Source organism: Bos javanicus, chromosome 1 (genome assembly GCF_032452875.1).
Source record: "Bos javanicus breed banteng chromosome 1, ARS-OSU_banteng_1.0, whole genome shotgun sequence".
NCBI classification, from domain to species: Eukaryota; Metazoa; Chordata; class Mammalia; order Artiodactyla; family Bovidae; genus Bos; species Bos javanicus.
This window is the reverse complement of record NC_083868.1, coordinates 65,524,225-65,812,582: the sequence shown is the minus strand read 5'-3', so window position 1 is coordinate 65,812,582 and position 288,358 is coordinate 65,524,225. Positions and strand designations below refer to the sequence as shown.

Here is a 288,358-nt window from a genome sequence, read left to right as displayed (position 1 = left end):
TGCAATTAAATAATTACCCAGAGGTTATCATTTAGCACAACTAGGGAGCCAAATCTCACACACAGTGCCATCCAGAAATGACTTGACAACATCCAACAGATATTTACTGATTATCAACCTGGCAAACATCAGTGTATAAGACCAAAAAACAAAAAAAAATCCTGCCTTTAAAGGATTTATATTTCAACTGGAAGAGACAGACAATAAGCCAAAAATGTGATAAATAAACAGACTGAATGGTAGGTGAGAGGTGATGGGTGCAATGGAGTAAGAAAATAATCAAACAGGACACGGGAAATCAAGAGTTCTGGAGGCTGACGTACAGCTATGATTTTAAATAGGTCAGAGGTAGGGAATTCCCTGGTGGCCCAGTGGCGAAGACACAGCACTCCCAGTGCAGTTCAGTTCAGCCGCTCAGTCATGTTGAACTCTTCGTGACCCCCTGGACTGCAGTATGCCAGGCTTCCCTGTCCATCACCAACTCACAGAGCTTACTCAAACTCATGTCCATCGAGTCGGTGATGTCATCCAACCATCTTTCCCTGCATCAGGGTCTTTTCCAAGGAGTCAGTTCTCCACATCAGGTGGCCAAAGTGTTGGAGCTTCAGCTTCAACATCAGCCCTTCCAATGAATATCCAGGACTGATTTCCTTTAGGATGGATTGGTTGGATCTCCTTGCACTCCAAGGGACTCTCAAGAGTCTTCTCCAACACCACAGTTCAGAAAAGTGTCAATTCTTTGGTACTCAGCTTTCTTTATAGTCCAACTCTCACATCCATACATGACCACTGGAAAAACCATAGCTTTGACTAGACAGACCTTTGTTGGCAAAGTAATGTCTCTGCTTTTAATATGCTGTCTAGGTTGGTCATAGCTTTTCTTCCAAGGAGCAAGAGTCTTTTAATTTCATGGCTGCAGTCGCCATCTGCAGTGATTTTGGAGCCCAGAAAATAAAGTATGTCACTGTTTTTATTGTTTTCCCATCTGTTTGCCATGAGTGATGGGACCAGATGCCATGATCTTAGTTTTTTGAATGTTGAGTTTTAAGCCAACATTTTCACTTTCCTCTTTTACTTTCATCATGAGGCTCTTTAGTTCTTCTTCATTTTCTGCCATAAGGGTGGTGTCATCTGCATATCTGAGGTTATTGATATTTCTTCCAGCAATCTTGATTCCAGCTTGTGCTTCATCCAGCCCAGCGTTTTGCATGGTGTACTCTGCATATAAGTTAAATAAGCAAGGTGACAATATACAGCCTTGACGTATCCCTTTCCCAATTTGGAACCAGTCCGTCGTTCCGTGTCTAGTTCTAACTGCTGTTTCTCAACCTCCATGCAGGTTTTTCAGGAGGCATGGAAGGTGATCTAGTATTCCCATGTCTTTAAGAATTTTCCACAGTTTGTTGTGATCTACACAGTCAAAGGCTTTGGTGTAGTCAATAAAGGAGATGTTTTTCTAGAACTCTCATGCTTTTTCGATGACCCAAAGGATGTTGGCAATTTGATCTTTGGTTCCTCTGCCTTTTCCAAATCCAGCTTGAACATCTGGAAGTTCATGGTTCACATACTGTTGAAGCTTGGCTTGGAGAATTTTGAGCATTACTTTGCTAGCATGTGAGATGAGTACAATTTGCGGTAGTTTGAGCATTCTTTGGCATTGCCTTTCATTGGGATTGGAATGAAAATTGATCCTTTCCAGTCCTGTGGCCACTGCTGAGTTTTCCAAATTTCCCAGCATATTGAGTGCAGCACTTTAACAGCATCATCTTTTAGGATTTGAAATAGCTCAACTGGGATTCCATCACTTCCGCTAGCTTTGTTCACCTTTGTTCATACTTCCTAAGGCCCACTTGACTTTGAATTCCAGGATGTCTGGCTCTAGGTGAGTGATCACATCATCGTGGTTATCTGGGTCATGAAATTCTTTTTTGTATAGTTCTTCTGTGTATTCTTACTACCTCTTCTTAATTTCTTCTGCTTCTGGTAGGTACCTACCATTTCTGTCCTTTATTGAGCCCATCTTTGCATGAACTGTTCCCTTGCTATCTCTAATTTTCTTGAAGAGATCTCTAGTCTTTCCCGTCCTATTGTTTTCCTCTATTTCTTTGCATTGATCACTGAGGAAGGCTTTCTTATCTCTCCTTGCTATTCTTTGGAACTCTGCATTCAAATGGGTATATCTTTCCTTTTCTCCTTTGCCTTTCGCTTCTCTTCTTTTCACAGCTATTTGTAAGGCCTCCTCAGACAACCATTTTGCTTTTTTGCATTTCTTTTTCTTGGGGATGGTCTTGATCCCTGCCTCCTGTACAATGTCACGTACCTCTGTCCATAGTTCTTCAGGCTCTCTATCAGATCTAATCCCTTGAATCTATTTGTCACTTTCACTGTATAATCGTCAGGGATTTGATTTAGGTCATAGTTGAATGGCCTAGTGGTTTTCCCTACTTTCTTTAAGTCTGAATTTTCCAATAAGGTATTCATGATTGGAGCTACAGTCAGCTCCCAGTCTTGTTTTTGCTGACTGTATAGAACTTCTCCATCTTTCCCCAATGCAGGGGGCTTGGTTTCAATCCCTGGTCAGGGAATTCTATCCCACATGCTACAATTTAGAGTTTGCATGCTATTAAAAGACTTTCTTTTAGACTTTGTTTCATGATCCTGGGAAAGATTGGAGAAGACCCTGATGCTGGGAAAGATTGAAGGCAGGAGAAGGGGATGACAGAGGATGAGATGGCTGGATGGCATCACCAACTTGATGGACATGAGTTTGAGCAAGCTCTGGGAGTTGATGATGGACAGGGATGCCTAGTGTGCTGCAGTCCATGGTGTCACAAAGAGTCAGAAAGTGAGCGTCTGAACTGAACTAAAAGACCCTGCATGCTGCAAGTAAGACTCAGTACAGCCAAATAAATTCATAATAATAAATATTAAATAACAGATAAATAAAATAAATAGGTCAGGGATAGATCTCACTGAAAACACAACATTTGAGCCAAGATTTGAAGGAGGATCTCCAACACTGGTAATTCCTCAGGTAACTGCTGCCTTCACTGCCTTTTGTACACCTGGCTGAATTTACTGATGGCACCAGCATATCTCTGCTGGCTCAGAATGCCTGTTGGTTCACCATAGGCCTTTAAACAGGAAGACTGATTTAAACACCTACAAGCTCCAGGAAGAAACAGGTCTGGTATTTTTGTGAGTAAAGCACTGTTGCTTCCCCATCTAGACATTTAGATTTTCCAGCTACTATTTCTTCAAGCTGTTGACTTATACTGCTTTGATATATTCTTTTCGTTTTATTATTACACATAAGTAACAGCAAGAGTTAAAGTTTATTGGGTACCAAGCTCAGTATTGAGTACTGTATATATAGTATCTCACTTATTCTCACAACAGTTCTATGAAATAGAGACAATTATTACTTCCATTTTACCGATGAGAAAACTGAGGCTTAGGGAGATTAAATAACTTACTCAAAATCACTCAGATTGTAAGTGCCAGTGTCAGGATTCAAGTCTGTCTGATTCCAGAGTCATTTTAGCCTCTATTTAGTAAATATACTTAGTACTAAATTAAATGTATTCTTCAATAGAAACTTTAAAATGTATGGCAAAGATCATCTAATCAGTAGTTTTTTGAAGACACTGCTCCACCATCTTGGGTAATTTACACTCAAAAAGAATGTGACACTTGTTCTTAACATGCTTCTGTATGATCCACTGTTGTGGTGTTCCAAATTTTATTTAGCAGTACAATCCTCTACTAAATAAGATTTTACAATAGACAACTAAATCATAGTACTAGCATGGAAAATGCAAACACAAATGGAAAACTCAAAAAGGGTGAGTGAAAAAGGTTTAATGAAAGGACTATTCACAAATGTCTGCGTAGGATAAAAAGAATCCAGCGAAGGATGATAAAAAAAAAAATTAGCCACAGTAAGGTGGCATGGCCACCCCTAGGCTTTAAGGGACAAAGGAGTAGAAAGCATGGTTACCAGAATCTGGCAAGAACTGTAGCTATAGGAAGGTACCACCAGATAGGAGTTGTGGCCTTTGACAGAGGAATGTAGCCGTTGCCAGACAACAACCTGGAACAAAAGGAGTCGGGGAATAAACACTCCTTATTCTCCCTCTTCTGCCCTCCAGTCTCCTGCTGCTCCTCCCAATGGCTGAACCCAGCTAGAGGGCAAGGAAAACCAGATGATGCAGTTCAGCTTCTTGGAGGGAAAAGCAAGACGGAGAAGGGCATAGAATGGATTTGAACAAGCAAACAGAGACTGTTCAGTACAAAACCAAATATGCAAAACTCATAAAGCAGAGTTTCTCTTGTTGAACTGGGGTGGAAGGTGGTTCAGAGCCTGCCAGCTTGCCTCTCTCTGACCTCACTCATTGTGACCACAGCAATCTCTAGGGCACATTTGTCCAACCCTAGTGCTCTGGTCTACTCCTTATGTCATAAATATCTAAATAACAATCAACAACAGGTCTGTGTCCTTTGCAAAAATATGACATGCATGTGGATAAGATAACTTGAACTTACCATAGGACAATGAGAGGCAGCAGACAGGTCCTTTAAGGCTCAGGGTCCCAGGCTCTGAAAAGAAGAATCTGACTGCACACACGATTATTCTGAGGGAGCCTTGAATCTGGGAACCTGAGGACTGAATGAAATGTCTATAGGCCCTCCTGCTGAGGACACTCATATACCCCTGGACAGGCTTTGGTTTTGTAGGCTACTCCCTTTGAGTAGCCTCATGTATCTATAAGTAGAATCCCTGCAAGAGGGTTTCACTGTCCACCAGATTAGAGAGATGACTTTATATCCAAATACATTGAAATATGTAGTTAATTACAGGGACAAATAGGAGATGAATGAGAGAGAAGACAGGGGTAAAGACACAGGGTCCTTGGGAAGAAATTTAGATAGACAAGAGAACTGATTAACTAGAAAAGTGACCACAGAGTGCCCATCACAAAACACAAAATCTAATGCTGGCACTGGCAGCTGAGAAGCAATACCCTCCAAATGTGCTCTGAATCATAGCCTGGCCTCCTCAGCGGGGGCTGCCGCAGGTCCGTCAGGCATTGGGCAGAGATGCTGAGCACACCCTCTGCTGCTATGCAGAGAAGTCTGACTAGGAAAGCCAAAACTAGGATGGAGATGGGCGGGGGCGGAGGCACCAGCACAGGAGCCAGACAGCCAGATATTCTGTCACTGGTGCTGCCACTTAAATCTCTTAGTTCACTGGAGACAGGCCTTTTAGTGGGGAAGGGGGGGGGTGTTTTTAATCTTAGTAGCTACAATGGCCTTCACGGGAACAAAAATAAGCTGAGTTGAGAAAAATCAGAGCTGTTCTTTCCTCTCTGAGGCGACTCCAGATCTTTTCCTTTATTCTGTGCTGGCGCAGCTGCACAGCCGAGAAGAGCACAGGTTGTATCTATAACAGGCACAGGTAGAAAGCAAGATGCTATGACATGCAGCCTCCACCTGCCCTGTATCCCCTCCATGCTACTTCCCTGGCCTGTCCCCCTCACTGCGTGTCTCTCCTCTAAGTGAGCAAGCTTTATATTACTAACATAAGACACTGGGCACACATGAGATAGACTCAACTCATTTTACATATATTATCACATTTAGTCCTCAAAGTAACATTATGAGGCAGGTACTATGATTACCATACATCTATTCAGACAGGGACATTAGGACTTGGGGAGGTCAACAGACTCAGTAAACAGACGGCAGGCTGGAGTCTGAGCCTCAGTAGACTGACTTCATGTCTGTGCACTTAACCTCTAGACTATGCTCTCTTGTCCTTATATGGACAATGGCTTTGCTTCTTCTGTTCTCTGAGCCAGCCTGGTCTCCATGTTTCTGACCCTGGACTGATCACTTACTCTTTGATTTCTGACTATTTCCTCTGAGATGCTGAGAAGGGAAGGCCAAATCCACCTGGCCTGGTTTCTCTCTCCTCCCAATGAGAACCAGTTGGAGGACCACCCTGAGGGCAGTGGGTTCTGGGTCAGCGAGGGATGAAACAGCCAGACCACTTCCTGGAGGGCCATTCCTCAACAGCTTAGAATCCCATTTTCAGTTCCTAATCTTCAATGCAGAACCTTGCCAGAAATGTTCCACTAAGTCCAGAAATCCTATCTGAGCTACCTTAGGAGGAAAAGGAAGCTGGGCCATTAGCCTGAATCTATGGCAATGCCCATAGGGAGCAATGCTACTGTGGCGGAACTGAGTCAGAGAGAAGAGGAAAGTGAATCACACCCCAAAATCATCCACCAAGTATTTTCAGAGAATTGAGAATGACTTAAACACTCACATACAGGAATTCAATTATAATTCAGAAGTCTACTAAAATTTTCCTTGATTAAGGAAACTAAACATGGGTTTAGCTTAGATAAAACCTTTCAATTGGTTAGTCATAAATAACACTTAAAATTGCTGAAAAAAATGAAAATTCTGGTATCTATTTAGACTTTCTTAAAAAAACATTATACTATGTTCATGTTTCATGTGTACATTTTCGTATTTATAGGAATCGATTTTAAATTGTTTGCTTTCTATGTATATCATGAAACTTAGTGCTTCAATTCTGTATCTTCTGCCTTTTTTCTTTTTTAAGTAACTCTATCCAGTATTCTGGTATATTTGGCATATGATATATGCATACATATGGACTGACTCCCATATAAATGAAAACATTATTTTTAAAAGATTCAAAAGAAAGTTTACATGAATCATGGAAACAGCTACTTAACCATCTTTGTTTTTTCTTTTCCTCTATTCTGCCTCCCCTACATAATATGAACTTTGTCCTCTGCTCTAAAGAATAAAAGAATATGTGGAATTACACACATTTTGGCATATACCAATGGTTATTCATGGTTTTAGTCTCTAAAGTTTAATCTCAGCCATAAAGTAATTTTATCCTCTATATTAGGGCACATTTGGTTGCAGGAAGAAAGGTCTACTTAAAATAACTCAAGTAATTTTCTGGGTCTATGTGGAAAAGCTGAAAACTCTAACCTGAAAAGATACACACATACTAGTGTTCAGAGCAGCACTATTTACATCGCCAAGACATGGAAACAACTGACCTGTCCACTGAGAGATGATTGGATAAAGAAGATATGGTGTGTGTATGTAAACCACTGAGTCACTTTTCTGTACACCTAAAACACTGTAAATCAACTAAAATAAAATAAGTAAAGGGGGATGTGGAATTTATTATAATGATGCAGATCTCCTACAAACCAAGAGGCCTCAGAATAGTCAAGAAACCTCAGTAGCAGCCATTCCACTTTCGGTCCAGGATTCCACCATAAATAGTATCTAGCTGCTAACACTCTCAACTTCTAGACTTCTTGGTTCTTTATTGGTGGTTGGGGGTGGGCGGGTGGGGGAGGGTAGTAGGGGAGCAAGGGAGAGAGAGAGAGAAGTTGACCAGTCTGTCTGACCTATACAGTAGCTCTCCTTCTGTCAGATGACTACTTCTCCTGTGTTTACAGTAGCCAAGGTGGGACAGGATTACTTGCTACCAACAAAGCCACCAGTGCTATACTGCAGATTCTCTCAGTAGATTATACATTTAAGTGGATGAGAGTGCATGTTTCAAGTTGAATGGGCAGGGAGAGAGGGAAAGTGAAAAACATCAATTCCCAATACAGTCATTGAGGAAAATCTAAAATGGATGAAAAATATATTTATTCAAGATTTTTGAAAGGTTCATATAGCTCATTCAAACCCTAGGTTTCTATGGGACATTTCTAGGATGTTCTTCAAGTTTTAGTCACATGTTGCGTATTAAAATACCTGTTCTCCAGCCCCTAAACTGCACCAAGCCCTAGGTCATCTGGCATGAAAAATAATACATAACAGCAGTATACAACTTACCTATCAGTCGTGTCCTAAGAGTTATTGGTATATTCATTTTCTAGAGCTGCCATAACACATAACACAAAACATAACAGACTGGGTAACTTAAACTACAGAAATTTATTTTCTCACAATTTTAAAGGGCTAGAAGTCTGAGATAAAGGTGTCATCAGAACTGGTTTCTTATGGACCTTTTCTTTGGCTGGCTGTTTTCTCCCTGTATTTTCACATGGTCTTTACATATGTCGTGTCCTAATGTCCTCTTCTTATAAGGATACCAGTCAGATTGTTTGGACCTAATAATCTCATTTTAATTAATTACCACTTTGAAGACCCTTCACATCAGTTCTTCACATCAGGTGCGTGACAATACTTTGGCCACCTGATACAAAGAACTGACTCATTTGAAAAGACCCTCATGCTGGGAAAGATTGAAGGCGAGGGGAGAAGGGGACAACAGAGGATGAGATGGTTGGATGGCCTCACCGACTCAATGGACATGAGTTTGAGTAAACCCCAGAAGTTGGTGATGGACAGGGAGGCCTGGTGTGCTGCAGTCCATGGGGTCACAAAGAGTTGGGGCACAACTGAGTGACTGAACTGAAGACCCTATCTCCTAACATAGTCACATTCTGAAGTAGTTGGGGGGTTGGTGATTAGGACTCCAACATATGAATTTTGGGGCATGTGCAATTCAGCCCACAACAACTGGTACATGTATTATTTGGAACTAAGAACAGAAAGCACATTTTGCCATCTCTCACTTGGACAGTAGCCTCCTACCTGATACCATCATTTTGCTGTACTGAGATAAATCTGTCAGAAAACCACCAGACTGATCCTTTTCTAAATGACTAATCTGATTTTGTCATTTCCCGCTTAGAGGACTTCTGCGGCTTCTCAACACTTTGGTGTAAAGTCCAAAAGCCTCCTCTAGAACATGCAGCTTCTCACAATAAGCTGCAGCCAGTCTTCCCAGCCTCACCTCCAGCCACTCCTCTATCCCATGTACATGATGCCTGGACCACAGACTGGTAGCATGTTGAGAAACTTCTGTGTCCTATATTTTATGTTCTTATTTATTCCATGTGTTTGAACAAATTTCATAGTACTTTAAATAGGGAGATGATTTCATCTTATTGCTTTCTACCATTCATTACCTGCATATCTATTTCCATTACATTTTAAGTTAAACAGGATTCTGAACTAGTCTAGGAACCTATTCTCCATGGGGTCACAAAGAGTCAGACACAACTGAGCTACTGAACTGAACTGATGAACCTACTCTACTGTTTCTGATTAGTTTCATAAATATCTGTGAGGTGGATGGGACAAACTGAGAGAGTAGTATTGACATATATACATTACCATGTGTAAAACAGATAGCTACTGGGAAGCTGCTATACAACACAGGGAATTCAGTTCAGTGCTCTGTAATGACCTACAGGGCTGGGATGGAGGGTGAGAGAGAGGCTCAAGAAGGAGGGGATATATGCAGCTATCCTTATATACTTATATACTTAGTATAGCTGTAAGTATACCTATACACTTATAGCTAACTCACATGGTTGTACAGCAGGAACCAATATAACATTGTAAAGCAACTATCCTTCAATTAAAATTTAAAAAAAAATATCTGTGAGGCACCTACCATATGTCAGGCACTCTCAACATTTATTACATAAAGATGCAAAGTGAAGTCACTGATTCTAGGAAGTTCACAGTCTAGCTGGGAAAGATGACAGGCAGGTAAACAAGGAGCTGTAATACAATGTGACAGGGACGTGAATAGAATATGCCTGCAGTACTCTAGGAATGCAACACGGATTAATTTTACCTGAGGAGCTCAGGGGAAACTATGGGGAGGAAAGCTGATATTTGACCTGGGAACTTGATAAGAGAGAGAAAGGAATTTCAGGCACAGAGCAGCAAAAGCAAATCATATACAGATGCCTGCCAGAACATCAGCAGACCCAGAACAACTATCCCTGTTCTCTGGGGATCTGAAACAAAGGACTGAGTAGAATCTTCTCTTGAACTTTCAAAACCTAAAGCATCTAATCATATCCCCTCTTCTCTAGACAGCAACTGCTGAGTTCACACTTCAGGGCTCCTATACACCTGCCACCCGAAAGAAACCACCCTCGTGTTCTATTATTTCTCTCCTAAAAGAAAGTCTTAAAGTGACTCCAAGAAGTTTCATGGTACCTCTCTTACTGGAGAAAAAGAAAATAAACTTAAGCTCTGGAAGTTTGCCTACTATTTATGATCATTTCTTTTCAGAATATTAGTCCTAGATAGATTTTAAATAGATACATCACCTAGATAGATTCTAAAGATTCCAACACTCAGGCCCACCCCAGGCCAACTAAATCAGAATTTCTGAGAATGGGAACCAGGCATTGGTGTTTTTTAGTGCTCCCCAGATGATTACAGTGTAAAGCCAAGGTTGAAAATCACAGATTCAGAATTTATGGAGATTTTCCCTCTTAGTACAGATGTTTAGCTATCATAACTCCCTAGCTTCCCTGACAAGATTAGGATTACTTATTGGTTCAGACTCAGAGAAGGAAATGGCAACCCACTCCAGTATTCTTGCCTGGAGAATCCCAGGGACAGAGGAACCTGGTGGGCTGCTGTCCATGGGGTCGCACAGAGTCGTTCATGACTGAAGCAACTTAGCACGCGTGCATGCACTGGAGAAGGAAATGGCAACCCACTCCAGTATTCTTGCCTGGAGAATCCCAGGGACAGAGGAACCTGCTGTCCGTGGGGTCACACAGAGTCGGACACAACTGAAGTGACTTAACAGCAGGAGCAGCAGCAGCATTGGTTCAGAAACGGAATGGACAAACATTGCTTTTATTCATCCCTAAGGTAAAATCTGTCTCCCTGTTTCAGTTTATCTCAATGACATAGACTCTCTGGTTTATCTTAATGTTCCTTTCTCTAATATGGGTGTATCTTTCTCTCAGGCTGATGGACCCAGGGGAGGAGACAAGTTTGGACCAAGTGGTTTTAAGAGAAATGTCTGTAGCGTATCCCACCTCTAGTTCATTGCTGCTACAGCTGGAGGTCCTCTTAGCTTAAAGATGAAGACACCAGTGTCTTGACCCAACTCAAAGGTCTTCTCTGGAGGTAAATCTCTGCATTTCCCTCTTCATGTCTGGCCTGGTCTCAAGCCCTGACCCACAGGCTGAAATCAGGATCAGCTCAGGCCTTCCCACCAATCCTGCCAGTGTGCTGATGAGGGGGGGATGAGGGGATGCGAGAGATCCTGCCTCCAGAAGAGAAGGGAGGAAGTTCAGGTTGAGAGAAGATGGCCAATCATCCCTCATCTGAGACATGAGGCCCAATCTATGTTCCTCTATTTGCCTGATTTGAAAGAAGAGATTCAAGAAGTCAGAGTGCACAGGTGGGCTGGGCAGAGGAGAAAAGAGTTAACCAATTAGTTAGCCCACCAAAAAGTCAGCAGGAGAGTGGGGAAGGGAGAATATCAGAGTCCCAGCAATCACTGTGACAGTGACAGGAAAATGAACTCAGACCAGGCAAGAGTCTGATGCTGCAGTCCACTGAGTCAGAAAGAATGGATTTCTCATCAAATTAACCAGCTAACGCCTGTGGATGAAGCATCCCACACAAGTGTTGGCTCTAGCTGGGATGTTCATTTGTCAGCATTGAAGTGACATCATGTAAATTCACAGGCAGATGCCAAACTTGATGAAGCTCATGATTCACTCTGTGTCTGTTGGGCATACATAGCTAACTGGATGACCCCTAAGACCCCTTCTGGATTTTTAATTCTATAGGATTCTGTGATCCCAGGTGATTGTCATGAACCTGGCATATTCCAGAAAGTACACTTGGGAGAATTTCCAAGGAGCTGTGTGTCCCGGTGCCAGTGTATTTTATGTGAAAAATGAGCTCACCATGGCAAGAGGCAATTTCCAACAGAGGAATGGCTGCTAATGTGTGCCCATTCTTCCTAAGCAGTCCTCTCAACAGTGTATAAACAGAGGGCCAGTGCCTCTGATCAGTCACTACCCAGGCAATGAGATTTTTTTCAAGCAGAGATCTGGCTCGTCTTCTTTCTGGTTGCCCATAGATAGCAGTCCCTTAGGACCATAGCAGAGAAGGCATACCCACCTCCTGCTGCTATTAGCAATCTGTCCACCCTTCTGTGGCTTTCTAAGCTTACATATTCAAAGGCACCATGGGGATTTTGGTCTTTATTTCTGATCCCTCCAGGCAATAAACATCGTGCCAGTTCCTTCTGGACTGAGATCTAGAGTCAGCAGAGAACTCAGCGGAAACAGGAGCTCTGCGAGGATGGAAGCAAGACCATGTGTTCTCCCCACGTGCATAACAGGTCCTCATTCTCATGCTGGGGTAGCAGCTGCAGCACTGCACCCTATCCCCACCAGACCCTCGCCTCATTCTCTTTTTAATCACTTATTCTGGCTGTTCTTCTTCCTGCCAACAATAATTCATAGTGATTTCACATAGAATGCTCCTCTCATCATGGTGCAGATAAACAGTGAAACCAAAATCAAAAGGATAAACAGATAATATTGTTTACACAATTTTTGTCTGCATGTGAAAATCAGGGGAAAGACAAAATATTTCACTTCTAACCATAGGATGGGAGTATTGCTTGAGTTTAGTTTATAATCACTTGCTTTTTTTAAAAAAAATCACATTTTCTACTTCATGAGTTTTCTTATAGTAAAATTTTTGTTAATAGGAACCCAGCTACTGAGACTGGGTTCACCTGAGGATGTTTTGTATAGCTTTATTTTTTAGAAGGAGATCAAGTACAAGAAAAAATTAGACATCATGGTTTAATTTTTTTAAAAGACTAAAGCATATTCAGAAGTCCATATGATTTGGTACAATCTTATAAACGTCTGTTGGGTATATCATATGCAGTAAGAGGTAATAGACAGTCAGGAAAATTCACTCATTCTACAAAATCCTCAAACTTTGAAAAAATGTTACGTTTTCTGGTAATTCCATGTCTTCAAGAGGTGTGAGAATCAATAACCTGAGCTCAAAAGGGGAACACATGTCAATTACTTTTGCCATGCCTATAAATAAAGCATATATCTCAGATGAGAAATCCAGGTTAGATACAAGAACTCAAATAATTCTGAACTTTTGAGCCAGAAGAAAACAAACTTGCTCTGAGAGGCGTTGAGAAAGATAGTTAGGCTAGCTCCAAGGAAAAAAATATATGATCAGACTCCCAGAGTCCACCTAGCTAAGGCAAGGCTGGAATTTGAGAGAAATGGTACGAAAGACACTTATGAATTTGCACTATGTCTTCAGACCAAAGCATATTTATTTTAGGAAAAGGAGATTTGAGGCTCAGGTAAGATTTTGCTACCTTTACTAGGATTCTTAGCACCAAGAATATATGTTGTGCTTCAAAAATTAGATCACTGTTAATGTCTTTATACTCAATCTTATTTATTTTTCCATTCCATTAAATTATAGAGTCACCTTCATCTATTATTTTTTAAAATTGTTTTCCCTGCCTCATATAATGTAAATTCTTCTTCATTATAGCCCTTGATATTGGACTATATCTCCCTGCCCTACTTCCGCTATGAGGTGACTGCATTTACTAAGATGGACTCTTACATAAAGACTCTTACATAAAAAGTCATATATAGGCCGAAATTTTTTTCTAACTAAATTAGCAAGAAAAGTCAATTTACAGAACCATTACAGATTAATATTAATAATCATAGAAAATAAAAAAGACGCCTCGAGGTTAGAAATAGCTAACTTTTGCCTAATTAACAAAAGTGGCAAAGTAAAAGAGTAACTTTTTCTATTACTTGAAACTATGAACAAACAAGTATAAAACTGCAAACAGATTTATTTACAACGGTGAATAAGCACATAGATATAGTAGTAGCGTTCATCAGGAACCAGTATGGCATCTTAAAAAATTGTTTTCCTTCATTAAGATTAGAGATTTGCTAAATAAAGAAATTTGAAAGACAAATTATGATTTCAGTAAGTCTCTTAGACTGTCATGGACAAGATGATTTTGGTGTGAGTTAGGATGATGGTTTAGAGTGGGTTGAAATTTCTTTAGAATATGTCATTCTCTCCCACAATGACAGAATAGAGCTATTTCATTTGGCTTTGCATCACTGGTACAAATACTAAGTACCCAATCCATTTTTCCTGAATTCATAGGCACTGAAGTCTACTCAAAATGAACTTTCTAATGGATGCACATTGACCACAATAGAATTATCAAGTGTAATGTTTTAAATGCCTGATGCATGGTCATTATTCTGGTCAACACTTTCATACTAGCAATTAACAAGGAAAAATTTACAGGCAAGTGGTCCAGTGCCTAAGAATCAGAAACTAATAGCTGGAAAGAGGACATTGTTCCTTTATCTCATAATGTCTATTATAGTGCTGAATGCAGAAGAGGTGTTTAATAGCTATTTTAACTTCTTAAAAAATAAATCATGCCATTCTCAAGCTTTAATGTTTATGGTGGCTGGAACAACTAGATATCCACATGAGGCCCCCTATCTCACATAATATCCATACAAATATCCATTTGATTTAATAATATTAATTTTCATTATCCATTTGATATTATTATATACAAATAATAATATCCATACAAAAATTAACTCAAAATCCATCAAAGGCTTGCATGTAAGAGCTAAAACTATAAAACCCATAGAAGAAAATGGGAAGGAAATCCAAAAAAGAAGAGATAAATGTCCATGTGTAGCTGACTCACTTTGCTGTGTAGTAGAAACTAATACAACACTGTAAAGCAAGTATACTCCAATAAAAATTAATTTAAAAAAACTCATAGAAGAAAACATAGGTTAAATCTCCATGACCTTAGATTATAGAATGGTATCTTATATACAACACCAAAAGCATGAACATCAAAAGAAAAAATATATTAAACTGGACATAACCAAAATTTTAAAACATCTGTGCTTCAGTGAACATTATAAAGGAAAAGGCAACTACAGAATGAGAGAAGATACTTGCTAATCATATATTTAACAAAGGACCCTATATCTGACAAAGGACCTGTATCTATAGTCTGTGAAGAACACTTACAACTCAATAATAGAAGGACAAATAACTCAACTTTAAACTGGGCAACAGCTTTGAATAGGCATGTCTCCAAGGAGTTGTATAAATGGCCAATAAGCACATGAAAGGAAGCTGAACAGTATTAACCATCAGTGAAATGCCAAACAAAACCACAAGGAAACACAACTTCACATCACTAGAATAAGTACAATTTTAAAAAGACAGACAATTACAAATGTTAGCAATGATATGGAGAAAATGAAACCCTCATAAACTGATGGTGGGAATAAAAATGGTGCAGCCACTTTGAAAAACAGTTTGGCATGTCCCCAAACAGTTAAGTATAGAGTCACCATATGACCCGTCAATTTCACTCCTAGGTATATATCTAAAAGGAATAAAAACATATGTCCACACAAAAATTTGTACATGAATATTTATGGCAGCATTATTCACAATAGTGAAAACAACAAAAGTGAAAATAATCCTTTCACAAAAATGAAAATAACTCAAATATCCATCAACTGATAAATGGATAAATAATATCCATACATTGGAATATTCTTCAGCAATTAAAACTGAAGAACTGATGTATGCTACACATTTATGAACCTTGAAAACATTATTATATGTGAAAGAAGCCAGTCACAAAGAACTATATATTGTGTGATTCCATTTACATATAATGTCCAGTATAGGCAGATCTACAGAAATAGAATGAATTTAGATCAGTAGTTCCCTGGGGCTGGGGACGATGAGAGGATTGAAGGGTGACATATAAGAGGAGCAGTGTTTCTTTCAGAGGCAATGAAAATGGTCTAAAATGATAACAGATGCACAACTCTGTGAATATACTAAAGGCCATTGAACTGTACACATTAAGTAGATGAATCGCTCGGTATGTAGATTATACTTCTATAAAGCTGTTTTAAAAGAAAACTTATGGTGGGACTTCCTTTTGTGGTAGACATGGAGGTACACTACCCAGATCCCCCTTCAAGGAAGGACTTGCTGCCCAGCCATGAGGAGGAGAGTCAGCAGATAGCCTACAGCTGTTAGCTCCTTCAGGGTCACCCTCAGATACAGGAGGTTGCCTTGCCCAATACAAGACAACAGAAATATACATACTGGCCTCTGCCCCTGGTTCCTGGCACAAAGCTTACAAAACTCTTGTAATTTTTTAAGTGATGAGACTACCAGGAGCATCTGTTGTTCTCTGACCTTCATCCCTGACACAATTCTCCTAAAACTCCCATAAATTCCTAAGTGATGAGAGCACTAGATGAGAGGATTTTAAGTGACTCCTGGATGAGGGGTGTCACCAGAAGGACCGTGCCATGATTAGAAACTTAGACTTTTCAGTCCCATCCCTTCTGCCTCCCTTTCCCAGAGAGGCAAGAAAGCCTGGAAATAGAGTTAATAATTGACTGTGCCTACAAGAGGAAGCCTCCAGAACAATCCCAACAGCACTGGATTGGAGAGCTTTCAGGTTGGTAGACACACCTACCTACTAAGAGGATGACACCCCTCACCTCCATGGGGACTGAAGTTCCTGTGCTACAGACCTCCACAGACCTCACCCTATATATCTCTTCATCTGGCTGTACATCTAGGTCCTTTATCATATTTTTAATAAACTGGTAAACAAATTGTTTCCCTGAGTTCTGGGAGCCACTCTAGCAAATTACTTGAAGCTGAGGAGGAGGTGATGAGAACCTCTAATTTGTAGCCTAACTGGACAGAAGTTGTGGGTAACCTGGGGGCCTACTACCTGTGACTGGCACTTGAAGTAGGGTAGGAGTTTGTGGGTCTGAGCCTTATCTGTGGTATCTGGCACTATCTTCAGTAGGTAACGTCAGAATTGAGTTAAATTATGGACACCCAGCTGGTGTTGCAGAGAATTGCTTGCTGTGGGATTTACTTCTACATACGCAGTGACTAGAAGAGTCACAAGTGAAGTGTTCTGTGTGAGCAGTAAAGGAGATTCACAGGAGAGAAGCACAGAGGGAAATGAGTTTTTCCTTTTCATCCAAGATCACACCTTTCCCAGGGCAGCCCACACTTCAGTGAGGCAGGAGTATAAAGACCCAGCTCTTTCCGCTAGGTCAAGGACAGTTCTGACTAGCACTGTTCACTACAGAGCCCCTTGCTGGGTGGGCTGAGGCTTTGTCAGACTTGCAAGAGGTCTGTGGAAATTCGACTTCTCCCTGTGTTCAATCATGCTTTCTTCTCTTTCCGTTCACAAGCATTGATCTCTAACCTTGATCCTCAAACTAACTCAGCATCTGTTTCCAGGGAAACCAAACTGTGAGTATGATCAACATGGAAGATTAGGCAAACATATATTTCATATCTCAGAAACTCCACTAAAATGAAGGCAAATTAATACTTATTTTGCTTTTTAATTCAGGTGAAAGAGAAGGGAAAAACCTCTATGAAGGGATAATAGTTGTTTTAACAAAAGAAGGAAGCAATAAAAATGCTTGTACAGTGGGGGAACCAATGAGAAGTTAGGCAATTTTTTCCATAGTAAAAGTAAAGTCTCTCAGTCGTGTCCAACTCTATGATCCCATGGATTGTAGCCTGCCAGGCTACTCTGTCGATGGAATTTTCCAGGCAAGAATACTGGAGTGGATTGCCATTCCCTTCTCCAGGGGATCTTCCCAACCCAGGGATTGAACCCAGGTCTCCTGCACTGAAGGCAGATTCTTTACTGTCTGAGCCACTGAAAGTCTAAGGACTTGGAAGGAAAGGAGTCTCCAGACAGAGATACAAGAACAAAGCTGGTAACAAGGGACTGATTTAAATCAATATGCCAATTGCTTACAGCTCCTAGTCTTCTTCCTTTATCCTTGCTTAAGACTAGAGATTTATTTCCTAGAAAAATGGACTAGGGAGACTGAATTTGTGAATCCTAGGATCACTAGAGGAGGAGTGAAGTCTGGAGCTGAAAACAGTGGGAATAATGAAAGCTCACATGTTGAATAGGAAGACAGTTCCCCTCCCCTCTGCTTTTCTCTATTAGCTCTTTTCACAAAGGCTGGGGTATTGACTCTAAGAAATAGACTGGGGATTTTCCTCTGTAGAAACTGAATGACTTCAGGAAAAATATAATTACTCAATACTGGCATTTGGGGGTCCTCAATGAAAAAGCTATATGACTGCTCAATCATTCTACACTGCTCCCACACGCGGAGCTTCCAATTTTATAGTTCCTCATTCTTGCGTATGAACGGTCAGGCTATGGTGACCAGACATTTAAAGAAAGCCTTCATTAGGAAAAACAGACCAACACAAACAGGAAAAAAAGAGCAGAGAAAAAAATGCAGGGAAAAGAAAAAATTTCCCAAGGACAAAACACCCATAATTTAGTTATCTGTAGAGAAAATGGAAAAACTGCTGCATCTACGAAGCAAAAATGAGGAGGAAGAACAGTTAGAGGCTAAGAACTTTGGATAAACAAAAATATTAACATGATAAAAAATACAAATGCAATAGAGGGCTTGGAAGACAAAGATGTGAAATGCTCTCAAATAAAGAACAAATGACAAAGAGATGAATAATACAGAAGATTTTTTTTAAAGACCCAAGAACCAAGGCTCATAGAAAATAATAGTGTAAGTGGTTAAAGAGAAAACTGTTAAAAAGAAACAAAAGGAAAGAAAGAGCAAAAAGAGAAGATAACAAATCACAAAGGGTTGGAAGTCACTGGACTTTTCAACACCAAAAGCTGTAAGCTTATCCGATGAAACTGATCATAGGGAAATATTTAGTTTTGTGAGATGTTTTAAAACCTATGGTTCATTTAGAAAGAATTAACAGTAAGTACACAGGAAACAAAGTCATTTAAAAACCAAGGAAATTTCTTACCTCAAAAAAAAAAAAAAAGGCAAAGAGGTATATAAGAAGTAAATATAGCCAGGGTACAATACCTAGCTACACAGCAAATACTATTTATATCATCATGTAAACAGTGAGTACTAGTTTATCCCCGCAAATTATATAGTTGTTGAGAGAGTGGAGTAGAAGGCGGAAGTAGACGTGGAGGTATATAAAAGATAAATCCTAATGTACAAAAATAAGATACCAATGGATGTTTTAAATTGATAATAAGTAGAAGTATTTCATTCTGAAATATGAAAAATGGAATAGAATGAAAAAAAAAAGAAAACTAAAAGAAATGGACATGGTTGCCTCTGAGGAACAGTACTTAGTGAGGGGGAGGGAGAAAGGGACAGGGAATGGCACATTTTGCTATGTCATATTTGACTTTCAAAACTATTTGCACGTATTACTCTGACAAAAATAAAATTGAACTGAAAAGTAAAACCTGTAAAGATTCCCAACTTCCTGCATAGTCAGTCTAAACTTCTTATCATTCAAATTATGAAAAGTGGAAAGAACATGAACTGCAGGTTCAGACAGATATGCCACTTCCTAGCTGTGTGACTCTGGTCAACATTTTAACCCTTTTATTGCATCCTCTAAAGCAAGATTCATTACACTTTCTGGTAGGACTGTTGTGGAACTAAGGCAGTGTCCCATCTTATTGTGAGAGAGAACACGGAGCCCAGAATATAACTGAAGCCTGAGAAATTGTTAAGCGTGGTTGTCATTCATCTGACTTTCAGGAACCTCCATCAGTTTACCCTTCTTTTCCAATCTCCATTTTCTTTTATAATCTAACAGGGCTTTCTTTTTGCTTTAGTTGTATCTCCTTTCTCTGTGCTTATCACTGGCTTTATATAATCCTCTATTTCCAACTAGAAAAATTCTCTCAAACCTTTTTTCTAAAATTCTACATGCATCATTTCCTTTGAAACTCACTTCTCAGTGTACCTTCAGGACTTGTAAATTTGAGGAACTTAAGTTATATGGCAACGTGATCTGAGGGGAATAGTGAGGAGTCTCATTTTAAAGCTGAAATTGGATAGGAAATTGTTTCTTCTTAGCTTGGATTATATGTTTATTTGCAATAGTTTGGGAATGGGTGCTGCTGCAGATTATTGGGTCTAAGCCCACTTAAATCACCCACCACTTGACATTGTTTTCTCATCTTCCTAAAAGCTACCCCTGTATAACCCACCTGATATCTTTGATTCCCATGTGCCATCACAGATAATTTGTTGTTGTTCAGTCACTAAGTCTTGTTCAACTCTTTGCAGCCCCGTGAACTGCAGCACACCAGGCTCCTCTCTCCTCCACTATCTCCCGGAGTTTGCTCAAATTCATGTCAGCTGAGATGGTGATGCTATTAAGCACCTATCTAAAGGTTGCTTTTCCTAGGTGATCTCATCCTTTACCTTACAAACCAATTGGGATGAGGGCAGATACAGCTTTCTAATTGTTTTGCATACTCCTGTGACACCTCATGTATATCATACTCAAGAAATTCTGATAATATGTTATTTGCTTCTAACTGATAACATAGAGTGAGGAGGAAAAAAAACGGGAATTTAGGCATCCCCTTGAGTGAGTGAAAGTTGCTCAATCATATCTGACTCTTTGCAACTCCATGGACTGTAGCCTGCCAGGCTCCTCTGTTCACGGAATTCTCTAGGCTACAATACTGGAATGGGTAGCCGTTCCCTTCTCCAGGGGATCTTCCCAACCCAGGGATTGAACCCAGGTCTCCCACATTGCAGGCAGATTCTTTACCAACTGAGCCACCAGGGAAGCCCAGGCATCTCCTTAGAAGAACTCAACTGTCAAGAATCTGTGAAAACACACAGTAGTGGGTCCTTCCAAAGAGAAACCAGCTGGAGGAGCAGGAAGGAGGGAACTAAGGAAGGTAGGGGAACAGGGATTGATTGGAAACAGCATGAAAGGGAGAGAGAATGTGTAATCAGAAAAATGGCCACAGCTCTTCTTTGAGTGAAGCTCAGGTACTGCAATAGTACTGGGCTGGCAGCATCACCATCACTATTATTATTTAGATCCTTGAAATGTGCCCATCACTGAGCCCTGAGGCACATGTACAGAAACAAACACATGTTTCAATATTTACTCTCTGGGGCCTGGATCCATGGTGGTACAGTTGTCGATCCTCCCACAGACACCAGGCACATGCTTGACTAAACAGATGGCCTTGCCAGAATTTTTTCACTTGGGTAGGAGGGTGGAGGCTTGTACAGCCAGAATTCATAATTCAATATGTCTTCCTGAGTATATTCTCTGAACAGGCCACCTTAGAAGCATCGCGTGGAATGGGAAGGGCAATTGACAAGGTTGGGGGAGCAGGGGGGTGGTGAAGGATAAGACGGGTAGCAGTCACCTATCACATTAAAAAAAACACAGAACTTAGGGATCAAAAATATAGCTTCAAGTTGTTTCTTGCCATTTAATTGCTATTTGTGCAAAAATCTTAGTCACAGTTTCCTCATCTATGAAATGGGAATAATAATGTTTATCCTGCTTATTTCTCATACTTTTACAAGGATCAAGCAAGTTTAATTTGTGTTAAAATACTTTGTAAACTGTAAAAGATTACATCCTCATCTCATGATACCCTAATGTCTAAAACAATGCTTTTAAAATTTGGGGTTTTGTCCCCCCAAAGGAGAAAAATAAATGCTTTCTTCTTCAAAGACTTTGCAAAAACTTTATTTACATAACAAAATATTTATTTACCATATTCTTTAAATTTCCACAATTATTTCAGGTTAAGGGGAAGAAAATATTTTTAAAAGTTCAGAATGATCTGCATCAAAATATTTTTCAAAATAAAGTAGAATTTGAGTAAGAGTTTATGTAAAACTCTTACATAAGTAGATTTTCATTTCTACTTCAATATTTGTAAAACTAGTCCCTTTAAACTAGTGAAAGTTCTATATGTGAACATTTTCATCCATGTATTTATTTTTAAATCATCTCCCAGTTGAACCCAGAAACATGAAGAAGGAATGAATGAAAACAGATAATGCAAGACTGAGTGACATTGGAGAAGGGCAGGAAAATATTATGGAAGAAAAGATGAGAAACAGAAAATAGCCTTGAAGGAACACATTTTTTAAAGAAGAAGCTTCTGGGAGGCATTTATTCTATAATCTATGCTCCTAGTTCTATGATTATTTTATCTAAATTTTAAAAACTGAAAGTAGTTTCTCTTCTGTGCCCTGAAACTGAATTGAAACTGGATTCTCAAAAGTAATATATGATAACATGCATCACATATTACCCAGGGATTGGTTGGATTCCAGTTACCAACTCCAGTTTAACCTTGAATGAGGTATTTCACCTCTACCTCCCCATCTATAAAAATGAGGAATTGGCACCTGGTACTCACTGGAGTTTCTTTACCTTGGACTACAGGCCATGGGGTTTCTTTTGACTTCTAAGAGTTTGTTTTCCAGTCTATTGGAAAACAGTAACAATGTTTATGTTAATGTTTTATTTCTGGATAAAAAATAAACCATGCAGATGTTCCTGAGGTTTCCATATTGTGAAGACAAACTAGCCAATTAGGCTTTTTCATTTAGAAGTTACTATGTTAAAAATGCAGGAACAGGTAAGAACCATCACAAATCACCCCACAAATCAGTAATCTCTAGGATCAAAGTGTTTGACTCTTGTGTTTTTACTCTGTGGCTTACCTCACTGGCCCCAGCCAGATCACGCTTCAATCACTCAAAAGAGTCTTGTCAGAGAATAATTTTTAGTTTTATGTCATGTAAGCCAGGGAAATTTTTAAGAATGAAAGCAATTCATTTCCAGAAATACTGTTTGAAATAGATAAAAAAGCAAAATTTCATCATGGTACTGAAAGTTTATTATTTTTGCTAATATTTAGGAATAAGTGGAGAATTTGTATCTAGCTCAAATGTGTTTGATTTGAAAAACAGTTTAATATTTATTATTGAGTGTATTTTCCAAAGTGGCTACTGAATAATTAAATGCCAAGAAAATTAAGTTTTAAAAACATTGTGCAAGTAGTGATTTATAAAGAGCCTCACTGAAGATGGTCACTTCCTTTCCTTCTTTCTATGCTTTCCTCCCATTTTTCTCTTCTCCTTTTCCCATTCAGCCGTGTCTTCCTGAAAAAGCCCCCAAACTGTATAAAACTTGGCTTCTCTGTGATGGGCAGGCTACAGGAAGATGGTGGCCGTTTAAGGGAGAAGGTCGAGCAGCTCAGTCATATACAGGGAGTGATAAGGGCTGACACCAAGTGATGCCATTGCTTTTCTTTATATTTCTTGCTTTCTTTTCTTCTCCTTTAAAAAAAAACAAAACTTTGATTATCACTCCTTTCACTTGCGCTTAATCATTTAAATCACTGTTTCTTGTTCCTCTTTTAAATTTTCAAGACACCAGCCAAAAAGAATGAAAGCAAGGAACGAAGAGAAATTGTTTGATAGTTGGGGAAAAGAGAATCCTTAGTCCTAAAGAACTGTGTTTTAAAAAATGAATATGTAACATATGCCTATATAAATGCATATATGATACGCATATAGCTTGATGAATTTTCATAAATTGAATATAGCTGTTTAACCAATACACAGATCTAGGAACAGAACATTAGCAGCATTCCAGAAACCCTAAGTCCCAAGACCCCTTCTAGTCCTCACCTTCCTCTTCAAAGGTAAGTGCTATCCCATTTTCTAAAAGTAGAGATGTGCCTGTTTTCATATCATCTGGGGAGAATGCAATGGCACCCCACTCCAGTACTCTTGCCTGGAAAATCCCATGGATGGAGGAGCCTGGTAGGCTGCAGTCCATGGGGTCGCTAAGAGTCAGACACAACTGAGCGACTTCACTTTCACTTTTCACTTTCATGCACTGGAGAAGGAAATGGCAACCCACTTCAGTGTTCTTGCCTGGAGGATCCCAGGGATGGGGCAGCCTGGTGGGCTGCCGTCTATGGGATAGCAGAGAGTCGGACACGACTGAAGCGACTTAGCAGCAGCAGCAGCATATCATTTGAATCATATCATATATAATCTTTGGGACTGTTTTTCTTTTGCTCAATATCGCATTTGTGAAGTTTTTTATATTGTTGTGTACAGGTTCAGCTCTCAAGTCTCCCGTGGCAGGATAGTATTCCATTGTGCGAATATACCACAATTTATTTTTCCTTTCTATTTTTGTTGGACATTTGGGTAGTTGCCAGTTTGAGGCTATTATAAATAGTGTTTCTATACACACACAAGTGCATGTTTTATTTTTGGTGACTATGTGTATGCCTTTCTATTGGGTATATCCAGGGAGTGGAATTGCTGAGTCATATGCACATTTTTGGCTTCAGTTCTACCAAGCACTTTGGAGTTATAATGGTTTCACACTTCAGGGAAAGAATATTGTTTTTGCTCTGCACACAAAGAATGACTTTCCTCTTCCTTTCCTCTTATAGTTCAACCTACCTGTATTCATATATGTGTTATTCTTTTACACGAAGCTTATTTGCTTTTCCTAGATTTAATAAAGTTGGATAGTCTAAGCTTACCAGAGCCTTCTTCTGAGGAGAGAGACTGAGAATGTTCTATAAAACTCTTCATTATACTACTGGTTTGTCCTACTCACAATCATGACAGAAGATTATTTTAATTTTCTTCAGTGCTGTTTTTAGGGAGCTCTAACCATATATTTAACTTCTCTAAAATCATGCATAGTTCCATTCCCTAATCATACCAAGGTTGCACTTCTTTCTACTCACCTCTTGATTTACTAGAGACCTCACATCTGTTTTTTTAACTGAAATAAAAATAAAAATCAATAGGTGATAATCTTTCTAGTTACATACAGAAGCTACAGCAAATAATTTAAGGACAGAGAAAAAAAAGACAATCTTTCAAGGGACAGAATGAGAGACTAAGAATGCTTTACATCTGCTTTACAAACCATTTGAATCAGGAGGCCCCGTTAATCCTTTGTTAATCTAATAATTGATCATTTTTGATAGTCTCAGGAGGGATTTTAGCAAAAACAAGGTCAAGGGGCAAACTGTGTTAAATTGCTGATTAGCCTTGAAACCTATCTGGGGTTTCAGAATTCCCATGACTCTTGAGGCTTCCCATTCTGTCTATTTAAACTCAAAATTTTAGACCTCCATCATCATTGAGAAGACTTCAAAACCTTTTGGTTGAGTTAATGCTGGAATATTTGCCTCTTACCAAGGTTATATCCAATTTAAGTATCCATTCTCTGAGTAGTTACTGAACATCTATAACGTAGCATGCTGCTTTATTTATTTAAATAAGCATGCTGTTTTATTTAATCAACAATATTAAATCTGTTGATTTAATATTGCACCAACCAGATACAGTTCCTGTGTTCTTGTAGAATTTATAGCCTAGTGAATAGGTAAAAATGTAGACATGAATAAATACATAAGCATAACTTATAATCAGGGTAGGAAGAAAATAAAAGGAATAAAGGATCCAAACATAATGAAACAAGAGTGACTTCAGGGTCTATGGAAGCTAATATTTAAACCAAGATATAAATGATAAGAAGGAACTAGCCACTTGAAGAGCTATGGGCGCAAGTGTTAGAAGGCAATACCATAGCCAAAGGGGCTAGTGCAGTTGAAGAACACCGCATCAACCTTTAAGGAACACATATTAACTCTGAATTTATTCTGAATTTATGACACAAAGTTTGGATTTTCCAACTCTTTTAAAAGGTAGCAAGGACAGTCAATTTGCTAATGGTAAATCTTAAGTAAATGTGAGAGATAACCCTAATTGCTCTATGCTAAATATTTGTTGTTTGGCAGCAGGTGTGTGGATTAGAACTGGAAAATGGAGACAGAAACAAGAAGTCCAAATGATAAGTGGCAGAAAATCATCAGATCAATGGTACACCTGGGCAACTGACAAAGGCATAGCACCAACACAGCTGAGATCCAAAGTGTCTGTCAGGAGCCAGAGGGCAGTCAAGGGGAACAAAGTCAAGTAATATTGGCAAGGTTACCATTCTAAAACGTCTATAGGACTGCAGTCAAACCAATAGGGTTTCCTGGTCCCTTGCCTCCTTGGAGGAAGCAAAATGGTAAGTTGGACTGGTTGGAGGAGGCAAGGGACCAGAAGTAGGAAGTCAGAATCTAAATATATAAGAAATGAGAGGTTCAAGAGAAGGGGGCTCAGATATTGGAGCAAGTAAGAAGGGAGGTCACATAACCAGAGAAACAGGGAGAAACCAAAAGATAACACATATGAAGCAATCGGAGGAAAGTAGGACTTTGACAACAGAAGGAAGGGATTTTTAGGCATCCATTTTTACGAAGGCAGAGGAAGATAGTTGCAAAACAGGGACCAGATTTTAAGAGCTCTCATCTTGGTAATTTCCTTATGTTTATATGTTTTACTATAAATGTAGTTTTTAAAAAATATGTTTTGCCCAAACAATTAGAAGGAACACCTTTAAAACCAACACAGCCTGTGAGCCTCAAGAGGCTGTGAGACTGGGGTGCGAAGGAGTCTGTATCCCTCTTGTAGTCAAGTTAGGTGGGAATAGATCTCCAGCTATGGAAATAGCTACAGAAAGGAAAATGGGAGACAACACAGACAGCTGCTTTGAAAACCTGGGGACTGAGTGGTAGAAGGGCCTATATGAGGTTCCCTGACATTTGATAATCAGACATGAGGTTGATTCCACTTGGACTCATACTGAATCCCATGAAGCCCAGCTGGAAGTTTAGGGACCCAGGAAAGCAGGTTAAAGAAAGCACAATTGGACAGGCACATGCAATGATGGCCAACATTTCATCTTCAGATGAGGTGGCTTACTTATACCTGAGCTAGGATAGACTCCCAAGAAGAAAATCTTCAGAACCTTGCTACTTAAGAGTATGATGCATGGACTAGCACATCAGTTTTACCTGGGATACTGTTGGAAATTCAAAATCTCAAGCTCCCCCAGACCTATTAAATCAGAGTCTACATTTGAAATCACATGTGATTTCTATATCATTTAAAGCTTGAAGAGCACTGGTCTAGAACATCCCTGGAGAATCCAAGAGAGTATTATAGACTATGTAAAGAGAGGACATGAGGAAGAAGCTCATCTGTGGATCTGGAGGCAGATGATGAATTACAGTTTGAACCAAAGTTGGACTGGGGGAAATTCAAGGGTGAAGAGCCAATCAGCTCTACTGATGGGGGAATGGTGGCACCTCTTGGTGAGAGAACAGATTCCTTTCCTTGGCCAGCTATGCAGGTAAGAGGTGTTTGTTTTTTTTTTTTTTTTTAAATCAGGCAGCTCTAAAGATCTTCTTAGGAGAAAGTCCCAAATGATTAAAAGATACCTAGCCATGAAGAGCCAGGGATTAAATTTGTGAGAGGCTCTAAGACAAAAAAAGAAAAACAGAGAGATGCAGCATCCTAAGGAGGCAAATGGCAGCATTCCATCAGAGGAAGCCAGCCCAACTCACATCAAAAGTATTCCAAAGATGCAGAACAAAGAGATCTGTTTGCTTTTCTTTGTTCCTCTGAACAAACAACAGTCCTGTGGAATATTCCTATGAAGAGTAGGTACTATTTCATAGAAGCAAACTATGACAAAATCATACAGGAGTCAGAGAGCTCCAGTATGGATATCTGACTATCTCTGCTTGTACAGCCTTATATCTTGCTATGCTTCACTTCATACTTTATATTCTTGCAAAGCTGAGGTTTGATCCCTGGATGGGGAAGATCTGGAGGAAGGCATGACAACCCACCCCAGTATTCTTGCCTGGAGAATCCCATGGACAGAGGAGCATGGTGGGTTACAGTTCATAGGGCAGCTGAAATGACTGAGCATACAATGATGAGATGAGTTTAGATCCAGAACTTTCCATGTACCCTACTGTGTAAAAGAGATGTCACATGATAGGTAAGGACAAATGTGTGATACTTCTAAGGAATCCTAAACTATTTTAAAGGCTTTTGAAAAGGCCGGATTTTCTGCTGAGCATAGGGATAAAGCTAAGGACATGGTTTTATGACAAATTTTGTATCCTCAATTTTACTCTCAAGCAAGGATGAGTTAAGTAACCTGGGTTTCATTGGTGATTATTGCATTTTTATAATTATTTGTTTGGATGACTATGTCTAAGAGATCATCTTTTCATCTTTGTGTCTACAGCTCTCAGCTTTGTTCCTAGCACAGAGAAGGTACTCAGCTCATATCACTTGGAAAAATGAATACATGAAAGAATCTCCTTGGCTCAGAGGTTCATACAAACTTCCTGTAAAGGCAGACGTCAGTCTCCAATTTGGTCCAAAGCCAGCAAATAAAACATACAAAAACAAACAAATACAACAGAGAAACAATCAGGCCAAGAGGAAGGAAGATGCAAACATTAGCCCTGTCTTCTTTTTAGTCCTAAACCTTCAGCTACTTCCAGAGATACCTATTTTAATGACGGTAAGACTTAACAGGTCAGAAATTATCACCTTCAAAATGTTGTACCTTCCTAAATTCTCCATTATCATTGATGACACTTTATCTTCAGTTTTCCCTTACAATCTCAAATTTACTTTCTTTTCTTTGTCCCATGTCCATCCTTGTACAAAGTTCTGTGGTTTGTTTTACTGAATGTCTTTCAAATCTCTTCTTTCCTATCTTATCCCATAGTTGTCATTGCTGGACAAACACTAAATCATTTCACCTTCGTATCATCATATCTTCCTGACAGGACTTGATTCCTCTGGTCTCTAGTTCTTCCTGGCACAGCTCTCAAAATAGCCTTTTTATCTTATTATTTTGCTTAAGAACAACCAATTTCTTCTACTTGTCTATTGACTCAAATATAAATAGATAGATGATGTGTATGTATTAATATTTCTTAGTATCTCTGCACGGTGTGAGTCAAATTGATATTCTTACCATTCCTCCCCACCTACTGGCTCAACTCCTAGTCATTCCCATTTTCGTTCATTTTTTAACAATTTTTCTCTTTGCCTGGGTGGCTCTCAAAATCTCTCCATCAATTCGTGACCAGTATTCAATTAAAATCAGATTTAAGATTCACTGGACATCTTCTGTGGTTAAGCCTAGGACTCACTGATAATCACCTTGATTTTCATTTCCATGTACTTTCATTCATATATATATATATAATGTATATATAATTTTTATATATTAATATTGCTAATTCTATAATTCAAATTACTCTATATAAAATTAAAGGACTTTATTACTTTAATGTTTCATCAGCATAGAAGTGAACTATACATAGATTATTACTAATGATTTTGGACGAAATGAATTATTTTTCTTCATGAATAGACAGATTTCTTGATCCATACATCTATCTATAGGTTCATTCATTCACTGATTAACTACTTGTTTATTGAACATCTATTGTCCTGAACCTGAATGTGATCTGGAGATCTCAAGATGAATAAGACACTGTCACTACCCTCAGTGAGCTTACAGACCAGTGAGGAGATAGAGAAGAAACTAGATAATTGCAATTATATTAGACACCTGGAATTGTCAGCTACTTTTCTAGAAATTCTCCTGGGCCCATATAGACACAAAAGTCAGTACTGCCTAACTCTCTTATCCAAAATGACTGATCCATCAGTAAGCAATTGTCTCATGTATTTTCAGTTCAGTTCGGTCGCTCAGTCGTGTCCAACTCTTTGCAACCCTATGAACTGCAGCATGCCAGGCTACCCTGTCCATCACCAACTCCTGGAGTTCACTCAAACTCACATCCATTGAGTCGGTGATACCATCCAGCCATCTCATCCTCTGTTGTCCCCTTTTCCTCCTGCCCGCAATCCCTCCCAGCATCAGAGTCTTTTCCAATGAGTCAACTCTTCGCATGAGGTGGCCAAAGTACTGGAGTTTCAGCTTTCAGCATAAGTCCTTCCAAAGAACACCCAGGACTGATCTCCTTTAGAATGGACTGGTTGGATCTCCTTGCAGTCCATGGGACTCTCAGGAGTCTTCTCCAACACCACAGTTCAAAAGCATCAATTCTTCGGCACTCAGCTGTCTTCACAGTCCAACTCTCACATCCATACATGACCACTGAAAAACCCATAGCCTTGACTAGACAGACCTTTGTTGGCAAAGTAATGTCTCTGCTTTTGAATATGCTATCTAGGTTGGTCATAACTTTCCTTCCAAGGAGTAAGTGTCTTTTAATTTCATGGCTGCAATCACCATCTGCAGTGACTTTGGAGACCAAAAAAATAAAGTCTGACACTGTTTCCACTGTTTCCCCATCTATTTGCCATGAAGTGATGGGACCAGATGCCAAGATCTTTGTTTTCTGAATGTTGAGCTTTAAGCCCACTTTTTCACTCTCCTCTTTTATCAAGAGGCTTTTGAGTTCCTCTTCACTTTCTGCCATAAGGGTGGTGTCATCTGCATATCTGAGGTTATTGATATTTCTCCCGGCAATCTTGATTCCAGCTCGTGCTTCATCCAGTCCAGAGTTTCTCATGATGTACTCTGCATATAAGTTAAATAAGCAGGGTGACAATATACAGTCTTGACGTACTCCTTTTTCTATTTGGAACCAGTCTGTTGTTCCATGTCCAGTTCTAACTGTTGCTTCCTGAACTGCATAAAAATTTCTCAAGAGGCAGATCAGGTGGTCTGGTATTCCCATCTCTTGAAGAATTTTCCAGTTTATTGTGATCCACACAGTCAAAGGCTTTGGCATAGTCAATAAAGCAGAAATAGATGTTTTTCTGGAACTCTCTTGCTTTTTCCATGATCCAGTGGACGTTGGCAATTTGATCTCTGGTTCCTCTGCCTTTTCTAAAACCAGCTTGAACATCTGGAATTTCATGGTTCTTGTATTACTGAAGCCTGGCTTGGAGAATTTTGAGCATTACTTTACTAGCTAGTGTGAGATAAGTGCAATTGTGTGATAGTTTGAGCATTCTTTGGCATTGCCTTTCTTTGGAATCGGAATGAAAACTGACCTTTTCCAGACCTGTGGCCACTGCTGAGTTTTCCAAATTTGCTGGCATATTGAGTGCAACACTTTCACAGCATCTTCTTCCAGGATTTGAAATAGCTCAACTGGAATTCCATCACCTCCACTAGCTCTGTTCGTAGTGATGCTTTCTAAGGCCCACTTGACTTCATATTCTAGGATGTCTGACTCGAGGTGAGTGATCACCCCATTGTGATTATCTGGGTCGTGAAGATCTTTTTTGTACAGTTCTTCTGTGTATTCTTGCTACCTCTTCTTAATATCTTCTGCTTCTGTTAGTTCCATACCATTTATGTCCTTTATCAAGCCCATCTTTACATGAAATGTTCCCTTGGTATGTCAAATTTTATTGAAGAGATCTCTAGTCTTTCCCATTCTGTTGTTTTCCTCTATTTCTTTGCATTGATCACTGAGGAAGGCTTTCTTATCTCTCCTTGCTATTCTTTGGAATTCTGCATTCAGATGCTTATATCTTTCCTTTTCTCCTTTGCTTTTCGCTTATCTTCTTTTCACAGCTATTTGTAAGGCCTCCCCAGACAGCCATTTTGCTTTTTTGCATTTTACACTTTATTAAAGCAATGATTCTTCAGAACAGTGGTAAAAAGTTATATACCTTTCAGTCAGAGTTTTATTTGGTGCCAGCAAGACAACACAGATTGAACAACTTACCTATGGTGATATTGGTATAAAAAGAAAGATCATTAGAACCTTTGGGATTTGAACAAGGCTTACTTTCCATTATTTTCAAGGAGAAGTGCTCTGAATAAAACAGCCCAAACTGAATTGTTCTAAACTGGATGGACAGGGAATTTCTAAACAGCTTATTTCTTGAGATGATTCAGATTATATAATTTAACTTGAGATATCTAAGAACCATTTTATTTTCATCAAGCTCTGTCTTTTCCTCTTCCCTGGTGTTCTGTGGTAATTGGCTCCTACTTGATTTTCAGGTATTGACTTCCTCATAATCTCACATTCTTTCTTCTTTCTCTTCTATGATCTTCAGTGGAACCTGGTTTCTCTTGATTCCCTGTTGGAACATATATTTTAGGAATGTCATGGTTCATGGCATTCTGATACTACAGGTTCAGAAATACATCTATTCTGTAAGATGAGGCAAAAGGAAAAAAACATTGATAGTGACCTTGATAAATGAGAAAATAGAACAATAAATGAAATTCAATAAAGAAAAGTCAAGGTAGTTGATTTATAGACAGAGACACAAATATATAATAAAAACGAGATAGAAAATAATATTGTGCAACTGTGTAGAGCTTTGCAGCTAACACAATAGTTTGCAAAGCAAAGAAGGGAGACATAAATTGCATCCAGACGTCTTACATACTTGAAAAATTTTAAGAGACTAGTGCTCATCAGTAGTTCACCAGGGATAGGGAAAAAAGGAAAAGAAAGAAATTGGCTTAGAATAAAGAATATTATTTTTGGTTGTATACAGCAAAGCTTTCTTTACTATCAGATGGATGAAATACAGAAACAGGCTCCTAAAGCAGACTAAAGTAAAATTTTACTCCTAAAGTAAAATCTCTAATCATTCAATAAATATTTATTGGTATCTTTGGGGAATTATCATACAGAGGACAGAAAACTCCCTAAGGTGGAAGACTCAGTTCTTTGCCTGCTTAAAGAAAAGTAGCTGAACAATCTCTCAGATTCTCCCTGACTTTAGAATACATCCAAAAACATGATTCAGGGGAACTCAGGATTCTAGAAAGTGAATTGTTTAGAGTTGTATGCTGAATTGGCCCCAGGCTATACCTGACTTTCCAAAATAAACAAGCGTAGAGGTACCTGTATTTTATATAAGCCCTTCTCCTAATTTTAAATTTGACTGTCCAAAATTTTTTGATCTCCATGACTAGTTGTGGTTTGAAGAAATGCTATTTCATATCAGCATTACCCTCATTCACTACTTGTGACCGCTAACATTTTCTGTCACCCAGTTCATAATGAATATTAAAGACAGAAATAACTCAGCCTAATTAGCACAACAACTAAATAAAAGTAGTCTGTCTTATAGTTTCTAAAACACGCCCTTGTGAACCAATGTTCTATTCCTTTTCCTTCCCTGCCCCTACCACATCTTAACTGTAGCTCTAAAGTATCCTGAATTTTAGAAATGCGAACCCTGTGGTTGCATTCCTTGACACAGAGGCCTTGGTGGTGGAGGTGGGGGTGGGGTGGGGGGGCTACTTTTGAGGAATGCAAGAGGGAAGACATTCAACAAAATGACATGACTTAGCTAGTAATGCAAGACTCATATTTACTCTGACAGCAACCCCCACCCCCAATTCAAATTCTAGATATAAGATACCCAAAAGAAATATGTGATATATAATATTGGATAATATATCACATGGATAAACTACACGTATAAACATTAAATTTTCTAAAAAATAAAAAAGTAAAATATGTTTTTATTTAACCCAGTATACACACAGCTGTATGGAAAGGAAAGAGCAAAGAAAAGCTAAGCTTTCTCTGTGGTATTCGCCCTAGCACTTTGCTAATTCTTTGCCCTCTTATCAAACAGGAAAAGAGAAAACTTTGAGAGGGCATTGAACAGGACATTGCCACATCTTTACTTATATGGCACTTTCTCATTCGCACCTGATCACTCTAAATAAAATTGCAGTGTTTCACCATACCACACTCCATTTTTATTGTGCTCCTTTTTCCATTACACTACAGCCTAGAGAAAGAAATGGCAACCCACTCTGATCTTCTTGCCTGGAAAATCCCATGGACAGAGGAGCCTGGTGGGCTATAGTTCATGGGGTCACAAAAGAGTCAGACACAACTTAACAACTAAATAACAAGTAACCTTCTAATATACCATATTATATATTTATTATCATGTTGTTCATTATCTCTCTTCTTCCCCTATAGACTATAACAGAAGAGGAGAGCAGGATTCTGTCTGTTTAGGTCACTAAGGTAACCCAAGTAACTGGACCAGTGTCTGGCATATAGTAAGTCCTGAGCACTGAACCTTCTTCCCAGCCCCATCACTGCAAAGAAAGTGCTATACATTGTAGGTACTGAATTAATAACAGAATTAGTGGCCAATGGTATCTGGTTTATAATGTAATGTGTGGTTTTCTTTTATTGGGAAAGGAGTGGAGGAAAGTTGCTATGTTCACCACAGATGATTATCAGCATTTCATCATGGCTTGGAGAGCTCAGATGAGGTTGACATAGCTTCTGCTACTATCAGCAAATAGCCTGTGTAGCTGAACCATCAAAATCTAAGGAAAAAAAGGATGACTCCAGAGGCAGATTTTGACAACTGTCTAGTTTCTAATTCTCCCTAAGGATCTGAGATTTATGTGTTGATAGTCTGAATCACGGAGAAGGCAATGGCACCCCACTCTAGTACTCTTGCCTAGAAAATCCCATGGGCAGAGGAGTCTGGTGGGCTGCAGTTCATGGGGTCATGAAGAGTCGGACATGACTGAGCGACTTCACTTTCACTTTTCACTTCATGCATTGGAGAAGGAAATGGCAAGCCACTCCAGTGTTCTTGCCTGGAGAATCCCAGGGACTGGGGAGCCTGGTGGGCTGCTGTCTGTGGGGTCACACAGAGTCGGACATGACTGAAGTGACTTAGCAGCAGCAGCAGTCTGAATCAAATTTGATGTTTATGCTCCTGAGATTCCAGCTTTTTTAGACTGAAATCAATGTGGTGATGGCAAGTAATGAGGCTGAATAAATAAGCGTCAAAAACTGCCCTCTGTATGTGCCTGTAATAAAACCTCAGTTCAGTTCAGTCACTCAGTCATGTCCGACTCTTTGCGACCCCATGGACTGCAGTACAACAGGTTTCCCTATCCATCACCAACTCCCGGAGTTTTCTCAAACTCATGTCCATTGAGTCAGTGATCCCATCCAACCATCTCATCCTCTGTCATCCCCTTCTCCTCCCACCATCAATCATTCCCAGCATCAGGGTCTTCTCTGCTCAGTCAGTTCTTCGCATAAGGTGGCCAAAGTATTGGAGTTTCAGCTTCAACATCAGTCCTTCCAATGAATATTCAGGACTGATTTCCTTTAGGATGGACTGGTTGGATCTCCTTGCAGTCCAAGGGACTCTCAAGACTCTTCTCCAACACCACAGTTCAAAAGCATCAATTCTTCAGAACTCAGCTTTCTTTATAGTCCAGCTCTCACATCTATACATGACTACTGGGAAAACCACAGCTTTGACTAGATGGACCTTGGTTGGCAAAGTAATGTCTCTGCTTTTTAATATGCTGTCTAGGTTGCTCAAAACTTTTCTTCCAAGGAGCAAGTGTCTTTTAATTTCATGGCTGCAGTCACCATCTGCAGTGATTTTGGAGCCCAAGAAAAAAGTCTGTCACTGTTTCCAATGTTTCCTCATCTATTTGCCATGAAGGAATGGGACTGGATGCCATGATCTTAATTTTCTGAATGCTGAGTTTTAAGCCAACTTTTTCACTCTCCTCTTTCACTTTCATCAAGAGGCTCTTTAGTTCTTTGATTTCTGCCAAAAGGGTGGTGTCATCTGCATATCTGAGGTTATTCATATTTCTCCCAGCAATCTTGATTCCGGTTTGTGCTCATCCAGTCCAGAGTTTCTCATGATGTACTCTGCATATAAGTTAAATAAGCAGGGTGACAATATACAGCCTTGACGTACTCTTTTCCCTATTTGGAACCAGTCTGTTGTTCCATGTTCAGTTCTAACTGCTGCTTCCTGATCTGCATACAGGTTTCTCAGGAGGCAGGTCAGGTGGTCTGGTATTCCCATCTCCTGCAGAATTTTCCAGTTTGTTGTGATCCACACAGTCAAAGGCTTTGGCACAGTTAATAAAGCAGAAGTAGATGTTTTTCTGGAACTCTCTTGCTTTTTTGATGGTCCAGCAGATGTTGGCAATTTGATCTCTGGTTCCTCTGCCTTTTCTAAATCCAGCTTGAACATCTGGAAGTTCATGGTTCACATACTGTTGAAGCCTGGCTTGGAGAAGTTTGAGCATTACTTTACTGGCATGTGAGATGAGTGAAATCGTGCGGTAGTCTGAGCATTCTTTGGCATTGCCTTTCTTTGGGATTGGAATGAAAACTGACCTTTTCCAGTCCTGTGGCCACTGCTGTTTTCCAAATTTGCTGGCATATTCAGTGCAGCACTTTCACAGCATCATCTTTAGGATTTGAAAGAGCTCAACTGGAATTCCATCACCTCCACTAGCTTTGTTCATAGTGATGCTTCCTAAGGCCCACTTGACCTCGCATTCTAGGATGGCTCTAGGTGAATGATCACACCATCGTGGTTATCTGGGTCATGAAGATCTTTTTTGTAGAGTTCTTCTGTGTATTCTTGCCACCTCTTCTTAATATCTTCTGCTTCTGTTAGGTCCATACCATTTCTTTCCTTTATTGTGCCCATGTTTGCATGAAATGTTCCCTTGGCATTTCTAACTTTCTTGAAGAGATCTCTAGTCTTTCCCATCCTATTGTTTTCCTCTATTTCTTTGCAGTGATCACTGAGGAAGGCTTTTTTATCTCTCCTTGCTATTCTTTGTAACTCTGCATTCAAATGGGTATATCTTTCCTTTTCTCCTTTGCCTTTTGCTTCTCTTCTTTTCACAGCTATTTGTAAGGCCTCCTCAGACAGCCATTTTGCCTTTTTGCATTTTTCTTGGGGATGGTCTTGATTACTGCTTCCTGTACATTGTCACGAACCTCTGTCCACAGTTCTTCAGGCACTCTATCAGATCCAATCCCTTGAATTTATTTGTCACTTCCACTGTATAATCCTAAGGGGTTTGATTTAGGTCATACCTGAATGGTCTAGTAGTTTTCCCTACTTTCTTCAATTTAAGTCTGAATTTGACAATAAGGAGTTCATGATCTGAGCCACAGTCAGCTCCCAGTCTTGTTTTTGCTGACTGTATAGAGCTTCTCCATCTTTGGCTGCAATGAATATAATCAATCTGATTTCGGTATTGACCATCTGGTGATGTCCATGTATAGAGTCTTCTCTTGTGTTAAGTAATAAAACTTAACTATTGCCAAAGATGATGATGCTATCTTTATGCAATAAACTATAACCTCTCTTTAAAGAATGTTTACAGCATCTTTAATCCTTGATACTCCTGGGAGAATGTAGAGACAGTTGTTATCTTTCTTCACTAAGGAAGGAAACAGAGATGAAGAAAGATATCTTTTGGTTATTCAGTAAGTTAGCAGCCAGGTAACAAATACAAATCTCTGCTATTCTAAGGACACCTAAGAAAGACTTTGACTAACAGTTTAGTAATCTTTGATATCTGTTTGAAATAAAGGTCATGTCCTCATTTAAAAGCAATACTAGCCAGGACCCTGAGAAGTCCCATTTGCATAGGAAATCCACAATTAAAAGTTAACAGAAACATACTATTGGCATCCTAGTAGCTTGCTCAGCTTGAACATATGCTATCTGATCCCTTTTTAGAATCCTGAAAAAACCAGAGCTGGAACTTTGGGTGCAGCTTAAAGTACAAACCTAGGACAACTAGGAGCACTGCCCCTATAACTAAATTTGAATGAAGAATTTTTGTAACTTTAAAACTAATTGTGGGCATCCCACTATCATTTTATTGAATTTTACATTTCTTTAAGGATTACAGATTGAAACGCCATAAAAATTATTTCATATTTTGCAGATTAATTTGGCCAGATGTGCTAAAATGTCTTCATTTGTCATAGCTAAGGGTCATATAAAGGAGAGAGTCTTCAGAGACTAATGTTTTCCTGTATTTTATTGTCAGGCAGGTGCTACACAAATGCAATTTCAGTTTCCATTTATGGTTCCATCCTATATTAATCTGATTCTGAAACAAGCAGTGTGGCTGAAAGAAAGTACTGTCTTAAGATCAGAAGAACAGATTTAAATCCAGCTCAATCACTTGCATTACAACCTCAGGAAAATAATTCAACTTCTTTGAGCCATGGACTTTTTTATCCAAAAAGTGGAAGGGAGAAAATTCCAGATGAACGGAACCTTATACCCAGAGACCTAGAGGTGAAGGTTATAGAAGACCTTGGGCTTGACTAAGATATTGGAAAAAGGAAGAGGGTGGCATGGATATAATTAGATAAATGGGGTCAGAATACAGATGTAAACATAACTCAGTGGGTCACTGGCAACCAAAGTAACATGAGAAAAGGGTGTGTAAAGATTGGCCAAAGGAGTTAGTAATATGCCTCAAAGAGCAAAGTGCCTGGAATTGGAAAAGTCCCCAAAAGTGAGTTGCAATAATTCAGATGTGAGGTGAGGAGATGTGAAGTAGCATCATGGTAGAGGGACTAGAAGGGTGAAAATCTGTATAACTTGGTGAGTCTTTCATATGTACATATACACATACATATATATTAATATGTACATGAAAAGAGGAGAAGGATGAGTCAAGGATGACTGCAAGTTTTAAGTCTGGGTGAGAGCAAAGATGATGATGTCATACACAGAGGAAGATGATGGGAGAGAAAAAGAGAAAGGGTTTCTAAAATACTGAATTAGAGTGGTGATGGCAAGTCATCCATTGGGAAACATTGTTTGAGCTTCTGGTGTATGGACCTGGTGATGTGGACATATCCAGATTAAGTATGATGATGATAGTTGAAGCCATTGGAACAGATGAGCTCCCTTGGTGAATAGTGAAAAGAGAGCATAACTCGGGATTTAGGATAGAATGTTAAAAAATTAAATATGATTCTGTATGTAAAGTGGTGGGCATATAGTAAGAAATCAACAAATGGCAGCTTTTACTACAGTTAAGAACATGCCGATTTAAAAGACAAGGTAAACAAGGAGCTTTCAAAGGAGAGGGGCATGCATGGCGAACCACAGCAGCACTCCTATCTGATCAGAGAGTGCATCTCCATGGTAAGGTGGTCAGGCCTCAGTGCGAGGATGCCCCAGGGCTCCTGAGAATCACCTTCCATAAAACTTACCAACTACAAAAGAGGGCTGAATATTAACAGTTTTGTTGGTAGGTTGAATTCCTAAGAGATATATTAATTGATCATTCAGCTATTAGCTGAAAGTGATGTAAAATATGACCCACAGATATTTTCTTAAGCCAGAGTTTGTAGGAGCCTACCAGTATTCTTACCTGGAGAATCCCATGGACAGAGGAGCCTGGCAGGCTACAGTCCATGGGATTGCAAGAGTCAAACATGACTTGGCACCTAAACCACCAACCACCACCACCATTATTAGTATTCTGGTCAGTTAAGATCAACCTTGAGATCATGAAGTATTCTTGCTTGAGTTCAAAGGCAGTTAGCATCACCTAGAACAGGGACTTCCACTTTGTAATATGCCTGCAACATCATGGCCACTTGGCTTCAGTGCTCTGTACCTGGACAGCTCTCTAATCAAGAAGCCCTAACATGAGGTCTCATAAATCCCATAGTACCCATGGTATCCATATAGGGAGACAGAAAATCAGTCATCCATTTGCTAACATATATTGAGTACCAACTCTGATCCAGGCACAATGTCACCCACACTCAAAAAAATAAGGTCCTAAAAAAAGGGTAAGCCCAATGAATAGACATGGGAGTGGAGAGAAAATAATTAGTAAGAGCTAAAGAGATACAGGCTACTAATAAGATGCCACAAAGCATTTAACTCTTCATCTGTCTTCATAAGCTTCCTCCACTTTGTAGCAAAGAGGACAATTAGATGTATAGGGTACTCAATCCTAATTTCTGAATTTAAGAAGAAATTAATGGTTCCAAAAAAAGAAGAGTTTTTCCTCTTTTCCTACATCAATCCAGCATGAGCACAAATGTATCTCTGTTAAGGCTAGCAGGAGAAAAGGGGAGGGAGAATATGATTACTGCCAGAACAAGCTCAACAGACAGGAACAGAAAAGAATTTTACTGGCAGAAATTAGAAATTGTTCTTTCTCACTCCACCAACACATAAGTAATAAACGCAGAACTACCTTCTGCTGCCTTTAAAGCTGTGTTACAAAAATGATGCCTCAAGGGATACAAGGAGAATCTGCCATGCAATAAAACTCTACCACCTCACCTAACACACCTGAAACTATTTTTAAAATATTTAATTTTTGCTCATGACTTTTTTAATATTGACTCAACAGTCTAAGTTAGTTCCTAAATGAGGTAAAACTTTTTGGCCAGAGACCTTTGCAAATCCTCCAGAACAGATTGAAACGCATATGGTGCAATCTTTAGAATTAATAAAACTATCACACACACGCACAAAATGATACACAGACATACAGGTTAAGTAAATGCTTCATGCATGAAACATGTAATTTTTCAGAAAGTACCAGATATGTGTAACAGGATAGTAAGACTGCTTTTGGCCAAAGCCCCTGGGATAATGAATGCCAACCACTCCCACATTCCAATGTGAGGTGCTAGATCCCCTAAGCAGGGCTTGCTGTTTTGTAACCATTGGTTGATCAACCCTTCTCTGCCTAGGAAAATAAGGCTGGGGATGCTGAGAGAGTTCTTGGAAACTGAGAAAAAATTTCTTCTAGAGTGACTTGTGGAAGTGTGGTAGCATTCTCCTTCCCCATCATGCCTACCTCGCAGCAACATGGAGCCCTGCACCTTACCTCAAGCCCAAGGAGAGGAGAGTCAGGAGAACACCAAAGTTCAGAATGCATCTCCAGATAAACCTTGAGATATCTAAAGGGTCAGATGCTGCTGGAAGTACCCTGAGGCAGTAGAATAGAGCACTGCAGCTGTAGGTAGCTACATCCCCACTGACAGCAGAGCCAAAGTGCTTGCTTGCTATGAGTCAGTTGTGGACAACACAGGAAAGAGGGCGCTGGCCTGGAACTGGTTGGAATAGTGCCCAGCAGGGTTTACTGTGAGCAACAAGACAACCTTCAGCTGAAGAGGCTCACAAGTATCAACAGGTATAGAAGTTACAGAGAGGTACCCAAAGAGGTTATCAGCAGCCAGGAGAAGGGGTTACAGTTGAGTATCCACCAGGGGGATCACTGAGAAGGCCACAAAAGCACCACTGCAGTTTGCCTTGGCTTCCCAGGTGGCGCTAGGGGTAAAGAACCCATCTGCCGATACAGGGGGAGAAGGCAATGGCACCCCACTCCAGTACTCTTGCCTGGAAAATCCTATGGATGGAGGAGCCTGGTAAGCTGTAGTCCATGGTGTCGCCAAGAGTCAGACACGACTGAGCAACTTCACTTTCACTTTCATGCATTGAAGAAGGAAATGGCAACCCACTCCAGTGTTCTTGCCTGGAGAATCCCAGGGATGGGGGAGCCTGGTGGGCTTCCGTCTATGGGGTTGCACAGGGTCGGACATGACTGAAGCAACTTAGCAGCAGCAGCAGCCAATACAGGAGACTTAGGAGAAGCAGGTGCAATCCCGGGGTTGGGAAGATCTCCTGTAGGAGGAAATGGCAACCCACTCCAGTATTCTTGCCTGGAGAATCCCATGGAGAGAGAAGTCTGGTGAGCTACAGTCCTTGGGGTCACAGAGAGTCAAACTCTCTATAGTTTGACTGAAGCACGACTGAAGCAACTTAGCACACACACACAGTTTGTTTGCATCTCTGCCCCAGCCAGAGGAAATTAAGATCACTACAGTGGTGCTGGTCAGATTTCTGGCATCCCGCTGTCCTCCTGTCTCCCCACATTTCACCATTAAAGGAGCCAGAGCAAGCCTAGTGATTGCTTGCAGAAGTAAAGGAAATAACTCACACCCACCTGAAGAGCAAGCTTCCAACTGAAGCAGGTCCAAGTTAGGGGGGAAAAGATGATGTAACTTTAAATGAAGTTCAGAATTTTTACTATTACACTGGATGAAGCATATTAATTACTCAGCTAAGACTGTTTTAGGAAGTCAAATGACCAGAGGAGACAAGACTTTATGATCTGATTGTGGGCATGAAAGCTATTCAGTCTGCCCAAGATTTCATCTGGGAGCAAAGGAAATGTAACTGCACAAAACACAGGCAGTGAAGAAGAAGTACAAAGTTGTTTTCTGATGGCATCCTACTTTTTCCTCTATGTCCACAGGTCCTGCTGAAAGGACAAACCCGAGACAACCAAGTTTTACCCCTTGTAACTCCACTTCACTCCCAGTTCCTGGCCAAAGTTGATTAGGGAAGAGTATCTGTCCTCAGTCAGCCAAACAACAGCTCAGCCAGAGACTATAAGATGCTCTTAAGCAACAAGATAAGTAGGGCAATCAGTTTCCTTGGCATTTGAATATAAGAAAAAGAAGATAATGACTATCCTCAATCATGGCAGTTGAAGCTAAAATATTATTCATTGATTCAACAAATATTTTGTGAGGGTACTACCATGCTATAATAAGGAATGAAGTCCCTATTCTTGAGGAGCTAAAGTTCTAGTGGGGAAGCAGACAAAAAGCAGTTAAAATGAATAAATAAATTAGATAATGTCAGTACTAGTATTGCCATGAAGGAAGTAAATAGAACATTTGGATAAGGAATAGAAGAAGAAGGGACCCTAATCTAGGGTATGGGAAGGGTTTGCTAAGGTGTGATTTTTTTTTTAACTGAGATGTGAAAAATTATACAGATCCGGATTTGTGAAGATTCAGGGAAATGGAGAAAAGCAAATGCAAAGCCCCTGAGGAAGGAAACTGCTCGGCACACTCCCAGAACTGACAGACGGCCAGGGCAACTAGATCAGAGTGAGGAAAGGGAAAGGTGAGCTCAGAGAGGGAGATAGGAGCCAGACCATGCTGAGATTGGGAGGCCACGGTGAGTACAATGTGACCTAGTGAAACAGAGTTGAGACCTGTGTGGACTATGTGAAATAAAACTTAAAAAAAAGAGCAAAGAAGTGACTATGAGCCATCTAGTAAAAAACTATAGCTAACAGTTATTGAGTTCTTTTGTGTCTTTTAACGTACTGTATCAGAGTTCGGCAAACCTTTCCCCAAAATACCTAGATACTAAGTATTTGAAACTCCGTAGGTCATACAGTCTTGGTCACAACTACTTAACCCTACTGTTTTAGTGCCAAAGCTGCCATAGACAATATGCAAAAAAATTTGCATGTTTATGAACACTGAAATTTGAATTTCATATGTTCATGTGCAGGAAATATTTTTTTGATTTTAAAACCATTTAAAACTTTTAAAAAATTATTCTTAGTTTCAGTTCAGTTCAGTCGCTCAGTCATGTCCAACTCTTTGCGACCCCATGAACCACACCACACCAGGCCTCCCTGTCCATCAGCAACTCCCGGAGTCCACCCAAACCCATGTCCATTGAGTCAGTGATGCCATCCAACCATTTCTTCCTCTGTCGTCCCCTTCTCCTCCTGCCCTCAATCTTTCCCAGCGTCAGGGTCTTTTCAAATGAGTCAGCTCTTCGCATCAGGTGGACAAAGTATTGGAGTTTCAGCTTTAGCATCAGTCCTTCCAATGAACACCCAGGACTGATCTCCTTTAGGATGGACGGGTTGGATCTCCTTGCAGTCCAAGGGACTCTCAAGAGTCTTCTCCAACACCACAATTCAAAAGCATCAATTCTTCGGTGCTCAGCTTTCTTTATAATCCAACTCTCACATCCATATATGACTACTGGAAAAACCATAGCCTTGACTAGATGGACCTTTGTTGACAAAGTAATGTGTCTGCTTTTTAATATGCTGTCTAGGTTGGTCATAACTTTCCTTCCAAGGAGGAAGTGTCTTTTAATTTCATGGCTTCAGTCACCATCTGCAGTGATTTTGGAGCCCAGAAAAATAAAATCAGCCACTGTTTCCACTGTTTCCCCATCTATTTGCCATGAAGTGATGGGACCAGATACCATGATCTTAGTTTTCTGAATGTTGAGCTTTAAGCCAACTTTTTCACTTTCCTCTTTGACTTTCATCAAGAGGCTCTTTAGTTCTTCTTCACTTTCTGCCATAAGGGTGGTGTCATCTGCATATCTGAGGTTATTGATATTTCTCCCGGCAATCTTAATTCTAGCTTGTGCTTCTTTCAGCCCAGCGTTTCTCATGATGTACTCTGCATATAAGTTAAATAAGCAGGGTGACAATATACAGCCTTGACATACTCCTTTTCCTATTTGGAACCAGTCTGTTGTTCCATGTCTGTTTCTAACTGTTGCTTCCTGACCTGCATACAGGTTTCTCAGGAGGCAGGTCAGGTGGTCTGGTATTCCCATCTCTTGAAGAATTTTTCAGTTTATTGTTATCCACATAGTCAAAGGCTTTGGCATAGTCAATAAAGCAGAAATAGATGTTTTTCTGGAACTCTCTTGCTTTTATGATGATCCAGCGGATGTTGGCAATTTGATCTCTGGTTCCTCTGCCTTTTCTAAAACCAGCTTGAACATCTGGAAGTTCACGGTTCACATATTGCTGAAGCCTGGCTTGGAGAATTTTAAGCATCACTTTACTAGCATGTGAGATGAGTGAAATTGTGTGGTAGTCTGAGCATTCTTTGGCATTGCCTTTCTTTGGGATTGGAATGAAAACTGACCTTTTCCAGTCCTGTGGCCACTGGTGAGTTTTCCAAATTTGCTGGCATATTGAGTGCAGCACTTTCACAGCATCATCTTTTAGTATTTGAAATAGCTCAACTGGTATTCCATCACCTCCACTTGCTTCGTTCATAGTGATGCTTTCTAAGGCCCACTTGACTTCACATTCCAGGATGACTGGCTCTACGTGAGTGATCACACCATCGTGATTATCTGGGTCATGAAGATGTTTTTTGTACAGTTCTTCTGTGTTTTCTTGCCACCTCTTAATATCTTCTGCTTCTGTTAGGTCCCTACCATTTCTGTCCTTTATTGAGCCCATCTTTGCATGAAATGTTTTCTTGGTATCTCTAACTTACTTGAAGAGATCTCTAGTCTTTCCCATTCTGTTGTTTTCCTCTATTTCTTTGTATTGATTGCTGAGGAAGGCTTTCTTATCTCTCCTTGTTATTCTTTGGAACTCTGCATTCAAATGGGTATATCTTTCCTTTTCTCCTTTGCTTTTTGCTTCTCTTCTTTTCACAGCTATTTGTAAGGCCTCCTCAGACAGCCATTTTGCCTCTTTGCATTTCTTTTTCTTGGGGATGGTCTTGATTCCTGTCTCCTGTACAATGTCACGAACCTCCACCCATAGTTCATTAGGCACTCTATCAGATCTAGTCTGTTAAATCTATTTCTCACTCCCACTGTATAGTCATAAGGGATTTGATTTAGGTCATACCTGAATGGTCTAGTGGTTTTCTCCACTTTCTTCAATTTCAGGCTGAATTTGGCAATAAGGAGTTCATGATCTGAGCCACAGTCAGCTCCCGGTATTGTTTCAGCAGAAGCTCTAATCTGTAGAGAGTTTCTCCATCTTTGCCTGCAAAGAATATAATCAATCTGATTTTGATGTTGACCATGTGGTGATGTCCATGTGTAGAGTCTTCTCTTGTGTTGTTGGAAGAGGGTGTTTGCTATGACCAGTGTGTTCTCTTGGTAGAACTCTATTAGCCTTTGCCCTGCTTCATTCTGTACTCAAAGGCCAAATTTGCCTGTTACTCCAGGTGTTTCTTGACTTCCTACTTTTGCATTCCAGTCCCCTATAATGAAAAGGACATCCTCTTGGGATGTTAGTTCTAGAAGGTCTTGTAGGTCTTTATAGAACCATTCAACTTCAGCTTCTTCAGCGTTACTGGTTGGGGCATAGACTTGGATTACTGTGATGTTGAATGGTTTGCCTTAGAAATGAACAGAGATCATTCTGTCCTTTGTGAGATTGCATCCAAGTACTGCATTTTGGACTCTTCTGTTGACTATGATGGCTACTCCATTTCTTCTAAGGGAATCCTGCCCACAGTAGTAGAAATAATGGGGGCCTTGAAAAACAAAATTGTGTGCAAGATTGGTCTATAAGCCATAGTCAGCCAACCTCTCTTCTACATGCTTTACTTGCAATTAACTCTTGTAATACCTCAACAACTCTATAAGATAGTTACTAATAATATACTCCCTCCTGGGCTTTCCAGGCAGCACTAGTGGTAAAGAACCTGCCTGCCAATGCAGGAGATGTAAGAGACATGGGTTTGATCCCTTGGTTGGGAATATCCCCTGGAAGAGGGCATGGCAACCCACTACAGTATTCTTGCCTGGAGAATTCCACAGACAGAATAGCCTGGTAGGCTACAGTCCATAAAGTTGCACAGAGTTGGACATGACTGAAGAGACTTAGCACACACACACAAGCTGCCTTCATAGAAGAGGAAAGTGAGGCAAAAGTTATCACAGCTAGAAATTAGCAGAACCAAACAAATCTGATTCTAGATTGCATGCTGTTAGTTTTGCAATCTTGTCTTGTGCTAACAAATAATTCAAATTTAACATATTCAGGAGAAGCACCTTTGGAATGGTGGAATAAGAAATGATAGAGTAGAATTCCGTTCCTCCATAAAAGCAAACAGAACACTAGCAAAGAGAATATTTGAAATCAACTTTTTCAGAACTCTGGAAATTAACCATACTTGCTACAATCTAAGAAGCATTTATTTACAAAAGTATACAAATCTTGGTAAGGATAGTGAGTTTTAAGTTGCCCTATTCCCAACTCCCTCTTCCCACTTCCTCAGTAGACTTGAATATTAACAGCCTTGTGAACACAATAGCTGTGAAAGTCAGCCTAATGGCCAATGGTAAAAAATTCAAAATTGATTTGGAATACTCCTATAGGAGAGAATTATCATTGTATTACTTGTTTGATATCTCCTTGGAAGCCCCAACTCACAGGTCTTTATTTGATCTGGCCCAGACCCCATTCAGTATATATAGCCTTTTCCCTGGGGCATCTGTCAAAAATAATTCATGGTAATTGTTTAATGAAACAATTTTCTGGAGGGAAGATAATTACTGAGACAAATAAGAGGTTGTCAAAAAACCTAAGAAGAAAAGCTGGGGAATAAAATATCCTTAGGGGGCTTTGAAGAGCTGCAACATATTCTTGAAAATCTAAAAAGCTACACACATGTGCAAGGGTCTGTATATGCCCAGGAAAGGCCTGAGAAGGTTCTAGTATCTTGATTCTGGCTGACATTGAGGTTCTACATAAATAGGAAGTGAGGGATAAAGCAGAGTTGTGAACTGCCAGGGAGTTGAAGGTACACCCCAATACACACACATTGCTCATTTGCAAAGGCTAGGAGATACATTAATTCAAAGCATTTAAGAAAATCACTGTGCAATCATTAGTTGACCAGTAAGATAACAAAGCAGAGACTTTAATGATGAAACATAGTAAATAATGTAGAATTGACAGAATTAGTTTAGAAAAGTGTCAACTTAAAAAAATGCACAACATGAGATTATGAGTTACATTTTATTTGGGGCATTATGAGGACTACAGCTCAGAAGACAGCACTTCAGAGAGCTCTGAGAAACTATTTCAAAGAGGTAATGGGAAAAGACAGTAAATATGTGATTCTGGCAAAGCAGGAATACGTGCAACCAAGCACATATTTTTTGTAGAAAGCTTCTGCTGGCCTCATGAAGTTTCTGCTAGTTAAGAGAAACAATCATCACCCTGAAGGATTTTAGTGCTTTTCTAGAAATGAGGAAATATAAGAATTGGCCTCATAAAATCAGTTCCTGAGAATATCTATCTATCTAAAGACCTCTCCTGCCAGTTTCCCAAAGCAGAGAGTGCCTCATTTCTGTTCTCCACACTGAACTCCTTCAGGGGATGTTGAGGATCAGCAACTACAGCGGCACATGATTTAATCCTTGTAGAGGCAGATGGCAAGCACCCATGGCAAGTACCAGTTTGTGACTGCCAAAAGTTACTAAACAAACAAGAAGCAATAACAATAATAAGGGGGAAAACAACAAACCCTGGGAAAGAGGGGCAATCAATGGCCACAATTAACACATTATATTATTTTAAATGCCTAGTTATGAATAAAAAATTAAGATACATGCAAAGAAACAAGAAAAAGCAATCTACAGAAACTGTCCCAAACATTGGACTTTCTAAACAAAGACTTTATATAAGCTATTATAAGTATGTTCAAAGAACTAAAGGAAAATAAGAATGTCTTACAAAATAGGAAACATCAAGAGATAGAAATTATAATTTTTTTCAAAAGCAAATATAAATTCTAGAGTTGAAAAGTACAATACTGAAATTAAAAATTTAATACTATGGCTCAACAGCTAATTTGAGATGGCAGAAGAAAAAAAATCAATGAACTTGAAGATAGGTCAAGATTATCCAGTTTTCAGAGAAAACAGAATGTATATATGCTTCTAGAAGTAAAGTGTCAGAAGGCTGTCAAAAATATCAACATCAAAAATATCAACATAGGAACATCAAAAATATCAACATAGGCATAATAGGAGTTCCAAGGAGGAGGGAGGGATATAGAGGGGGAGGGGGAAAGAGGGAGTGAGAGAGAAAGAGGTCAGAAACAATATTTGAAGAAATAGTTGTCAGAAATTTCCCAAATTTGATGAAAAACATTAATCTGCACATTCATAATCAACACTCAAAAATTTCCAAGAAGGATAAACTTAAAGAGATCCATACTGAAATACATTGTAATAAAAATGTTGGAAGCCAAAGACAATGAATCTTAAAATCAATAAGACAAGCAATTTATTATGTACAAGGGAGCTGTAATAAAATTAACAGATAATTTCTTATCAGAAACTATGGAGGCCAGAAGACACTGAGCTGATATAATCAAAGTAGTAAAAGAAAGTCACAGTCAACCAAGAATTCTACCCCTAGCAAAATTTTCTTTTAAAACCAGTGAAATTAAGATAGTCCCAGATAAACAAAAACAGAGAAAATGTATCATTAACAGATCTGCCTTAAAAGAAATACTAAAAGGAGACCTTCTAGCTAAAATCAAGGATATGAGACAATAATTCAAATCCACATTAAAAAAAAAAAGAGAGAGAGAGAGAACCAATAAAGTTAATTACCTAAGTAATTATAAAAGACATTATAAACGTATTTTAAAATTATAACTCTTTTCTTCTTCTATTCGATTACCAGCTGCTACCCGAGGGTCCAGCTTCTAATAAGCCCACATCTATGTATTGACAGATCCTGCCCAGAGCCCAAAAGAGCCAGTGGGCACTTCCCTACCTTCTCTCTCTGGCTCACTCCAACTGTAAAACCAAGTCACCAGGATCTTCCTGAAAGAAACTTGCCCAAAGTTTCTTCATCTAGCACCCCAACTTTTACAGTTGCCACCTAAGGGTGTCCTCTGTCACCAACTAGCAACAACTTTCAAAGTGCATACTAAGTTGCCTCAGGTGTGTCTGACTCTTTGTGACTCCATGGACTGTAGCCTGCCAGGTTCCTCTGTCCATGGGATTTCTCAGGCAAGAATACCAGAGTGGGTTGCCATTTCCTCCTCCATGGGATCTTCCAGACCTAGGACCTAGGGCTCAAACCCTTGTCTCTTATGTCTCCTGTAGCAGCAGGCAGGTTCCAGCAGCACCTGGGGACAGATCCCCAAATCACCTAGCTCTAATAACCAATCTGGCTTGCATTCATCCATGAGTCCCATAGGACTTTAGCAAACAAAGAAGCTGGGATTTTTATTTTGTTTGGGGTTATGCCACATGGTTTGCAGGACTGTAATTCCCCCACCAGGGACTGAACCTGGATCCTTGGCAGTGAACCCACAAAGTCCAAACCACTGGACCACCAGGAAATTCCAAAAGAAGCAGTTTTTCATCAGGCATGTGAGCTCTCCCTGCAGCCGTAAGTGCAGGCTTAGTATAGAAGGGGCAGGCAAAATTTCCCATCTCCCAGTTTGCTCCCAGAAGGGGTTTACTGTGAACCTTAGTAACTGGTGCCTGAGAGGCTAACTTTTAATCAGTACACGTCTAGGCAATGACTGGAATCCTCCCAGGCACCCAAAAGAACTAGTGGGCTAGTAAACACTTACCCACATTTTCCCTCTTGCACATTCCAACAACACAACCAAGTTTCCAGCTTCTACCTGGGAAAAAGCATGTCCATATCTAGCACCTCAAATTTTGAGTACTATCTGAGAAATGGGCCTTTAAGTCACCTAGCTCTGATTGCCAACAATGCTTGGTATTCACAAGTCCCACAGAGTTATATTAATTTTTTAAAAGGAGTTTTCAAACAGGCACACAAGCAAAAGCACCTATCTCCCATTTTTTTCCTGGAAGGGGTCTGACTGCATATTTCACCAGATGCTGCTTGAAGTCCTGGCTTCTAACCAGCCTGCCTATGGGAAGCTGACTAGAATCCTTCCAGAAGCCCGAATAGGCATGCTCCTGCTGTAACCCCCTGGCTCACTCCAGTAGTAAACCCCCAGCTTCTCCCTGAGAGAATCTGGTCCACACATCTAGGACCTTAACTTTTACAGTGGCCACCCAAGGGAATGGTTCTCAAACCACTTAGTTCTGAGAGCTATCAGGGCTCAGCATTCACAAGTTCCCCAGAACCACACAAAACAAAGAGGTGATTCTATTTTGTTCATAAGCACTCCCAGAAGGCAATGGCACCCCACTCCAGTACTCTTGCCTGGCAAATCCCGTGGACGGAGGAGCCTGCAGTCCATGGGGTCGCTAGGAGTCGAACACGACTAAGCGACTTCCCTTTCACTTTTCACTTTCATGCATTGGAGAAGGAAATGGCAAGCCACTCCAGTGTTCTTGCCTGGAGAATCCCAGGGATGGGGGAGCCTGGTGGGCTGCCGTCTATGGGGTCGCACAGAGTCGGACACGACTGAAGCGACTTAGCAGAAGCAGCACTCCCAGAAACTATTCCCTCTAGTTCAGCAGAATTAGTAGCAAAGAAAACAATGTTCCCAGTTTATCTGATACAGCCTAAAGTGCATGACTAATGTCCTGACTTTCCTGGACATTGCCTGAAGGTCAGGCTTCTTGGACTCTAAAATGTATATGGAATCACAAAAAGCTCCAAATAGCCAATTCCTGATTTCAAACTACATTACAAAGCCATAGTAACCAAAATAGTATGGTATTGGCATAGAAACAGAAACACAGACTAACAGAACAGAATGGGGAGCCCATAAATAAACCCTTGCATATATGGTATCAATTTTCAACAAAGATGTCAAGAACATACAATGGTGAGAGAATAATCTCTTCAATAAATGGTGTTAGAAAACCTGGAAATTCAGTATGGTGGTTCTCTACAAAATTAAAAATAGAACTACCATATGATTCACCAACCCCACTGCTGGGTATATATTCAAGGGAAATGAAAATAGGATATAGAAGAAATATGCACTCTCCGTTCATTGCAGTATTATCCTCCAGAGTAAAGGTATGGAAACAACCTAACTGCCCATCAATGGATGAATGGATTAAAACAAAAATGTGGTGAATATATATATATACACACACACACAATGGAATTTTATTCAGACCCAAAAAAGAAAATACTGCCATTTGCAATAACATGAATTAACCTGGAGGGTATTATAATAAATGAGTTTGACAGATAAAGACAAATACTGCATGCTATCAAATTGCCAACATCCGCTGGATCATGGAAAAAGCAAGAGAGTTCCAGAAAAACATCTATTTCTGCTTTATTGACTATGCCAAAGCCTTTGACTGTGTGGATCACAACAAACTGTGGAAAATTCTGACAGAGATGGGAATACCAGACCACCTGATCTGCCTCTTGAGAAATTTATATGCAGGTCAGGAAGCAACAGTTAGAACTGGACATGAAACAACAGATTGGTTCCAAATAGGAAAAGGAGTACGTCAAGACTGTATATTGTCACCCTGTTTATTTAACTTATATGCAGAGTACATCATGAGAAACTCTGGACTGGATGAAGCACAAGCTGGAATCAAGATTGCCAGGAGAAATATCAATAACCTCAGATATGCAGATGATACCACCCTTATGGCAGAAAGTGAAGAGGAACTCAAAAGCCTCTTAATGAAAGTGAAAGTGGAGAGTGAAAAAGTTGGCTTAAAGCTCACCATTCAGAAAACGAAGATCATGGCATCTGGTCCCACCACTTCATGGGAAATAGATGGGGAAACAGTGTCAGACTTTATTTTTCTGGGCTCCAAAATCACTACAGATGGTGACTGCAGCCATGAAATTAAAAGACGCTTACTCCTTGGAAGGAAAGTTATGACCAACCTAGATAGCATATTCAAAAGCAGAGACATTACTTTGCCAACAAAGGTTCGTCTAGTCAAGGCTATGGTTTTTCCTGTGGTCATGTATGGATGTGAGAGTTGGACTGTGAAGAAGGCTGAGCGCTGAAGAATTGATGCTTTTGAACTGTGGTGTTGGAGAAGACTCTTGAGAGTCCCTTGGACTGCAAGGAGATCCAACCAGTCCATTCTGAAGGAGATCAGCCCTGGGATTTCTTTGGAAGGACTGATGCTAAAGCTGAAACTCCAGTACTTTGGCCATCTCATGCAAAGAGTTGACTCATTGGAAAAGACTCTGATGCTGGGAGGGATTAGGGGCAAGAGGAGAAGGGGACGACAGAGGATGAGATAGCTGGATGGCATCACTGACTCGAGGGACGTGAGTCTGAGTGAACTCCGGGAGTTGGTGATGGACAGGGAGGCCTGGCGTGCTGCGATTCATGGGGTCGCAAAGAGTCGGACATGACTGAGTGACTGATCTGATCTGATCTGATCATAATATGCAGTCTTTAAAAAAAAAAAAAAGTTTAACTCATAGTATCAGACAGTAGAGTGAATGTTGCCAAGGGCTTGGGGTCGAAGAAACGGGGAAAGATGGTACAAATTTTAATCTATGGGTACAAATTTTAATCTATAAGATGAATAAGTTCTGAGAATCTAATACATAACATAGTGATTACAATTAATACTGCATTATATAACTGAAATTTGCTAAGAGAGTAGAACTCAAGTGTTCTCACCAAAAAAATCAAGCAGGTGAGGTGATGAATGTGTTAATTAACCTTATAGGGTGAATTATTTGACATTGTATACACACTTGTATCAAATCATCACATTGTACACTTTAAGTATAATACAATTATTTGTCAGTTATACCTTAATAAAGCGGGGGGTGGGGGAGATAAAAGATCACAAATCAATAACCTAAACTTCTATCTTAAGAATCTAAAAAACTCAACCTAAAGCAAGTAGAAGGAAGAAATAATATCAGAGAAGAAATAAGTGAAATGTATAATAGGAAAATACATAAAATCAATAAAATCAAAAGTTGATTCTTTGAAAAATTCAACAAGTTGACAAGTTTTTGGTAAAATTTATCAAGAAAAAAGAGAAAGTATCTACATTTCTAAAATCAGGAATAAAAGAGGGAACATTCCTACTGACTTTATAGAAATAAAAAAGATTATAAGGGAACACTATGAACAATTGTACGCCAGTAAAAGTTATTTAATGTTCAGGAAGATAATGAAATGAAGCCCCAGGCGGGTAAGGCTAATCCTAGGATTACAGACTGGACTCCCTGCACACCTGGTGCTTACAGATGTCACTTACCCACAGATACACTCTCCCTCACCCAGGCTTTGTACTCAGGGGACAAACATTAATGTGTCCTAACATTAATGTCACACCACTCCAGTACTCTTGCCTGGAGAGTCCCATGGATGGAGGAGCCTGGTGGGCTGCCGTCTGTGGGGTCGCACAGAGTCGGACACGACTGAAGCGACTTAGCAGCAGCAGCAGCAAAATACACATTACAGATGCAACTGGACAAATTCCTACAAAGACATGAGCTACCAAAATTGATTTAAGAAGTAGAAAATCTGAAAGAAAGAAAGACCTTCTGAGCCACCAGGGAAGCACCAAGAAAATCTGAACAGACCTTTAATAAGTAAAGAAAATGAATTAATAATTGACAAATTCCCCAAAAGCAAAGCCCAGCTTTCCAACACTTCATAAATTCTCCCAAATAATAGAACAGGGGGAAATATCTCCCAACTGATTCTATGAGGCCAGTAATATCAAAAGGAGACAAAAAAAAAAAACTCAAGAAAGAAAAATAGAGACTAATATCCGTTACGAATACAGAGGCAAAATACAACAAAATACCAGAAAGCAGAATCATACATCACAACCAAATGGGATATATCCCAGGAATGTATAGGTAGTTTGACATATGAAAATCAGTGTATAATGCACCATATCAACAGACTAAAGGACAGAACCACATGAGGTAGTAGAGCAAAATGGCTAAAAGCACTGTCTCTGGAACCAGCTACATAAGTTTCTACACTAGCTCCACACCAGCTCCGTTGTGGGATCCAGGGCAAGTCAGAAATCTCTCTATGCCTATTTTCTCATAGGCTATTTTGAGGATTGAGTTAGTAGACTATAAAGCACTTAGAACAGTGCCTGACACAGAGTGAGTGCTAGTCAAGTACTTTCCTTTGTTATTATTTTATTCTTTTTTTAATTATTAAACTTGTTACAGAGAAGGCAATGGCACCCCACTCTAGTTCTCTTGCCTGGAAAATCCCACGGATGGCGAAGCCTGGTGGGCTGCAGTCCATGGGGTCGCTAAGAGTCGGACACGACTGAGCGACTTCACTTTCACTTTTCACTTTCATGCATTGGAGAAGGAAATGGCAACCTACTCCAGTGTTCTTGCCTGGAGAATCCCAGGGATGGAGAAGCCTGGTGGGCTGCTGTCTATGGGGTCGCACAAAGTCAGACACGACTGAAGCGACTTAGCAGCAGCAGCAGCAAACTTGTTAAAGATCATGAAAATTATAACTTCTCTAACTCCAGATTATATTTGCCACTGTGCCCCAAGTATCTCAACTGACATACTCAAATTTACTATCTTTGTATGCTGTAGAAATGATGTTGAAAATTGACAGATGCTTTCAGAGATTAAAATAAACTCACCAGTATAAGAAAAAAAAAGTTTACCATAATCAAAATCTTGGTGTTCCCTACTCAAACCTATTCTTCTTTCATTGTTTTCCTTCTCAGAAAATAACATCACCCAGTTTCTAAGGCCAAAAAAAAAATATTTAAGTCAACTTTGCTTTCATTTTCCCCCTCATAGGCAATATCCAATGGACAAGCAAATTCTTCAAAGTTTATTCCAATTCATCCATTTCCTACCTTCTCAGCAGTAGCAGGTTTAAGCTGTCACCACCCCTTTGTGGATTACTATATTCACCTCCTGGCTGGCTTCTCTGCTTTCACTCCTGCTCCCCTACAGTCTAGCCTCCACATAACACTTGTAAATTGTAAATCAGATCACGACTGTTTATACCATGCCCTACAGGGCCCGACATAATCTGGCTCCAGGACACCTCTTTCCAACCCTGTTATCTGTGAATTTTCCCCCTGCTCTCAGCAACCTAGCTACAGCTAATATCCATGCTGATCCTTTCGCTGGCCAAGAACATTCTTGCCTTAGGATCTTCATACCTGCCATTTCCTCTGCAGGAACACCCTCCCCCACTTGGCTCCTTCTCTCAATTCATTTGGATCTGTGTTTACCTCTGAGAAATGCTTTGTCTGACTATCCTATCTATTATAACACAGCACCCTGCTCCTCTCTATCTTCTTATCTGGATTTATTTTTCTTCATAGTATGTATTGCTACTTGACATTACTCATTTATCTGTGTTTTGCCTGTCTTTTTCCATTCAAGTTGAACTCCATGATTCTGTTTTGTTCACTGCTGTATTCTTGGTGCCTAGAGCAGTACCCAGCATATGGTAAGTGATAAGTATTTGGTGAATGAATGAAGACAAAGCCGTCCAGAGAGCAAAAAAGAGTCACGTAGGGAAGCCAAATGTCTTTGAGAGAACTGGAGAAAGCAGCCTGTCTCCAGACCTGCTTTGACTCCAGCCAGATTTCTAGCCTCACTGACAACCCAAGTATATCCTTAGAATGGCCACTCCCCTCATTTATCTCTGCTGCTGCTGGTGCTAAGTTGCTTCAGTCGTGTCCGACTCTGTGCGACCCCATAGACGGCAGCCCACCAGGCTCCCCTCTCCCTGGGATTCTCCAGGCAAGAACACTGGAGTGGGTTGCCCTTTCCTTCTCCAATGCATGAAAGTGAAAAGTGAAAGTGAAGTCGCTCAGTCGTGTCCGACTCTTAGCGACCCCATGGACTGCAGCCCACCAGGCTCCTCCATCCATGGGATTTGACAGGCAAGAGTACTGGAGTGGGGTGCCATTGCCTTCCCTGTCATTTATCTCTGGTTCCTCACAATTGAAAGAACTAAACCTGAAATTGTTACCAGCATTAGGGTGTCAAATACTAGTCCCGAGGAAAGTGTAGCACTGACTAAGGCCTACAATCAGGGTGAGGAACAGTAGCATCTCCCCATTTTTGTATGAAAAGGAGGAAGTGTAGAGTTTGAGAAGGAAAGGCTGGAATTATAAGCCATGGACTGGGATAGCTTGAGCCCCTAAAAGATAAATCTTTCAGGAACCTGAAGGTCCCTGCCTTAGAGCATTTATGAGGAATAAAAGTAAAGAAGAGGGGTTTATTACTTTTCATTTTCTCAAGTAAAGCACAGCAGGAAAGAGGCAATCTTTTTTTCCAGACTGCCCAGCTAGTGGCAGACAAAGAAAAACAGGGCCTGTGTATGACCTTCTAGAGCCATCGTAACCTTCTTGCCTCTGTCCTGTGTCTTACAAATCAACATGTCAGGGAACACCCACACTGAGTGCAAAGAAGGAAAAGACAAATTATACTGCCCAGCACTGGAAAATCCCACGGACGGAGGAGCCTGGTGGGCTGCAGTCCATGGGGTCGCTAGGAGTCGGACACAACTGAGCGACTTCACTTTCACTTTTCACTTTCATGCATTGGAGAAGGAAATGGCAACCCACTCCAGTGTTCTTGCCTGGAGAATCCCAGGGACGGGGGAGCCTGGTGGGCTGCTGTCTATGGAGTCGCACAGAGTCGGACACGACTAAAGCGACTTAGCAGCAGCAGCAGCAGCAGCAGCAGCACTGGAGATCAGGCAGAAGAGGACTGCTCTGTGGGGCTTCTGTGCGTATCGAACTCCTACAAGGCAGAATCAAAACTCAGTCTGCTTGGTGAGCAAAAGATAAGCTTTTCTCCAAACAGTTGAGAGAATCAGCTGACAGCTATGGGGTTTCCTGGTCCTATTTTATATCCTTCCATCCCACAAGAAGCTGTGTTGTTTCTCAAAGTGGCACCTGATTGGGAAGAGCAAAGAGAGACCAAAGAAACAGGTAGATCATTTTGTGAAATGAAGTATTTCCTGCCTTATCAGTAAACAAGGATGTCAGCGATTTGGGGCCTCCAAATGTGAATTTCTGAGCCTGAAGGGCACCCAAAAGGGAGACAATACTTGTGATCCAACAGTTGTAGGCTGGGCTGCTGCCAATCCCTAGGAGGAACTAAGAATGTAAAAAAAAAAAAAAAAAAAAATCAAGACGCATGGTGCTGGCCCCCAGAGAGCTGAGATGCATATAAAAGAAATTATTTTAGTGAGCCTAGAGGCTTGTATCTTCCCATACAAAGAAGAGTGCTAAATTCCTTGAGATATCTGGTTTTCCTTAATTAACAATAATCTTTTGATATTCTTGCTGCAAACTTCTATATAACCTGACTCCTCCCCACGCCTCATGGCCTCCTCTGAAAAGTTCTCTCAGGATCACTTGAGATGCTGTCTCCTGGGCTCGAAGTCCTAAGAATTCCTACCAAATAAAACATAACTCTCAATTTCTAGGTTGTGACTATTGTTTTAGTTGACACATTCCAGATTGGTAAGTGGCAGTTTCAATAAGCAAGGGCGCTTACTCATGAGACTTACCTTGAGTAGCCACAAAACAAGTAGATTTCCATGCTCTCCTACCTCTCTGGCCAGAGTCTGAAAGTTCATATAGAGGCTTTAACCTGGTTAGTCATGTATCCAACCCAGATGGCTCAACAACACATTACTCTTTCAAGGCTGTGCCTTTGGAAAAGTTCCCACTGTGGGAATGGTGGGCAGAACCAACATTCCAAGGACAGAGGAGGGAGTGAGGAGCTTCTGATGCCCAGGTCCAGCTCTCAGGTGGGCACATTCTCTTGATTACCTCCTCCAACAAAATTGGCCTTAGAGTGCAAGCTTAGAGTGGGAGGGCAGACCTTGTTGCAGTTTGCAAGCCTGGAGTGCAAGTAGGAACAAGGAATGTAGAAGATGTACACCCTTAGCTCTTCTAAGAGGTACCGCTCTGTTCAGCACTCTGATGGTGTCCATTTAACCTGGTTATATATCAGTAGCATAACCTTTGCCCTGCTGCTTTAACAGTGTTGTTGAGAGAACAAACAGGCTCCAGATCCCAGGATATTAGTAAATGTTTCTCCATTGCCTCTCTTTGTTATTTGAATTCATAAGAAGCAAAACATTTACAAGCTATCATATAAACTTCCAATAAATTCAAAGAGATACCTGTGCTCTCTTCTGCATTTGACAATCACAAATATTCAATGATTTAAGACTAAAAACTTTATTGTTTTTTAAAAACAGTCATTTTAAGACCTACAGTGAAACTCATCTCAATCTTCATTTCAAAAAAAATTTCCTTATTTAAAAATGTAAAGCAAGGTATTAATTACAGTTAGGTATGGCTGCAAGTAACAGTGACTTAAACAAGGCAAAAGTTTATTTCTGGATCAGGTCAAAGTAAGGTGGCCTGGGGCTGCTATGAGAATCCACAGTCTTCAAGTATTCATACCTTTTCCACATCACTGCTTTGACATTCTGTGACAAAGTCTCTGCCCTCATGGACAAAGAGAAGAGCTAGAATTTGGTCATCACGTCAATTTTCCAGGTGGAATGATGGAGAAAGGATGAAGAAGGACAGAAGACACCCATCAACTGTTTTTTTTTTTTTTTTTTTTTATGCTTAGGAACACAGGGTATTTTTATTTGGGTGATACTTTAAAGCTGAACAGTTGTATTTTTTTAATTTTATTTAACTTTACAATATTGTATTGGTTTTGCCATATATCAAAATTAAAATGGTTTCCTGAAGGGCGCTGCACAATATTTCTTTTTACCTCACATTAGCAAGATCCTAATCACCTTGTCATGGTCAGCTACAAGGAAACTAGAAAGTGTCTGCATTCTGGGTGGCTAATTGCCTAAGTAATATTGAGGGTTATATTACTAGGGAAAGAAGAATAAACATTGAGGCTAACAACTGGCAATCTATGCCACAGTGCAGGATAGAGCTCTGGAAATTCTGTTTCCAGAGCAGCTTAGCCACAGCTGTTGCTAGGCATGAGAAGATTAATCCATGTAGCTATTAAGACATGCCTGGCTAGAAGTAGAAAAAATGGAGGTGGAAATTTCAGTTAGAAGGTAGAATAGAATGCTTTGATTTTAAAATACAAAGAAAATTATTCTTCAGAAAATACTGATGAGGGGCTGGAAAGGAGGGCCATGCTCTTAATTGATATCTGCTCTGCCCTTCAGGCTATAGAAGTGGGAGAGTCTGAGGAGAGTCGATTAAACTGATGATTAAAAGCAGAAGTCAATAAACTATGGCCTTAGGATTAAATCCAGCTCACTGTTTTTGTAAATAAAGTTTTATTAGAAAGCAGTCATGCTCATTCATTTATATAATGCCTGTGGTTGTTTCCATGCTTGTAAAGGTAGAAACTGGTAGTTGCAACAGAGACCATGTGGCCTGCAAAGCTGAAAATATTTGCTATCTGGATCTTTAAAGAAAAAATTTGCAGACCTCTGGTTAAAACATCTGAGTGAAGCAGTCCAATCTCTAACTTTAAATACTTGCTATGTTCTTAAAGCAATTTCACATGTAAAAATAACAGATTATAAATATGATCTGAGGTATAATAATAAGAATGCAATAGCTGCATATTATTGAGGGAGGGGCAAAATTGCTTTTCTTAAATAATGAGTTGCCCTTTACCCTGGAGAAGTTTCTACTCATTGTAACTAGTTGGGTTCTCTGGACTCTGAATTCTCTTGTTTCCATAACATCCTTTGCATGGCTATTGGAGCACTGTGTCTGGACCTCACCTCTGATAGGTAATGAGAAATGGAATATTTCTTGCCATATCAGTAAACAAAGGATGTCACAATCATCAACAATTGCAGCCACAATCAGAAGGTGAGCTGGTGAGAACTGAGGGTACTCGGGAAGGAATGAATACCTGACATCTAGCAGCCATCAAACTGCAGCCACTCCCTATGATGAACCCTGAGGAAGCTCAGGATGCGAAAGACACAGGATACTGGCCCTACATAGCTGAGGTGTATTATCAAAGGAATGACTTATGTGGGAGGTCTCTTGCATCCTCCCATACACATAAAAGCTCTAAATTTCTTAACTTGGGATATCTGGTTTTCCTTAATTAAAAAAAAAAAAAAAAAACTTTTGACATTCAACCTTCCTGCTCTTTGTTGCAATATTTGTATGTAACCTGGCTCTCCCCCCTGACCCCCATCCTCAAAGAAGGTCTCTCAGGGTTACTTGAGATGCTGCCTCTCAGGCTTAAGTCCTAAAAATTTTCATGGAATAAAACATAACTCTCAACTTTTAGGTAGCATGTACTTTTTCGGTCAACAATAACATATCCAACAAGTCATCTCACATGCTGTCCCTGAAGTTGCTATAATGCAAAATGGAGAGATTTAATTTTCTTAAGCTAATAAATTTACCTTTTCATATAAGGAAAACATCAAAGCACAGTGAAAAGGGAAAAAAAAACCTCATCTTTCATATTCTAGATCAAATGTTACTTCCTCTGTGACAGTTTCTGTGCTCTGCTAGATGGAATTCATGTCAGACTCATCTGTCTTCTGTAGCATGTAGCTTGTACCTCTATTGAATCTGTCACATTATGCCTTGTTTTGAGATTGTCTGTGAACAGATCTCTCTTCTCTTCCAGAATCTGAGTTCCTTAGTGGTATAACTCTTATCATGGAGGCTTCTGAATGCCCAGTATCCAGCACAATGCCTGGCACCTAATTTAGGTGCTCAGTAAATGTTGAATTGAAATGTGAAAATTCACTCCAAACACATATTTTCTCTTTCTTGTCTATCACAGCAGCTAGCAGACCTGCCTCCAGCAGACCTTGTTCTGGCCATTGCATTGTTTTCCCCTTTCCCTTCTCAGTTTATTTGCTCATTTACAGATCTATGTAAACTGTATCTATGTGAAAAATGTATCTTTCCTGCTAAAAATTTCAAACTATGGATTTTATTCTTTCTTTAAAAATTCTCTTTCTGTCATACTTTTTCTTCCTCTGGACACTATTTTCCCTTGCCTCCTTCTCAACTCTTAAACATTCACCTTTATGTACCCATCAAGCAGTGAAGCAGAAGAGAGAAAAGGAGCTTTATTTTTCTATATTCCCCCACCTCCTTCCTCTTGCTCCATTGATCCAAAACATTTGAACCTGTCTTGGCAAGAACTGATTCTGGTAAGAAGGGCAGCAGCTTTCCTGCCCTGAATTTTAAAACTTATGGTAGAAGAGCCTCTTCCCACCCCCACTCTCATCAAAACATGGTCTTAGCTACAAGGACATAGGATTCCTTTATTTTAAAAACAAACACATGGAAAACCAATTGTGATGAAAATGAGAGCCCACAAGAATAGATACTCCCACAATGCCCTTCATGGGCCATGGAGTGGCTCTGCCTTTATTAGCAAGGGACCCGTGACAAGAGTCAAAGAATGGCTCCTATCTGGCCCTGGCCCTGTATCTGTGGGCCCTTTCACCTTTTGCTCATGCAGCTGCCAGGGCTGTCTCTTAGTGTTCTAGCTTCCTAGGCACCCACCAGATTCAGCTGCCAGGCTGAAAGGAAAGGAGAACTGATTTCAGTTTCCAACTTGAGCATGTCCTCACTGCTCTGACCTTGAACGGGGCTACTTCACTTTCTTGCCAATCCTTAGTCTATAGCCAGAGTTGTGTTCTCAGCATTGTTTTGATGCATTTCCCCAGGATTCTTTTCCTCATTTCTTCTCTGTGGCCTCTCATCTTGGCTGGCCCTGTGCCCTGACCCTCTCCAAACCCAGCAGGGCCTCCTTGCCAACCAGGATAATGATGGGCACTAAGAGAGTTGCGGCACTGGCTCTGGCAGGCTGAGAGGCACCAGAGAGGACCAGCAGCTGGAAGAGAACCAGGGCTACCTGGTCCATCCCTCCTAGGCTGAGCATTCCTTTGTAAATGGAGAGAGACTGGTCCTAACATTGAGGTGGTGTGACCTTTGGCAGGATCTATTTTTGCCTCCTTTTTAATTTATAAGATGAAAACAACACCAGAAAGGCACAAATCTTCACACAGAGACACTCAATGTCAGCACAGTGGCAAGAGCTCCTTGAAGGAAAGCAGTGATTGCTCTAGGCCAGAACAATTAAAGATGTGAGGAAGCAGTGCAGGAGAACTCAGATTCGCTCAGACTTTGCAATGATAAGATCCAAACTACATTAGGTAATCTATAGTCAAGCAATTACACTTCTCTTGCCAGTGAGTGTATCTTATTTTCACAAGTCAGGCTTATCTAGAATATACCGATTCTGGCACAGTACTGCTATTCTAGAACCCCGTATTCATTCCATCCCTCTCTCCCTGGGCCATATCCCAGCAATAGGGGGTTGCATGACTCTCTCTGGAGCAAAGTTTATCCTTCTTGCTAAGAAGCAAAATGAAGATCCATAGATTCTTCTGCAGCTGGCAGTCAGGAATGAAGAAATATGTGATCTAGTTTCAGTTCTACTTCAGCTACTTGGGCAAGTTTCTTCACCTCTCTGGGTCTCAATTTCTTCCCCCTGTGAAATAAATTAGCTAAATTTTTCTCAAAGGTTCCTCCCAGGCTCTGCTGCAATCATTCATTCTTAGCTGCGTTAAGTACATCACAACTCAAGGCAAGAGAGAAGTGATTGGTTCTCAGGTGCACTATTTTCTCTTTGTACCTTTAATGGAAACTGCAGGGGACACTGCCTGGGGGGACAAGAATGGTGGTCAAAGAAGATTGTGCTCCAGAATCCTGGACATCAATTCCTCTTGAGAATCCATAGAGTTGACACACTCCTCTACTGGTATCTACAGAGGTGGCAAGAATCATCTTTAAGCATCATCCCTGCCCTCCGCTGCCCATCCAGTTTGCTGCACATGGACTGAGTACTTCTCAGGGTCAATCACTGTTAGAAATACAAAGATTAATTTGGCAAGATAGCTTTCAAATCAAGCTTACAATATTTGATGGATCAAGAACCCATCAAGGTAAAAACCCAAGGGCCCTAGGTGAAGAATCATTTTGATCCTCGTTTTCACCTGAGGAGAAAAGGAATTAAGCATCAGTTCAGAAGATGTTTGACATCAGACATACCTGTATCCAAATTTGGGCTAATCTCTCAATTAGTTTCCTCATCTTCAAAATGTCACAAAAATAGAACCACTCTCAAAGGATTAGTGAGATAATAATGCATGTAAAAATGCTTTACTTTTTTGTCATAAACAGCTTTTAAGTGCCTTTTTGTACTCTGGAAGATAACTAAGCATATAATTTTGAGTGCAAAACTGGACCTTCCCCTCACGAATTTTTCAGTGTGGTGCAAACATCAGATATCATACAAATAAATATATCAGTTTAAAAAGCTCTAAGTACTGTGTGTCATTTGGGTCCTCCAGGGAACAGTTGCAAAGACAGAATTATAAGCATAAGAGATTTGGTAGGGGTGGGGGTGGGGTTAATGTTTGAGAAACATTAAGGGCAGAGGAAGCAGAATTGGGCAGAAGAGTCTTAGACTGCAATGCAGTCTCTCAAAAGCTTGGCCACGTCGAGAGGGACCTAGGAACAAAGGTTGCCCATTAGAGGAATTCCACATTGGACAAGAATGACCAGGCACTAGGACTACGCACTATGTCTAGTCACTAGATTGGGGCTACTGAAGAACGTGGCCTGGCTAGAAAGCTGGGGCAGGTCCTTGATGCAATGAAAGAAGACAGTCAGTCAGCTATACTCTTTACAACTGCACAGCAAATTCTTAACAGGAGATCCATTTGGTGTAACTCCATGGCTGTCCATGCTATAAAGGAGAATTCCAAGAGAGATTAAGGCAGAACCTAGCTTAGCCTTCCCTGACAATGTCTTCTTTACATGGAGATGTAGAGGATAAAGCCACATTAACCAGACCAAGAGGTACTGGCAGGAGCCGCCTAGGATAAGCAAGAGCATCTGTGAAAGCACTCTGCCAGGAGAGGGCAGGACTTGGGTTATGGAACCAAAGGAGAATAAGATTTGAAGCTGAAAAGGCTGAAGCCAGATTGGGCAGGACCTAGTCATCCACGAAAAAGATTTTGGTCTTTCTCAGAAGAACGAAGAGAAACCAGTAAGAATTTTAAGAAGGATGAGGGAGGAGTCAACAATATGATCAGATCTGCAGTTTTTAAATATTACTGTGGCTATTCCGTTGACGTAAGAATTAAAACAAGAAGAAATTTACAGAGACCATTTAGGAGGTTCTTGCACCTGAGTTATTACTCCGACATAGTAAGCCCTCCAAAATCAAGACCAATTACCATTATTAATAATTATAAGCCTGAATTACATACTCTTGCTCCATGCATTAAATCTAGACAATTTTGCATTTGCCTTAAGCTCTTGACCAATTAACTCCAGGCTAGTCATTATTCATCACTGATTATACTATTCCATACCCCTCTATTTCATTGCTCTGTTTTTCATACATTTTGCTTCGTTGTAACAACCTTACTATTCCCTGTACACAATTTATACATTTCTGCTCCAAACCACAGTCCATGTCCATATGCATGCCTTTCCCCACCTTCTGCCAAAATTTTCTTCCTCTCTTCTCAAACTCCACTCAAGCCTACTCCTCCTGGCCTGATAGAACCAGAGGGTGAAGGGAGGGAGGAACTACCACCTCTATAAGGCAGGTACATGTATGACAAACACCTCTGTAAGGCAGGTGCATGTATATGAGGCATGTGGCCTGGCTAGAAAGCTGGGGCAGATCCTAGATGCAGTGAAAGAAGACAGTCATCTATACTCATTAAAACTGCACAGCAAATTCTTGATGGGAGGCCCACTTGGTGTACCTCCATGGCTGTCCATGCTATGAAGGAAAGTTCTTTTCATGGTATTTTTTCTCTTATGATCTTCTAGAAATCAAGAACTTGAGGAGTAATAGGCACTTTGAAAATGAAAATGGATAATTTATATTTCAAAAAACATCGTTTTTAAAAAGTCAGAAATGGTTAGTATAGATAGTTTAGGACGGAGAACAGGAGCAAATGAGGAATTGCTAGAAAAGGAAAAAAATAAATGTGATGTGCCAGGAAAATACAGCTAGTAATAACAGGAACTGAAATGTGTTTAGCACTTACAACATACAGTTACTATTCTAAGAACTTAATGAGCTATATTATATCACTTAATTTTTGCAAGAACTGTATGAGGGTATGATTCTTATCCCTACTGTATAATGTTGAATGATGAGTATCACCCCTGAGCTCTAAAGAGAAAGAACATTTTCTTGGACAGCTAATTTCTGAGCCTTAGTTGTGCCATGTGATCAGGAGGGGAGAGGGAAAAGCTGACAGAAGCCAAATGACTTAGAAGATGAAGCTGATTCCCAGAGGGAAAGACTGGGTAAGTAGACAGAGGAAAGGCAGGTAAGAAGGAAGTGGGATTCGGAAAGGTGAGAAGTTTACAAAATATTTTAAGGAAGTTTTGCATATCTCTTCTCCATGTCTTTAAGAATTAACAAAGACCTACACTGCCCTTTAGACTTTTCTGCCTTAGGCTTTTGTAGTCTTCAATAATGTGCCAAGTCTGGGCTTAACGAGAGCTGGATAGCCCAGCTCCTTCAGATTTACCCAAAGGTATGGTCTCTGGGAACTGTGGAGGAGTATACAGTACAGATATTAACTTTTTCAAGATTTTTTTTTTTTGACGTGGACCATTTTTTTTTCTTTTTTTAATTTATTTATTTTAATTAGAGGCTAATTACTTTACAATATTGTATTGGTTTTGCCATACATCAACATGAATCAGCCACAGGTGTACACGTGTTCCCAATCCTGAACCCCCCTCCCACCTCCCTCCCCATACCATCCCTCTGGGTCATCCCAGTACACCAGCCCCAAGCTTCCTGTATCCTGAATCGAACCTGGACTGGCAATTCATCTCTTATATGATATTATACATGTTTCAATGCCATTCTCCCAAATCATCCCCCTCCCCTCCACAGAGTCCAAAAGACTGTTCTATACATCTGTGTCTCTTTTGCTGTCTCACATACAGGGTTATCGTTACGATCTTTCTAAATTCCATATATATGCATTAGTATACTGTATTGGTGTTTTTCTTTCTGGCTTACTTCATTCTGTATAATCGGCTCCAGTTTCATCCACCTCATTAGAACTGACTCATATGTATTCTTTTTAATGGCGACCATTATTTAACTTTCTTTTTAACTCATAAGAGCTATAGGATTTAAAGCAGAGCAAACTGCCGAGATTGCGTGGTTATACACCCATGTTTCAGGGGCAAGAGCTGAGTAATACTCCATTGTGTATATGTATCACAGCTTTCTTATCCATTCATCTGCTGAGGGACATCTAGGTTGTTTCCATGTCCTGGCTATTATAAACAGTGCTGCAATGAACATTGGGGTATACATGTCTCTTTCCCTTCTGGTTTTCTCGGTGTGTATGCCCAGCAGTGGGATTGCTGGGTCGTATGACATTTCTATTTCCAGTTTTTTAAGGAATCTCCACACTGTTCTCCATAGTGGCTGTACTAGTTTGCATTCCCACCAACAGTGTAAGAGGGTTCCCCTTTCTCCACATCCTCTCCAGTATTTATTGCTTGTAGACTTTTGGATAGCAGCCATTCTGACTGGCGTTAAGTGGTATCTCATTGTGGTTTTGATTTGCATTTCTCTGATAATGAGTAATGTTGAGCATCTTTTCATGTGTTTGTTAGCCATCTGTATGTCTTCTTTGGAGAAATGTCTATTTAGTTCTTTGGCCCATTTTTGATTGGGTGGTTTATTTTTCTGGAATTGAGCTGTAGGAGTTGCTTGTGTATTTTTGAGATTAGTTGTTTGTCAGTTGCTTCATTTGCTATTATTTTCTCCCATTCTGACAAACCCACAGCAAACATTATCCTCAATGGTGAAAAATTGAAAGCATTTCCTCTAAAGTCAGGAACAACACAAGGGTGCCCACTTTCACCACTACTATTCAACATAGTTTTGGAAGTTGTGGCCACAGCAATCAGAGCAGAAAAAGAAATAAAAGGAATCCAAATTGGAAAAGAAGAAGTAAAACTCTCACTGTTTGCAGATGACATGATCCTCTACATAGAAAATCCCAAAGACTCCACCAGAAAATTACTAGAGCTAATCAATGAATATAGTAAAGTTGCAGGATATAAAATCAACACACAGAAATCCCTTGCATTCCTATACACTAATAATGAGAAAATAGAAAGAGAAATTAAGGAAACAATTCCATTCACCATTGCAACGGAAAGAATAAAATACTTAGGAATATATATACCTAAAGAAACTAAAGACCTATATATAGAAAACTATAAAACACTGGTGAAAGAAATCAGAGGACACTAATAGATGGAGAAATATACCATGTTCATGGATTGGAAGAATCAATATAGTGAAAATGAGTATACTACCCAAAGCAATCTATAGATTCAATGCAATCCCTATCAAGCTACCAACGGTATTCTTCACAGAGCTAGAACAAATAATTTCACAATTTGTATGGAAATACAAAAAACCTCGAATAGCCAAAGCAATCTTGAGAAAGAAGAATGGAAAGGAGGAATCAACCTGCCTGACTTCAGGCTCTACTACAAAGCCACAGTCATCAAGACAGTATGGTACTGGCACAAAGACAGAAATATAGATCAATGGAACAAAATAGAAAGCCCAGAGATAAACCCATACACCTATGGACACCTTATCTTTGACAAAGGAGGCAAGAATATACAATGGAGAAAAGACAATCTCTTTAACAAGTGGTGCTGGGAAAACTGGTCAACCACTTGTAAAAGAATGAAACTAGAACACTTTCTAACACCATACACAAAAATAAACTCAAAATGGATTAAAGATCTAAACGTAAGACCAGAAACTATAAAACTCTTAGAGGAGAACATAGGCAAAACACTCTCCGACATACATCACAGCAGGATCCTCTATGACCCACCTCCCAGAATATTGGAAATAAAAGCAAAAATAAACAAATGGGATCTAATTAAAACTAAAAGCTTCTGCACAACAAAAGAAACTATAAGCAAGGTGAAAAGACATGGACCATTTTTAAAGTCCACTCAAATTTTTTGAATTTGTTACAATATTGTTATGTTTTGGTGTTTTGGCTCCAAGGACTGTGGGATCTTAGTTCCCCCATGAGGGACTGAACCTGCACCCCCTGCACTGGAAGGCAAAGTCTTAACCACTGGACCACCAGGGAAGGCCCCAGACATTAAATGGAGAGGCACCTCTTTCTCTCCATCTGGAGGGTAGGATGAGGGAACACGGTTGGAAAGCATTTTTTTCTGTCACAGTGAAGGGCGATTTTGAAAGAGGAGTTTCATGGGATATCAGTGCCAAGGAAATGAAAGCAGGGACTTAGTGCAGAGGGTTTACAATTCCCATGTTGATCCAAGTAATCATGAAGGCTCACAGGGACCAAGGATCGGAGGCTGCACTGAGGCCACAGTGAAGGTGAAGAGGCTTAATTTCCACTAAATTGTGGCTAAATCTGTACTGTTCTGCTTTCTCTCCCTTAACATTTGGCTCACTGACTTCCCCACCCACCCAAGAACCAGAATTTTATGTCCTAATCCCCAAGTTACCAGTGGAAAGAAGAAGGAGCAAAACTTTGCTCAAGGAAGAGCTGTGTTAACAAAATAAGTATAATTAGTGTGGTAGTGCAGGGAGAGAAGCTCCATTTCTTCTGCTGAATTCCGGGCCTCATTTGCATTAGAAAAACAATCTCATTAGAGCAGTATATTAGATTATAAGATATTTTCCAGGACAATCTTTCAGAAGATCCATAGCAATCCCTTGCATATACGCACACAAACAGACACAGATGCAAATCCTAAATTTTCCAATTAAAAGTACATACTTTTTTTTTAATTAAAAATCATCCAGAAAGTAATATAAACTGACCACTGGATGCTTCTAAATTTAAGACAGGAAGACCTGTGGAGCTTTAAAGAGATAAGGACTGGGAGTTTGAAGGAAGAGACATTAATGAAAACTGTATGGCAAGGTTAAGAGAATTGTGGAATTAATGCTGTTTAAAAAAAATAATTGTGTTAAAATTTTTTCTCAAGGAATTAGTCCATTTTATTGGCTTCAGATCAGATCAGATAAGTCGCTCAGTCATGTCCGACTCTTTGCGACCCCATGAATCGCAGCACGCCAGGCCTCCCTGTCCATCACCAACGCCCGGAGTTCACTCAGACTCACGTCCATCCAGTCAGTGATGCCATCCAGCCATCTCATCCTCTGTCGTCCCCTTCTCCTCCTGCCCCCAGTCCCTCCCAGCATTAGAGTCTTTTCCAATGAGTCAACTCTTTGCATGAGATGGCCAAAGTACTGGAGTTTCAGCTTTGTAATTCCTTTTTTCAGGAATTTTAAATGGATGGCTACAACAAGGTACACCTGGGGAACCCCTCCTAGGGCTAGAATTGCAGTCAGCATGCTAAACCTGTTCCCATGTTAAGACTACTTGCTTACTTTCATTCCTCCTTACCCTTACCTTGCAAAATATTTCTGTTTTCTCTCTCGGTTGCACAATAACATAAAATAAAACTATTTAGGAGTAAAAAAAAATTTAATGATCATCTTGTCCTATTCTCTCATTTTCTAGGTAAGAAAACCAGGACAAGATAGGTTAATTTTCCTAGGATCCTACCACCAGTTAAAGGCAGGGGTGAGGAAAGACCTAGAACCCAGGTCCTCCTTCCAACAGGCCTCTGGCTGTTGCCTCCAGTAACCCTCCTAGGGCAGCTCTCTCATTTTCTAATTTTCCTTCCTGGGGGCTTTTGCTAGCTCTTTATGGAATCTTTACAGATGACATGGAGTCAATATAACACACACACAATATGTTTATGCAAGGGCAATCTCAAATGCCCTGGTCTGGTTTCTGAAACACATTTTTGTGGCCTTTTGGCTTAGTTTGCACACTGGACATATGTTTCATTTTAAGCAGGCTGGCCCAAATGCCTTTCCTCTATAAGAAGTATAACAGTAAAAAAAGAACACAACAGAAAATCCTCTATTTTTCTTTTTAAAAAAGTGGAAAATACAACAAATACATAACAGAAAACTGGGAAAGTCATAATCCCATCACTGTAGCCACCTCTGTAATCACTATGATGTTTTAATACTTCCTCCAGGCCTTCTCACAGGCATCTCTTTTTAATATCATTGTTATCTGTCCTTAATCTGACTTAGTTCTGACTTGTTTTTGGAAGCAGCTGTCTGCAAACTGTCTTGTTCTTCCTCAGAATCAGTGAAAGGACATCTAGAGAACACCTCAGAGCTTCACTCAACACATAGCTGGGAATTAAATAATTTTTCTGTCATATGGTTGGGGTTTGTGGTAGAGCCTGCTAATTGTGTTTAATATCCATAATTTCCTTTTATCTTACGAAGAAAACCCCAATTTTATTAAAAACAATACCAAGCTTAAAAAAACTCCTATTCCTACAGCCTCTCTTTTAGTTAGGACTGGTCAAGTAAAACAGATGGGGTTAAAAGATAAAAGTAGGGATCACAGTGGGGAATCTTACAGAGAATAGCCTTTAAAGCAGACTGACACTGTTGATAAGCGCTTGTTTGGTTCTTCCCCACTTCCTCCCTCTTCCTACCTGTGTGGTAGATGTGAAGGCTGGAGTTGCAGAAACCCTGACGGTGAAGCAGTCCTGAAGAGGAAAACTCCAGGCCAAGGAATAAGCCCCATCCTTCGCGTTGTGGTGCTGCAGACCGGCTCTGACTACCAAGTTTCCAACTTTAGGTTGTTTGAGAGAAAAGTACATATCCATCTTGTTTAATCTACACTTTTGTCAGATTTTTTAAAACTTGAAACCCAAAACTACTGACGCAGGAGCCAAACAACCCTGAAACGCAATCAGAGAGCGTTTCCCTTGAACGCCTTGTCTGAATGCCCTAAAGGTTCCTCTAAGTCTGGATTCCTCGGTTACTTGCAGTTCTTCAGTCCTCTCTTCGCACCTCCATCTCCCACACTGGTGCCCTGGCAAGGCCACAATCTCAACCTCTGGACTCTTTAAACCTGACTCTCTGGACACCCAAGGCTGTGCTCTTTTCCTCTTAACCTTTGCCTGAGTTCCCATTGCATCCGGGCCGTTGCTCCTTCTAAACCCCGCCCCTCCTCACTCCTACCCGCTCAATTAGTGTCTGCACCTGCTGGGGGTGCTTCCTGAACAACTTTCTACTAAATGCCTATAAAAGATTTATATGAGATATTTCTTTTTAGAACATCACCTAAGATGTGCTCAAATTTTATCTGCAATTTCCAGATTGTTTTTCCCCCTTTCCTAAAAGTCTCTATCAAATTAAAGACTAGTTCCCATAGTGCGAGCAAGAGGTAATCATGGCTAACTAGACCCAGCTGAAAAATCTATGCATAGGTGGGTGGAAGAAGAAGCTTTTGGGGGAAATTTTCCCCCAAGGGTTAACCATAGAATTAGAGAGGCCCTTGATATATTATTTTTACCCCTTAATCTTTCTCATTAAGTTATGATTCTAGCAACACAAAAGATCTGAAATCTTTAAGATATGAATTTACTTGATGGAGGCGATGGCACCCCACTCCAGTACTCTTGCCTGGAAAATCCCATGGACGGAGGAGCCTGGAAGGCTGCAGTCCATGGGGTCACGAAGAGTCGAACATGACTGAGCAACTTCACTTTCACTTTTCACTTTCATGCATTGGAGAAGGAAATGGCAACCCACTCCAGTGTTCTTGCCTGGAGAATTCCAGGGACAGGGGAGCCTGATGGGCTGCCGTCTATGGGGTCGCACAGAGTTGGACACGACTGAAGTGACTTAGCAGCAGCAGCAGCAGCAGTAACTTTTAAGCCAATCTAAGATATCCAACTTGTGCATAAAAATAAGCAAAGAAAGTGAATTATTAAATAGTAACCTCAGTGTCTGGATTTTAGTGCTAAGTACAATTCTCCCCTAAACTATCCCTCAGCAACATTAACTGTGACTATAACTTAGTCTGGTCAGGTATTAATATTTTCTCCTTGGATTCTTGTGGTTGTCCTTAATGCAAACCCTCAGGGAAGCAATCTATCTGGTCCAGATTCGCTGCTAATAAAGCATTCACAGGACTGTTGCCTAATGTAATTTAACTTGGTTTGTGTGTGCTCCCACTTGTCTAAGAGCCTGACTTTAGATCGAGAAAGACAGAAGAGGCCCCCTTGGCTGGCTCTGGGAGGAACTGTGCAGAAAAGAATGACTTGGAGAAGATGAAAGGCTACATAAGTGTCTCTTGGCATGAGTATCTAAGGCTTGGCTTTTGGAGACTAATTATTACTTTCAACAAATTGAGAACTGCTATAAAAACATTTATATTCCAGGGGAGATATTTCAAATCCTAAAAGATGATGCTGTGAAAGTGCTGCACTCAATATGCCAGTAAATTTATAATACTCAGCAGTGGTTACAGGACTGAAAAAGGTGTTTCATTCCAATCCCAAAGAAAGGCAATGCCAAAGAATGTGCAAACTACTGCACAATTGCACTCATCTCACACACTAGCAAAGTAATGCTCAAAATTCTCCAAGCTAGGCTTCAACAGGTATATGTCAAGATTGTACATTGTCACCCTGTTTATTTAACTTATATGCAGAGTACATCATGCGAAATGCCGGGCTGAATGAAACACAAGCTGGAATCAAGATTGCCGGGAGAAATATCAATAACCTCAGATATACAGATGACACCACCTTATGGCAGAAAGCCAAGAGGAACTAAACAGCCTCTTGATGAAAGTGAAAGACAAAAGTGAAAAAGCTGGCTTAAAACTCAACATTCAAAAGACCAAGATCATGGCATCCAGTCCCATCACTTCATGGAAAAATAGATGGGGAAACAATGGAAACAGCGAGACTTTATTTTCTAGGGCTCCAAAAATCACTGCAGATAGTGACTGTAACCATGAAATTAAAAGACACTTTCTCCTTGGAAGAAAATCTATGACCAACCTAGACAGCATATTAAAAAGGAGAGACATTATTTTGCCAACAAAGGTTCATCTAGTCAAAATTATGGTTTTTCCAGTAGTCATGTATGGATGTGAGAGTTGGACCATAAAGAAGGCTGAGCGCCAAAGAGTTGATGCTTTTGAACTGTGGTGCTGGAGAAGATTCTTGACAGTCCCTTGGACTGCAAGATCAAACCAGTCAATCCCGAAGGAAATCAATGCTGAATATTCATTGGAAGGACTGATGCTCAAGCTGAATCTCCAATACTTTGGCCATCTGATGTGAAGAGCTGACTCATTAGAAAGGACCCTGATGCTGGGAAAGATTAAAGGCTGGAGGAGAAGGGGACAACAGAGTATGAGATGGTTGGATGGCATCATTGACTTGATGGACATGAGTTTGAGCAAGCTCCGAGAGTTGTTTATGGATAGGGAAGCTTGGCATGCTGCAGTCCATGGGATTGCAAAGAGAAGAACACACAAAGAGCGACTGAACTGGACTGAACTGATAAAGACATTTCCAAGGTGGTCCATTCTGACAGGGGTAGTTCTAAATCTTGAGGCCCTCCATGGCTCACTTCTCTATCTTTATCAGGAACTGCTCAGAAGATCTAATCCAGAGATTAAATTATTTGTCCCCTAGGGAGTCTCATTTCAGAGAAGGCAATGGCACCCCACTCCAGTACTCTTCCCTGGAAAATCCCATGGATGGAGGAGCCTGGTGGGCTGCAGTCCATGAGGTCGCTAAGAGTCAGACACGACTGATCGACTTCACTTTCACTTTTCACTTTCATGCACTGGAGGGGGACACGGCAACCCACGCCAGTGTTCTTGCCTGGAGAATCCCAGGGATGGAAGAGCCTGGTGGGCTGCCTTATATGTGGTCACACAGACCCGGACACGACTGAAGCAACTTAGCAGCAGCAGCAGCAGCAGGGAGTCTCATTTACCTCCTGTGTTATGCAGAGTAATTCTGCAAACACATACACCCTAACATATACCTCCAAATTCCCTCTCTACCACCCATCGTGACTTGGCAAACAGCTACCACGACTTCCGCTCAGAAATATAAACAACAAAAAATTAATTTCTCTTACACACAGATAAAAGACAAAATGAAAATAGCTCAAGGGGTGGAATTCTGGGTGGTTTAATTTTTTTTCTTCTTTCTACTTTCAGCCTTGCCATACTCTCTTTGATTATAATACATATTAATAAACGCTAACATTTCCTGAGTACTGACTCTAGGCCAGGTACTCTGCTAAGCACATTACATATTTTATCTCACTTAATCCTCTTTAAAAATCTATGGATATACATATAAGGAAACTAAAGAAATTAAGTAACTTATCAGTGAGTAGCCTGCGTCTAAGTTCAGGTCTAGCTGGCATTAAAGTCAGGACTCTTAGCTACAACAATATTATTTTTATAACAGAGAAAGTACACATTAAATAAAGATTATAAGATGTTGAAACTAGAAATTTAGTCATGACTTTATCTTAAGAAATTGTACTGTTCTAAAAATGAAAGGGTACATGGCATAATAGTATATTTAGTATGGTGGTTAAGAGCCTGGGTTTTGGAGCCAGAACTCATGAGCTCAACTTTCAGTTACATAGTCGTGCTATCTCCACGACCCTAGGCAAGTTACATAACTTCCCCATAACATATTTTCTCCATTGACAAAATGGAGCTAATAGCACCTACTATGGGGTTATTGTGAAAACTATTGTATTACATAAAATGCTTCAATAGCACCTGGCACATAGTAAGTACTACACAAGTATTATTGCTGTTGTCAGTATTGTTGTTCTTATTATTGTTTTTCTTCCAAGGTTTTTGAAGCCAAGCTATTATTCTCCTGAAAAGAAATCTGGGCTAAAATTTTCCTAAGCTCCTGCACGGAGGATTTTAAGAATGATTGCCTTCCTTTTCTAGTGGAATAGCAGTGAGGAAAGGAATGAAGGTATTATAGTGGTCAATCTCTTTGGGGGCTGAAAGGATGACTTTACAGTGAAAAGTCTCCTGGTGTCATCTCAACTACACAGTCAAGCCTCAGAGTAGAAACTTCCTGTTCATCTTTTTTTTTCTTTCATGTAACAAATTAAAACTAATCTATTATCAAAGATCTGTTCATCATTTTTAAAAGCAGGGGGAAAGTGTGTAAGAATTACCAAATGAAACTCAAAGAAATGAAAGTATAATATATGAAATAATAAAAATATTTCTCCAGCAGAAACAATTATTGCCTAACATGTTCAAAAAGCAAAGTGAGGATTTCTGTTACTAAGCTAATCGATGAGTACAAGAGCTTAAGTTTCACTGGGGAGAGAATTCCTAAGAGACTCAGGTTTTCCAAAGTGGTGGTCCCTGCTCAGAAAGTCACAGGACTTGAACCCTCAAGCCTGGACTCGCAGCAGATGTCAGTGGCTCCCAAATTAAGGCTGAAGGAAAAAAAAAATGAAATATTAGGTGAAATCAGAGAAGTGAATCCAATTGGAGGAAAACAGAGAAAATGGTGGTTCCTTTGGTGTAGGGAATATAAATCAAATAAATAATGTTTCCTCCTTTCTCACCTCCCACTGCCTAATGGAAAGCTCTCCTCAAAGGTAGCCTCAGCAACATGGTACTTCCAGAATCTGGGAGCCCCACCCCCACCCCACCCCCCACCTCTAGGACAGTGGCTCAGCTATTAAATAGCTCTGAATTCTGACTTTTTAGCTTCTATTCCTTAGCCTTGCTCTACATCTTGACAGGGAAGGACAAATTCATTCTGCCAGTCACATAAGAGCCTTTGAAATATTTGCAATGATCGGGCTGTTCCTTTGGTTGACTTTTTTTTTCTTCTCCAGGCTAAATATGACCATTTCTATCAACTCTCTGATTTTCTGACTCTCACCATTCTATTTGCCATTGCTCTATTGGTCGGTATCCCACAAGAATTGTGGTACCTACCACGGAACCCAGTACTTCAGTGCGGTCTGACCACAGCTCACTGCAGTAGGACTGGGCTGCCTGTCATCTCCACCTCATTTCCCCTCTTGCAGTCAAAGGTTGGGTTGGTTTTCTTTAGCAGACACATCATAGTGGTGGCAAATATTCAACTTGTGGTTAATTTAAGTTCCCAGTTCTTTTATATGAATGAACACCATCCAGGTAATCTCCTCCATCCTGCAGAGCTGGTTTTCCTTTTTTAGCCTAAATGTAGAATTCTGCTATTATTTCTGATACACTTTAACTTACTGAGTTAGACAAAACATTCTAGACTGTCTAGACAATTTTACATTCTGATTTGGTTCTGTGTTCTACTTTTCAGCTTTGTGTCACTCATGTTTAGTAAAAAAGGCCATAACTTATTGATATAAAAGTAAAGCAAACTTTTCTGACATTATTGAAAGTGTAGGCTTGAGTACATGTTGCAGAATGACTTCTAAATTAGTTTGAGCAATTTATAGACAGTCTTTTTCAATTCTCACCAACCCACCTGTGTGACATGTAATTCAAGGCACACAAGAGAAAGAGGACCCTTTCCTGTGCATAGTGAGCAAGACAATGGAAGGAAGTAGGGACACTACCTCCATCTTCCTCCCTATTCTCCTATCTCTGATCCCAGGATTGGACACTCTTGTGGTTTGATTCAGGCATCATCCCTGATGAAGATGAGGCTGATAGGGTGGTTTAGGGTTAGGGTTAGACTGGTGTGTTTATGGCTCTTTCTAGACCACTGCTCAGACTAGCCACCTGACTTCCTGTCTAGGAAGATCAGAGGCAACAGGTAGGTATCAAGGCATCATTTGAAGAGGATGGAAGTCGGATGCATCCACCCCAGTCTGTACAAGACCCAAACCTTTGATAGTTCTCTATTTTCCTGCCAGTAACCATCTCTTCCTCTCTCTTCTTTTCATCTCCACAGGATCAGTAACAGACAGAAAAGGAGTTTTTCCTTCATTGATTTATTTCCTCCTATTTAGACCCAGTCAAAGGAACTGGGGCTAACTTTTATGAGCTTAATATTAGGAAAACAAAGGATACTAATTAAGCTAACAAATAGAACCAATTTTATAGCCAGGGTCTGCTGACCAGTATAATGTTTTCTCTCATACAGTTGAAATGAAAACATACTCTCTAAATCCATATTAAGTCTGACTTTTACAGCCCCCCTCCCAGGGAGAGATAATCATACAATAACAAAAGTCTCCAGGAAAATTCCGTCACAATGGCGTGGGCTGCTTTTTCCTCATACTTCAAGGTCAGGTAATGTCAAATGGAACTTTAAGAAATGTTCTATATAGTCATCATACCATTTATGGGAGCCATAAAACAAGAGAATAGAGGGTAGGAGGACCACATTTGAGAGATAGCTGTAGAATCAGTTCTAGATTTCAGTACTGGCTTCTCTACCCATTGGCCACGCTGTCCTGGGCAAAGTACTTCTCTTCCTGTTCCTCAGAGATGGATAAATAAAAATAGTTGATGTGATAAGAATTAATCAAAAGTCTGTAAATTAGTTATTATAGTCCCTGGCATCTACATAGGTCTTAATAAGTGTGTTATTTTAAAATAATTTTCTAATATATATGTTCCTTTGGAAAAAACCCTGATGCTGGGAAAGATTGAAAGCAGGAGGAGAAGGGATGACAGAGGATGAGATGGTTGGATGGCATCATCAACTAACGGACATGAGTTTGAGCAAGCTCTGGGAGATAGTGAAGAACAGGGAAGCCTGGCTTGCTGGAGTCCATGCGGTTGCAAAGAGTCGGACACGAATGAGTGACTGAACAACAATAATATATATGTTCAACTTTCTTTTTTTCTATAATTCAATTGCTATGCTTTGATATAAAAACAATTAAGAAAGATGGTGACTGTTGTCACCAGATTCTTAGAATCCTAGCATGTTAGAGATCTAGTTCAACCCTAGATCTAGTCTCACCTTCATCTGACTAGATGAAAAAATTGAGGCCCAGCTAGGAAAAAGGAGCTTCTCAAGGCACACAGTGAGTACATGACTGAGCCAGGACTATAATCAGGTATCCTGACTCCCAATCCTGTCCCCGGCTATATAGCAGAAAGGAATCAGACTTAGTGCATCACCAAATGCCAACTTGGATGCTACTATATATATCGATATTTAAATTGGTATGGTGCTGTGTTGTTGTGCTCAGTCGTGTCCGACTCTTTGTGACCCCACAAACCATAGCCCACCAGTCTCCTCTGTTCAGGGGATTTTTCCAGCAAGAATACTGGAGTTACCATTTCTTCCTCCAGAGGATCTTCCCGACCCAGGGATCTAACCCGCATCTCCTGTGTCTCCTGCATTGGCAGGCGGATTCTTTACCACTGAACCACCTGGGAGTCCCATAAATTGTTATACATATATACATTATTATGTAGAGAGAAATTTTAAGTATTAGCTATAGCACAATGAATCTTATGCTCAAAACTTCCTAAACACACACACACACACACACACACACACACACACAACCCTCTTTACTAAGCACCATGGGGTCATGGGGAAGGGGCATAGAACTTGGAAACTGAGTGGGCCTCGATTTTAATCCCAATTCTACCACTTACTGCTTGTATGATCTTTAGCAACTCATTTAACCGCTTTGAGGCTAAATTTCTTCATCTGGAAAAAGGGAATACTAACCCTTAACAGTAGCTTTTGTGATGCATAAGGCTTATCAACTATGGAGACAAAATGGCTGGTATATTGAGATACTCATCACTTGTTGGCACCCCTCCTTAGATGATGCTCATTTGATTCCCCTGATGTGGGTACTCTTACAGAAGCTAGCCACTGCCAGGTGCTGGTAAGATGAGAACCACGTTTGAAAGGAAAGACGATGACGTGTTTTCTTGGCCATGAGTGGGATGGATACATGGTCCTTAGAGTTTCCATCAGGGCCACTTGTGGGCAAAAGGTTGTTTCCTAGAGGACATTGGCTCAGGAAGTATACCAAGACCCAGCATTACTTACCACAGGGAAATTGTCTCTGGATTGTTTCATGTCAGGCCTTGATTTCATTGGCTGGCCTCAGAGTGGTCTATGCACTGGGATTATATATCCTAATCCTCAAAGTCTATTATCACCTAAAAACAGCTTTTGCTTTTGGCGCTTGAAGTGTTGATTGCCACAATCTTCTCTTGGTAAGCTTCCTTACGTATTGGGTATTTATAAATATTTATGGAAGAAAAGAAAGAAAGAAGACAGGAAGGAAGGAAAGAAGGAAGGTTGGTTCAAGGATGCAACACTGATTGGTCCTTGAGACCTAGGAAATAACATTCTGTTCTCAGAGTTAACCTATACAATCAGTTCGGAACAGATCAGATCAGAATATGCAAAGTCATCTTAAAGGGACAGTATAGATTCTTAGCCAAATAAGTGGCTCCCCAACCTGGCTAATGATCAGAGTCACTCGGAATCCTGTAAACATTCAGATTCCTACGCCCTTCCAGATCCAATAAATTAAGAATTTCTAGTTGAGGAAAAAAAAATCTTTCTTTGTAAATCCTTTAGGTGCTGTTGTGGCAGTAAACCCCAGCCTGGCTAGCAGACTGGCTCTGGGAACCATTGCAGGAGGTCTGAAAAGGATCAACATATATAAATAACAATGTGTAGGTCAGAAGAGGGCTGGTCGAGCAAAGGGAATGCTTGGCACATTCTGACTCATGTAAGCAAAATTCTAGAATTGGGTGCCTGCCAGGGCGGCAGAAACATCAGACTTTCTGGAGAGTGGATTCCTTTTAAGATAGCAAAGCCAAATGAGCAGAGCCTGATGTTACTCCCCTTATCAAAGTTCCTTGCTCACTGAGCAACCTTCTGATACTTCCTCTTCCCTTGCAACTGGTCAATAGGGAGCAAAGGTACAGAGCAGGCTAAATGTTCCCCACTGTAAATTAATAAACGGGCGTTCTGGCTATTTATCATCTCCTGATGAGTCAGCATCTTGAGGCCGATCAACTCAGAGTTTCTGCCAAAACTGAATTCTGATGCTGCAAAGCTGAGGGCCTGACTCTAGGCCCCATTGAATTCAACAGAGTAAAAGCATCCCATGTGGGCCCAGGAAGCCAGCCAGTTAGCCTCTCCTGAGGAGGAGAGTGAGAAGGGGCCCACTTCCCAGGGGAACACACTATGGAAGACTTTTTTTTTTTTATGTATGTGTTCCCCAACCAGGAATCAAACCTGGACCCCCTGAAGTGGAAGTGCAGAATCTCAGCTACTGGGCCTCTCCTAGACTTCTTTTGATACTGTATGTGTTTTATTGGGTACATGAACTCAGAAGGGGTTAGGTTTTTACAGTAAGAGTCATTTAAAGTGCTTTGTCTCTTTCTCAAAGGACTTTCATATATATTAGCTCATTTGACATTTGAACCAACCTGGTAGGTGAGACAGTCATATATTATTATTATTACTATATCTGAGATGAGGAATCTGAGTACATATTCACTTACCTTAGATCCAAACAAAATGGTCCAGTTGGGACCAGAATCCAGAACGTCTGACTTATACATTATTCTTTTCACTTCTCCTCTAATTAAAAAATTACTCTAAACAAAACCCTAAGAAGCAATAGAATAACCCAAATGGGATAGAGTGGGACTGTTTCCATGTGTATATGCGCAGCTGGGTTAAGGACATGGGTATGGAGGGGCAAAGTTGACAGTTGAACAGAAGAGAAATCAGATCAGTGGTGATAATAAGAAAGCACATCACATTTTTTTCTTCTTAGCCCAGGAAACTGAGAAATGATTCATGTTAATTGAACAAACTATTTATTGAGCATCTATTGTGCACAAGGCCTCATGTCCTAAGTGTTATCAGAGGAATAGAGCTCCAGAAAGAGTATTTTTTAACATGTATTTTGGTGTGGTGAAGAGTGACCCCAAAAAAACTTTTTCTTTTTTTAATGTAGCACCAGAGAGTATGATCCACATCCAGGGTATATCAGGGGAGGTGGGAAAAGGGAGATAGTGTGGTTGGGAAGCTGACTGTAATTAGGACTCTGGCAGCCAAGACCATTTGGAAATGAGGGCTTGATGACACCTCATCAGGGATGGATGTCTGTGCAAAATCCTTCTTGGGGAATAAAAAGGCAGCTTCCTCAACACTTTTCCATCATTGTATTTTATCTTAGGTCTTTAAGTCCTTGCTGACTTCACCAGTGACAGTTCCCAAAATAAAGCTGTTTTTTAAAATGCTTTTTACAATTGCATGAAAACAAAATCTAGATTCCAGAGGTGCAAGAGTTATGGAAGGGGCAAGTCCCTAGGCTCCTCTTTCTCCTCTGACACACCCTTCAGCATGATCTGCAGCTGGGACGAAGGGCTCCAGCCAGATCTCTGTTGATTAGCCCACAGACACTGCCCTGTGGCATGCTTCAGTCCTCATATTTTGCTAACTGGTTTCTGTTTATAAATCTGTACATTCTGGCATAAGCACTCCGGGGTGGCAAAGGGAGACAGAGCTGCCTGTTCCCCACCTGATTGGTTCATGCCTGGCTGGATCAGCCTCCCACCTCTCTGGCTGATTCATCAGGCTCGGTCTACTCTAACAGATGGGACTTCTATTTAAGTATTTTAATAGCATGCATTTAAGATACCCTATTGAGGATCTGATCTGACAGGGGTTTGATGAAGTGTTGATGTACTGAAAAGCCAGGCTCACTAGGTAAAGAAGTTCCTCCCAAGCCAGATAATTTGAATCAATTCAATCAAGTACTTAACTAAGGTCCGACTGTGCCACAGTATGTGCCCAGCATTGAGTTAAGAGAGCCAGAAGACATGTAGAATGCTTGGCAGACAAGCACTCAGAAACTTCTTTCTCTAGGGAGAAATAGTGCATTAATGGATGTCTGAAATTTTACAAACATCTGTGACTGCTTACTATGTGCAAGGGGTTTGAGCAGGTAAGGAGATAAGTAGTCAGAGTAGTGGCCATAATATCTCTTTTATATCAAGCCTGCATCAAATATTTCAAGGGAGAAATGCTATTGTCTCATGATGAGAAAAAATATCTAACATTTATTGAGCACCTAAATTGAATGTACTGAATGTTCTTCAGTACACCACATTCCTTCTTGACACAATACTCTTGCTTGTTATTACCCTAACTTTAATACCCACCCTCGCACTCTGCTATGCCTATCTGTATCTGCTTTTGTTTTTTTAAAGAAAAAATCTGATTTTCTTCAAAAGCTTTTCATTCCCAATCTTCACCCAATAATGCTATCTTTTCTTCACAGCCTTTAACATGCCTTTTGGAACTTCAGTTTAGCACCTAACAGCATTTATGATGTCTTGTGTTGGTCTCAGTCTTTTAGGTTTGTGAGACCTGGATGGTCAAAATACTATAAGCTCTGTAAGACTAAAACTCAATTTATATTTGTTGAATTATTCAATATTTGGTTAGCATCTGGTTTGTACCACATCAGCACTGTGGGAGAAATAGATACAAATAAGAAAAGAGTTCTCAAGGAGCTCACACATATATTCTCTATTTTGAAATGGAATCAGAATCTGTCTAGAAAGCACTTAGAATAGTGCCAGACACATAATAAGTCTTCTATAAATGAACTATCGTTAGCTATTATTTCTCTGATACTACATAAATGAGTGAGAAGTAAAGATAAGAACTAAGAAAGGAAGTTACAACTGTTAGGTTACTTTTGTGGAAATATATAAGAAACCCAACTCAAATAGCTTAAACAGTAAAAGGGACCTATTGGCTTATCTAACTGAAAAAATTCCAAAGAGTAATGATCAGTTATGATTCCATCAGGGTTTTGGCACCATTTCTTTGAGATTCTTTTGATACCACTCTCCCTTGTTTTGGCTTTATCCCTATAGCAAGGTAATTATAGTAACTACAGGCTTCACATTCATACATAACATCAAGAGGAAGAGAGAATTTACCTCTTCTGGTAGCTCTCTTGTAAGTCAGGAAACTTCTTTTCTCAAGGCCCCAGCAAATCCCCTTCTCATTTCAGTGTACCAAGTGAGTCACAGCATTTTTCTCAACCAATTTCTTGAACAACAAATGCCATGACTACTTGGCTTAGACTGGGCTTCCCTGGTGGCTCAGCTCGTAAAGAATCTGTCTGCAATGAGGGAGACCTGGGTTCAATCCCTGGGTTGGGAAGATCCCCTGGAGAAGGGAAAGGCTACCCACTCCAGTACTCTGGCCTCAAGAATTCCATGGACTGTATAGCCCATGGGGCCACAAAGAGTTGGACACAACTGAGTAGCTTTCACTTGGCTTGGCTTAGACTAGGTTTTTGACCCAGGCACTGTTATAAAGATGAGATTACTGTATCAGTTAGAATGTCCTGCTTATACTGCAAATCTCAGTGACATAATAGCACTTACTTCTTATTCTCACTATATGCTGGTGTATGTCGGCAGGGGGAGCTCTACCATAATAGTCACCCTGGGACCCAGGCTGATGGAGGCTTCATCTCAACACATGCTTTAGCAATCACTCTATCTGGGAGGGGCACCTGGTGAATCGTACACTAGCCCTTAAAGGTTTCTGCCTAGAAATGACATATATCATTTCTATTCACATTTCATTGACCAAAGCAAGTCACATGGCCACACCTACCTTCAACAATCTAGGAAATGCAATTCTATTATGTATATAGTATAAATGGAATATTTGTGAAGAGCTACAATCACTATAAAGAAAGCTGAGTGCAGAAGAATTGATGCTTTTAAACTGTGGTGTTGGAGAAGACTCTTGAGAGTCCCTTGGACTGCAAGGAGATCCAACCAGTCCATCCTAAAGATCAGTCCTGGGTGTTCATTGGAAGGACTGATATTGAAGCTGAAACTCCAATACTTTGTCCACCTGATGCAAAGAGCTGATTCATTTGAAAAGACCCTGATGCTGGGAAAGATTGAGGGCAGGAGGAGAAGGGGATGACAGAGGATGAGATGGTTGGATGGCCTCACCGACTCGATGGACATGGGTTTGGGTAGACTCCGGGAGTTGGTGATGGACAGGGAAGCCTGGCGTGCTGTGGTTCATGGGGTCGCAAAGAGTCAGACATGACTGAGCAACTGAACTGAACTGAACTGAAGAATCACTACTGGGCTTCCCAGGTGGCTCAGTGGTAAAGAATCCGCCTGCCAATGCAGGAGACATAGGAGACGCAGGTTCAATCCCTGCATTAGGAAGATCCCCTGGAGGAGGAAATGGCAATCCACTCCAGTATTCCTGCCTATAAAATCCCATGGGCAGAGGAGTCTGGTGGGCTAGAGTCCATGGGGTTGGACACGACTAAGCATGCACGCATGCACAATCACTACTAAAATTACTCTTGGCCCAAGTAGGACCTGTACAGATGACTACATAGATGACTATACAGGAACTATATAGGAACTGTACAGATGACTATAGAATTAGCTTCTCCTGAAGCACATGTACTTCCTTGGGAAAGGGATCTCTTAGCAAAAATTAGGTACTACTAGGAAAGGAGCAATGAATGCTAAGCATGCAACTGTTAATGTTTACTATAGAAGTTACATAAAGGCAAAATGATCTCAGACATCAAACAAGTGGAGAAAACAAGATCATGAACAGACTGGCAAAGGCTGAGGGAAAGAGAAGCAACCGCTGTAGGTCTGTAGCCATCTAGAGATCTGCACAGCAGGAAGGGCCCAGATGGAAATAGACAGCAGGGCCAGGGCATGAATTAGCATCTTTGTGGCTACACTCCCCAGCCCCGCCATGGGAGCATAAAATGCATTATCTGGAAGATACGTAGGGATGGTGGATGATTTGAGGGGCTTTGTGTGAGGTCTCAGATTGTCAAAGAAGTTGAAGAGTTGAAACAGTTAAGAGGTTCTCAAATGTGCATGGGGGGCCAAAGTCATAACAGAACCCAGAACCAGTCATATTGGAGTTTGAGCTTCAGCATCAGTCCTTCCAATGAACACCCAGGACTGATCTCCTTTAGGATGGACTGGTTGGATCTCCTTGCAGTCCAAGGGACTCTCAAGAGTCTTCTTCAACACCACAGTTCAAAAGCATCAATTCTTTGGCACTCAGCCTTCTTCACAGTCCAACTCTCACATCCATACATAACCACTGGAAAAACCATAGCCTTGACTAGACGGATCTTTGTTGGCAAAGTAATGTCTCTGCTTTTGAATATGCTATCTAGATTGGTCATAACTTTCCTTATAACGCTTTCCAAGGAGTAAGCGTCTTTTAATTTCATGGCTGCAATCACCATCTGCAGTGATTTTGGAGCCCCAAAAAATAAAGTCTGACACTGTCTCCACTGTTTCCCCATCTATTTCCCATGAAGTGATGGGACCAGATGCCATGATCTTCGTTTTCTGAATGTTGAGCTTTAAGCCAACTTTTTCACTCTCCTCTTTCACTTGCATCAAGAGGCTCTTTAGTTCCTCTTCACTTTTTGCCATAAGGGTGGTGTCATCTGCACATCTGAGGTTATTGATATTTCTCCAGGCAATCTTGATTCCAGCTTGTGCTTCTTCCAGCCCAGCGTTTCATGATGTACTCTGCATATAAGTTAAATAAGCAGGGTGACAATATACAGCCTTGACCTACTCCTTTTCCTATTTGGAACCAGTCTGTTCTTCCACGTCCAGTTCTAACTGTTGCTTCCTGACCTGCATACAGATTTCTCAAGAGGCAGGTCAGGTGGTTTGGTATTCCCATCTCTTTCAGAATTTTCCAGTTTATTGTGATCCACACAGTCAAAGGCTTTGGCATAGTCAATAAAGAAGAAATAGATGTTTTTTAGAACTCTCTTGCTTTTTCAATGACCCAGCAGATGTTGGCAATTTGATCTCTGATTCCTTTGCCTTTTCTAAAACCAGCTTGAACATCTGGAAGTTCACAGTTCACGTATTGCTGAAGCCTAGCTTGGAGAATTTTGAGCATTACTTTACTAGCATGTGAGATGAGTGCAATTGTGCGATAGTTTGAGCATTCTTTGGCATTGCCTTTCTTCGGGAGCCCCTTGGTAGACTACAAAGCCCTAGATAAATATATGTATGGGATTGTAACAGAGATGGGAAGAGTTGAGAGTGATTAGAATACAGGTGAGACTATCTCCAACTGAATAACAGAGGGAATAACAAAGTGAAGATGAAGTATAGATATCAGTGGGCTGATGGGCACTGTCTAGTAAGTCAAGACTTTTTCAATTACAAGAGATAGAAACCCAACCCCAATTGTGTGCTCAGATAGTCAAGTCATGTCTGCCTCTTTGCAACCCCATGGAGTGCAGCCTTCCAGGCTCCTCTGTCCATGGAACTTTCCAGGCAAGAATACTGGAGTTGGTTGCTATTTCCTCCTCCAGGGCATCTTCCCAACCCAGGGATCAAGCCCACATCTCCTAAGTCTCCTGCACTGGCAGGAGGATTCTCTACCACTGCATCACCTGGGAAACCTCAACCCAAATTGGCCAAAGAATAAAACTAAACATACTGACTCACATAATAGAAATAATTACAAAGGTAAAAATGATTCAAGTATGGTAAGATTAAGGTGCTCAAGTGTTGTGACTGGAAATCACTCTTTCTCCATCTCTATAGTGTCTGCCTTCCTCTGTGTTGGTTTTATTTTCAGGCAGATTGCCCTGAAATGGTAACAAAGATTGTCCCCAGCTGCTACCAGCTATGCTCTACCAGTTTAGTAACCCTAGTAGAAAAAGGCAGTGCCTTTTTCTCATTTCAACCAAAGTCCTGAAGTAACTCTCATTACCTGGCCTGGATCATATGCTCCTCTCTGAATCAGTCACTATGACTGGCATCAGTCCCAGCTGAATCACATGCAGGGAGAGTGGGGGAGAAATGCACACTGTGGGAGAACAAATGAAAACCTCCCACATCCACCATAGGAAGTAGGCTTAAGAAGCCTGTTCCTGAAGTGATGATTGTGGAGAAGAGGACACAGGAGAGAGGAGGGAAGAACATCAAGGGAGGATTTGAGGCAGAGGGAGAGTAGCATTTATTGCAGAAAGGCAAGTTTGAAAAAAGGGATTTACCAAGTGCACTTTGGGAGATGGGGAAGTAGTGTAATGAGACAGATGGTGATCACAGATATCTGTTGGTCAAAACACTGAGAATATATTTAAGAATTCCCAAAGTGGCCCAATACACTCTTTGAGAAATAGTAGTTTAGGAGGCAAAGCAGACACTGTCACAGACTTTCAATTGGTTCTTTGCTTGCTAGGTGTTTTTGTTGCTAACTGCTGAGGTGGGGGAGGGAGGGAAAAGGACTGTGTCAGTCTTAAAGGAACTAGACTAACGCAGGAGACATGGGCAGAGGTCTCCATATCATTGCCATAATTTGATAGCTTAATGAATCTCAGTGGAAAAAGCAATAAAGAAATTATCCATAAAGTTGCTAAAGTTATAGCCTGTCAGAAAGATGTGAAATGTGAGTGACATACACAGCATGCCAAGTCCTCTCCACCCACCCACTAAACATAAAGGCCCACCTTGTCTTGCCTTTTTTCTACCCTCCTACATACACATTATACCTGCACACAGGCACAGAACAGCAGGGAAGGATTCTCTTGGAACATTGTCAGAATCATTCTTTAGACCTCCCAGGCAGGTCACTACCCTGAAATGAAAAGCTGCCAGCCTCCCATTTTTGAAGCTGGTGGAACAGGGCTGATTAAAGCTGACTTCATACTGAGCAAATACTTGTGAGAGGCAATTTAGTTCTGGATCCATCCTCTGGATCTTAACAATTACCATCACCACCACCCCTGATACTGGCACACTTCCAAGCATGTTCAAACAAAAGGGCTTCACCTCGTGCTTGACCAAAAGAAGACATTAGCCCGCTATGACCCTGGACTTAAAAGATTGGCTCTGTGACAGAGAACTGGAGCACAGAGATCACAGCCCCAGGTGAGTACTCAGATGGCCAGACTGAGTCTATGTTATGACTTAAAAGTCTGAAACCCAGGAAAGGATATAAAGGGCAATGCAGAGAAGCTACTTCCTTCACAAAAGAAAATCCAGGATGCTTCGATTCTTACTTCATACACACACCTACTAGTACTTGGCCCTCTGCAGCTGTTGCTCTGGTCACCGACCCTAGAGCTCTGAATATTCTCTGTTGACTCTCACTTCCAAAACAGACATCTTGGTTACAAGGCCCTGTCTACTCCCCAAGGAGTGCCAGTAATTACTGCACACAGTGCTGGGAAGGTGGTATGTTAAAAGAAACAGCACATAGACATTATCACAGACTCAGCAATTTCACTCTTAGGTATAGGCCCCTCAAATTGAAAACAGGTACTCAAATACATGTATATGAATATTCACAGCAGCATTATTCACAATAGCCAAAATGCTGAAACAATTCAAATGCCCATCAACAACTGAATAAATAAACAGATTGTGGCATATACACACAACAGAATACTACTCAGTCATAAAAAGGAGTGAAGGACGGACACATGCTGCAACATGGATGAACCTCTAAAACATTATGCTAAGTGAAGGAGGCCAGATACAAAGGTCACATACTGAATGATTCCATTTATCCAAAATAACCAGAATACGTAAATCCACAGACGGAAAGAAGAATGGTAGTTGCCAAGGGCTGTGGTTTCCCCAGGAGAAAGGAAAACAACTGCTTAATGGGGACGGAGTTTGTTTTGCAGTGATGAAAATGTTTTGGAACTGGATAGTGAATAAACTAAATGCCACTGAATTGTTCAATTTAAAATGATTAATTTTATGTCATACGAATTTCACCACAATTTTTTTAAAAAGGGAGGGGGATACTGACTGATACTGATACTGCTATATACCTTTATCGCCTTACTCCCTCACTTCTACCTGAAGATGTATGTAGAAAGATGAAGTATTGGCCATTATGGAACCACAAAGCAACAAACACTTGCCTCAAAAAAGAAAGACTAAGTATAAAGATAAAAGGAAGCTGGGTCTTTGATATCATGAAGGAAACCATGGAATCATCAATTTTAATTTATTAAGAGATAAATAAAATCTCCAGTTGAAGAAATAGCACAGTCTTTGCTCCTCACAATTTCTTCTGTAAAGAATGACTTTAACACAGACTAAGTGAACAAATTCCCTTTAGTTAGATGCATCTGTGAGATGTATTTTGGTTAGGTGGCTTCACCAGTTGCTGGGGAAAATGCACTTTGCTGTGTAGATCAGCACTCACCATCTGTAAGCATTCCAAACAGGAAGATAATTAATACAAAATAGCATCACAAACGTTAGGTATACAATTAGGTATACAAACGGAAACTAGTCTTTTGTATAAAGGCCATGGCTTACTCCTGGCCTGGAGTAAGTAATTACGAAAAAACGTAATTGTTTTTTCATTCAGTATTTATTGATGAGTACCTACTATGTGCCAGGCATATTGAGTCAGGGATATGAGCCAGAACACTGCAGTAAGCAAGAAAGATAAAGCCTTTGCCCTCATGGAGCTTACATTCTAGCAAGGGGAGAGACAGAAATAAACACATGAGCAATCTCACATACACTGACTGTTAAGATCACACATACAGAGCACCACTTTGGGCTTCCAACTCCTCTGACTTAGGACTGGCTCTGAGCTCCTCCGTCTCTGGCTTGGCTTCACAGGATGCTCGGGTTCCTCACTTACCCAGGAGTCAGCAGCACTTTCAACATCACAAAATTGGTTTAGGTAGTCAACAATTCTCAGTTCCTTATCTCTACTGCTGATGTCATCCCCAATATTTCATCCTACTTCAGGAAACACACAAAACAAAACAAAAAACTCCTCACCCCAACCATTTTCACCCATGAAAGGGGAAAAATTAAACCAGAAGCAAAATTCATTATTGTTCCCAAGAGAAAGAGTCTACCAACAAAACAAAGCCTACCTTTCTAGTAGAGGATAGGGAGGAGTGCAGCATGAGCACAGCATTCAGGTCAAAAACTTGTACACGAGGAAAAATGTATATAGTCACTAAGTACAATACATAATTCTAGCACCTGAAGAGAATGTCCTAGACTAGTGCTGTTCAACAGAAATACAATGCAAGCTACAAATGTTAGCAATATAGGCAATTTAAAATTTTCTAATAGCCATATAAAAGAAATAAAAACAAGTAAAATTAACTTTAATAGCATATTTCCTCTAACCTAGCATATCTACAGTACTATCTTTTCAACAAATAGTCAATATAAAAGTTATTAATAAGATATTTTACATTCTTTAATCCCACAGAGTCTTCAAAATTTGGTATGTGTTTCATATTTACAGCACATTTCAATTTGGACTAGATACAGTTTAAATACTCAACTGTCACAAGTGGCTAGTGGCTACCTTATGTGACAGGGCGGTTCTAGACAAAATACTCACTAGGTTCTCTTTTCCATGAACAATGAAGCAAATGGCTCCCCAGAACTAAAGCTTCTAGGCGTCTCATTGGTTGCACTAAAGAAGCTGTATTCTGCTACCCTGGGGACACAGTCCTAGGTACCATGAACCACAAGTAAACATAACTAATTGATTAAGAAATATATATATAAATAAAATTCAGGCAGAAACAAAATGATATGCCTTGGTGGAGAAAAAGAGTATGCTCTCCTAGTGCCAATTCATCTGTCCATTCATCCATTCAACATTTGTTGAGAGCCTATCATGTGCCAGAATTAATTCCACAATGCTAGTATTCTGTCCTTAGTCTTTTGAGGGTGGTGATGGCGGGGGCGGGTAGTTTAGAGACATAAAAAAATAAACAAGTTCATTGTAAACATCAATGTTATTATGAAGAAAATAAAGTAGGAAAATATCACCATGAATGGGAGAAGAGATTACTTTAAGAGAAGAGAAGGCTTTTCTGAGAAAGTGCCATTTAAGCTGAGAATGAAATAAAAGTGACAGGAATGGAGAAGAAAGTTCTATGCAGAGAATATAGTTAGGGCAAAGACCTAAGGCAGGAAAAACCTTGGCACATTTGCAAAGCAGAGAATGTCAATGTTGTTAGAGAGCAGTTAACAGGAAGAATAGTAGATGTGCTCATAAAAGTAGTCAGGGGCCAGATCTCTTAGGACCTACGGAAAAGGGTCAGGAGTTTGGTCTAGATGTTATTCTAAGAAACAGTCAATAAAGTGTTTTAAGTGCAGGTAGGGGGAGGTATTAATATGGCCTGGGGTAGGCTGGTAGTGGTGAAGTATGAGGTGAGATTTCGAATATATTTTCAATTTATTAGCAAGTCTTATCAGCTCTACCTTCAAACTTAGGTTATATAAATTAGATTATATTTTGAGTCTGACAGGACTTGCTGATGAACAGGATGTGATGACCAATTACTAGACTTTTGGTGTGAGGATGTAGGTGAAATGATGGTGCCATTTACGAGATGCGAGCTGAAAAAAGAATAAACTCTGCTCTCCCTCCTGTATTTCCAATCTTGATAAATGGAACAACCATTCAGTCAGAAGACAGCTTCATCCAGGGTAGTGCCACATTCAAACAGTCACCAGGTCCATTAATGCCACCTCTCCAAAGTTTCTTAAACCTGTTCCCTCTTTCCATCCCCACAGACTTGTGTGTGTGTGTGTGTTTTAGTCACTTAGTCATGACTCTTTGTGACCCCATGGACTGTAGCCTGCCAGGCTCCTCTGTCCATGGAATTCTCCAGGCAAGAATACTAGAGTGGGTTGCCATTCCCTTCTCCAGGGGATCTTCCGGACCCAGGGATTGAACCTGGGTCTCTTGCATTGCAGGAAGATTCTTTACTATCTGAGCTATGAGGGAAGCCCTCTATTACTAAGACTATTGAAATCACCTTAATAATCTCCAGGTTTCAATTCCAACCCAACTGCAATGCTACAAATTGCTTCCCTGCTTAAAATTCTCCAACAGTTTTTTTGAAAAGTGATTTGGATGACACCACCCTTACGGCAGAAAGTGAAGAGTAACTAAAAAGCCTCTTGATGAAAGTGAAAGAGTGTGAAAAAGTTGGTTTAAAGCTCAACATTCAGAAAACTAAGATCATGGCATCTGGTCCCATCACTTCATGGAAACAGTGTCAGACTTTATTTTTGGGGGCTCCAAAATCACTGCAGATGGTGATTGCAGCCATGAAATTAAAAGACACTTACTCCTTGGAAGGAAAGTTATGACCAACCTAGATAGCATATTCAAAAGCAGAGACATTACTTTGCCAACAAAGGTCCTAGTCAAGGCTATGGTTTTTCCAGTGGTCATGTATGGATGTGAGAGTTGGACTGTGAAGAAGGCTGAGTTCCGAAGAATTGATGCTTTTGAACTGTGGTATTGGAGAAGACTCTTGAGAGTCCCTTGGACTGCAAGGAGATCCAACCAGTCCATCCTAAAGGAGATCAGTCCTGGGTGTTCACTGGAAGGAATGACGCTAAAGCTGAAACTCCAGTACTTTGGCTACCTCATGAGAAGAGTTGACTCATTGGAAAAGACTCTGATGCTGGGAGGGATTGGGGGCAGGAGGAGAAGGGGACAACAGAGGATGAGATGGCTGGATGGCATCACCGACTTGATGGACATGAGTTTGGGTAAACTCCAGGAGTTGGTGATGGACAGGGAGGCCTGGCGTGCTGCGATTCATGGGGTCACAAAGAGTTGGACATGACTGACCGACTGAACTGATCAGTTTAAGATGGACATGTCCTTTGATTTGCTACTTCTCTTTTATGGTTCTATCCTATAGAAATATAGAATAAGGATATATAAGGGTAATTCATTATAGCACTTTAATAGTGAAAAACTGGACACTACCTAAATGCCATTCGAGAAGGGAAGTGTTATACAAACCACCATATAATTATACAATTCAACCTAGTCCTTATTTTAAAAATGAATCAGATTTAAATATACAGATATAGAAAGATCTTCAAGATATTTTAAAAACAAATAGCAATGTATGTATGGGCAATGTGTACATGATTGTATTCACTTAAAAAGCATCGCAGTGTATTTGTGGGTATGAGTGTGAGTACGTTGTTTCTAAAGGTCTAGAAAAGGTCTGGGATGATACACACTGTCAACAAAGGATATGGAGATATATATATATATATATATATATATATCTTATTGGATGAATTTTTAAATAATATATTTATGTAACAACAACAAATTGTACAACTATTCTACATGCCTTCATGTGATTAAAGGCACTTTAGCACCTGGCACTAGCCTTTGTTTCCACATAAATTTCTCAGACTTATTTACATCAGGTAAGTGATAATGTACTTTCATGTGATGGGAAATGTGGGTTGATTGCTGAAATTGAGTCATGTTAGAGACCTATTTGCTTTGCAACTGGAATAGGAATGGCAGCCTCTAGTACTCAGAAGGACAGCAAGATCTTTCTGAAGAGAGGTTAAGGTGCTTGTTTCTTTCCTTGAGGACCACTAGAATTAGTTCATTCCTTTTAGCTCTTCAAAGGAAGAAGCAAAATTTCAAGGCATTTCCCATTTCAACCCATTCGGCTTTACATGTTTCAAGAATACCTGTACTTATCTTATTCACAGTTTATTTTGCTTTTATAATATAAAAAGCCAATAGAAAGGACAGTAAGTTTAGTGCCATAGTTCTAGTTCCTTTCTGAAAATCTTCCTCATTTCCCCAAGAGATTTAAAAAAGAAAAATTTTTAAGTGATAGTAGCATAGCTCTCCTAGAGATAACAATGTGAAACATCTTTCATGGAAACAAAAGGCTGAACAAATAGAAGATGGAATTATACAAATTTCTAAATTCTAAAGATTTTCATATTTGTTTTTTGATTGTCATCTCCTAGTTACTTTTTTTTTTTTTTTTAACCCAGGAATAAGGAGAACAAGAAACTATACATGTAAGTTTTTCTACTGTAGTAATGGCTGGGAATCTAGCCAAACAGCCAACTGGTAGAAAGAAGAGGAACTGCTCTTCCCAAACTCATTCCCATTCACTGCCTAATTATCTCAAAATGACACCAAAAAGAGTTATGAAATATTCAATTATTTCTTCCTCAGTTATTGAGGTCAGAAATGAACTACCTTGGCCGGACCAGAAGACAAAAACCGAGTTAGTAATTGCTTATGCTCTGGTTTTCTACATTCTAAATCCTAAAGCTGCTATCTACACCAGCCCTTCCATTAAAATATCCTTCAACTGGCTTGAATTGCTGTAGCACATCAAAAGACTTCTTCTTGTTGTCTTGTTATTATTATTCAGCCTCACTTTAAAACACATTAGCTACCACTTCACAAAATATTAGAGCAGAAAGGAATACTGGTGATCCTACCATAATCCTCTCATTATTGACAACTGAGAAACTAGCCCAGGAAGATGACATCAGGTAATAGAGTCACACTGCAAGTGTCTAGTTAACTGGGACTAGAACCTAGTCTCCTGACTTCCAGGCTATGCCAAATTGGATATTTTCTTTTAATCATTTAAAGTTAATGCTCCTTAAGGTGTTCTGGAAAAAAAGTTGTATCTAAATGAGAAAAAGGCTTCAACTACAAGGGTAGATAGATTGGAAGCAATCTTCCAGCAGATACAAAGCTGTGGATCGATTACCTAGGGCAAAGTTGTTTACTCATCACCTGACTTTGGTCAAGTGTATGAGGAATAATTTAGTGCAGTGAGAGGAAAAAAAAGTGGCAAAGTGGGGGAAGGGGGAAAAAGTGGGTGGAAAAATGGTTTCTTAGTTACGGAAACATTCTGATAGACCACTTTGGATATGATAGGATCTTTCAAGGTCATACTTGGAACAGGAATAAAATAAAGAACTAAGTTATTTTTTTCTAATACATTTATAACTTTCCAAGGCCTTTGGAAAGAAAAAGGTGATGATGAGAAGGAAAAAGAAAGCTGAAATATTACAGCACTCTACTTGGGATGAAACCTGTGAGAATGGCAAAGACACTCTTTAAGAACAAGGTGTGTATCATATTCCTTGACTATTCAATGCTGAATCCCTCCCACTGACCATCCCTACTACTATAATCAAGACTTCAGTGAAAATCTGCCACACAGACTTGTGTCCATGGTTACTGTGAGTCAGTACAGATGGTGCAGAGGCAAGGTAAAGAAGCCAGGGAAGCATGGAGGCTTCCTGAAGTAAGAAGAAACCTGGCCAATGTAATGGCTAGGATACCAAACAAAAAATGTTTCAAGGAAAACATGGGTTGAACAGCCAAAGAGCAGCCAAAGAAATTGAGAAATAAAGAAAATAAGAAATGACATTAAAAAAAAAAAAACTGAACCATTTCAGCACAGTCATAGATTATAACACTGACTCCAAGAGGGAGATGAAAGAATAGATAACAGATAAGAAAAACAGAACAGTAGCTTTAGGAAAAAGAACATGCAAGTGAGATCAAGAAAAAAACAGCAAGAAATGAGTATTCGCTGAAACGAAGAGCTGACAGTTCACCTAGAACTACATTTCAAAACTTAACATCTGATTACTACTGAACTTCTTTCTAAACTATCAATGTTTAGAAAACAACGTTTAAAGTTGAATAGCCCTATTTGCACAAGGTACATACCTAAAGTCATTCTTCAGGCAACTTACGGCCAGAAAAAAGTTTAGATCACATACAATTCCATCTACTATGTGAAACAATGCCAATAAGAGAAAAACTTCTAAAACACTTTTCTTCATTGGGAAAAGTATTCATTTTAATTATGCTCCAGGATGTTACAGAGCTAGAAATTAACAAATTTAAGTCAGTACAAAATTGATTTATTGTCAATATTTAGTCATTAATACAACCCAGGTTAATGAAACATTACTTCACACAAGGCTCAGATGCTCTAAAATCTGTCTTAACTTTACACATGTACTAGAAAATGATAAATACCTAAAAATGACAATGCAAGGGAAAATATTACAAAAAATACAACTGTAGACCCTTGTATGAAAGTTCTTTAAAGTTCTGCCTTTGGGAATAATACCATGCTACATATCAGAACCAAAAATAAACTATTTTCCTTGAGGTTACAATGCTCAACAATATACTGGATGCACTCTAAATTACCATGCTTGACAAGAATCAAAAGAGAAAAAGGCTTCAAAAAGGTTGAGAGAAAAAAACAAAGGAGCAATCAATTGTTATATGCTGATTTCTGCTGCGATGACCTCTTTAACAATTTATAGCACTGTGGAAGAACTGAAAAAGAAGGGTACCAGTCTCAGCTTTCTAAATCAGCACAAATTCAGACAATTGTAAGGGTACTGTTTCCAATGCTCTCGATTCTTCAATACTTTACATGGACTCCTTATCCTAAGCCCACATTTTTTCCTCTAATTTATTCCTAAGGATTTTCCAAACACACTTTCTGTTTTCTATTATCCAATATACAAACCACAAGGCAGTAAGCAAAACAGTAACATCTGTCAGTCAAGTCAGTTCTAAAGACACCAATTTTGGTTTAGATATTAGTCATGAGATACAGGCATAATCATCCTCCTTCCACACATACTCTCATCTCGAGCCTTACAAAATGACTTCATCTTCAACCGTGAGGCAATGTGAAGCTTTAAGATTTTTTTTTCCTACATCAATGACTTGCCTGTTGTGAAGTTGCTTGGTTGGCAGCAATATCAGGGGCTGTTAGGAATGCTTGGTCAGAACAGATAAAAAGGATGTGATCAGTGAAGTACTGTAACCTATCATAATGGGCTTCTTACAGGCAGACCGGAAGAATTTACCTTACAGACTCATCACACTCATTTCAGAAGGGAGAAAAATGTGTCTTAAAAAGGAAAGGAAAACGATTAGATAAGGGAATACAGTAAAATATTAATACTGTAGTAATAGGTAAGGGAATGCTTATAGCTAACCTACCTTGTGGGGAAGTTTCTGGCATAAAATAATCAAACTTTCTCTCCCATTATTGTTTGCACAAGATTAACAGTTGCTTTACATCAAGAGGGGCAGAAAGCCATTAAACACATTTCTTCAAAGGTAAGAAATCTCTTTTTGAAATGAGCATTAGAGAAAGGAGGAAAAGGTAGGGAAAGCTCACTCAAAGAGGTCCTCAAACATGCGTTGTCCCATTGCTATGTATGCTTCCTTTTCCTCTGGTGTCATTTGGGCCACCAGCTCTGGCTTCTGGCTCACTTCACTATAGGAGAATGGACGGCCAGCCACCATGACAACAGGGTCATCTGCTACTTCCTCAAATTCATCGTCTTCCTCATCCTCTTCTCCATGATGTGCAGCCACAGTGGCCACACGGGGTGGAGAGTCATCATCTGACTCGCTGGTCTCACTCTCAGAGTCACTGCCGTTGGCAGCGGTCACGGGAGCAGCCGCCCCCACTGAACCTGCAGGGGCAGACGGGGTCTTCTTCTCGTGAATGAGCAATGCTCGCATGACCTCCTCATTATCATCTGGCCCTGCATGGCCTTCTTCATGCTCCTGAAATGAGTCTATATCTATGCCGCCTGGAAAGAGAAAACCAGAAAGTCAATATTCTTAAATAAAAAAGGGACTCCTTTACAGCTAATAAAATATAAAAGCTTAATATATTTAAATATAGGATAATATAGGATAACACAGATTTCGCTGGTTCCATTTTTTTGAGCTACTGTCCAAAAGATATTCAAAATGTTTCTCACAAACTAGAGCTTAAGTAACATAAACCTTTAAGTATAGCTGACCCTTGAACAATGTGGGTTTGAACTGTGCAGGCCCACTTACACATGGATTTATTTTTATTTTTATATTTTTTCTAATAGTAAATACTACAATAATATATGATCCATGGTTGGTTGAATCCATGGACATGGAGGAATTATGAATGTAAGTTATACTCAGATTAATCCCTGTGTTCAAAGGTCAACTGTACCTGGGTCTGTTTTGATTTGTTTTGTTTTTTAATATCTACTTACTGATTGGGCTGCATCGGTTCTTAGTTGGGGCACAATGGGATCTTTACTGGGCACACAGGGTTAGTTGCCCTGTGGCATGTGGGATCTTAGTTTCCTAACCAGGGATCAAATGCATGTTCCCTACATTGCAAGGTGGATTCTTAACCACTGGACCATCAGGGAAGTCCCTGCACATGGGTTTTAAGAGACATATAGCTTGGATATGAACCCTGGTTCATCCAACATGCAAGCTGTAACACTTTGGGCAAGTTATTTAGTCTCTAAACTTCGGTACCTTTTTCTATAAGACGGGATGATAAAAGTATTTGGCTTCTAGGGCTCTGGTTAAACACATGAAGTAATGTCTGTGAAGGACCAAGTTTGTAGCTGGCATAACGGACATCAAAATAAAGTTCCTCATCCTGCCTGGGGCAAAAGCCAAAGGTCTTACGATAACCTATAAAGTCCCACATCATCTGAATTCCTCCTGCCCCACTACTTATCCCTTCTCTTACCCCTTGCTCGTTCTGCTCCAGTCACAGTGGCCTCCATAGTGTTCCCCGTGCACACCACACACACATTCCTACCTCAGGCCCTCTCCACTGCCCATTTCCTTTGCCTGGGATATTTTTCCTCTAGGTACCTATACTCTCTTGCATCTTTCATGTCTTTACTCAAATTTTACATTCTTTCAATTCACCCCTACCTCTATATTCTTAATGCTCTATTTTTTCCATATAGCATTTATTTTCTAACATAGTACTTCATGCCTAATGTCTCTGTCACCTACTTTCCACAAATGTCAGTTCTCCACAACAGATACTTACCTTTTTTACGCAGTGATATATCCCATGCACCCAGAATAGTGACTACTGCTTGTTAGGTACTGAATAAATATTTGATGAATGAGTAAATAAATGGCAGCTTATTTTCCTGAAGCAAATTAAGTGTACTTTGGACTCTATCTAGGAATCTAGTATCAGAAAGGAAAACACACATCACACACTTCCTATCATTTTGTGTACACGTTACAAATGAAGAATTTAAGAAAAACATTTGCATCCTGTATTCTGAAAATAATACCAAATATAATGCCATTTAAAACACATAAAAGAAATTAAAATGTTGATTGAAACCTGACTCCTTTATTTAAATCCTGACTAACATTTATTGGATGTGTTATTTTGGCCAAGCTACTTCATCTTTTTCTGCTTCAGTTTTCTGATGTACAAAAAGGGTGGAAAATAGTATTTATCTCACTGGATTACCAGGGTGATTAAGTGAATATTTGCAAAGGTCTGGTACTTAGATTAGTGTTATCTATTATCATTATCAAGAGAAGACCCGTGTGGGCTAAGTTGCTTCACTCCTTGTGGCCGACTCTGTGAAACCCTATGGACTGTAACCCACTAGGCTCCTCTATTTGTGGGATTCTCCAGGCAAGCATACTTGGGTGGGTTGGTTGCCATGCCCAATCCTGGCCACGGAAAAAGTGAAAGCATCTTCTCACTAACATATGAGAATGAATTAGTTGTAATCTTGGACATTTTTACAATGTTTAGATAGAACTCCTAAGATGAGACATATAGGAAAGAGAAAAGGAAATAGGAATTGAGAACTTAAAAAGTTTAGATCAGAGATAACAAGTTTTTGATAACATGGATGTAGACGTGAGAACTGAAATCACACTTCACGGTTTATTTAAAAATGGCGCCGGAAGCTGAACCTCCTCCTTAGGGTCCTTATTGCCAATGTAGTGTTTCAAGGGGAAAAAAGGACAAGTAATGTATGCAAGTCAAAACTAAATGAAGTCATGTCTAAAAGATTTCTGACAAGGTTCCTGAGAGACTTAGGCAAAAAAGGAATTGTCTTGTTATAGACAGAAGACAAAATATAAGGATAAATGAAATCTCTAAATGGTAAAGCAGAATAACTAGTTCTAGGAACTGTCTTATTTAACAGAGTTATAAATTACAAAAAAGATGTGTACTGGGAAACTGTCAAGTTCACTGATGGGCTAAGCAATTCTGGGTACTTAAAGCCCAAACTAACACCAAAAAAATATAGGAAGAGCTGAAGGTTGAATAAGTGGGCATAAGAGTGTTAGATCTAGTTTGTTTTTCAAACCTGCTGAGTTTCAGGGATTTTTTTTTAGTTAAAAAAATTTTTTTTGGCTCTGCTGTGCAGCAAGAGGGATCTTGGTTCCCTAATCAGGGATCGAACCCATGCCCCCTGCACTGGGATTGCAGTCTTAACCCCGGGCCACTAGGGAAGTCCCTAGATCTATGTTAGTACTAGCATAGTATAAGAAAATCTGCCTAGCAAAAAATAATCTAAAGTATACTAAAAAACCTGATCTAAGCTACCACAAAAAGGGAAGGAGAGGATCTGAAAAAAATTCCTGCAAATAATTCTCAAGTTGTCTTAATATGCTTCCAGAACCAAAGCAATAAAGAGTCATGTAAAACCTGAAGGATATTTGAAATAAAACTCAAATAATTAATAATAAAATCATTCATAAATAATATGTATTGTTCTGGTTACTAGGTCTCAAGTAAAGTATATTACAATTGGAGATAGTCCAGAAAAAGACAATTAAAATAAGACAAAAAATGTAGGTGGAGATGACTTGGGGGAAGAGAATGATTTGTAAGGAGAGTAAAAAAGAATCAGAATTATCACTAAAGTAATGAGGACATGATTGAAGTCTATGAAATTATTAAAGATATTAAAGTAAATTGAACTCTGAGGAAAATAAAGTGTAGGACAAATAAGACTCACTTTACAGTTTACTGGATAGAGTCTATTCAACTATCATAAAACCTAAAGAGAGCAAATTTAGACCTAACAGCATATACTATTTTATACACAGAAGGAAATATTCACAAGAGGGAACCAAGGCTAGATGACTTATTTAAAGTCCTTATGATTTAAATTCCACCATTCTAGGAATTATAAACATGGAATGTTAAACTTATGAGCCTAATTATATATAACACTGGCTAATAATAGTTTTATTTCCTTCGATTTTGTTACTAAGTTCACAGAAAAAAAAGGTTTGTTGCTTCAAGAATAGGCAAGACGCCAAGCTGGGGAAAACAAACCATTAAATAGTTGACAGACTAACTACGATGTAATCTAAAATAACTTGCATCAAAATAACTAAACATCACAGCCAAGGTAATCAAAGGGAAGAAGGGAGACTGAAGTATAACTACCAAGGAAAATTTTTTTCCAGTTGCAATTAAAAAACTAAAGAGAATCACACTAGAGGTATTACCTGCTTTACCATCACTACCCAACTCCACACTACTTTTACAATTCTTAGCATACATTTCTTAGTAAAAGAAATGCTAATTATGAAGGAGAAAGCACTTAGGAAAAAAGTAAACAAGTGGTTTTTAGTTACTGATGATTCTTAAGCATTAAAGAACCAGACTCAGTGATACATTGGTAATGATACATAACCTAGGAATAGGGGCAGGTAAGTTATAATACTAATGAAATCTGATTAGAGGTACAGACTCCCTATTTCATCTGTTTCCCAGTTTCTGAGTAACATTTATTCAGTTTTAGCCTCTCATTTCCTACCTACTCCTAAACCATCATCATCCAAAGTCTCTAAATCCAGTAATTTGAGACTAAAATTTATAAAGTAAAATGGTGCAGCTCTCAAACTCCTGATTATTATGCAACTGTTAACACTTCAGGGCTTACAGAGATTTCTAAAACCTTCTGGTATAAAGTTCTGTCAATCTTCTTGGATGGTGAGATACTTGTTCTTTATTCATGTGATATCTTTTTACGTATTTCAAGCAGCACAACTCCTTTTTACTTATGAGGAGGCAACATAAAAAGTTTGGGCTAGTGTATAGTTAAGGCTCCCAATTCAAAGAAATAAAAATGCATGTAAAAAGGCAACAGAAGATTAAAGAAGAGATGAATCTGGCCACTTTGCATACAAGAGCACTTTTGCAAGAAATTAAGACAAAACAATGACAATTTCTAAAATCTAAAAACAGAGATTTAAAAAGTTGTCTGTTATTTCAACTAAGTTGAAGGATAATACAAGAATACTGGTTGGTTTTACTGCTTATTGCTCAATTTACTTTCTGCTATAAGGCAACTGTTTTATAAAACAGATGGGGGATGGTTTTCAATAAAACTAAGAATTGCCCAGGCAAAATTTCTTACCAAGTCAAGTTTATTTTCTACTGAACTCAAGACATATTCATCTTACTAACCTCTACTCTTACCTTCTTTCATCTCTTCAGAATTATATGCTCCTTGGACAGTGCTCTCTCTTAACCAAATAGGTCTCTCTTTGGCAGATTTCCCCTCCAGTGAGGCTCGATGAAGATCTTCTTGGTCATCCATGTTAATGACAACATTCTGAGTGTATAAATCCTCATAGGAGGGACCCTTGGTGGTCCACGCTTCCCGGTGGTGCCCACCTGCCAGGCCAGCAGCTCCAGCAGCAGTTGCTGCACGGTCCTTGCTACATAAAAAGATCAGAGGAGGAAAGAAAGAAAACTTGAAGTCTTAGTGCAAGAAAAGAAGGGCAGCTGGGGAAGTGGTTACTGAAGTATTACATATAAATATAATCATGCACACATGCTTTAATAATTCTGAGAATTTGCTCTTATACCTCTGGGTGAAGTTTACATTGGTTAGAAGAACACATCATATTTATATTTAAGTTCCTTAAACTCTGAATCCTTTGGTGTGTACAAATGCTTGAGGTTGGATAGATTAACATGTTTCAATAAATATACTTAGTGTGAGGAGATAAAGATATAGTGACATAGACCACTTAAAGACACTAGTCTGGCAAAACTCTATGCCAGTAAAATCTTTGATGAGAATTTTGTTTCAAAACAAAAACCCAAAACAAAACACATGATATTTTTAAAAGCATCTTTTCAGCTGAATCCAGAAGAATTCAAAGTAGTTCTATGGGCTTTTCCCTGTCTTTCGTGTGCTGAGAAACTAAAAAAGTATTCTACAAAGCCAGACTTCAACTCAGAATCAATGTTCTTCTGCAACTCACCAAATAACGCAAATCTTCAGGGAGAGATTAGCCTCTTTTCTGTCAAGTTGTAACTTTCCATCTCTGCACCTACACTGACTCTCCATATCCAGCTCCAACCATTATTTCTACTCCATGGCAAACAATCTATTTCTGAGTCTATTTTGTTTAGCTTTTTACCTCTACTAGCCATGATTTTTTTAAAAATAATTTATTTATTTTTGGCTGTGGTGGGTCTTCACTGCTGCATGGGCTTTTCTCTGGTCACAGCGAGCAAGGACTACTCTTCACTGCAGTGCAAGGGCTTCTCATTGCAGTGGTTTATCCTGTCGCGAAGCACAGGCTTCAGGGCTTGAGGGCTTCAATAGTTGCAGCATGTGGGCTCAGTAGTTACGGCGTGCAGGTTCAACAGCTGTGGCCCACGGGCTCAGCTGCTCCGTGGCATGTGGGATCTTTCCAGACCAGGGATCGAACCTGTGTCTCCTGCATTGGCAGGGAGATTCTTCACCACTGAGCCATCAGGGAAGACCCATGCTTCAGGCCAGATCACTCCTTATTTTTCTCTAGTCACTTAATGTTTTCTCACCTCTGTTAAGTTTTAGTCTTTCTGCTGCTCCTTCTGCTTGTTTTACTTTCAATCTGCTGCATACTCTTGTGAATATACCTGGTTTTCTGTGTCTAAGCTCACACCTTATCTTTCTTTGCCTGCTACTGATGCTTTCTGTATCAACATCTATGCATGACTCTCCCTCCCTTTCTGTTAAGACAACTCTGTTTTATTCCATAAATTATCTCATGTTTCATGAACTACCTGCTTACTTAGTACCTCCCCTATATCTTTCTCCATATCTTTTGCTGTGTTCTTTTCCATGTCTACTGATTCCCTTGCTCCATATTTCTCTAACGAAAGACAGGGAAAAGCCCATAGAACTACTTTGAATTCTTCTGCATTCAGCTGAAAAGATGCTTTTAAAAATATAACATGTGTTTTGTTTTGGGTTTTTGTTTTATTTTGAAATTTTTTCCCTAAAATTTTCCCATGGATCCTGAACTGTCTCCTGTGCAGTACCCTTTCTCATTCTGAGCCTAAGCAATACTTCATTTGTCTTTAAGTTCTGTACCACTTCTCTCAGAAGCCACTCACTATTTTTCCTTGTCTTTGATCCTACTTCATGTCTGCTTACTCCATTGCTCCTCATTTCTTCCTTGGCCCACTTACATCTACTTAACTTTTTTGTCTCATGTTTAATTAAGACTTGTCTGATATATATGGGGGTTGCAAAGAGCTGGACACGACTGAGCAACTGATATATACTGTGGTCCGTGTATCTGATTGGCTCATTACATCTCTTCCTGAGAACACTATGTTTCTCTGGAGGTAATCTTGGTTTCATCTCATACCTCCTTGCCTCTGGATATCTACAGACTCACTGCCATTTTTTCCCTCTAAAGAAAAAAAAAAAATGTACCCTCTCTAGCTGTACGAACCATGATGATCTTGTCACTTAATCCATGCCTTCTAACTACTGCCCTTAGCTGTACCAGGGCTGCTTTGTACATCATTCTTTCCCACAGACTTATTAGTTATCTCCTCATCCACTCTGAGTTTAGGCCTACGAGGCATCTCTCTGTACCCAATCCATCTACCTGTCTTGCTATAGTTTAAAGTCTTATGTTACAGTTGCAAATAACTGGTTTCCTTCTAGCTTTTATTCCTTTCTGAATTCATTCTAATATTACTTTTTGCATTATTTACAATGTTGATCTCAATTTAATCCATATCTGTTCTTCTTCATTCCTTTTCTCTCTTCCGTGTTGTCTTCTAAAAGGTTGTGTTATTGCTTTCAGTATAATATGACTCTACTTAGTCTGGTGTAAGTTGTCTTTTTAAACGCTGGTCTCTCTTAACCATTCAGTCTTCCCTTCTCTCTTAGCCTGATTTGTGTTTTCATGTTTCTGTGCTTACTCTACATTCTGAGTCTCTCCTCTCTCACCCAGTTGTCTCCTTAACTCCTTTCAATGTCTTTTCCATCTTCAGCTAATATTCTTACCTTGTTGTGCTGAGCCTGTCCTATATGCCTGTCTGCGCCCACACGCGTCTCCCTGAGTGGGCCAGATGCCTTTTCTGTCTCTCCACCCACTCAATGTTTCCCTAGTTCTGACTTGGCCAACTCCATCCTGTCCTTTTGCTCCTTCACTCAGAATCTTAAATGATCCACTCAATCTTTCTGAAGCTACCATTTCTCCATATCATCTTGAACACATAGTTGTCATCTATGCTGTATCCTTAGCATTAACTCTGAAGACTATCTTCTGAAGGTTAGTAAGTGTTCAGTACTTTGGATAGGACAATTCAAATAAATGTGAATATAAGACTACTTTTAAAAAGTCTTTTGTTTTCATTACTCCATTACAGAAACTCAAGATTGGTTTTATTTTGGTTTGAGGCAGGAAAGATTTGGCCACAAGTTAAACAAATGATTAAATTTGGAAGAATTTTTTAAAGGATATTTTTAAACATGGATAATTGACTACACAGATTTTATTTATATTTTCACCAAATATACAGTCAAATCATCAGCAAATGTGACACTAAAGGAAATCCAGGTGAGAGATATCAGAATTTACTTCTTCTGCATGCTTAAATTTCTCCTATGGACAGAAAGTACACATTTCACTTAAAGATGACCAAGGTGACAATTTAGTTTTGAATCCTTTTACATTACTTAAACAATTGTAGAATTTTAAAAAGATATAACTCTTACTCACCACTTACTCAGGGGTGAGCGAAGAATATTATTTCAAAACTAAATTTTTAAAGATTTTTAAGGTGAGTGTTAAATAAGAGATGATGGAAAAGGAGAGGTTACTGGCAAGGAATTCCATTTAGGAAGGATAGGAAAACTTTAAATATCACCAGTGGGTCGACTTGCTGAAAGGCTGGAACTGTTCATCAGTTCTTGGGTTAAATCTACTGACAGTTTTGCAGAGGCAGCCTCTGGTTCCTGTTCTAGGGATTAACTAGAATTAATTGGTTACAGGAGCCAAACAATCATGCCACCAATTTTTTAAACAAAATAATGCATTACTATTGTCTGTGTACTCCCACACCACTCTATTGATGTTTTCCTTTTCTTGGGCTGGGGAAGGGTGGCTACTTCAAAACTGCTGTACTCTGAAACAAAGCCTATAGTACAGAAAACCTAAATAAACACCACTTCCAGGATGTTGGATACAAGCAGTGGAGCTTGTCAAATGCTGGTGAGGCCACCTTAGCCAGAGTAACAGCTTCTAACCTAGCTCTTAACAGTCTTGTTCCTAACTATGTAGAAGCAATCGTATTTTATTCTGGCTGGAAGTCAAGTACCCCATTCTATCTTTCTTGCCTGCCTTCATTTCCCTCTTTCTTCATATTGACCAAGCTGTTGAGTAGCCTCTTTTTTGATCAGTATTTCCATCACTCCTAATGAGAAGCAGGTATTCTGATATACTGAGCTGCTGTTGGGCCTCTCACGTTGCTCAGACTTATCTCCAGCATGGACTGAGGGATACCTAAGTAAAGGTCCTGGAATGGGAGGTGGACTGTGGTAAGTGTGGAACAATAGAGGTTGAATGCCAATGGTGGTGGTGAATGAATATTCTACAGTGGGGAAGGATCTTAATAAACAAGAAGATAAACTACATTTAGAGGAGGAAACACAAGTATAATTCACAAATAGTATTAATATTATACACTGTACAGAAAGCAATCAGAGAAAATGTCTAAAGCACACTTCAATATGAAATAACCCATAAGCTTAAAATGTATGTATTTTTGTAAAACAAATTTCCCTCACAGGCTATTCTGACAGGGTTGCAGTATTATTTAAATGCACAGAAAAAGATATAACAAATAAATTCTTGATAAGAGACCAACAACCAGTAAGAAAAATTTTCAGCTATCTGTAATGTGTATGATACTGGCTGCCTATCAATTATGGCTCCTCTCCTTTATTTATCGATTTTATTCAAGTACTGATGGCTATTTGCTTCAAAGGACTCTGGGACCTTACTTAGTCTTAGGAGGTAAACCTTAACCAGTCTAAGCACCAGTCATGTGATCTCATTTTCTTTGTGGGATGCTGGTTTAGAAATAAGCAAATACGCAATCCTGGCCAGTGCGACATTGGTGGATACAGCAGGATGAAGGTGGCCCTCTGAGAAAGCTTTCTTCCATCTTAAAACAGGACACAAGGAAGGGATGGTCCCATTTTATGCACTTGAACATTTTCATCTATATGTGATACCTAGAAAGACATGGCCATCTTAGCTAGCTCCCCTGGTGGTCCCAAGAGGACAACCAACAGGCTGAGTTCAGCAGAGTAAATATGGAACAAATCTAGATCCTTGAAGATGTAATTGAGCTGTGAAATTAATTCTGAGCTGTGCTACCTAAGGACTTTTGGTCATGCTAGAATGTTTTTCTTACTGTTCAAGCTACTTCTAGTTGGTGTTCTATTATTACAGATAGAGGCATTCTAACTGACACATATGCTAGGAAAGAAAATTCACATTGATTTGTATAGATACAAAACCTTCTATATAATTAGATTGTTTTTAACCACCAAAATGAAATTCAGTTTGCTCAGAACTGCCCAGAACTGGCTTTTCAGCAACATCTGTACCAGAGAACATAAAATACTAAGAGTGCTCCCAAAATCTATACAGTTACAATTTGGACTATTGGGTTCTATGGAAGGGAGTAGATGGGTATAAACTTTAAGCCATCAGCTTGAAACTGGAAAGATGAAAGAAAAAGGGTAGAATAGGAGAGCACTCCCTGATCTCAATTCTTATTTATGCTTTTCAAAGAAGATAAACTGCTTTTTATGGCATGACAAAATGAAGGCTGCCTCCACAATTCAAACATTAGGATACACTGATAAAAACAGAGAGTCATAGAAAGAAGTATTAACCCATAGGTAACACCCACTTACACTTCACTCTCAAGAAAGTTCCACTGAAAGCTAAGGAAGGCAACAAAAGTGTGGTTAGAATGGTTCAAATACGAATTTAAAAAGTGATTGATGTATTTCTTAAAGAACTTCAGGCTTCAGAACTTGATTAGGAAAAAAAAAAAAATTCAGATATTCCCAAGAGGCAGAACCAATCTGGAACTAACCAACAATTAGCAAAGTTGCAGCAGGCCCAAGCTGATTGAGTACTTAAAATCAAACCTGACTATTTAAAGATTTTTGCCTAAGGCCCACACTGTTCTGCATTCAGTACAAACAAATTTCATCAAAGGCACAAGTTAATACAACAAGTGTGGCAGAGCTTAGAATCCACATAATCTTATAGTTTTTAGTCTCCTAGTAAATTACTTACCTAATCCTGTTCTCCAAAGTACAGGCGGTTAAAAAAACGGTGAGCTTAAAGGTATTCTTGGTAAGAGTACAGAGCCTATACTCACCTCTGTTTCAGGGCTGGAATTTCTGTAGGTTCTGGTTCAAGTATTTCATAGGCCAAGTTTACATCCTCTGTCTCTCGAAGCAAGGCATAAATGGGCTCAATTTGTTCATTAAACCTTGCCAAAAGTGTGCGTGCATCTTTTTTGGGCATTGCTGATTCATCTTCTTCTACCTCTGTCTGGCAAAAGGTACAGCGGAAAGTTCCTACAGAGAAAACAAGTCTTAAGTCAGGGCACACAAATTCTTAAGACTAGCCTTTAGCAAACAGTATATATCTCCACTCTTCCTCCAATCTTTTATTATTAAAACTTTGAAAAATATTCAAAAGATTAAAGAATTTTACAGTGAACATCTCTGTGCCCACCACTGAGATTTTAAAATTAACATTTTTCTATTGTTGGTTTATCATATATCTATTCATCTATCATTTTTTTGAGGCATTTCAAGTAATTTCACCCCTAACTACAGCAGAGCAAACAGATTTTAATCATAACATTTCTAACACATTTATACTTATTTTAACTTAAAATCAAATTCTTTACAGCTCCACTGCGACCTGTCCCCTGATATCAACACTTTTCTTTTTGCACTGTATACACTTGAGTCTACATTATGGGGAAAGCCAAATAAATACCTAAAACCGAAAGTCTCCAGTAATTCTGTACATTGCCGTAAGGCTATTTCTTCAAACTTACTTCTTCATCTAAATCAGTTCAGTTCAGTCGCTCAGTTGTGTCTGACTCTTTGCAAACCCATGGACTGCAGCAGGCCAGGCCTCCCTGCCCATCACCAAGTCCCGGAGTTTGCCCAAACTCATGTCCATTGAGTAGGTGATGCCATCCAACCATCTCATGTGCTGTAGTCCCCTTCTCCTCCAGCCTTCAGTCTTTCCCAGCATCAGGATCTTTTCAAATGAGTCAGCTCTTTGTATCAGGTGGACAAAGTATTGGAGCTTCAGCTTCAACATCAGTCCTTCCAATGAACACCCAGGACTGATCTCCTTTAGAATGGACTGGTTGGATCTCCTTGCAGTCCAAGGGACTCTCATGAGTGTTCTCCAACACCACAGTTCAAAAGCATCAATTCTTCGGTGCTCAGCCTTCTTCACAGTCCAACTCTCACATCCATACATGACTACTGGAAAAACCATAGCCTTGACTAGACAGACCTTTGTTGGCAAAGCAATGTCTCTGCTTTTGAATATGCTGTCTACGTTGGTCATAACTTTCCTTCCAAGGAGTAAGCATCTTTTAATTTCATGGCTGCAGTCACCATCTGCAGTGATTTTGGAGCTCCCAAAAATAAAGTCTGACACTGTTTCCATTGTTTCCCCATCTATTTCCCATGAAGTGATGGAACTGGATGCCATGATCTTCGTTTTCTGAACATTGAGCATTAAGCCCACTTTTTCACTCTCCACTTTCACTTTCATCAAGAGGCTCTTTAGTTCTTCTTCACTTTCTGCCATAAGGGTAGTGCCATCTGCATATTTGAGGTTATTGATATTTCTCCAGGCAATCTTGATTCCAGCTTGTGTTTCTTCCAGTCCAGCGTTTCTCATGATGCACTCTGCATATAAGTTAAATAAGCAGGGTGACAATATACAGCCTTGACATACTCCTTTTCCTATTTGGAACCAGTCTATTGTTTCATGTCCAGTTCTAACTGTTGTTTCCTGACCTGCATACAGATTTCTCAAGAGGCAGGTCAGGTGGTCTGGTATTCCCATCTTTTTCAGAATTTTCCACAGTTTATTGTGATCCACACAGTCAAAGGCTTTGGCATAGTCAATAAAGCAGAAATAGATGTTTTTCTGGAACTCTCTTGCTTTTTCCATGATCCAACAGATGCTGGCAATTTGATCTCTGGTTTCTCTCTGCCTTTTCTAAATCCAGCTTGAAAATCTGGAAGTTCATGGTTCACATATTGCTGAAGCCTGGCTTGGAGAATTTTGAGCATTACTTTACTAGCGTGTGAGATGACTGCAATTGTGCTATAGTTTGAGCATTCTTTGGCATTGGCTTTCTTTGGGATTGGAATGAAAACTGACTTTTTCCAGTCCCGTGGCCACTGCTGAGTTTTCCAAATTTGCTGGCATATTGAGTGCAGCACTTTCACAGCATCATCTTTTAGGATTTGAAATAGCTCAACTGAATAGATGAGACCAATCCATTTTCAAAATTAAAGTTCAAGAAGCTTGTGTTGTTTTTATTTCTATAGCTTCAACTTCAGCTAAATTATAACTTCAACTTGTAATTAAATTGTAATTCTTTAGAAATACCTCACATTTTTCACTTCTACTATCATTTCACCTATCTGGGGCACCATTATCTACTTAGCCTGAAATTTAGCTTCCGAGATCTGGTCTTTGAACCTTTAGGCTCTGTCTTTCCAATTCCAAGTTCCTAGGCCACTGTTTTCTTTATCTCATCCTCCTGCTCTGAAGTCTGTCTGATAGCTGAACCTCTAAAGTCCACAGCATCAAATTGAAATCTCTCATCCTAACATTCAAGATCCTATATAACTTGATCCAGAAACATCAAAACCCAATCACAGTCCTTTACTTGGCAAGTAAATTCAAACACTTGAGAGACAATATACATTAACATCTATTTTATTGTATATAAGTGCTTTCTTTCTAAACTACTTCCATGTACACTTTTTGATCCCTATACCAACCCTGTAAAATGATGTCAGAACTGAGGATGTGAGTTTTATGATTTGTCCAAAGGCACACAGCCAACAAGAGAAATGCAGGAACAGGAGCTACTGTATACCCAGTATTTACTAAGTGCCAAGTACGGCCAATCATCTGAAGATGGTATTATTATTAGTGCTCATTTAAATCTGTACAATACAGAGATTCTAAGGGGTTAGGAAACTTGTGAAAAATCTTATCACTACTAATTGGGAGGTGATGGCAAGATTCAAATCCAACCTATTATGATGAAACTCATACTCTTAAACATTACTTAATACCACTGGCCCGACTCAGACCTCCAGTTTGGTTCTGACTCTCAAATGCCAGGGATAGCCATCCTTTCTTTCTAACCCAATCAACCCAAGAGATTAAGAGAGATCACACAAGCACTCAAGTGTCTGGCACACAGTAAATACCTAAACATTTCATTTTAAAAACCCTAATATATGATTGATATATAACCCCACCCTCAACCCCACTTCCCCTAGTAAAGAATAAACAATCTAGACATCTCTGCTTCAACATTAACACTAGGCTCTACTGATATATTTCAAGCAGAATAAGTTTCTCTACTGCCTCTCACACATAAAATATCCAATCACATGTAAATTCTTTGCTCATAAACCCTGTTTAAATACTCTTAATCCATCTTCCTGCTATCCATATGCTATCTCATCGTCTACATCTATTCCAAATAAGTAAAAAAGAGAAAACAGCCTCTCATAGCTAAGAAGTAGCCCAGCACTCATATATTAGGCTATGGCGCTTTTCTGACAAATGGAATCCACAGATCACCAACATCAGATAAAAGGTTCTCTGAGTCCACGATGGAAGTGAGGCAAAACCAAGTCAATCTGAGTCTGTCTGAATACAGATAAAAGTAAGGTCTGCACAACCACCAAAAAAAAAAAAAAAATTCTAGCTAACACAAGTGACTGCTGCTTCTTTACCAATTATAGTTTTAGCCTCAGCCGGGTCATCTCATTTCTGGGATAAGATTTATTAAGATATCCAATTAAAGAATTAGTCTCACTTCTTATCTTTTTTTAAAGCCTGTATTGAATTTGTTAAATATTGTTTCTATTTTATGCCTTGGTTTTTTTAGCCACAAGGCATGTGGGATCCCAGATCTCCAGCCAGGGCCTGAACCCACACCCCCAGCATTGGAAGGCAAAGTCCCAACCTCTGAACCACCAGGGAAGTCCCTTAGCCTCCCTTCTTGACAGTACCTAAGCCACAGCAAATCTCCAATTACCTGAATCCTCCCCAAAATTATCTAACAAAAGCCCATATTCTCTAAGTTTGTTTAGCAAAGTCATGCTGAGTCACCACATGGCTCCCTATGGTGTGTGGCTTTCTTGCTGCAGAAAACATCAACAAACCCAATTTTGTTTACTGTGAGCATTTATCTGATGATCTTTGACTAATGGACATCAACCCAAAGATCTGACTTAACTGAACAAGGATACTATTTACCAAAACAAAGAGGAAGAACAAGTTTGTTTTCCTTTGTGGGAGAAAGATAACAAGTTGCTTTAGATATCTGAATCCACTGCCCTTCAAAATGGATTTATTAGAAGTCAACTTATAACTTCTCGGAGAAGGCAATGGCACCCCACTCCAGTACTCTTGCCTGGAAAATCCCATGGACGGAGGAGCCTGGTGGGCTGCAGTCCGTGGGGTCACTAAGAGTCAGACACAACTAAGCAACTTCACTTTCACTTTTCACTTTCATGCATTGGAGAAGGAAATGGCAACCCACTCCAGTGTTATTGCCTGGAGAATCCCAGGAACAGGGGAGCCTGGTGGGCTTCCATGTATGGGGTCGCACAGAGTCAGACACAACTGAAGCGACTTAGTGGCAGCAGCATTATAACTTCTGAGAGCCCAACAGTGCAATTTAAGATTAGAAATTTTGATGTGACAATCAACAACATATAGATGGTAACTGAAGTCATAAAGTAAATCAGAGTATCCAGAGATTAAGGAGAGTGAGAAGCACAAACAGTCAAGGTATAAACCCAAGGAAAGAGAAATCCTTGAGAGATAGAATTTGGTACAATCAGAGGGATAGGATGGTGTTTCAAGGAGAAAATGGTATGGTGCCAATTTTCAAGGTCAACAAGAATTGAAAGCTAACTTTTATATTTCGTAAAGTCAAAGTAAAAGTGAAAAGTGAAGTCGCTCAGTCATGTCCGACTCTTTGCAACCTCATGAACTGTAGCCTACCAAGCTACTCCATCCATGGGATTTTCCAGGCAAGGGTACTAGAGTGGGTTGCCATTTCCTTCTCCAGGGGATCTTCCCAATCCAGGGATCTAATCCGGTTCTCCCACATTGCAGGCAAATACTTTACTGTCTGAGCCACCAGGGAAGCTTTATATTTCGTTAACAAAAGCTAAATAGAGACCTTGGTTAGAGAGGTTTTAGTTTATATGCTATCTTAGGGTGTGTGCATGCTAAGACGCTTCGGTTGTGTCCGACTCTGCAACCCCATGGACTGTAGTCCACTAGGTTCCTCTGTCCATGGGATTCTCCAGGGAAGAATACTGGAGTAGGTTGCCATGCCCTCCCCAGGGGATCTTTCCAATCCAGGGATCAAACATGGATCTTTTACATCTCCTTCACTGGGAGGCAGGTTCCTTACCACTAGCACCACCTGGGAAGACCCTATCTTAGGGTCTTCTCTAACTGCTCCAGGCTGCCTCAGTTTCTTTACCATCTTTCACTCACCTCAAACAGGACCAAAAAGGCACATAAGGGAGAACATGCAATCTAGATCAAAGAATGTGCCAGCAGAGAGAAAATGAAGGCTACAAAGATTCTTTAGGCCAAGTTTGACAAATGATGAGATGAGGAGGAAAAGATGAGTTCAAAAACACTTATGTTTGATCATACACACCCATAAACTACACACACACACACACACACATCTAAGAAAGCTACTTTACAAATAATCCCATGTATTCATCACAGTCAATCTGTGCAACAGTATTATTCAAATCTAACATATGCGGGAACAAAGACTCAGAGGAGTTAACCTTTATCAAGTCAGAGCTTAAAAACGAAAATCACAAAGCCTAGATTCAAATACAAATCTTTCTGACTCAAAAGCCTAAATTCACTGTACCACTCTGAATTACACATCCCTTTCCTAATCTATCATCCCTGCCAGCCACAATTTAGCAAACTTTTCCCATGTGTAGGAAAGGCTCCAATTTTTAAAAATATGGAGCAGGGGAGAAGATTTGTAACAAAAAAAAAATGTATTTAACAAACATTAAATGTGTATCACATGCCTGGCATTTACTCTGCTGAGTTTTAATGTACTGGGATTGGCAGCATGATTAAAATATATCCAGATGTAGATAATTAACAGGTATTGAAAATAGAAAAAGATTTTTTAAAAACAGATATTTCAAAACTATAATTTAGGGTTGTCCATTCAGTAGTATGTGAAAGTCCCAATTCTATGACTCAGGACTTTTCTACTGAAGGTAAGTTATTACTCCAAAATGAGAAAATAAATGGAGACCTACTTGTTGGGATGAGAAGAAAAGAAGAGGGAGAGTGAAAGAGTTTTATACAATTTTAACTTTCTCCCAAAATAATAAATGTAACAACCAAAATGAATCTGGGGCATGGGAGGAGGGGAGAAAAAGGACTGGGAACAAAAGGAAAAAAAAAAGTCATGTTCAACAAAATTCAAACTTAACACTTTCCTTTGCTAAACACAGAAAAAGAAAATTTAAATGACGTCTATTATGCTGGCCAAGGTCTTCGACTTAACTGTTTACTCATTAACATACATGGGACTCATTTTAATTATGCAAGTATTTAATCAAAGGAACAATGATTAAGTACAAGTAAAACCAAAGTGAAAAAAGTTGTTTATCCTCCTTAGTTTAACAAGAAGACAATGCTTTGAAAATTTATCATAATTGAGGAAAAGGGATGAGGACGTTATGAGTCAAATCCCCAAATAATTAGACATTACTTGGATTGTGTTTTTCCCTTCTTCACACAAACACACAATGAGTAAGTCATTGGCTAATGCTAGAGTTCACTGTCAAAGATCTGCCAAACATATTAATTGCAACTGGACTATTCAGTTCAGTCACTCAGTCATGTCCGACTCATTGCGACCCCATGAATCGCAGCACGCCAGGCCTCCCTGTCTATCACCAACTCCCGGAGTTCACTCAGACTCACGTCCATCGAGTCAGTGATGCCATCCAGCTATCTCATCCTCTGTCGTCCCCTTCTCTTCTTGCCCCCAATCCCTCCCAGCCATCAGAGTCTTTTCCAACGAGTCAACTCTTCGCATGAGGTGGCCAAAGTACTGGAGTTTCAGCTTTAGCATCATTCCTTCCAAAGAAATCCCAGGGCTGATCTCCTTCAGAATGGACTGGTTGGATCTCCTTGCAGTCCAAGGGACTCCCAAGAGTCTTTTCCAACACCACAGTTCAAAAGCATCAATTCTTCAGCGCTCAGCCTTCTTCACAGTCCAACCCTCACATCCATACATGACCACAGGAAAAACCATAGCCTTGACTAGATGGACCTTTGTTGGCAAAGCAATGTCTCTGCTTTTGAATATGCTGTCTAGGTTGGTCATAACTTTCCTTCCAAAGAGTAAGTGTCTTTTAATTTCATGGCTGCAATCACCATCTACAATGATTTTGGAGCTCCCAAAAAAATAAAAGTCTGACACTGTTTCCACTGTTTCCCCATCTATTTCCCATGAAGTGATGGGACCAGATGCCATGATCTTCGTTTTCTGAATATTGAGCTTTAAGCCAACTTTTTCACTCTCCAGTTTCACTTTCATCAAAAGGCTTTTTAGTTCCTCTCCACTTTCTGCCATAAGGGTGGTGTCATCTGCATATCTGAGGTTATTGATATTTCTCCAGGCAATCTTGATTCCAGCTTGTGTTTCTTCCAGGTGGCAAGAATACACAGAAGAACTGTACAAAAAAGATCTTCACGACCCAGATAATCATGATGGTGTGATCACTGACCTAGAGCCAGACATCCTGGAATGTGAAGTCAAGTGGGCCTTAGAAAGCATCACTATGAACAAAGCTAGTGGAGGTGATGGAATTCCAGTTGAGCTATTTCAAATCCTGAAAGATGATGCTGTGAAAGTGCTGCACTCAATATGCCAGCAAATTTGGAAAACTCAGCAGTGGCCACAGGACTGGAAAAGGTCAGTTTTCATTCCAATCCCAAAGACAGACAATTCCAAAGAATGCTAAAACTACCACACAATTTCACTCATCTCACATGCTAATAAAGTAATGCTCAAAATTCTCCAAGCCAGGCTTTAGCAGTATGTGAACTGTGAACTTCCTGATGTTCAAGCTGGTTTTAGAAAAGGCAGAGAGAAACCAGAGATCAAATTGCCAACATCTGTTGGATCATGGAAAAAGCAAGAGAGTTCCAGAAAAACATCTATTTCTGCTTTATTGACTATGCCAAAGCCTTTGACTGTGTGGATCACAATAAACTGCGGAAAATTCTGAAAAAGATGGGAATACCAGACCACCTGACCTGCCTCTTGAGAAATCTGTATGCAAGTCAGGAAGCAACAGTTAGAACTGGACATGGAACAACAGACTGGTTCCAAATAGGAAAAGGAGTACGTCAAGGCTGTATATTGTCACCCTGCTTATTTAACTTATATGCAGAATACATCATGAGAAACTGGACTATTACTCAGCCATTTTCCTACCCCCCCCCCCAAAAAAAAATCAAGCCATCAATCAAAATAAAATAAGCTCAACTGTTTTGATATGCTACAGGAGCTGCAGTGCTGAAGCAGAAGTTATGCTGCAGCCCAAGTTCTCAAGGTTGGCCAAAGAAAGAGGTAGGATCAAATGTTTGCTGCTGCGGAGCCCTCACTCCAACACAGTGAAACTAATGTCCCAAGGATTTGCCACATTCTGCTTCCCTAAATCTTGCCGGTTATCTTCTGAGCTGCTTTTCTGGAGCTCATATTCTACTGGGGAGTGGTGGTGGTTTAGTCACTAAGTCCTAACCAACTCTTGTGACCCCATGGACTGTAGCCCACAAGGCTCCTCGGTCCATGGGATTTCCCAGGCAAGAATACTGGAGTCGGTTGCCATTTCCTCCTCCATGGGATCTTCCTGACCCAGGGCTTGAATCCATACCTCGTGCATTGACAGGTGGATTCTTTACCACTAAGCCATAGTCAATCCACTCTAGTATTCATGGGCTTCCGTGGTGACTCAGACAGTAAAGAATTTGCCTGCAATACAGGAGACCCGGGTTCAATCCCTGCATTGGGAAGATCCCCTAGAGAAGGGCATGGCAACCCACTCCAGTATCCTTGCCTGGAGAATCTGTATGGACAGAGGAGCCTACTGGGCTATAGTCCATAGGGTTGCAAGAGTTCATTAGGAGTTAGTGACTAAACCCCCACCACTTCCCATGGGGTCACAGTCAGACATGACTGAGCAACTAAGCACAAGCCATAGTCAAGACAAAAAAATATCAGGTGTTGAGAAGTATAATAAAGAAAAGCAAAACAGGGAAAGAGGATAAAGAAAAAGGAGGGTGGTAGAAAGGGGTTATTGTTTATTATACAGGAAACTTAGGGAAGGCTTCTCTGATACATCGATGTGTAAGCAGAGACTAAAAAGACATAAAGTAGCAAGACACAGATAAGATAATTCAGCAAGAGAAAACAGCATATAAAAAGGCAAGGAACAATAAAGGGATGTCTGATGAGCACAAGGTACAATGTGGTTGCTGTAGCGTGAGCTAGGGAGAGTGGTAAAAACAGTCTCTGAAATGGGGGGTAGGGTGGAGTAGAAGGGGATGGAGGAGAAGGGAAAAAGAGAACAGATAAACCGTGTTCTAAGTTCTGTTAAGAACTTTGCCTTTCTAAGAAGAGAAACCTTTTAAGGGCTCTGAATAGAAGAATGACATAACCTAACGTGATTTTTTTTTTTTCTATTTTCTACAGCTTTATTCAGATGTAACCCACATACCATACACTTCACTGATGTGTTTTTTAAAAGGGTCAGTGGCTGCTGAGACAGCTCACAAGCAAAGCAAGAGTGAAAGCAAGGAGACCAGTTAAAAGAGTAGTGCAAAACCTAACCAAGAGGTAATGGCTTAATGTTTCTCGACAATTCTATGAAAAAAAATTTGAATAAAAAGTTTTTACTTACCCTCACTCAAAAAGTTTCCAGGAAAAACAAAACAGAAGACAATTCACTTCATGTTAAAACCAAGTAACTGAACTAAAAATATTTCAGTGAAATAAAGAGGAAACTATAAAACTCCAAGATACAGTACTAACATATGGGATTAATTTTACCATTCTTTAAAAAGTCAACCACTATATATTACATATTTTAGAAATCAAATTTGGACATGGGTTTCCCTCCCAATGACTATTTTATGGATTATGTATATATGAAGAAAGGAAATAAACTGAGGAGCTTGGGAAAATAATATCGCCCAGAATTCTAAATACTACTTTCCATTATGCAACAATGTGTTTCTGAAGACAGCCTAATTAAACAGAGCATATTTTCTATATGAGTGCTACTATAGGAATTTCAGTTCCTAACCAAGGCTTTCAAATTAACCAAAAGTGACTAACATTACCCTCTAAAAGCAGTGATAAAACATCCCCAAGCTTCTCTATACTTTTAAAATGTCAACTATTCTCCAAATAAAAGGGTGCTTTGAAATTAAGAGTTGAGAGAAATCATACATGGTACAGAATAGACTGACCTGATCATTTTACATATCCTTAAAAAAAGACCTACAATGATTATAGGATTTTCCCAAGGAATAGTTACTAATATAGTACAAGACTGGGAGCCAGCATGGCTCTGGAACCCAAATACAGGGTCACTTTGCTGTCTCAAAGGCACTGCTTAAAAAACAAAATGAAACAAAAACAACCTCTGAAAATGACATAGCCACTGAACACACTGATAATGCAAAAAGACTCAATGCATTAATAGTAAATGCTCTGCAATACCCTTACAATATGAACCTAAGTTGGTCAAGCATTAATAACCACAGCTGTTACAATAACAAAATATTTCATTAAATATCACTTTCCCCATCGAGGTCTGATGTGCAATGTCTGCAAACAGCACCCTCCCTGGTAGTGTATATAGTGTGCTGCATATATGGGTTGCCCTAAGGGACCCTAGAGACAGCCTTTTCCAGTGGACATTTGAAATATACTCTAGAATACAACATAGACATATATGTACCCACACACACATTTGATGAGTTGAACTAGATAATCTCTAAGCTCCTATTTATAAGATTGTATTAAACACTCATTTATAAGATTCTTCTTTAAAAAATTAACTTATTTCAAGGTTTATTTAAAATGGGACTCCCCCCTTCTCTAGTTAAATTCAGTAATAGGGGCTTCCCTAACTATTTCTAACCCAAACACCTAGCAATTTTATCCAACCCTATAATAAAACTACATTTATATGCTTTTACATGTTATAAAACTATATTTTTTAACTTATTAACTTTTAACTTTTTAAACTTTAATTATTTAACTATAATTTTTAACTTATTTTTTCAACTTTTTTTTAACATTTATATATATATATATATTTAATGGGAATAATAGTATTCCCATTGCTAAGAATTCCTCTTAAGGAAAAACTTAAAAAACAAGAATAAAAGGCTATATGCACAAAAATATTTAAAGTGTCATATCTATATCAGCCAAAAACAAGAACAATAAAAGTGCCCCAAAGGGCTGGAAAGGAAAATATGGGAGAAAAATCACACCTAAAAACACATTTAGAACACTAGAGAGAACCAGGAGAGTTGCTGCATTAAGAAACCAAGAGATCACAAACTATTCTTTGCTATGACTGCAATAAGAGATAATACACAAAAGGCTGGTGGTTTTGAGGTAATCTTTTTCTCTTAAGAACTTTTTCTGGCACTATGGCTATGTAATTTTTAAATTAGAAATGAAAAATATTTCCATATCATCTAACTTTTAACATCTAAAAAGAAAATATAATCTCCCCCTCCCTTCTAGGAAACATGTTGCTGAATTTAACTTACAAGCATCATTAACAATATCATGGTGGTTGAGACTGCAAAGTAGAAATGCTAAGTCTATCCTCATGGTCAGAGGCTTGCTAAATCTAAAATATGCACTTATGAACCACAAAACGCTATTTTGCTGATTGATGGGGTTTAATGCCATGCTACATTTGTTTTCATTACAGAAGACTCCCATATTTCAGGAAATAAAACAACTGGTTTTGTCTGATTAAGTTTCTGAAACCAGGGACTACTGGGCAAAAGCTAGACTATACCATTTCAATAAAATTAGCTATTGGAGAAGGAAATGGCAACCCACTCCAATACTCTTGGCTGGAAAATTCTATGGACGGAGGAGCCTGGTAGGCTATAGTCTATGGGGTCGCAAAGAGTCGGACACGACTGAGCGACTTCACTTTCACTTTATACATATCAAGCATCAAAAATTTGGAGTTCAACCCCAGAACACCAAAGGCAGGATCTAAGCAGAAAGTATGGAAAGAGTCTACACTCTTTAGGAAAAAGAAATGGGGGAGGGAAAAGCTATAAACTAAAGTGAGAAATCACTGGTTTATATGTGAATTAACACTGGTAAAACAATTTTTGCTGGACCCAATTTCCTGAGCCCAGAATTTCTGGATACTCATCTAGGAGTCACTACTCTCTGTCCAGTGGCAGAGTTGCCCATACACAGTTAAAAACTTTTTATCAGGGAAGAAGTAAAACCTAGAGGGCCTCATCTTATTTCTGAGTACCATCTATTTACTAACATAAATCACAGTGTATAAACCTAAGAACTGTTGAAATGGGAAGGGAAATAAAAGCCCATTAGATAGTACTGTCAGAAATACCATCAATCTCTAACAGCAACCAAGAAATAAAATAGCATTGTACAGCTCTAGCTTAGAATGAAAACTGTACCAATTCAAATAGAGTATATTAACAGCAGAAAAACTCCCCTCCTTCTCCTCTGATACACATACCAAACATTTATTTCCTGTCTTCTTCAAAATGAGGGGGAGAGAAATGAATACTGAGCAAAACAGGAAGGAAACAGACTGGAAAAGACCAAGATTTCTAAAGGGAATATACAGAAGAACAAAGGAGGGTGTCCAGGTATTAATAGTGGAAAAACAAAACCAAACCTAACTGATAAGCAGGTTGAGAAGTCTAATATCACCAATCAGCGTATTCTTTCCATAAAGGAAAAGGCCAAATGAAAAACCGAATCATAATCAAAAGGCAAGTACTCTCTCAGAATGGGGATCCCCAATGATTAAGAATTTTCAATCATGGTGTTACAGGCTTCACTAAAGGGACATAACTGCCAATTAAGTTGACTATTAGTGTTGGCTGATCAGGGCACTCTCCCATGAGTGACACCAATGTAAAGGGACTTACTCTTGCTCTGCTGAACCCCTTCTTTCCAGCTTCATGTTGACCATAACCCCTGTATTAAGAATACAGTGAACAGAACAGGCCTCTGTTCACACTGGCCACAAACAACAGTTTCGGTTTTAGCTCTCTTTTATAAAATGTTTTCATGCTCTCTGCTGCTGCTAAGTCACTTCAGTCGTGTCCGACTCTGTGCGACCCCATAGACGGCAGCCCACCAGGCTCCCCCGTCCCTGGGATTCTCCAGGCAAGAACACTGGAGTGGGTTGCCGTTTCCTTCTCCAATGCATGAAAGTGAAAAGTGAAAGTGAAGTCGCTCAGTCGTATCCGACTCTTAGCGGCCCCATGGACCGCAGCCTACCAGGCTCCTCCATCTATGGGATTTTCCAGGCAAGAGTACTGGAGTGGGGTGCCATTGCCTTCTCCATTCATGCTCTCTACTCTATCTCAACTCCTTCACACAAATAATCTTGACTGTATTTGGTTAGGTCACTTCTTCTACAAGCCACCTGTTAATTCCAAATAATTTCTTTCAGACACAAACCCTAGGTAAAATTTGAAGAGCACCATGAATCAAACTCCTGAATACTGATATATAAGCAGTGGGATAACTTCCTTTTAGAAACTTTCATGAAATTAAATAAGAATCAGGTTGAGTAAATGTAATAGAAGCATATTACTTTAAATTACCCTCTCTGAGGGACTGGATAACACCTTCCACTGCAGTCAAGAGTGACGAAGACGCCCACTGTAACACCAACATCTGCAGAAAATCACAAAACCAAAACCCAGAGCTCCTTTAAGAAATCTGTTAGAGTAAACAGCAAAAAAAATCATCAGACTTTCTAGTCTATTTTAAAGAGCTCCAGATATAATCTACAATCTTCCTCTATAGTACACTCAGCAGTACTCAGGATGGTTAAGATTTTCTTATAACTAAGACCTCTCCTAGTCAAGCCCTTTCAAAGTAAATAGTTAGGTTTAAACAAATTAAATATTTAACACAAATGTGAATTCTTTAAATGCTTTTTCATCCAAAATGACTGCTTCACAATAGATAAGGAAAAAAGTCATAGGCCATCATGCTCTTTTTGCTAATAATCTTAATTGATATTGGTATTATTTCCCATTAAAAATCTTTAAAAATTCTTTACCATGTACAATATATAATATATACACAACTAAACATGTACACAAACCTTTAGTTTTTTTTACAATAAAACATTTCATATGTGAAAAATTTAGATTATATTTTTAGACAGTTATTTTAAAGTCATATCTATGAATGAAAAAGTCACCTGTATTTCTGAATTCAGTCATAACAAAGGGACGATCTAACATAATAGCAGTGATTCTTTCTATAGGTTTTTACAGATTTTTAATACAAAATTGATCTACTGAGTAATTAGTAAAACCATAGTCTATTTTCCAATTTACAAATAGCAACACAACTATACAAGTCAGCAATTTAAAGTTTCTCATGTTAATGTTAGATGTATTTTAAGAAAACACATTTTGTAAATTTTGTATTGATCAGAAAAATCCTTAAAACTAAGTATTTAATCAAATGAAGCAATTTATAACTCATGTTAATTCTCTTCCATCAATGACTGGTTAAGAAACTAAATATATATTGTTAACCTAAGGGGAAAGGGTGCTTCCTCTTATTTCATCTGGTTAACTTTTACTTATCTTTTAGGTCCCTGCTATTTAACTTCTTTCAGAGGCCTTCCCAAAACCAGATTAGCTGCCCTAGTTATGTCCTCCAGAGAGCACTTTGCACTTCTACTAACCAAGTATGTAAGTACTAATAATAAGCATTTATTATAACTGTCTGGCAGTGATTGGCACAAGAAGGTGCTCAAATATTTGTTGAATGAAGAGGTCAAAAGTAAACTCAGTAAGTCAGAATAGCCTCAAAGTGGTAGGGAAAGTAAACCCTTTAGATTAGGCTGCAGTTGTAAATAAGGGATGGGAGTGGAAGAAGAGGTGGAAGGGCCATGGGTGAAAGAATAGTCCATGGATGAGTAAATTCCCTTGTAAAGGAGAAATGCTTTGCAATAGCTCCTAAAAGTAGTATGACAAATAGGACATTAAGACTAAGAATGACTATATGCTTACTTACACCAATATATTCCCTTTAATAATGATATAGCTTCCCTGGTGGCTCAGAGGTTAAAGCGTCTGCCTCCAATGCAGGAGACCTGGGTTCGATCCCTGGGTCGGGAAGATCCCCTGGAGAAGGAAATGGTAACCCACTCCAGTAATCTTGCCTGGAGAATCCCACGGACGGAGAAGCCTGGTAGGGGTCGCAAAGAGTCGGACACAACTGAGCGACTTCACTATACTATATTGTACTATAGAGCTTCCCAGGTGGCGCTAGTAGTAAAGAATTCACCTGTCAATGCAGGAGATGCAAAAGATGAGAGTTTGATCTCTGGGTCAGGAAGATCCTCTGAAGTAGGGAATGGCAACCCACTCCAGTATGCTTGCCTGGGAAATCCCATGGACAGAGGAGCCTGAAAGGCTACAAGTCCATGGGGCCACAAAGAGCTGGACACAACTGAGCACACAATGATATATATAATCAGTTTAAAAACTATGTAAATCAATTTAAGATAAAGGATATACACTTTATCCTAAAAAGTTACTTAAAAGAAAGATTCATTAACTGGAAAAATCTCACCTGTCATGGGATCAAAGAGCTGATTAGCTTCTAAGTCTGTAAAAGTACTACTACAGACAGGACATTTGAAGGAAGCCCGGTTGGTGGAATCTCTCTCATCAGTTTCAATCCTCCTTCTCATGTGGTCCAATTTATATTTTACCACATTAACAAGAGTACGATAATTGATAAAGTAGTAGTTGTGGCGAGTGGTTTTCCCATCTGCAGCAGTCTCTACCCTCATTCTGCATTTGATGAACTTGTCTCCCTTTAAATTATTCAAGACTGATCGAAGTTGCTTCCGATCAAATTTGAGAAGCTCCAGCATGTCCTCCTCTTTCACACAGGGGTTTCGGATCAAGATGTCCAAGGCCAAAGCATGCTCAATGCCATAAAATCCCCGGATCACATACTTGGCTAGCCGCTTCAATGCTGCAGGAACCTCAGTGAGGACATCTGGATCTGCCATCTTTAGCAGCAAACTTCAACTTTAAATGTACTGTCAGAAAAAAAAAGAGAAAATTAGCTAGAATACAGACAAAGCAATCATTTTAAATCCAAAATAATCAACCCATTAAGTAGCTGATAACCAGTATTCTTGGAGTACCACAAAAGTACTCAAAATGTTGTTTTTAAAAGACTTATAATGCCCAAGCATGTAACAGAGTACAAGATATTCCTCTAGAGTACACAAAAGATTACACCTAAAAAGCTTGACATATTTCTTAAATGGTTTTTTTCATGGGTCGCACAGAGTCCCACAGGACTAAAGCGACTTAACAGCAACAGCAACAGCACAGAGTGTTTAATTCCAAAAAGCAACATTATTTACACCAATGATACAATGATATATTGTATCAAGCCCACTTTATTTCAGAAAGAGAAACACAAAAAGGCTAAACAAAGTCTCATTCATTATTCTTAATGCTACAGATCTTTGGGAACGCTGGGGGAAAAAAACCCTGAGAAACTTAGTTAGCAGTTAGCATATTCTTTTAAGTGTTTTTATTTCTTTTCTTGAGTAAAATTTTTCTACCAAGATAGATTGTAGGATGTTCTACACAGTCATGCTCTCATAATAAATTCATAAGAAACCAATAAACACCTAAATAATGACCAGTTGGGGTGTTTGGCAAAATTACTGTTATAAATCTGAAAGAAATGAACAACTACATACCGGTTTACCAACCTTGAAAAGATAAATGACCAAATAAGCAAATGCTATACAGTTCTCAAAAACAACAACAAAGACCAAGATACCCTTAAATACTGGATCCCCTGCAGGACAAGCAGAAGCTAAATGTACCCAGAGAACGGTCTTCTAGAAGCCTAAACCAGCATGAGCTAGACTTCCATGTGCTTGTTAAAGAGCCTGGGATTTGAACTTGTGGCTGTGTGATTCTAAGTGAATTCCTTAACAACTTCAAGGCACACTTTACTCTCTGAGAAATAAGGATAGTATCAACTGCCTCAATGAGGTTGTGGTGCATTAATGAGAATGTACTGTGCTTAGAGTGAAAAAAGTGAAGTCACTCAGTCATGTCCAACTCTGTGACCCCATGGACTGTAGCCTACCACGCTCCTCCATCCATGGGATTTTCCAGGCAAGAGTACTGGAGTGGGTTGCCATTTCCTTCTCCAGGAGATCTTCCCGACCCAGGGATCAAACCCGGGTCTCCCGCATTGTAGGCAGATGCTTTATCGTCTGAGCCACCAGGAAAGTCCAACGTGCTTAGAAAGCACTTGTTAATAAAGTGCTTAAATATCAACTTAGTATGTCCCTACACTACAAGGAAATTTCTAACAGACATCCTATTGAACTGTTTCAATAGGGAATCATACTGTTATTAATACTAATTTCTCCTGATCCTTTTATTTAAAATCAGTAGTTATTAACCCTATTAGATTTAATACCTATTTTGTAAGAAATATATTTACATCCACAGTACTATAAAGGTATTTCTAAATAGCCAGTAACATACACATACAGGGGTAGAGATATAATACCTGACCTGTAATTAAGGAAAAATAAAAGGAAATAGTTATAATAAAATATATATTTTAGATTATAAATACTCAGGCATGAATAAATATAAGAGATAACAAAGTAGCACCTAGATCCAAACTTGTGGTCCTTGAGGCTTTCTGTCATCCCAAGGCTTAAGGATGCCAAGCAAGTGTCTGGGCTCAACACCAAAGCAGTATCATAATACACTAACAGACGTATTTTGTTCTCCTTTCCAACTTGGTCTATATGTCGTACTTGAACCTACTTTTGGAGGTTATGTTTTACATGCTCAACAATTGGCAGAACACAGTATGTGGTTTCAGAAACAGACCAAAGGATGGCAGACAAATGTGAAGATAACCTACTTTTCTAGCATTATTTCCTACTATTGTATTCCCCTCCCTGACCTTCTACCCCATATACTCCATTTTCCAGGCCAACAACTCTCAACCCTGGCTGTAAAGCCAAATCACCCAGGGAACATTTAAAAATACCCACCCTGGACCCGTTCCCAGAGATTCTGTTTTAGCTGGTCTGGCAGGGCCAGATTAGGCATCACACTGATTTTTTTTTAAAGCTCCTTAGGTGACAAATATACTGACTACTGCTACCAACAAACTGGGTACCTGGCTATTACATACCCCCACCAAAGCACATTCCATACAGGGAGAGCCCAGTACTACTTATCATTCAGCCTGTTACTTTTGCCTGAAACATCACAGGGGCACTAAAGATTTGAAAAAGGGAGTGACATGAGGACTCCAATAGGTTTAGGCTTTGAATCCCAGTTCCACCATTTCTTAGCCTATGACCCTGGAAAATTCTCAGCCTCCATTTTACCAGATTAACAGTGCCTTCCTCATAGCATTGATGTGTGAGATTAAATGAGAATTCATATGGAAGTATTGATATTAAGAGCTATAGTAATCGGACTCATACTATGAAAAAGAAGAAATTACCAGAGGACAGGATGAATAAAATTTATTAGAGAAACAAAATCAAAAGGCCCCAATAATAATTCCAATAATATACTGGAAATCAAGTATTTTTAAAATTTTAAATAGCTATTTGGGGGGTTCCCCCCCCCCGTTTTTTAATAGCGATAAAATATACATAACAAAATTTACCAGTTAACCATTTTTAAGTAATAGTTCAATAATGTTAAATACATTCTTAATGTTATGCACCTATCATCACCAACCACTTCCAAACTCTTTTCATTCTGTAAAACTGAAACATTATACCTATTAAACAATAACATATAGCTATTTGTTTTAAGGGACTGTAACTGGAAGAAAAAAGTACTACTATGAGAAGTACATTAACACCTGAAAGAAACAGATTTGGAAAAAATGAAGCAATCAGTGTTAGTTGCTTGTCTTTGAGGAAATACCACAGGATATTACTGTGAAGATACCCAGGAGGTAGCTGAACAAATGAAACTGGAGCTCAGCAAAGAATCACCTTGTTCAAAATCTCTACATTCTAAAATCCTCCTTCCTGACTATGTGTTCTCTCCTAACTGCCTCTGCTGCTGCTAAGTCACCTCTACTCCCCTAATTATGCTGAATCTCCTGAATCTCTGGATTTCATAATACTGAGGTTAGAGGTCTCAGTATGGCAACATCTACCATATCACTTGATTCAAAGAATGTTTTGAAAATTTCTGTATTACTGGTCAACAATTAAAAATCATGAGATTTCACATTTCAATTTTCAGACAGTCTTGAAAATTGGAAATATCTGAGGGAAAAATGTGACCATGTTCCCACATAGAAACAATTAACTAAAGAGCAGTTGACACTTCTAAACAGGGAAGGAGTTGGATTGGCAACTCAGAAGGAGTTGCTTCTGAGTGTGTGACCTCTGGGGACCAGCCCATGTTTCTCTTTTTTTAGCCTCAGAGTTCACAGGTTACCTCTCAGCCTCACCTATGACCCTACCCAGCCCAGAGCCCCAAAGGCAAGTCGGTTTTGTTTTTGAACCTTATGTATTACAATCATACAAACACTGGGCACAGAGGTGGAGAAACAAAGATGAAATGAATGCACTCTGCACTTGGTCTATCCTCCTCAGTCTCATTTCCAGGCATTCTCCAATTCCACCAGCCACACATGCGTTCCCCACTTTCAGGCCTGTGCACATGCTGTTCTCTCTGCCTGTCCGCACAACTAAGCCCAAAGTCCCTTCTCCGAACAATCCTTCACATGTCGAATGACATTTCCTCAGAGACACAGTCTCAGGTTCCCCTTAGTAGATTAAATGAGCCCCCTTTCACAAGTTCCCACAGCAGTCTCCCCTTATTTTTTACAGTGAACAGAATACAGTGAACATACTTTCTCCATATCTACCTCGGAGACCAGGGGCTTAATCTTGTTCACCACTGACTTTCCAGCATATGCCACAGCTGGTCAAGTGCCCCACAAAACTTTCAATAGATCCGCTAAGCACCTGTTCTTCAAATATGCCCACCCAGCTTCCCCTCAATTCACTTCCTTTACTGCGGCTTCCAGAGTAGAAAAAGACAGGGTATTGGAAATCCTCTTCTTAAACTTCAAATGGTTTTAAGCAGGAGGTGATAGCATCAAATTCGTGTTTTTAAGGGCTTATGCGGACTGCAGCGTGTAAAAGAAAAAATGGAAGGAGTGGATGTGGGGAGTCCTGTCAGATTATTTCAGTTTACTTCTATTCCAGTTCCAGAAGAACCTGGATTTACACAGCCATCTGGCTTTCTCGGTTGCCACACTTCACGGTACTCTCCATGCCTTCGTACATAAAGTGGCACAATACCGCGAAACCTCCGGACCAGCTGGCCTCCACGCGCCCGGTAACGTTCTCCTCCTCCCCACTGTGACACCCCGACACCCTAAATTCCCTAGGACTCTACCAGCTGAGGACACACTCGGCGCAGTCAAGCCCGTCCTACCCGAGGTCGCACATGGGCCGCTCCGGGGTCAATGGTTCTTTGGAAGACCAAGAAGAGAACCGAATCAAGAAAGTAGCTAAGGGGGAGGAGGATAGCTAAGAAGGAAGGAGCGAAAAGAGAAGGCACCCTAAGAGGTGGCGCCTGGCCAGGGAACCGAGAACAGGGAACAAGGTTTACCAAAGCGAATCCTCGAACACTCCCACTACAGCTTCCCTCAGCGCCTCAACTACCGGCTTATCCGAGCCACGCCACTTGTGCGTCCAAGAAAACGATTTATTCCTGCGACCAGCTTTAGAAACCACCCGCTACTTTCAACCAGGCGGGCCAATCACCACAGTGAGGCCTTCAATCAAGAGTCACGCTCCTATTGGCCAATAACATTGAAGGCGCTACCTTTCAAACCCAGCTCTGATTGGCCTATAATCCCGGAATAGGCGTTAACCTCAGGAAGGCAATGACAAGATGGCGTCCCTGGATCGAGTGAAGGTACTGGTTTTGGGAGACTCAGGTGAGCACCTTAACACAACCCTGGGGCTCCCGACACTTTTGAGTTATCCGAAAATCCTACCCTTTCACTCTCCCTCCATTGACCTACCGACTAACTGATTCCGGCTCGTGGCTGAATTCCTTCTTAAGTCTTAAAGACTACACTTCCCAGAGGACTTTGCTCAATTTAACGGAGCGGCAGCGTCGTCCGGGTGGGGGGCGCGGAGCCGGGGCGTTTTCTCTGCTTTCGCAGAGCCGGGGCGTTTTCTCTGCTTTCGCAGGTTTCTGCGTCGGTTTCCAGGGTGACAGAAGCCCAGAGATTCTTTGTTTTAAAAGATGTGCAGATACTGAGTGCTGAATTGAGCGCCGGGCTGAGACAAGCGCGGACCTTGCCTTTGGGAGATTTTAATTAAGGAAATCAAACATGCACTAGGAAGAACGACACTGTTCCAAGTATTATTGACACTGTTCCAAACTTTGCAGGTATTAACTCATTTAACCCTGAGATCAGTCCTATTATACCATCTTACAAATGATAAAGTGAGGCGGAGAGATGTATGGCTTATGATATTTACATTGTAAATGACGGAACTGGTTTGAGCTGCAAGTCCACGTATCCAAAACACCAACCCATACTATTTCATGAAATAACAGGTGGTAGTCCTGTTTTACTTTCAGCTGCATTTCTCTTTTCTTTGTTCTCTTTAATCTTAATTGAAAACCTATTATGTGCTAGGCTGTAAGAAATAGAAATTTTAAGATAGAGGCCATATTGTGAAACAGCTGGAACCATGCTGAGCCCAGCTTAATCCTAGTGTTAAAATTCTTACCTTGGACACTTGAGAACTGGAGTTGAAATCTGTGTTTCTCTATCCCCTTCACTATCTTTCTGTTTCTCCTAGCCTCCATTCCTAATCTTCGTAAGAACCTGGAATAGATGACAACCTTGCTTTTCGTGTGGTGGTGGTGGTGGTGGTTTAGTCGATAAGTTGTGTCCGACCCTTACTACCCCCGTGGACTGTATGTGGCCCGCCAGGCTCCTCTGTCCGTGGGATTTCCCAGGCAAGCATACTGGAGTGGGTTGCCATTCCCTACCCCAGGGCATCTTCCCGACCCAGGGATCAAACCCGCGTCTCTTGCATCTCCTGCATTGCAGACAGATTCTTTACCTCTGAGCCACCAGGGCAGCCTGGTGCATTTCATAGATGTACTTTTCTAAATTGACCTTTGGATATTTGCTACGAGCAAAAACATTGTGTCAGATGCTTGGAGGTGGAGAGGACGTACTCCAAAGAGCTTGAAAATTAGCCTTACCAAATGGAGTAAAATTGCTGTGGGGAGGAGTTTGAGTACCTTTTCAGATTACCTGAAGATTATTTTGCATTACAAAATATTTTACAGAGAGCATTATTTAATATTCCCTTCAGAAAGTTGCATAATGAAACCCTGTGAACATAATCCAGTTTATGTCAACTTTAGTTTTTTAGCTTTAAGTGATACTGAAGTTAATTTAATAAAAGCATTCAGTTTCACAGATAAAGAAAGCAGTGGTGGTCTAAATGGACCTCACAAGAGTATCACCAAGTAGGTTTTAGAAGAATCCAGAGTTAACACTTCCCAGTTGGCGCTTGTGATGAAGAACACACATGCCAATCCAGGAGACATAAGAGACCTGGCTTCCATCCCTGGGTCAGGAAGATCCCCTGGAGGAGGAAATGGCAACCCACTCCAGTATTCTTACCTGGAGAGTTCCCAAGACAGAGGAGCCTGGTGGGCCACAGTCAGTGGGATCTCAAAGAGTCAGACAGGACTGAAGCAACTTAGCACAGCACAGCACAGAGCTAACACAGTTTTTCATGACACGTAAAAGTGGGTGCTCTCTGTCATTTTTTAATTCCCTTTCTACTTCATGTAGCAACCCCTTCATGTTGACATCTTGTGGAAACTGTCCATTCCCCCACCCCAATTTTTAAATACCTATTACACATAACACTGAGTTAAGTGGTAGGGATATATCTGTGGAATCAAGGCATTATGCAACAGGGTTGAATTGGCTGCTCTATTAAATGTGGAAAAGTGATCCATCAATTATCAATAGAAAACTTTTTAAAATTATTCTTATAGTTTAGTTGTAAAACAGAAGACATAGCCATACCCACCAGGAAAGTGTTTGATCCTGTCACACATTCACTGAAGTTAGGCTTTATTTGCAGTCAGTTCTTGTCTTTTTATAATTCCCTTTTAACAGTGATTTGCTATCTGACAGATTAGAATAGACTTTTTACACTTCATCTGCCTTTGTATTTAAACTTCAAAGTTTACTTTTGAATAAAGGCTTATTTTTCCCTGTGAAATTTTGAGGGTTTCACAAATATATAAAGGAATGACTTTGGATTTAGAAATCTGTTTGTATGCCATAGAGTTACTTGATAATTGAGTAAGGAATCCTGAAAATCTAACACGCGCATACTCTTTTCTCTTTGTTCCTTTGGTATAAGAAATGATCTTAACACATTACCAACTCTGTTTGGCCCTGGCATTTATTTGATTATTTTGAACTTTTTTACCCAGCAAGTCAAGTGCTTTCTTTTGATCTAAGTTAGTTCTATTGATGAAAACATAGAATTAGAACCTCCTTAAATTCTTAAAGTTAGCCACTATTCTTAGCACTTAAGTTGTTCTTACTGTGTAAAGTTCATCCCGTGTTAGCTAACTCTTGTCACCCAAAACACCCAAAAGGTAATTCATGGAGAGCTATAAAATATTATTGCATAGAAATTTTTACTTTGACAGAGTTAAATTTAACTTGAAATTCAAGCCTTGTATAAAGCTGATAACTAAATGCCTAGCTATGTGCCTCCAACATAAACAAGCCTACTTGCAAACACAAAAATCAAAGGTATAGATAGCAGATGCAATGCGATGAATAAAGACAAAGCTCAGTTTGAGTATTCAAAATTCTTCCTTGCTTGTATATAAAAGTAATAAATGAAAGGGAAATCTGAGAATATGTTTGGTTCAATTACATGAGCATCTATTATATGAAAAGGTCACTAAAACCCAATAGATAAATGGGTAGAGCGTGTCAATAGATAATTAATAAGAGAGGAAAAGCAACTGGCTTGCAAGGATGAGCATGTGTATCTTTACCAGAAGGTAAGCAAATGGAGACTAAAACAAAAATGTCACTTTTTTTCCTCTTATAAACTAACAAAGATGAAAAAGCAACCGCACACTGTTGAGGTGCAGTAAGACCTGCAGTCTTGTGTATATGGCTGGTGGCAGAGTAACGAGACACAAGTCGTCAGTGTAAATCAAGAACTTTAAATGTTCATTTCCTTTTACACATTAATTTCATTTCTTGGAAGGTATACTAACAAAATAATTTTAAACAAAAGTTTAAACAAACCTTTTCTTAGTATAGTGAAAAGTTCAAAGCACCCTAATATCTAATAATGAGAAAATGTTTAAATCATTATGTCTACTGTCTGAACTTGGAGACATTAAAAATATTTCTGAAGATTCTGTAAGAACATGGAAATTTTTAGCCAATAAATAAGTACTAATTGAGACCCTATTCTTTGTACTAGAAATAAAAAATAAGTAAAACCCAGTCCCAGGCCTCAAAGAACTTAAAATTAAGCAGCAAGAATAAAATCTAAACAAGCAAATATCATAGTGTATTTTAAGTGCTCTATGGGAGAGTGAACAGTGGAGCTGCAGAGGATGATGAATGATGTGCTTAGTTCTGCCCATATAGAATATGAAAAGACTTTTTATATAGAATGATGCTGAGTCTTGAAAGATTAATTCATCAGGCCAATGGGAGAGGGGAAATGGAGAGGTTGGGTAGAATATTTCAGACAAAACCAGCTGTGTAAACAAAGGCTTATGTTTCTTTTTTTTTAAGTACCTGCATTGCATCACTCAGTCTGACTCTTTGCAAGCCCATGGGCTGTAGCCCGCCAGGCTCCTCTGTCTATGGGATTCTCCAGGCAAGAATACTGGAGTAGGTAGCCATTCCCTTCTCCAGGGGATCTGTCCTGGGTCTCCAGCACTGTGGGCAGATTCTTTACTGTCTGAGCTACCAGGGCACTTCCGAGGTGGCGCTAGTGGTAAAAGAATCTGCCTGACAGTGCAGGAGATGCAATAGACTTGGGTTCCATTCCTGGGTTGGGAAGATCACCAGGAGAAGGGAATGGCAGCCCACTCCAGTATTCTTGCCTGAAAAATCCTAGGGACAGAGAAGCCTGGCGGGCTACAGTCCATGGGGTCATAAAGAGTCGGACATAACTGAGGGACTGAGCACACATGCACATGTATATGTTCATAATAACAACCTGCTTATAGAAAACCTCTGCTTATAATATTAAATCTGCATGCTGACAGTAGTGCTCTTCAAGTGATTTTTTTCTTCTTTTTTCTATACTTTCTACATAGTCTGAAAATAAAACTTATAATAAAAAGTGATAGGTCCATACGCAATAAGGCACACAAAGAGGTATTTTATCTTTTATAACAACTAGTGATGCACGAAGACTCGCCAAATGTGCTTGTTATAATAGCATCCTGAAATGTGTTAATTGAATGAGTAACCCTGCACACAAACGTACATGGGATAGTTTATTTCCTTTCCTCTTCCTACGGATCTCTAAACACTAGCCCTAACATTAGTAACTATATTATCCTAAACCCAGGAGATCTATAATAAAAGAAAATACTGTCCTTTGAATGGGAGAAGGTATTTGCAAATGACATATCCCATAGGGGATATCCAAAATATATAAAGAACTTATACAACTCAATATCAAAAAACAATCTAATTTTTAAAAATATGCAGAGTATCTTAAAACACATTTTTCCAAAGAAAACATACACATGAAAATATGCTCAGCGTCTCTCATCATCAGGGAAATGCAAATCAAAACCACAAAATATTGTATCACACCTGCCAGAATGACTGTCATCAAAAAGGCAACAAATGACCAGTGTTGTCCAGGATGTGGATAGAAGAGAACCTCATGTACTCGTGGTGTAATTGTAAATTGGTGTAGCCACAGAGGAAAACTATGGAAGCTCCTCATGAAATTAAAAATAGTTGCCATATGATCCAGCAACTACTTCTGGATATTTACCTGAAGAAAACAAAACACTAATTTGAAAAGAGGTATCCACCCCTATGTTCATTGCAGCATTAATGACAGTAGCTAAGATCTTGCCGTTTATGACAACATGAATGGATCTGGAAGGTTTTATACTCAGTGAAATAAGTCAAACAGAGAAAGACAAACTGCATGATCTCATTTATACGTATAATAGAATCTAAAAACAAAACAAAATGAAAACAGGCTCAAATACTGAGAACAAACTGGTGTTTGCTAGAAAGGAGCTGTGGGGAAAGGGGTAAAATAGGTACAGGGAATTGAGTTACAAACTTCTGGTTATAAATAAGTCACAGGGATGTATAGCATAGGGCATATCACAAATGGTACGGTAATAGCTTTGTATAGGGACAGATGATTACCAGACTTACTGTGGTGATCATTTGATAATGTATTTAAATGTTGTATACCTGAAACCAACATAATATTGTACATCAACTATACTTCAATAAAAAGAAAACTGCTGCCTGTAAAGAAAAAGGGCCATCATGTAGATGGAGAAAAGTTGTTCTCCTTTTCCAAAAGATAAGTCTAGGCCAAGTGATTGACTGCTTTCCAATGATCACCGTATGGGAGAACTGAAGTATCTAAATATGAATTTGTGAAATGGTGAATCCCTGTCACTGACAGTATTCAAGCCCAATCCAGAAGAGCAACTAACAGGATCTGTGAAAGGGACCTCTGCATTGGTGGTCAGTATAGAGGAGATTACCTCTAAAGTGTAAGAGTCTACAATTCTAAAATAAGCTGAATAGATGAAATCATTCCAGAGGAAAAGGATTAGTTAATTTGAAATTGTCCTGGATGAATAGTTCTCAAAGTGAGTTCCCTGGATCAGTAGCATCAACATTACCTGGGAATTTGTTAGAAGTGCAAATCTTTGGCTTCCATGACACACCTGCTGAATTGGAAGCTCTGGGGACAGGACCCAGAATTCTATGTTGTTTAGCAATTCCTTCAGAGGATTCTGATACTAAATTTGAGAGAACCAGTGTCGTTAACCATCTTCTCTATCAGTGAAGCTTATTAAATCATCGATATGGTATGAACACCCTTTAAACAACCATGCTTTGCATAACATTATTCCTGCTTAGTCTTTTCAGCATGTCTTTTATATGACTAGAGTGCTTGTATCTTTTACAGGTGTTGGGAAATCTTCCTTAGTTCATCTTCTGTGCCAGAATCAAGTGCTGGGAAATCCATCGTGGACTGTGGGCTGCTCAGTAGATGTCAGAGTATGTGTCTCTTATATTTTAGTTTTTCAGTGTCTTATTAAAGATAACCTCTTCAAACTTGTGGTCAGATTACGGCCCTGTAGTCAGGACTAAATAATAAGAATAACTAGTCTTTATTAAATACCTACTGTGTGCTGGATACTATGCCCAATGTTTTAGATGTCTTTGCTTATTTAGTCTTTTTTAAACTGTGAGATATAGCTACCAAAATCAAGGCACAGAGAGGTAAAGTAACTTGATCAAATTCATTCAGTTCATAAGAAGCAGAGTCAAGATTTGATTCTCATTAGTCTGATTCCAGAGACTTCACTTTTAATTACTGTGCTATATATCTAGAGTTCACTTAATGTGCTCCATAAATAATTCTGCTTAAGCCTTTACCACTAAGATAGTCAACTTTGGCTAGAAATACAGTGTAAAGGCAAAATCTTCTAGGTCATCTGTTCCACCTCACATTTAGGAAACACAAGTGCTGTTTCCACTGCATTAACTGCCTTCCAGATATTTTGGTCTTGCTAATTCCAGCTAGGCCTGTCCAAGCCCCTATTATACTGGTATACCTTTCTCCATTGAGTTAAGAAATAATCATTAGCTCGATTGACAGCTATTATATTTTCCTTCAGTTCATTGCACCTGTTGTTCCATAGTCTGTGATATATATTGCTGAAGATTAGAAATCTTTCAGCCTAAGTATTCCTTTTAAAGATAACTTCTTCTCTCTAGTTTCTTTAGAAAAAAAATTTTTTTTTAATCTTTGATGTTCTGTAGTTTTGCTGACCTATATTTGGGGGTAGGTTAGTTTTTAGTCGTCTTGATCAGAAGTTGTACACCTCATGTCTGTCTTCATTTTTCAAAATTTTTAGCTGTTGTCTGTTTGCCTTGCCTTGTTCCCTCTATCTTCTCCTTTAGAACTTCCGTTGGATGTTCGTCCTCACATATTTTAATTGCACTTTCATGTTTTCTTTTTTTTTTTTTTGGATTCTTATTTATTTTATTTTTTTTTTTAGCTTTTTATTTTTTTTTAATTTTATTTTATTTTTAAACTTTACATAATTGTATTAGTTTTGCCAAATATCAAAATGAATCCGCCACAGGTATACGTGTGTTCCCCATCCTGAACCCTCCTCCCTCCTCCCTCCCCATACCATCCCTCTGGGTCGTCCCAGTGCACCAGCCCCAAGCATCCAGTATCGTGCATCAAACCTGGACTGTCAACTCATTTCATACATGATAGTATACATGTTTCAATGCCATTCTCCCAAATCTTCCCACCCTCTCCCTCTCCCACAGAGTCCATAAGCCTGTTCTATACATCAATGTCTCTTTTGCTGTCTCGTATACAGGGTTATTGTTACCATCTTTCTAAATTCCATATGTATGTATTAGTGTACTGTATTGGTGTTTTTCTTTCTGGCTTACTTCACTCTGTATAATAGGCTCCAGTTTCATCCATCTCATTAGAACTGATTCAAATGAATTCTTTTTAATGGCTGAGTAATACTCCATTGTGTATATGTACCATAGCTTTCTTATCCATTCATCTGCTGATGGACATCTAGGTTGCTTCCATGTCCTGGCTATTATAAACAGTGCTGCGATGAACATTGGGGTACACATGTCTCTTTCCCTTCTGGTTTCCTCAGTGTGTATGCCCAGCAGTGGGATTGCTGGATCATAAGGCAGTTCTATTTCCAGTTTTTTAAGGAATCTCCACACTGTTCTCCATAGTGGCTGTACTAGTTTGCATTCCCACCAACAGTGTAAGAGGGTTCCCTTTTCTCCACACCCTCTCCAGCATTTATTGCTTGTAGACTTTTGGATCGCAGCCATTCTGACTGGCGTGAAAATGGTACCTCATAGTGGTTTTGATTTGCATTTCTCTGATAATGAGTGATGTTGAGCATCTTTTCATGTGTTTGTTAGCCATCTGTATGTCTTCTTTGGAGAAATGTCTATTTAGTTCTTTGGCCCATTTTTTGATTGGGTCACTTATTTTTCTGGAATTGAGCTGTAGGAGTTGCTTGTATATTTTTGAGATTAATTGTTTGTCAGTTGCTTCATTTGCTATTATTTTCTCCCATTCTGAAGGCTGTCTTTTTACCTTGCTTATAGTTTCCTTTGTTGTGCAGAAGCTTTTAAGTTTAATTAGGTCCCATTTGTTTATTTTTGCTTTTATTTCCAATATTCTGGGAGGTGGGTCATAGAGGATCCTGCTGTGATGTATGTCAGAGAGTGTTTTGCCTATGTTCTCCTCTAGGAGTTTTATAGTTTCTGGTCTTAAGTTTAGATCTTTAATCCATTTGGAGTTTATTTTTGTGTATGGTGTTAGAAAGTGTTCTAGTTTCATTCTTTTACAAGTGGTTGACCAATTTTCCCAGCACCACTTGTTAAAGAGATTGTCTTTAATCCATTGTATATTCTTGCCTCCTTTGTCAAAGATAAGGTGTCCATATGTGCGTGGATTTATCTCTGGGCTTTCTATTTTGTTCCATTGATCTATATTTCTGTCTTTGTGCCAGTACCATACTGTCTTGATGACTGTGGCTTTGTAGTAGAGCCTGAAGTCAGGCAGGTTGATTCCTCCAGTTCCATTCTTCTTTCTCAAGATTGCTTTGGCTATTCGAGGTTTTTTGTATTTCCATACAAATTGTGAAATTATTTGTTCTAGCTCTGTGAAGAATACTGTTGGTAGCTTGATAGGGATTGCATTGAATCTATAGATTGCTTTGGGTAGTATACTCATTTTCACTATATTGATTCTTCCAATCCATGAACATGGTATATTTCTCCATCTATTAGTGTCCTCTTTGATTTCTTTCACCAGTGTTTTATAGTTTTCTATATATAGGTCTTTAGTTTCTTTAGGTATATATATTCCTAAGTATTTTATTCTTTCCGTTGCAATGGTGAATGGGATTGTTTCCTTAATTTCTCTTTCTGTTTTCTCATTACTAGTGTATAGGAATGCAAGGGATTTCCGTGTGTTGATTTTATATCCTGCAACTTTACTATAATCATTGATTAGTTCTAGTAATTTTCTGGTGGAGTCTTTAGGGTTTTCTATGTAGAGGATCATGTCGTCTGCAAACAGTGAGAGTTTTACTTCTTCTTTTCCAATTTGGATTTCTTTTATTTCTTTTTCTGCTCTGATTGCTGTGGCCAAAACTTCCAAAACTATTTTGAATAGTAATGGTGAAAGTGGGCACCCTTGTCTTGTTCCTGACTTTAGAGGAAATGCTTTCAATTTTTCACCATTGAGGATAATGTTTGCTGTGGGTTTGTCATATATAGCTTTTATTATGTTGAGGTATGTTCCTTCTATTCCTGCTTTCTGGAGAGTTTTTATCATAAATGGATGTCAAATTTTGTCAAAGGCTTTCTCTGCATCTATTGAGATAATCATATGGTTTTTATTTTTCAATTTGTTAATGTGGTGTATTACATTGATTGATTTGCGGATATTGAAGAATCCTTGCATCCCTGGGATAAAGTCCACTTGGTCATGGTGTATGATCTTTTTAATGTGTTGTTGGGTTCTGATTGCTAGAATTTTGTTAAGGATTTTTGCATCTATGTTCATCAGTGATATTGGCCTGTAGTTTTCTTTTTTTGTGGGATCTTTGTCTAGTTTTGGTATTAGGGTGATGGTGGCCTCATAGAATGGGTTTGGAAGTTTACCTTCCTCTGCAATTTTTTGGAAGAGTTTGAGTAGGATAGGTGTCAGCTCTTCTCTAAATTTTTGGTAGAATTCAGCTGTGAAGCCGTCTGGACCTGGGCTTTTGTTTGCTGGAAGATTTTTGATTACAGTTTCAATTTCCATGCTTGTGATGGGTCTGTTAAGAGTTTGTATTTCTTCCTGGTCCAGTTTTGGAAAGTTGTACTTTTCTAAGAATTTGTCCATTTCTTCCACGTTGTCCATTTTATTGGCATATAATTGTTAATAGTAGTCTCTTATGATCCTTTGTATTTCTGTGTTGTCTGTTGTGATCTCTGCATTTTCATTTCTAATTTTATTGATTTGATCTTTCTCCCTTTGTTTCTTGATGAGTCTGGCTAATGGTTTGTCAATTTTATTTATCCTTTCAAAGAACCAGCTTTTGGCTTTGTTGATTTTTGCTATGGTCTCTTTTGTTTCTTTTGCATTTATTTCTGCCCTAATTTTTAAGATCTCTTTCCTTCTACTAACCCTGGGGTTCTTCATTTCTTCCTTTTCTAGTTGCTTTAGGTGTAGAGTTAGGTTATTTATTTGACTTTTTTCTTGTTTCTTGAGGTATGCCTGTATTGCTATGAACTTTCCCCTTAGGACTGCTTTTACAGTGTCCCACAGGTTTTGGGTTGTTGTGTTTTCATTTTCATTCGTTTCTATGCAAATTTTGATTTCTTTTTTGATTTCTTCTGTGATTTGTTGATTATTCAGCAGCGTGTTGTTCAGCCTCCATATGTTGGAATTTTTAATAGTTTTTTTTCTGTAATTGACATCTAATCTTACTGCATTGTGGTCAGAAAAGATGCTTGGAATGATTTCTATTTTTTTGAATTTACCAAGGCTAGATTTATGGCCCAGGATGTGATCTATCCTGGAGAAGGTTCCATGTGCGCTTGAGAAAAAGGTGAAATTCATTGTTTTGGGATGAAATGTCCTATAGATATCAATTAGGTCTAACTGGTCTATTGTATCGTTTAAAGTTTGTGTTTCCATGTTAATTTTCTGTTTAGTTGATCTATCCATAGGTGTGAGTGGGGTATTAAAGTCTCCCACTATTATTGTGTTATTGTTAATTTCTTTTTTCATACTTGTTAGCATTTGCCTTACATATTGTGGTGCTCCCGTGTTGGGTGCATATATATTTATAATTGTTATATCTTCTTCTTGGATTGATCCTTTGTCATTATGTAGTGACCTTCTTTGTCTCTTTTCACAGCCTTTGTTTTAAAGTCTATTTTATCTGATATGAGTATTGCTACTCCTGCTTTCTTTTGGTCCCTATTTGCATGGAAAATCTTCTTCCAGCCCTTCACTTTCAGTCTGTATGTGTCCCCTGTTTTTAGGTGGGTCTCTTGTAGACAACATATGTAGGGGTCTTGTTTTTGTATCCATTCAGCCAGTCTTTGTCTTTTGGTTGGGGCATTCAACTCATTTACATTTAAGGTAATTACTGATAAGTATGATCCCGTTGCCATTTACTTTGTTGTTTTGGGTTCGAATTTATACACCGTTTTTGTGTTTCCTGTCTAGAGAATATCCTTTAGTATTTGTTGGAGAGCTGGTTTGGTGGTGCTGAATTCTCTCAGCTTTTGCTTGTCTGTAAAGCATTTGATTTCTCCTTCATATTTGAATGAGATCCTTGCTGGGTACAATAATCTGGGCTGTAGGTTATTTTCTTTCATCACTTTAAGTATGTCTTGCCATTCCCTCCTGGCTTGAAGGGTTTCTATTGAAAGATCAACTGTTATCCTTATGGGAATTCCCTTGTGTGTTATTTGTTGTTTTTCCCTTGCTGCTTTTAATATTTGTTCTTTGTGTTTGATCTTTGTTAATTTGATTAATATATGTCTTGGGATGTTTTGCTTTCCTTCCCCATTTTAGAGAAGTTTTCAACTATTATCTCCTCAAGTATTTTCTCATGGTCTTTCTTTTTGTCTTCTTCTTCTGGGACCCCTATGATTCGAATGTTGTAGCGTTTAATATTGTCCTGGAGGTCTCTGAGATTGTCCTCATTTCTTTTAATTTGTTTTTCTTTTTTCCTCTCTGATTCATTTATTTCGACCATTCTATCTTCTAATTCACTAATCCTATCTTCTGCCTCTGTTATTCTACTATTTGTTGCCTCCAGAGTGTTTTTAATTTCATTTATTGCATTATTCATTATATATTGACTCTTTTTTATTTCTTCTAGGTCCTTGTTAAACCTTTCTTGCATCTTCTCAATCCTTGTCTCCAGGCTATTTGTCTGTGATTCCATTTTGATTTCAAGATTTTGGATCAATTTCACTATCATTATTCGGAATTCTTTATCAGGTAGATTCCCTATCTCTTCCTCTTTTGTTTGGTTTGGTGGGCATTTATCCTGTTCCTTTATCTGCTGGGTATTCCTCTGTCTCTTCATCTTGTTTAAATTGCTGAGTTTGGGGTGTCCTTTCTGTATTCTGGCAGTTTGTGGAGTTCTCTTTATTGTGGCGTTTCCTCACTGTGTGTGGGTTTGTACAGGTGGCTTGTCAAGGTTTCTTGGTTAGGGAAGCTTGTGTCAGTATTCTGGTGGTGGAGCTGTATTTCTTCTCTCTGGAGTGCAGTGAAGTGTCCAGTAATGAGTTATCAGATGTCTATGGTTTTGGGGTGACTTTGGGCAGCCTGTATCTTGGAGCTCAGGGCTGTGTTCCTTTGTTGCTGGAGAATTTGTTTGGTATGTCTTGCCCTGGAACTTGTTGGCCCTTGTGTGGTGCTTGCTTTCGGTGTAGGTATGGAGGCGTTTGATGAGCTCCTGTCAATTAATGTTCCCTGGAGTCAGGAGTTCCCTGGAGTCAGGGTTTGGACTTAAGCCTCCTGCTTCCAGTTATCGGTCTTATTTTTACAGTAGTTTCAAAACTTCTCCTTCTATACAGCACCATTGATAAAACATCTACGTTAAAGATGAAAAGTTTCTCCGCCATGAGGGTCACCCAGAGAGGTTCACAGCATTACATGGAGAAGAGAAGAGGGAGGAGGGAGTTAGAGGTGACCCGGATGAGATGAGGTGGAATCAATAGAGGAGAGAGTGGGCTAGCTAGTAATCACTTCCTTATGTGCACTCCACAACTGGACCGCTCAGAGATGTTCACGGAGTTATACAGAGAAGAGAAGAAGGAGGAAGGAGGCAGAGGTGGCCAGGAGGATAAAAGTGGGGAATGAAAAGGAGGGAGACAGATCCAGCCAGTAATCAGTTCCCTAAGTGTTCTCCACAGTCTGGAACACACAGAAATTCACAGAGTTGGGTAGAGTAGAGAGGGGTTAGGGAGGAGACACAGGCGACCTGGTGGAGAAAAAGAAGAGTCCAAAAGGAGAGAGAGCAGTCAAGCCAGTAATCTCTCTCCCTAGTGAAAAATGGGTACTGAAGATTGGGTTCTTAAAGGTACAAAATTGGTAACAAATACATAAACGCAAAAATTAAAAATCTAGAGTAGAGTTTGGAATTTCAAAAATACAATGTTAAAGAAAAGAAGAAGGAAAAGAAAGAGAAAAAAAAACAAAAAAACAAAAAGTCGCAAAAATTATAAAGAAAACATAGGTATAAAATTGATAACAAATACCAGAAAGCAAAAGTTAAAAATCTAGAGTAGAGTTTGGAATTTCAAAAATACAGTGTTAAAAGAAAAAGAGAGAAAAAAAACAAAGAAAAACAAAGTCGCAAAAATTATAAAGAAAATATAGGTACAAAATTGATAACAAATACCAAAAAGCATAAATTAAAAATCTAGAGTTGAGTTTGGAATTTCAGGTATACAATGTTATATAAAAGAAGAAGAGAAAGAAAGAGAGAAAAAAAAGTCACAAAAATTATAAAAAGAAAAAAAATATAGGTACAAAATTGATAACAAATACCAAAAAGCTAAAATTAAAAATCTAGAGTAGAGTTTGGAATTTCAAAAATACAATGTTAAAGAAAAGAAGAAAAAAAAAAAGGTCAAAAAAATTATAAAAAATATATATATGAAGTTTGCTTTAAAAAAATAGGGTCTTTTTTTTTGTTTGCAAAGTAATAGTAGGTTATAAAAGTGAAAATTAAAGGAATAATAGAGGACTTAAATTTTTTTTTTTAATTTAAAAAAAGAAAGAATGATCGTAAAAATAGTAAAAATATATCTAGGACTTTCTCTGGTTTTGTTGTCGGTATTGTGAGTTCAGTTCATTTTCGGCTAGTTCCTTGGTCTGACTTATATTTCTCAAGATCTATAGGCCCCTTCCTATGTAGACGGTACTAACCACAGGGTTTTAATCTATTGCTTGTAGCTTCCAAGGCAGTTCCCTCTGTTATAGCTTCTTCTGTTTGCTGGTCTCTTCAGTGTCTGGTTTCCACCCTGACACAAAGGGGACGGTGGAGGACACTTTTTTTTTTTTTCTTTTTTAGACTCACTTGTTCAGTCACGCTGTGGGGAGGGAGGGACGCTGCAAACAAATAACACTGGCGTGTGCTTGCAGTGCCTCAGCCACACTGGGTCTGCCCCCACTCACGGCGCACACTGCTCAGGCTCTAGGTTGCTCCTCTGTGGCCCGGGAACCATCTGTGGCTGGCCCTGGGCTGCTTGCACCTCTCAGGTCCAAACCGCTCAGGTTCAGGCACTCGGGTAGTCCCCAGAGGCCTAGACTCAGTTGGGCCTGCGTTTTGTGCCCTTCCCAGGTCGGAGCAGCTCAGCTGATGAGGTGTTTGGCAAGCGCGATTGCTGTGACTTATCGCCTCCCCGCCGCTCAGTTATCTAAGTGTACAACCGGCGCACCTTCTCAGGCGGATGTTGACCGCCCAGACCCCCAAGAAATCTTAGTTAGCAAAGAAGCCTGGTTATAGTTTTATAGATAATGTCTCTCTAGGGCTGCAATTGCCCCCTTCCGGCTCTGGCTGCCTGTCACCTGAGGGGGATGGTCTGCAGCCGGCTATCTCTGTTCAGTCCTTTGTTCCGTGCTCGGGCCTGGCGGTGTCTTAGGTTAGGGCTGGCTTTTCACGTGGTAGATATCCCACAGTCCGGTTTGCTAGCCCAAATTATTTCACTCAGATAGCGCTCGGGGTATTCAGGCCAGATCCTTACTCTAAGCGATGCAGTCCGCGCTGCAGCCTCCCTGCCCAGCCCCCGCTTGCTAATGGCGTGTGCAGGCTGCGCTGCTTCTCCGCTGGGGGAGTTACTGTAGGGTTCATAATCTGCGGGTTTTAACTGTTTATTTATTTTTCCTCCCTGTTATGTTGCCCTCTGTGCTTCCAAGGCTCCGCACAGATTCGGCAGTGAGAAGGTTTCCTGGTGTTTGGAAACTTCTCTCTTTTTAAGACTCCCTTCCCGGGACGGAACTCCGTCCCTCCCTCTTTTGTCTCTTTTTTTGTCTTTTATATTTTTTCCTACCTCCTTTCGAAGACTTGGGTTGCTTTTCTGGGTGCCTGATGTCCTCTGCCAGCATTCAGAAGTTGTTCTGTGGAATTTACTCTGCGCTTAAATGTTCTTTTGATGAATTTGTGGGGGAGAAAGTGTTCTTCCCGTCCTACTCCTTCGCCATCTTCTCGTGTTTTCTATTGTTTATTTCTCTGTGGTGCATTCTGGATAATGTACTCATATTCACTTTCTGGTTAACTAAGAATCTCTTCAACTGTGTCTAATCCATTTTTTAATAAATCCACTCAGTTTTTTAATTTCAGTAACTGTAATTTTTAATTTCTAGTTGTTCCTTTGGTTCTTTCTCAAACGTCAAAATTTTTCAAAATATTCTGATTTTTCATTATCTTTTTTTATTTTAATCATTTTCAACATAATATTTCGTGGTTTCTTTGGATTATTCTATTCTTTTTTCTGGGTGGATAGCAGATCTCCTACTTGCTGTATATGCTGACTCAGCCTCATGGAAATGTACTTCCTGTATGGTTTGTAACTCTTTGAAGATGACCACATCTTCAAACAGAATTTTTTTTCCCACTTCCCTTTTGAAGTCTTATATTTTATGTTTTGAGAGTACAGTGCCTTTTTGTTCCTGTTGCTGCAGAGCTCCAGAGATTTCAGTGGTCCCTGTAATTTCTTGGGTTGGAATGTCCATGCCATCTTAATAATGTAAAGTCCCCCAGTATCCAATTGTGGTGTCTATGTTTTGTGGATCTTTCATCTGCTCTCTACAAGATCCCTGACAGAAAGTTTTTCCTGCTTTCCTGATCCAGTGAACTGTTTTTCCTACTCTTTTTCACTGACTGGGCTGCTCATGAAGGGTCCACATTTCAAGAAGCGAATCTGTTCTTTGTCACTCATCCACATATACTCTCGCTTTGAAAGCTGGAAAATGGATCCCTATTCTTGTCTGGACACTGTAACTCTGGGGACCAACACTTGAAACTATATCTGAGTCTGGGTCAGTTCCCACTTTACATTCTAAACTTTTTTTCTTCATTTCTAGCATCTGGGAAATTTCCTTTTTTTTTCTCTCTCTCTCTCCCTCTCACTCTTTCTCTCTTGAGCTTGTCTTTTTTATTTTAAAAATATATTTTTTGTGTGTGGCATTTCTATGAGTTGGAGTCAGAAGGAACTTGTCTGTGTCATTTCAGCCTACTGTGTTCCCAGATTCTTAGCTATGGGAAGAAAAAGAAATTGTAGATAATGAGTTCAGTGGCAACTTTAAGTTTGGTACACCCAGTAATAAGTTCTGGGCATGATTTCCCTTTGGACTTTTTCTAGCTCCTTTTCCTTGAGAAAGCATGACGTACTGAAAAGAAACTTAAATTTGAACTCCCACTTCCTTGGTCAGTCCCCATATTGCCTTTGCTTTTTAAAGAGAGACAGACTAATCAGTTTACTTCTCTGAGCCTTGTGTGTTATTTCCAAACTAAAGGTAAATAATACCTGTTTTATCTAGCCTACAGGTTTGTAGGGAAGATCAGAGAAGCTTAAAACGTGTGAAGTTACGGTCTAGTGCTTTACAATTTGAAATTGAACATAAAATTCAATCTTCTGCCCTGCTTCCACTTGCCCCTCTTATCCATACAGAGCCCAGTCTGCTCATGTAATTTATGTTTTGTCTTATTTGGGGGTTTTTCCCCTTTTCTTATTGAATCGGCTAAATTTCCATTCAGAACAGTGTTAGTTAGAAGCAGTGCTAACAGGCATCCTTGTCTCATTCCCAGTCTCAGGAAATTTTTAATGTAATACCGTTAAATATGGTATTTGCTATAGGACTTATTGTAGATATACTTTATCAGATTAAAGTTACCTTCTCTTTCTATTTTGATGAGAGTTTGTATCACAAACTGGTGTTGGATTTTATCAGGTGCTTTTGCATGGTGATCATAATTTCCTTTCTTTATTTTTTAACTATGGTAAGTTTGTTGATTGATCTTTAAATGTGAAACCAACTTTGCATTCTTGGAGTAAATCCAACTTGGTCTTGATGTATTCTTTTCATAATATTACTGGATTCAGTTTGCTAATACTCTTTCAAATGTAGTGTGTTTAGTGTGTTAGTCACTCAGTCGTGTCTAGCTTTTGGCGACTCCATGGACTATAACCCGCCAGGCTCCTCTGTCTCTGGGATTTCCCAGGCAAGAATACTGGAGTGAATTGCCATTTCCTTCTGGGGATCTTCCCGACCCAGGGATCAAACCTGGATCTCCTACACTGCAGGCAGATTCTTTACTCTCTGAGCCACCAGGGAAGCCCTCTTTTTTTTTCTAATATTTACATCTAAACTCATGAGAAACATTGGCCTATCACCGTTCTTTCTTATAATCTCCTTGTGGGATTTTAGTATCAGGATTATGCTAGTCTTGTAAAATGAGTTGGCAAGTTTTATTTCTGTGTCTGTTCTCTGGAAGACTTTATTTAAGTTTGGTTTTGTTTCTTCCCTAGGTATTTGGAAGAATTCACAATTTAAAACCTCCAGGCCTAAAGTTTTCTTTGTGGGAAGTTTTTAAATAACATTAAAGAAAATATGAAAATGACTATATATTTCTTCCAAATCAATTTTGGTAGCATGTTTTTTAAATAATGTATCTATTTTGTGTAAATTGTCAAAAAATTTATTTTTATATCCTCTGTCATCTTTCATTATCTGTAGGATCTGTAATAATATTTCTTTTTTTAAATTTCTGATAGGGGTAATTTGTGGCTTTTCTCTTATTTTCTTGGTCAGGCTTTCCAGAGTCTATCAAGGACCAGTTTTTGGCTTTGTTGATTTTATCTACTACATGTTTATTTTCTATTTCATTAATTTCTGCTCTTTACTCTATGATGTCTATACTTTCTTTGGGTTTAATTAGCTGTGTTTTTTTCTAACTTCTTGCACTAGGTGGTTGTTTCGCTGGGTTTGTTTCAGGCTTCCTTTTAGAGCTCTAAGGCTCTAAATTTCTTTCTATCTAGGCACAGCTTTAGTTGCCTCTCTGAAATTTTGTTCATTATCATTCAGTTTAGAATACCGTCTAAATTCCATTATGATTTCTTCTTTGACTCATAGGTTGTTTAGAAATGTACCACTTAATTTCCCAGCTTTGAGAATTTTTTTTACCTTTAAATTATTGATTTCTAGCTTACTTTCATTGTGTTTAGAACATATGATATATGATTCCATTTTCTGAAATTTGATGACATTTGCTTCATTCCAAAGCAAATTCATTTTGGTAAATATTTAATTTGCACTTGAAAAGAATGCAGTTTTGTAACTGCTGGCACGCATTGTTCTAACTATATCAATTAGGTCAAGTTTGTTAATCTTTTTGTTCAAATCTTGTCTATCCCAACTGATTTTCTTTGTCTGCTTGTTTCATCAGTTGCTAAGGAATGAGTATTATAATCTCCAACTTTAAGTGTGGATTTGTCTATTCCTCATTTTAGTTGTGCCAATTTTTTGTTTATATATTTTGAGGTTTTTTACTAGATGTGTACTAATTTAAGATTGTTTAAACTTCCTGAAGGATTTAACATTTTATTATTGTGATATATCCTCTCTGTATCCAGTAATACGTTGTACCTTGAAATCTATTTTGTCTGGTAATAAAACAGCTAAATCCACTTTTTCCCCCAGTTTTATTGAGATATAATTGACATGTGACTTTGCATTAGTTTAAGGTGTAGAACATAATGACTTGATACATGTCTATATTGAGAAATTATTACAATATCTTTATTAACGTGTAAGGTTTTTTTCTTGTTTTCATGAGAATTTTTAAGATCTAAGTGTCATTAAAGAATGAATGGATAAAATGTATATGCAATGAAATATTATTCAGCCATAAAAAAGAAGCAAATTCTGCCTTTTGAAATAACAAGAATAGACCTTGAGGGCTTTATGCTAAGTGAAATAAGTTAGAGAAAGACAGTCTTTGTATTAGCACACTTAGTTGTGGAATCTGGAAAAAAACAAACTCATGGGAACAGAGAATAGATTGGTGGTTGCCAGAGTCAGGGGTGGAAAAAGGGGAGGGTTATTACAGGTAAAGGTAGTCAAAAGGTACAAACTTCCCATAATAAGATAAATAAGCTCTGGGGATATAAGATACAACATGGTGACTATAGCTAATAGTACTATATTATATAAACCAATTTATTTTTAGTTAATGTTTTGTGGTATATCTTACTTCTATCTCTTATGTTTCCTATACCCTTATATTTATAATGTATTTCTTGTAAATAGGATACAGTTAGGTTTCCTTCAGAAACCTCTGCTTTTGAAGAAAGTGAAATTAAAGTTTCCTTGAGTTAGCTTATGAAAGACTGCCGAGTTTTGAGCTCCCTCCATAGTTCCAGGAAACACTGGAGAAGATGTAAAACTACCCAAAGGGAGTCTGGAATAAAGGCCATAGTAGATGAAGATGGTGTCATGTAATAATGCGACAGATTTTACTGCAATGAATGTGTTGCTGCTGCTGCTAAATCACTTCAGTCGTGTCTAACTCTGTGCGACCCCATAGATGGCAGCCCACCAGGCTCCTCTGTCCCTGGGATTCTCCAGGCAAGAACACTAGAGTGGGTTGCCATTTCCTTCTCCAGGAATGAGTGTGTTACTGACTCCTTTAAAGCCAGGCTGGCCTGAATTGTATTACTATGGAAGAGTGGAGCATGTGGGGATGAAAATGACCTTGCTTTTATTACTCTTCGTTGAATTGGGCCGGTTGATGTGTCTTGTTTGAGAAAAATGCATTTCTTGAGTGACAGCATAAGTAAAAGGCATTTTTAAACAATAATTTTAAGGAAAGTTCTGATAGACATATAACTTATTTTGACTGTTGTTATAACAAAGTGAACAGTTCTTCCTTCTAGCAAGAATGATTAAATCTAATAAGACTTTTATCCAGATAACTTGGAAGAACACATTCTTCTCTAGCAGCTTTTATATTGCAATTACAGCCTCTCTCTAATTGAAACCTATGATGAGGATATCCAGAATCAGTAAAGATCCATAAATATACACTCTTCAGAACTCTTAAAAACAGTTGCCCCATTTAGCTCATTTCACATCTGTTAAGAGCCAGCTAAAAACAGAGATGGTAAAGGTGATAATATAATTGTTTAATTCCAAGTGCTGGGTGAAGCTAATGATGTTGAAGTCTGTGAGTGAAAGTCAAAGTCGCTCAGTCATATCTGACTCTTTGTGACCCCATGGACTATGCAGTCCCTGGAATTCTCCAGGCCAGAATACTGGAGTGGGTAGCTGTTCCCTTCTCCAGGGGATCTTCCCAACCCAGGGATAGAAAGTATGTATTCAGTAATTATTAACATTTTGGATTTAGTATGCACTGCAGAAGTGTTCATAACTGAATTGAAGGAAAAAAGGAGAAAAGTTTTATTTTGTGGTATCCTTCATTCATTACTGTGTTCTTATTTTGTTGCCCGAAGTCTAATGGGACCAATATAATGCATGGCTGTGCTTAATTATGAAAATAAGACTTACAGAATTTAATATTTTCACAAACTATAAATAAGGAAATTGATTTGTCATTTCTAGTTTACTTTAATGGGATTTTTAACTCTAATTTACACATTGCATACAATCAATATTTATTGAATTCCTTTTGGGCAGCATAACAATATGCAAGCAGTAGGGAGAAAAAAATTTTTTAGAGGCAGTCTTGTTAACACTAAGAATATGAGCTGGGAACAAGTAGGTGGGCCAAGGGTTTATATAAATGATCTTTAAAATAATAGTATTACTGAATGATGGCTAACATTTTTTTTAGTGCTTACTTTGACTAGGCACCTATTTAATATATTAATCCATGACCCTTAATGCTCACAGTCTGTCAAGGTAGATACTGTTAGCTTCCCTATCTGACACATGAAGTAGCTGCAGCCCAGAAGTCTTAACTGCTTTGTTCATGTTCACACTGCCAGAAAGTAATGGAAATGGAATTCCAATGCAGACAGTCTGGTTCAAGAGCCTGTGCTTTTGATCACTATTTTGTATTACCTTTTGTTCCAGAATGGTGTTAAGAAAAAGGTATTCTGGTGTTGTTAAATATAGTAATGACTAGATTCATGTGAAGATTTAAATTTAAATGAACTAAAATTAAAAATTTAGTTGTCTAGTTAACTAACCACATTTCAAGTGCTCAGAACTCACATATTGCTGATAATTATTATATTTGACATTTCCATCATCACAGAAAGTTCTGTGGAATAGCTCTTGTATAGAATATAAGTGTTACAGCAGTTGATGAGAAAAAGTGAAGTGCTTGTGAGGAACAAAATTATACTGAGTGTTAATGATTAAATGGGTAGCCTGGGCAACAGACAGCTGGACTGTTCCTGAAGAAGGGGGATATATATTACAGGTGAAAGAGAAGGAAATGGAAATTCTACTCTGGACATGATGAATGGAGGGATCTATGAGCTATCCACCTGAAGCTGCTGAGAAAGCATTTGACGTGCTGAAGCTTAAGAGAAAATTCTGAGACGGAATCATCTCTGTGGGGATAATCTTGAACCATGAGAGCTAATGAGGTTTTCAGAAAGGAAAATTTAGAAAGAGAAGAGCTGAGGGAGAGCCTTGAGGTATATTTAGGGAGTTGATGGTGAAAAGCAGGGTCAGAAAAAGGAAGAGAGAGGAGGGATAGCCAAGGTGATGAAAAATCACAAGAGCAAAAAAGAGACAAGACTCTCATGAAGGAGGGATTGATTTTTAGTGTGAAATAGTATAGAGAGATAATGACTGAGAGGAAAAACTGCATTTGGTAATGACACAGTGCTGACCTTTTAAAATGCAATGGAATGTTAATAGAAACCAAATGATGTGAGTAGGCAGAGAGAAAATATAGACAGAGGTTTAAATCAATCTTTCACAAAGTTTAGAAGTTAAGTAAAAGAGTAAGTGAGTACAGAATAGAAGGGGAAAGTGAAGGGTTTGTTTTTTTTAATAGAGGAAATGAACTTGGCTGAAGGCAAAACAGTTAGCAGAAACCTTCATGATATTATTCATTCATTCATTCATTTGTTCATTCAGTATATATATTGCATACCTCCTGGGTATCAGACACTGTAAAGAATGAGGCAAATTCAATTCCTGTTCCCCTGATACACTCACATTGTTGACTTTTTTCTGTCCTGTCTTTTCTCCCAACTGTCTCCTAAGACTCCTACCTTCCTGCCTGTCTTTAACAATAGTTTACAGGCACACATATCAAACCAAACTTATTAAAGAACATTTAAAACATACACTGCTCTTTCCTGGTGTGTGTCATTTTCTTTACTAAATTTGTTTCTTCTTTTTATAAATTACAAACAATGAATAAACTCTTCAAATGAGACAAAACCTGTTATACTTGATCTTGACTTGGTTTCCAATAAAAAGTAAAGAGGTGAGTAAATGAGAAGGACCAAAGTTACAGTATGGTTCCTTTTCCCATTTGATGATCAGCACATACTGTTGCTGCCTGTTGAGAAAAACCATTCCTTCTGAGCTGTAAAGTCTGTCATGACTAAGTATTGGATCCCTGATGACCTGATTTAAATATAAAACACATTTCTTAGAGTTTGGCATTACCCTCCATCATGTTGAACTCTTAGTGTAGCAGCAAGGTACCACTTAATGTGTCAAGAGCAATACTTGTTATAATGTCATGCTTTCCCTTGGAGATCACTTACCCATATAAAAGATACAATGTCATAGCTGCAAGCTGTGGTTTAAAGTTCGTAGGACTCATTACATTTGAAGTAAGTTAAACTTAGTTTAATTCAGCAGTTTGGAAAGGAAGAAGAGCATCTTCTCTTCTAATTCTGGAAGGAAACATGAAAAGATTTGATTAAGGAAAGTATTTTGTGGTGAAGAGTATAGATGAGTAGGTCAGTCCAATTTTGAAGTACGTACTGCCAGAAGGGAACTGCCTAACAGACTTGGTACATTGCAAGGCTAGGAGGGCATGCTACCTGCAAATTGTGTTACATGGTGGCTGTTATGGAAGGAGTTACAGTCATTTAGGGGAGGCAACATTAGACATTTGAAATACCAGTAGAGACAAAAGTGATGTACTTAAATGGTTGTCCAAGTTAATTATGTATCAGAATTACCTAGGGAGCTATCTTTCAAAATTCAGATTTTTGAGCCCTACTCCGGAGGCATCAGGAGTTGTCCAAGAATATTTTTTTTTAAATAAGCCTTCCTTTTGGTTCTAATTTAGTTTGTTCTCAGAACTGTACTTGAGAAGCACTGGAATTCAGTAAAATAATAAACAGAATATAATAAAACCTTAGAGGATGAGACACCCTGAATCTTTTCTTTGATTTAACCAAGCATATCCAAATATCTAATATGTGCTAGGTATTATGCTATGTTCTAGGCTTACAAAGTTGAATAATATAGTTCCTGCTTTTAAGCTCAGGAATCTAATAGAAGAGATACTGGCAGATAAATGACAGTGTGGTTAGTGAAATGATAGAACTGTGCAGCATATTATGGAGCAAATAGGAGGAGTACCTAACCAGTCCTGGTTGGTTTTGGAGCCAGGGAAGGTGGCAGGATCAAGAGAGCTTCATCAAAATGGTTGAGCTTTTTGATACCAGATAACTAATGCCTTGTAATATCTCATATTGTTCATTTCAGTGGTTGTGCTTAGAAATCTTGATCAAATGTATTAAACATTTTCTTGTTTTAAAAACAGAATTCATGTAGTTTAATCTTTTTATTGATGATTTAACATGATCCTTTATTATGTTATTTATGCATATAATTGCAAAATAGTGATAACTTGTATCACATTCTACAGAATTACTTTCTGTTACCACAGTGGTCCACAACTACTGTGATTTGGTATTGTCATTTGTGTTTCCTGTCCTCTTTGTTGCCATTCTAATCATTGTCTTCTCTTAATGTCATTGTGGCTATCTGTAGAATATCTTATTTATTTAAAATTTTCCTTGGACATAATGATTTGGATCTAAAAAAAAGAATGTCATTAAGTAAAAAGTATGAAGCATTCTGTTAAATATAGTACATGTATTTTATGATACATATTTTAACTACTCAGCTATCTTTTTAAAATTAATTTTTATTGGAGTACAGCTGCCTTACAACATTGTTAGTTTCTACTCTGTGCTATGCTCTGCTCAGTTGCTCAGTTGTCTTCGACCCTTTGCAACCCCATGGACTGCAGCATGCCAGGTTACTCTATCTGTGGGATTCTCCAGGCAAGAATACTGAAGTGAGTTGCCATGCTCTCCTCCAAGTGATCTTCCTGACCCAGGGATCGAACTCAGGTCTTCCATCTGAGCCTCCAGGGAAGCCCAAGAATACTGGAGTGTGTAGCCTATCCCTTTTCCAGGGAATCTTCCCAACCCAGGAATTGAACAGGAGTCTCCTGCATTGCAGGTGAATTCTTTACCAGCTGGGCTACCAGAGAAGCCCAATTTCTACTCTACAGCAGAGTTAATCAGCTATATGTATACATGTATCTCTTTTTGGATTTCCTTCCCATTTGGGTCACCACAGAACATTGAGTAGAGTTCCCTGTGCTATACAGTAGATTCTCATCTATTTTAAACTTAGTATCAGTAGTGTATATATGTCAATCCGAATCTCCCAGTTCATTCTACTCAGCTGTCTTACTTTTTAATTCAGAGCCATTTGATACACATAATATAACTTCTTCATTTTCATTTTATAAGCAAGTAAGCTGAGACTCAAAGATATCAGAGATTATCAGTAACAGTCAAGGAGTATGGTCGGGCCTCCTGATACCAAAATAGTTTCAACTTTCTATAAAATCAGTGATTCTTAATTCCTAGGGGTTATAGCAAAATCATTTGAAGAATTTTCAAATTATGCATGCCAAACACTGGACCCAAAAGTAACTGATTCAGTAAGTCTGGCATGTATATTTCTTTTTTTTTTTTTAAGGACTTTTTTCAGCTTTGTTTATATATGATTAATAAAATTATAAGATAAATGTATATTGTGATGATATTCTTATACATTGTGAAAGGATTCCTCCCATCCAGTTAATTAGCACATCCATCACCTCACGTGTTTATTTGGTGAGAACATTTACATTCTACTCTCTTAGCATATTTCAGTTATACAGCCGAGTGTTCCCAACTACACTCACCACATTGTATATCCTCAGACCTTATTATTTTAAAGCTGAAAATTTGCACCTTCTTACCAAATTCTCCCTATTTCCCCCACCTCTGCAACCCCTGGCAAACACTTTTCTGTTTTCTGTTTCTATGAGTTTAGCCTTTTATTCAGATTCCACATATAAGTGATCAGATCAGATCAGATCAGTCGCTCAGTCATGTCCGACTCTTTGCGACCCCGTGAATCGCAGCACGCCAGGCTTCCCTGTCCATCACCAACCCCCAGAGTTCACTGAGACTCACATCCATCGAGTCAGTGATGCCATCCAGCCATCTCATCCTCCGTTGTCCCCTTCTCCTCCCGCCCCGAATCCCTCCCAGCATCAGAGTCTTTCCCAATGAGTCAACTCTTCGTGTGAGGTGGCCAAAGTACTGGAGTTTCAGCTTGAGCATCATTCCTTCCAAAGAAATCCCAGGGCTGATCTCCTTTAGAATGGACTGGTTGGATCTCCTTGCAGTCCAAGGGACTCTCAAGAGTCTTCTCCCACACCACAGTTCAAAAGCATCAATTCTTCGGCCCTCAGCCTTCTTCACAGTCCAACTCTCACATCCATACATGACCACAGGAAAAACCATAGCCTTGACTAGACGAACCTTTGTTGGCAAAGTAATGTCTCTGCTTTTGAATATGCTGTCTAGGTTGGTCATAACTTTCCTTCCAAGGAGTAAGCGTCTTTTAATTTAATGGCTGCAGTCACCATCTGTAGTGATTTTGGAGCCCAGAAAAATAAAGTCTGACACTGTTTCCACTGTTTTCCCATCTATTTCCCATGAAGTGGTGGGACCGGATGCCATGATCTTGTTTTCTGAATGTTGAGCTTTAAGCCAACTTTTTCACTCTCCACTTTCACTTTCATCAAGAGGCTTTTTAGTTCCTCTTCACTTTCTGCCATAAGGGTGGTGTCATCTGCATATCTGAGGTTATTGATATTTCTCCTGGCAATCTTGATTCCAGCTTGTGTTTCTTCCAGTCCAGCGTTTCTCATGATGTACTTTGCATATAAGTTAAATAAACAGGGTGACAATATACAGCCTTGACAAAACTCCTTTTCCTATTTGGAACCAGTCTGTTGTTCCATGTGGCTTATTTCACTTAGCATAACTCCCTCAAGATCCAACCATGTTGTTGCAAATGGCAGGATTTCCTTTTTTCTCGTGGCTGAATAATGGAAGAATATTCCCTTCCCACAGTTTTATATCCTATCTTCTCTGTTCATTCATCATCCATTAACAGACACTTGAATTGTTGCCGTGTCTTGGCTGTTGTGCAGTAGAACATGAGAGTGCAGATAATCTCTTTAGTATCCTGTTTTCATTTCCTTTGGATATATACCCAGGAGTGGAACTGCTGGGTTATTTGGTAGTTCTATTTTTAACTTTTTGAGGGACGTTTATTATGTTTCCATAATGGCTGAACCAGTTTACTTTGCCATCAACAGTGCACAAGGGTTCCCTTTTCTCCACGTCCTCGCCTACACTCGTTACCTCTTGTCTTTTTGGTAACAGCCATATTAAGAGGTAGGAGGTGCTGTCTCATACCTTTAATTTGCATTTCCCTTCTGATTAGTGATATTGAGCAACTTTTCAGGTATTTGTTGACCATTTGTCTTCTTTGAAAAACTCTGCCCAGTTTTTAAATTGGGTTGTTTGGGGGTGTTTTTGCTATTGAATTATATGATTTCTTTATATATTTTGGATATTAACCCTTTATCAGATATATGATTTGCAAATATTTTATCCCATTCCATAGGATGCTTTTTCACTTTGTTGCTTGTTTCCTTTGCTGTATAGAAGCTCTTTTACTTGATGCAGTGCCACTTGTTTCTTTTTTTGCGTTTGTTGGCATGTATATTTCTAAAACAGACAAATTCTTGAAAGACTCTGGTGTACACCCCTGAACCATCATGTTATAATCTAGTTCTTGTCTGTATTCTAATAGATAAGGTTGGAGTATATCAGATTTCATTTCTGAGTAATAATATGGTACAAGCAATAAATGCTTATAAAGTCTAGACCACGAGAGAGAGATTTCAGAGTTTACTCTGAATAAAAGTCATTGGAGAGTTTTGAATTGAAGGGGAATATGATCTAAGTTGCATTTTGAAATGATCACCGTAGCACTACATGCAGAAGAAATGGAGAGTGGTGGGAAAGTGAGTCACTGAGGCTCTAGTGGGGAAAGCAGTTAGATGATTACCTTAATACAGGCAAAGAGATGGATAGAGGCTTTGAGGGTATTAATAGTAGAGATGGTGAGAAATGAATGGGTCTTGGGTATATTTTTAAGACAAAAGCAACAGGATTTGCTGACAAATCAGATATGTAGTGTGAGAGGAGTTAAGTTTTAAGTTAAGAATTCAATCTTAAGTTTTTGGCCCTTCAAGTAACTAGAAGGCTAGAATTGCCTCTTACTGAAGTAGAGAAAACGGGAGAAGAATGGGTTTGGGAGGAAGACTGAGATATTATTTTTAGATATGTAAAATTTGAGGTGCCTTTTAGACATCCCAATTGCAGTCTGGTGATATGGACTGATAAGTCTGAGGTGGAATGGATCCAGCATGGATGTAAATTGCAGACGGATTCTTTACCATTTGAGCCACCAGGGAAGCTCATCGACATATTTATGACATTTTAAATCATAAGGTTAGATGATATTGTCAAAAAAGCAGGTGTTGATAGAGACTCAAGAACTAAACCTTGGAACACTCTAACAATTAGAAGGTAGAGAGATGAGGACAACCCAAATAGAGACAGAAACGGATTAGACGGTGAGGTGGGAAGAAAAGCAGAACAATATGATATCCTATAAGTTAAGTGAAAAAAGTACTAAAAGAGGAGTGATTAGTTTTATCAGACAGTAGAGTAAGATGAAAACTGTTCATTGATCATTGGATTTAGCAATATGGAGACTATTAGTGACCTTGATAAGGAATATTTCCGTGGGGTGATTGAGACAAAAGGTATGACAAGGAATGGGTTCAAAAGAGAATGTAAAGAAAAGAACCAGAGACAGTTGAGAAGAGACAACTCTTTGGAGGGCTGTTGTTATAAAAAGGAATAGAGAAGTGGTATGGTAGCTAAGGGAAGACATGAGGTCAAGTTTTAAGATGGGAAAAATTATGGCAGTGTTTGATGGTGGGAATTAACCAACAGAGAGGAAAAATTTGATGATGAAAAAGAGAATTGATAGAGCTACCTCTTTGATAAGAAAGAAGAAATGGGATTTCATGCTTAAGAAGGGGATTTGGCCTTAGGGACACAGACAGTTATCTATAAGAGCTGCAAGGAAAGTAGATTATATGGGTACAGATGCAGAGAGTAGATAGATAAGGGAAGAGCAGGTTGTAGACATTCTTTTCTGTTTGCTTCTGTCTTGGGAAGCAAGCTTATTAGCTGTGCTTGAGGATAGGAGAGAGTTATTGGAAATTTGAAAAAGAGGAGTAAGTGTGAAATAGCTATCTAGGAGAGGAAAAGTAGAAATCGACTATGGAACTGACTAAGGGACAGCTTCAAAGGTAGACTAGAATTTGAAGTGAATCCAGTTAGCTTGAATTTATATTTTTCTGAACATTATATTCAGTTGCAGACATGGAATACAGGAAAAGGTGGATATAATCAAGGTTGAAATGTTTGGTGAATACTATGTTGGGGGGTGGGAAAGGAGTGACAAAAATGACAAATAGTGGAACTTTTGCTTTGTTAGGAAGGAAGTGAAGATTTGGAAGTGGAAGGGAGAACTTTGGAAGATGTTAGGAACAATGAACCTTAGGAACCTTTGGGGTCAGAAATTATTTTTAGAGTTGGAGTAGTAGAGAGAAGCTGAAAAGACGGGAGGTGGTAATCAGAGTCAGAGGGTAAGCTGCTGATATGGAAAGGCCCAGTGCTTTAAGCTGGAATGAGGAGGCTTACCAGTTTTCTTAGTGGCTATAATAATTATTCTGATGGATTGATTTGTTAGGTTCATGACTACAAAGAAGGAACTCCAGAAGAGAAGACCTACTATATAGAATTATGGGATGTTGGAGGCTCTGTGGGCAGTGCCAGCAGTGTGAAAAGCACAAGAGCAGTATTCTACAACTCTGTAAATGGTAAAGCTTTTTTTATTTTTACCATATTTTAGTGGTCTCAGATCATCTGATGTGGAATGCTGGACTCAGTTTAAGAAAGATATAGTATAGTCACAGCTCTTAAATCTGCATAACACATTCCAGTTTATGTTTTCTAGATTCTGACTATGTATTTCAGAACATTAGATATTTGCTTTGTCTAAGTGCCTCTGTTTACATTATTGTCATAAACTAAATATTGAGACATAAAATTGTATTCTTGGTACTCGACATAAAACATAGAACTTTCAAAACACTGTCCCCTGGGAGTGCTTGCTGTTGCTTTAGTCAACTGAGTGTGTACCATTAGGAGTCTCATGGTCTAAGCCAGATGTCACAGAGATACTGAGATTTCTTTCATCTGCTCCTTAGAGAGAGGCCTATGTAATTATAAAAGCTACCTAAGGATGTTTTCAGGGGTGCAGAAATTTCATCCAGTTATGTACAAACACCTGGAGCAGACTTCCAGATAGAAGTGTGTAATAGGACATGATTGCAGTTCATAGAGTGCCTACTGTGTGTCAAGGAACTAAACTGTTGGCACCTATGATTTACCTCTAGTTGTTTTTTTTTTAATATTTTTTAAATTCAGTTTTTACCTTTTTTTTTTTACTGTGAAATATAATTTCAGCTTCTCTTTGATTGATATACCAACAGATTTAGCATCTTACCCTTCCTTTCTGATAGATGCTTAGTTATTAATTGGGCTTCATTTATACTATACTTAGATCTCATTCAATAATAGGTAAGCATTGTAATTATTCAGTACCATCTTCATTACTTATATTCTTTTTTCAATATCTTATCTCCCATATCATAAGGTTTTGTAGATACTATAAAAAGTAGAGGAGGCTCTTGTCACTGGATACATACTATAGAATACAGGATGAGTTGTGTTAGTTGTATCAGAACTGTTTTGCATTTAACTCAGAATTCTATCTGAAAGTGTCACAATCTAACTGAAGAAACAAAATATTCATAAATGAAACAAAATAGTTAAACATGGTGACTAATATATGATATCATAATACATGATAAAGTACATGATAATATCATGTATTAATATAATGTATATAAGTGAAAAAACAGCTAAGACTGGTATAGTGTTAGGTGACTAATGTTAAAGAGCAGGAGAGAAAGAAATGAGGCCTGATTTATTATGTTGGTCAAATGACTTGTCAACATTGGTATCAATCTGATTTGGCAAAGAGAAGTTTGGATAAATGACACTTTTGCTGTTTGATCTTTTTGAGAAAGAATTAGGATAAAAATTATAAATAAATAATAAAGTTAAGGACTGTTCAAATCCTAGAAACTTCATGGAATTCTGAGTTGTAAACTTAGTAAATACTTAAGAAGTCCATCTACATCCATATTTATTTGGTTATCTTTTTTATACCTACTATCCATTAGTGATTTGTGTCTTCCTTGAATATTATTGAAGTAATTTCATACACCCTGTGTTAGTTTTACAGGTAAGACTGAGATACAGTCCTGCTTCTTAAAAAATAATCCTTGTTACTTGATGTATACCTATTTTTTCAGAATTTAGTGCTACTTTTGGAGCTAACCCATTGAAAGTGAAAGAAAGTGAAAGTGATTCTAGAAAGTACTTTTATTGTAATCATTGGTAATATTAGTTTATATAATAGCACAATCTTCCTCCATCTTCTTCCATGAACTATACTCAAGAACTGCAATCTTTGTTTCTATTATGAAGGATTTGGACACTTCAGTTTTTTCTGTCAAGTTGATGTATGGCAAAACCAATACAATATTGTAAAGTAATTAGCCTTCAATTAAAATAAATAAATTTATATTAAAAAATATAAAAAAATAATAACCCCTGTTAAGAACAATCTCAATAGGGATTCACAGACACAGAAAAGAAAATTATGATTACCAAAGAGAAAGGTAGGGAGGGAAAAATTAGGAGTTTGGGATTAGCAGATACAAATACTATGTATAAAATAGATAATAAGGTCCTACTGTATAGCACAGAAAACTATATTCAAGATCTTGTAATAACCCTACAATGGAAAAGAATCTCATATATATATGTATATGTGTATAAATATATCTGAATCACTTTGCTGTACATTTGAAACTAACACAGTATTGTAAATCAATGATACTTTAATTTTTTAAAAAAAGAGAAAGATCAGTTTCTGAGTTCTTTGAGCCTGCCTCTGGAACATTTCTCTTATTAGAGGCATTCAAGGTTCTTTACTCAATCTACCATCCTTAGTTTTCTAAGAAACAGAGCATAAGGATCATTCCGATCAAATACACAATCTGTTCTTAGCAATAACTTTCTTCCCTCAGTATCCTGCCTCTTCCCACTGTGATGACTAAGGCTGATAATCCCTAAAGGAGACCTGTAAAGTGTCTCTCGCTTTCAGTTTTTAAAGATTTAGCACCTATTCTGATCAGCTGTCACCCTGACTTCTTTCCTTTGGGCCTCACTGTGTCCCTTCTAGTTCATAGTCTACAAAACATGGACTCTCAGCCCAAATGAAAGAAGGAACATAAGGAAAAGGGTGCTTAGTGCCCTTAAAAACTCAAAAGCCATAAATAGAGATCCTCAAAACATCTAATAACTCATTTAGGCCTTTGTAATTTTTTCACTGTCTCAGCCAAACCCACTCATGTTTGTATTTATACCTAGGAAATAAGGAGAGGAGAAAGTATCTGCCATTCCTTTGCCCTAAAGTGACTTTATTCTGCTTTCCTCCAGTCTTTTACTGTCAGATTACTTGATTTCAAATCCTGGCTGCCCCACTTACCAACCTCTCTGAGCCTGTTTCCACATGTATAAAATAAAGATAATAATTCTTATTTCATAGAACTGTTCTGAAAATCAAATTAGATGACACACGGAAAGCACAATATGTAGTACATAAATACTGAATAAATATTAGCTATAATTTTTAATAGTAGCTCTTTATTCCTTTTTCAGTCTATCCTTGTTTCCTTAATGCGTATTGAAGCCCCTCATTGAGAAGGTAGAGTGAATGCAGTTGGACCGGGGAGCCAGTGTCAGATCTCTGTTTGTTCTAGATGCCAGGAGAAATACAGATTTAACTTGAGCCACCTGGAACTAGTCAGCTATCACTTGCACAAGCACCTTAGTTGTAGTGTCTATAAAACCTAGAGGAGCCAAATCATTCTAACTCTCATGCCCTTCTTTTTTCATATCTATATATCTTACATCTTGAAGATGGGAGAATCGTCAGTTTCACATTCTTTCTTCACAGTAGAATCTGGGTAATATAGGAAAGAGTTGGGGTTCGTTTAAAAACATATAGTCTCTTGACCACAAAGTGATACTCTAAATTTCTCTAGGCATTAAAACATTTCCTCTATTGTATATATTGTATCATAATTACCTGCTTTGCCTTTCTGTCTAGGATCTTAGCTGATTCTATTTAATTGTACTTCTCAACCTCATTATATTTTACAGTTTTGCTCAATCTCTAGAAAGTCCATCTATTTTCTACTATTCATACTTCTTAACTGTCTTTTCCTATCTCCTTATGGCATATTTCTTTTGCTGTGTTTTAACTAAATCTCTTACAGATTGAGCAAGCTTACATAGCTAGGCATTAATTCAAAGAACTAAATGACTAGACTTTTAAGTTGATTAGGTCCAGGTAACCTACAAGAAAACATCTTGTCAGCTAAAGAATAGGAATTTGTATCAAATTAAATCAATACCGTTTAAATAAATTTTTATTATTAAATATTTTAATAAGTGTAAATAATAGGTGTATGTATGATGTCTATGACAGATGCATAGTGTAGAAAAATAATCTTTTTGAATGAATATAATTTCCTATATACTTAAAGTAGTTTTGATTCTTTTCATTGATGAAGTAGTTGTATAATTAGGACCAGGCAGAGTAGGCACTCATTAAGTGTTTAATGAAGGGAAAAAAGACATTCTAAAAGCTTAATGAAATTTTTGTCAGCCCTTGTAGAATTTTTTTTTAGTTATATAACTGACAAAGAAAAAAATTTAGTTAATTATTTGCAAGAACTTACAGAGGAAATTTTTAAATAATCATGTCTGAGTTTGTTAGTCATACCAGAATGCATTCATTAAGGAATCTAATGCTTTGTCAGTTGCAAAATGAAGAGGAAATGTTAAAATATTGACACTATTTTCTCTGATTATTTTAGGCATTATTTTAGTGCATGACTTAACAAATAAGAAGTCATCCCAAAACTTGTACCGTTGGTCATTGGAAGCTCTAAATAGGGATTTGGTGCCAACTGGAGTCTTGGTAACAAATGGGTAAGTCCAAATTACTTCACAATTGGTTTGAAATGCTATAGCAGTCACAAGAATGTACCTTCCAAAATAACCGTTTTGTAAGATGTTTGATTTGCAAATATTTTCTCCCAGTCTGTAGTTTGTCTTTTCATTCTCTTAGCAGTATCTGTCACAAAACAGTAATTTTTCATTTTGATGAAGTCTGGTTTCTCTGTTTTTTTCCTTTATGTATTGTGTTTTGAGAATCATGTATAACAACTGTTTGCCTAATCTGTGTTTCTTTTAGAAGTTTTATAGTTTTTGGTTTCCTTCTAGATCTGTGATTCACTTTGAATTAGTTATAACGTTGTGAGGGTTTAGTTGAGGATGACTTTTGTATCTGAGTGTCTCGTTCCAAATTATTTGTTTTTCTGAATTCTTATCTTCTCCAAAATGGTAGATAAATACAGTAGTCTGAAAGATGCAAGGTTTTTTGTTTTTACCAAAGTGGTATTGTACGTATAATACGAAAACCTGGTTATCTGTCTCTTTTAATGTTAAGGTGTTATCAGCCTTATCCATTCATGATAAAATTCCTGATTTGTTTTTTACCTAATGATTTAAAAAGAAAAAAAGGATTTCATTACCAAATTTCAAATTGGATATAAGATTTAATGAAAGAAAATGAGCGAAAAGGAAAGCTAAAAAAAGAAATGAGAGAACAGATTGTGTGTGTATATATTTATATATATATTTCATGTAACATATATGTTATGTTACATATATACAATAAACATATGTGTGTTAACTTGCAAGGGATTATGAAAGACTGCAAGTGACAGAAATATATGTGTCAAAGATGATGTTTGTTAAAATACATACAAAAATTTGTATGTAAGCCAAAGTTAGAGTATGGGGCAGAAAAGTCCTAAAGGAAGACACTTTCAAAGCTTTATTCTTGGGACTTCCCTGTCAGTCTAGTAGCTAAGACACCACACTCCCAATGCAGGGAACCCAAGGTTCAATCCCTGGTCAGGGAACTAGATCCCACATGCCTCAAATAAGAATTCGCACACTGCAACTAAGACTTGGTACAACCCAATAAATAAACATGCACTTTTTTTTTAAAGAACTTTATTCTCTAATAAAGCAATTTTCAGTTTTGGACCATGTCTCTTAAGTCAGCATTGATGTTGGTAAGAAGAAACAAAAGCCTTGAACTCAAACTGTTATTGGTTTTGATGCAGTAATTAGAATGATAATATTTTTATGAAATGGGAGGTAAAATAGTTCAAAACAATTGTGCTCCAAGGCTGAACAGTAATTGAGGCTCTGTAAGGTTATCGTGAAGGGCAAAATGATTTGGTAATTTTGCACACACATACACAAAAGATTTAGATTATTTAAAGAGAAAGAAAAGTAATACCAAAAGAAGGAAAAAGCTGTGCTCACCTGGTTTGTATTGGTTGGGTTATGCAATATTGATTTACTAACATAAGGTGTTGCAACCAGATTTTGCTGACTGTTATAAACTGAGCTTATAATATGTCAGAAATCCAAATCTGTTTTATTTTTCATACGTGAGTAGAATTTATATTAACTGAATAATATTGAGCTCTATGTTCCTTTCAGTAATAGAGTGACCCAAGGCCACCGACCCCAAGTGATTCTTACTGCCTGTCCTGTGACTCCATGGCTCTCATGTCAGGACAGACAACTATTTGTTGCTTAATTCTTTACTTTTACTATTCATTTCACATTTAAGCTGTTTCCTGTTTCTTTCCCTTTCCATTGGTTGAATCCATCTTTCCCCAGGATAGCATCAGCTATGGTTGATTTATTCTGGCCTCAGCATTCCTATTTCTTATTTTCCTGATATGATCTATTTTTCTTTGCTATTCACAGACAGAAATAAGTATGGTGGATGTAAAGCTTATGTGTACTCCAGAAGGTACCCAGAAGCTTGGCATTCCCCTCTGCCAAAAGGCTTGACTGTGTGCTAGGTTCCTGGATTTTCTGTCCACTGAGGCTTGAATCCACTCTGTATATCTCCTCAGAAAAATTCCTCAGCTATTAGCCTTAGAAGACAGAGAAGACTTTTTAGAAGTCAGTCAACCTATTTTCATATACCTGGTGGGCTCTCAGTTTATTCAAGTAGTCCTTAAAGACCCAGGGACAAATTTTGAGTAGTTGAATTAATACTTGGAACTTGAAGGATGGTGAAGACTGATTGAAAAATGAAGAGGCATGTATAAGAAATTGGGAGAAAAGTAGGTTTTCAGGTGATGGGTGAGCAAGATTTAGTGAAGTATATGTAAAATAGTATAAGCTAGTTACATTTAAATATTACACATCTACATCAGAAAATATAAATTCTGTTCACCTCTTCATTATTATTTATCACAGGGATTATGACCGGGAACAGTTTGCTGATAACCAAATCCCACTGTTGGTCATAGGGACTAAACTGGATCAGATTCATGAAAACAAGCGTCATGAAGTTTTAACTAGGACTGCTTTCCTGGCTGAGGATTTCAATGCAGAAGAGATCAATTTGGTGTGTATTTTCACTAATGCATGCTTGTTTTATTATCAGGAAAAGGCAAAATCAAAGACTTCACAAATTACATACTCAGAGAAGAAGCTTTATATTTGAATCAGGCGTTTGGGTTTTAGTCCAAACAGTAGTGAAGACTGGAGCCATACAGATTATGAGATGGGCACAGCCTCCTTGTGTGCTGATCTGTTGCAATGTTCAGACTTTGTTCTAATGTAAGTCACAGGCTTTTTCTTGAAAATATCTTAAAAAATCACACCAAAATCAAAATAATTAAGAAGACAAAGCGTGGTCACTGATACTGTGCGTTGTTTATTCTTGCTTTAGAAAAGCCTCTTAGCTTCTTAAACTAGAGAGTTTACCTTAAAGGGAAACAGACATATAAATGAGAAAATTGCAAACTGTAAACTAGGAGTGCTTCATAACCATTAGTTTATGTATATTTATATATATACACCATTGAGCCCCTTCTTGAGATATTTAGCTCAATTAAAACTAGACTTTAAAAAGGCTAGGAAAGTTCTCATATAAGCCAGTTAGTGTTGCTGAGGGAATGATCCTGGCCAGCAGTTTCAGTCATGGTTTATATGTCATTGTTCACAAGTAGGATTTCTACAACATATCAGTGTACTGGTATTTCAGCCATGGTGGTGCTGGTTTTATACAACTAAGGGCTTACGTTTATTAAGCACTTATTAGTGCCAAGCACACTGTTTTAGTACTTTATGTACATTGTCTCACATGCATCGTCGTCACATCAATCCTAGAAGATAGGTACTATAAATACCTCCATTTTTAAAATGAAGACTAGAAGCAGAGAGGAGTAGCTAAACCAAGGTTACCCAGGTGGAACCAGGTGCTCTAACTCCAGAGCCTGTGCTCTACAATTAAACCTATTTTCCACTTAATTATCCTTCAACTAACATTTAGAATCTTGGATCTAAAAGAATTGTTAGAAATCATCTAGATCACCAAGTACCCAAACCTAACTTCATATTCATATTACCAACAGTATTTGAAAAAATTTTTGAAAAAGTGCCCTACAACTGGAGCTTTTTATTCATAACGTGTGACAGAAGGACCTGGATTCTGTAATTTTAACAAACGACTCAGGTTATTCTGAGCCCTTTTCTGTGATTCAACATTGGTGAACGCTGCTAGGTTCAACCCCACCTCTACCCCCATAACTGAGTAGCTTCTGCCTGACATTCCGCTGTTGTTGTTTTTTTATAATCTGCTTTGCAGTGGAGGTGCCTTTTTTTCCTCAGCTGCCAGCATTATGTCCCAGGTAGTGAGGACTGGACCATCATAGTCCAGAGAATTCCTATTACATAGAATATATAATGTCCTTCTTGAAGAAGCACTGAGGTTACTTTTTTTGAATATGGTTTCCAAAGGGAAATTTGCCATTGAATATGCTTAATTTGTTCCAACAATTACTTTTAATGTATTTTAGAATGTGTCTGTTTCTGTACCTGTGAGTTTCTATGACAATCACCTAGCTATGTGCTTTTCCTATTGTACGTGCAAAGGCAGGGCCATCTTTAATTGTTAACAAGATGTAAAGGTACTCAAACAGTGGTACTTCGGCACACGTGGCCTCCACAGTGTTCACATACAATGTACTTAAAGCCTTCGATCAGTGTACACTTTCAAGAGCACAGAAGAAACAAGAGGGTCTTGAGGATGCAGAGAAGAAAAAAATGAGGAGGAAAATTAGATAAGCTTTTCAAAAAGAGATAGTAGTCAAAAAGACTCAGCAAGTATATATAAAGTCTCAAGTGAAAACTGATTTAACAGTATTAATGCTAACATCTTTGGTTCCTATATGAATTTACTTAACATTATTAAACAGTAAGAATTAACATAATTGTATACCTCAAAGATAGAATCAAAGCTATCTTGTGTTTTGGGGAGAAAAGGCAAATTGTTTAAATTATAAGCAGGCAGGCGATTACTTATTGTTTTAAATCCTGCTAGGCTTCAGAGAATCCCAGGGACGGGGGAGCCTGGTGGGCTGCCGTCTATGGGGTCACACAGAGTTGGACACGACTGAAGCAACTTAGCAGCAGCAGCAGCAGCAGCAGCAGGCTTGTTGTGGGCTTCCCTCATAGCTCAGTTGGAAAAGAATCTGCCTGCAATGCAGGAGACCGAGGTTTGATTCCTGGGTTGGGAAGATCCCCTAGAGAAGGAAATGGCAACCCACTCCAGTATTCTTGCCTGGAGAATCCCATGGACAGAGGAGCCTGGCAGGATACAATCCATGGTTGCAAGAGTTGGACACGACTTAGCAACTAAATCACCACCAGGCTTATCATGTCTAGCACAAATTTTTCTCTGTTACGTGTTTACTTCAAAGTGATCATTCTGAAGCATCTTCCCTAGTTAAGATTTCTTTCTCAAGCTTAGGCAAGGATTTAGAGCTATTAGTTTTCAGGCTTTGACCTCAGTCATGATCAGTAGCAGATAGTTTATAGTTCTTTGAGATCTAAAATTCTCATCCTAAAATTATAGGATTTCTCTAATCTGGTCACCTTGAAATTGTTGAATTAAGTTTTGGAGGGGTTTTGTTTTTTGCTTGATATTTGATTTAGTTTTTGTATTTAGTACTTTAGCTCTATGTGGTATCATCTCTGAAGTCTTAACAGTCTGATGATTATGTAATCAATATCCATTTTGTAAAACATATCTACTTAAGGTTTGTCTTTTATATGCCCCAGCTACTATATAAATGTTCAAACATTATTTCAAATACAACGGATTACACAATATTTCAGTCTATTTAATCCGTATATAGAATTACCTTTTATTATGTTAAGTGCTTTTGTGTCTAAAAATTCAATCTGATGGCATTTTCTTGGGATGAAGAAAGAAGGAAACTAATATTTCAGTACCTGCTATGTGCTGGACATGCAATAAGAAAGTGAAAGAAAGTGAAGTTGCTCAGTCGTGTCCAACTCTTTGCGACCCCATAGACTATAGCCTACCACGCTCCTCCGTCCATGGGATTTTCCAGGCAAGAGTAGTGGAGTGGGTTGCCATTTCCTTCTCCAGAGGATCTTCCTAACCCAGGGGTCAAACCTGGGTCTCTCGCATTGTAGGCAGATGCTTTACCATCTGAGCCACCAGGGAAGTCCTGGACATGCATTATCTCCTTTAATTTTCACAAAAATCCTACAAGATGAGTATTGCTATCCCCATTTCACAGATTGGTAAGCTTAACTTTAAAGGTTTTGTAACCTAACCAATGTCACACAATCTAGAGATATTGAGATAGATACTCAGGTTCAGAGCCTGCTAGCTTCCAAGACTTCTGATTTTTCTTTTACTCTACAATCTTTGAAAAGTTATTGTAGTCTCTTTTTTCTTTTGTGGTTTTGGAAAATGTATTTTAGCTTCTAGCCAAAATTTAAAATGTGAGCCTTTAAATGTTGTATATTGGTAAAATAGATGATTGTTATAAAATATATTGGAAAGGAATCATGTGGTTATTTATCAGAATAAATTACAGTCAGAATAAATCCAACAATAATTAGGTCCCAAGGAACACAGATGATTTATAACCGAAAAATTAAATACTGTCCTTGCAAAGAAGCCTGTATCATATCCCCATGGTTGGGTCTTAAGTGGCATTTGAGGTAAAAATCGAAGTAGTCAGTCTATTGAGGTGGCAAGTCAGTACTGACAAGTGAAGGCAATTCAACATTGGATTTCCAGAAAAAGGATAGTGAACCATTTAAGGTCTTTACTAATCATTGCAATGTACTATCATTATACTATTTCAGATTATTTTATCTTTTCAGAGCCCCATTTTCTCCTCTTTTTATTCTAGTAATATCTGTTGTTTAATTACTATTAAAAATAATAATGATATTTTAAAATAAACTTATTATCTGTTGTTTATTATTATCACAAGTATATCTATTGTTTATGATTATCTTTATGGCCCACCAAGGATGTAGTGCCTTGCATTTAGTGAGTGAGAAACCCTCGCAACTGTTACTCCTTTACTCCTAATTTTCATGCTTCCTACTTTTCCTAAGAACTTCACAGTACTTAAGTTAGTTGAGTACTGGTAAACAACTTGTATTAAATAGTGAAGTGTTATTTATTTTTGATAGCTCTGTTTCTGCTTTTCAAGGTAAATATAGGTAAGTCATGTAAGTAGTATCTTGGTTTTGTTGTTAGTAAGACATTACCAATCCTGTCTTCCTTTATGAAGTTATTTGATGATGAATACATTGGTTCAGTGTCCTCTAAAATTGCCTAAATAACAAAGAGTAAGTGGCCTTATCTTCCTTTAGCACTTTCCTTTTTGCTCTGTGTATCATAATTTGAAAAATTACTTGAGAGTATGATGGCTAATATTTTATTATAGAAATGTGCAAGAGGAATAGTAATGACTAACAAAAAGCTTATGTTTCCTAACGTTTAATTGTGGATCTTACGTTTTATCTCCTAGGATTGCACAAATCCACGGTATTTAGCTGCAGGTTCTTCCAATGCTGTCAAGCTCAGTAGGTTTTTTGATAAGGTAATGGCTTCAATTAAGTTATTTTTAAACTTAATTTATGTACCATGAGAGTTTAAATTCTTTGCAGAATGCTTTGTCTTTTTATTCCTTCATCCTGAACTTCACAGCTTGAATAATACTTGTTTTGATCTCTCTTATCTGTTTGTATAATTGCTCAAGACCTGCTGACGTGTTTATTCTATCACCAGTGTTCTCTAAGTGAAGGATGAAACCTACTAGATTCAAATAGTTTTTTTTTAAGATACCTAATTCCCTCCTTAAAACAATTTATGTTTCCATATTTCCTAGCTCTTTTTGTACTCATGCACTACCCTCAAGCCCCCATAAAATGCACTAAACTGAGGAGATTCTGCTTAAAGTCCTGAGTCATTTTGCTCACCCAGCTACTAATATTCTCCCACATAAATGTTACTATTACTTTTAAGGCTCTGTCATCTTCTTGATTCCCTACTTTTCCCTATCAGAAACCTTTGCATTCCAGTTATTGACTCTTACCAGCATCATCTTATTGTCCTGAACTGGAACGAAAATGTAGAATGATTCAGCATACTGGTAAATTAGAGGACTGTTTGTCTTTCCTTCACAAGGCCATATGTCTGCATTGTGTATAATATTGACCAAGTTAAATTGTTCACCCAATGTTGACATTGTGCAGTAAAGTGAAATAGGATGTATTCCTGTATTATTATTGAACAAAGATTAATTTCTGTATTATATTTCCTTTTATAAGTAAATCTCCCAAGAAAAAAATTTCCCTCCTCATAGCTCTGTCTTCGAGTCATTTTTCTTTTAGCTATTTAGAGATCTAAATATTTGGCTCTTTTGTCTAATAGGTCAACATAAGATAGGCCCCACAGCCCGTCCCTGTTTAAAATTAGACCACTGGGAAATTTTTGCTTCATTGCATAAACTCCCAACTGGTGTGTGGCAGAAAAGGTACAGGTGTACTGAGATGGTGATCCCCTCAGTTCTCAGAGCAGCCAAGGCCCCTGGGCTGGCTCTACCATACCCCATGTCACACACAAATATTAGTATTCTCTAAATGTGCCATGACTGAGAAAAAATGGTAGGAAGCACTGCAAGGAACCAAATTTTCTTTCCACATTGCTTTCACAGTTAAAACATATGAGCTCCTGTTTGGTTTAGATCCATGACCACCTTGGTGACTCAGACAGTAAAGAATCCACCTGCCAATGCGGGAGACCCAGGCCCAATCCCTGGGTTGGGAAGAACCCCCGGAGAAGGGAATGGCTACCCGCTCCAGTATTCTTGCCTAGAGAATTCTGTGGACAAAGGAGCCTGGTGGGCTAGAGTCCATGGAATCAAGAGTCAGACACAACTGAGTGACCAACATATACCATCTGTGTCCCCTAGGAACAACATCTTATATTAATAGATCTGTATCTGACATGGAAAGATCCCACAATATATTGTCTTAAATTTAAATAATTTAATAATTTTATTTTTTACTTAAATTTTTTTTCCTACTTTCTGGCCATACCTCATGGAATGTGGGATCTTAGTTCCCTCACCAGGGATCGAACCCATGCCCCCTGCAGTGGAAGCACAGAGTCTTAACCTCTGAGCCTCCAGGGAAGTCACTTAAATCATTTATTAATTTTAAAATTAAAAAAATAAAATGTGATAAGTTATATCCCAGAGAAACAATGGATTATAGGCCAGTGTGATTCAAGTTGTCAGGCAAAGCTTTACTTAAAAGAAAGATATTAGAGGGAATTTGGTTGGTTTTAAGAGGAGAGCAAGATTTGATAGAATAATAACACCAGTTGAGGGCAGGGAATTATGAGCAAAGGGGAAAAGTAACTCCTCTTTTGGTTTCTTAAATCACAACAAAAGGTAGGTGGATTAAGAGGTTGGCCAGACCTCCAGATTGCAGTGGTTGGCTGAAAGCAAGGGACCTGCATCTTATCTTCCAGAATTCACAGGATTTCTTTTCCAAGAGGGTATCTAATCCTCTTCCACACTCCCTTCACTAATAGTAACTCCTCTCCACTCTACAGTAATAGAAGTTTCCTGTCCTACCCTGGAGAGAAGAAAGAGAATCAGTTCTGTCATAGTTTTTGTGGGGTCAAGTATTTTAGATGTATACTAATCACGAACCAGCTTTTCTGCCTTTGAGGCCAGTGAATGCAACCTTACCCTGAGTCTCTTGTGGCTAAAAGTAACTGAGCCATAGTCTTGAAGATAAAAAGAATCCAGGTGAGATGACTGTCAAGCCAGTGGGAGCAAGCTGGTACAGGCCTGGAAGAAGATACTCTGCTTTATTCAGAAGAAATTCCTAGCTTCATAATTCTAGACTCTAATCTCTTAATCTCCAAATAATCTGTATTCTAATCTGCTGAACTTTTCTTAATCACAACAGCTCTGTGTAAAGAAAATAATACTGCCTCTGTTGACATTGCAGTTTCTCAAGTGTTCATCATGTAGACATGTGGTACTCTTAAATTCATTATATTAAGGTGTATGTTTTGAAGACTTCTTTTCAGTAATAGTGATGGATTTTGCCTTATTTCTCACTGACCAAATAAAAACAGTTCTGAAACTGCTGAATTAAGGGTGCAAATTAAGTCTATAAGAAGTTAATTGACCGATTTTGATATTGTGTCATCTGTCACCATTAAGGACCTACAGAATTTACAACTGTGGTTACTGGAGGGATATGGCAGTTGACTATGTTATACAGACAGAGACCTCTTTAAAGAATAGTTGTGCTATTGTAGTAGCAAAAGTGCTTTGCTTTTTTTTTTTTTTTTTAATTGGAGGATATTGCTTTTAGACTCTTGTGTTGGTTTCTGCAATACAGCAGAGTGAATTATCTTATGGATTCGGTCTGGTACCTTTTGGGGCTGACTGCAAGAGAGTTTTGAACCAAATTTGCAGCCAAATTTCCAGATTTACACTGGGAACTGCATGGGATCAAAGGTCATTTTCTCTCGTTATTTAGTCATTTTTGTTTGTTCATTTATTTTTTGACTTATCGTTAACGCTTTTTGGAACTAGAGACAGGCTTTTATAAAAATACTTCCACAGTCCTGATCCCATCAGCACCAGGTTTAACTCAGTGTAGTAGATGTCTGTTGCTACTGAAACGACTCTTGGGTGTACACCTTTTAGTGCCATCAGTGGTCAGTGCACTTACTGCTTTTTCAAGGTATACATGCTAAGCCCTTAATATCTTTGTTTCTAACAGGTCATAGAGAAGAGATACTTTTTAAGAGATGGTAATCAGGTCTGTATCTATCTTTTTTGATAAAATGATTTCTTTAATTTGTGGAAAGGTTTGATTGATCTGAAATTAACTTCCAAATTCCTTTTTGAGGTTTTTTTTTTAAGAAGTTGGGGTGACGGGGGAGTACTTTGCAGGCCCAACCAAATGACTTTCTTCTGTCTTCTTAAATACAGAAGAAAAACTCAGATCAACGGAAAATAAGGGTCTTATAAACAAGAAAAATCCAGAGATAAAGTTACATTATAAAATAATAGGAAACAATTTGCTTGGGACTGCAAAGGTACATATCCATAGTCTATCACAATGCAGATAATTCATATGAAAGTCCAGCAGGTGAATATTGTGAGTTTCACCTTCATCCTGTCTGATTTAGATGACACTATCACCAATTACTCAGCAAATGTTTTTCATTTTAGTAGAATTTATTTTTATTATTTAATCTGCTGTGGTTTTCTGAGTAAAACCTCAAAAAGATATTTCTTTAAAGAACAACAGCATAACATACAGAAACAAAAAATAAGGAAAACATTTTAAAGGCTGTTAGCATTTGAACTCTGCCTATTTTGAGTCCTAACATGATTATCTTTCTTGCCTACAGATTCCAGGCTTTCCTGATCGAAAAAGGTTTGGGGGAGGAACATTAAAGAGCTTACATTATGACTGAATTACACTCATCCTTTGGAAGAGTGAGCAAGCGGTGGCAGTTTTTCACAGCTTTCTTCTTGCTGTGTCGATTATTAATGTCTCAGCCTTTTAATGAAATCATCTTTAAAATGCCACCTTTCAGCCTCACCCTTTAGTGGAAAACTGAAAGGAAGTAACAGCGTGGGAGCTCCAGACTTGGTCCTCATTCTATTTTTCACCTTTCTGTCCCTGTTTATAGATTATATAAAAACCTTGTGGAAATATGAGATGTCAAAATGATGCAGTAAATGAGCAGTGACAGAATGCTGCAGAGAAAATTTACTCTTGCCTAGAACTGGAGGATTTTTATGGGTCTGTAATTTTCCCACACTCATTGCTGAAGGCTTAATTAAGTACTTCAGAAATGTATCTCCATTGTTTTACCTTCTGAGGGGAAAGGTTATGTTAACCAGCCTGAGTTGTCCACCCCAAACAATCTCTGTCATTTTCAAAGAAGCAAAATGGTGTTATTTAATTGTCTCCACCTTCTTCACACACACAAGGATGCCTAATAATAGCAATTGTCTCTCTCTCTTCTCCTTTGCAAATGGCTCAGTGGCTGGAAGAGGCAGACTAATAGCTGGAGTTAAATATAAATAGATTAATAATACATAGAGAACAGCAGTACCAGTAAAGAAGAATTCTGCAAGAAATTGACAGCTCACTAAACCCTTCACTCCTTAGGTTCCAGCTCTGCACCCTATTACTGTTTTCTGTTTGAAAATAGGCAAGGTGAACTCTAAGACCTGCACAAGGGCAGGAAGAGGGATTTATACCCTCTTCAGTTTTTATTTTTATTTTTGAAGGAAAAGTCAACTCCTAAAATGTCCCTTAACTACAGTCCATAAACTATGAATATTATTCTTTGTGTTAACAATGCATTTATGGAGAGAAGTAAAAATAAGTTCCACAGCAACACATTTACATGAATTATGGACTAGGATTCTTGGATTTCATAATCTAAAGTTTTTTGGGGTGGTGTGTGTGTGTGTATATGCATAACTGTTCATCGTTACTTTTTTTACCCATCTTTTTTTCTTGTATAATTCCCTTTGCCCCAGTTCTTTATTAATATATAAACCTGTTTTACAGAAACTGTAATTTGCTGCCTTATTCAACAACACCTTTTCACACATATTCTCTTTCTAGCTTTGCTGTAAGACTCCACACTCCTGATTTTGCTCCATATTAAAGTATAATAATAGTAAATACACAGTTTCAGCTTCTCATTTCAAAACTAGGGGAAAAAAACACTAAATTCTCTTTCTGTTCGGTACTCTGGAAGTCAAGGTATGCTGAAAATGGATATCAAAATCACAATGTTAGTGCTTTTAGTAAGGCAGTTTTGGGGATTTGAGAAAGGATTTTAAAGCACTTTTCATCAGCTAGAATATTCCCCAGTCTTTTTGCACATCCTCCCCCACAAGAGTTAGCCCTGATTTCTTTTTCAACGTAGAGGAGAGCTATGTAAATCAGGATCTGCACGTGGAATCGGGCACAAGCGTATTGTGACAGAGGCTGTGCAGTTAGGAAGTGGAAACCAAGTGCATACACAAAGACCGAGACCAACTGAAGTTCTCTGTGTTCCTTTTTTAAAAAACAAATCAATAGCCCTTTCTTCCTCTTTCTTTCCCTTAATTAAGAAAAAGATCTATTCCAATTTCTGTATTTTCTCCCTTATTGAAAAATAACCCATCCCTTGATGGCTTCAGGATCAACTTTGAAAAATTAACAGTACTCCACTCCATTTCTTCTTGCTCTCAGGCTTGACTCCTGAATTATAGTTTTCTAAGGAAAAATAATTTTTAATAGTCTACAGTAAGTTTGTTGTAGTATTAGTAGCAGCAAAATAAGGTTGTTTGCCAAAATGAATGTTATTAGCCAGAGTTCTTCTAAAAGAATCTTTTGAAGCATAATTTTTGCCAAGACTTCCTGAGACCTGGTCATAAAAAATGCTTTTAGGTAATAAACAAGTGTAAATACCAAATACTTCCTTAGAAGTGTTAATTAAATCTTCAGTTTTCTTGCTTTCTTGATGGAACAAATTGCTAGCAATAGAGAAAGTTTTTTGTTTTCCCCTGTTGTGATTCAGATGTCTAGCCAGTGTTCTTACTCACTGTGGAGGCAACTAGATATGAAAATATTTGTCCACTCATCTGTCCCTCAGGTTGCTTGATTTGCAACCCAGCTAAGGATATGGGTTGGTCTTTCCACTTTAGTGCTCTAAGGAAAGAGCTGCTCCCAAAGGGGTTGATCCATATCAGCTTTATTCAGGTTCTCAGAAGTCCCTGCACTTGAGGCATCTTTGATATAATCCAGGTGCTTTGACACTGCTGTTTTTCTGTCCATTCTGAAAATGGACTTAATAGAACTGATGTGCTGGGCTGGGCCATCAGACTGAGGTAAAGAGCTCCTAACCCGCCTCTATGATCAGAGGTTTTGAATCTTCATTTCAATAGTGTGTGCTTTAGCACCCAGCCCAGGTAGGGCCTTGTATGGATATCTAAATGCTGGTTTAAAGCACAGGTAGCAACTGTTTTAAGAACTTTGAAGGTCTAACAGGATGTCTGCATTGATTTAATATCTATTAAAATTCAAAGGAGGATACCCTTTGGGGGAAGGAGGAGAAGGAAATAAAAAATTCATTTCTCCCTAATCCCAAAACTGAGTTAAATTACTGTGGTAGGAGAGGAAGGGTTGTAGGAAGCCTAGTCCTGGGAGAACCCTGAACCTCACATATTCCCCAGTATGTTGGCCTGATGCAGAATTGGGAATTGGAGCCTGCTGGGGCTGCTCCATAGAGTAAGAAAGAGATCCAACTTTGAGTTACAGTTAGCACCTTCATTTAAGAACTCAAAGAAATGACTTTCAAACTCAAAAATGCATGAAAGGCCTCTGAAGTGTTTATTTAAAATGCAAAGACTCTGAAATTTCTTCTGCCCCCTTCACGCAAGTCTATGGAAAAAACAGAATGAACTTTTTGGCCAACCCTATTATATGACATAGGCCGGGATTCTGTATTTTTAACAGGCAAACTAGGTGATTTTAATGCAGGTAGTTCAGAATCCAGCCTTTGAAAAAAACAAATTCATATCTAAAAAAGTAAGAAATACATGGATTGTAGACTCTAATGGCACCAGTTTTGCAGAGTTCACCAAAGTTCATGTTTGGGTTCCTGTGCACAATCACCCCGTAATGAACTGAGCTATGCCTCCCTCTCAAGACTATCCACACTGCAGCAATCGTAACCTGATTGTCACATCCTCTATTCACAAAACAGGAGATATTTATCTTTGATATACTGCTACCCATTTTTATTACTAGCAGTTTCTACCCTCTGGGTATATCTATTTCTAATAAAATGCCATGTCATCTTATACATAGCCCCTCTCTTATACCATATTTGTTTTCTCAGCTGGCTAACCACTAAGCTTTACCAAGGTCATCAATAAGTCATGGTGAAGAATGAAACCCCTAAACTTCAACAAAGATCTAAAATCTTGCTCAGTTACATCAAATAGATCAGCTAATCTATCAGTTTCATTTTCTTCTTGGAGACATCAGTTCTGATGTCCTCCGTCCTCTAATTCAGGGGTCCCCAGCCTCTGGGATCTGAGGCCCGATTGTCTGAAGTGGAGCTGATGTAATAATAGAAATAAAGTGCACAATAAATGTAATGCTCTTGGATCATCCCAAAGCCATCCCCCTGCCTCATTCATGGAAAAACTGTGTCCCACTGGGGACCACTGCTGTAACTGCATTCTGGAGTGACTCTTCTCTAGGCATGCCACTCATCCTTCTCGTTACCCTGTGACAATCCCCAGCTTCCTGGATGCAATGTTTTCCACCTACTTGGTGTGGATCATGGTCTTCCAACTGGGATGTGTGCATGTATCTCTTCCAAAAGGTACAAAGGCACAGATCGTTTAAGGGAATCATTTTCCAGATCATTAATTCCCACGTGAATGTTTCTTTATTAACAGTGTTTGTGAAGCAGCTCAATAATGGTTCTTACTTCTCACCTCTACATTCACAATTGCCCTTTTCCCACTGCAGAAAAGGAGCATCTCCCTAGTAGTGCGATAGAAATCCGGCTTATTGCCCCAACAAAAGGGCATTTCTAAATACTAGTTTTATTTAAGGATTTTGCCTGTTCCACTCTTCACAATTACAAAGAAAGAAAAAAAAAATGCAGCGCTCTTAAGGAATAGCTCCTGAGGACAAAGCAAAGAGCTTTCGTAAGAAACATTCATGGCTATATGGCACTTCTTTCATGTCAAGGCTTCTTACCGTGAAAGAAATCTATCGAAGTATGGAAGTAACATTTTTATCAAAAATAATTATACAGGCAAAGTGTGTATAATTAACATTTTTATTTTCCTAACCCTTTCTGAGTAAATGAGTTGGATAAAGCACCTCCAAGTGCAAAGGTGACAGTTACAGCAATGATTCCAGTAGCTGGGTAACAAAGCTGATCCAAATCAGGTTCCCAGTTATTTGAGTGCAATAAAATTAACCTAGCTGAGTTGTTAACTGATAAGTCATTAAAATAATATTTAACAGTAGATCAGTGTGTGATTTTTGGTGTTTAATTTAGAAGGAATTTCAGTGATATAAAAAAATCCCTTCCATTCATAACCACTTACTTATGTGAACAAATTTTCTCAACATTTATGTCTGTAAAGGCAAGAACTAGGATTAAAAGATGGGGAATCCTGTGTCTTCCTAGAAATAAGAATTATTAATTCATGAATATATAAAGGTGGGAGGGAGCCAGTCACCTCATTAAAAGAAGCATTTCTAGAATGACTTTTATTTAATAAGTATTTATCAAAATGTATAGTATTTATGTAACACTGTCCTAGAGAAGAATCCTCCAGGGTCCTGTCTGGAGGGTAAGATGCTTGCTGGTAGCGTTCTGGAAGTGCAGTCAGAGAAGGAAAGTGGAGATCATCACTACACTTGGTTTTGGTTCTTCTCCCCACTCCCTGGTGTGTGTGAGTCCAGAGCCTCTTCGGAGAGTAAACCTATCTTGTGCCAGAATCCAGAGGTGGCCTATATCTGATGTCTCCAATTCCTGATCCTTTTCAAATTCTTCACTTCACCTGTTCCCCACATCCATTCACTGGATCCCTCTCCCTCTGCCTGGTTTTTAGCATCTTTCTTATGGCTCGCCACTTGGATACTGTGATGCTTCTCTGGTCCAGTATATGACTGCCTTACCCAGTATAGTGTGTGCCTTACACACAACCTGCTTCTTCCACTGGCCCTCTTTGAATGTTAATCCCCCTGCCTCTTTCCCTTGCTTTAAATATCTGCCCAAACTCCCCTTTCTGAAAGACTTCCCTCACTAGACTCCACTCTATGCCATCAGTGCACTAAAAATAGGTCTTTGAATGTGCTGCACTTCTCTTTGTACACAATCCTCCCTTCATTCATCCCTTACTGTATGTGACTTGGCTCAGCTATCACCTCAGGAAGCCTTCCCTGCCCTGCTAGTCGGAGCTCTGCAGTCCCTAATCCCTCCCATAACACCATGGACTCTTCTTCCTTGTCACAGGAAGAGTCCAGGCACCCCATTGTAATGGCCCATTTATTGGTCAATCTTCTCCAGTGTGCACCCTCCTAGAGGACCAGGCTCATCTCTGTATCCCCCACACCTCACAGGGCCTGGCATTTAGCAGGTCCCCAATAGTTGTGAAATAAATATGTGATTAGATTAAAATAGAAAGCCATCAGACATAGAATCAAAGCTACGTGCTTCTGTGTTTTATGTGTTCTCATTTCTCCTGTGTGTATATGGCACAATACCTGGCGCATGGTGGTGCAAAGCAAATACTTGTCTTATTAAGTTGTTACAAAAACCGAAGACAGGAAATAAAGTAAACCCACTTGGGAAAAACCTCTAAATAGGAAATTGACAGGTTTATTCGATTTTAAATATTTTCAGGCCCCTAAAATAATTTTCATTCTGTTGAGGATCTCTTACCACTTTCTTACTCTTTCAGAAATCTCTCACATCTTAGGAAAGAACTGAAACACCTCTTAAATCTGCCTTTAAAGCTGATTCAGAAAGAGCACATGAAGTTTATGGAAAATCAAAGCAGTAAAGCTTTTCCTTTGTCTCTTATTGGTTCCCATCCATTTTTCCCCCTAATCACCAAACTCTGGCTTCCAGGATCAATAGCAGTTCAAGAGCCAATGTACTCATAAACTCAGATATGCAAGAAATATTTTTCCTGAATTCACTTTTGATTTTGAGTCTGCATACTGCAGGAATAATAAAAACCTAGCCTCAGTAAAGCTGGGGTTTACACCTTCCCCCTTTCTCCCAGGTTTGCGTATAAATTCCAGGGAAGCTTATGTAATACCACAATGTTAGCTGTCTGTGCTGACATACGCTGAGATGTGCTATAAGTTCCCTGGTCTGCAGGCATCAGTCCACACAGTGTGCTTCCAACCTGTCACTTGTTTCTATCAACATGGCGCCTTTGGGCTGGTCTTTCTGCACTAACACCTCAGACACAAGCAAATCATTCTGCTGCTACTGCAGTATGCTGGAGCCTGGGGACCTCTGGAAGATGCTTAGACCCATTTATCTAAAGCAGAAGGTGTCAAACTGGCAGCCCATAGTCACTCACACCTATATGCATGCTTTTTTTTAACATAATTGTATCAGTTACCTATCACTGCTTAACAAAACACCCCAAAACTTTACTGGCATAAAATATGTCAATCTATTTGCTCACAATTCTGTGTGTCCACAATTTGGGCTGGGTTTAGCTGGTGGTTCTCCTGCTGGTCTCATTTAGGATCACATATGTGTCTGCAGTCATCTGGCAGCCACATTGCTTCATTCACACATCTGGCAACTAGTGCTGGTTGGTGAGTGCCTGGACAACTCAACAAAGGCAACATGGTATAAATTCTTTAAGAATCTTATTTCCTTATGCCTGTATCTCTCTAATAAGAGACCCAAAGGTTATTTTATCCAGATGGTATCTCATTCTCTTTGTCCAGATGGTATCTCATTCTCTTTGTCCAGATGGTATCTCACTCTCAAGGAGACTAGCCTGCATGGTGGTCTCAAGTAGCAAGAAATGGGAAAATCCTAAAGCACAAGCATTTTTCAAACCTCTGCTTGTGTTGTGTTTGCTATTAGCCAAAGTAAGATTCAAGGAGATAAGTTAAAGACTCCATTTCATGTTGGGAGGAGCAGCAAAGTCACATTGCAAAGGAGCATGTATGCAAGGATGAAAGGAAATTGTGGGCATTTTTTACAATCTGTTACAGTGACTTCATTCATTCATTCATCCATTCACTTATGTAAGTTGCCAGTGTTTAAAAATTGGAACTTCATTTATATATCTTTAAAACTTACTTAGCCTACCTTACCCATTTACATGTTCTGCCTGGTCTGCTGCACTTGAGTTTACAATAATAAAGCCTAGTTTACAAGATTGTTTTTGTGCAATTAAATGAGGTAATGTCTATGGGAAAATCTGGCATGACAAGCACTCAATATATGGTTTCTTCCTTCCTGAATGCCATTAGCCATGAAGTTGATACCTGACCATGGCTAAGGAGAGTAGCCAAGATGAAGGACAAGGGAGTCATGGAAAAGTGGCTGGAAAATAACCCTTGGGTCTCTTGTTAGAGGGATACAAGCATAAGGAAATAATATTCTTAAGGAATTTATAAGAACACTAAATATATTTGAGAAATTAAGTGGAACAACAGTAAACATCTAAATTGGCTTTAACCCGAGTGCTTCACTCTGAGCTGTTCACCCAGCTCATCCCTGGGAGGCAACTGTGGAGAGCTGTCCAGACCCGGTCCAAGTTTCGGGCAGCTGTGTGAAAACACCTGTGTCAGGGCACAGCTCGTTTCCTCACTGCTCTCAGAGAGCGAACACTCCGCCGTGTTCCTTCCTGGCCTGCGTCAAGACTGAGTGGAGAAGCCTTTGCCTCACACACCAAGCACTAACTGCCACACTTCCTCTCATAGCTTTAAATTCTCTGCCTTTAGTGATGACCCTCCTTCCTTTACCTGAAACAAATAATTGGTCAACCTTTATCTCGGGTGAAGAGGAGACAGGCCTCTGCAAACTCTTTAGAAACAGCCCAGGTTTAATAAAAACCAAAGGCAGTTATGAAAGCAGTTTGGGAACAAGCATGCTGGACTTTCTCCCTAGCATAGCCCAGTTAGGAAATGCCTGTGATTGATTTGAGTGACCTGCTGACCAGTGAGCACAGTGAAGAAGTGGAATAACATCCAGAGGGTGGTTTGCAGGAGAAGCAGAAGCATCTGGGCCTGGGTTTCCTGAAATCATCACACCTGCAGCAGAAGGAAAATGACTGAGTTGAAGGTAAGAAACTATCTGGCCAGTTTGCTGTGGTTTCTTCAGCCACAATTCATGGAAGCTTCTGAAAATTCCAGAGAGTCAGAGTTAGCACTAACTTAGAGAGGCCCTGGTCCAAGCTACTGTGTTCAAGGCTTTGCCGTAAGCATGGCTGGGGCTGGGGGATGACAAAGAAAATGGATGACAGTCTAATTGTCTATCTCTTGTCTTGTTCAGTTCATAGATTGTCTTGGGAATCTGTAGACCTTATAAGGGCTCTCCTCCACTGTAGACAGACACTTTTCTCCCTGTGACTGTTTGCCAGTCCCTACTCTACACCTTCCTGTCGCTGCAGTTTCATGGACAGCCTCCAGCCCACCAGTTAGATATGTTTAATCTATTCAGTTATTTTGAGGCTCACAATCAGCCCTTGACCAGCGGAAGTCCTAGCACCTCCTCTAGGAAATAATTCCTTATTATTTAATCTGCAATTGAAAAATATGTATGGGATTCTCCAGGCAAGAATACTGGCAAGGGTAGCCATTTCCTTTTCCAGAGAATTTTCCCAACCCAGGGATCAAACCCAGGTCTCCCACACTGCAAGCAGGTTCTTTAGCATCTAAGTCAGCAGGGAAACTCTTCCTGAGCTCAGTCTTAAGAGAGTTGAAACTGACTAACTTAGAAGGGGGGGTGGCTAGAAGAAATAGTGAGTGCAAAGGCACAGCACACACAGCCCTGCATGTTCTGAGATCCAAGAGTCAAATTTGAGTTGCTCCAGAGACAACCAAAGATGAGATACCAGGATGTGGTCAGTTGTATGTGTTTGGAACTTAGGGGAGAGGGGAGAGCTAGGAGACTAGATATGTGTATGTGTGTGTGTGTTAGTCACTCAGTCATGTCTAACTATTTGCGACCCCCATGGGCTGCAGCCCGCCAGGCTCTTCTGTCCATAGAATTTTCCAAGCAAGAATACTGGAGTGGGTTTCCATTTCCTTCTCCAGGGGATCTTCCCAACCCAGGGATTGAACTCTTGTCTCCTGCATTGCAGTCAAATTCTTTACCCTCTGAGCTACCAGGGAAGCCCAGGAGACAAGATACAGTAGGTCATCATATCAATGATGGTAGTTGAAGCCTTAGAAGAGGGGGAGTACATAAAAACTTTATTTCCTGATGAAAATCCTATAGGAAGTTCAGCAGGGTGAAAACATCCTTACCATTTATAAATAAATTATATATAAAATCTTATCCTGCCGAAATTTTTAAGAAATTTAATATGCACAGCACCAGTACACCAACGTAAATTGCATGCTGGTCTTTGTTCTCAGTTTCAAAGACATTCTTCCCAGCCTGCTGTCTAATCTCTGCAAGGAAAGGTTAGCTCTAGAGATCACAGATCCAAACACAGAAAGCCAGATTGCATCATTCTAATCAATACACATTTTAAGTTAAAAAAAATTCCTGCTTTTATTTATTCCTTGTAATGGATATGCCAACCCAAAGCCTCAAATGAAATCACATTTACATAAAAACAGCACAATTGGGGGAAGAAAATTCAAAGGATATAATAATAAAATTTAATTTTAAATGAACTTTACTATGCTTTAAAGTTGTTTCACTTCTACAAGTCTTGATTTCCTCATTTCTATAAGAAGAGATGTTTAACAAGCAGACTTTGGGCCCCAGGACTAAATATTTTGATTTACTAGGTTTGGGTCTGTATTTAACAAGCTTTGGGGGTGATTCTAATGGTTAATTGAAGATGGGACCCCTGCTCTACATAATTATTGTATCACTTTCCTGTTTCTGTTGTAATAAATTCCCACAAATTTAATGGCTTAAAATGACTAAATTTATTTTCTTCTGGAAAATAAATTCTGGAGGTCAGAAGTCTAAAATCCGTTTCCATGGATTAAAGTCAAAGTGTTGGCTGGTTCCTTTTGATGACTCAGGGGAAGAATCCCTTTCCCTGCATTTCCAGCTTCTAGAAATTTCTTGATTCATGGTCCCTTTCTTCACCTTCAAAGTGCATCATTCTGATTTCTGCTTCCATCATCATATCACCTTTTCCTCTTCTGTCGTCAAATCCTCCTCTACCACCCTCTTTTATGAAGATATATGATTACATTTAAGTGAAGTGAAAAGTTGCTCAGTCATGTCCGACTCTTTTCGACCCTATGGACTATACAATCCATGGAATTCTCTAGGCCAGAATACTGGAGTGGGTAGCCTTTCCTTTCTCCAGGGCATCTTCCAAACCCAGGGATCGAACCTAGGCCTCCCGTATTGCAGGCAGATTCTTTACCAGCTGAGCCACAGGAAAGCCCAAGAATACTGGAGAGAGTAGCCTATCCCTTATCCAGCAGGTCTTCCTTACCCAGGAATCAAATCAGGGTCTTCTGCATTGCAGGTGGATTCTTTACCAACTGAGCTATTAGGGAAGCCCTGATTGCATTTAGGGCACACCCAAATAATCCAGGGCATTTCCCCATCTCAAGATTCTTAATCACATTTGCCAAGTCTCTTTTGCTATATAAGGCAACACTCACAAATTCAAGGGATTAAGACATAGATATATTTGGGGAGCCACTCACTCTTCAGCCTAATCCACTTGAAATAATTAAACTCTTCAGTTTAATCCACTTGAAATAATCGGCAAGTTCACCTAGCAATCTATAACCTATGTTCCCAACAAGGTTAACTAAAAATACTGGACCCTTTACAAAGGAGAAAAAGGTAGCTATAGTTCCATCTCTGCCCTGACTTCTCTCACTTTTCCTCATGCCCTGTAAAAGGAGGTGAAGTACACCATCTGCTCATCCCATCAGGGTGTTATCCAGAATCAGAGTCAGGCGAAAGCACCTCATAAAACTACTCTGACAAGTAAATCATATCCTGGGGACCAAGTGAGAATTAGAAATCTGTACACTAGGGAACTGCCAAAGAACTGACGCTACTGAAATTACATGAGTTCAGTCATTTGTTCTTTAGAAAGGATGTGGAAAGGATGTGTATAATTCTCTTGGAAGGAAACAAAATCATATTTTTATGTTGGATAAAATTATTCAGAATCCAGATTGAAGAAAGCATATAAATACACACACTTGACGTCAGATTTAATTATGTATTTATTTGTATAAGATGTATTTGTATAGTCACTGAATCAGCTGGAGTTGAAAGCTTGAATTTTCACAGCTGATAGGAGCAGAGTTCAGATTCTGTCCTTGATCTCAAAGCCTTGGGGAAGCAGCTACAGAACACTGCTTCCTCCATTCTGATACATTCAGCAGTGAGGCACAAGATATTTAAAGCTCTAACAAACTCATCTGTAATTTTTCTCTCAGGAGATTAGGTAAACCAACTGGTCTGAGAATGACTCAGCAGTTTCCACCCTCCTCTTCAGCCAATGCACCGCAGCTAAGAGTGGGAAACCAATTCAGAACTCACACCTCTCTCCAAGCTGGGTGGCTCCCTTCCAAACCACCAGCTGTTCTTTCTACTTTCTTTTCTATTTTTTAAAGGAATCTGAAGCAAATGCTTTAAAACTACACATAGTAAGTCTCTCTTCCTCTGTTTCCAATGTACAAATAACCCTGGACTCTGCTCTGAGGCCAGCAGTTGCAAAGAATGCAGCAAGTTAATGAGTAAACCTACGCACTCCTGCCAGAGACCTCGGCTGTTGCACTCAGACCTGCCTGCCTCCCTTTGCAGAAACAGCGCAGCAGTGGAGCACAGTGAAGGCACTGTGGCACCCTGTGGCTTCAGTCAAGACCGGTCTAAAATTCCATTCCACAGACCTGAAGATAATCTGGGGTCATTACCATTTCTCAGCAGCTCAGATTCAATCCTCTTGATGGTGAGCACGAGGTTCATTTAGAGGGAAGAAAATTGTATTCAGTGGAGAGTCATAATGTTGGATGGTCTCTGCCATTTCCCCAAAGAAATCATTCCAAACCACATGCCACTGCTGTTAACCAATCTGTGTGTAATATAACTCGCTGTTTTTAGTGCTGATAGATTTTCAAATATAAAAAAATACTGTGTCTGGAGGCAAAAAGGAATAATTTCAGTTCCATTGCTTTCTAGGTTCTAACATTTCACATTTGCTATTCCTTCCAAGTACGGGCAGCTGTTGCCCTGCTCAGTGCTCACACTTGCAGGTGAATTCCATCAAGCTCCTTCTGCATGCTGCTGAGAACTCTGGAGGGCTTATCCTCCACCCACTTACATCCTTCTTATATATCTTAGAGACTGTGCTCAGATGGTGGTATTTCACTCACTGAGTGAGGCTGCACTTTCATTTTCATGAGCTAAAACTAAGTACATTTAAGAAAAAACTATGTGAAGAACACAGCCATTTTTGATGTTTAAGTTAGAGAAAAGGGTTTGGGGGGTTGGTCCTAACCCTACTTGGGCTTCCCAGGTGGCCCTACTGGTAAAGAACCTGCCTGCAAATGCAGGATACGCAAGAGATTTGGGTTCAATCCCTGGGTCGGGAAGATCCCCTGGAGGACGGCATGGCTACGCATTCCAGTATCCTTGCCTGGAGAATTCCATGAACAGGGAAGCCTGGCAGGCTGCCGTCCATGGGGTCACAAAGAGTTGGACTCGACTGAAGCAACTTAGCACACGCATGCGCACACACACACACACACACACACACACAGCCCTACTTAGAGCAGGATACATACTCTTGCGTTGGCATAGGCTTCAAAGGAAAACTAAAACAATAGGTATCTATTGAGTACCTTCTATAAACAAGGCACAAAGCATATATAGAGGTAAACAAGATGCCATAGTTCCAGCCTTTATGGAGCTTATAAACTAGCAGAAAAACCAGAGAGTGAACAAGAACTCACAGGTGTGTTAAGTGTTGTCAGAATCAGTTTCAGGGGACCTACACACTTTGTTGAGAAACTCTCTTTTCCTCTCTCTGAACATAAAGTAAACAGATGGCAGTCAGAATGCACTCCTTTGTGCCACTGAGGACAGATTCTGGTCTGACCCTTCTCCTGAAGGCCACCCATATCTTCCTATTTTGTTTTCTTGTGTCCACATAGATGCAAACATATATACAAGTGCTCCATATGTGAGCCAGATGATATAGGCTTTTGCCTGCAGCCAGGTTGATTGGACAGCTTTTTCTCAAGGGTTTTGCTGTCAGATTGGATCCACACATCTCCTTGTAGCTGCTTGTTTCAGTGTATGGAGGGGGAGTGGAGCACCAACCTCAGGGAGGTTTCTATCTAGGCAAGCAAGATCTTACTAACCTGGAGTTGAGCCTGAGCCATCTCCCTCTCAGGAACTCCCCGATGGACCCAGAATTAAAGAACCTGTTCTTCAGTTCAGTTCAGTTCAGTTTAGTCACTCAGTCGTGTCCGGCTCTTTGCAACCCCATGAATCGCAGCACGCCAGTCCTCCCTGTCCCTCACCAACTCCCAGAGTTCACCCAGACTCATGTCCATCGAGTCAGTGATGCCATCCAGCCATCTCATCCTCCGTCGTCCCCTTCTCCTCCCACCCCCAATCCCTCCCAGCATCAGAGTCTTTTCCAATGAGTCAACTCTTTGCATGAGGTGGCCAAAGTACTGGACTTTCAGCTTTAGCATCATTCCTTCCAAAGAAATCCCAGGGCTGATCTCCTTCAGAATGGACTGGTTGGATCTCCTTGCAGTCCAAGGGACTCTCAAGAGTCTTCTCCAACACCACAGTTCAAAAGCATCAATTCTTTGGCATTCAGCCTTCTTCACAGTCCAACTCTCACATCCATACATGACCACAGGAAAAACCATAGCCTTGACTAGACGAACCTTTGTTGGCAAAGTAATGTCTCTGCTTTTGAATATGCTATCTAGGTTGGTCATAACTTTCCTTCCAAGGAGTAAGCGTCTTTTAATTTCATGGCTGCAGTCACCATCTGCAGTGATTTTGGAGCCCCCAAAAATAAAGTCTGACACTGTTTCCACTGTTTCCCCATCTATTTCCCATGAAGTGATGGGACTGGATGCCATGATCTGGGACAATTAAGAACAAGCCCATAAATCAATTAAGTAAGTATAGCTAGGGGTGGTGAGTCTATGCAATATCCAGCACTCTTCTCCCAATCAATTGTGGGTCTTTGAAATTCACGCAGGGAAATTATCTGTCCTAAATGGGTCACATGCCAAGACATAGTAAAGATATGATGTATAGAACATGATAAACACATGTCCATATAGAAATTTCTTACCTTCGTAGACTGTCAAATAGCAGAATACTCTTTAAGTCCCATTAATGGTGGCCTTTGTGTCTTGTCACATGCAGTACATTTCTGGATTCGGGAATGAGTGTGCCTCAGAGGACCCTCGTTGCCCAGGTGCCCTGCCAGAAGGACAGGTATGAGTAAATAAAATATTAATTAGAGAACTCTGAATTAAAGGAAAGTATGACCAGCCTTCAGGTCAAGTGCCTCTTCCCACCATGGCTATTGTATTAGCCTGTGAACTGTCTAAAAGTGTTACAGATTGTTAAGACAATTGGGATACTGAACAGCAATAATGCAAAAGTTAAAGTTGGATAATGGTTACCTATGGCAAAACACTTACCCCCAAGATAAGTAAGACTAACTGTAGGGCTTTCAGGAGGATCCCCCAGGTTCAGGCTTAGGGGACTTTCTTATACTTCTTTGAACCACATAAGATATGACAATGAGGAGAAAATAATCAGCCCTTGTTTTAAAATGTGTGCACAAAGATGTTCACACTAGTATTGGTTACAATAAAAACTATGGCAAACAAAAATTTTTCAAAAAAATTTGACTATTTCATGGCATAAAAAATGCTCATGATATACTGTTTCCTCTTTTTTAATATGCTAATTATTAATAAGACTACACATATCATAGGATCCCCATTTTGGAGGGTAAGAATAGAAAGAAATATACTCATATGTCAGCATTGGGATATTCCTGAAGGGTGAGATAGGTTATAATTTATAAATTTTATACAATAACTTACCTAAAACTTTATTACAAGAAAGATATATAGGTTGAAGATGGTCATGTGCAGTAAGTGACCCAGAGCATCCCCATCCAAGCCAGAATTCCCCCCACTGAGTTGTTTCATGGGAAGGTGGGATACCTTTCTGATCGAGTGATGTCATTTATTGCCTCCTTTGTTTTAGAATAATCCTCAAGTTTGCCCCTACAATCTGTATGCTGAGCAGCTCTCAGGATCAGCTTTCACTTGTCCACGGAGCACCAATAAAAGAAGGTATGGGAACTATAACTAGTATTTAATTCTGCCTCCTATACCTAGGCCACAACCTCCCAGGGCTGCCCAAAATCCTGCTTCTTATAGGCTGTGCCTTGGATCATTGTCAGGGAAAGATGCATCTCATCTTCAGCTAGAATCAAGTGACTGTTGGAAGAAGTAGAGAGAACAGCTGCATAGAGCCTAGAAAACAGATATGTCTAGTTACATTTGCAAACTGTTGCTTGTACTCAGAAAAAAAATGTTCCTGATAGTCTGGCCTTCCCCTAGGAATTGTCCAATTTTGTTTTACTTTTTTTTTTTTAATACTGATTAACTCAAAGTTACAGAAGATTCAGTGCAATATCTTCCTCAGCTGACTAGAAGTATTATGTTCTTTGGATGAAAATATTGGATAATCCAAGCATGGGTTAGATGAAAGGTCATGTATTATGGCCCCTTGTGGTCTGAATTAATAAGGTTTTTTCTCCTTGGAATTTGCCTTTGCTGGAAACCAGCACATTCATTAGCACAATGTGTCATGTTCCCATGTCCTACAAGCCAGGTCAGTGAACACACTCCCTTGGTTAACTCCTATGGTGCAGATAAGATGCAGTAGATGTTGTGATTTGGGGAGGCAGTTAAGTGTTGTGACTTAAACAAGCAGCATCCAATTGCAAGAATTTCAGACCAGATGAAGGTATCCACAAAGAGGGCTGCTACTTACATTGGAGGTTGGGGGTGGAGGGTAGGCAGTCTTGTACTACTTAGTGGAAGATGATTGGGTTTATCTCCAGATAGTCTTCCTGAGAAGTAAATGAGACAGTGAGTACAAGAGCATCATGGACCACACAAATGATAGATTGTTCCCCTTACCGGTTCATCATGCCCACACTGCAGTCAGGCCTCCTGAGTTTAAATCCTGGCTCCTTCTCTTTCCAGCTGTGTGACCTCGGGCATGTCATCTACCCTCTTAGAGCCTTCTGGTTTTTCATTTGTAGAAAACATAATAATAGTATTTATTTCATAGTCTTGAAGAGGATTAAAGGAAAGAATGTATGCAAAGTCCTTAGCACATTGCCAGGTACCTGGTGAGTGCTCAATTAACATTAATTACCATAATCATCACTATTGCCACAATAGTAGAGTGTCTGCCTTTAATACATGGTATCCCTAAACGCCTGTCAGAAAATTGAGTGGCAGGTGCTGTTATCACATCAATATCAATATTGCTTCTCTCTCACTAGATCTGCACATGAAGAAGGGAAGAGATAGTTTCCCATACTTGTCAAATCAGGATTAATTCTATCACTATTTAATCATCTCTCTCTCTCTGCAAGCCCAGATAGCCAAGGTAAGGTAAGCACACAGACAATTCTTGTCCATTCTAATTTATGACAGCCTGGCCTCCGTGGCTATGTTCTTGACTTTATGACCCATTCACTAACGGGACACCTGGACTCCGAATTCTACTGCCTGCCCCCATTATTCAGCAATCTCTTCAGCCAGCGGGAGTAGAGCTCTATTCCAGGAGGCTGAAAAGGAGCTGTCGGCATTTCATTAAGATGCTGGCACCATTCCCTGAATCAGAATTAAATCTCTGTCCAGGGCAATGTAGTGCTGCCTGGGGAGTTTTACAAACTCGGCTGAAAAACAAAGGACACTAGGCATGGTTCACCCATCTGTCTAGAACTCTTCAAAGGTATCCACAAGTTTTCTGAAAATGCTCAAAGTCCCCAAGGGGAAGATGGAGCCAACCTCATCCATAAGTGAGAAAGCCTGGTATTCCTACATTTAGTCAACCACAGAGTTCAGGACCCCTCACCCCCACCCAAAAACTGTCAGAGAGTATATCTATCAGGGGTTGGTTTTTGTGATTAGTTAGCTGATCCTTTCGGTCCTGAGAAGGTCAAAGCCAGGACAGAGAATGTGGAAAATCTGGACCGTCATAACAATGTAGATGATAGGGGTAGACAGATAAACAACTCAACACACGTCTAATAAGTGAGCACCTACTCTACCAGGCATTCTTGGTACATAAACTCAATCCTGACAACAATCCTAGGAGATAAGGATGAGGAACATAGACTCAAAAAACTTGCCCAGGATCTCACAGTTGGTTCTAAGACACACATACGTGTTCTCAATTTTGTATACTACTAGATGCTAGCGAGGCATAGTTATTAATAATTTATGGTCTGAAGTCCAGTGTCTGAGATCACTTCACCTAGAGTTCGAGGAAACAGAAGAAAACTGAACAAATCTAGCTTGATCTCCTGAATGACTCAGTTTCAGGCCAGGCCAACTCCACTTCCTGAAGTAGACTGTCCTGGGGCTTAAAGGGCCAGAACCTGTTCAAGCAGGTCTAATCTTCCATTGCCCCAGGTGGTGTTCCTCTTCCTGCTGTACTCTGTCAGGGTAACAGCCTCTGAGAGGACTTGGGTCCCTCTTAGTGAGTTTCAGTGTCCCTCTCGACTTCTGGATCGTTCTCCTCCTGGTGTCCTTCAGGGCTCCTTCATTAAGATCACCTCTTACTGAAACAAGGCTATGTATGTGTGTTGGTCGCTCAGTCGTATCCGACTCTTTGCGACCCCATGGTCACAGTCTCCTCTGTCTGCTCACAATCTGCTTGCCAGTCTCCTCTGTCCATAGAATGAATTCTCCAGGCAAGAATACTGGAGTGAGTTGCCATTCCCTTCTCTAGGAGATCTTCCCATCCCAGGGATCAAACCCAGTCTCCCAAATTATAGATGGATTCCTTACTCTCTGAGTCACCAGAGAAGCTTCTACAAAGTTTCAAGAGCTTTGTAACTTGAAACAAAGTTACAAATGTGCTATAGGAAAATATGGATAGTTTTATAATTTTAGAGTATAGTTGTGTTAATTTCCTAAATCTCTTACAAATTAGCATAAAAAAGACAACCAATAGAAAAATAGTAAAGAACTTGGGCAAGTAATTCACAGAAAAATTACAAGGCGCCCATAAACATATAGATTCTCAACCTTACTCATAAATAAAGGTAATTCAAAATAAAAATTAGATAGCATTTTTCACCTAAGGTCAAAATTATTCATAATACTGCATATTTGTAAAGATGTGGGTAATCAGCCACTTTCATACATTATTGTTGTGAGACTAAAATGGTACAGCAATTTGGCAATTTTGCTTATGCATTGGAAACATCTGAAAGAATATACAAGAAAATTGTTAAACAGTTCTAATTAGCCTCTGAGAACTGGCGCTGGAGAAATTAGAGGAGAAAGTCTTTTACCTTTTGGGACTTTTTAAATTGCTTGAATTATTTTTAGCACTGGCATGAATTAGTTTTACAATTTTAAGTAAGAAAATTGATTAATATTTCAAAAATCACAAAGAAACCACCTGTATTGTCTCAAACTGTGTGGGCTTCATTTTCCTCACTTACTAGAGCCAGAACAAAGATTAGGATCCAATGACATATATAAGCTAATGTTTTCCTGTGGGTCTGCCTGCACAGATATCCCTCAAGGTACTTTCCCTTCCTTTATAGCTGTCATTGGGAAAGACCATTCTTTCTTTGCCAGCATGGAAATAACCGAGGGCTAGAGCCTCCAACTCTCCATTTGATGGGTAGGGTTGAAAGGTGAGAAGAGGCAGGGCTATGGGCAACAGAGGCTATTAAGAAGTGATGCTGTGTCATTGCATCTCACATTAAAGCCCACAGATCGTTGTGGACTTGAGTGTCTTCCTGATGGTACTTCCTGAGACAGTCTGGGCATCACCCATAACTTCACCCTAAGTTTTGTGTGTCCTTGTTTCCTCCCCACAGCTGGCTGTATAGGATTCTACCTTCAGTTTCTCACAAGCCTTTTGAGTTCATTGACCAAGGCCACATCACTCACAACTGGGACGAAGTTGATCCTGATCCTAACCAGGTAACCTAGTCCTATGAGTTGGAGAGCAGCATGTATCCAAAGCCTTAAATATAAACATTTAAGCCTAACCTGGGTCTTTGAGAAATTAGATAGATTTTTAAAATAAGTGCTACAGTGTATCTGTTCCTTTGCCCAAACTTGGGTAGGAATTTTGGAAGTGATTGGCTGTGCCTGTGCACATGTGTGGGTATAAGCTTTCATTTTTCTAGCTGCAGGAGTGCCCAGTGAATGAATGGAAATTATATAGGTTGGTGAAAATACATCTACACATCTGTAGACTGGTTGATTTTCACCTAAACTGTCACCTGCAAACCTCAGTTCCTTGCCTGAAAGTTTCCTTCTTTTGGTCTAGTGACAAATGGGCTTTCCCTCTGCATATTGTTTATGTACTGTGCTTTCAGTAACGAGAGACACCCAGGGCTATAATAGACTGAGCTCTTTTTTTTACCTTCTGAGCACCCGAGTGTATTCTCTTTGCCCCTGAGTTGAGGTACATGTCACCAATAACAAAAGGATAAGGCAGAAAGGAAAACAGACCTAGGTTTGCCTCCCTGGCCTTCTACTTAACCCGCTGTCTTTGAGCGGTCAAGTCACTGTTCATTCTCTGAGAATCTGCCTGATTCCTCAACGGATTATATCTCAAATTCTCCAATTTCTCCTTTAGAGTTACAATGCTCATACTCATTTGTTTTAGATTAATAAATAGACCCAATGGCTTAATAATAGGACCCCATTATATTAGAAAAAAACAAAAACAAAGGGTGGATACCTATACTTCTAAAGGATTCATGGTCAGGACAGAAATTAAGCATTTATTGGATATTTGTTTTGGAAAGTTGAGAAGGTAATTGAACCACAGTAAGTTTTCTAATTCTTTTCTTATTCAGCAAAGAGAATCCTCAATTAAGTTTCTGATAGTTCTCTCAAGTGGAGCCAAATCTCATATTATACAAAGGAACAAGGTGGCTGCTAAATCAGCAAGTTAAACAAGTTCAAACCAAATCATCTCTGAAAAATCCCTTAACTCCCCATAAAGTATAAGATACGTGGTTTTGTGTGTGCTACTCTGTATGGTAATTCTTATGTACATTAAATTTGAGAACCATTGAGCTAAATTTGAAAACCATTGAGCATTAATTAAAAGAAGGATTGCAGGCAAAATCTGTAGGCAGATATTTGGGAATTAAATCATGGGACCCTTAAGATAACTATCAGCCTGGTATATGGGGTGAAGAAGGGAGTTCCACTGTGCCTGCTGCTAATATCATTCACACAGTTATCTAAGACTTGATAATCTTAGATGTGGTTGTGTGGGCAACAGTGGAGCCATGCTTATGTCATTTTTTGGGGGTGGAGAGTGAAGTTTTAAACCTAATCTTTAAGGAAAATGTGAGTGTGATGTGTAATATGCTCAGTAATATCCTTTTATTTTATCGTATTTTTATCTCTATGACTACTATGATACATTTTATTTGACATGAGTGCAACCCTTCATAATGATTATTTGGAGGTACAAGTGGCTTTTCTATGGAAGCTAACCTCATTCTGATAGAATTTTTCTGATTTTGTCTTATTTTAAGAGTAATATGTATTTATAAAAACTTAAATGATATAGAAATTAGCAAAGTAGAAAATGGAAGTCTCCCACCATAGGTGAGAGTCAAGTACATCAGTTGTGCATGTTAATTCATTATTTCATAAGTAGTTGGCACACACACATTCTGAGAGAGAAGTTTGAGGAAACTGCAGTTTTAAAAATTTAATTGAAGTACAGTTGATTTATAATGTCTTAGTTTCTATTGTACAGCAAAGTGATTTATTTATAGATATAGAATCTTTTTCATATTCTTTTCCATTATGTTTCTTATAGGATATTGAGTATAGTCCCTGTACTATACAGTGGAGCCTTGCTGTTTATCTAGTTTATATGCAGTGGTGTGTATCTGCTAATGAGGAAGCTGCATTTAAAAGCCTGAGTTAATCCAGGGGCATCCAAATAGATGCACTGAAAGTTTCTGCTTGTTTCTAGTAGATCCTCAGTACACACTTGTTTGTTCTTCCCCTTCCCCATTTCCTTGCTTTGCATTTCTCCTCGAACTTGTTACCTTCCTCCTGTTCTGAATTCCTTCAAACACTTTCTCCATAGTGCATTTCTCCAAATACATTTCTTCTCCAATATTTCTCCTGCTCATTTTTGACTCTGTGCTCACACAAATGGGGACAGATGTGCCCCAGAACTCAATCGTACTTCAGGTTGGACACCAGTTCCATCAACGTGGTGGTTTATCCTCCTCCGACTCTGTAATCCTACACCCTGATACACACCCTGGCTGTTCTTGAAAAATTCATCCTTTTGTCTTTTTGTTTACACCTTCTTGACAAGTTAATATCTCTTTCCAATTTTATGCTTCATTAATTAACCACACCAATCTGCATTCATCACTCCTCCTACCCCCCACAACCTCTTCCAAATATGTACTCCAGACTCTCATGGAGAAAGTCTGAGAAAATTATTTTTAGGTATCCATCTGACAGTCTTCTCAGCTGAAACCTGTACAATAGGTATGTCTTCACCTGTCACAGACCCAATCCAATGCTTCATCAGCTTCACCAACTCCCTGTGTTAGTCATCTCTGAGTATTTGAAGACATGACAGTTACTTAATGTTTCCTCCAAGGGAGCATTTTGGGATAAGCTATCATCACCGTCATCTGTGATTTCCTCCCAGGAAGATTGGAAATGATGTCCTCCAAGCCTTCATTTTCTTTTAGTGTATATTTAATTAATCACCTAAGAATTAATGCAAACTTTGATTATATTTAGATTCAACTGTGGACATAAGTCCAAACTATTAATATCTCACATAAGAAATATACCTAATTTTGTGCATCATGCACATTCCTCTAACTTCTGGAATCCCAGAATTTAACAAACAAATATACATCCAATTTAACTGTGAGTTTACAGATTTCAATTAGCATTCCTGAATCAGCATTCCTCTTTACCAGTCAGAGTCCTTTAAAGTTTATCTTTGTTACTATAGCCCTAACCCTACTGTGTTGACTGTTGGAAAATCAGACTATTGACCCAGTTAAGCCTCAGCTGAGGAAATTACCTGTTAGATCTCAACCAGTATTATTTGGACCAAGTGAGAAATACTTCGAAGCTAGTAAAAGATCACATCATAAAACTCCCTCTGCCTCCAGGACACACAAATTATCCTAACTGTTTCAAAACAGTACATCCTTACAGAGTGTTTGATGTCTAAGTTGTCATTCTTTAGGTTTCACTATTCTAAAAACCCCCTCCCACCAAAAATGTCTTGGATTTCCTGCCTCTTCAAGCTTTTGCCCATCATTCCTATTCATAGTGACTCCTTGAGAAAGTAATCTAAGCCCACTTTATCCCCTTGATTCACTCCTAACCCTTTGCGATACAACCTGCCCAGATCACTCTATTGAAAGTACTTTCTTTAAACAACAATAATCGCCCCTTACTATTATGTCATGTTCTATTCAAAACTTACATAAAAGTGTCAGTGCCTAATAATCGTACTAATGCAGAGTTAACTACTTCTAATGTGTTGGTTTCTTTCTTTCCAGTCTTCTTATTTGCACATGTATGTAAATAAATAGGATCTGGGGTCTCATGCAGCCAGAGAGCAAAAGTAATAAAAAATAATCCTAATCTTCATTTGCTTCTCCTGAAAACACTAAAGAGCATCCAGTATATGACCCACAGCAACACTTTTTAAAATCCTCTTTCCCCAATTTTCCCTGGACTCCAACCCTCTCACACCACTTCCCCGAGCTCTTATCTTTCCCAAGCAACTCAGGCCTGGATCACAAGTACCTTGTGGCTTGCCTCTGCCTCCCCCTACCTTGTGCCACTAAAAAATGTCAGAGAGTAGGTCCTCATCCACTTTTCACAGCACATGCACACACACGCACGCACAAAACATTGATTTACATGGTAAGACTGAAGTTCAAGGATTGAGGGAGTGGGAATGAGCAAAGCAGAATTTTCTGTAGGGAGCAGATAAGGGATGGAAAAGAGGCTATAAATACTCTTAAATTAATGATGTTTTTAAAAAAGTATATGATGTTGTCTTTCTCTGTCTAACTTAGTAGAGATTATTATACTAATTAAATGTGTAATCTAAACTGTAATACAAATGAACTTATTTACAAAACAGAAACAGGGAATTCTCTGGTGGTCCAGTGGTTAGGACTCCATGCTTTCACTGCCAAGGTTCAGGTTTGATCCCTGGTCGAGGAACTAAGATCCCGGAAAACATGATCACGGCCAAAAAACAGACTCACAGACTTAGCAAACAAGCAGGATGGGGAATAAGTTAGGAATTTGAGATTAACAGATACAAATTACTATATATAAAATACATAAATAATAAGGTCATACTGTAGAGCACAGAAGGGCTTCCCTGGTGGCTCAGTGGTAAAGAATCTGCCTGCAATGCAAGGGACATAGGTTCAATTTCTGGGTTGGGAAGATCTTCTGGAGGAGAGTATGGCAACCCACTCCAGTATTCTTGCCTGGAGAATCCCATGGACCAAGGAGCCTGGCAGGCTACAGTCCATGGGGTCTCATAGTCGGACAGGACTTAGTAACTTAGCACGCACACGCAGTCATGCTCTAATACAATTTTACATTCTGTTTTTTAATGGAAACATCATATTTTATGCTTTGTCCCATGTCTTTTCAAACTCTTTGAGTGTAGATGGTTTTTCATGTGGCATAATTACCCAGTACATATTTACAAGATAATTCCTTTATTTTCCGGTATTTAGATTGTTTCCATTGTTATTATTATAAATCATCCCTGGCTAAACACAACCCTTTTCTCCTCAATATCCCCAAACCTGGAGTAGTTGACTTGCCTCTTTTCTTCCTGGATCTCTGTCCTTTCCTGTGTTCTATGACATCATGTAAACCTGCAACACAGGCCATCTCCAACGTCCTGAAATACTTTCTTGTCTCTGCCTTGTCTCCATCACCCTCTTGGGAGAGAGAGAAGTACTTACTCTCCTGCTGCTCCTTTCTTCTTCCTTCTTGTCTTTCTTTTCTTTTCTTCTCTTTCTTATCGCCCACATCGGCCCCTCCCCTCTTTATTCATTTGCTAGGGCTGCCTTTACAAAGTACCACCGACTGGGTGGCTTAACCAATAAAGATTTGTTTTCTCACAGCCGAGGAGGCAAGATGTCTGAGATCAAGGTGTCGGCAGCTGGGTTTCTTCTGAGGCCTCTCGATTGGCTTGTAGTTGGCTACCTTCTCCCTCTGTCTTCATGTCGTCTTCCTTCTGAACGTCTCTGTGTTTGAACTTCCTCTTCTTATAAGGACACAGTAGTTTGGTCAGGGGCCACCCCAACAACCTCATTTTAACTTAATCACTTGCGTAAAGACCCTATTTCCAAATGTGGTTATATTCTAAGGTAGTAGGGGTTTGGACTCGCACATAGGAATTTTGAGAAGACAGTTCAACACAATTCACCCTGTGCTTCCTCCATTTTCTTTCCAATTATCAGTTAGTGATTCCCACTTTATTGGACTCTCTTTGCCTTAGAGGCAAATGGTTACTTGCTATTGATAAGAAATACCCAGCTTTGGTGAACTAAGAAGAGGAATTCCTTGAGCAGCAGAGGGTTTTTCTAGCCCACTTCATTTCCCACCTATCACCCAAATTCCCCACAAATATACATCTCTGCAGGCAGAAATCTAACTTCACCCAACATAATTCCAGCCCCAAACTTGGTGTAACTTGTAGGCCATATTTCAGGAAGTCCGTCCCAACAGTCATATTTGGAAGCCATTCTGCCTTCACTGTGGAACCTCATTTACACTCAATTATCTACTTTATCTTCCTCTCACTATCTTCCACATCTCCCATATTTTACTTTTTAAAATCTAACAAATATCATTCATTCCTATGACATTAACTATTACTTCTCTACAATATGTTTTATAAATCTCTCCCCCAACCAAATCCCACATGGGAATTGCCATGGGTATGTCCTGCCTCAATAGGATCCATACTGAAGACATCATAGTCCCAGCCAGACTTGCCTTTCTCTCAGGCTTTCTAGATCTGTTAATGACACAACCACTCTTTCACACTCAACCTGCAATTACACCACCACCACCCACTGCGCAGCAAGTCCTTGGAGTCATCATGAAAATTTCTTTCCTCCGTTGCATTGAATTGTGTGCCATGTCTATAAGATGATGATTCCCATCTACATAAAAGTTACCAAGGTGACTTGTTGAAGACATAGATGCCCCAGACTCCCCCACCCCAGAGATTCTAATTCAGTAGGTCTGGGATGATACACAGGATTCTATCCAGATGATTTCCATTCAGATTGGCTCTAGACCACACTTTAAGAAACATTGCCATAGAATTTGCTCCCAAGATGTCTTTGGTATCTATACTCTCCTTTCTTTTCTTAACACCACCTGATTTGGACTTCACTTCCTCTTACCTGGCTGTTATAAGGGCCTTCTAACTGATCCATGTGTCTTCCCATCCCATCCTTTCCTACACCTTACTGCCAGACTTAGCTTACTAAATTATTACTCAGAAATCTTTAAATCCTGCTGTTACCTCTCTCTCACTGCCCAGCCAATCAAATGCAGACTCCCAAGACAAGTGGTTCACTATTATACCTTTCAAACACTTCACTCTTCCATGTCCTCTACCTATCAGCCAACCTGGAACCGTCACCAAACTAGGACAATAGTCTAAATTTTCCTGCCTGGATGCTTTATGCTCTTTCATCTACCTAGAATTTTCTCTACTTCCCTCACAAGTATCCACCCATCCAAATCTCACCTATAATTTAAAATTCCCTTGTGGTACAGCTGGTAAAGAACCTGCCTGCAATGCAGGAGACCTGGGTTCAATCCCTGGGTTGGGAAGATCCCCTGGAGAAGGGAAAGGCTACCCACTCCAGTATTCTGGCCTGGAAAAGTCCATGGACGGTATAGTCTATGGGGTCGCAAACAGTTGGACACGACTGAGCGACTTTCACTTTCACTTTCATCTTAAATACTACTTTCTTCACTGAACTCTTCCAATATTTTTCTCAGAGTATTTGAGAGTAGGAGCTATGTCTCCCTCATTTTCTTACAACCTGCAGTACCCAGCATATGCCCTCTTCCAGACAGTAGAATCACAAGTATTTGTTGAAGAAACTCCCTGATAGCTCCAATCCCATCCTCCTATAAATAGACTAGATGGCATTTCTCTAAATGCATTCACTGATGTTTGCCAACACCGCAGTGCACATTGCCCTGTTCAACCCTTTTAGACAGCATGCTGGCTCTTTTTACAGTACATCTCCATCAACCTGCACTTAATTCCTTGGAAAAGATGTTGGAGCTATCTGCAAACCAGACTATTCTGTTGTGTGTGTCTTTTATTGTTCATGTGTAAGAATGTTAAATATGCCCTGCACCAGGAATTATTCCTGAGGGAACATTCCTGTTTATATTTCTCTTCCAAAATCATTCCAGTTACCCATTTCCTTGTTTTTCTATCATAACGTGCCATATTGCAGGGTCTTCTCTTTGCCCAAGGGCAGAGACTGTCATGGTACCTAGCATAAAACCTGGCATGTGGAGAGGGACAATAAATCATTTGAATAAGTGAATATATAGGGATTGGACAGGAATGCTGACCTTGAAGGACCTTAGCAGGATTTGGGTCCCAGCAGTTAGATTAGGTCAAGGCAACTCAGCCCTGGAGGAGCAGTAGATAAGGGCCCAGATTAGAAGACTAAGTACAAGGCCATTAAAAGGAGCCAAAACCTGGGTTCAGGGGCCATGGAGATCATGAATGGTATTGGAAGCAGACCAAGACAGACTGAGATTAAAGGGCTCAGGGTTTAGATTACTAAAGGAGGCTGAGAGATTTTTAGCATCAGTTTTTAGTAAAGAAGATTTAACTGCTCTAAACCATTAGTTTTGTCACTATAAAGTAGAGATAATAATTACGGGAGCCCTAGAAGGTTGTTGTGAGAATTAAATGTCATCTGACAACTATTTGTTGAGTGACTACTATGTTCCTTGCTCTATGCTGGGTGCTGAGTAAGGGATATAAAGCCCTTAGCTTTACACTCAAGGGCAAGGTCAAGTATCCAGGTTTCTGTCCATGAAAAAATGTCATCTAAATCCGATGCTAGCTCATCTTTTTTGTCTTCTCATAAAAGACTTTTAAAAGTCTAAACAATTAATTGAAAAAAAAAGAAGTCTAAACAAAGTGATTTGAGTGATTTGAATCCTCTTTACCCATGATCTTACTTATTACCTCTAAGAACTCCAACGAGTCACTCAAAGCCTGATTTTTCACCACAAAAATTATGCTGCCATTTCCCTCAAATTCTAGGTTTTCTGAAGAATTTAATGAGCCACTGTTTTATTTTATCTCCCTCCCCCATCTTTCCTAGTCTGGGCTGAAACTCTCTGTAGTGAATTACCCTGAGCCTCACCTAGCCATAGCTGTTGCTAACAATTGTTTGTCCATTGTGATCACAACTGCATCTACAAGTTACTTCCAAATTCTTGGATAGATATTACCAACTTCTAACAATATGTTTGCCTCTAATCCACCAATGTTGTTGAGAGTATCCAACTCATACAATTTAGTTGAGTCCAGCGCAACTTTGGAGGGACTCTCAATGAAGCAAAGAAACCAACTGTGGAAGGTGATACTCAGATCATCCAGTACACCTCCCAATCTTCTGACTTTAGAAATACTGAGGCCAATTCTCTAGTTTCATTTACATCCCTGAGCACAAACTTCAAATCCTGATCATTAAATGTTACCACAGATTCTCTTTCTCCTTTGATAAATTGAAAGAATTTTTACTTCTAACTTTAGTCTCTGTTGAAGATGCTTTTCAAGTTATTTTGACCACTTCACTTAAACTAAGCAGAGCTTTATTTTCCAGTAGAATTTGCAGAACACAGTTGCAAAATATATAAAGTATTGATAGCAGAAAAAGGAAAAATAGATTAAATCCATGATTTTAGTGGGAAACATCAACACTTCTCTCCCAAGAGTTGATAGAACAACTGAACAGAAAATCAGAAAGGATATAGAAAAACTATGGGGTTTCACATGTATAAAGAATTGACTTATATTTTAGAAACAATCTTAGGACTTTTAAAAATAATTTTCAATTTACTAGCTATTGCCTGAATATTATTGGACTTCCAAAAGTCTCACAAATTTGCTTTAGTCTTATTCTTTGAGATATTAGCAATGTTCTCAGTGTCTTATATTTACTCATTCATTCTATCATTCAGTACAAATATATTAATATCCACGATAGTCAAGATATTGTATTGGATGCTTCAATGGATTTCATTGTCTTTGAAATGTTAATAATTGCATTCCATGGGTGGGGGAGCTCTTTAGCAATAATATATAGTATGAATAAAATAAACTGTTAAAAATTTATAGACTTAAATTAGTAAGAATGAAATGACTTTCCAGAAGTCACAGAATAAATAGGAACAGAGGGAGCAACAGAACCCCTGTCTCCTGGGTCAGCCCAGTGCACAGGGCCCTTGGGCTGGCCTTGGATTGAGAGTTTCTGCTCCACAGCATGCTGTTAGTCTGAACATCTGCGTTTAGCAGGAGATGTTCCCACTCTCTACTCCAGGGCCTCTTCCTGTTTATCCTCTCCTCAAATTTACCTCCCCACATTCAACATGATATTGCACCAAAACTCTTGCCTGGAGAAGACCCAAAGCTGGCTTCTTCTTCTGGGTTTTGGGTTTATTAGAACCGCCCTGGGGTCTTTATTATTATTTGTGATATGCCAAGTATAGTAAATCCTTTCCATTGGGAAATCTAGAATGATTTGTCTTAGAGTCATTCTTAAGACAAGAATGACTTGTCTTAGAGTCAGGATTCTAGATTGTATGATCTTCCAGACAATCTTCCTGGGTTACAAACTCCATGCTGCTACTGAAGAGGGAGCAGCACATAACGGTTCATGGTAGACCAAAACCTCCCTCAAGAAGCCAGCGGCGCTTAGCTTTGGCCCTGGCTGATATCAGGGGAATATCCTCCTATGTCCATGGTGCTCAACCAGGGAAAGTTTGTCCCCCAGTGACATCTGACGATGTCTGGAGACATCTGGGGCTGTTACAACTGTGGGAATGCTATTGGCATCCAGTGAGCAGAGGTCAGGGATGCTGGCAGACATCCTACAGTGCACAGGACAGCCCCCACAACAAAGAATTATCTGACACATAATGCCAATAGTGCCTGAGAGGAGAAACCCTTTCCTAGATTCTTGCTCTAAGGTCCTGCAACTCCTCCATGAAATATCATCTTTAGGGGAATTAAGCCTTTTCCTTCTTTCTGAAGCATGATTTCAATGTTTTTCAAATCAACGTCTTACATTCTTTTAAGGCTGCCATCTATGGGGTCGCACAGAGTCAGACATGACTGAAGCAACTTAGCAGCAGCAGAATGTGACAATCCTGCTTTGCCTTTAAGAAATAAAGGCTGCTGTCTGACTGTGTGCATCGGAGAGGCAGGATCATCCCAGAGCCGCCTTTTCCACTCTGTTTCCTCCCCCACCGAGCTGCCTCTCTGGACTACTGAAAGAGCTGAATCCCGTGACCTCCTGGCAGCCCAGCCTGGCTTGCCTTGACCAGGCACTGCAGCCAGTGGAGCCGGCCCTTGGGGGGCAGGTCCCTCCCTGAGATGTCCTGAGGCTGCTGGGGCTATCAGCTGCCAGCCTGTCTGGGTCAGGCCTGCTGCCAAGTTGATTAATAAGTGCTGGGCTGATACTTCTAGTAGAGCTCAGACCTGCTGATTTTATTTCCCACTTGCTTAGATCATTTCATTATTAAATTAAAGGTTGTTGTGGTTTAAACTGAACTGTCAGGCAGCCTGGGGACGAGCACAGGGTTTGGTAAAGAAACTGAACCTGGTACTGCACTTACTAAAGGCAATCTCAATTTTTTCTTTCTCTCAAAGAAATAACTCAAAACTCCAAGGGCTGGAATTAAGAACTAGAACCTTCCCCTGCTGTGTCAGGAGCCCACATAGTGAGGCTGCCACACCAGGAAAGGGAGCTGATTATAAATAGCACAAAGAGCAGCATCAGTCAAAACTCACTGATGTGCCTGAGCAAAATGTTAAAAGAAATAGCTTCTGAAACAGGAAGCAATGATTTTCTTATATTTTTGTAATTTAAAATGCTAAGGAATGAAGACAGTACGTATACATATAGGTTAAACGTTCTCACACACACACACACTCTTACACACACACACACACACACACACACACACCCTGCATACCCACACAGAACCCAACTGAGCCCCTTTAAGGAAATGATGGATAATTATTAAATTGAAAATAGCAAAATCACAAGTTGTCAGAGCCTCACAGAGGGAGCAGCTGTCCTTTTTATGTGATTTATTTAGAAAGTCTGTGGTTTCCCCTTTTGAAATAATTTTCCTGTATGTGTGTGTGTTGTTGTTGTTGTTGTTTTTCTAGCTGCGATGGAAACCATTTGAGATTCCAAAAGCTTCTCAGAAGAAAGTGGACTTCGTGAATGTAAGTCAATACTATCCACGCCTGCCCGCCACTCTCTTCTCTCCCATGGTGGGCGATACAGCCACTTTCAGGCTGGATGCCAAGCAGAAGCAGCCTTGGAGGCAGGCAGCAGACAGAGCACCACCTGCCTCTGCCTTCCAGGCTGGCCAAGGGATGTCTTACTTACCAGCACCATATGGCCCCTGACACCAAAGGGCACTCGTGAGCTATTTACAACATCTCCAAACAGCCAGTGGAAATAGAGCATTTACTGACTTCAGGTTTCTTTGTTCTTGGCTAGAACAGGGGTTCTAAGCCTTTTTGTTCCAGGGACTCCTTTGATAGTCTGGAAGCCTACGTTTTTAAATGCATAATTTAAATTACATAAAATTACAAAGTAGCCAATTATATTGAAATATAATGATAAAATATTCAAATAACAAATTTGGCTTGCTTTAGAGTAATATATATGCTGCCTTTTTAATGCACTAAATCACAAGATCTATGAAAAGATCTAATAACTATGGTTATTAAATGTATGAGCATAAATGATATTTTGAGATATCTGAAACGACTATACTGTTACAGGCACTTCTTTTTTTTTTTTTTTAATGTCAAATTTCTTGATTTATTTTTAATAAGTAAAAAATCACTCAGTGGTACTGTACAAAATCAAATCATTAATTTTTGCACCTGGTATTTCAATCACCAGCAGTGATCTCATGGTACAGAAATAAAACAGACAATGAAAAAAAAACTGTCATTAAATTCATGCTGGCTTTCCAGTTTAGCAGAACTAAATAGAAGAAATAAACGGCAATACTGTTACCCATAGGAAAAAAAAAAGCAATGACAAAATGGTTTCACATTTAATCATAAAATGAACTTAATCTTTGTTGATTCTGTTTAAATCTGCTAAAGCACTGATCTCCAGAAATAAGAACTGATAGCCAGGTTCTGTTCTAAATTTACTTCTGAAGAGATGTAGAGATTTATATAGAGTAAGTAAGATACTAGATCATAGTTGAGAATTATTGAATGGCTACTGAGAAAGTATCAGTTGCTGTCGTAGAGTACAAAACAAAAAAGTGGAACAGACTTCTTATAGGAAAGTTCTTTTATTAGTGCTAGCCTCTAATGTTCCAAGCCACAGAGCTTTGATATTCCTGAATTCACTTTTAAGTAATATTAATTTTAAGCACTGTGTTTGCAATATACATGAAGTGAGAGGGAAGGATATGATGAACCAAAATTAATTGCTTATTTCAAAGGTAGTCAGTTCCTGTAGACTCATCCTGTCCACTTATCCTTGCCTCCAATGCAGATTACCCTTTAATCATACAAACTCAACCTCCATTCCTCCATGGGATGATGCTTTTACAAAAGAATGAAACAATATGTACAGGCACTTCTAAAACCACTAGGGTTTGTTGCTTACATTCATTCACATTAATTCAAGGAAATGATAAATTTCAGTCAAAAGTTAGAGAAATACATATATCATTTTTTTTTCTCATCCAAGGTCATGAACTCTCCAAAATGGATCCCTAGATTAGAATAGCATCAACTCAGGGTGGCAACTTCAGTTAGCGCAATGATGATTAGAAGTTCTGATTGGTAGTTACAGGTGCTGGGATTATTGGAACATCTCTGCTCAGAGAAAGCATATGTAGGGGAAAGGCCAGGAGCTATAAGAAGGTGGGGCTCAAAGAAGCCGGGGGAGGGTTCTGCAGACCAACCTCAGTCCATGGCTTACTTAGGGAAGAGTCCAGGTACCCAGCCTTAGGCCAAACTGTTTGTATCCTATCAAATTCTTTATCCATATTAAATGCTCCAAGCCATGTGCAAGGCTCATCAAAATAGGCCCCAAACTTGCAAAATGAGTTAAAATACCAAAAGAAATTCCTCACCCTGGTTGAATTATGGATATCTGGAGAGCAGAGCTCCCTCCTTTCAGAAAGGCCCGTGTGTTAAGGTCTTTGGGACTGTGGGTTATTAGCAGAGAGGATTACAGTTGGTCAGAATACTTTCCTCTATCCTGTTCTGGAAAGATTAGGGCTGACCCTATTTGTAAGCAGACAGCTGCCCAGGTAGTGATGTGTTATCTGAGGATCATTCACTGGGCCCTAATGCTGCAACCTTCCTCCCCAAGCTTCCTAGATGCCTGATTTTACCTCCAAAGCAAACTCTTCTTCAGGGTGATCTTAAGCACTACACTGATAAAATGTCAAGTAATGAACTGATGTTCTCTAAGGTCAATTCTGATGGAGCCATTAAGTCAATCCAGATCTAGGGCCATGCCTAGCAATGAGGGTGGGCCGCCATCTACAAAACATGTCAGTCAATTCCAGGCTCCCCATAGGAAGCCTGGTCCCAAAGTGAAGACCCTAGTAGAACTTGCCTCTGATTCTCAGGGACCTAGGCTGGCTGCATTCACCTTTCCCTCTTGTGCGGGTCTCTCCCAGGGCCTGCACACCTTGTGTGGAGCTGGAGACATCAGGTCCAACAATGGGCTTGCTATCCACATTTTCCTCTGTAACACCTCCATGGGGAATAGGTAAGTGGCTCAGACCTACAGCAGGTCAGCCCCCTTCCCTAAGAGCTGCTGCCCAGAGGGTGAAGGCTGGGTGGTTGTTTTTGTTACTGCTTTTTTCTTTTAACCCCAGAGCAATCTTAATACACATTTAAAAATAATGACAATAAATGAGCATTTCTATCTTGACTGACTCCTGTGACATAAATAGGAATGTCCTGTGTGTGTGTGCTAAGTTGCTTCAGTCATGTCTGACTCTTTGCAACTCCATGGACTGTAGCCCGCCAGGCTCCTCTGTCCATGGGATTCTTCCAGGCAAGAATATTGGAGTGGGTTGCCATTTCCTCCTCCAGGGGATCTTCCCAACCCAGGGATCGAAACTGTGTCTCTTTGACTGGAAGGCGGTGGGGGTGTGGGCTGGTGGGTTCTGTACCACTAGCACCACGTGGGAAGCAAGAATGTCACATAACAATGCAAGCAGAAAAGGAAAAATGGGGCACTGGAAGCTGGAGTAGTCCAAGAAGCATTTAGACCTTAACCAGGTTTGAGTCAGAATGTCCTTAACTTCTAAGGTTCCCCAGGGCTGTTCTTGAGTCCAAAGTCATACTACCTGAGCAGTCATTAGGACTACCTGTTGGTGGCAGGTCAAACTGACAGACTAATAACCGTGTAAGCTTAAAGATCCTGAATAGGAGAACTTACATGTTAGATTTTTTTTTCAATCAGAAAAACTTATATATAAAAGGTATTTTTCCTGTTTCTTTGGAAAGCAGAGTATCATAACAGTTTTGCCCACTACCTCTGGAACCAGACCACTGTGTTCAAAGCCCAGTCCTTTCTTCCTGACTGAGCGACCCTGGACTAGTCATTTAACTTCTCTGAGCCATGAATCAGGGCCAAGATCATGGCCCCATGACAAGACACTAGAGATGTTCGATGTGATATGAGGCCCCTCCTCTCCCTCTCTATTTGAGCTATTAAATGCATTAGCCTTTGTTCGGTTCCTTTTACTTTCCATCCACCCTCCTGCCTCAGAGCAGCCTTCTGCCTGGAATGTTCTCCTACATCACTCCCATCCCCAAGTCCTTGCCTAGATGATTTCTTCAGATCTCAAGTCAAACATCCCCTCTTCAGGAAAACCTTGGCTGCCGCCTCAGACTAGATCAGGTCCATTATTCTCTCAGTTTCCTGAACTTGACTTTCATGGTGCCATTACAGTTTATGAGATGGTTCTGTAATTGTTGGATTGCAGTCTGACTTGCTACTAGACTCTAAGGCTCCATGAAGGCAAAGATGAGGTCATTTTGCTCATCATTTTATGCCTAGCACTAAGCCTGGCACAGCCTATCTACTGAGCAATAATTTGTGCAGTGAATTAATTTGTCTGGACATTGTTAAAATAGAAAATCATAGGAATTATTCTATATGTTTCAGATGTTTTTACAATTCAGATGGAGACCTCTTGATTGGTGAGTTTTAAAGACTTTAGATCCTTTCATTGGTAATTGATCCCTAGTTATAAGCTGCTTTTTAATTGTATACATATTACTGTCCTTTCAATCTGTCTTATTTAATGTAGTCTACAGACTGAGGTGTAATGGCAATTGGTGGTCTGGAAAAGATTCCTTGTACCTTCAAGCCCATACCCTATTTCCTGGTCTCCCTGTCTTTACTCATTTCTTCTGGGCCTTTCTGATATGCAAGCCCTGGGCAACTTAAAAGAAATAGAGGGTAAAATCAACGTGTGATTAACTTACTGAGATAACTCTATTTACCTTCAAACTTACCCAAGTAAAGATCATCTGTCATTGATATCTGCAAATTTGTATAAATATAAATTTTCATGAAACCATCAAGATGGAAAGTCTAGTAGGGATTTCTCTGGTCTCCTGATTCTTTTTTTTTTTTTTTTCTTGATTCTTTTTTGATGATCTTAGTACTGATATTTTGGAATGAACATTTTGATGTAAACCTTAGACATGCAAATGCCAGCTTCCTGCTGGAACTATCAGAGATTGGTCTTTTTCCATCCTATTTCTGCTGCCCTTTCTGGTCAAGCCACAGAACTGTGCAAATACAAGCTCCTTATCTGGCAACCAAACATAAGAAAAAAGCAGAGTCAATTTTTTCATTCATGCTTTTCTAGAAATAGCCAACTTAAGTTGTCAATTCTGACATTTTCCCCCATAAAACTCAATGAAGAACTTTTCATTTGGAATGAAAAAGCAAATGCTGCCCTTAAGCCTTTCACTCTTCATGAAGTGGTTCTTACATGAAAGGAGTTACTCACTGCTGCCTTGTCTTTTATGTTAGTTCCCCAGAAAGGGAAACTTCTCATTTACACTGAGTTTGGCAAGATGCTTGTTCAGCCCAACGAGATCTGCGTCATTCAGGTTGGTGATGTGTCCCCCTCTCCTCCCAGCTTCTCCCTAATTTGGGAGCAATCAGATGTTACAGCTGCTGCTATTTCTAACTCTGAAATTTCTCTATCATGTCTGGGCAATGGGGAGGGAGTTTGAGTTATACAGAAGGCTCCCTGTGTAGAAGGATTAAGCAGCCTTCTGTGCCTACTTTGTTTTAAAATAGCACACAATCACAAAGCAAAGAGCATTGTCAATTTACTTTCCTTAATATTTCTGCACACTCTGGATGATACTCTGGAGGGGACAGAAGGCAGTGAAGATGGATTTCTTTAAATTTTGGTGAAATCAGGGCACTGTTATCTCTGAACCCAGTGAGAGTGTAGGCTAGAATTGGTCTGGGTCACATATGTGATTGGAGGTTAACTTTTTTTAACTCATCTTTCAGCTGGTCACCTCTCCAACATAGCTCAGCAGACTATAGAATTATTTGTGCATGTGAGGTTGGCTGTAGCTCTTGGGCAGCTTCTTTATAACTATAGGTATGACTGGTGAGAGCACACCAGTGTCTACTTTCTGTTCCAGAGAGGAATGCGGTTCAGCATCGATGTCTTCGAGGAGACTAGAGGCTACATCCTGGAGGTTTATGGAGTCCACTTCGAGTTGCCTGACCTGGGACCAATTGGTAAATCTTCAATGCAAGCTTCTAAGCCTGACTTGAGATATAGGACATGAATAATTGCATGAAAGTTAAACATCCATCTCTCCTCCTTATCTCACTCAAACTACAACTTTCCTCTCTAGACAACTTCTTCTCCAGACCAAGTGTCATTGGGAATTTCAGAACATATTAGAGTCCCCTGAACAATCACAGACGTCTTATTTCAGGCCTCTAAGTTCAGGGGCTCCAGGTGGTATAGTTGACCCATTTGATGCGATGATATGAGATGATAGCTTCATTAATTAGCTGGTCAGTGCACCAGTCCATCAGTTTGTCCCAGTTCCCATGTTGTGATGAGGGTAATGACCAGAACCACATCAAGGATGGCAAAAGCCTCTTCCCATCACATACATGCATAACAGAGAACAACCCAGCCCAACCCACAATAAATCTTTCTCTAGAATAGTATACAGACCATTGGAGAGCAAGACAATCTGTAATAGATTTCAGGTTATACAGTGTCAACCCTAGAGGATATAAAGTCTGGGTTGCTGTGAGCCAAGTTTCCAGGAACAGCTTCATAACAATCATAAGTTGATGGAAAGTTGAGGAGAAATAAAGAGGCGAGGAGGAGAAGGGGATGACAGAGGATGAGATGGTTAGATGGCATCACTGACTCAATGGACATGGGTTTGGGTGGACTCTGGGAGTTGGTGATGGACAGGGAGGCCTGGCGTGCTGCGATTCATGGGGTTGCAAAGAGTCAGACATGACTAAGCGACTGAACTGAACTAAAAGAGGAAAGGGACCAGTTTAAGAAAAAGTGTACAAGTGGGAGTGGATTTTGTAGATAGAAGAGAGATCATTTTCTTGTCAGTGGCTTGTGTGTAGACAATAAAGTGGGAAAAACCATAATAATGGCAGGGGCTATGTGGCTATGGAAAGGGGAAATGGACTGAAAAAAAGTCAGTCTATGGATGTCACATTCCTACTGAGCATCTTCTACAAAATCTACATACTTAAGAGTCCAAAAGTGTGCCTCACTCATTGCTGTGAAGGAACTAGAAATCACAGCCTCCATGAGGCAAATGAAAACCTTCCAAAGTGAACCAAGGTCCCCCACCCACAATTCTTCTGGCAAGCTGGAGGCAAAGAGAGCAGGATCTGAGAAGTGGAGGTGGTAGGAGGGGATGTTCTCAAACCATCTCTCGAGTGACAGGAGTGGTTGGGGAAATCGGCCCTTGGTTTCATCTTTGGCGTGTTTGCTGAAGGTGGTGGCCACACCTCCCAGCTCTTCCCTTTCCTTGTCACCAGATTTTTTAAGAGCAAAACAGGGACAGGCCAGCATGTGCCTTCTGGTCAGTCCCCTGGGGGATCCAGATAGTCAGAGGAAGGTGGGAGGCAGCCGAGAGGCAGCTGGAGCCACGGTGGGCCGTCTGTCATCCTGCTCTCCATCCGCTCTTCCCACTTTGGTCTGGTTTCCTGCTGCTCCACAGCCAGCAGAGCCTCCAGGTGCCATGCCACATGTACCCTCTGGAAAAAATATATAATTGACTAACCAGCTGGGGGCCTATTTTTTTTTAACCCCAGGAACTAGAAATGATAAAACACTCCCTAGGTCTCTCCTCTCAGAGTTAAATTATGTTTTTGCACTTAGATTTTTCATTTCTGATCTTCTGATTTATTTTCTTTCTCTGGAGGGAACACTCACAAAGCAAAGGTGAGCAGGCAGGTCTCCCTCAGTGGCAGACAGATTTGTCAGGCTGCAGAGCAATGTTGCAGACGTGGACTGATTCTGAGTCCTGTCTAAGGAGCAGAGGCGTGCCTAAGGCTACAGTGTGTAACCTTCTCCTTCTCAAGGACTGTCGATGAGTTCTAGAGTTGTCAGAGTTTTATTAGGAAAAAAGCTCTAGTATTCTATCATATCTTCCCTTTTCCTCTTTTCTACTCTCTTCCTCTCTTCCCCTCCCGTCCCCTATAGTGGTAAGGTAATGCATGGAAAATGTTTATAAACCATATTCACTCTACAACTTTAGGAGGTAATGCTGGTGAAGATATTTTCAGGATTTCTTTTTCTGAGCAAATTTCTTGGGTCCTCCTTGAAAGGTACCAGACTGGGATTCCAATGAGTCTTTCAACAAGGATAACAAATTGTGGAGTGGCTTTTGACGTGGAAGAAAGCCCTTTCTCTTTGTGCAACAGTGGCATCATTCCTGTGTGATTTCAGAAGTATCTAAAAGACTTTTGGATCATTATATTCTAGGAGCCAATGGCTTGGCCAATCCTCGTGATTTCCTGATACCTGTTGCCTGGTATGAAGATCGCCAAGTGCCAGGTGGTTACACTGTGATTAATAAATACCAGGGCAAGCTATTTGCTGCCAGACAGGTAAAGTAAGTGGCTTGACAGGCAGGGGAAGGAATGAATAATTATTAAGCACATTCTGATTGCCAGGGCTTGTGCTAAGTATTTATATACATTATTTCATCTTTACTACATCACTAAGATATTACAATAAGGTACTATTTGCCCTGTTTGTAGTCATGAAAACAGTCCAGGTAGTGATAACTTACCAAATGTCACAGTGAATGACAGAATCAGCATTCAAACCCATATCTTTCTGACTCCAAAGGTCATGCTGTTTCTATTCATCAAGCAATAAAAAACCCCACAATACCTAGGTCTCTATAACTGGTGGGGGAACATAATAAACAGGCAGGGAGGTATGGCCTGAAAAGGAAAATTAATTTATAGCAGTTCATCTAAGACTTATATTTATCAATAGTCACCATATTTCAAATACAAGCAATGACTGATAGAAAACAAGCAAAACTCAGTTAATTAGTTTGACTTGGTTGATAGCACCAGACTGGTAAACTCAGGAGATAAGCAAAGGCATTGTCTATAGCCATACCACCCGGAACAGGACCAATTTCAATTGATAAACAAAGGCATAGATAATAATAATTTTAAAATAATAATATAATATGTAATATACATTATTACTTAACTTACTGGATATATAATGTAGTAGAATAAAGTAACCATATAATAAAAATAATCCAAAGATCTATTCTATTTACCATTATTCATTTGATTTATTTTTGCCCATTTAACTTATTGCTTATATGTTGCTAAGGCATGTTATTTTCTTTGGACAGCAACTAGAAGGTATGCTAACCAGCAGAGGCCAATCAGTTTTGCATTTAAAATTAACTTCTGAGGGTTAATTGCCGTCCTCATTGATTCATAGTCACCCTCGTATTCTCTGGATTGGATTTCTTAAAATGCAATTCAGAGACTATTTGCATCAGAAATTCTCAGGGTGGCTTGTTTAAAATGCACATGCTTAGATACTACTCCAGCCTGGCATAAATGATAACCTCTGGAAATTCAGTGTGGAAATCACATTCATTTAAAGCATATTCCCTGTATTGTATATGATATACATTTGACAGAGAAGCACCATTCTAGAGGCGGCCAGCAGCTCCATGGATTTCCACTTTCTAAGTGAACTCTATGAAAGTCGTTCTCCCTTGTGTGCCATGATCTGTGCCCTGGGAGACTGACCTCCATGGACTGTATCACCTGGACTCGCTAGCCTAACTACCTTCCTATAACAGAACAGCGATCCTCTCTTAGGGCAGACCCAAGAAGCATCACCTTAGGATTGCTCTGAAATCTCAAGTCCTTGGGGCTGGAACTCTTAGAGAACTCCTCACCATCCTCACTCATCAACCCAGGAACTAAATCTACCAGATGCTCCTCTGAGAGGTAGTTACCTGGAGAGCAGTCACAGCCAGTGCCTGCCCTCAGCACTGGAAACCCAGACAGTGGCCCAGATTGTCAGAGAATTGCTGGCAGCCACAGATTCTCACCATTGCATTAATATTGTTGAAAAGGCACTACCTGGCTGTGCTTCTGCTGCACATGTGATCAGAGGCAGCTGTAGCTTAGGAACTGGAAGAATAGGGTCAGTGGCTTAGGGAGGACAGTTTGAGAGAAAGTAAAGCAACCATAGGATGATTCAGGGTGATATTTCTCCCAAAGGATGGTATTATTAAGTTATGCAAACAGAATCAAATCAAGAAAGAGACAGTAATGTCAAGTACAAACTGAAGAATCATAGCTATAAAAGTATTATGTGCTAAAATCACCCTTTCCTGCTTTTTCTTTTTGTTGATCAGGATGTCTCCCCATTCAATGTTGTGGCTTGGCATGGGAATTACACCCCCTACAAGTACAACTTGGAGAACTTTATGGTCATCAATTCAGTGGCCTTTGACCATGCAGTAAGTCTGGCCCATGGAGGAACCCTGGGGAGAGGGTACCTTTAGGTTGGAGAGGTCCACAGTAGATACCTGGTGTTCACAGACTCAACTTTTCCAGTGTTGCCTTGGAAGCTTGAGACTTAAGTCATTTGTCATTGTGTTGACAGGAATTTGAATCATCTGCTGCAAGGCTTCAGTGAAGGAGTAAATAACCTACCAGAGGGAGATCCAGACTAGACACTCAACATTCACCCTGCCACACAGTTCTCTACAGGGTACTCACAGTAACTTTCCTTCCTGGCTAAGAATACGATTTCTTCCTAGACAATGTATCCCAGTAAGAAAACCAACTGCTAATGTCAGTGATGGAGTATTGATAAAGGAAAATTCCTAAATTTGGAAATTTCTCTGTCCTGCTCATAAATACCAAAGGTCTGCCTGCCCACTTCAGAGCTTCCACTCCTGGCTCTTTTTAGCTGAGATGGGATTGACAGCTCTCTTCTGAAGTTACTCGTAACATTCAGTGCTTGAATTTAAACCAAAGAAATTCTAGAGTATGAACTCGGTCATATTTTTCACTCAATCAGGGACTGCAAATAGGTCCCCAGTCTACAGTGCAGGCTCCCAAGGACCCACTTCCATGATAAAGTGCTAGTTCTGAGATCCTGGGGGAAAGTTCACTTTGCATAATAGATTAACTTAGCCCACAACCTGGAGGGGCAATTAGAGCAGAAGTCAAAGAATCAAAGACAAAACGATTACTCTAAGCCAGTTCAGCTTACCTCTTGGGACTCAAAACTACCTTTCTGAAGAGCAGCAACTCGATAAAATCAAGAGACAAGAAAATGAGGCATCATGCCCAAAGCAGCAAAAAAAGGATCCTGAGACACTGAAAGAGCTTTTTTTGAGCCTCACTGCCTTTTAACAGTTTCAGATCATTTCTCATGACAGATGAAGAAGTATTCATTCTTGCAGCATTAAGGGTTTCTTGGCTTGCATTTACACAGACAGTTTCCTTTGTACTGCAGCTATAGTCATTTTCCCAAAATTCAGACCTGATCTTTCTAACACTACATAGAAACCTTTGCAGGTTCCCTGTGGTTTAGGATTAAGTCTGAGCTTTGAAGCGTGGTGTCCTATGCTCTTCACCATCTGGCCCTGGACTTATTTCCCAGGACCACCTCTGCCCCTCTCCCTCCTGCTAATGCACTCTGAGCTTTAGCTTTCTTGCTTCTTAACAAAATCTCTGTGCATTTTGACGTCTTTCCTGTTTTCTATGCTTAAAATGCCTTTTTGCCTTTTCCTTCCTTTCCTTCCCTTCCCTTTCTTTTTTCCTACCTTCTTCCTTCCCTCCCTTCCTTATTCCCTCTCTTTTTCTTTCTTTCTGCATTCATTCTTCAAGGACCCACCTCAAATACCACCTCCTTTGTGAAGCCTTCCCTGATCTTCTCAGGAAGAGATAAGCACTCTGTACCCCTTTGGCTCTCTATTTACAAAGACAGATTGCTCTTGGCACCTTGCTGTGATTCTTCAGACACTTGTTTCGTTACTCCTTCTGTCCCCATCACACACACTTGCCGCCGCCACCAGTGGTGCTGAAGGGCCAGGAATAGAGTTCAATCATCTTTGAATCCCCAACCCTCACGTGACATCAGAAAGCAGACCTGATCACACTGATTGCCGTTAAATTTGAATCTCAGTCTTTCCACCGAAAGAGTCTAACGTTCTTTACAAATCATAGTATTGTCCCCCAACCTATTCCCTTCTACACTACCACCTCCCAGATGAGTGACGTATTAATATTTTAGGCCTGAGAGTCAAACTAAGGGTAAAAAGCCATGAGGATACCATCTGGAATCTCAGTGATTGCTCCAAAGAGATGTGCATCCTACATCTATCCCAACACTCAGATATTATTTTATTTCTATTTCCACCTCACTCTGAGCATCCCTTCTGCCAAGAGCTCCCTGCAGCACATGCCAGCTCCAGTCACTCTGACCTGAGGTTGGGAGGCAGGCACTGCCGGTTCTCAGACCCACAGGGTAGTACTTACATGAAATGGGGGCTCAGCAGGGTGAAAAAGCTGCTCAGAATCCCCTTAGCTGCTGTTAATTCCTTTTGCTTCAAGCACAGCAGGAGGGGAAAGTCAGATGAGTGATTACTGCACCTCGATGACAAGCCCAGACTTCATAGCCTGGCCTGCAGTTTGATCAGAAATTACAGTGTCACTTGAAAACCCCTTCAGCATGGGGGATGTGTGTCATTGTTGGTCACCTCCCCCTTCATCGTGTCTTCAGGCTCTCCTTGTCCTTCCTTTCCCAGGACCCATCCATTTTCACGGTATTGACTGCTAAGTCTGTACGCCCTGGAGTGGCCATCGCTGATTTTGTCATCTTCCCACCTCGATGGGGGGTTGCTGATAAGACCTTCAGGCCTCCTTATTACCACAGTAAGTCATTTGCCAAGTTACATTTGGGAAAAAAAGAAAGAGAGAGAGACAGCCGAGTGGTCAACATGACCCCTGGGGAACACTGCTAGAGGTATTTCTAGAGGCAGGATGTCCTGCTCTGGCTGCAGTTCAGAATCCTGCCTCCCAAGGCCCCGTGCTGCTCCCTAGACTGTTAGCTTCTTAAACATCACAACTTGTGATGTTTGGCATCAAGTTGGCAGTGGCATGTTGACTCTAAGGAGAAAACCCTGTGTAATGCCTAGAGCCCAGTTCCTCTGGCCCCTAAGAGAGGCATAAAGGCTGGTAAAGCTTGAAGCAAGACATTTCTTTACATTTCAGGTGTAAAGGGAGGAGGATCTATGGGCTGTTGTTGCTTAGTTAGTTGTTTGGGGAAAGTTCATTATCTAAGTCTGACTCAAGGGCCAATAAAGTGTGCCTTCTCCAATGGTTTTGAAAGGGAAAAGCAGATTGCAGTCCACACCAGGGGACGGATCCTATTCTAGAAGCAGTTTCTGCAAAGCAGTTGTTGTCTAGAACAGAACTTATCAAATCTATTATTTTAATTTTATTAATATTATTTTTATTTGGTGAAAAGTGAAAGTGTTAGTTGCTCAGTCATGTCTGACTCTTTGCAACCCTGTGGACTGTAGCCAACCAGGCTCTTCTGTCCATGGAATTCTCCAGGTAAGAATACTGGAATGGGTAGCCATTCCGTTCTTCAGGGGATCTTCCTGACCCAGGGATTGAACCCAGGTCTCCTGCATTACAGGCAGATTCTTTACTGGCTGAGCCACCAGGGAAGTTAAAAATTATTGACCCTTTCTTTATGACTCTGTAATAAGTTCTTCAAAAATATTAACACATTTAATTCTCATAACTGTTGTGAGCGATAGGTATCATTATCCTTTTTTTTTTTTTTTTTTAAGAAGATGCAACTGAGCTGTGAAGGATCGAGGCCTCACAGCTAGTTAAGTGGTAGAGTCAGTGAAGTACAGGTGAAGTACTGGACATGAAGACAGTCTGATGCCAGAGCAGACAGTCATGGGCATTAATGGATGTCCCCAGCACAGTGCCCAGTGCATGATATGCATCCAATAAATATTTATTTAGCAAGTGAATGCATCACCAAGAATGAATAAAGTTAACTCATGGTGTACTTAATGAAGGTGGCATTTTTAATTGTGCAGTAGCTAGCTATAAATTCAACTAAATGTCAATGCACAATTCTCCTTTCTGGAGATTGCACTTTTGTACACAGAGTTCTGGAAAGACTCTGAGGTGCATTTCAGCTGTAACATTCTTTTTTTTTAAAAAAAAAAAGCCCCTTTCTTTAGTTAACCTCAGCACTTTCTGTCTCTCTGAGGCTTTTCTCTATATGTGCCCAGGTGCCAGGGCTTTGACTAAAATGAGCATTGTAGGTGTTTGCAGAGGGTGGAGGACAAAGGCCTTCAGAATGGAAGAAGGTTACTTCATGGTCAAATGTCAGCATCGCCTTTTTCAGTGACATCAGCTGAAAAGGATGCAATTGGTCTAATGCTTCAAAGACACCAGATACTTTGTGAATAGAGATATAACAAATTTTGTCCTTTCTGAGAAATATCACAGCCATCAAAGCCCATCACATGTCCTAACTGTTGTCCTAGAAGTTAGTCCCCTAGAGGACCTGTTGTCAAGGCGAGAGGCTTGGTCTGGATTATAGTCTGGCCCTCACATACTAATCCTTGGTACTTCCCTATTTCACATAGTTCTGTATGGAGGGGGCTGTATGTGCCAGAGGCACTGGTTTTCAATTTTTAACATATGTCAGTGTCACCTGGAGAGTTACAATATAGATTCCTTGGACCCACCCTCAGAATACCCAGTGTAGGGCCTGAGAATCTGTGGGTTGTTTTTTTTTTTTTTTTCCTAATTGGAGTATAATTGCTTTCCCATGTTGTGTTAGTTTCTGCTGTACAATGAAGTGAATCAGCTAGATGTATCCATCTATCCTCTCCCTCTTGGACCTCCCTCCATGAGAATTTGCATTTGTAACAAATTCCTGAGTGATGTTAATGCAGCTGTTCCAGGAACCACACTTTGAGAGCATTCAGTTCAGTTCAGTTCAGTTCAGTCGCTCAGTCGTGTCCGACTCTTTGAGACCCCATGAATCACAGCACGCCAGGCCTCCCTGTCCATCACCAACTCCCGGAGATCACTCAGACTCACGTCCATTGAGTCAGTGATGCCATCCAGCCATCTCATCCTCTGTCGTCCCCTTCTCCTCCTGCCCCCAATCCCTCCCAGCATCAGAGTCTTTTCCAATGAGTCAACTCTTCGCATGAGGCGGCCCACGTTTTGGAGTTTCAGCTTCAGCATCCGTCCTTCCAGTGAATATTCAGGACTGATCTCCTTTAGAATGGACTGGTTGGATCTCCTTGCAGTCCAAGAGACTCTCAAGAGTCTTCTCCAACACCACAGTTCAAAAGCATCAATTCTTCGGCGCTCAGCTTTCTTCACAGTCCAACTCTCACATCCATACATGACCACTGGAAAAACCATAGCCTTGACTAGACGGACCTTTGTTGGCAAAGTAATGTCTCTGCTTTTGAATATGCTATCTAGGTTGGTCATAACTTTCCTTCCAAGGAGTAAGCGTCTTTTAATTTCATGGCTGCAATCACCATCTGCAGTGATTTTGGAGCCCCATAAAATAAAGTCTGACACTTAAGAGCATAAGGGGATATAAAAATCACTTATTAGTAGAATGCTTTTTTAAAAAATTCTCACTATCAGAGAGTTGAATTAGTTGGTGTTGAGGTGGAACCTAAGAATCTGCAATTTGAACTAGCGAGTCAGGGGTTCTGATGCCGGAGCTCTACAGACCACACGCTGAGATATGCACGTGGCCTGGGGCTTGTCTTCCCCATCCAGGTTCCCTACTCTGCTATAGCACTCAACCCACTGAGTGACTTCAGTTTGTAATTCAGGCTTCCTGAAACAAGTGACCTCATGAAATACCTCTTATAACTTCTCTTTTATAAAGAACTCTGAAATAAATTTGGCTCGGGAGAGACAGATCTCAGAAAGGCTTGATTGCCCTGAGTTAGTTGGAAAAGCCACAGAACCCTGAGTTAGAAATTATTTTTTACTAGAGACATTAAAAATAATGCTTTAGCAATAATAAAAATCTTTGCTACTTTGATGTGACTTTACAGAAGTGGAGAATGATTTCTGTAGAAATATTGCCTCCAGTCATCTTAATGCACCTTAGTCAACTGGATTCAGCATTAATCAAAAAGGCAAGGTCTACCTTCCCACTGTCCTTTGAAATATAGAAAATGATGTAGAAATGTCATCACCAACTCACTGCTACCTAAATTCATATTCAGATCAAAGCTGAACTCAGTCTTGCTCTCTTCTTAAAATTAAGCCTTGAAGGTGACCCTGAGGACACATACTAGATGGAGGAGTATGCCAGAATATTTAAGTCATGAGCAGAACTGCTTTTAAAATGTAGACTATATGCTTACAGTTAACTTTTCCCCCTCTATTTCTGCTTCATGGAGAAACAAATAGAGCTATAATCTGGGTCTTGCATTTTCTGCAGGGGCCTGCAGCAACATTTTAGGTTCTGGGCAAAATGGGTATGACTGTTTGGGCAGCTCCACAAAGAAGAGATGGGGACAACAGAGGATGAGATGGTTGGATGGCATCACCGACTCGATGGACATGAGTTTGAGCAAGCTCCAGGAGTTGGTGATAGACAGGGAAGCCTGGCGTGCTGCAGTCCATGGGGTCGCAAAGAGTCAGACATGACTGAACGACTGAACTGACTGACAAGTATTTTGGCACTTGGCTATATTCACACGTAGGAAAGAAGAGTGGAGTATTTATCATGTCAATGTTTAGCTTTGTAAGGTTTGCCAGTGCCATCCATATCTCTCTACTCTGTCTATGATTTGCAGTGTCAGCACTCTCACAGGACTGACTATGATTATGAGGAACATTAAAGAGGCTGCTTCTTACTCATTTCTATCACAGTACTTAGCACAGTGTCCATATATGCTGGTTAGATGGATAGGCAGATGAATAGGGAGGGGAATGGACAGATGAATGGATGGATGTATAGATGGGTAGATGTTTTCAAGGTGTTGTATTTCTTGAATTCTTGCTCTAAATAAAAAGCTTTGTTTAAACAGAAATGTGAGATAGAAAGAGTGGGAACATGGTGATTTTTGTCAAATTTTGTTGATTCCAGGAGGCACAACTAGGACCAAAATACTCAACTTACATGAAAGCAAATTTCCAATCGACTTGGGAGAACTTTCTAATACCCTGAGTCTTCAGTAATATGATAGGTTCCTTTGTTGAATAGAGCACTTCAATTCACAGGAGGCATACAGGTAATTTGTCAGGAAGGATATACAGGTTATTTCTGTATTGAGTAGAAGTAGGGAACCCCTTGGGCTTCCCTGGTGGCTCAGATGGTAAAGAATCTGGCTGCAATGCAGGAGACTGAGTTTGATCCCTGGGTTGGGAAGATCCCCTGGAGAAGGGAATGGCTACTCACTCCAGTATTCTTGCCTGGAGAATTCCATGGACAGAGGAGCCTGGCAGGCTACAGTCCATGCGGTCACAAAGAGTTGAATATGAATGAGCGACTAACACTTTCACTTTTTTTTCAGGGATCCTTTGCAGTATTAAGATTTTCAGGTTCTATGAAGAGAATGTCAATGGAAAAAGAATTAATCTAAGGAAGCATTTTGGAAAATGAAAGAATAAGATGATGTTATATTCAGATACAGAAGATATTTGTTAGAATATATAATATTTATGGATTAGATGTATAGATAATAAGATTTTTTTCACACAAATTATTATTTGATAATGGACTCCAGGTCCAGGGTTCTTTCCTTATATCACATTTCCATCAACACATACACACACACACACACACCCAGCTTTAATTTTCTAATTTGTAACCAGAAATATGGTGATGCCCTGTACTACTGTGAGGCTATTTGGGAAGGAATTCAGATCTGGGAAAGAGGATAATTTTTATATGGGGCTTGTAAGCCTAGATGATGGAGTACATTCACTCTTTATCACGATTTGCATGTTAGTTATTATTAATATTCTTGTTTGGGCCCTACTTTTCTTTAGATCTAGCATAATTTCGTTCAGGCAGTGGAACCTAAGACCTCTGTTAATCTACATAGCCATGGAGTAGAGCTTTGCATACCAAGAATCCCACACTAATGAATGTTTTGTGGTTGTTTTCCTGTCTATCTATGTTCTTTATTATTTCTATGAAATTTTATGATTCTCCTCTCTTCTTGACATTCTGTGGAAATAATGTTTGAGAAGTCTAGGTGTTTCGGGTCCTTGCCTTGGATAATAAAAATACTGTTTCAATCTTCCCAGGGAACTGCATGAGTGAATTCATGGGACTCATCAAAGGTCACTATGAGGCAAAGCAAGGTGGATTTCTGCCAGGGGGAGGCAGCCTGCACAGCCCAATGACTCCCCATGGGCCTGATGCCAACTGCTTTGAGAAGGCCAGCAAAGCCAAGCTGGCACCTGAGAGGATTGCTGATGGCACCATGGTAAGCAAGCTAGATATGAGGCTCTGCTGGCCTCTGGGATCCCCAACCTTGTTGTGAGGAATGGCTATTTTTTATTTCTCCAAAGTTACAGAGAAGTCTGGAGAGGAGAGTGTCTGTCTGTATGTTCCCACCTGTGTATGCACACACCCTTTTGTGTATACTAGATGCCTGGTGTGTTAGGGTAAAAAGAGCTTTGTACTTGGAGTCAGGTCTAGGTTTGAATTCTAGCTCTTGTTTCCTGTGTGACCTTGAGGAATTTACGTAACTTCCCTGTGATTCGTTTTCTCCATCTGTAGAAAAGGTAGGGCATCCAGTGCAGCTGGTGTGATCTAACCCTGCTGACTGCGCCACACTGTTCAGACCAAAGGGGGACATTGTTAATACTGTGTCAGGAGTCTTCCCTTATCTGTATGTGGCCCTGTAATATATATTATATACATATATATGTTCTGTCTCAGAGTCACCTCCTGCTTTTTGAAGTCATCCTCCAGGACCACAGCAGCAGGGTTTGCAGGATGTCACTTATAGCTGGTTTCTCAAGCCCAGGAGGGTCAGGAAGCCTTTGCCTGACTATAGTCAGGGCTTGTGAGCAGCAGTTCTCTCATTTTCTTTTGCTCTCCTTTGTAAAGGGATGAAACTGATGGGATTTAAAAGCTATTTTGTATTCCTCCTGTGTCACGCTGTAAACATTGAAACTGAACACAGTTGCAGTTGGCTGCGGTACTTGATTTCATTTTATTTTTGCATTCTTGGAGATAGAGTTTATGAACCACAAGGAGTAATTTTATGCGACATCATATGCAAACTTGCTTTACATTTTTAAACCAATGCCTTCAATGTTACCTGACTTTAAAATCTATAGCACAGACCGGCCTGACTCCATGCCCAGCTTGCAAACTACCTAAGCAGAGAGCTTATCTGCCCCTCTACCCAACGCAACGCAGATTGCTTTCAGTCCCAACTCAAGGACCAGAGTCCATGAAGCTTATCTTCAGGGGCAGGGTGTGAGTCCCATCTGCCAGACCTCAGCTCCGTTTCCCCTTGCAAGGGCCTCTGCAGTTTCTGTAGAACACTTTGATCTCTGTGCGAGAGCTCTATGAGATACTCATCATCTTAAGCTACTACCTCCAAAAGTTCCTGGGGGTACACAGGCTATCCGATAGTCACCACTTAGCAACCTTGAGTGCACAACCTGGCTTTGGATAATGTTACCAGGGAGCAGTGTTCTGCAACAGTGAAGCACAGGACAGGGCTGTTTTTATGAGGAACAAGACTTTGGGTCTCCCTCCCCATTTCCCATTATGTAATTTGGATCCAGGCTCATCCATATGCCTTATCCTTATACTACTTTGGAATAAATTAACTTCATAATACTGCCTTCATAGCTCAGCTGGGATGGGGCTTTGTTAGTCCAGTCAGACAGGAAGTCTCCTAAGAAGCCGTTAGCAAAGAGACAACAATAATTATGTCCATAATAATGATCTTTATATCTGAATAGTGCTTTATAACATGCCCAACACCTCACATCAAGCTTGTCATGTGAAGTCAAGCAGGGTCCATCATCTGTATCATTGTAGACAAAAAGAAGTTAATACATATTAGAATGTATGCCAGACATTAACAAGGGTTCTCTGAGTTGTGGCACAAAGAGAATTTTTATCTTCCTTTTGTCCATCTATATTTTTAGAATTTCCAACAATATGAGTACATAAGAATTACAGGTTTTTGGTTTTTTTAAAGCCATAATTGGTCAGAAAATCAGCAGTAGGTGAAGCTGGAATGTCAAGGATGCACAGGGCACTTGCATATTCTTTCTGTTGCAGACAAAACCTGCCTGAACATAGAAGGACACCCACCATTCAGAACCTTCTTGGACAGGGCCTTTAAAAGTGCGACAGCCATTCCCGCTCCCTTCTTCCTGCCTCCTCAGTCACTCTTTTCCTTCTTTTCCCTTCCCTAGCCTATTTTTTTTCAGAGTCCTGCAAAAGAAAGGCTCAAATCCCAAATCTGCAACTTCTCATTACTACCACCTTAGACAGTCACTTCCCAGCTCTGAACCCCAGTTTCCTCATCTGTTAAATGGGAATTATGTTCTCCCTCACATGGACATAGCCACCGTAATGGCCCCTGAAAAGAATAATCCCAGGACTCTCCCACCTCTGCCCTTGGATCTAGCAAATTTAGCTCCATAGTGCTACAAGAACAATGTGATGCTTATGTGCCCAACTCCAGTTTAGTAAGAATAAAACTTGAGTGTCAGAGAAGCTGAGGGTTTCACACAAGCTATTACCCACTTGTAAATAGTAGGACCAGAGTCAGAACCCAAGGCTTGAGTATTTTCTCATTACCATGCAAGCACATGTGATTTATTACTCAAAGAGTCTACCTACCCATATCTTCTCTCTTCACATCTAGTAAAATGTGTTTTATTATCTGCCTCACTTCCTCTTTCTTGTCTCCATCCGCATTCCCTACAGGCATTTATGTTCGAGTCTTCTCTAAATATCGCCGTCACCAAGTGGGGGCTGAAGACCTCTAATTGTCTGGATGAGAACTACTACAAATGCTGGGAACCTCTCAAGAGCCGCTTCACCCCCAATTCCAGGAACCCTGCAGAAACTAACTAATATCGGAGCATGATGCCATAGTTGAGAATGGATTTGTGTGATTTCCTTCAGAATCTCATGCCCTTTGGTGGTATTCGGGGAGGGGGTTGGTTTAAATGGGAACTCAGTTTCTCATAGTCAAGGAACTTAAACATTTTTAGAAATGTATTAAGTTCTGTCAGCTTAATTACTCAATAAATACTTGCTGGTGTTCTGTGAAATTGACAATTGATAATAATCAGGCATTGACGAGGCAGACCCGGGGTGATGGGGAATGGGAGTCCACGCATTGGACCAAGTGATTAGGTTCTCCTGGAGTGAGAGGACAGGCAAAAGAACAGAAAGGAATGGGAAGTGGTATTTGTCACTACTTTGTAGTTTGGACACATTTCCCTCACTTTGTTGCCATAGTAGCAGTTTTGATATCCTACCAAATTTTTATTTAACACTGCGAAATGAGAGTCAGCTATGTATCGGGGCCTAAGAACTAGGGTTGCCAGATAAAATAAGATATCCAGTTAAATGTGAATTTCAGATAAATCACGAATAATTTTTAGTATACATCCTGTGCATTACTTGGATATACCTATACTAAAAATTATTTGTAGTTTATCTGAAATTCGAGTTTAACTGATATGCCTCTTTTTTTTTTTGCCTCGCTGCACAGCATGGGATCTCAGTTCCCTGACCAGGGATCGAACCCTCGCCTCCTGCACTAGAAAGACAGAGTTTTAACCACTGGACCCCTAAGGAAGTCCCACACCTGTGTTTTTATTTACTAAATTTGTCAATCCTATGAGGATATGGAGGTCAAGAGATAAGCATGGTCATTGCCCTTACAGAGATTATAGACAGGGAGACAAAATACACAAACAAAATAATTGCGAGTTGAGAAACATGCAAAGAAGAAAACAAATAGGAACTGAGATGGGAATGACGGGTGGGATGGGCACATCTTTCTTTAGGTCTTTGATGAAGTGACATTTAGCCAGACCTAAAGGATAGGACACCTAGGGCTTCCCTGGTGGCTCAGACAGTAAAGAATCCACCTGCAATGTGGGAGACCTGGGTTTGATCCCTGGGTCAGGAAGATCCCCTGGAGAAGGGAATGGCTACCCACTTCAGTATTCTTCCCTGGAGAATCCCATGTTGCAAAGAGTCGGACAGGACTTAGCAACTAAGCATGATATACAGGTGCTTTGGGAACTGGGAAAGGATAGGAAGGAGCAAGTCATAGGAAAAGTAGGGTTGCTCTGGGGTGGGGTGGGGAAAAGGAGCATTCCAAGAAGAAGCCTTGTGAATTTAAGGAACTAAAAGGAGAGTGAGTGTGGGGAGCCCAGGACCAGGCCATTGCAATAGTCCGGGCAAAAGACACCATTGTCCTGGACTAACGCAGTGGCGGCAGGGACCTAGTGGATAAATCCGTGAAAGCTTTGGACTAGACCTGAAAGAACTCGTTAGTGGACTGGATGTAAGGGGTGTGGGAAAGAGGAGTTGCAGATGGGGTGGGACTACTGTGGGTTTCTGGCAGTGGCATTTCTTGGTTTCAAATGGTGAGCTATCTTAGTAGCTGATGTGCCTTCCCAATGTTCCATACCATATTAAGACATCTTTATTAAAAATTAAACATTGTAAACTAGTAAGACAGTTAATATTTTTAAATAAAAATTTTTAAAATTTTTATTTATTTGCCCAGAATATGGGATCTTAGTTCTCTGGCCAGAGATTGAACCCATGCCCCCTGCACTGGAAGTGTGAAGTCTTAACCACTGGACCACCAGGGAAGTCCCCAGATAAATTTCTAAATTGACCACTACAGCAGGTTGCCAGTGACTCACCTAGACCCCATCAATGATCACCATCTTGTGTTGGCCAGCTGCTTCCAGTTGCCGGCAACACACTCACAATATTGCCTGAGGCCCAAAGCAGAACAAAAGTTCTGAGGAGTGAATGGCCCTGGACACAGTCCTCAACCACCAGAGTGGAAATTAGTGGATAAATTCGCTAGTTCTCTTGTTCCATACCTCTGAGGCTTGTGTTCAGCTGGGGTTCCTGGCAACTTTCAGAATGATTAAGCTTCACTGCCCAAAGTGGCAACTTCTGAAAACATATCCATTAGTAGCTTCCTTCCCTCTTATCTACCCACTCCCCTGTAGTGCTTGCTGGAATCTTCTCTCAAATAACCCCAAACCAGACAACCACTAAATGTTCCCAAATTCCAGCATTTATATAATGAGCTCACTCTAGCAGTGGCTCAGCAATAAATAAAGTGAAAGTGAAAGTGAGGTCGCTCAGTTGTATCCGACTTTTTGCGACCCCATGGACTGTAGCCTACCGTGCTCCTCTGGCCATGGGATTTTCCAGGCAAGAGTACTGGAGTAGGTTGCCATTTCCTTCTCCAGGGGATCAAACCTGGGTCTTCCTCATTGCAAGCAGACGCTTTACCATCTGAGCCACCAGGGAAGTCCTCAGGAGTAAATAATCCGCCTGCAATGCAGGAGATGAAGGAGACTCGGATTAGATCCCTGAATTGGGAAGATCCCCTGGAGAAGGAAATGGCAACCCATTCCAGTGTTCTTGCCTGAAGAATTCCACCGACAGAGGAGCCTGGCAGGATACAGTCATGGGATCACAAGTCAGACACGACTTAGCAACCCAACAACAACCCTCCTCTTATACACAAACCTAGAATCTCATTGATTTTGGTTCACTTTGTTATCAGTGTGCTGGCAAAACCTTCCTAGAGCAAAAGAAACATTCTGGGTTTACATCCATTTAGCATCCAAGCCCGTGTACTTTATCTCCCTGTTGCTGGCAGCAACTTGTCAGCAGGAGACAATATTTCACCCAGGCCAGGCTGTTCACACTAATTAAAAAAAAAGATATAGCTTCCTTCTGTTGTGCTTCAGATCAGCTAGAAAGATCTGTATCATTTCCTTAATTCTCTACTCTTAAAGATACGTTTCTCTATTATTCTCCCAAGAAATAAGCCATCTGTTTGCTTAGAAATTTAAAACTCTTTTTAAAAAGAAAAAAAAAAAGGCACCCTGATTAGGTTTCCTCCAATGACTGGAGTTTTCTGCTAGGTATCCTTGACATCTTTATATATTTTCCTGTTAGAATGCCACAGAAGTCTCCCCGTCCCCCCGCTTTTTTTTTTCTTTTTGGGAGACTTCTCACAGCCCAGGCTATTGGCAGTGGCTCTAGACAATGGTTCACAATAAGGGTGATTTTGTATCCCTCACCCAAGACATCTGTCAAAGCCTAGAGACATTTTTTGTTGTCACAACAGGGGAGGGTGTTATTGGCATCTGTTAGGTAAAGGTTAGAGAAGTTGGCAAACCTTCTACAATGCACAGGACAGAGAATTATCTGGTACTGAATGTCAGTAGTGTCAAGGATGAGAAGCCTTCTGGTGGTTTTCATCTTTGCCTGTACATTGGAGCTCCTGGTAGCTTCAGAGACTCCAGGTGCCCAGGGTGTATCTCAGATCAATTAAATTAGAAATGCTGGAGGTGGAATCGAAATGAGAATTTTCTTGAAATCCCTCAGGTAATTCCAATGCGCTGGCAAGGCAAAGGGCCACTGTTCTATTAATAAAAACTACCTTAAAATCAGTATCCAAAACATTCTGTTTGCAATCTTTGAATTCTGGTCCAAATCTGGGCCTCTTGGGTCTACAGAAAGGAGGTGAGAAAAGCTCCCAATGCTTCAGTAAACATACATTGAAATGGGATAGGATTGGGTGTGTAACGAGCAACTACCCAGGAGGAGAAGCCACTATCAGGCAGTGGTGGGAAGGACCACCGCCTGCCTCCAGAAAGCACACCCTTTGTTGACCAGATAGGGCACAGAGAGAGATGGAGGAGGAGAGGGAAGGTAGGAAACCTAAGGCCTAGATGTAAACTGTAAGTTAAAAATTAATGTGCAGTTTCTATGTTGTAATTTTCTAGAGTGATGCAAGAGTTATCACTTCTGAGTTTGAAGGAAGTTCTGCCCTTCCAGAAAGATATTTTACTGCTAAAATGGAAAAAAAAAAAAGGCTTGAGAGCTGACATTTAAATTTCTTTGTTACATTTAGTAAACAGCTAGGCTTCAATTTGATAGAATCAACTTTATATAACTGTGTGACAATCTGAAGTATATCTAAAATTTATCCTTTTGTGAGTCAGTGTGGTACCTGATTAAGAGGGCAGATGCTGAAACCAGACTGCCTGGACTCAAATCCAGGCACAACCACTTGTTAGCTATGTGACCCTGAATGAGTTATTAACCTTTCTGAGCTTCTGTTTCCTCAGCTGTAAAATGTGGATAAAGATAATACTTACTTCATGAGGAATTCTGACTCTGGAATCCAGATGGTACTTATAGCTGAATGAGCAAGTGACTTAACCTGTGCCTCACTTTCTTCCTCTGAAACAAGGAAATGATTTGTTTCACAAGAATTTGGTAGGGGTTTAAATGAGACCATGGGCTTCCCTGGGGGCTCAGTAGTAAAGAATCTGCCTGCCAATGCAGGAGTTGAGAGTTCTATCCCTGGGTCAGTAAGATCCCCTGGAGAAGGAAATGGCAACCCACTCCAGAAATCTTGCCTGGGAAATACCATGTATAGAGAAGCCTGGTGGGCTACAGTCCACGGGGTCTCAAAAGAACTGGACACGACTCTGACTAAAACAACACAAAATGAGACCGTGCGTTGAAAGCACTCAAACTGCTTTTGGCCTCTAGTGAACATGGGCAGATATAGATATTATTGTTGTTATTGTGATTCAGTGAATACTTATTAGTTTCTGCCTCAGACAGGCTATTGTGGGGCCTACTATAGGATATACTGGAAAGAATAAGCCAAGGTCCTTGTCCGTAAATAACTAGCTTTTAGCTGAGGAGGAAGGCATGCACTCTTCTAATGCAATAAGTAACAGAAGCCCAAAGTGCAGAAAATTTAGAAGTACATATTGCCTTTTTCCATCATCTTTTAGGTCTGAAGAAAACCATATTGAGTTTCAATTTAAGATCTCAACAGTGCATATTAATAGCTCAATTAAAGTGAAAGCTAAGACAGAATCTAAAGTGCCTTTGATATAAGTAGTTCGCCTATGACTAACTATAGAGCTTTTCCTGGAGGAGTCTTGCCTAACCATGTGGGCCTTTGGACTGTAATTAGCCTACTCTAGGTTTTTTTAAAATCTAAAATTATATCAGAAGCTTTGACACAACCCACTATAGCACTATAACAGTGATACCTCACAAAATAACCAAGTGTGTGCAATTCTAAATTCTATATAGTCGCTGGAAGAGAAATTTAGCAAATGGGGCAGTTTTGCTCATTCATGAGCATTTAGTGTCCTTATTTTGGATTTTATAAATAAAATTAAAATCTGAACAATTATATTTTATAATAAATAAAAGGACATGGTATCAATTAAGAGTGCATTCAATTGTAAATGAAAATTTAACATTAGTTTAACAACTAAGACTTTATCTCATAAAAGAAGTCTGGGGTTGGCAGGTCAGGACAAGGACAATCATAACAATCATAACACAAAGTTAGCTGGGAGCCAAGTTCATTCTACTTTTCTGCTCTGCTATTCCTGAATATTTCATTTCACCCCCAAAGAAAGGCAATGCCAAAGAATGTTCAAAATATAGCACAATTGCACTCATCTCACACGCTAGCAAAGTAATGCTCAAAATTCTCCAAGCCAGGCTTCAACAGTATGTGAACCGTGAACTTCCAGATGTTCAAGCTGGATTTAGAAAAGGCAGATGAACCAGAGATCAAATTGCCAACATCCACCAGATCATCGAGAAGGCAAGAGAGTTCCAGAAAAACATCTACTTCTGTTTTATTGACTATGTTAAGACTTTGACTGTGTGGATCACAACAAACTGTGGAAAACTCTTAAAGAGATGGGATTACCAGACCACCTTACCTGCCTCCTGAGATATCTGTATGCAGGTCAAGAAGCAACAGTTAGAACTGGACATGGAACAACAGGCTGGTTCCAAATCGAATAGTGGTGCTGGAGAAGACTCCTGAGAGTCCCTTGGACTGCAAGGAGATCAAACCAGTCAATCCTAAAGGAAATAAGTCCTGCATATTTATTGGAAGGACTGATGCTGAAGCTCGAATACTTTGGCCACATGATGCAAAGAACTGGGTCATTGGAAAAGACCCTGATGCTGGGAAAGATTGAAGGCAGGAAGAGAAGGAAACAACAGAGGATGAGATGGTTGGAAGGCATCACCGACTCAATGGACATGAGGCATCAAGCTCCAGGAGTTGGTGATGGAGAGGGAGGCCTGGTGTGCTGCAGTCCATGGGGTCACATAGAGTCAGACACAACTGAGAGATTGAACTGAACTAAACTGAACTGATTCTTGGATATGTCTTATCTTCACCTCACTTCCATGTTCTAGGTCAGAGGAAGGGAGGAAAGCAAAAGGGTAAAGGAACAGAAGGATTTCTTTTTGGGAAATGTCTTTTATTGAGGAAAGAAAGCCCTCCCTAGTAGATTTCTCTTAGGTTCAGAACTGGGTTACACATCTACCTTAGACCAATCCAGGTTCATTCCCTGGAGTGGGATCATGCCCACTTTCTCTGAGAACCAGCCTCGTAAATAAACCAGGGTTCTATTAGAAGAAAAGGAAGGAGAGTGAGTGTTGACGAGTAAGAGCTGATGCCTGCCATGGATACCTTTTTATGGGAATTCAGCAAGAATAACATGAGAGGTATTGGTTTTGAATCAGATACTTTCATGTTCAAGCTCCAAGAAGAGATAAATCTTCTAATACTTGCTTTACACAGAAAATGCTCCAAATATCTGCCTGATTTCTCTCCAAATACATCCTTATTAAAGGTACAGAGATTTCCCAATACCCTCTACCTTCAGTTATGCATAGCCCACCCCATTATCAACATTCTCCACCAGAGTGGTATGGTTGTTATAACTGATGAACCTACATTGACACACCATCACCAAAAGCCCATAGTTTACTTTAGGGTTTACTCTTGGCATTGTACAGTCTGTGGGTTTGAACAACGCATAATGACATATATCCATCTTTATAGTGTCCTACAGAGTAGTTTCACTGCCTTAAATGCTTTGCCTATTCTTCCTTCCCTTAGTTGCTTCCAGATTATGACCATTACGAATTAAGCGTCTATAAACATCCATATGCAGGTTTCTGAGTAGGCCTAAGTTTTCAACTCTTTGTGCTAATGACAAGGAGTATGGTTGCTGGATCACATGGTAAAAGTATGTTTAATTTTGTAGGAAACTAACAAACTGATGAACTGCGGAAGTGACTGTATCATTTCGCATTCCCATTAGTAATGAACAACAGTTTTTTAAGCAGGGTTCTTGAAGAATTGGACAAGTTGTTGTTCCTATCCAAACCTTTCCTATAGAGTTAGGCTGTGAGACTAGCAGATCTTTAACAGTCCTTCCAGCTCTAACATTCTACCTGTTTATGTACTAGAAACCCTAAGAAAGTGCACATGAAGGTCCCTGCTCTTGAAGGCACCATCTATTAATCCCTCCAGGCTGGACTGGGTGTCCTTGCTCAGTATTGGGCTTCTCATAACATCTATCTTTATCCCTTTCAAACAATGGTTAAAAATTGCCCTCTGAAGTCAGGTTGCCCAGATTTCAGTTCTATCTTAGTCCTTATTAGCTAAAGGACTTGAGTAAATTGTTTAACCTCTCAAAATCTCATGATGATGAGATTTAAGGTATTGTTTTAGTAATTATTTTTAAGGTATGTTGGGAGATATGTAAAGCCCTTACTTTATCTTAGTGCCTGGAACACAAGTAAAAGTTTAATATTGGTTGCTATAATTGTTCTCCATGGTGAGTTCCTCCAAGAAGAAGCTGTATCTTTATACTAGTATCCTCAGTGCTTAGTAAATGACTGCAGCTCAATAAGTATTGATATATGATCAATGCAGAGGGGACTTGATGGTGAGTGTCCTACTAGAATTTAACAGGACACAGGCTCCTCCATCCATACCTCCAGGAAACCAACCATCTCTAGAACCTGAAGACCAACAGCAGCTCCTTCTCCTTGTGTTCTGGCATTTGTCTCTCCTCCTAAAGTCCCTGATGGGACCAAGCTTCTTCTGGACCACCCCTGCGGAGCATGATTTTGGAGCAGAAGCTGCCCATACAGCTTCTAGACATGGCACTGAGGTTACTGAAACACTCCATCTCCATCTACCTTCATCCAAGCTACTCCATATAAAATACCACTCTTTGATACTGTCTCCAAGGCAATGGCACCCCACTCCAATAGTCTTGCCTGGAAAATCCCATGGATGGAGGAGTCTGGTGGGCTACAGTCCATGGGGTCGCTAAGAGTCGGACACGACTGAGCGACTTCACTTTCACTTTTCACTTTCATGCATTGGAAAAGGAAATGGCAACCCACTCCAGTGTTCTTGCCTGGAGAATCCCAGGGACGGGGGAGCCTGGTGAGCTGCCATCTATGGGGTCACACAGAGTCGGACATGACTGAAGCGACTTAGTAGCAGCAGCAGCCACCTCACATAAAGAATAAAACCCTCTTTAGAAAACTTTGATTCATGTGAAACATATAAGTAGAAAAAAGTGTTTAACGGTGCAAATGTAGTTTCATAAGAAGTCCCATCTCCCACCTTTTCCTCCTACCTACAATTGTCTATCAGATTGCAGTCCTTGAGTCCCTCCTGTGTTGATTTCTGGAGCAGCCTTAGCCAAGTTGCCTCTTCCCCTACCCCTAAGATTTTTCCAGAGCCTAATTATTAAATAAGAGGAATGATTTAAATGTGATTGGTGGTAAAGAAATTGACCCTACAATGAGAAGGTGATAACTCCTTATGATTTTAGGAGAAATAGATTTGAACTCTTGTGCAAGTTTGCTCAAGAAATCTCATGTTGCACCAGCCATCTGTCTCCAGGGCTTTCCAGAGATCAAATGTCAGACTTTCAGCTTGACTTTAATCTCATAAATCCTGAAACTTGGCCATAAGATCGCTGAGTCTTCTAGGGATGATGGTGTCCAGGTGAATGAAACTGCTCGGTGTCCCTCCAGGCCACAGTGGGTATCAGCAGAAGGGGTCATCTCTAGCTCAGCTAGAGAAATGGCAGTAAACAAGGCAGCCAAAGAGGGAATTGTTGGCTCTATTACAATCCTAGTGATGGGGACAAATGGGTCCTATATCAGAAACATCATAAAACCCTATTTGTCCACACGAAGGTAGAAAGTGACAATGAAAGCTTTGGAAATTCAGAATCATTGAATGTATTTGTAGGATTATATTTTTACTAATTTTAAAAATGCTGTTCATATTTTTAAACCACATTTGATTAAGACAGATTCTTTTTTATTTTTTAATTTTACAATATTGTGATGGTTTCTGCCATACATCAGCAAGAATCAGCCATAGGTATCCATATGTCCCCTCCCTCTTAAACCTTCTTCCCACCTCCCTCTCCATTCCACCCCTCTAAGTCATCACAGGGCACCAGCTTTGGGTTCCCTGTGTTGTACAGCAAATTTCCACTGGCTATCTATTTTGCATATTATATAAAGTGAAGTAAATCAGAAAGACAGATTCTTGTTCAGAACTCTAATCTCTTCAAATACCCCATTAATGATCCTGAAGAATGTAGAGATAATCAATACCCTGTATTTTCCCCAAAGTTATGAGAAGACTGTGTGCCAGGAATGAGGAAGAAGAAAAATAAATCAGAGGCTGAACCCAATGGGATTTTGATCAGAGCACAGATAATCTTTTTCTTTAGGAAGGATGCATAATAAAGGGTAAAAAAAAACATAGTACTTAAACAAACCAGGCTGATAGAGAAGCAATATTGTTCCAGAGAGAAGAAGGGATGTCATACAAGGATAAGGAGTTATTAAGAAAACTGACTCCTCATGCATGACCATAAAGGGGAACTAATAGAGATAATATATTTAGAATCTCATAAAGCTTTCGACAGGTTCACATCTAAGTGAGTCATCCTGGGATTGGGAATGGGCTGCTTTATTCTGCACTGAGAACCATCTCAAACATTGAAAACAATTTCTGGCCTAAAGTCTTATAACAGCCTGGTACTGGTCATCCTCCAGCCTCTGTTACCCCAAGATGAGTTCCTCCAGGATCCAGAATGATCTTTCAGGAGTGCAAATTCAATAAGCTTACTCCTGCTTAACACCTTCAAAGGCTTCCACTGCTTTAGAACTGCTTTAGAGCTGAACTTGCTACGTTTGCTTTTTCAGTCTCCCTTGCAGCTAGAACTCACCCATATAACCTAAGCTCAGCCATTCCCATGCCCTGGATTCAGGAGCAAGTGATGGGAAAATACAGTGGCCTTGAGGAACTCTTTCCAGTGGCTGTATTTGTAACACATTTGAGTTCTTGGGCTGAGGCAGCTTACCAGTGTGGGCATCTATGCCCAGTGCCCAGGGCTAGTGGCATCAGTCACATACATGGCAGCACTGAATGCTCACATAAGGTGACAGCTGCTGAGTGTGATTTGGGGCAGTTTATAATGATAAGAACACATTGTTGACTAATTCTCAATGTTAAACAATTGTTTAAAAAATTCTGCCTATGTCTTTCTGGATACTGCCTTCTTATTCATTATTGGTGCTAGGTCTTCCTTGCTGTGCATGCAGGCTTCAGGTGTGGTGATCGGGGGCTACTCTTCATTGCAGTGCATTGCAGTGGCTTCTCTTGTGGCGGAATACAGGCTCTAGACACAAAGGCTCAGTGATTGTGGCATGTGAGTTTAGTTGCTCCGCAGCACGTGGAAATCTTCCTGGACCAGGGATTGAACCTGTATCCCCCACATTGGCAGGCAGATTCTTATCCACTGTACCACCAGGGAAGTCCTACTGTAAATGTTTTTCCTGTAACTAAGGTGTATTAGAATAACTCTCAGAGGAAAAAAAGACTGGTGTAATTGAGGATTAATATCTTCACCTGTCTAAATCTTAAATCACTAAGAAGACATTTTACAGAAAAATTTGGCAGTGGATCTGAGCAAGCAAACAAAATAAACATAAATGGACAAAAATATATGAAGTTATATTATACTGCAATACTATGGGCTTCTCTGGTGACTCAGATGGTAAAAGACTGCCTGGAACATGGGAGACCCAGGTTTGATCACATCAGGAAGACCCCCTAGAGAAGGAAATGGCAATACACTCCAGTATTCTTGCCTGGAGAATTCCATGGACAGAGATATGAAGTTATACTTAATAAATGAAATGCAAATTAAAACATTTTCATTATTAGGCTTAAAATATAGTTTTAAACTCAGAGTTTAATAGTTGTAATAATAGTTAACACTCACCAAGACCTGAATGTTTGCCACTGTTCTAAATATTTTATAATAACTCATACAATGAGTTTAATAAAAATGTTTTACTAGTTTATCCATTTTAAAGATAAGAAAACAGAATTTAAATATATTCCAGGTCACTTAACCAGTAAGTGGCAGAGCAGGGATATAAAGCTAAGGAGGTCAGGGGTGCGACTGAAAGTTCCAACAGCCAGCCTCCATCCTTAGGTGTGGTTCAAAAGTCACCTTACTAACATAAGACACCTTTTTCTGTTATCTCACTTAGGAAATCCTAAGGGTTTTAGGAGTTCTGTGCCAGAAACAAAGACTGAATATATACTTATTATAAATCATAGAACTAATGTTAACAGGATTTCACTTTAATTTGAAGTCATTACTAACTCCTGGCCACCTGGAGTTTCTCGTACTTCGGAAGCAGTAGATAAAAGAAAGAAAAAAAAAGGCTATTTATACTGGCAGCACTAAATGACCTTGATTACAAGGAACTAGGGTTGCCGTTACACAAGGGGGGCAGAAAGGGATACCCCTGGCTCCCAAGGGATTCACTGGCTCATCTTCATGCTTCCATGCTCTGTGAGAAGTGTAAATAGGCAGCTGCTGCATCAAAGGCCTGATGATGCTAGAGTAACTAAGGTTCTGGCCTTTGGAAATGAAAATCCTGGTGACTCGGGCAAGCAACCTAGATCTGCTAAAGTGATGGCCAAGAGAAGGGAAATCTCAAGAGCGTGGTGAGGGGAAATGATTATCAGCTAGGGCCTCAACCAGTCTCAAATGACAGCAGCTTGCTCCACTAGCCCTCCTGACACTGTACCTAACCACCCCTCTGAATGAGATTCAGTCTGTGCACAGAGCCAAGCTGTTCGAAGAGTGGATGACGAAATCCTATGCCTCTTGTGCCTGCTTCAATTCTGCTTGGCCCATCTTTTTACTCCAATTGCTGCTGCAGCTCTCAGCTGCCTGCAGGTGTGACTTCACCTCAGCTGCACAGCATGTTACCTGCCTTCTGCCCTAACCTTCCTTCATCCTCCATGAGATGCCTATAAGAATCGAATCAGCCCGTCTGAGGCTTGCTCACACCTGGCAGTACAAGAGAATTAACTGCATGAGACAACTCTGGACCAAGAGGGAAAGGAATGAGTGGTATATATTCATTTTTTCATGTCTGAGGAAAAGTTCTGTGTCCATTCCACAGTGCTCCTCAGAAAGCCCCTATAGGAATTAAGCCCGTTACCCTCAGGCCAAGAGCACACAGTTGATGGGTTTTCCCTCAATCCCTGTTTCACTCTTAGCAGTCTGCCCCTTGTTCTTTCAGATAATTTCCTAACATCAAAAATCTGTACAAGCTTTTCTCTCGGGCTCTGCATTATGGGGGTATTCTAGGTTCATATAAGGATCAAATGAAAGAACAGTTGTAAATATGCTTTGAAAGCTAAAACCAATATACTCATGTAAACCAGCCCCATAGAGCATGCTGTTCCACCTACAACATTTGATTTTACTTCATTCTCATAGATGTAATTGTCTCCCACTGTTTCAAGACTGAACTACAAAGCACGGGGCAACTTTTACTGAGCAATACTCTGTTACTTCATTTTCATCTTATGAGGTAGTAGGCATTACTATCTCCATGCCATGGATGAGGATGTGGAGGCCTGGTATTCCAACTGCTAAGCTCAAGCTAAGATTCTAGCCCAGATCTGACTTCCAAAGACCATGCTCTGTATCATTTTACTTCTGTTCTTCAGCATGTCCTCCACCCTCCCTGTGTTCTCCCTAACAGTGGTCCCCAATGTAGCCATACCCAACACACCTCACCCTTTTGTGCTCCTGTTTTGCTCTGTCAGCCCCTGTGATCTTCAGAGCTGAGATCAAATGCCATCTTCCTAGACAGAACTGCTTCTTCATCAGCTTGCCTATATCACTTTCCTGAATCACTATTTTTTTTTTTTAAACCACAAGGCTGTAACTATTCTGCTGCATTTATGACTGGGGCTGGAGCCAGACAAGAGCTTAGGTCTTAAATAGTACTAGATACATAATAAGCACTCATATAATAACTGTTGAATAAACACTTGTCAGAGTGTGTACTCCTAAAGCACAGGGCCTAAGTTTGTCCTACTGACTGCTCTATTCTCAGCACGTAGCACAATGCCTGGCTTATACCAGACACTCATTTGCTAAATGACTGAATGAATGAACATGAATCTGTTTCTTCATTAAACTGTGAATTCTTACAAAGTGGGATTCTATAATGTTCAGCAAATGTTTGCTGAATCCAAGTAATATTAAGAAAGAAAAAACTTTATTTAATGATTAATTGATTTATTTAAACAATAGGACATACAGACATCATTGTCAGACTTAATAGGAGATGTTAAATGTTCGATCCAATTTTCCTTCCTGGATAAGTTTTTCTTTCCTATCCTGTACAAACAGAAAAAAAAAAGTACATTAAAAACAATGCATTCTGGCACAATTCATGGTATTACTCTGAAAAACAAGAAGAAACACTCCCAACCTAATTCCAATCTCTCATTGTCTAAAGTCTGCACAGTATGACTGAGGAAGCAATAATCTGAAGAAATAAAGGGATAGTAAGAAAACACTCCTATTGAAAAATATCTATATTACCCCACCAAATAGCACACACTGAAAGCAAAAGGCATATACCTTCTGGTAAGTGTGGCCTACCTTTCTGTTAAGCAATAAATTATCAGATAATGAAAATATATACACTCTAACAGGAGAGTGGATTGACAGGTTTAAGGCAGAACTATTAACACATTGGTGGGCTCCAGTGTAGATGGCAACATGAGGCCTGCGGGCTCGGGTTGGGGATCTAGTATCACACTGGTCTAGTGTCAAAGACAAGCTTGGCTTTCTATGCAGTCACATACCCAGGCCTCTGATGGCAGTGATCCCCACCATAGGCTGCTTCTGCTACTCTATTGGAATATCAATGTTTTAACATTAACTCGTACAACGTGACCAATGTAACTGAAATTCATGCAGAGCAGACAGGGAACATACAAAGTGATACATGTGTTCTGCTAATATGTAACCCAATAAATATCTCTTTAAAAACAACACCTAAAGGTTAATCAGAATGGAAAATCTTAACTTCTGCACATCTAATGAGAAAAAAGCAATTAACTTTTTAAGTTATTTCTGTATCCTCTTGCTTAATATACACAGGTGGTGCAGTGGTAAAGAATCCGCCTACCAATGCCCAGAGACACAAGAGACATAGGTTCATTCCCTGGGTCAGGAAGAGCCCCTGGAGAAGGAACTAGCAACCCACTCCAGTATTCCTGCCTGGAAATTTCCATGAACAGAGGAGCTTGTGGGCTACAGTCCATGGAGTTGCAAAGAGTTGGACACAACTGAGTGCACATGCACAAACACACACACACAACTTCCTTACCTCATGTAGAATACACCAGGAAAACTCTTCCATGAGCTAAGTTCAAGTCTTACATATTTAAAGGGACCAATTCATTATTTTAAATTCTAGAGCAGCCACTAATATTAAATTTGAAAGACCAAGAAACAACTATGCTTTTTAAGAGGGAATATTTCTACATGAGTTGAAAGGATAGAGCAATAAAACTAAACATGTAAATGAAACTTCCAGTTTTTAATTCAGCTGGAAAGGGATAAAGGTAGGAGAGGATAAAGGAAAGGTAAGGAAGAGGAGTAGAAAGCCAAGAAGGGAATTATAGAGTGAGAGACAGCTGCAGCACAGCGGGAACCTATCGCACAGTCACCAAACACAAAGTTCAAGTACTTACTCTGTCAGTTTTGAAAACATAATACCAGAAGACGAGGGGCCCAATTCCAAACAGAGCCCCTAAGAGGGAGGTCTTGGTATTGGGTCTGAAATTGGGATAGATATTTGCTGATCTTGCGTAGGTCCAACGAACCAAGGCAGGATCTTCCTAAAATGAATGAAAACAAAAGATACAGGGAATGAAGTTCCACATTGAGAAGCAATCTCATCAGGACTTTTGTTCTGGAGCATAGGAGACACCTCTTCTTCTCTCCTACAGTTAAGGGTATATCCCAAATATTCCTACATAGCTTCAGAAAAGATCATACATTTTCTAGCATTTGTTGACTAATTTCCTGATGATCCTGTTCAGAATTTAAAACACTCATATTATCCTTCAGCTTTCTATTGATTTAAGAATCCTAATCATTCCAAGCAGTCAAAGAAGGCATTTTTTTTTTAATCCTTTTTTTCCTATTTTTTTCTGGATTGTTTTTGGCTTCACTGCCTTTCTGGAAGTATGACCAACAGAACCACACAGTATTTCCAATGAAGACAAACAGATTTCATATGCTCTATCATACTGTCAACTTTGTTTCCAGGACCCTTTCTAATGCTACACCCATGCCAGTCTCTCCAGGCTACAAATAAACTGTAGGAAGGATGAAGACTGAGGTAGGCTAACTCTGAACTTAAAAGTTTTTTGAGCTGCCTTGGCTGGTATTTTTAAGAGCAAAATTATTACATTTCACACTATTAAAATAGTTGTTGGAAAGGATAAAGCTGTTAAAGAAAAATAATCAGATCGTCTCGGTTAAAAAAAAGTAGTTGTGATGTGAGGGCTTAGTTAACTGGCAGCATGTGGGTTCTCAGTTTCCCAACCAGGGATCAAACCCAGGTGCCCTGCGTTGGAAGGTGGATTCTTTACCACTGTACCACAAGGGAAATCTCCCACGGTAACATTTTAAATGAAACTGTTTGCAGAGATAGTAAAGAAGGTTCTTTACTGAAGATACTAGTTCAATACTGGTTCAATGGGACGTGTGAGCTCTATACCTGAAAGGACAAAACATCTGTCTATTCTTATATGTATCCCTTCCAGGGCACACACCAGCTTGGCTTTTCTCCTAACTCTCTGGCTATTCTCTTAGTCTCTTTCACTCCCTTTCTACTTCTCTCTCCAATCTCTTAAGGGTGGACCTCAGACCCATGGGTCTTTCCTATCTACATTCACTCCCTTGATAATCTCTAGTCACATGGCTTTAAATATCCACCTGTAGGCAATTCAGTTCAGTTGCTCAGTCGTGTCCGACTCTTTGCGACCCCATGGACTGCAGCACGCCAGGCTTCCCTGTCCTATAGGCAGATGACTCCCCAAAAGTATGACTCCAGCCCTAGACCTCTAGCCTAAACAGGAGACATAATATCACACTCCCTGCTCAAGGCTGACATGTTGTTTAACCGGCAAAAGAAAAGTAACAGAAAGTGAAGGCGCTCAGTCATGTCCGACTCTTTGCGACCCCACGGACTGTAGCCTACCACACTCCTCTGTCCATGGGATTTTCCAGGCAAGAGTACTGGAGTGTGGTGCCATTTCCTTCTCCAGGGGATCTTCCCGACCCAGGGATCGAACCCGGGTGTCCCACATTGTAGGCAGATGCTTTACCATCTGCACCACCAGGGAAGTTTAACCAGCAAATGTAATGCCAAATGGGATGTATCCCAAACCGATCTCCCAACATGCATTCCACCTCCATCCCTGATCCTTTCACACTCTTCTCTATCCTGGCAAACTGTAACTTCATTCTTCACTTCAGTCAAAAACCTGAGAGTTATCCTTGAGTCCTCTCCTTCTCTAACACCACATATCCAATCTACCAGCTAACCTGGATGGCTCTACTTTCAATACATAAGCAGAAGAGATCATGTCTTACCAACTTCACTGCCACCACCCTTGCAGCCACCATCAATTAAGAAATTAGAATACTGAGGTCCTAGTCTCCCTGCTCCTATTTTTGCTCTCCCATAGTCTCTTCAACTAAGCAGCCAGAGAGGTTGTTAAAATATAAGTTCTGATTATGGGACATCCGACTCAGAAAAGTCCTTTCAGTGACCTATGAGACCTGGTGTGATCTAGTTCCAGGCACCTTTCCCATCTCATCTCTTCCTACTCTGCCCTCACCTTTCTCTATGTTAATCACAACAGTCTCTTCAGTATTTGGGAGATTAATGAGGGACACTCCTGTCGCAGGACCCATGTACTTGCTGTCCCGTCTACTAGAATGCTACCTTCCCAGAGAGCTGAGTGGCTAGCTCCCTCATCTCAGTTTTCTGAAATCTTCAATGTCACCTTCTAAGCGAGGCCTTTCCTGAGCCTTTCTAAAATTATAGCTGCTCTCTGTCCCTTCTACATACACACACCCCTAATCCCCTCTTCCTTGTTTTATTTTTCTTCTCATCATTTACCACTACCTAACACGCTAAACAATTTAATTTTTTAACTTATTACTTGTCTTCCCTCTGGAAACAAAGCTTTATGAGGACAGGAGTCTCTGCCTGTTTGTTCTCCACTGTCACTACAGTATCTGTAAGAGGGCCTGGCATGTAACAGACTCTAAGCAATGACTTATTCACTAAATAAATCATTCTTAAAAGATTAGGCAAAGAACTTCCATGTACTGCTCAATATATAATAGTCAGGCATTCATCTATCTAGGGGCTTCACAGATGGCACAGTGGTAAAGAATCTGCCTGCGAAGGTAGGAGACACAAGAGATGCGGGTTCGATCCCCAAGTTGAGAAGATTCCCTAGAGTAAAAAAGGGCAACCAACTCCAATATTTTTGCCTGGAGAATTCCATGGACAGAGGAGCTTCGCAGGGGAGGCTAGAGTCCACAGGGTCGCAGAGTGGGATATGACTGAGCACGCATGCATTTACTTAACAACCAACGAGGCAAAACTACAACTGCTCTGGGTCACAGAACTGGAAAAGTGAAAATCTGCAATTTAAATCTCAACTCTGTCTGACTCAAAGACCGTCTCTTTGAGAAAGACTTTGCGAAAGACTGACTCTTTTTTTAAAAACTACGTCTTACTATCTAGCATACCGAACCCAAGCACGTGAGTATGTACATAATGAATGTCTCTCTCCGCACCTTCTTCCAAGCGAAGGAGGTTCTGGCTGGAGACAATATAGCCAAACATAAGAAGATGCTTTGGGTTACACAGACTACAGTTCAAATTCTGCTCTATCACTTGCTAGTTGATATCACTCTATGACATACTTGTCCTTCCCATCTGTAAAATGGGGACAGTAATAGAGCACAACTCTTTGAATAGCTGTGATATCTGAATATCATTCAGGTAGAGTTTCAATAGTGCCTGGCGCACTGTAAATTCCCTTCAATCCTCTTAACTTCCTAAAATTCCTACAGAATACCAATTAATTGTTGGGAAAAGTCTTTTTTTTTAAATATCATATCTGACATATTTAAATAGCTCTTGTACAAAAATTATCTAAAAGCATGCTTCTTAAATAATAATACTTTTCAGTTTACTGGGCATGTATTATGTGCCAAGAGTGTTATACAGACTATGTCATTTAACGTCACAAGGATCTATAAAGAATGTACTAACATTTCCATAAATGAAAATTAGAAAACTAAGTTTCAGAAGGGTCAGGGATATATATATATATACACACATATGTACAGAGTCACGTAGTTTGCCAGTACTTAGAGCCTTGGCGTTTGACTCCAAAGCGCAGAGCTTCAGTAAGTTGTAGCCTGTTTGGGTTTTTAAAAGAAACAAACTGAAAAATCACTATATTCCCATCAGGAGAGAGCAGTATTGCCTCAACTGTGAACTGAAAAGTGGAAAACAGCTTAAAAAAAAAAAAAACACACCCCTCTCCTCCCGACATTTTCTGAACACTCATCACAAGCCAGGCACTGTGCCGGCCGGTCACTTGCCTTATTTCGTTTAATCCTCCTAAGGGCCTCATAAGATAGGAAGTACCATATTATCCCCATTTTTCTGACAGGAAAACCGAGGCTAAGCAGCAGAGTTCAACAACTTTTTCAAGATCACTCAGGCGGGAAGTGATCAACCCGAGACTCAAACCCAGCCAGGTGTGAATCCAGAACCCGTCCTCTTTACCACCAAACATTCTGCCCAAGGTCAAAGGACTAATGAACCGGTCTGCTCTCTGGGCCTGGAAGAGGACCTATGTCTAAAATATTGTTCGGCAATGGTGACCAACCCGCTGCCTGGTCCCCCTGCAGGTCTGGGCTGAGCGGTCAGACCGGACCGTCCTGACTCTGGCCCCTCGATTCCCACCCACTGGCCCCTCACTCACGATAACCCCTCGGCGACTAGGGTCGTAGTACTGAAGCTGGTATTCCCGTTTAAGCCGGGATCTTATGGCCAACCGCTCGGCTTGTGCTTTCCGGGTTTCAGAAGATATGTCGTATTCAGCTGGGTCGAGGGTAGTAGGTAGGCTGGCCAAGCGCGATGCCTCGTACTTGGGGAACGACATCTTGACGACCCGGCGCAAAACCGCGCTTGCGCGACTCCAAGGCCCGCCCTCTTCAGTCTGACCTTCGTCCCGAGGAAGTGCGCCTGCGCGATAGCCCGAGGTTGAAGATGGAGTTAAAGGAGTTCAGCTAGCTTCTTTCCTCTACCTTGCTTCCTCACTGTCCCGCCCCTCTAGTGGCGATCTGCGCTTGCGCAAGGTACTTTCCTCGCCTTCCCTCACCCCTATTTCCCTCCCCTTAGTTCAGTTCTGTCGCTCAGTCGTGCCCGACTCTTTGCGACCCCATGATTTGCAGCACGCCAGGCCTTCCTGTCCATCACCAACTCCTGGAGTTCACTTTTCCTCCCCTACCCGCCTCCAGATCTGTCGCTTTTTTGCTCATTCCTAGCAGCCTTATCTGGAAAAGGACATGGCAACTCACTCCACTATTTTTGCCTGGAGAAGCCTATAGACAGAGGAGCCTGCTGGGCTGCTGTCCATGAGGTCGCACAGAGTCGGACACGACTACAGCGACTTAGCATGCATGCATGCATTGGAGAGGGAAATGGCAACCCACTCCAGTATTCTTGCCTGGAGAATCCCAGGGACGGAGGAGCCTGGTAGGCTGCCGTCTATGGGGTCGCACAGAGTCGGACACGACTGAAGCGACTTAGCAGCAGCAGCAGCAGCCTTATCTCTACTGACAAACAGAGCTTATTATGTGAAGTTGAGCTAGCAGAGACGGAACATGGGATTGACTGCGATTCTGGTTCAGTGTGGGTTCATCTCTGTGACCTGGGACAAGTCACTTAAGTTCTCGGAGTTTTCCTCTTGCTTATCCTGGACATAATGACCCTTCTTTCTACCTAGCAAAATTGTTGTGAGGATTAAAATAAAACAATGAATAGAATGCCAACATACTCTGCAAAACTCAATTTCTTATCCAAGAAAAAGAAAATAATCTTTGCTGTACGTTGCCACGTTAGATCCATACAACATAAGAAGAAGAGTGTTTTTCATTGGTGTAGAATGATGTCTAATAGAATGATGTTAAAAATATTCCCTTTCTGACTATAGGTCAGAAAAGAGGGGGGCAGGTTATTGAATAGACCTCTGGAAGACACAATATCTTAGTTAAAATATTAAAGCCTCAAAAAAAAATTACTAAAGCCTCTTAGGTAAAATTCCTAGCACTCTTCAGGGGCTAAGAATAAAAAACGTTTCACAGAGGTATGAAAATAAGCATCGGGGGGTTGTATCTTGCTGTGAAAGATGATTTGGGGAAAAAAGAGTAACCTAAAAGGAAAAGTTCTCCATCCCTACTGTCCTTCTCTTTCTCCCACTGTCACCCCCCCCCCAAAAAAAAAGGGCAACTTCAAGTTGTATGACAGGGTCTTTGGGAACTAATGAGATACTCCTTTGGGGAAAACAGGTGAACAATATTTCCATAACTCAGGCAGGGAAAGCTGATCAGCTTGGGTGAAACATCTGGGGACATGTAGGTATGTTAAGAATGGTTGCTAAGCAGAGAAGGGATCTAGAAAATGCTGGCACTTTAAGTGATGAGGAGCAGCACTGCTGTCAAATTTATTCAACATTTTAATACTGTTTTAAAATATTTATTAAACAGTCATTGCATGAAGCACACTGCACACTAGTCAGTCTTAGTTAATCTTCTGGGCTCAGCGAAGGAAACACAGAAGAAGTGAAGGATGAGATGTTTGTCTCTGAGGAGCTGACAATCAGTCAGTACAGAAAGAACAGACGGAATATGATAATATTTGCTAAGTAGTTTAATGTCCAAATGAATATGGAGCAAAATGGGCTCAGGAGAATGCAGGCTGAGGGAATATAGAAAAAAAGAAGCTTGAGACAAATCACTCATACTCGATTTTAAAGGAGCAGGGGGAAAGTTCCGTTTTTCTAAAGTGTTTAAACAGATTAAGAAAATAAAAGCAAAATGAAAAGAAGGAACAGGTTGAAAATTCTAAAGACTGTGTTGATAGCTTCAAAAACCTTTGTTAATAGATTAGACCCTGAAGAAAGAAGGGCATGTAGAAAAAAGAAAGAAGAAAGAAGTACAGTGAGTACAAACTAACTGATAAAGTTTTTAAAAAAGACTTTTTAAGGTTAAGAGAGGAGGAGAGAGAGACAATAAATTTTATCATTTCATTTGGATGAGTTAAGGGGGTTATCTCTACATTTGCTTGATTCCCATAAGGATCTCTTTGCTACTGCTACTGCTAAGTCACTTCAGTCGTGTCCGACTCTGTTCGACCCCATAGACAGCAGCCCACCAGGCTCCCCCGTCCCTGGGATTCTCCAGGCAAGAACACTGGAGTGGGTTGCCATTTCCTTCTCCAATGCATGAAAGTGAAAAGTGAAAGTGAAGTCGCTCAGTCGTGTCCGACCCTCAGCGACCCCATGGACTGTTAGATGACTGTTAAAAATATGAAGTCCTAGGTTTTCTTCTGCTCTTGTACACTTAGAATTGGTCTGGCAGTTGTAATTTTTACAACTTCCTGAGGAGATTCATACAATATTGTGTGTTTGAGGAACACAAAGATGAATACAAGAGGCCTTCCTTTTCCCAGAAATGGCCATCTTAGAATGAATCTATTTACATTGGAGACATAGATTCTATAGTGAAAGAAGAAGACTTGATTGGGATTTTATCTTGAAGCAATGCAACCAGTAAATTATGAAACTGAATTTATCTTATATTTATCACGTTTTATTTTCCAACTGTGTGCTAATTCTAATAAATGAAGTGTTAATTTGTGGGGACGTTATTTTTATGTACCTCATTATTCTTCACTGCATTTGATTTTTTTGTAGTAGGGTCATATTTGCAAAAGTGTTGGAGGGCTTGTCTAGTTTTCCCAATGCTCTGTCTTCATTCTTTGAAACCAAATTATTTCCTTTTGAAGCACTGATGTCATCATCATTCTTATTGATTTTTATTGTATTTATTTGTTACCTGATTCAGCTCTAAGATCCTCCTGTATTAGTGACTTTGCATGTGGATCTAGCAGTTCATCAACATCACTTTCATCAGTTTCATAAAATTCCACAGCTTTCGCAAGATTTGCAATAGATTCCTATTGCATTTGAGGACTGGATATTTTCAAATGGATGACCAAGACTTTGACGGGGTAGATGTAGGCACTAGGGTTAGCAAATGGAATAATTTCAGTGAGTAACAATTTCACAGGTGGTCATATCATCAATGAAAATTTTATGTTTTGAAAATTTTTACTTCTCTAAGAAATCTCCTAATAGAATTTATCAGAATTTATTACAACGTGGATTACAGGGACTAAGTACATGTGTCTGTACTTGGTCAGAAGAGAGTGGATGAAGTGGTAACGTGTAGAAGGAGAGAGGTACATGTGTGCAGGGGTAGGTAAGCTATACAAATGGGGCAGGGTTTCAGGGAACAGAAGGTGGACCGATGAACACAGAAACTGTAAGAAGCATATTAAGTTTCAGCTTGCAACAGTATGAAGAATGTTTCTTCTCTTAACTGGGTAGGATATTATGTAAATTTGTGAATAAACTCTTCACTTTGGGTTGAAAGTAAACCCAATGCCCAGAGATTTAGTTGATCAGTGATTAATAGCAGTTGAAATTTAGTGAGTATTCTCTATTTTTATTTTTTAAAATCTTGTCCTACATTGAGTGTTAACAAAGGATATACTGACAAGTTAATGAAAGGTACCCTCTTCACAAGAGCCCTCTCTACTACCCTGGGAAGGACCCTCAAAATGTGTTCAAATGGTCATTGGTTTTGTAAAATTAGAAAAGGAAAGCTATTTGAATCACAGTCTTCTAAGACTGCCATCTCTCTCCTCTGTGACTTCCCCCTTCTGTAACATTTTTCACCTGTTGGGTAGTATTGCAGTGACCTTAGATATTTGGGGGATCTTGCCCACAAAAAGTGGAATTTAGTAAAGTATATTTATTTGATTCGCAGCTATGCCAAGTGGAGTTATTACTAGCCATCCGGGTACAAGGTGTCTTCCAGGAATACTGTCATCACCTCGTGTGCCATGAAGGTGCAGAATTAGAGTTTGTATTGTGATATAAACTTGTCCTGTGAAGCCTGGCCCTGGAAATAATGAGGGTAGAGGAAGAGAACAAGGTTTGAAATAAACAGAACCAGAAGCTGATTTGGGTAGAAAATTCTTCTAGTCATTAATGAATCATTTTTGCTGGGAAGAAGGTGCCTCCCCCGTGGCACAGCTCCTTTTCCCCCAGACTGTATAAACTTCAAGTCCCATCAAGTTTCTTGATGGATCTTCCTGTTGTCAGTCTTGTTTAAGGCTACAAGGGAAGAGACTCATAATGCTACATGAATTAATTTAATTGCATAGAAATCAAGGAACATGGAGGTAGCAAGGAAAGTCATCTCTTCAAGAGCTGCATAGCGTCCTGGAAACTTGTTTTCCAAAACTGAAATGAACAGCAGTTCAAAGAGAGAATAAGAAAAATACTCCAGAGTTTTCAGCATCCCACCTAAGCTCATGTAACCCACTTTCCCTTTGTTTACTTAGCATTTACTCTTCCTTTAAAAGAGGGTATTATTGAGTCAGTTTGACACTATTCAATCTGGGTTACCCCAAAGCATGGGATTGGCTTTCATTGTATCCAACCCATCTGTGGTTCTTTGACTTGGGCACTGTCCTAATTGGTTGTGAATAAGATTACACAAATATTTTACCCTAACAGATACACCTAAGTCAAAGAAGCTTACCATATTTGGAAAAGACTCACATAGTACTACTCTCTTCAGAAGAGATTGTATCCAGAAGATGATTTTAGACTACACAGCCTCTTACAAATATACATCACTTTCTACATATTTCTATCATAGCTTTATAATAAGTCTTGCTATTATGGAGCAAATCTCTCCATTTTATTATAGTTCAAAATTGTCTTAGCTACTTCTCTTTTCTTTTCTCTTTCAGAAGAATTTTATTATTAAACTGTCAAGTTCCATGAAAAAAAAAATCCATTGGGATTTGTGTTGGAATTGCACTAAAGTTGTAGCTTTACTTGAGAACAAACATCCTTATAATATTATATCTTCCCATATGTATTCATTAGTTAGGTCTTTTATTTCCTTCAATCGTGTTTCATAACTTTATCCATAAAGAATTCTGGCCTCTTCTTTTAGACTGATTCCTGCTGCATTATAGATTTCATTGCTGTTGTTAATTGTTTATTTTTCCTATTATATGTTCTGAAGGATTATTGCGGTATAGAGTAATATTACTGATGTTAGTATGCTGATCTTGGAACCAGTATGCTTGCTGAACCAGTCCTATTAGCTTTTCTATACATTCTTTTTAGTTGTTCTGTATAGTCAGTCATTATCTTATGAAAATAGCAGTCTTGCCTTTTCTGTTCCAAATTTTATACTTCCTTTTTTCTCTCTTATTGAATTAGCTTGGACCTCCAGGACAATATTGTACAATAGTAAAAGCAGTGAATCTCCTATCTTGTTCCCAGCTCTAACGGGGAATCTTCTGTTAGTTCACTGTTAAATATGTTTGCTGTGGAGTTGGTAGAATCTCTCTATCAGATAAATAAAATTCCCTTTTATTTCTTGCCAAAAGTATTTTAAAATAATGAATGATTGTTTAATTGATCAAGTGCTGTTTCCACATTTCTTGAGCTGTATGTTTTTTCTGTTAATTTGTTGAACAAGACAGAAAACCTTGGTAGGTTTTTCTGATGTCATGTGATTTTGCATTCTAGAATTAACTCTACTTCATGGTCATGTGTTTTTTAATATATTGTTGAATCAAATTTATGAGATTTAAAATAGAATTTTACCATATATATGTTCATAAGTGAATCGGCTCTTCTTATTTTGCTTTTATCTGCTTTTGGTAATATATTGAAATGAAATGAGTTGGATATATTTCCTTCTTTTTTTTCTTTTAGTTCTCCAAAACATTTTGTACAAGACAGGAACTATAATTCTTAAAAGCTTAGTAGATTATCTTATAAAATTGTCTTGAGGCTTCCATATTTTTTCAAGGAAGACTTCTGGCTTTCAATTCAATTTCAGTAATTGTTATTGGTTTGTTCGGTTTTCTTCTGGAATCATTTATTGTAATTTACATTTTCTCAGGTATTTTTCTTTAAACTTATTGCCATAGTTTCTCATCTTATGATCTTTTCAGTCTCTACTGTCTTTATAATTATGATCTTCTTTTTGCTTATATTACTATTTATTTATTGGTCCTTTTTATCTTTCTCAATATTGTTAGAGTTCTGTCTACTTTGTCTTTTCAGAGACCTTATTTTTCATTTATAAAATTATTTCTAATCAGTAACTTTTCCTCTTATTTCTTCTATTTTTCTTGAGATTATGCCAATGTTCTTTTTCTGCCTTCTTAAACAGAATGCTTATCTCATTTATTTTTGTTTATGTGTGTTTTATAATTTTTATGCATGTAATTCTGTATATTTTCATTTTAGCAACATCTCTACAAGTTTTATTAGCATTTTCATCATCATATAGCTCTGAGTATTTCATAATTTCCATTATGTTTTGTCCTTAACCTGTAATTTAGAAATGCAAAGGATGTTTTGCTTTGTCTATCTCTTTATTGTTAATTTCTAATTTAATAGCATTATTGTCAGATAACTTTGTATAATATTAGCCCTTTGGGACTTCATATGTGATCAGATTTTTGTTCAGTTTGTTTTGTTTTTTTCACACACCAGTTTTTAAAGCTTTCTATTTTATAATGGAGTGTTGCCAATTAATAATGTTGCGATAGTTTCAGGTACACAGCAAAGGGATTCAGCCCTGTATATACATGTATCCATTCTCCCCTATCCAAGCTGCCGCATAATGTTGAGCAGAGTTCCCTGCGCTATACAGTAGGACCCTGTTGGTTATCCATTTTAAATATAGCAGATAGACCCTTTTTTGAAATGTAACCTACATATGCACATGCTATATATATGTATATATAACTCTGTCATATACATAACAAAGTTATGGCTCAGCCAGTAGAGAATTCTGACGCGACTTAGCAACAGCAGCAGCAGCAGGAGACCCAGGTTCGATCCCTGGGTTGGGAAGATCTCCTGGAGAAGGGAATGGTAACTCCAGTATTCTTGTCGGGAGAATTCCATGGACAGAGGAGCCTGGTGGGTTACAGTCCGTGGGGTCATAAAGAATCCGACATGACTGAGTGAATAACACTTTCACTTTCATTCGAGTGCTAAGTTGCTTCAGTTGTGTCCAGCTCTTTGCGACCTTATGGACTGTAGCCTGCCAGGCTCCTCTGTCCATGGGATTCTCCAGGCAAGAATACTGGAGTGGATAGCCATCCCCTCCACCAGGGGATCATACTGACCCAGGGATCGAGCCCACGTCTCTTGTCTCCTGCATTGGCAGGCGGGTTCTTTATCACTAGTGCCACCTAGGAAGCCCAACCTACATATAGGAAAATGCATAAATCGTACATATGATAGTCAATGAGTTATTACAATGTGAACACACCCCTGTAATTGCACAGTTGTTTTTTAATTGAAATATAGTTGCTATACCTTATTATGTTGCAGGTGTACAGTGATTAACAATTTTAAAGATTAAATTCCATTTATAGTTATTATAGAAATTATAAAATATTGGCTATATTCCCTGTGTACACATAGTCATTTTTATAATAGTTCTGGTGTAGCTTTAAAAGAATGTGTATTCTGTATTCACTGAGAGCAAGGTTAGATCAAGCTTGTTAATTGTGTGGTTTGGATCTCTCATATCTTTATTCATCTCTCATATCTTTGTCTGCTTGATCTGTTTCTAACATGGAGGTGTGTTATAATCTTCCAATGCCATTGTGGTTTGTTAATTTCTCCTTGAGCAAAATTGGAATACACAGGGTGAATTGAAGGTGATATAAAAACATCATTTTTATGTGCATGCATCTGTGAATTGTTTTTCCCATAAAGACAAAGCAGTTCATACATAATGGTTCGCTCACTCCATCCATTTATTGTGCTGTATACAAACCAAACAGAAAAAAAGATTTCTGCTTAAAATATACAGTGCACTTAGAAACACATCTGTCATGTAGACAGATCCAAAAGCTTATGAATATTACATTTTGCATTCCTCTTCTTCAGACACATCTTTTCATCCTAGTCATATATCTGTTCTTATTCCTAAAGTCACTTACATAAGCACATATTTGTACTTGAAAGGAACAATAAGTTTCCTACAGAGTGTAAGGTGACATTTTCTTGCAAGTTGTCAGTTTAACATAAAAGAGGGTTAATCCTCTTACCTGAGGCTATGTCATGCTTTCTTCTTCGGATAAAGTTCTGCCCTACATCATCTTTTGCTTGGGAAAAGCAATGGCCTCCTAGTTGGTTTTCTTGTACACACGCACACATGCTACACTTGCATTTTTTTTCCCCACACAGCATCCAGGTGTTGCTGTTCAGTCTCCAAGTCAGGTCTGACTCTTTGGGACCCCAAGTACTGCAGCACACCAGGCTCCTCTGTCCTCCACTGTCTCCCAGAATTTGTTCAGATTCATGTGTATCGAGTCAGTGATGCTATCTAGCAGCCACAGTAACCTTTTAAAATATCTGTTATCTATCTCAACTCTCACATGACTTCAAGATCCGGGGAGGTGTGCTCCCTACCTCTTCAGCTACACTTGGCCCATGCTCCCCTTCACCGTGCTTCAGCCACACTGGCCTGCCTTGAGTTCTTTCCTTCCACAGGGCTTTTCCACATACTTTTCCCTCTGCCATAAACATTACACTCCTATTCATCCTTCAGAATTCACTCAATTCTGTATTCCCTTAACTAACCAACAAGGTCAAATTCTCCTATGAGCTTTCGTAGCACTACAGATGTCTGCTTTACAATGCTAACTACAATTCTAACTTTACATTTGGTTTTACTTAGTTAATCCCTGCCTCTCCCCACCCCCCATGTTAGAATGTAGACTCTTCAAAGTCTAGGACCACATTGGGCTTGGCTAGCCTGTATCCCCACACTAGCACAGTGCCTGGCACATCATCGCAGTGCTGAATGAATAAATGATCAGCTGTCTTTCTTCACTTCAAAGAGAATATATTAATGAAACATGCTTACCCTTTTCTTGCTGTCTCTACTTTCATCCCATCCTCACTTCCACACCATACTCCATGCTAATCACCTCACCCGCTTCTGCTCACAGCCCCAAATTAAAAATTCCTGTCAAAACCCATAATGGTCTAGGAATGTAGACTTTTACTGAAGATTTTGTGTAGTAACAGAGGAGGGGTACATCACAAAGCAAAATGCCTTAACGATGCCCTTTAACATCTCTGCTTTTCCCTCTGGTCCTTATTTCTGCAGCAACTTTCTCATCCCTCTTCTTTTGCCCCCTTGCCACGTCTGCCCTGGGAGGCCTTCTAGCAAGCTACCTTGTCCTCTACCTGCCTCCAGGTCTAAACTCAGCAAAACAAAGCAAGCCATAGACCAAGTCACAACTCCTAGAGTCCTCAGTTTATAGGGCCTCTTGGGTTAAAAAAAAAAAAATTGAAACAGAAAGTTCTAATGAAAGTTCCAATAAGAGTCCCTTTTATAATTTTTTTTTCCTTTGCTTGATGATCTTCTTCTTTCCATCAATGCCAGCCTATCCTCTCCCTGCAGTCTGTGGCCAACTGAAATATTATATCCATCAAGGTCCACTTCAAATGCCCAATTTTCTGAAAGCCTTTGCATAAAATGCCCAAGTAGAGGTGATTTTTCTCTTTCCTAGGTATGTTTACTACTTCTTTTACTTTACTTATTATAGGCAACGTTACAGTTGTTTTTCTATCCCTCTCCTTTAAGAGCAAGTTTGGTTTCTTATTCTATATATTCCACTGGCTCAGGACCCTGTGCACAGCCTGCTCCAGTCCTGCTTAGATTGTAATGAAATCGTTCATGTGTCTTTTCTTACGCTTTAGGAAAAACCTCTTCAAGAAAGAGACTAAATTTCATGTTTCCAAATGACAGCTAATATTTCAATGTTGGAGTCAGCTAGCAGAAACAACTCCTTGCTATAAAGGAACTCGGTAGATACTGTGAGTGACTGAAGCATAGCTTTGGTTTAATAGTCTTGGAGAGAACTTCTCTCTCCAGGTAGAAAATATAGCTGATGTTTTTGCCTGGGTTGACTCTAGCTGCACCAGTCTGTCCCCTGAAAGACTATCAGAGCCCCTAAGAGAATTAGAGTCTAACTCTTACAACTTCTTTAAAATGCCAGAGAAAAATGTTGGTGTACAAATTTAAGCTCCAGAGGTCTAGAGAGAGACCTGTTGCTAGCAGTCTATATTCTCCTACCATTAGTGTGATCTTCAGTCACCTTGATCATGCAAAACAGGTGGAGGCCCAGTGATGCAATTGCTTCATGTGTATATGGCTCACTGAGGGTAGCTAAGATATAACTTACCATCACTTAATCAAATTTCCTACCAAATTGTATTTATGTTCTCAACATGAAACCATAAATATCTTTAGCTTCTTATTCTTATTAGCATCTTCATTGCTCTAGATTAAACAGCAATAAAAAGTAAAATGAAGTTCTTTGGTTTATTATTTAACATTTTTCCATTCCAAGAGTAATACATGTCATTATAGGAAAATTTAAAAATAGAATAAAGAATCAAAAGATTTTTAAAAATGCATCATTCTACAACCTAAGGACAATCCCAAGATTTTTTGTCATCTTTTTCCAAACTTTTTCCATGTAGAGGATATTTTGAAAACATTGTCATCATGCTATAGATATACTGTATTCTGCTTTGGCACTTGAGATTTTATGTAAGCATCTTTCTTTAGTCTCTATTGTGGATAATAATATCCATAATATTGAGGATATATAAAATTCCAACAAGAGAAAATAATTGGAACTTACTTTATCTCCTGTATTTGAACTAAAAAAAGAAGAAAGTATAATAAGTACTTTAAAAACACTGATTTTCTAAACATTTCACACTTACTCATGGATTTTCAATTCAGTTTATCTTTGCTTCTCATGCCCTGTTGGTTCTTCCAGATGTTGGGCTCTTGTCCAGCTTTCCTGGCATCCTCTGTCAGTCCCATGATGCTCTGGGGTAAACAAGCTCAATGCTTCCTTGACACTCCCCAGCCTGGTCTATGAACTCTTATCATCCTGTCATCCCTAACCAAGAGTATGCTTTTCATTTTTCTTTGTTTAGGCTCATTCTGTGCAGAAGCAGTCAATTCCTGAAAAATCAATTCAGTGGGAACTAGTTTGTGAACGATTACTTAAGCTCCTGCAATTTATCATCCCATGATCTTTAGGAAAAAGACCTGACCTCTCTAACCTCCATTTTCTCAAATGGATCCCTAGACAGAGTTTTGGAGATAAATGAGATCATGCATTCAAAGCACCTGATGTAGGACCATTGTGGTAGGGGCCACGATAGAAAACGGTTGGATAGCATCTTCCTCTTTAGGAAACGGGGGGAAAGATCAAACAGGTGGCAAAATATATGCTGTTCTACCTCTGAATCCTAGTTTCTTCTCTCTTTTAAGATCCAGCTCTTAAAAAGTCTATTTCTTAAAAAGGCCAGCCTCCTGTTTCTTCTAAATGTTCTAAAAATATAAAATCAAATCAAAGTTTTAAAACACACTTTTGTGGTTGTTTTTTCACAAGTGGTAAAGACAGTTGGATGTAATATCCTCCCAGAACCATCATTAAAATATCAGGGTAACTTCTGGGTTTTTTTATTATTGAAATCTTCAAATATACACAAAAGAAAAGAAATGGTACGATGAACCAACCCCATGTACTCATCCCCCAAATTTTACAATTTAAAATATTTTGTTAGTGTCATTTTATCTATCCCGACTTGTACATTTCACTTTTGTTTTTGCTGGATTATTTTAAAGCAGTCTTTAACAGTGTTTTGTTTTACCCATAAATACTTCAGCGTATATTTCTAACCATTAAGAAGGTTTTTTTTTCTCTACATAACCACAATGCTATTATCACATGTAACAAAATTATCAATAATCTCAGGAGCATGTTAAAAATAGGATTCTGGAAAAAAGCAAGCCAAAGGAATGAGTAATATAGAATTTCAAGCACCCGGGTAAGCAGTTTGGAAAGATGCTTTTGGCAAAATGGGTACTTTCACTCTTGTAAATGACATCACAGAACCAGATGCTGCCTTCTCCTACATATCCAAAATTGGATCTTCTTATCCCAGAATGTATTCCCTAGTTCAGTTCAAGGCATCAGCCACCATCCAGGAGCTCAAGTTCAAGATCCAGAGTCCTTGTGTCGTCTTTTTCCCCTCCCCTCTCTCTGGCACTTCATTTTACCAGTTTTGAAGTCCTAAATCTCAGGGGGAATATTGCACATATCCATCCCCTCCCTCCAATCCCACTTCTTCTCCTTTTGAACCCCCATTATTTATCTCTACACTGAGATATGGAAAGGTCTTCTTTTGAGTTCCCCAAACAACAGAGCCTGTGACAACGATTTGAGTATAGGTAATTTATTCTAGAGACAATCTCAGGAGACCAAGGACTCGAGTAGGAGAATGAGACAGGGAAGTGAGAGAAGCCAGTGCGGTGTGTGTTATCAAGCACTACATTACAGAACACACCTCCGAATCATCCCAAGTGACAGGCAAGGGAACTGGGATATTTATCTACCACCTCTCTACCTATCAGTGCTTAATGGCTGCTCTCGGGGGCAAGAGGTCCTGCATTGTGTAAAGGCTGAGCATGCTGCCAGTCAGAAGGCAGAGGGTCACAGACCTTCAGTGCATAGTGGTGAGTACAGAGGGACGTGGCAGGGTACTAACAGCGCTCAGTACATCCACCTCCCTTCTTGCTTTCTCCCCACACAAAGGCCACAGGTAACTTTCCAAAGTGCAAATCTGACTCTGCTGCTACTGCTGCTAAGTCGCTTCAGTCATGTCCGACTCTGTGCAACCTCATAGACGGCAGCCCACCAGGCTCCCCCATCCCTGGGATTCTCCAGGCAAGAGTACTGGAGTGGGTTGCCATTGCCTTCTCCGAAATCTGACTCTAACACTTCTCTATTCAATAAAAAAGGGTATATGGATGATACTAAAAAACAACCTTGTTCATTTCCCCTGATGGAGGTGACTGTCTGGAGTGGTACGTAACCATATGATCCTGGGCACTTTGGGCATACCTCTGCAGGGGGACAAGGTTTCAATTGGAGTTTGAATCTCAATGAGTCCAGTTGTGAATTCAATGGAGAGAGAGAGAGAGCTTTATTCATATGTTTATCATTTAAACCTTACTTATTTACAGAACAGGTTGGGAGGGGAAGGGGCAAGTGATTGCTTCTTGTTTGGATTCTGCTAGTGTAACTGTTTACCTCTCAACAGTTTTCTATAATTCTTCCCAGCAGCAGAGTTCCTCTTTTCACCGATGCCACTGCAACAAAGCTATCATGGCAATACTTTGTTCTTCTTTATGCAGTCACATTATCTGAGAATCTCAATGTGATCTACAAGCTTATATAACTTCCCAAATGAGTCAGCATGCTCATCAAGAAGGCAGCATGGTAGATTGGAAAGAACACAGCATTTGGTGTCAGATACAACAAGTCCAGTTCCTGCATCTGCCACTTCCTGACAGTGTGGCAGACAAGTTATTCTGCCTCTCTGAGCCTTGGGTTCTTCCTCTTAACAAACAGAGATCAGAGTCCCTACCTAGGAGGGTTATCCTAAGGATTAAAATGAGGTAAAGAACACTCAATGTGATACATCAGAGACCCTGAACCAGTGTTCACCTGCCCCCATCCTACATCCTGATTTTACATATCCAGTGGCAAGTTCTTGAACCTTACCACCCTGCAGTGAATGGAAAATGCTGATTTATCTTTGTCTGCTTTTAGCAACAGATTTTAGATGAAAGTCCAGATCAGTTCTTTGTAAAGGAAAACTGCTCTTGCTTCACTCTGAGCAAAGCAGCCACAATGACATTGTATGTGAAATAAATCCATACCAGAAAGGGTAGAGAGGCTCTAGGAAGGACAGGTCTGGCACAGCCTGATCCAGCCCCAAACACAGCGGCAGCCAGAGGTCACTGGCTTTGAGAGGCGACTTTGTGAGCACACAGTGAGACAGACGGCCAGAAAGACAAAATGTGCAGGAGGGGGTGTGAGGCCCCCTCTGCATAGGAGCTGTGAGAAATAGTGTAACAGGATGCCTTTTGCTAGAAGCGGCAGCGTGCAGGTGAGGGTACTGCTGTGCCGGCCAGAGCTGGGACTGTTTTTCCAAGGTGCTTGGAACAAACAGCTCCGAGTTTAAATAAATAAATAAAATCCCAGTCAGCAAATGAGCACTGCTGTAAACGCTCTTCCCTGCTGGTCGCAACACTGTTGGGGCAGGATTACCAGACAAGCTCATTTCCAGCATCTTTATAGCCAGCATAATACACAGTTGGCAGTCAGCTAGGAAAAATATTCATTTTTAAGTGGTCATCAGTGAGTGTACTGTCCCCATAAGAACAAAGAAACCTCTAAAAAGGAAAATCAAGAGCTAATCTTTGAAGGTAGAAACAATAAAACAAGGAAGTTTCTTTCAGATCATCAAGCTGTTCTGGTGATATTTAAATGCTAAAAAAATAACAGAACCTTTTCTTCAAATAAAATCTTATGCAGACTCTCCCCTTGGAAGGCAAATAAAAGGGCTGTTCCTCTGAGTAGGGCTGGGGAGGAAGACAGGGCAGTGTGGTTCTGGAGCCCCAGCCTCTCTCGCTTTAGCTTTCTCCGTGTGGCCCAGAAATATGTCTTAGAAATCCTAAGTCTCCTTTGACTCCATTGTGAAAATCTCTAGTCTAGTCCACCCTTCATATTGTACAAAGGAGGAATTTAGGCTCAAAGCTGAGACATGATTCATCTAAGGTCACCCAGCAGAATTGGGACTAGAGTCTAAACCTCTTGATTTTAAATTTCTTGCTCTCCTAAAAACCACGTCCCCTTAAAAAAAAAAAAAGAAGTTGTCTTTAAAGATAAAGTTACCTCATGAAATAGCTTATTAAAGTAAGTGAGAAGGTCAGAGGCATCCAAGTATAAACACTGGCTTTGGAAGAGATTCCACTCTATCTTCTTGTCTGTTGCACCCAAGTACAATTTCTTATTACACTTATTTTAAGATCTTTGGTATGGCAGTCACAAAATCCAAGGAGAATTTCTAAATTAATGGTCTTTTAAGGCAGGATAAGTATAATCACTTGTGCCTTCTAGAAAATAACAACAGCCTAGTGTTTTTTAATTTATATATATGGGCACAATAAGAAGGGGATCTGAAATGCAGGGTGGATGGAGATGTCCAAATCAAGGTGCTCACACCAGGGAGCACAGGCACGTCAGACTTCTGATCCTCTTCTTTTTGTGAGACCCTGGACAAGTCATAACCTCTCTGGACCTCCATTTCTTTTTAATCCATAAAATAATTAAATCATCATAGTCACTAAAAGTTGGTATTCAACAGAACCCAGACTTAGAACTTCCCAGGGCTCTGCGTCAGCCAGCACTGTGGCTGTTTCTTGTACAATATATATCTTTGTCTTCAAGGCTGAGGACCTGGCTGTATAATTATTAAAGAAGACAGAGAAGCAGCAACGTGGAGACCACTGTGGGATAAAAGGAAAGAGGGAGGAGGAAAGCAGGTGGAGAGGAAAGCAAAGGTTCTCCTTTCATGCTTCAGGGAACTAGATATGGGTCAGTATCCATCCTGTACATTTATGTGATATCTATTACCCTGAAGTTCTCTAAACGGCAAGACAAATGGCATACGCAGACGAAGAAAGGTCTGTAAGACCATAAACTGAAATGTTAACAGTGTTTTTTTTTCTGGGTTGCCTGATCGTGAATGCCCTCCACTTTTGTTTTTTCCTTCCTTCTTTTCTCCTATGCATTTCCTAAATTTTGTACCTTATCTGTATATATTACTAGTGTCTCCCCAACCAGAAGGTAAACCAGATGACTGCAGGAATTTTTGTCTATTTTGTTCACTGCTATATTTCCAGTGCCTAGAACAGTGCCTGGCATTTGGTGCTTAATAACTATTTACTGAGTGAATTAATAAGTGTATAATTGAAAAATTATATAAAAACAGACAGATCAATGGAACAAAATAGAGATCCCAGAAATAAATCCATGCAAATATGAACAGTTGATTTACCACACAGGAGCCAAGAGTATATAATGGGTGAAAAACAGTCTCTCCAACAAATGGTGTTAGAAAAACTGGACAGCCACAAGCAAAAGAATGAAACTAGACCTCTGTCTTACACCATTCAGAAAAATCAACTCAAAATGGATTAAAGACTTAACTGAAACCATAAAATTCCTCAGAGGAAAAAAATAGGATGTAATTTCCTTGACATTGGTCTTAGAGGTGTGTTTTTTAAAGATCTGACTCCGAAGGCAAGGGAAACAAAAGCAAAAATAAACAAACGGTACCATATCAAACTAAAAAGCTTCGGCATGGCCAAGGAAAGCAACAACAAAATGAAAAGTCAGCCTACTGAATGGGAGAAGATGCTTGCAAATTAAATCATGTATCTGATAAGGAGTTAATATCCAAAGTATTAAAGAAGTCACATAATTCATCAACAAGAAACAAAGAACCCAATTTAAAAATGGGCAGAAGACATGAATACATTTTGCCAAAGAAGACATACAGATAGCCACCAAACATATGAGAAGATACTCAACATCAGTAATCATCAGGGAAATGCAAATCAAAACCACAATGCAATATCACACCTGTTAGAATGGCTATTAGTAAAAAGACAAGAAACAATAAGTGTTGGAAAGGATGTGGAGAAAAAGGAACGCTTGTACACTGTTGGTAGAACTGGAAATTGGTGCAGCCATGATAGAAAACAGTATGGAGAGTCCTCAAGAAGAAAAAAAGATTGGCACTACCATATGATTCAGTTATTCTTATAATTTTGGGTATTAAGACTATTAAAACACTGCTTTGAAAAGATATTTGCACCCTATATTTATTGCAGCATTATTTACAGTTGCCAAGATACGGAAACAACTTGTGTCTATGGATGGATGAATGGATAAAGAAGATGTGGTGTGTATGTATATACACAGCTTCTCTTCAGAAAGACATTGTGTCTTAGAACCTTGCATATAACCATTTAGCCGACTCCATCATACACACACACCATGGAATACTATGCAGCCCTAGAAAGAAGGAAATTTTGCCATTTGCAGTAACATGAATGGACCTAGAAGGTATTATGCTAGGTGAAATAGACAGAAAGAGACAAATACCATATGATTTCACTTATATGTGGAATCTAATAGAACAAACAAAACAAAAACAAACTCATAGATACAGAGAACAGACTGGTGATTACCAGTGGGGAAAGGGGTTATTGGGGGAGGGTAAAATGGGTGGTGTGAATCAGTTGTATAATGATGGATAGTAACTAGATTTATGAGAGTGATCGCCTTGTAATGTATACAAATTTTGATTTATAATGTACACCTAAAATTTATATAATGTTATATACCAAATTTGGGGCTTCTCTGGTGGCTCAATTGGTAAAGAATCCACCTGCAATGCAAGAGACCTGGGTTTGATCCCTGGGTTGGGAAGATCCCTAGGAGAAGGGAACAGCTACTCACTTTAGTATTCTGGCCTGGAGAAGCCCATGGCCTTTACAATCCATGGGGTTGCAAAGAGTCAGACATGACTGAGCAATTTTCACTTTAATATACCAATTTTACCTCAATTAAAAAAGAAAAATAGCGTTTGTTTTTTTTAATTGCAGGCAACTTAGATAGTGTCTTAAAGTAGTAGCAGTGACTTTCAATTCTTTTGGACCATGGCCCACAGTAAAAAGTGTATTTTAAACTGTGACATCAGAATACATAAATCAACACACATATATGACATGTAACAATGATTTCACCAGCTAACATTTTATTATTGTTACTTGTGATGTAGTCTGGTCTTTCTCATTTAACCTCCCAATAACTCCATGAGGATAGGATTCTTAGCCTCATTTTACAGAGGATAAAAGTGAAGCTTGGAGAGGTTAAATAACTCGCCCCAAATCAGCAACTAGCAGAGTTGGTTTCTAATGAAGACCTCGCTGATGTCAACCCCAAGATTCCTCCCTACAACACGTACTGTTTGGGGTTTCTAACCAAAGCCCTGACCCATTAGGTGTCACTTTAAGCTAGGAATGTTCAGTTAAAGATAGTAGTAGCATGTGGTAGCAAATGATAAAGTTTACCAGTGGGTGTATATAAGGAAAGAAGAAGTAACATTTTTTAAAATGCAATATTCTAGGAATTTTATGTTACTCAACTTAGTCCTTCCTCAGTTCAGTTCAGTCACTCAGTTGTGTCCCACTCTTTGTGACCCCATGAATTGCAGCACACCAGGCCTCCCTGTCCATCACCAACTCCCGCAGTTCACTCAGACTCACATCCATTGAGTCAGTGATGCCATCCAGCCATCTCATCCTCTGTCGTCCCCTTCTCCTCCTGCCCCCAGTCCCTCCCAGCATCAGAGTCTTTTCCAATGAGTCAACTCTTCGCATGAGGTGGCCAAAGTACTGGAGTTTCAGCTTAGCGTCATTCCTTCCAAAGACTTTCAAATTAGGTATCTTTTTTTTTTCATCTTACAGATTTGAATGCAGAGAAGTTTATCAACATTTTAAAGATAAGTATTTATGTAGCTATTGGACTGTAAGCTCTCCAAGGTTAGAGACTGACTTTCTCATTTGTGTTTCTATTGATATCTTCAATGCCTAACAGTGCCTGGTACATAGTAGGAGATCAATACACATTTCCTAAAGGAACAGCAGAAGGAAATGGCCGAGTGTTAGATCCAGATCTGCCCAGCTCCCAAATCTAATTCTTTTTACTTCTGAACTCATAATTTATTAAAAACAATCGGTATTTGGCCTGTGATTTTTTAACCCCGTACTTACTGCATAACTGGAAGTGTTATGAGCTCTGGTTCCAATCCCCGTTTGAAGCTCTAGGTACATAATTAGTTACCGAGTTCCCATCTCTTGACTGAATCTATAATTAAGCAGGTTTCATAAGACATACTTAGACATAGTCCCTGGTTCCCTAAAATGCGTTAACAGTCACCCAGAGGACCAGACTTGGAGAAAAACACAGGGCTGGAAAATATTTGCTATATTCCAGTATCATTGCTCTGCTTGGTCACCATAACCAATTACAGAACAGGAAGGTGCTTTTTCGTTCGTTTGTTTGTTTTTGTTTTACATTAGTAAACACAAATTTTAAAAGGCATATACTCTCATAGAGTTTCTTCACAGTGCATCTTAGAAGTGAAGCAAATTTTGACTCACTATCACAAAGTGATATTAACATATTACAGTTTCTGTCCAGGAATTGGATAAAGGTGATAAATGAAAGGTAAGTCAAGCATCCTGTTCTAGAAGGATGTGCTTAGGTGTGCCTGGAAACTTGCCCTTGCTTTCAGGACTCAACAAGGCAGGTCCAGAGATTTATGAATCATCTTTATCTTCTGATGAAGAGTGGATGAATTAAGTCATTTCTCCTTATCTTTCTTACTCATGTGTTGACCAAGACTGTTGACCATGGTCCCATGGCATCCCAGGGCATTTCACTGGGGCTTTTCACCTGTGTGCTCATCTATTTCTTGATTCCTCCACTTTTTTCAAGTATTTACTAAGAATTCTTATAGGCTCAGCCTCTTCAAGGTGCTGTGGGGACAACAGGAAGAACAGAGCACAAGCTTCTAGACTCTGCAGGCATTATTAATAATATACCTGGGACTCAGGAGTGACTGTGAGGCCCCCAGAAACTGAGTTGGTGACTTAACTATTATCACCTTCCTTCCTCACCAGCTTCTGAGAGCTTGGGAAGTCTTTCCTATTGCTGTGGCCTGAAGAGTGTGATTCTCCCTTATTTCTCTCTGCACAGGGGTCACCATGACATCAACACAAAGGTGGCCCTCTTGCCTTGAGTGAAATAGTACCCATGACTACATGATCAGAGAGGTGTCAGCCCTTTACACATTAATCAGCTGGAGAAGATGCAGGACTGGTTTACTTTGTGGATAATTCTCCTTGCTTCCTGCAGTGAGTTTGGCTACCTTTATTTTCAGTCTGCACTAAATCTGCTGTTTTCATACAAAATATGTTTTAGCTTGAGGGGAAGACTGTCTCTCCTAAAATCAAATATTCTCTTTATATTCTCTGTATTTCCTGCTCTAAGTTTCCCTCTAGTAATTCTGCCCAGCTCAAAATCTTGTTTAGTTTTTTTAACTAAGAAATTCATTTGTTTGTTTGGCTGTGCCAGGTCCTAGTTGCGGCGTGCAGTATCTTTGCTCTTCACTGTGTCACGGGAACTCTTAGCTGTGGCGTGTGGGCTCTAGTCCCCTGATCAGGGATCCAACTTGGGCCCCCTGCATTGGGAATGCAGAGTCTTAGCTACTGGACCACCAGGGAAGTCCCCCACATCTTTTAATTTTAAAATGTTATTTGTTTATTTGAGTTACACTGGGTCTTTGTTGCTGCACATGGGCTTTCTCTAGTTGTGGAGAGCAGGGGCTACTCTCTTCCCCTCAAGACAGTCTTCCCCTCAAGCTAAAACATATTTTGTATGAAAACAGCAGATTTAGTGCTGCTGCTGCTGCTGCTAAGTCGCTTCAGTCGTGTCCAACTCTGTGCGACCCCGTAGACGGCAGCCCACCAGGCTCCCCCGTCCCTGGGATTCTCCAGGCAAGAACACTGGAGTGGGTTGCCATTTCCTTCTCCAATGCGTGAAAGTGAAAAGTGAAAGTGAAGTCGCTCAGTCGTGTTCGACTCTTCGCGACCCCATGGACTGCAGCCTACCAGGCTCCTCCGCCCATGGGATTTTCCAGGCAAGCGTACTGGAGTCGGGTGCCATTTCCTTCTCTGAGATTTAGTGCAGACTGAAAATAAAGGTAGCCAAACTCACTGCAGGAAGCAAGGAGAATTATCCACAAAGTAAACCAATCCTGCATCTTCTCCAGCTGACTAACGTGTAAAGGGCTGACACCTCTCTGATCATGCAGTCACGCGTGCTATTTCACTCAAGGCAAGAGGGCCACCTTTGCAGGCAGCCCGTTGCGGTGGTTCCTCTTGTTGTAGGACATGGGCTCTAGGTGCACAGGCTTCAGCACAGGCTAGTTGTGGTGCAAGGGCTTAGTAGTTGCAGCTTGTGGGCTCTAGAGCTTGGGCTCAGTAGCTGTGGTGCTTGGGCTTAGTTGCTCTGAGGCAAGTGGAATATTCCCGAACCAAGGATCAAACCTGGTTTGATCCCTGTCCCCTACACTGACAGGCGGTTTCTTAACCACTGTACCATGAGGGAAGTCCACCCAAAAATCTTTTTTTACATAACAGTTTATTGAGATATAATTCACCCTTTTAAAGTATATAGTTCAGTGGTTTTTAGTTTATTTGCAGAATTGTACATCCCCATTGTCTATTTTCAGAACATTTTTATCCCAAAAGAAACTCATTAACAGTCGTTCTCCAGTCGTCCCTTACCCCAGCGCTTGGCAACCACTAATCTATTTTCTGTTTCCATGAATTTGCCTATTTCAGACATTTCATACAAATGGACTTACACAATGTGCGGTCCTTTGTGACTGGCTTCTGTCAATTAGCATGAAGTTTTCCAGGTTTATCCATGTTGTAATATATGTCAATGCTTCCCCCCTTTTTTGACTGAATAATCAATTGTAAGGATAAACCACATTTTGCTTAGTCAGTCATCAGTCAACGGACACTTGGGTTGTTTCTCCTTTTTTTGGCTATATGAATAATGCTGCTTATGAACATTCCTGCCCAATTTTTTGTATGGACATATGTTTTCAATTCTCTTGGATATATCTAGAAGTGGGGTTGCTAGGCTGGCTCAAATCTTAAATAAACATTTCTAATGGTCTTCATTCTTATCTATTTCCCAGGGAGCAGGTTTCTCCATGCTCGCTGAACAAAAGGGAATGACCAACAGCAGGACCTTCTTCACCAAGTCCTGGAAATAGCACCTGCTTTTCCAAGTCAGATACAAAGCCCAAACACCTCCACTGTAAACAATATGCGGCTCCGAAGGGCTGTGGCAGACCAGGACTGGGACAAGTCACTGCAGTGACTCACAGTTAATAGCATCTTGCAGCTGCCAGAGGAGGTATGTAGAAACAACCTTTTCTTATAAACAAAGGAACATTTCCACTTATGTCATTCTCTGCTTATAACTGATTCTTTGAAATCTAGTCCTTCATAGCCTGTCAAGGATCTTGGACTATGATCTCTGATGGTATTCGTAGCATGGAATAAGCAGTTTACAACCTTGGAATCCTAAATTGCCCTTTCCCTACCATCCACCCACTGCAGGTTCCCATTTATAACTGAAGTCTGCCCTCTTCTGGTCTTAGGCAGCTCAGCCCCACACCACAGAGCTGCTCGGCAGGTTTCTTACAAAATCATATCTTCTCCAGGAACATTTTGGAAATTGCTACAATTTATTTAGCTATAGCAATATGGAGAGCATACATCTGCAGAGCATACCTCTTTTATTTTTTACTTTTTGATGTTTGTGGGTTTTTTCCTTTATTCAATAGTAGCAGGATTGAGCCAGTTTCAGTTATATTTATGAGCCACTCTCATCTATGATGAATAACCATTTGTATTTGTGCAGTGCCTGCCCAGGCCCTTCTGCTCCTACTGACTCCTGAGTCACTAAAATACTTTCCTATGGTAGGAGTGGACAAGAGCTGTTCGAGACAGGAGGTACTGCAATTTACAGGCTGTCAGCTGTCCAGTAACTTTCCAGAGGTGGTTTGTAGACTGAGTGGTGAGTAGAGAAAGACCCAGAGACTGACTCTCCTCATGTTCTGTAGGGTGTCCACTTGCCCTGTTAGAAGGCTTCAGGGCATCAGGGATCCCAAGCAGACATGGCAATCCTTTCTTCCTGTTCCTTTCACCCGGGCACTCTGGCCCAGACAAGAACGTGCAGGAGGACATGAAAGGTGAGTAGGGAAGGAAGCCAGAGCCCAGAGACCACAAGACAGTGCGAGCAGAAGTCTGAATCGGTGATAATGGCAAAGGAAGAAGCTAGCGGAGGGGAGGTGGGTAAGAGACAGAAACAGTGGGCAAGGGCAGAACAGGGCATTAAAGAAGGGACTCCGTTTTTCTGAGGGCTGTTCACTGCTTTCTGCAGTGCAGTTCACTGTAAAAATCTGTTCAGTTTTTAGTCAGCAAAGAGAATCCTTTCTGATATTCCAGAGTCTTTGAAAACAATGCTGTGCTTCTGACCTATTGTTTTAGAACATTTATACTTTCTGCGTTAAGAGAAAAGCAGCACTTTTATGAAAGAAAAACAATTTTTAGAGATGGTTTGGAGGGACTGAGGGGAACAAGGGCTCCTTATTGTGAGCATACATCCTGGCCAGCGGTCTGGAAATCTGTCCCACCCTCCAAGGTGATCCTCAAGTACAGCCATAGTGGGGGCCCCACTCCCCACCCCAGGGAAACCCTCCCCACAAGGGTCTGACTGCCCCTGTCAGTCTGCCCCTGGACTGCAGAAGTCCAGGCTCGGGGTGTAACAGAGATCCCTGTCTCCTGTTCTTTCTCTTGCCCTTCATTCCCTTCTTGCCTCCTCCCTCACCTCCTCACCGGGGCCTCTGAACTCAAGTTCTCTTCTCCCACATTGCCCCTCTCCAGATGTTGTGACTTAGAACGTAAGCACTTTAGGAAAGACAGGGCTCAGTATATTCTTATAAGTGGGTGGTGCTGCCCCTTTAAAATCCATCTGAGGGGGAGGTGGTGGAGAGAAAGAGAGAACCAGGTCTTCTGCCTTTCCTCCTAGAGATAAAGGTTATTTTTAGTAAGATCAGCTTGGCACTGGGAGACATGTCCTTTCCCGTCCCGGGGGCTTTGCACATAGCAGTTCCTCCTCTTCATGCAGGGAAGAAGACAGACAGGGAGAAAGAAAAGGAAAAAAAAGAGGAAGGGGGTGTCATCACTGTTGCCCTGGTGGGCTCTTCTTAGGACATACTTCGGAATGTTGGTTCTGGTGGACAGAACTGGACAGGCGAGTGCCCTCAGCCCAACCCCAGAAGGCCAGTTTTAATTCTAGCAGTCACTTTTGAAGCGAGAAGGCTCAAGGCCAAATGAGTTCCCTTCAGGCCTTTGCAGAGCACTTTGTATGTGGCACGTGTTTAATAAATGTTTGCTCAGCCTCCTGCTTGCAGCCTCCTTAGGAGGAGTCTTCTAGGACTGCCCTCATTAGGCGTAAGGATGATTGTAATCAGTCAGGGAATTCAAGCCCTAGTATTAGCTTCGGAGAATCAAGAACTTGAGAAATTAAAAAAAAAAAATGGAAAAAGTGAAAAGGGTGGGTAAAGCTGGAGAAAACTTACGTAATCTGATTCCACTTTGGATCCAGATGGTGGGATTCTGCAGAGCCGCCAGTAGGGGGAGCTCGGGCAGTGTATCAAAACACCAGCTCCCGGGTTGCCAGGAGCCAAAACCTCCGGATAAACAAAACAATGAACCTTTGTAGTTTCTCTTAGGTTCTTAATCCTGGGAGGCTCAATCGGGGCCCTTCTGATTTTCATCCTAGGGGACCCAGATAGCTTCTAGTGGAACACTAACTGGTCCTGGATGTCTTAAAAAGTCTCTCTCTCCCTTTTTCTCCTTGCTTTCTCTCTTCCTCTAATTCCTTTTCTCAAACTCTTTCACTATCTCTTTGTGTGTATCTTCTTCTGCAATTTCCATTTTCTCTGAAGGTATCTTTCTGCCTATGCTTCTTTCCTTTTATCTCTCTGTATCATCTTAGGCCCACTAGTAAATTCTGTGTGTCCTGTGTGCTAAGTCCCTTCAGCCCATGTCCAGTTCTTCACAACCCTATGGATCGTAGCCCGCCAGGATCCTCTGTCAATGGGATTCTCCAGGCAAGAATACTGAAGTGGGTTGTCATGCCCTCCTCCAGGAGATTGTCCCCATCCCAGGGATGGAACCGACATCTTTTATGTCTCCTGCATTGCAGGTGGATTCTTTATCACTAGTGCTGCCTGGGAAGCCCCTAGTAAATGTTAATAAAAAATAAATGGAGATGAAGCCATTATAACTGAGCTCTGAAGACTGCAATATTTGGCACACACACAAAAAATTAATTTGAATATATTGTATTCAAAAATTAAAATATATTGTACAGGAAAAGTGGCTACTTCTGCCACCACTCACAGTTCAATCACGTCTTCTGTGTGTATTCTGCCTCTGTCCTGCAGACCCGCTGCCCTCACCAGCCTGCAGTTCTCTGTCATCCATTGTCTGCTGCCAAGCTGCTACCCACCTGCCCCAAACCATTGACCTGCAGGGGTCATCTCCCTCCCTGAGCAGCCTAACAAGGTATTTCAGGTCCAGAATAGTTGTACTTCTCTCTAGTGACACAGTTTGTTCTTTCCTAAGTAAGACCCAGCCCAGAATTCACTGGAACTCATAGAATTGGGAGTTGAGGGACTCCAGGTGAGAAAGTGGGGAAGGACTCAGCTTGTACTCTGTTTGAAACCTCTTGTCCTCTAATTTTCAGGTGCTCCGCCTGGACCTGGTCTACTCTGCCAGAGTATTTTTGCTCACAGTGACTTTCTTTTGGGGAGTTTCTCGTCTTTCTCTCTAGACTGACACTTGGGGACCTCTAGCTTACCACACAGTCTGTATGTATCTGACCCTCTTTAGGACACAGAGTGTGCATTCTTTTTCTGGGTTTTTGGGCCCTAGGGACTCAAGCAATACAACTGAGTGTGTGTTTTAACTTTCCAGAACATCTCATGGCAGTCAAGATGCACCTCTAGTATCTTACAAAAGGATGCTTTGCCTGGACTCCACAGAGGCCCTGTGAGGGTCCTGAGCATGTATAGTATGCAGATGGCTCTGGGCAATGCCACTCAGCAGGCACTGTCTCAGTTCCAGGCCCAAATACTGTGACTGTGATTGGTAGAGATGGAGGTGGGAAAGTGTCCACCCCATTTCTACATTTCGTGCTCACACCCTCATTAGGATGAATCTCCCAGGATCCATCCTATGTCCAAGTCTATCTTGTTCTATCCAGGTTCTCATTATTATTCAGACCCTAATTTTATATGTCCCTGAGAGGCAAATCCTAACATTTGATCTGGTAGGATGTGAGACTCTTTAATGTTGGCACTTTAACTTTCTTTAAGCCTCCTGGAGCCAAGGAACGTGGTGGTGGTATGATCTAATCATCCCCCTTCCTGCTCAGTATTTGGTAACCATTATCATCTCCTAGTTCGAGACCTGTTTGGATCAAGCTGAAGACCGAAGTAGGGAGTAGGGGCCAGACGGGCAATACAATCCAGCTTTTAAAGGCACTAACCACTTGCTTGCCCTTGGTAGGCCCTGACCACACAGAGAGGCTGAGTAGGACATAGGCTCCTTCCTCAGGGAGTGAATGCTTCAACTGGACTGGCCCACTATGTTTCTGGACAGAAATCAAAATGAAACTGCTGCAGAAAAACCCAGTGCTGCAAAGTGCTAACATCATCAGGCAGGTTGCCTCTGCAGTGCAATCCGTAATTTCTGTGACTTCCAGAACCAAGAGGGCTGTTCTATAACTTTCTAAATTAAGCTTCTGCATTACTTTGGAAACTTAAAAAGCGTTCCTTCCCACAGACACTGCTCCCAAATTAAACACTTTGTGCTTGTGCAGCTGTTCAGATGTTAGTGAATTGAAGATGGAAAGGTTCTTAAGAAGGGAAGGGTGGTGGGTGCCTAGAAAGGAGAAGAAAGCACTGCAGGGGTGGTTTATTTTTTTATTTTTTTAGGGGACTGGATTGAAGAGCTGGGGATCAGGTAGCAGGGATTACATGAGTTGAAGATTATAATCAAGTGAGTACATAAAATGTTTTTTAAATTACTAGGTCTAGATAAGTATAGGTTAACGAGATGCATTTATCAAGTATTTCAAAGCATGATTTTAAGTGGAGAACTTGGTGAGTGGCTATTCCCTACCTCTAATCAGTAGGAGCCAGAAGGAATAAACACAAATTGCTAAGGTGGTATCTTAAGGTTATTGTGAGGCCCACTTCTAAAGACTGGACAACGGTTGAACTAGAATGGGTCACCGAGATTGTCTGGGCACTGTCCTCTGGAGGCCTTCACCAAAAGCAGCAGCCTGTGCTTCCCACAGTGCTGCGGGTGACATTTAGCACAGACGTGGGCATGACTTGCAGAAGCTGGTCTCCAGGTTCTCTTCTAGATTGGGAGAGAAAAGAATGTATGTAACATTAGAGGCTCTTAGTAGCAGCTGGAAAGAAATGAACAGCCAGAAGGCCCAGTTCCCTCTGGCCCACCCGCTCACAATATCCCGGAGCCCCTTCTAGCAAGCCACCCTTGTATTATTTGTTTCATAACTTGAGCCTAGATCTGTGCCTACAAGAATGTGGGCCATTTTGGCAAATGGTGTTCAGAGAACCCTCGCTCACAAAACTTGTCTGCAATGTTTGGACTGGCTACCAGGGCTCTCACGTTTCCACACATGCTGTCCCCACCTTATTGCTGGGTCTCTCCCAGACAGGCGGCAGTTATTTGGTGCTGATGTTAACTGCTCAGTCTGTTTCCAACAGACTCCTCTTGGAAACCATTTTCATAGGAGTCGGCTGAGTGGTAGCGGTTGGAAACAGGGGTTGCAGCTGAGTAGAGCAAAGAAGTAAAAAAAATTCACAGTTAGCCAGATAGTATCATCCACGCAGCTAAGGAAGTAAGAGCCCTAGCCTGCAGCAAACTGGGCCCCAGGGACCACAGACACAGAGAGAAGCACTGGACTCTGGCTGCCTGGCTCCCCCAGCGGTTCCAGGGCAGAGCCCTGAGGAGGCTGTCCTCTGATCTTGGCTCTGCCCCAGATTAGCTGTTGTCCCTGGGCCACTTAACCTCTCTGGGTCTCAATTTCATTATCTGCAAGAGGGAAACATTTGTGCAAACACCTCTAAGATTCCAATAAACTATGTTCTGTCATTCCGTATGGACTTGTGTTTTGGTTTTAAACATTAATGATACCTTTTACCTGTATGATGCTTTATGATTTATAAAGAACTTTCACATACTTATCTCATTTGATCCTAACAGCCATGCTATGGGATAAGTAGGGCAGAAATGATTCTCCCTGTTTTTGAGACTGAGAAACTGAGGATCAAGGAGCTTAGATAATTGTTATCACACAAACAGTAGGTGAAAAGCCAGGACTCCAGCCCAGGTCTTTCAAGTTGAGCTTAATTCTTCATTTTTTGGAGGGGAGAGGGGTTGTCCTATGTGCTTTTAAAATCGGGTAATTATGGATCATCTACTAGAAAAATGAACGGGATTTTTAGATGCTTAAACTCAACATGGGCTCCAGGTAAAGTCCTCCTACTCTCAACCGCCCTATGAACTCACAAATGTGTGAATGCCTTGCTTCTCTGACCAGACTGTATATTCCTTGGAGGTTCAGGCCATGTGTTTTCTCTTCCCTCCTATATTCCTTCAGTAAGCATCACAGAGCCAAGCACCTAGCAGGGGCTGTTGCATTGCCAGGAGAGGGAAAGCAAAGTAAGACTATGAAATACATAAGTGGGACAGATGTCTGTTTCCACATTTGACCACTTGTCCTACAAGAACTGTTATCCTTATACAAGTTCTGCCCATGACAGTGTCGTGATTGCCATATTATTCCTTGAGTTCTGTAACACAGAACAGTGTCTCCTGAGAGCAGCAGCCATATCTTTCTCCTCAGCAGATTTTCCAGGCACAGGATGGGCTCATAGGTTCAGAGACACGGCCTCAGTGATCTCATGCCCCAGGAACATGATGTAAGTAAAAGCGGCAGACTGGCTGCCTTAGGTGGGGGATGGAGGTGAATTACTGGGCGGCGGGGTGGGGTGGGTGGGGATGGGGGCTTCTCTGAGCTAAAGCTGAGAGTGAAAGGAGTGATGAGGCAAAAGTAGCCAGAGCATCTGAGGAACGCTGCCAAGGACATCTGGGTGCTGAAAGGAAGGAGTGCCTTCTGCCAGTGTAGGGGAATGGAAAGGCCAGGGGAATGAATCAGTAGGGCTGAGCCCACGGCCTGTGTGGGTTCTCTGATCACGTGGGCACACTTTACACCAAGCCTCAGTGCAATTTTGCTTCACATCGCTAGACCTCCACCCTCATCAGTGATGGGACTGCAAGGAGGGAACACTCAGTGAGAATCCAGAGGTGGGGACAATTGACTTGATAAACAGAGATGGCCCCAACTTAAGACCTTTGCCTCATTATTACCCTGACATCTCTTCATTATCCTATTTGCCAAATCCTTACTTTCCCAGATTTGGTGGAGAAAGAGAAGGATTCTGAGATTTGTAAGCAGGACCACTCCCAGTAAATGAGATCATCCCATACCTTAGGGACCGACTCAGTTGAGCTCACTCACCAGAAGAATCTTAACTCCAGATGAAGGAGGTCTCTGTCTCTCCCCTTGTAGCTGCCTAGGACTTCACTAAGAGAACACTCCTAGGGTGATAGAATGTTAGAGATAACAGGCAGCCTAGAGGTTACATATTCATCCAACACCCTCACTTACAGATGAGGGAACTTAAGAGCATGGTGATGACATAAGTGTTCAAGTCACTCAGGAAGTTAGTAAAAGAGCCTGGACTAGAACCTGGAAGTCTTGACCCAATACCAGCCTAGATGGTCTTTCTTATCTGACCCTGGCCCTTTGAGATGCCAAAAATCTCCAGCCAGGGGCAACTCTGAGCAACCAAGCAAGAAAGATCTGAATTTACAAAACTTCCTTGTGGAAGCACCTGTTCTTTAGGAGACTTTTTCTTTTTTCTTTCAAGCCATAGAAATCTATTTTTATTAAATAGATGTGTAACTTGGATTAAAGTAAGTAAATAAAATCAGTATGATGGCCTAATACACAGCATTCATATCAGTTTTGAGTTTCACAACAAGATCCAAGACAGGTGTCTTTTTGCATAAGAGTTCAAGAAAGTTCAAGGCTTCCTTTGTGGCTCAGCTGGTAAAAAATTCGCCTGCAATGCAGGAGACCTGGGTTCGATCCCTGAGTTGGGAAGATCCCCTGGAGAAGAGAAAGGCTACCCACTCCAGTATTCTGGCCTGGAGAATTCCATGGGGTTGTCCATGGGGTTGCAAAGAGTCGGACTCGACTGAGTGACTTTCACTTTTTCAAGAGAACAGTCAGTTTAGGAGATTGCTTATGTTACAGCCAGGACTGGGAACCCTGTCCCTGCCTCCCCCTAAAACTGCCATTCTAAAAGCCTTTCTAGTAGCCAAGGCTGCCCCTTCTGGCCAAACACAGCACCTGATCTCATCCTCTAATCAGACAGTCCTGGTGCCTCATGGTGGTGGGGGTGACACCCTGTCAGATGAAAGGTGGAAGCAGAGAGCCTTGCACAGACACTTCATAAATGTTCTACAGGCGAATAACCAAGGTTCCAACTCTTCTGCACTCCGTTTAGTTCCCCACTTCCAAAAGCATCCAGCAGACTTATGTCCAACCTGCAGATTAATCAAGTCAAATAAACAGATATTTATTGAGCTACAATTGGGAAGGCAGTCTACCAGGTGCCGAGCTCTATACAAAAACCAGCCCGAGTCGCTACCTTCAAAGGACTCACAGGCCAGTTCAGGTGACTAGGTGAAATTATATATGAATTATATCATAGGCAGCGATATAAGTGCTATGAAGCAACAAATGACCATACGCAAAATGATTGGAAGAGATACTTTGTGTACTGGTGCACAAGAGAAGAGAACACTGTGAACCACACAGGCCAGGGGAGTTCATGGAAAAGTAACAATCTGGTAAGGACTTTAAAGGATGGGAAGAATTTAGAGGAATTTGGAGAGAAGGGATGAGCATTTCAGAAACTGTAAGAAAAAGTACAAAAATAGAAAAATGCAAGTGTACTGAGGGTAGTGAGTAATAATCATCATAATAGTAGATGATGCTTATCACATATGAGACTCTTTTCTCAGCAACTAACATATATTGTCTTGCAATTCAAATTATTTCTACTATTAAGCCATTTTTACAGTTGAGGAAACTGGGGCATAGAGGGGTTTAAGTGACTCACCTGAGAATACAACCTCTAAGTGACTGAGCTGGCATTCCAGCCCAAAGGCTATATATCCAGCCACTGCTTTGTACAGCTCTCATTATGTCTAGAGGAGTTGATTTGTTGAAAAGGTATGTTGGGGAAAAACACAGAGGATCTTGATTTTGTGGGGAGCAGGGAACCATTAAAGCTTTCTAGATAGGGACGTGGATCTGGATTTAAGTTTTTAAATTGAGATATGCACAGGAAGGGGCTTCCCTGGTGGCTCAGATGGTCAAGAATCCGCCTGCAGTGCAAGAGACTCCAGTTTGATCCCTGGGTTAGGAAAATCCCCTGGAGAAGGGAATGGCAACCCACTCCAGTATTCTTGCCTGGAGAATTCCATGGACAGAGGACCCTGGTGAGCTACAGTCCATGGGATCGCAAAGAGTCAGACACAACTGGGTCACTAACACTTTCGCCTTCATACACAGGAAGAAAATCTTAAGGACATATTCATATAGGAAAAAGCACAGAGAAATATATTAACTCATACATTTAGATGAATATTAACTTATCCATTTCATAGAGTGTGTTGTCCAGAGTTACTTCTGGTGGCCTCTCAGATCTTGAACTACCAGACAATCAAATCCATGATTGATGGCACCAAGGGAACAACCAAAAGGTAAGAGACCCCCAAATCTACCCAGGCATGTGCTCAAAAGCTAGGGACAGAGATATGCTTGGAGGAGGGTGTATAAAGGGAAATAGGAGGCATCTGGGTCAGAGAACAAGTGAGAGGTCAGCAGAATGAGCTGGGACCACACGTGTATAATTCAGCAATACCTTAACCATGATTGGATCAAAGCTTCTGGAAGAAGAAAAAATACTGCCAGCTATCTTCCTGAATATTTTATAATAGGAGATAATTTCTTCAGTCTTTGTCTTCAATTTACAGGCTGAAATGGAAAATTCTTTTCATGCACAAAATGCTATTTCTCTCTCTCTTTTTAAAACTCAATTTTGCTAATATATTCTATCAAAGACTGTAAAGCTGAACTTGCTCTCATGACCATCCCCTATAATGAACGTGGGACAGATGAAGTAATAAGACCTCTAAAAGGGTGGGAATTGAAATGAAAGCATCTTTTCTTTTTTTCCTCCAGGAACTGATGTACAAAGGAGCCTGCTCAATCCAATGAAGTAAAAACATTAGGTAATTTGCATCCTGAGCAAAGATTAGATAATTATCTTGGATGGGACTTTGGGAACAGTCACGGGAGATGAGGCATCATCCTGTTGAGATGGTCTTTAGGGAATATCTGGTTTGTATGAGTGTTGTTTGGCCCCTGAGTCACAAAGCAGAGGTTGAAGAGTTGTCCTTGGTCTGGGCTCCAGGCAAAGTTATGTACTTACCCTTGTATTCAGTATAAGCATTGTTGCAATTTATGGCCACGCCTTCATGACCCCACTTTTGGAAGTGGGCTCCAAGTCTGAGTTCCAAGCAGCTGTTTTATGTCCACCCACAGGAAAGCAGCACATACATGGTGTGGGGGTGGTTTGAGGAATGGTTTGTGAATGCCCAAATCTTGTTCTCTTGAACATGTATTTTTTGTTTGAAGAATGAGTTGATTCATTCATGATCAAGTGAGGGCAAAAAAAACACTCTACGTAAGAAAATCAAATGTGTAGCATACCCTCTTCAATCAAGTGGCATTGAGAAACCGTGGCTGTTAGTCTCTTCTACATTTGCTTTCTCCTCAGCTGCTACTTTTGAGAAGACTTAAGCTGATGCCTTGCTGCTGCTGCTGCTAAGTCACTTCAGTCGTGTCCAACTCTGTGCGACCCCATAGACAGCTGCCCACCAGGCTCTCCCGTCCCTGGGATTCTCCAGGCAAGAACACTGGAGTGGGTTGGCATTTCCTTCTCCAATGCATGAAAGTGAAAAGTGAAAGTGAAGTCACTCAGTCGTGTCCGACCTTCAGCGACCCCATGGACTGCAGCCTTCCAGGCTCCTCCGTCCATGGGATTTTCCAGGCAAGAGTACTGGAGTGGGGTGCCATTGCCTTCTCCGAAGCTCATGCCTTACATTGAGTCATTTCTGGATGAGGCTGTCATATGTCACATTCCTAGACCCACATTCTAGGAACCAAGTCATTACTTTTGGGCTCCTCTGTTGACATAAATTCTTCCCCTTCGGCCGGATCTGGAATATTTGGCACCAACAACAAACCTGGGCACCCATGTGGCTCCAGAGCCACAGTTCTTTCTGTGTTGACTCTTCTGTGAATGCTGGTCCAAGTCCCAGAGGTGAACTGTTATCCTGGTTTCCCCTCATAAGTTCTGACTTATTGTCCTGCCTGTATTTCTGCTTCTTCCTCTAGCACTAGGTACTCTCCCCAGCTTCATCCATCCTTGTCCCTTCTTTCTGCCGGCTGAAGTTACCTGCCGTGCCAGGCCACGGAATGATTGTGTCATAGGACAGGCACACTTGCCTTATTGGACACTCATATTGTTTCCTGTTCACTTAAGTTGGGGCTTCCCTGGTAGCTCACATGGTAAAGAATCTGCCTGCAAATGCAGGAGACCCAGGTTCAATCCTTGGGTCTGGAAGTTCCCCTGGAGAAGGGAATGGCAGCTCAGTCTTGTATTCTTCCCTGCAGAATTCCGTGGACAGAGGAGCCTGGCAGGTTACAGTCCATGGGGTCCCAAAGAGTCAGACACAACTGAGCAACTAACAACTTCACTTCATTGTTTTCTGTTTGCATAAATCAGTGTATCTCAGTAAGAAAGGTACCAGCCTCTAGGAGATGTATTGGAAACTCTAGGGGGCACTTTTGATTGTCGCAGTTATTAGGAGGGGCACTAGTATAACTTAATAAGTGGAACCAAGGGTGCTGGCTATTTGATCTTGTGCACCAACAAGTGTCGTGTGTCCTGTGCAAACTTCAGAAGTCACACTGGATATTTGTGTGGGAAAATCTGTTTGTAATTATGTGGTGTGAAATTCAATTCCATTTTACTTGGAAACACAAGTTACTTTTGTATATTTTTATATACACTGATTTTTCTGTAAATGCCACTTAAGCCTTTTTAAAGGAAGAGAAGATGGCCTGTGTTTGTTCAGAAATTTACCAACAGTATTCACAATTTCAGAAAAGCATTTGGCTGCCAGCAATTTCGCTATTGTGATTTGAGTTGTCAGCAAACGTGTCTCTATCTATTACATTTGTCTCTGTCACATTCACTCAGATTTCAAAGCAACTGCTTCATTCTACCTCCTAGTTAGTCTTCCCTAAATATTAATATACTCCAATACATATTAATTACTTATAAATTATTCCTCTTCTATCAATAATTTATCTTCATCATTAGGACATTGTGTTGACTTTTAGTAAGATGTGTGTAGGAGGTTTCCCTGATGGCTCAGTGCATAAAGAACCAGCCTGCTGTGCAGGAGTCACGGGAGACATGGGTTCAATCTCTGGGTTGGGAAGATCCCCAGGGAAGGAAGTAACAACCCACTCCAGTATTCTTGGCTGAAAAATCCCACAGACCAAGGAGCCTGGCAGGCTATATACAGTCCAAAGTGTCCCAAAGAGTCAGACACTACTGAGCAACTAAGCACGTATAGGAGGTTAATAATTTGTGAATTTCTTTCCAGATAGTAAATAGGACCTAACAAAACATTCACTTGAAAATAGGTCATTGGCTCTGATGGGGTTAAGAATCCTTGACCTAAGTGGATACTGTGGTACTGTCTATGGAAGGCAGCAAAGGACTGAAGATGAGGTCAGTGCATTCCTGGAAGGAGGCTGTAGCTGCCCACCAGGGTTTGCTGTAGCATCCCCTTGAGGAGCTGACCACTTTCCAAATTCCAGGGTTTATCCTCATCAGGTTTCCAGACGTTTTCAGAATCCAAGGTCACTTGAATCACTCAAATCCAAGAGGTTACTCATAGCCAAAGTAGAAATTTATAATGGGAGACATTTCTTCCCAAGGACTGAAAGCTTATGTCCACTGCCCAGGGCAGCCAGTCCCAGGATCAGAATGAACACAGATGCTGAGCACAGGGCACACGGGGTACTGAAGGGAGATGAGAAGAGGCACTCCTGTTCCACAGCAACCACAGAAGGCAGAATCTCTCCCCTGCACAGGGCTTGGGTGTGCACTGCCATGTTAAGATGCCTTGGGGTTTTTATTTCCTGTCCTCTACACTGACCACTTCCCATTCTGCCCACACCCTCACCCACCTTCACCCAGTCTTCCCCCAGGCAATGGGCAATTCAATTGATTGTCTTTTATGCAATGGCATTCACATTCTGGACCTGCCTTCCTCTGATTACATCCAAATTTCCTCCCTTGATTGGAGTTTCATGAGGTCCATGCATTTCAGTCTCTTGATTTACTCCCACGGGTGACTAATCACATCCATTGTCTGTGAATTTTACTATTGATAGTTCAACTCTGAAGGTGACCTTGTGTCCCTGGTCTCCAGATTCATGGAGAGGGAGACCTCCCACTGTTGCTTCCATATCTGGCCAAAACTGATGTCCAAAATGAAGACTCCACCTCTTTTCCTGCTCTGCAGCAATCCCTATAGTTGGCACAGTTCTCCTGATCATTATCTCAGTTTGATAGAGGCTATTCCCTGGTGGCTCAGTGGTAAAGAATCTGCCTGCAATTCAGGAGACACAGGATTGATCCCTGGGTCAGGAAGATCCCCTGGAGAAGGAAATGGCAACCCACTCCAGTATTCTTGCCTGGAAAATTCCATGGACAGATGTGCCTGGCAGGCTACAGTGCATGGAGTTCCAAAGAGTCAGACATGACTAAGCAAATAAACAGCAACAGCAACAAATTCCTGTCGCCCTCCAGTTTCCCAGTGACTCCCTTCCACTTGCCCTGTGTGGCAGTTTCAGCACAAATCAAGCGGGAGACCACCCAAATTATAACTGATTATGGATCAGAAAAGATAACATGGGCATCAGGATATTTGGTTTGGGGGACATTTTGTTTGTTATTTATTGTTTTTGAATATAACAGTGATTCTACTCATACAGACTGGTCAGAGATGGAATGATGAACTGATTAATGGAACAGTCTAGTTAATTAAGAGATAGTATATATAACATAGATGAACAATGATTTTTGAAGAATTATTAATGAAATACAGTTCATTCAAAATGTATATTAATTGTGGTAGAGTTGTTTTTTCATGGGTCAGAAGGGAAAAGCTCAAGGAAGTATGCTTGTCCCCCCAGCCCCACACCATTCGTTTTTACGTTACAGACTGAAATGATGTTTCCTCAAGCTTCTCATCTCAATTGCCTGAATCCTCTCAGTCCTAATCAGTGTTCTCTGTGCTCTTTGACATCCCAAAGAAAGAGAAAGTTGAATCTTTCAGTAATATTTCCACATCAGTAAGAATCAGTCACTTTAACCTCTTTGTAGCTTCAGCTCATTCTTGTATCACTTTCACTAACTTTTTTGTGAAGAAGCTCCCCTAACCAAATCAAGAATTTCTGTTACTGTATTTCTGTAAGGCTTTAATATTGTCCATCCTTCTTCATTAACAGAAGATACAGAAAATATAGCACAAGCTCATAGCTTTCTCTAAGAACTTTTAAATATTGAATAAACACTGAATTGAAATTTAAGTGTAAGAAATATTTTAAAGTGTACATCATTTATTCATTCATTTAATTATTCATTAGGTGAACATTTATTAAACATCCATCATGTGACAGACACTGCTTTAGGCATTGGAGATACTAAGATAGCAAGTCATGCTCCTAGCTATCAAGGAGCTCATAGTTTAAAAGAAGAGAGACTGATACGTAAAAACATGATTTTAACTCAGTGAAATAAGTACTACTGTGGAGGTTTGCTGATGATCAGTTGTGGCATAAGAGGACTAAATGATCAACTCTACTTTTAAAAAGGTGCTGTTTAGAGAACAAACTTATGGTTACCAGAAGCCAAGCGTGGGGGGAAGGGATAGTTAGGGAGTTTGGGATGGATATGTACACAGTGCCATATTTAAAATGGATAATCAACAACTGTATAGCACAGGGAACTCTGCTCATATTCTGTAACAGCCTAAATGAGAAAAGAACTTTTAAAAGAGTAGATAACATGTATATGTATAACTGAACCACTTTGCTGTACACCTGAAACTATCACAATGTTGTTGACCAACTTAATCCAATATAAAATAAAAATTTCTTAAATTCAAAAATAAAAAAAGATTACAAGGTTCACAGAGGAAGATGCTTATAATGAATTGTGAAGGAGAGGTAGAAATTTTCCCACCAGATAACAGCAAAGAGAGATGTTTCAGAAAGATGGAAGAGCATGTGCTAGAGAGCCAAGTAAGAGTAACTGTTACTTGTTACCAGTAACTGGGAACGGGAAGCAGTTTGATGGGACAATCCCTAAGACAAGACCTCATGAGACAGGGATGGAAGGGCTAGAGCCTAAATGGTACTGAATACCTTGATAAAGGGTTTGGATTCCATTCACTTGGCAGTAGATAGTAATTGGGTGCTAAATGGGGAAGTGGTACAATCAGATCTGTGGTAAGAAGACTATGATCGATTCCATGTGGATGGATATATGGTAAGACTAGAGGTAAGGAGCTACTAGAGATAGATGAAATAGTTGGCTGAATACTGACGATTCATGATGCTAGAAGGCATTTGGTCCATAAAGGTCAGCATTTCCTAGATCTCTCCAGGTGGAACCATGCGGCTAAAGGAATGTGAGTAAAAGTGTGTAGGGCATTCTGAGCTAAGGTAGTTAAGTGAACCTACCTCATACTGTCTTCCCTTCTATAGCAGCCCTGAACACCTCATGAAGATGGCTATGCCATAAGATGGAAGGAACCTGGATCCCTGAGTCAGAGAAGAGAGAGCTACCAAGAGAGCCACCCAACCAAGAACACAAACACTGAACTTTGCCTGCATGCTAAGTCACTTCAGTCATGTCCAGCTCTTTGTGACCCTGTGGACCATAGCCCACCAGGCTCCTCTGTCCATGGGATTCTCCAGGTAAGAATACTGGAGTAGGCTGCCATGCCCTCCTCCAGGGGATTTTCCTGACCCAGGGATTGAACCCGCGTCTGGCATGTTCTACGTTGGTCCTACATTGGTAGGTGGGTTCTTTACAACTAGCACCAACTGGGAAGCCCACACTGAACTTTATATGAGTAAAAAAGTAATTTGTGTGTGTGTTTAGTCTCAGAGATCTAAATATTGTTAAAACTGTTAGATTACCCTCATCCAACTAATCTGACTAATACAGGAGGAGTATTAGGCGATGTTGGCAATATTTAAGAAAAGATAGAGACTTTCCATATTATATGCTGAAGTATAGGATCCTGTGGAGAAAATAAGTGGAAGATGGAAGAAATGGGGATAATAGTTTATGGATAACATTAAGAAGGCAGAAGGAGATAGGATCCAGAGCACAGGAAGCATTAGTTCCTTCAGCAGAAGGTGTAAGGAGGGATGTCTCTTCATTTAAAACCGAAGGGAAAGCATATCTATAGGTGAGCAGTAAGAAGCTGCCTAGTTTTCTCTACAACATAAGAGGTAAAGACATGTGCTGAGAGAGTGAAAGGATAGCTGTAAAGGTTCAAGACAAATATAAATAGCAATTTCTGTGAAAACTAGAGAGCTGTGCAGAGATATTTAACAAGCAAAGGGCCACCAGCCCACATGGTTGAATAAGTCTAGCTCATCATTCTGGGTGGAGGGAACAGATAGGTGGGTTTTAGGATTGATCCAGGGTTGAAGAATTACAGAATAGGTGTAGTGTAAGAACAAAGGAATGGTGGAATTGGCTTAATAAGTTAGGATAGGCCTACCTGCTGAAACCAGGGCCCCAGTAGTAAGATAGGATTTTTCAATTCCAGGTACAGTAGAGTATTCCGCATATGCCACAATGGATGCAGCTAAAAAATTAAAAAAAAAAAAAAACTTGAACATAATGTACAGAGCAGATTTTTGAGGACTCTGAAAATTAAATTGTAGTTGGTAATTGGGGAAGAGGACTAGAATTTGAAGTACCATCAAATTGGTAGACAGTTTATCATCTTTTTCCTCCAATAAGCAGCACAAAACCTGAATGTGGGCATCTGCACAGAGGGATCTCCAGGAGAAACCCTCTAGCTCTGGCTCAAAGAGCAGGGAAGGGTCTCCTAATGCTCAAGAGAGTCAAGGAGAGCCCTCTTTCTTCTTTTCTCCATTTTCTCACACCCCAGCCCCTGAGAAATCCCATGATGGCAATGGCAGTGTCTGTAGTGACAGCTGGACCTGCAGGATTCTAAATGCTGAGGGAGGGGAACTTGCCTTTCTGATCAGAGGAGCTGTGATCATCTGTGTGGGACAGACTCCTGTTGCTTTTTGTCTTCTCTCTATCCTCCTACTGAATGACCCTGGACATCAGTGTAACTGCAAAAAGATGCAACAGAGTGAATAAATATAGCTCCAACTCTCTAGTTGGAAAATTTCAGGTAACCAAAAAATGCTGAAGAGATTGTCCCAGGGAGAGGATTGGGAAAGCAGGCCAATAAAGTTGCCTATGAATTCTTGGGCTCACTTCCAAGTGCATACGCCCATGCCCATGCTGACCCTAAAGAGCATATAAGTTTAAGAACTGAACTACAGGACAGATCACTAAGGTTTCAAACTAGCCACTGGGTGGTGCACGTGCAAGATAGATCTGAATAGCACTGTTCTGAAATCAGGTTTTGAAATCAGCCATCACACTGAAACCACAGAAGGTTGTTCGGAACTTGTACCTGAACCCAACTGGGTCGATTATCTGTTAAAACAAATACCCATAATCCTATAATATAATATTCAAAATGTACAGGATACAATCTGAAAATAATCAGCATACAAATAACCAGGAAAATCTCAACCTTGCATGGCAAGAAACAAATAAGAGATGCCAATGCCAAGATGACATGCAAGTGAGAATTGTCTGATAAAGACTTTCAAGAGCAACTATTATAATTAAGGGCAAATGTTCTTAAAATATAAAAAACTAGAAGGTCTCAGCAAAGAAATTGAGGATATAAGGAAGAAACAAAGGGAAATTTAAAAGCATAAGACAAAGAAAAAGCTGAATGGGCTCAACAGTAGAACAGAAATAGCAGAGGAAACTGTAAATGAACTTGTAAACCAATCAAAAGAATTTACCCAAAGTGAACAACAGAGAGAAGAAAGTTGGGTTTGTTTTGCTCTGGTTTTTTTGTGCCATGCCGCACAGCTTGTGGGATCTTAGTTCTCTGACTAAGGATTGAACCCAGGTCTTCAGCAGTGACGGTGCAGAGTCCTAACTACTGGACTGCCAAAGAATTCCCAAGTTGTTTTTGTTTTTAATGAATAGAATTTCAAATACCTGTGGAATGACACCAGAAGATCTAACATTGATGTTGTCAGAGTCCCAGAGAAGATGAAAGTGCAGTGTAAAAAAATATTTGAAGAAATAATGGCTAACCAGTTCCCAAATTTTGTGAAAAACATGAGACTCCAGACTCAAGAAACTCAGCAAACCTCAACAGGATAAAGCCAAATAAATCTATGCCCAGACACATTGTAAGCAAACTTATAAATTCATGGGAAAGTGACCAGAGAAAAATAACACATTATTTATAGGCAAACAATAATTCAAATGACTGTGGAATTCTTATTAGATACTATGGAGGACAGAAGAAAGTGAAATATCCCTAAAGTGAAAAGAAGAAAAAACACTGTCAAATCAGAATTCTATATCCAGCAAAATGCCTTCGGGAAATAAGGTGAAATAAAGACAGTCTCAGTGAAAGAAAACTAAGAGCCAACAGACCTGCCCCAAAATAACTGCTAAAGGAAGCCTTTCAGAATGAAAAAAAAAAAAAAAAAAATACCAGAAGAAGAAAACTTGGGATATCAGAAATGAAGAGAGAGCAACAAAAATAATAAATACATAGGTAAATATGCTCTTCTCTTTTTGAATTATTTAAAATACTTTCTAAAGCAAAAATTAGACAATATCTAGAACTGAACAAAAACGAAAATACAACACATCAAAATTTGTTGATGCAGTTAAAGCATTGCTTAGAGAGAGATTTATAGCATTAGATGTTTATATTGGCAAAGAAGAAAGTTCTCAAATCAATAATCTGAACTTCCACCTTGAGAAGCTTTTAAAAAAGATGAGCCAAATCAACCCCAAACAGCAGAAGGATGGAAAAATAAAGAGAAGAGCAAAAAGCAATGAAATTTAAAACAGAAACCCAGTAGAAAAATATCAGTAAAGCAAAAAACTCAATAAAACTGATAAATCTTTAGCCAGAAAGAGAGGGAGACAGAGGGGTGTGTGAAGCAGTGGGCGGGGACTGCCAGTATCAGGAAAGAAAGAGGAAAATGACTATAAACCCTACAGACATTAAAAGAATATTAAGGTGGTACTATAAAGAACAACTCTACACACAAAAAATCAACAACTTTCATTAAATAGACTAATTTCTTGAAAATTACTATGATATGTACTAAAGAGTAAATAGATATTAAAGAGATTGAATTAACGGTTTAAAATCTTTCAAAAAAAGAAAGCTACAAGCCCACGTGATTTCACAGCTTCACTTGGTTTCATTTGCCAAATGGTTAAAAAATAAATAACATTATTTCTACACAATTTCTTCCAGAAAATATAAGAGGATGGAACACTTCCCAACTTACTTTATGAGGACAGCTTTGCCCAGATACTAAAATCAGATAAAGACAATACTTGGAAAGAAAACTGGAGACTAATATAACTTAGAAACACAGAAATTCACACAAGATATTAGCAAATTGAATCCTGTAATGTTTAAAAAGAATAATATACCACAATCAAGAGCACTTATCCTGGCAATGTGATGTTAGTTCAATATTTCAAAATCATTCAGTATAACCCATCATACCAATATCAGAAGACAGTATTAAGAAACTGAAAAGGTAAACTGCAGATAAAGAAAATATTTGCAAAACAAAATATGTATATGATAAAGAACTTGTATTCAGAATATATAACTCTCAAGACTTCACAAAAACACAAAAGATCTGAGTAAACATTTTACCAAAGAAGATATGCTAATGGTCCACAAGCCCATGAAAAGATGCCCCAATTGTAGTCATAAGAAAAATGCAAATTAAAACTATGGTTTACTCAGAGGGGTAACTGAAATTTAAAAGATTGATGATATTAGGCCTGGGTGAATATGGAGAAACTGGTTTTCATACATTATAAGCAGGAATGCAAAATGGCACAGTCACTTCAAAAATCAGTTTGGCACTACATGTAAGTACC

General features: G+C 39.9%; 4 protein-coding genes and 1 non-coding gene across 9 annotated transcripts; 3 read left to right on the top strand and 2 right to left on the bottom strand.

Annotated features, from left to right (window-relative positions):
* Window positions 1-89,061: 89,061 nt before the first annotated feature.
* GTF2E1 (general transcription factor IIE subunit 1) lies at window positions 89,062-129,876 on the bottom strand. 5 transcript variants are annotated; one of them, XM_061400679.1, is made up of 6 exons: window positions 129,781-129,876; window positions 124,273-124,750; window positions 108,421-108,622; window positions 102,196-102,437; window positions 97,093-97,513; window positions 89,062-89,279 (listed from the first exon to the last, which is right to left on the bottom strand). In XM_061400679.1, exons 2-6 carry the CDS (start codon window positions 124,718-124,720, stop codon window positions 89,273-89,275), a joined length of 1,320 nt encoding a protein of 439 aa, XP_061256663.1. In that variant the 5' UTR covers window positions 124,721-124,750; window positions 129,781-129,876; the 3' UTR covers window positions 89,062-89,272. The 5 variants fall into 5 exon arrangements, with proteins under 5 accessions (XP_061256663.1, XP_061256490.1, XP_061256573.1 ...); XM_061400506.1 differs by lacking the exon at window positions 129,781-129,876 and adding an exon at window positions 129,363-129,450; XM_061400589.1 differs by lacking the exon at window positions 129,781-129,876 and adding an exon at window positions 129,186-129,273.
* LOC133255262 (small nucleolar RNA SNORA70) lies at window positions 119,196-119,328 on the top strand. Its single transcript, XR_009738908.1, has one exon. It is a non-coding gene; the product is annotated as a small nucleolar RNA SNORA70 (small nucleolar RNA).
* On the top strand, window positions 129,608-175,935 carry RABL3 (RAB, member of RAS oncogene family like 3). Its single transcript, XM_061400999.1, has 8 exons — window positions 129,608-129,693; window positions 135,977-136,068; window positions 159,299-159,428; window positions 163,629-163,743; window positions 166,108-166,258; window positions 170,721-170,792; window positions 174,004-174,042; window positions 174,641-175,935. Exons 1-8 carry the CDS (start codon window positions 129,648-129,650, stop codon window positions 174,704-174,706), a joined length of 711 nt encoding a protein of 236 aa, XP_061256983.1. The 5' UTR covers window positions 129,608-129,647; the 3' UTR covers window positions 174,707-175,935.
* A 6,920-nt stretch (window positions 175,936-182,855) lies between these two features.
* HGD (homogentisate 1,2-dioxygenase) lies at window positions 182,856-226,472 on the top strand. The gene is made up of 14 exons (XM_061400465.1): window positions 182,856-183,094; window positions 189,368-189,439; window positions 190,226-190,314; window positions 194,103-194,208; window positions 205,748-205,807; window positions 208,252-208,343; window positions 209,754-209,788; window positions 210,633-210,712; window positions 211,265-211,364; window positions 213,604-213,728; window positions 215,528-215,632; window positions 217,934-218,060; window positions 223,464-223,645; window positions 226,123-226,472. Exons 1-14 carry the CDS (start codon window positions 183,080-183,082, stop codon window positions 226,270-226,272), a joined length of 1,338 nt encoding a protein of 445 aa, XP_061256449.1. The 5' UTR covers window positions 182,856-183,079; the 3' UTR covers window positions 226,273-226,472.
* A 13,434-nt stretch (window positions 226,473-239,906) lies between these two features.
* Window positions 239,907-245,965, bottom strand: NDUFB4 (NADH:ubiquinone oxidoreductase subunit B4). The gene is made up of 3 exons (XM_061400342.1): window positions 245,732-245,965; window positions 241,397-241,543; window positions 239,907-240,029 (listed from the first exon to the last, which is right to left on the bottom strand). Exons 1-3 carry the CDS (start codon window positions 245,909-245,911, stop codon window positions 239,967-239,969), a joined length of 390 nt encoding a protein of 129 aa, XP_061256326.1. The 5' UTR covers window positions 245,912-245,965; the 3' UTR covers window positions 239,907-239,966.
* Between the last annotated feature and the right edge of the window lie 42,393 nt (window positions 245,966-288,358).

Bases quoted from the DNA above. Each gene is read 5' to 3' on its own strand.
- GTF2E1 (XM_061400679.1), bottom strand. From the start codon at position 124,720: ATGGCAGATCCAGATGTCCTCACTGAGGTTCCTGCAGCATTGAAGCGG. The intron at 102,438-108,420 runs GTGAGTATAGGC...CTTTTTATGTAG, and splicing joins ATTCCAGCCCTGAAACAGAG to CAAGGACCGTGCAGCAACTG. The intron at 97,514-102,195 runs GTAAGAGTAGAG...TTCTCTTTCCAG, and splicing joins TTCTGAAGAGATGAAAGAAG to GCGGCATAGATATAGACTCA.
- RABL3 (XM_061400999.1), top strand. From the start codon at position 129,648: ATGGCGTCCCTGGATCGAGTGAAGGTACTGGTTTTGGGAGACTCAG. The intron at 166,259-170,720 runs GTGTGTATTTTC...TTTATCTCCTAG, and splicing joins ATGCAGAAGAGATCAATTTG to GATTGCACAAATCCACGGTA. The intron at 170,793-174,003 runs GTAATGGCTTCA...TGTTTCTAACAG, and splicing joins TCAGTAGGTTTTTTGATAAG to GTCATAGAGAAGAGATACTT.
- HGD (XM_061400465.1), top strand. The intron at 208,344-209,753 runs GTAAGTGGCTCA...TATATGTTTCAG, and splicing joins AACACCTCCATGGGGAATAG to ATGTTTTTACAATTCAGATG. The intron at 215,633-217,933 runs GTAAGTCTGGCC...TTCCTTTCCCAG, and splicing joins CAGTGGCCTTTGACCATGCA to GACCCATCCATTTTCACGGT.
- NDUFB4 (XM_061400342.1), bottom strand. From the start codon at position 245,911: ATGTCGTTCCCCAAGTACGAGGCATCGCGCTTGGCCAGCCTACCTACT. The intron at 241,544-245,731 runs GTGAGTGAGGGG...CATTCATTTTAG, and splicing joins CTAGTCGCCGAGGGGTTATC to GAAGATCCTGCCTTGGTTCG. The intron at 240,030-241,396 runs GTAAGTACTTGA...CTGTTTGTACAG, and splicing joins ATGTTTTCAAAACTGACAGA to GATAGGAAAGAAAAACTTAT.